At 45.4% G+C, this 288,358-nt stretch overlaps 2 protein-coding genes and 3 long non-coding RNA genes across 9 annotated transcripts; 3 read left to right on the forward strand and 2 right to left on the reverse strand.

Annotated features, from left to right (window-relative positions):
• Positions 1 to 6,674: 6,674 nt before the first annotated feature.
• Positions 6,675 to 164,878, reverse strand: FAM13A (family with sequence similarity 13 member A). 4 transcript variants are annotated; one of them, XM_082236349.1, is made up of 24 exons: positions 164,805 to 164,878; positions 161,350 to 161,539; positions 148,076 to 148,285; positions 142,922 to 143,102; positions 131,761 to 131,920; positions 126,179 to 126,259; positions 107,818 to 107,987; positions 64,320 to 64,361; positions 53,189 to 53,248; positions 52,043 to 52,222; positions 42,446 to 42,632; positions 39,952 to 40,028; positions 39,043 to 39,085; positions 27,261 to 27,411; positions 19,468 to 19,681; positions 18,582 to 18,720; positions 17,831 to 17,912; positions 17,488 to 17,708; positions 17,014 to 17,097; positions 14,861 to 14,956; positions 11,682 to 11,765; positions 9,159 to 9,355; positions 8,788 to 8,889; positions 6,675 to 7,248 (listed from the first exon to the last, which is right to left on the reverse strand). In XM_082236349.1, the coding sequence occupies exons 1-24, from the start codon at positions 164,829 to 164,831 to the stop codon at positions 7,122 to 7,124; spliced, it is 3,105 nt and encodes a 1,034-aa protein (XP_082092475.1). In that variant the 5' UTR covers positions 164,832 to 164,878; the 3' UTR covers positions 6,675 to 7,121. The 4 variants fall into 4 exon arrangements, with proteins under 4 accessions (XP_082092475.1, XP_082092474.1, XP_082092476.1 ...); XM_082236348.1 differs by lacking the exon at positions 164,805 to 164,878 and having other exon boundaries at positions 161,350 to 161,713; XM_082236350.1 differs by lacking the exons at positions 131,761 to 131,920; positions 142,922 to 143,102; positions 148,076 to 148,285; positions 161,350 to 161,539; positions 164,805 to 164,878 and having other exon boundaries at positions 126,165 to 126,226.
• LOC309540153 lies at positions 21,124 to 25,175 on the forward strand. Of its 2 annotated transcripts, none has more exons than XR_014223074.1 (2): positions 21,124 to 22,027; positions 23,066 to 25,175. It is a non-coding gene; the product is annotated as an uncharacterized lncRNA (long non-coding RNA). The 2 variants fall into 2 exon arrangements; XR_014223075.1 differs by having other exon boundaries at positions 23,240 to 25,175.
• LOC309540147 lies at positions 60,929 to 62,874 on the forward strand. Its single transcript, XR_014223068.1, has 2 exons — positions 60,929 to 62,353; positions 62,604 to 62,874. It is a non-coding gene; the product is annotated as an uncharacterized lncRNA (long non-coding RNA).
• LOC309540195 lies at positions 125,100 to 131,298 on the forward strand. Its single transcript, XR_014223120.1, has 3 exons — positions 125,100 to 125,575; positions 131,064 to 131,131; positions 131,220 to 131,298. It is a non-coding gene; the product is annotated as an uncharacterized lncRNA (long non-coding RNA).
• Positions 164,879 to 201,017: 36,139 nt separating the features above from the next.
• On the reverse strand, positions 201,018 to 239,941 carry GPRIN3 (GPRIN family member 3). The gene is made up of 2 exons (XM_082236413.1): positions 239,412 to 239,941; positions 201,018 to 205,080 (listed from the first exon to the last, which is right to left on the reverse strand). The coding sequence occupies exon 2, from the start codon at positions 204,970 to 204,972 to the stop codon at positions 202,648 to 202,650; it is 2,325 nt and encodes a 774-aa protein (XP_082092539.1). The 5' UTR covers positions 204,973 to 205,080; positions 239,412 to 239,941; the 3' UTR covers positions 201,018 to 202,647.
• Positions 239,942 to 288,358: the final 48,417 nt, after the last annotated feature.

The raw sequence follows: 288,358 nt of genomic DNA on the forward strand, positions 1-288,358 counted from the left end.
ACGGGAGCTCACTCCGTCGCGGGGATTTGAACTGCCGACCTTCTGATTGGCAAGTCCTAGGCTCTGTGGTTTAACCCACAGCGCCACCCGCGCCCACTTGTACTAATCCACTATTTTTTGTGTTTGCCTTTAGAAACGGGGTGAGGAGAGACAGAACTTCCAAAATGTTCAGGGAGGGGCCATAGCTTGTTGGAAGAGAATCTCCTTTTCATGTAGAAACTCTCAGAATCCTCAACATTCCAATTAAAAAGGCCCAAGGAGCAGTTTCTGGGATCTGTGGAGAGCTATTGCTGAGAGAAGGTAGAGAATTCTGAGCTGGACAAATTATTTGACCTATTATAAAGCAGCTTTTTTATGTTGTTCATACCCACCTATACCAAAAGAGACATCCATTGTTTCAGCAAAGGGGGTTCTCAAAGGGCCATACTTCTCCTCTGTTAATTTTAAGTTCTTGACAGAAAATTTAATCCGGATGCCAATGTGCTACTTTCCTGGGGGGGGGGGGGGCACAGGAATGTCACAGAGATCTGGCACCACTTGTTTGTTCTAGGATTAAGAAAACTTTGGGATTAATTAGAAGCTGCCAGAGGTTTTTAAATCAAAGGCAACCATCTGCATGATCAAATACTTCTCATCAGATACAGCTTAGCAGATTTAATTTTGCAGCTTGTCTTCAATGGCCTGGTTCTAGGTGGTTGTCTCTGGAGAAGGAAAAGGGTATTTTCCGAATATGTGGGGCTTTAATAAACCCAGCCGTTTTCAAGGATTTGTTCCCTTGCCTTCTTTTGTTACTCAGCATTAACTGGTCCATTTGGCACAATATGGACTTTGGTTACTGGTGGTTCTCTGGTGACTTGGCAGAGATTCCCCCCCCCCCCAAGCATCTGGCTTCAGTCCATTTAACTGGAGATGTACAGAACTGGAACCTTCTGTCTGCAAAGAAGGGACCACTTTTTCTCTCGTAGAGGTTGAGAACCGACAAAAGAACATGCCCCTATCAGCAGCGGTAACAAACTGCACGCTTGCACCATTTGTGCTAGTTAGAACAGCTGCAGGACGTCTTGAATAAGTGGCTGCCATCTCATGTTAACTCTCCTAAATCTGGATGACTGCAATCCAGATCCAGGCAGTCCTTTTAAGTCTCCTTTAAAACTTGCAAGCACAAACAAGGCCAAGAAAAATGAATAGGATGATTGGGTGGCTAGACTTAGCCAAGTGTCATGTTTCTGACTTGACAAAGTACCTTTACCAATAGCTTCTGATAAGTAACTAGTAGATGGTGTTACACAATATTGCTTCTCTTTTATTAACGCCATCTTCTGCAACATAACCCTCTCCAGGTGTTGTTGGTCTACAGCTCCCACCAGCCCGAGTCAGGAAAGGCAAGAATTGTAGTGTAACGCCTGGTGGGCTTTTTGTTGGCTACCCCTGGAATGGAAACGGGCTGGGGGCTTTGCTTCATTATAGAGGCCTAAGCCATAAAGCAACATGGTTGTAGTTAGGAGCGAAGATTAGTCACACAACTAGTTGCTTTCAGTGGGATTGCCACTGTTAAAGGTAAAGGTAAGGGGACCCCTGACCATTAGGTCCAGTTGTGACCGACTCTGGGGTTGCAGTGCTCATCTTGCTTTATAGGCCGAGGGAGCTGGCGTACAGCTTCCGGGTCATGTGGCCAGCATGACTAAGCCGCTTCTGGCGAACCAGAGCAGCGCATGGAAACACCGTTTACCTTCGCGCCGGAGCGGTACTTATTTATCTACTTGCACGTTGACGTGCTTTCGAACTGCTAGGTTGGTAGGAGCAGGGACTGAGCAACAGGAGCTCACCCCGTCACGGGGATTCAAACCGCTGACCTTCTGATCAGCAAGTCCTAGGCCCTGTGGTTTAACCCACAGCGCCACCCATGTCCCACTGTTACCTACTGTTAAACCTCAAGAGCATTGCCGCCCTGTTAGCAAGAGTGATGGAGGCTGTTGCAGTCAAAAATAGGTTTTATTTTTTCTGTTTCATACAAAATACAACCCTGTATGAAAAATGTACATATATATATATTATATGTCTACAGGTTTACATTTTTTAAAAAAACAAAAACAAAAAACCACCAGAGTGTTTTGATTGAATTTTGCTGAGTTTAAGTAATGATTGTAAACACAGAACAGAGCGCACAAGATTTCATCAGGTGCATCAAGCAGATCATGAACAGGATTAAGTTGGGTGGTTGTTCTTGAAACCTAGACTGAAGTCTGACAAAGGCATTTATTACAGCTGCATGATATGACTGGCTTTGTTTTCAGCTTTCCAGCTGTAATCAGAACATGAAACTCAAAAAAGGTTTGAAGTCATCTTGTGTGTTGTCCTCCTATTTCAATGACGCTCATGTAGAGAGGACGTCCCTGGGATTGTGCCTGACACCTATATCATAACTAGGTCCTTCACTACATAAATACACAAAATAAGAACATGGGATTGTCAGTGCATGCAAATGTCCACAGAGAGGGCTGAGAACAGGCGCAATTAACACTTGGAATATATGCTTTGAAGCAACCTTGACACCCAGCGGTGCTGCAGAGGTGGAACACAATTTTCTTGCCACTGTAAAAGGTTTGGCTATACCCGTCTCCACAGGAGATTCAAAGAAGTTTGCAAGTCTCCTCTGTTCAGTTTCTTTTGGCATCGGGGATATTTCAGAGAATCCATAGTACCTGCAGGACAGCTGTTAGCAAAGTTGCCTAGAGGAGAGCAGTACTAAGGATATAAAGCATTCGTCATTTTCAAGTACGGAGGGAATCAAATTTTCTCAAAAGTGTCATGTAGGAGAAAAAGCAGCAGCAGAATTTCTGTTTGTGGCATTTTCGTTCCCAACTCTCATGATTTCCTTTTAATGAGTGGGGCAGAATCAATTTGTTAAAACTCACGTGGGAAACAGCAAGGATGATTTTTTTCACTGCAATTTGTTACAAGGGTGTGGACAGATTTTAGGTTTGTCAGGTCTACTTTATCTTTTGCTAGAGCTCAAAAGATCTGCTAGCGAGAGCCAGGTGCAAAATACCATTCGAATGAAAGAAAAGAGTGCCTCTGAGCACATCCTAAGCACAGGAATTTGTAATCGGTATTATAACTGAACTGAGCTCACCGTCCTTTATTTCAGCAGTCCAATTAGCTGGGGCGAAAGCTGTTTTTGGTATTAAAACAACTGGGAGGCAGAAACCCTTACCCATCGATGGCAAATCACCCAGAAATTGACCACTCCATCATGGAACTACCTTCCGCTCAGCCCTAGTAGAGACTGGAGGTAGGCTTTCTAGACTACAACAATTTTATACCAGTTTAGCTGTCCCTCCAAGAAACTTGGGATGTAATTTGGAGAGGGCACCTGTGCATTCATATGGGGGAAACTCTGAAAGCTTAAGCCTCAGAAAGAAGGCAGGGAGATGATGCTCTGTGTGCAGGTTCTCCATTCAAACGTGGTCACTCGGGTTCATTCATTTTGAGGAGGCACAGGTGTGTGGAGGACTGGAGTACACACCTGCCTGCCTGTTTGAATCTGCTCTCTTCAAGTGAAATAATACACAGCCAACTACAGAAGGAATTAAAATGGTAAGAGTGGGAAAAGGTTGCTTAAAAGTGATGCTAATGGAGATTAAAACAGCATCTAAATAATCCCCTATTGTATGGCGAAGTCCTCACGAGAGCCAACCCTGAATTAAGATTCCCTCGGTACCCTTCTGCATTGATCGCAGTAACACAACCGGCAGTTTCACCCCCTCTTCCTTCCCTTCCACTGTATCCACAGACAAACTGAATGGCAAAAGCCGTTTGCATGCTGCAAATTTCCCCCAGCAAAACCCCACATACAGGATAAATTGCTAGGCTGGAAGTACCCGAAGGCTTGATGGACAGCTGCAAAGAAAGTGATCCAGGAATTCCTGTACTAGGAGTAGGAAAGCTCTGTCCGCTCACTGCTGAGATCCTGGTATTTCTTCTACCCCCACAGCCTCTAATGGCTAGTCCCAAGGAAAGATCAGGATCAGGCCTCCACCATTTCTACCTGCTCCTCTCACCACAGGCAGATTTGATTAAAAGTTCCTCCCTGGGAACCTCTTTGGAAAAGGTTTATTCTTCCATTGTCGGGGAGGATCCTGTTTCATTTAAGCATCTGGTTCTCTTCTAAAGGCAAGGAGATGGCGGGAGGGAGTGTGAGAGCTTCAGGAATCTGTGGCAAGTTCTTGCTCTCAAACCACTAGCTGAGCTGACCCCAGGGCGCCTCCTCAAGGCAAGGCCTGAATTTCCATCTTGTGCCAGCGAGTCGGGATGAGAAGAAACCACTAACCCACACAGTTTTTGCTCTCTCGAGTCCACGAGTGCTTTCATTTTGGTGACGGGGGAAAAGCAATTCGGGGCCACGAATAGATGCACATATATAACATACACAAACCTGGAAGCCTACCTAACAAAATGATTAGGAGAAGATGTGTTCATTGCTCCACATTTATTTCAATGTATAAAAAAGCTAAACAATTCGACTGTTCAAGTGTAAACCCATGAACAAATTACAAGTTTTCCTTCTTTTTTTATATATAAAAAAATTATAGGCATTTATATTTGTTAAGTGATTCATTTAACGTGTCATTCTCATTTTGCTTTTAAAATAAACATCTCGACCTCATTTATATTAGCATTTTGTAATATATAAACATGCGCCTTGCTTCACTCTCATTCATTTGTACTATGTCAGTCGGTCGTCCCCCCCCCCCCTAAAAGATCTTAACACAGACACATCACACTTATTTTTTTGTTTTTAAAAATCTAGCAAGCAGCAATTTCGGTAAGAAAAGTCATGTTTGAACAGCTGCTTAGGTCTCATGAAAGCAGTTCACTCTTGGCTTAATGCAATTTTTGGCTGCTTTGGAGCCTCTGCCCAGCTGCACAAACCATAGTAGTACAAACTGTTTGGGAGATAAAATAAAAAATTCCTTCCAGTAGCACCTTAAAGACCAACTAAGTTAGTTCTTGGTATGAGCTTTCGTGTGCATGCACACTTCTTCAGATACACACGAAAGCTCATACCAAGAACTAACTTAGTTGGTCTTTAAGGTGCTACTGGAAGGAATTTTTTATTTTGACTATGGCAGACCAACACAGCTACCTATCTGTAACTGGAACCATGTTTGGGAGATGTCCCTCAATTTCAAAAACAGTTTTCCACATGGCATAAATGGGTGACTCTTTAAAAATGAGTCTAAACCCCTCCACTCTCATAAGGTTCACAGAGTTAAGTTGCTCAGTTTTCTCTGGAACCACATTTATGCTTGCATCAGTTTTGATTATGATAATCTTAGTAATTGCTATTCACTTCAGAGGGGCATTTATTTAATAGGGCTTTAGTATGCTTGTCACCAGGTTTTTAATTCAACAGAGCAGAGGAAGCATTTCTATGAACTCTGATCAGACATTGTTCGTTATATCAAGTGCTCATTAAAGAAAAAAAAGGGCTCCAGGGCTGGTGCTTAGAAAGGTTTCTGCTGATTCCTGTTAGCTGCTTGCTTCTCTAGACGAATCTTAAAGCTGAGTTTTAGACATTGTTTTTCCTTACTAAAAGAACAGCATAAAACACACACACACACACACACACACAAGTCAGGTAGACAAAAGATTTGTTCTTTCTTTAAAGTACTGTTTTGGTTACGCTTTCTTACGATTGGTTTTCGATTTTCTTAAAAAATATAAAACTCTCCTCTGTCTCTCTAAAGTGCATCATTGTACCTATGATTTTTAACACAAGCTATTTGAAAGTACAGCAACAAGACAGTTGCGTTCAACAAGGTGCGGCTACAAACATCAACAAAAAATGTTGCCGCCTCATTATCATTGGATCCCATTAAGATTTCAGGAGGGCGGGGGGAACAAACAGTTTTAAGGGCTCCTTGGCGTAAGCCGACACTGTCCTTAAAAAGCAGCAGCAAGGAAAGGCTGCTCAGAGGTTTCCCACACTTTCTAACCCTGGGAAACCCTTCTGCATCCAATTTGTCTGCTGAGAAACCTCTGCACAACTGCAATGAACCAATGCAAAAACTTGGTGCATCTCACCATGACTCCACATGAACCAATAGTGCATTATAGAGTGACACCACCACTGCAGGAGAAAATGAATATGGGACACGATTCTTTCAGGGTAGCGTGCCTGTCTGCCTGCTACAGACCTTCATATTGAGGAATCTCTATTAAGGTCCCAAGGATTTTCAGGACACAGTTTCGAATCCACAGCCAAGATTCAAACACCTCCGCATGGGAGAGATTAGAGCTGCAATCTGTGCCTCAACTCTGAGGGCTCCCTCTAACTTGCTAAACCAGATTTTACCAAGTTTCCCATTTTTCTCAGCTCTTCTTCTTCTCTGTGTCTTTTCGAAGAGAAGCGCCAGTGTGAAATATTGTTTTTGGGACGGGGAGGGGAAGCAGGAGAAGAAGAAAATGTCTCTCTCCACTCACTAAAAAAAGGCCAAGGGTGGGACACAGTGCTTTCCCACCAATTCGAAACATTCAACTGAGGGCGACCTTAACAAGAAAAGAAAAGCCGCAGCCCCAACAATCTGAGGTTGCATTTGAGCGCGAGATCCAGAGGAGGAGGTGTCACCTCTTCTTTCGAAGCCACAGAATCAACCCAGGATGCAAGCTCCTCCGCATTAGAACAGACCTGGGTGCTTTATTGGTCTGACAATTACAGACAATCATTTGGCGATTCATGATAACTCAAACTAGTTCACCTCTCTCTCGTTGACACGCAGGAGAAGGCATAAAATCAGGCTCTCGTTAGTCTAAGCGTTTCACAAGTTGCAGGCTGATCAAAGCAGAAGGACCCTTCCTTGTGGGATGGGTGGCGAGTCTTTTGAGTGGATCACCCACCTCAGCCCCCTCCTGCTGGCTTGGGTGAACCAGCTTGGAGGCAGGAGAGGCCCCCCAAGTCTGAAGCAAAGATGCAGGGGCCTCCTCCTTGTCAGACACAGCCCCGGGATTGCTGCTAAGAAGGCCCTCGCAGTGCAAGGGCCTCACTGAGTTCTTCAAGCAATCCTTCCTTTGGCTCGGCCAACTTCTTAACTCTACCGGCAAGGTCAAGCGCGCCTTCGTTACATGATCTTGGAGCCAATGTCTCTCTTGCTGATGAGGACCTCCAGCAGCCTCAGCTTGGCCTTAACCTGCTTGTATTCGTTGTATTCTTCCGCCATAGGAGTGCGGTCCTCTTTCTGGACGTTCCTGCAAGAAAGCAGAAGGGAAGGCTTTTTCAGAAGACGTTTCTCCTTCAGACAATGGGCCCATCCAGGATCCTGCTCTCATGGGCACTGAACAGGTGTCCACGGGGAGCCTGTGAGCAGGATGTGAGCACAACAGCACCCTGCAATTCCCAGCACCTGGAATTCAGAGGCATAACACCTCTGGCAGCGGAGGCAGAAAATAGCCATTGCGGTTAAGGAGCCGCTGATAGCCTTGGCCTACATGAATTTGCCTGGTTCTCTTTTAAAGCCATCCCAAGTTGGCTTGGTTTAACTATGTGCTGGTTTAACTATGTGCTGAATGAGGTACCGAAATCCTGACACAAATTGAGGTGCCACAAAAAGAAAAAAAAGGTGTGCCTTGCCAATCCAGATTGGTGGGGTGGAAATGCTTCAGACAAGCATCCATCCGCTAAACTCAAAAGTTAACATGTACGGAAAATGCCAGGGTGAGGTGATGAACGAAAGGAAAGCTAATACCAGGATGAGTAAAAGGTAGAGGGAAAGCAACAGGCCAAAGTTGTAATCGGAGGGACTGATTTACTGGGGGGAGAGGGGTTATAGGCTTGTGGCCCCACCTCCCTTTGTTTTAATCATGCATTTTGGTTTTTTATATTGTATTTTTATGTTGTGAACAACCCTGAGATCTACAGATGAAGGGTGGCATACATATTAAACCAACCAACCAACCAACCAACCAACTTTCTACAGGAAGGAAAGAAAGTGGACGGGACATATTCCTTACATGAATGGTGCAGGTTCCCTGTAGGAAAACAGAGAAGCTTGGCTACTATCTTTAAAAAGAAAATTTCTAGACTTCACTGTGGGCTCTTGTGGACCACAATGCCTGTCGTGACATGAAAATGGAATGGCAGAGCTTGTTTTCATTCCAGGGCCGGAATAGAAACTTCACGTTGCCTCTGGAAATAATTCTCAGATTCACACACATTCTTTCAGAAACAAAACTTGCACACTTACATTAAATCTGCACATATGTTTAGATAGTCTTGTGACATGTGTGAAGGATAAGAGTCTTCAAAGGGTGAACATGAGAAGGTGGGGTTGGCGGTCCCACCAATGATGTTCTCGGTTTCCGCTTATGCTCAGCAGTCTAGAAAGGAATGCTGCTGTCTCAACCCATATCAGGAAGTAAATTCTGAATGAGGCAGCTTGTGCCTCTGGCTTCCAAGGCAGTTTTGTCAATAGAGATTCCCTGGGGGTACCACATGAATAAAATAAATACCACTATTATAAATTGGGGACAGAGAACCTGTGGCCCTGCAGATGATGCTGGATTCAAACTCTCATCAGTCAAGGCTGGCATGGCCAATGGCCAGGGAAGATGGGAAGTTAAACCAGCAACATCTAGAAGGTCATGGGTTGCCCACCTCTGTTGTAAAGATGCAAGCAAAGTGCCTTGCATTGTAAAGGATAAGTAAATGCTGAATATGTTGGTAAATAAAACAAAGGTTCTGATGTGGCAAAGTGAAGGATTGGGGATAAGAAAGAGAAATAAAGTTACCTTCCGTTTTGCCGGAAGAAATTATCCTCAAAATCTCTCAGTTTTTTCCTGATTCTCTTCTTCTCCTCCCTGACTTCCTGGAGCTGTTCTACAAGTTCTGGCCTATGTAATTTAAGAATAAAGAAAATCAAAACAAAAGCGGACACCCAAACGGAGACACAAAAATACTGCAGAAAGCTAAACAAAGCAAAACAACCTTAAAGTGATAACCGCCACGGGACAGATGTTGATTATCACAGTTCAGCTCCCACTGCTAAGAAAGTATAAGTAACAATTATATATTATAGATCCCTTTCCTAATGTTAGTTACCACCTTAGCCCAAACACACAGTACGCAGAACATGAAAATGACAGCCAGAAACCTGACATACATGGAGGCAGCATGAAGATTTGACAGCCCCATATCTTGGCTGCTTTTTGAAGAGATCCTATCATCCACCGGAGAAACAAAGCCGTCACCATCATCTTCTAGATGGTCCAAGAAACTTCTCACGTTGAAGTCTGGCTTTATGGTGACTGTGAAATCTGGTTTCGTGTTGCTGTCTTCTTCAGAACCGTCGTCGTCCTCCTGCAGAGACATTTCGGAGCCAATGATTACCATTGCCTGCACTACCTTTACATGCCGCATTCCCTGAAGCAACGCGGTCACATTCCAAACACACAAAGAAGCGGTCTGTAGCACCAGATTGCGAGAAGATCCCTGCCGGATCAAGCCCAAGGCCCCTTGCAAGCGTTAATACGCAGCTGATGGATAATGGCTGCTGCATGGAGACCACTTCCAAGACTTCTGTATATTCTAAGGCAGGCAAAGCTTAAGTAATGGAAGCCTCAGCTTGTTAAAGAAGTCTCCACAAGCTCCTAGAATGATGTCAGGGCAAGTTAAATGCAGGAGAAGAAGGGAACCAAAAGGACGTTAACTTTCCCCCCTTGGTTTAGAGCAGGGTTGGGGAACTGGTGACCTTCCCAAGTATTGCTGGACTCCCATCATCCCTGGCCACTAGTCCTGTTAGCTAGGGATGGTGGGAATTGTAGTTCCAAACATCTGGAGGGCCGGAGTGTGTGCCTATGTCTGACTTAGAGGTTCTCCTAGCACAATTCACAAACTTCCTTCAAGTTCTGCCCCTGGAGTGAGGTGTGAGTGGGGCCTCTCTCCCCACACATGGTCAAGGGATGGAGAATGGGAAGAACCTCAGGAGTTGCTGGGTTGCGTTGTGGTAGAGTTGGCCCGCCCTTCAAAATCCATTCATATCCCTGCGTTGCAGCAAGGAAACAGAACGCCTGGTTATTCTGCCTTGTTAAGTTGAACAGCTTAACTATTTTTTTTTTGGGGGGGTGGTTTGCTGTGGAAGTTCACATTTCTAACTTTGGACAGGTTATCGCTTCATCTTGAGTGACTTGAACGCTTGAAGCCAGCGGCGGAGGCTGCCACTGTGAGCCGGCTCCAAGGGCTGGTGGGAGAGCTCAGATTCTCCTCTAATTGCAGCGCTCCCAGAGCAAATGCTGCCAAGGGCTTTGCTCTCATCCAAGGAAAGTGCAAAGGGGGCTTTGCCAACTGGGATTTGGCAGAACCAAAAAAGCCGCCATCACTCCGAGCCATGGGTTTATGTTAGTGGAGCAGGCTTTATGTTGAAGGGGCAGAACCTCAGTAAGTTAAATCTTTTTATTGATTTACTTGGTTTAGGAGGGCGGGTAGCTGCCCATGCTTTGAGTCAATGGAACCTGGTATTAAACATTCATGTTCAATCTTCAAATATTTCATATCTGGGAACTGAAAAAGTAGGGGTAGGGGCTGTTGGTCCTGGAAGAGACGATGCAGACAAACGCCTTTAGTGCGTTCCTGAAGGATTCCTCCAGCCCACATTAAGCGCTTAGGATTTGTGCCAGTAAGATCAGGCTCTGCCTCTAAAGAGTATACAAATGCTGGTTATTTGGACCACAGCTCCCATCAGTGCAAGCTGGGGGGAGGCTGCTCTCCGTTACAAAGGTATGAAACCATTACTGAGAACATTTAGGAAAGCTTTTAATGTTTGATGCGTTACTGTATTTTAATATTTTGTTGGGAGCAGCCCAGAGTGGCAGATGGGCAGGGTATAAATAATAATTTATTATTATTATTACATCATGGGGGTGTCACATGAGGAGACACAATTCCAGTAAGTAGGAAGCATGGAAGAGAAGTCTTCAGTTTGCTCAAGCCCAATCTAGGGCAGATTTGGGCAAAATGTGGTGGCAGAATGGCCTGTATCAGTCCAGACTACAGGATGTGTGTGTGGCAGGGGAGGCAATCACATTTTCAAAAATATTTTCCTAAGCAAAAAGGAAGCCACCCTCTCTGGAGTAGAAAGCTTGCAGAAGTGGAGACATTCAGGAGAGAGATCCCTCAACCTGCAGTCTGAAGTGGTACGGTCTATTCTTGCCCCCTCAGAACTCTACCACCTTATTCTGCCGCGGCTGTAGATCTGGGCCAAGGCCCAGCATACGAGCCAAAGAAAGGTAAGAAGTAATAATTGCAGAAACAGCATCTTAGGAAGGAGAAGGCACCAAGGGTGCAAGGAATAAATTGTGCATTTTGCAAATCAAAAGGGAGGCAAAAGAGGAGGAAGGAGGAGGCACTGAAGGGTCAGTTGTAACAGAGGCAGGCAGAACGTGGACAAAGGAAGCTAGACAAAAGCAGCTACTGATTTTGTTTCCTGGAGACATGACAGAAGAACCAACAATTATGGAGAGAGAGAGAGAGAGAGAGAGAGAGAGAGAGAGAGAAAGAAAGAAAGAAAGGGAGGGAGGGAGGGAGGGAGGGAGGGAGGGAGGGAGGAGGGGTGTCTATCACTTTCATTGTGGGAGAAGGGAAGTGATGCAGGCTAAGCAAATGAGTTAGCAGTGGGAGGTTTTTTCACCTTTATCTCCTTGAAGAAGGAAGCAGTTTCACCCTCGATAATTGGCTGCAGCAAAGGGCTTCTCCGCTTGCTGGAGGGGGAACCCTGTGACAGGCGTTAACAAGCAGGTTACATAATGACCCCTTCCTCCATCATCTCTCCTAATTCCCATTCCTCATTCATTTCCAGATTAAAACCTTTAAAAGTCTCCCCAAGAATGCATTCAATTAAGAAGTGTCAGGGTCGAATCAAACAACAACCATTATTATTATTGTCATCATCCTTCCACGCAATATGGAAACACTGTCTAGTGGCTGCCTTACCCATTATGCACTTAGATGCAGAAAGATGGCTGCAGTGTACTCCCAAGGCTAAGCAAATGAGCCTCAACAAAAAGGCTCTGGTGCAAGAGGCAGTTCTGATGCACAATCAGGGGCTGCCTTATTCAAACATGCTCAAATGGAACTGTATGGTTGTGAGCGAGATGGAGATCCAGACTGCAGAGGAGTGGCTACTCAGATGCTTGTCATAGATCATATGAAATATGACATTGACTCCATGCATATGGAATCAAAACAACCCCTCAGAGAGCTTTCCCTTGCTTAAGTGCTTGCTGAAATTAATGGGACTGAAGACTGCATTTGTGCAATTCCTCTTGCTTTCAAGGGGACCTGCAGAAGAGAAATCTTTTGCCGGGTGGTGTCCTGGGCCCAGAAGAAGCACGTGCTTATCAGGGTAAATGTGACAACACCCAATAACCCAAATGGCATCCCATCCATTCATCTGAATAGAAAACTTTTATTCCCCTGCCAAGGCAAAGGTTTGGGCGGTGGGGCAGCAGCAAACTAGATAAACTCTCATTCATGAAAATAAAGAGGCAGAAAGTAAGAGGAACGTATCTCTTGTTTGCACTGGCTGAATGGCCAGAAGGCCTGGTAAGCAGCACTCACAGTGCACTCAAGAGATGCAGTAACCCCATGTGGAAACTGGCACATTTTCTCCCTTTTTCTTGCTCTGAAATCAGGTGTCTGGCTAGTCCTCATGGTCACAAAGGCAAATGTGTTCCTCAACAATTAGGTCCTGCAGTCAGGAGAACGTGGCAGCTCCCCCTCCTACAACTACTGCCCACCCCCCGCTTGACAAAACATGGAACAAATAATCTCAAACTGTGCCAACTTCCTCTTTCAAAAAAATAAAATTTTAAAAAAATCAAAGCTTGGGTCAGAGGCATGCTAACTTAAGGAAGTTTACAAAAAACAAGTTTCCTATTGCTGCCCCATTCCCATCCCACATGACCCGACTCTCTTAGAGAGGCTTTTTGGGAGGAACAGGCCAGTGGGAAGGAGGCAATGGGAAACTTCTCGTCTGTGAATTTCCTTAAGTTATCTTAGGATTCAAGTCAATGCTGCAACCCAGAAAAAATGCTATTCCCCAGAATGTCCCTGAGGCATCAATTCTCTTCCCCTAATCATAGAATTTTGGGTTCCATTTCTCTCTTTTTTTGATGTGGAATTTTGTATCAGCTGAAAAGTCAATTTGCAATCTACCTTTTGTACTATGGTATTTTTTTTTAAAGTGCCAAAGTGATTGACTCTCTGGAAGTCTGTACAGATTGTAATGCAAAATTAAAATATGTGTCTTTGAACTGGGGGGTGGGGGGAGAAAGAGAGATGCCCCAACCTCTATTCAAGTGGGATCTTTCTGTCTTCCTCTGCTAGCACAACTGTGTTTGTGGAGGAAACTGTAGCTGTCTGTTGTACTTTCTCCTCCACGGGTCAGAAGAAACAGGATGTCTAATTGCTCCCTCCCTTCAGCCAAAGGAGTCTCAAGGACGGCCAACTGGGCAGGGATGCTGGTTCCCTCAAAGGAAAACGTAAGCCAAGTCCCTGGCCCAGTCTCCCTTGTGAACTGCCAGAAGTCTTAAGTATACAGTGCTGATGGAAAATCGAGGTGGTGAATATGTGGGGTGAATTACCTGCTTTTTTATGGACAAGGAATTACATTGATATTGGGGGCTGAGATTTTTGACCCCAGGGGTCATGCTCATTCAGCATACCCAAATCTCAGGTGTCTGCATACTGAGAAGAGCTTGAACTGCTCCCTGTCTTACTACTCACTGGCATGGCGCAAGAAACCCACACCAGAGAGGGGTTTAGTGCAGATGGTAGCATTCACATGGACCACAGGTACAATGCTAGTAGCGTTAAGATCTTTTTGTGAAACGCTGCCTCCATCTTGAGGGCCTTCTCCCCAAGGCCTCTGAGACTGATTCAGCAGCAACAGCTCTCCCCATGCAGAAGTACTTTACTCCCAAGGCTGGCACAAGAGACTGTGCTGCCTGAATGGTCTCTCCCCCCCCCCCACTTTCTTCTTGTTGTTTTGCTGCTGTTTTAGTGCCAGCAGTGTTGGCATGGCTTTCCACCTCCTTCCTCCGTCTAGGACGGCCCAAGGTCCTTCATCAGAGTGAAGCGTTCTGGCTGTGGAACTGCTGCAACTCTTAACTGGTGCCCAAAATGGGGGATCGGCCGGGGGGTGGGGGTGGAGTTTAAACCTACAGCAATTTCAAAAATTGCCCCTTAATTCTCGGCACTGTTTTTAGCCTCTTCAAAGCTGCGCCATCCGGAATGAGGTAAGGGCAGAGGGAGCCAGTGTGGTGTAGTGGTTAAGAGCAGTGGACTCGTAATCTGGTGAACTGGGTTTGATTCCCCGCTCCTCCACATGCAGCTGCTGGGTGACCTTGGGCCAGTCACACTTCTCTGAAGTCTCTCAGCCCCACTCACCTCACAGAGTGTTTGTTGTGGGGAAGGAAGGGAAAGGAGATTGTTAGCCGTTTTGAGACTCCTTAAAGGAAAGTGAAAAGCGGGATATCAAATCCAAACTCTTTTTCTTCTTGCTGAATGGCCAGAAAAGGCACAGCAGGCCAGTGGAAGCAAGTGGCCAGGCATGGAGGGGGACTCCCAAATCTGCCTCTCTGGGTCCACCACCTGAAGCATTTAACTCAGTTTACTTAATGCTAGGGCTGGCCCTCTTTACTCTTCCTATGCACATGCTCACCTAGCTGTTTACCATACAGGGAAAAATGGCTGCAACTGAGACATTATGTCCAGTGCGGTACACAAAGATAGGATTCTCCCTCTCTCGCTGCCAGCAATGAGACAAGGTCAACTCAAGCTATCCATGCAGAAAAGGTTTATACTCACGATGATAGGGATGCTGTTGGCTCTCGAGAGGATCTGCTTGACTAAGCGGTATCTGTCATACAGGGGCTTCATCATCTGCCGCTCGTGTTTCGTTACCTGAAATGACGAAGGCACAGTTGGCTGCTTGAGAGGCGTGGTGACGGAGTTTGCAGGAAGCAACAGACTGTGACTATTGTGCCAACTATTTCACTGCCCTCTGCCAAACCTTCTGCGAGAAAACAGGACTATCGCTTCCTCAGCAGGTGCTGAAACTAAAACGGAGGCCAACCCCTCTCTCCCATCCACCAAGAAGCCTGGTGAAAACTTGGGTTCTCTGTCATCAGTTCTCCAACCTTCAACCCGCTTGGCAGATTGCCCTGCCCAGATCTATAGTTCCGTTTCTGCAGTTCTAAATTAGGCTTCATTTTTATTGCCAACTTGGCAATATGCCTCTGAATACCAGTTGCTGGAGACACTGCACTCCTGTTCTGTTTGGGAGCTTCCTGTAAGCATCTGGTTGTCTGATCAGCAGGGCTTTTTCTTATTCTAAAACCAATAATGCCTAGCTCCTTTCAATGGTCTAAGTCAGGCATCCCCAATCTGCGGTCCTCCAGATGTCTTGGCCTACAACTCCCATGATCCCTAGCTCACAGGACCAGTGGTCAGGGATGATGGGAATTGTAGTCCAAAACATCTGGAGGGCCGAAGGTTGGGGATGCCTGGTCTAAGTCGAAGGTCTGTTCTTGCCTCCATGTTATCTAAAAAGCCTTTGCCCATTTTCTGCTGTTTTTATCAGCAACTTTAGCAAAACAAGCAGCTTTGTCAACCACAAGATAAATGTTGCAAAGAGAGAAGCATAATAAGCTGTGAGATGTCATGAAAAGAGGGCTTCTGGAAGTAATTTAGTGTATTTCTTTGCATTTATATTACTGCATCAGATTTAACTTCTGCATGGATTTAGACCCCCCAGTGTCCGGCTTTTCAGAGGAGGCAGACAAGTTAAATTACTTATTGGAAACTGTTTTCTTCGCATTGCCCCTGTAACCCTCCTTTGAAATCTATAATGACAGTAATAACCCTGTTGTTAGGTGGGGCCATGAAACACTGCTTCCAAGAAGGAAAAATAAAAACTAGGCAATTGCAATGCTTAAACAATGGCCTGAGTAGCACACATTTCAAGAATAACAATAACAAAAAAACAGACAAGAAGAAAACGTTATCAGAACAGCAAATGGGGGGAAACAACACTCAGCTGTTGGCCATAAATAAGCTGTATGATGGCTCTCTCCATGCCTCCAAAATGTTTTCATTACTTATTGAATCATCAACATAGTTTTGTAAGGGTCAACACTGGAGGAAATGTATTTTGTGTTTTTAGATTGTATTTTTTTATGATGTGAACTGCCCTGAGATCTATGGATGAAGGGTGGTATAAAAGGTAAAGGTAAAGGGACCCCTGACCATTAGGTCCAGTCGTGACCGACTCTGGGGTTGCGGCGCTCATCTCGCTTTATTGGCCGAGGGAGCTGGCGTTTGTCCGCAGACAGCTTCCGGGTCATGTGGCCAGCATGACCAAGCTGCTTATGGCGAACCGGAAACGCCGTTTACCTTCCCACTGGAGCGGTACCTATTTATCTACTTGCACTTTGATGTGCTTTTGAACTGCTAGGTTGGCAGGAGCAGGGACCGAGCAACGGGAGCTCACCCCGTCACGGGGATTCGAACCGCTGACCTTCTGATCGGCAAGTCCTAGGCTCTGTGGTTTAACCCACAGCGCCACCCGCGATGATATACAAATTTAATAAACAACAAACAACAACAACACAAAGTTTTAAGAAATCAGAACTTTTTCCTAAGAGAAAATAACAACTCCAGAAAGAGGGTGGGGTGGGGACGGACTTCTTAGAAACAACATCACTACCAGTCACATTAAAAACTGTGAGGACATTTTGACTAATTATCTGTTTCCCTGAACAAAGGACCATAAGTAGTGACAAAATGTTGCTGTGAAGTATGCAGGGGAAAGCCTTCCCTCCATACTACAGAGCCAAATCATTGGTCGCTGCACTTTTGCACAGGTTCGAGAAACTGGCAAACTTTCCTACAATTTCCCATTTCGTGGATTGTAGTGAACCAATACGGAACACATTTTACACGGATGCTGATGTACTTACTGGTCTTCCATGGATGCTCTCATAATACAAGAGGGCTTTTTGGAGAGCCACCTTCTCTGCTGCTATCTGATCTCTGGTCATATCCTGTATAAAAAGCAAGCAAGCAAGGGAAGGTCGGAAGGGAAACAATCGCATTACTGCAGTTCCTACAAATTTATCCCTAATATTTCCCCATCCCGTTCCTAGTCCCTCAAAAAGGAGCTATACAGAGCACAAGATCCTGATTCACAATACCATTTATTTCATTTTATTTGCCGCACCTCATACAAACCATTGTTCAGGAAACTACAATAATAACCAAATGAATGATAAGCAATGCATAACAGCAAACGGAAGAGAAAACATCTAAAAAGCCAGCATGTTATTTTGGGGCTGCCAATCCTCACCTTAAGCAAGGCAGCCCCCTTCAGACAAAAGGCCAATCACGTGCTGGCTGGGGAGCACGCCCAGTACACACATCTAGGGTATGTGTACCTTAATGTCTTCGGGGCGGTTTGCCTCGGTCCTTTTCTCTTGGAGCTTCTTCTGGATGGTGTCCAGGGTTGCCTCCACTGCTGGCTTAGCCAATTTATCAGACACATCCTGCTTCTTCTCTTCCTCCTTTTCTAGCTGGGAGCCAAAACTTTTGGGGAGTGTATTGCTACGTTGACGCATCACAGGAGCCAGGTCTTCCTCTGACATCTTCAGCTTTGACTCTAGTTTTGGAAGAGGAAGAAATGAATAAAACGAGAGTGTTGTATTTTCAGAATAGGCACCAGATGGAACCACTGCAGGACAATTATGTTGAGTTTGAAGTTCACGGGCTAGGATATCTCACCTTTCAGCTGCTTCCGAAACTTTGCAAGGTCATTTGTCCACTTCAGCACCTCCAGGTTTGCTGCTTTGTCACTGTGTGATGGCTATAAGGGGGAGGACAAACAGATGGGGATGCTTTTTTAATGACTGGAGATTGACAGATATTGAAAGCAAGGGTGTATTCAAGAGCTTATTTGCTGTGATGAAAGCTGGATAACAGCTAAGGACCTTCTGGTTACCAGGAACCACTTTGCATGCGTCACAGAAGTTGGGGCTGGTGGTTGCACAAAAGACTTGGGTAGCTTCTCTGCATTTTCCTGGCACCTTACTTACTCTATGAGTGCTGCTTGGCATAGGTAATATTCTAAAGGAAATAACAGCGTATGCTTTGTTATTGGACTTGCTTCTAAAAAAGCAAATCTTCTCTCTGCAAATGTCAAAGGCTCTTCAAAATGTCCCAGGTAGGAGGGCAACAGACACCATCACAGAGAAATGCAACCTCGAAAAACCCAAACATGCAAATTTGTAGCATTCCTTAGCCAGCTGAAAAGAGTGAATGGAATGGCTTGACCCTGTGCATGTTTACTCAGAAGTTTGTGATTTCACCTGAGTTCAATGGGACTTGCTCCCAACTTAAGTGGGCACAGGACTGCAGCCTAGGAATGAAAGGTCTTAAAAGGCTGTCACATCATTCCCTTTGCTGTGCTACCCACAGAAAAAAATTGCCGCTTAGCAATACAATCCCTCAGGACAACTGACAGTGAACAGCTTACTCTGTATTTCCTCTCCTCTTCAAATTTGTCTTCGAACCTCCTGATCTTTTTCTTCAGTCCTTGAATCCTGCGGGTCAGCTGCGCTGGTGTCAGATCTTCTCGGTCATCTTCGTAAGACCCCAAAGAAGAACTTCTTCTCCTGTGATGAAGGCGAGGAAATGACTGAATTAATTGGTGTTAACAGGAAAGAAAGCTCTATACGATACAGAGAACTCCAGATTCCCCAAGAAGCCAGTAAGATCCTTATACAGGAGCAAAGGAAACTTGCCTAATAATATCAGGTCAGATTATTTGTCCATCTAGCCCAGAACTTGCATATTCTGACTGGCAGAATCTCTCCAGGCAAAAGTCAAGACCTTAAAAGATGCTCCCTGCCCCACTGCAGTCTCAAGTCAACAATAGCAAACTCAGGTGTTGAGTGCTGACAGAAATGAAATCAAAACAGGGTCTACAAGAGGCAGGTACTGACGTTCTCAGGAAAATCCTGAAGTTGGTAGTAATAGGAAAAATATTTTAAAGCAAAACCAAGAAGGCAACCAACACTAAAAGCAGCCCAATGAGGACCAAGCATGTTCAGAAGACACGAAACGCTGAGCATCAATTGGAAAAGGAAATGAGAAAACAAGAGTGAGATGCCTCACCTGAAGAGAACCACACCATGCTTTCAAAAGAACATAGCTTCCCCCAAAGGATTCTGGGAACAGTAGTCCACCCCTCACAGAGATAACATTCCCACCACTCTTAGCAAATTACGGTTCCCAGGATTCTCCGGGGAGAGGGAAAGCCACCTTCCTCATTCCACTGCACCTATGTTTTCTGCTAAAAGCAGAGGTACTTATTCTGGCCTGTTCTGGGGTCTTTTTGGAGTGACCACTAACCCACCTACCTCATGAATGAATGTGAGTTGGGAGGAGAAGGAGGTACTTCTGTGTCATCCAGGTACAGCTGACTTTGCCCGTAGGCATAGAAACGAGGGGATAGCATTGGGTCGCTGTCTTCATCCAGCAGCTGGCGAATGAGGCGGCCAGCCTGAGGAGAGAGGCGAGCTTCGTTGGAATCTAAGCCATCACGTTGCCAGGAGGAGAAGGCAGGGACGGGCTCTGGAAATCAATTGGAAGGGAGCAACGATGGATTATTGACTCTTTTTTTAGTTGAATAGGTGTGATTTTCTAGCATGGTCAATAAGGATTGTTTCCCAGTTCCCCTAGACAAATGCTCCTCAATCTCTGGGTTCCTCAGAGGTTGCTAAGATCACAACTCCCACCATCCCCAGTCAGCTCCACCAGTAGTCAGGGATGATGGGAGTTGTAGACCCATCAACCTCTGGAGACTGAAGAGGCTGCCCTAGAGCAATGCTAATTATCATGCCATTTCTGTTGGTCCTTGAACCTCGCTAGAACTGGCAACACACTGGTGTGAAGAAGAAATCAGAGCCAGGAAATTGCCATTAAGGAGAAAGGATGAAACATGAAACAATAACGCACATTTTAAAGGGAGGGTGGTGAAGAATATACAAACAAGGCTAGAATGTGCCTAACCTTATTTTGGTTGTGGCCAATCAAGGAAAGGGGCCTTCCCTCATTATTTAGAGTGTAAGGTTAGTACTAGCAGAGGTTTTCATTTTACAGCAACTTCCCCCAGCCTGGTGCCATCAAGATGTTTTAGACAGGCCCATGACCAAGGATGATGGACCTTGTAGTCCAAAATACATGGGGAGAACCAAGTTGGGGAAGGCTGTTCTACGGTCAGGTTTGTTTCAGTCAGTCTCTGGGAAGATGAACGGATTGCTGCTCCACTTACGACTGGGATGTATCAATATTTTCAACATGCACACAGCTAATTTACGTTGCACATGCAACAGCACATGCCCTGAGATCCAGAGAGGTATCTTCAGATACCTTAACTCTACATGTCATATTAGCTGGTGCCTCTTGAATTGGCTCATACTGCATAAAAACAAATTCCCCTAAGACGACCATGAAGCCATAATAACCTTCCATACACAATCCCACCAAAAACTACAACAGCCTGATGCATTTCATGATGTTCAGCAACAGGGCTGGGCAATTTGCTCTGGCATCTATTTTGAGATTTCCTGTACTGTTATCCAACTAGAAGAAGCTATTACTAAAGTGGTAACTACAGATTGAAAGGGGTGATGACTGTTGCATCTGCATGTTTTTATCATGTTTTAATTCAGCATTGAAGTGACCATCCCTTGCTTTCTCAACTGATACAGGGACCCAGGCCATAGCTCAGCGGTGCTACAGAGCTTTTGCACATTTGAGGCATCAGGTTCCATCTATGGAAACTACAGAAAAGAAACCCAGGAATCAAAACTTGGAAGGGACATAGGATCTTGGAGAGTCCAAGCATTCCATGCCTGGCAAACCTCAGTAAAGACACCTCTATATAACAGCTGTTGGAAGATTACAGTAATATAGCAAGGGTCCCCAAACATATTTCTGTTAAGAACAAATTTCAGGTCCAATGTCAGTCCTCCTGTATTCCCAAAGATGGAGACCGTCTACCTGACCAAGGTTGGCCACTCGTGCCTTCCCAGCATGCTCTGCTGAAGCCTTCCTCTTTTCCTTTGTGACATCATCAAACCTTATGCTACCTTGCATTTGCAGCCAAGCTTCTGTTATTTTGAATGATCAGGCAACAGGCATTTGCCACTATCCTTCTGTGAAACAATGAATAGGCTATAATTCAGATTCAACCAACCCCATTTTCACATCTCAGACTAGCACCACAAAGTACAAATCAGCTCTTATCTGGTAGCTGGCCTTCATTGGCCAGTTTTAAGTATATGTTTTGTGTGAGAGATTGAGAAAGGGAATAAATCAAGACAGGAAACCAGGATGATCAAGTGTATTGGAACACACTGAAAAATAATGCTTTGTCTTGTGACTAGTCTCACCAGATCCCACGAGGACTCTTAATATTCTGTATTTGGATAGTTTACTAAGCTGGTTTGCATGCTCCTACTTAGCTTCTCGGGATTAGGTGGTTTAAGATTTGTGGCTTTGAACTTGTAATTCTGAAAGGGAACTCTGGAGTCAAAACACAGCAACTGCCCCCCAAGCGGTACAACTTTTAGGAAAAAGTGGAACAGCTACAAAAAGTCTTATTGAGCTTTAAAAATAATGCTTTTCCTGATTCTAAAGTGCTTAGTTCTGATCTTGTACTAGTCAGTCACCAGGTCTTTGGCTTTAGCAACTTGGAACTCTTTTGTTGTGTCCAGCTAAATCACCCCACCCCACAGTCATTCACTGCCAACTTTCCTGCATCAATGTTCAGCTTATACATTCAGCATAAGCAAGGGGTCGATACTCCTGATCCACACTGCTGAAGCATGTTTGAACACTTCCCCCCAGAAAAGGCCTCCCTGTATGAGAAAACTGAAATATCAAGGAGAAGGATTAGGCCTAGTCTTCTTTCAGGTGAACCACTTTTCAACATGCAGTGAGATATGCTTCACCCCTCCTCCACACAAAAAATAAATAAATAGAAGAACATTCATGCTTCCAATCTTCACCTTCAGCCCCAAGCATAATGGGAAAGCTTTATCATTTGATGCTGATGAACAGATAAACTGGCAGGACTAGCCCTACAATTAAGCCCCTCTCCCATCTCTGCTCTTGTCTGTGCCCCCTCTGTGCCCCCTAAGTTGGCCTGCTGCCCTCGAGTACAGTGGAGGATGCTGCCCCACCATCAGTGTTGAGGTAAAATCCAACTGGCAGTCCAATTGAATTTTTGTACATGGAATGAGGGGGCGCCATTTTGTCCTTTGCCTTAGGCAGCGAAATGACTCCTGAAAATACCCACTGCCCAAAATCTCCTCATAAATTGCTCCAAGTCAAAAGATTATCTAACGGGGATACTGTTGCCATTTGGGAAATCCCATATTATCTATCCTTCACTCTGTCCTAGCACGCCAACTGCAAACGTTTCTTCCCAGTTTTCGAGTTGCTATTCTTTAAGCAAAGAAGGGAGGGAATGGGAGGGTCATATGGCAAAAGTTGACAACATAAGCAGAGAGGAATTTGGCCTGGATGAACCATTTTTGAAAAAATATGTTGTAGAAGGCTTGTGGAATTTCCAACAGATGTAGGCAGTGGGAAGTAGCTTATGGCTGGAAAGAACGCTAGGACAAATTTTGGCAAGGGAAAGTCTATTAATGGCTAGTTATAAATACAGCCTCCATGTTTACAGCAGTAGTCCTGTGGCCGATGCCGGGGGTAAAGATAACAGGGAAAGGTTGTCTTCATGAACAAGCTCTGCTTCCCAGAGACATCTGGTTGGCCACTGTTGTCAACAGCAAGGTCATTTCTACATACTTAGTACCTAGTTCTTACAAATATGCCAGCAAAGACTAAAGATAAGAAATAACTACTGAATTTGCTCCACTGAAAATTAACCACATGCTTCCAAGCAGTTATATGCTTCTTTCTGTTTCACCACCTGGGGTGCACTTACAGAAACCAAGCAACTGGAAGAAAACAACAGGGATTTCGCACCATAAAGCTGTAAAAACTGGTTGTTCCGAAAGTTAGATGGAAGCTTTATCACATGATCCTGCCATCAGTTCTACAGGCTTGCCTGCAACTGTGTAGGTGCCTATGAAAGTGCGAACTCTCTTAATACCACCGTAGTGACAAATGATAGCAGCACAGAAGGCGTTAAAAGCATCCGAGGCAATATAGCATGCCACCCTCTCTAAACTCAACAGTATGGTTAATTTCAAGACTGGAAACATTTACTTATTTCACACCCACAAAGGAAAACCAAACAACAACAACAAGACCATACCCTCCTTTAGGACTTAGCTATCTTAAATATTTAGTCTATTCTAAACAGCTAACATATTCAACATATTTAAGGATTAACTGTATACGTGTTGTAAAAACTACTATACAGATACCATCAGTGTCACAAAAATTCTAGTCTCAAAACAGTACAAATTGTACATGGTGTAAATTACAAGCAACTATATAGGGCAAAACCACAAAAAGGACAGAAAAATTAGTCACTGTCAGCACTTAATTCAATAACTACTAGCTCGTTTCCCAAAATATCTGAAGCGGTGCCAAACTGCTACAATCAGGCAAGGCCATCTCAAGCCTTTTGAAAATGTTTCCTTCTTTGTTTGAACTTCCATTCAGTGGTGTCGCCTCACAGACAAGTAGGATTGACTACAGAGCACTGTGACATTATCCCATGCCCTATGTGATCCTTGAGTGGTTGGGAACATCAAAAGTAGTTCTTCCCTAGTTACATTTGAAGAAGAAGACTATTACCTGCAAATGCTCAAGCTACAATATGAAGTTGTCCCAGTAAGCAAGGCCAAGAGGACTAATGGGTTTTGGGGTGAGCAAAAAGGGTTCCAACAGAAATGTAGCAATGAGCATGGGTTGTCTAGTGTGGGATTAAGGGTCATGAGAGCCATCGCCAAGTGTGGTGGGGTGCCTGGTGATGGGTAGCCAAGAGGAGCGTGGAGTAATAGTTGTGAGATTGTGGCCCTGAAGGAAACAGAAAAGCACCATGCTAAAAAGGAGAGGGAACTGGGAGCTGGTCAGTTGAAATTATTGTTTTTTGGGAGGGAGGGGGAAGGACTGTAGGAATAAATAGCTCTCCTCCCTGCCCCCCTCTGTAAATATATTTGTGTTTGTAGTAGTCAAATATATTGGACAATATTACTGTAAGGGGCAGATGAAGTGCAACTATGTATGGATTCAAAAGTACCACTTATTGGTTCTTACTGGGTGAAGACTTTCTCCAATAAAAACGCGAGTGGCAAACTGCGCCACAAGGGAAGCTCAGTGTAAGTGGCCTTACGTACTTTGGCTCGTTGGTGTGAGAATGTGGTTGAGTTTAATATTCCTACATTATTATTTTTTAAAGTCAGCATAGGTGGATGCCAGCCAATCACCCCCAACTGCAGAACCTAGTCAACACAATTTTTGGCTTGGCTAGCAAGGCCAGCCCAAAATGGTGGTGCTTTGCTTGGCATTTCCCCATAGCATTTATCTCAGCTGAATCTGTGAATCTCCTGCCATGAAATATAGTGTGCTCCCGAGTGCTGAGCTCAGTAGAAACAGTTCCAGTGAACTATCACAAGTTACACGTGCGGAACAATCCTATGGACATTACTCAAAGCATATGTCCCGGTGAGTTTAACGGAGTTCACTGAATTATTGTAAGCGATTAGTGTCAGAATGCAGAGAGAAGCCTCTAAGAAACAGGCTTATCCATTAAAATGTGTTAGAAGTTATCCTTTGCATTGCAAAGTTTGAGAATGTACTGAGGAGCCAACCACTGTCCTTTGTTTTTCCAGATTCTTACAAAGTGTTTTACTCCTTTATTAGTGTCCTCCTGAAATACATCCCTGCAAATAAAACCACCATCGCTATGTATAAAATCACACAGGTGCAGTGATAAAGAATCAGTGACACCTGCTACACTTATAACTGCATGTTAGCTTCTTGATATGGTTCCACACACACCCAATAAACTTTTTCAAGCAATCCTGGGTTATGCTGAAGGAGTCTTTTGCTTCAAGGCCAATTTCAGCTCAGTGAACCCTAACTGGGGGGGACGGGGACTTTTTCGAAGATCTTCCGAAATGTGATGAGTTGCAAACAGGGATAACATTTCCAGATATGAACTCTAAGGAAAATCTCCACAAGCGTACATTAAAATGGCATGTGGCGAGTGAGGGTGCTCGTATAACATGGACGCCACAACTCCCTCGGCCCACCTCAACAGCTGTCTTGCAGGAAAGGGCACACTCTGTGCCACAAATTATGGTACGGTAAAGGGGACAATGTGGGACTAAGTGAAATGCTCCTGGGTTTCTTTGTTTACCAAATGGGTGGCAGAAGCACCATTTCACAGCCCTTGTTTTGGGGCTACAAAACAGTAAGATGAGATTGCAGCTGACACCACCTCTTTTAGCCCTTACATAACCCTCATATTTTCCCATGTTATCACGCAGGAGGGTGGGTGACACAGAAGCACCCTTGTGGAAATAAGCGTTGCTTACAGCTTTCGCTTTTAAAATGTCCCTGTCATAGAGAGGAACTTCTGCGTGAGAATCTCAAGGTAAGACTCGACTGCCCTCTTGCCTCTCTCTCCCAGTCACAGCCCTATTGGTATTTAATATCTAGACTTCAAAGCAGGGAAGGAAATACTTTGGTTCAACCACCGACAGCTGAATCCACAGGGGGCTGACAGAGGAACTCTCACCCAGGTCACCTTTGAAAAGATGAAAAGCAACTGTCCCTTTCCAGGGCATGGCTCATTCAAATATTCAGGAAACGTAATGAAAGATGAGCAGCACTTTAGACCCAAGGGGGTCACATCTAAGAAATTATCGGCTTGCAAAACTAAAATCATGTCACCTGGTGTCTTCCGTCAGCAACACCCACAACTGCTGGTACTGCAAATCTGCATTTAGCTGCCTTAATCAACCCTACTTTAAAATTCTGAACTGATAACATAAGTGGCATGCATGTATAAATTGACATGAACTCTAAAAGGTGTCTATCTAAAAAAGACAATTTCCCATCATAGTTTGCTTCACTTTTGTAGAGGCAAGAGGGTATCTGCTCTTGCCCTCAAACTTACAAATATGAGAACTTGGTAATAAGCTACCATTAATTACATGTATAGTAAGAGGAAGGTTCAAAATTCACAAGAAACCCCAAACTCTGCATTTCAAAGAACAAGACCAAATACTAGCCTTTCAGCACCATTATGTACTGAAAATTTCCCTTGCAATTTCAGCTTTAGAAAACTCTGGGAATGAGGACACAAAAACAGCCATTTCACAGAAAAGAAAAATGCCACTCCTAGCTTCCCTTTCTTGGAAAGATAAAAATGTCCCATTCAAAACCGCAGTTTTCATGAATGTAAACAAACGAAAGTGATTTCCCCCCTCCCACCTTTGCTCCTCTCCCAGTGGATATTCCAGTGGAAGTGTGCCTGTGTGTGTCCAGACATATGGAAACCATTAAAAGGGCTGATGCAAAACATCTCTGTCCTGTCAAGCTGAGAAAGAGCAACCAGATCATTTGAAGCACAATCAATTTAAGATATTGAAAGCAAGGGAAAACCCTACCAAACACTGTAGTTTTTTTATATTGTAATTTTATGGTGTGAACAGCCCTGAGATCTATGGGTATAAGATGGTGTACAACTTCTTCTTCTTCTTCTTCTTCTTCTTCTTCTTCTTCTTCTTCTTCTTATTATTATTAGTTGTTATCATCATCATCATCAACAACAACATAATTTTACATGCAGGGAAAAACACACACACACACACAGAGGAATTTCAGGTAAGTTCCATAGGACTAGTGGAGTGGGAAAGTAAGCAGGTTTTGTTATCTGAACTTGGAAAAGCAGAAGGAAATCCCCTCCAGATAAGCAAAATAATGCTGATGCTCTGGGTTTTGAGTGGTGACACTGCTAGGAATACTAGAGCATTATTCTTTCAGCTGCTTCGTTATTAAGCAAGTAAAAAGGGCAATTAAAAAGACAAGGACATTCACTTTCTTCTTCTCCAAGCCATGTGTCCCCACATCCTTTCCTGTTGTTGCAGGTCAGTCACCAAAGGGGGAAGACAAGACATATAGCCACACCACCAAGAGAGTTCTCTCACTCGTGGAAGCCTACCTTCCCAGTTGTTGTTGTCACTGCACAAGGCTGTCAGGTCCAGTCGAGGCACTTCGGATACAAAGCTCTCCTCTTGGCCATCGGCATCTTGGTTCCTCTGTAATTTGGCTTCAGGGATGCTGGGGTGCTCCTGGATCTTCATGCTTGAATTCTGCAACAATCCCCCAGAACAAGAAACAAATTCACAGAGTTGTTTTTTGCAATGTTCAGTGCAAGAGAGGGGGAAGGAAAAAGCAAAACAGGCGCAGAGGCAAGTTCTTGCAAAAATAATAATAAAGAATGCTTCTTCTCTTTTATAGATAAACACAAAACAACAGTCTTGGGTGCTTTTCCAGCTTAGTATCCAAATGATCTCCGCTCAGCCCCGCCCCCCTTCAATTTTAATTGGTCACTAGTATCAGAAAAATAATAAAATCCTTTTCTTCAAAAACTTTATCCTTGGCTTAAAATGTCACAGCAAGCAGTCCCAAGGGGGCTTTTCTCTCCATAACTGCAAGCAGCAGCTGATATAGAGTCTCTGGTTGCTGAATGAGATACAGAAGGAGGCAGAACAGCCGATGTGTCTTCTTCCAAAGCACAAGGCTTTTGAGGCAGTCAAAAAACCCCACCACCCGTTGCTAGGGCTGCTGTAGCAACGAAATGTGTCTTTTGGAAACAGACACCACCATCTCCCTGCTCTCTCTCTGGAGGAAGCCGAGCCGCCTGACAAGGAGCGCCACCAGCGACGACAACGTCCGCGAAGGCTCTCCGGGCAAGCTCTGCTGGCGTAGATCAATTAGTGCCCGTTAAGCTGCGCTGGCTGCAGCTTGGCTTCCTGTGGTTGTTCTCTAGCTGGGTGTGGGGGGAGAGCAGGACTATTTATGGAGGAGCTCTGGGACACGGTTGCGCAAGCCCAAATTGTAAGGGGGTTTGGGCATTGAACAACTGGAGGCTGCGGGACAGAAGCCAGAGGACTGGGAACACTTCCTGCTCATCTTCTCTCTGGCCCCCACCCGCAATTCCTAAACTGCCAAGGAGGTGATCTATAATTTACATGGCAGGGCGGGGGGAAACAGCAGCTCTTTTGCTGTGCTAGCACTCACTCAAACGACATCGGAGATGTATTTTGCCTCTGGGAACACAGAACTCGTTGCTCTCGGTCCCCTCTGTTATTTGCTTTTGCGCGCTTAATTTGTCTGACTTCACCTTCTGAGTTCTTAGCCCTGCCTGCTCCCCTCCTATGTACAAAAATGGCCTTGGGTCCACTTTACTTGCAGGATCGCCTTATCCCCTAGCTGCCCACTCGACTACAGTGGTACCTCAGGTTACAGATGCTTTGGGTTATAGATGCTTCAGGTTACAGATTCTGCTAACCCAGAAATAGTACCTCGGGTTAAGAATATTGCACCAGGATGAGAACAGAAATTTTTGCTCCGGCGGCAGCGGTAGGCCCCATTAGCTAAAGTGGCACCTCAGGTTAAGAACAGTTTCAGGTTAAGAACGGACCTCCGGAACGACTTAAGTTCTTAACCCGAGGTACCACTGTACTTAAGATTTGCAGAACAGGGACTGTTGCAGGTGCCATGTAATATTCATTCCGTAGTTGCAAGAAACTTATCTCTCAGTGTGGCAGCACCTACAACTGTGGAACTCCCTGTTAATTGACCTAGGCAAGTGCCTTCACTTTTTTCTTTTTGGTACCTGCTTAAAACATGGGATGTAGATGTTGCTGCATTTTTTTATCTTTTTAATTGTTGGTTTTGATTGCCTTTTCTTAATTTTTTAAAAATAAAAACTGTTTTCATTGAAAATTTTAATATTTCCTGCAAACTACTTAGAGGTTTTATTACAATCGAGTGGTATATAAAGTTAAAACAAAAACGTCAAGGTTGAGAGGTTCGGTCCACAGGGCAGTTACCAATACAAAAAATGATCTTTACCATTAAAAAAAAAAATGGAAGAAGGGAGTGAGGTTGGGATGTCCATTTCGATTTGCATTTTAATAAAATATGGAAAATATGCAACTATCAAAGACGGACAATGCTATAAGAAACCTAATTTAAACAAACAAACTTCTGTCCTGTGAGAAATAACAACATATATGATTAAACTGAGTTACACATTCAAATAGGGTCTAGTGCACATCTTGAGCATATTGGCTTGGAAGTCAACCCCACTTATTTTGGCTGAACCTTCTTCCAAAAATGTGTGCTTAGGATCAGTCAGGAATCGTAGGCATGTTTGCTCATAAGTCTGTCTGACCTGCTCACTTTCCAGTTAAGCTCACAGGGTTGAAGTTTATGGGTGCAATCCTACTCCCAGAGGAATCAACAGGAATACCTTGATTTTTGTGTTATCGCAGCCCATTTCGGAGTTACTCTTTTTAAAAATGAAGGTTACATTCATTCTGAGGCAAATGCCTTCTCGGTAGTGGCGCCCTCCCTGTGGAATGCCCTCCCACCAGATGTCAGAGAGAACAACAACTACCAAACTTTTAGAAAACATCTGAAGTCAGCCCTGTTTAGGGAAGCTTTTAATGTTTGATGTATCATAGTATTTTAATATTCTTTTGGAAGCCGCCCAGAGTGGCTGGGGAAACCCAGCCAGATGGGCGGGGTATAAATAAATTATTATTATTATTATTATTATTATTATTATTATTATTATTATTATTATTATTATTATCTAGAGCCTGAGTTAAATGGATAGCGTCTTGATTAGGACTGCAATTAATCAGGACTGTCTCCAGGCATGCATGTAACAGGAGCAACAACAAATTGTAACAGCGCAATCCTATGCGTACTTACTTAGAATTCCACTGTGTTCAATGAGGCTTACTCCACAGTAAGTGCGTATAGGACTGCAGACTTAAGTAGGGGATCTGGGCCCACTGAGAGGGAGTCAAGGATGCTGCACTAAGAATCTAGATTTCAGACCCAGGAAGCTCCACACGTTAAGCAGATTGCCTGAGCAAGGAGGACGATGACGTACAAAATGTAAACAACCGCCCCACGGAAGCACTAGAGAATCTAAAGGGTAATAATCTGCTCATACGGCACATTTCTGCTTGCCATACCAGATACAAGACGAGAGACAGAGACAGAAAGAGAGAGAGAGAAAAAGCTCTGTTCAAAACAGGCACATTTCCTTGGCTGAATTCATTCTGAGTTTTAAAGCGACACTGATGCGGCAACAAAATCAACTGTTCCTCACAACTACAGATAGATTTGCTTTCCCCAAATGCAGTGCTTGGCATGTCTCTTGCTTTGGATTTCATGAAGGAATAAAGATGGGCAGCTGGAGGGTTATGACGGAACAAAAGTTGATGGCAACAGCTATAATGACCTGATGAAGTCTGGGTTGGAGAATGGTCTGTGGGGGTTGTGGGGGGTGGAGAGAGAATATGCTGCCCTTGAGTAGCCATGGGTTAGAGGGAATAAAAACAACCCCAGCGTATTATTTAACGCAAACTGGCTGGTGGATATCTCCCGTATGAAAAGGATGGAAAAAAACCATTTTAATTTGTTAGTTGGTTAAATAGGTAAGTAAATAAGCACATGCAGAAAAAAACTAAGCAGCTCTAAAATAATATGAAAGCTCAATGAAGGAAATATTTTGCTCGAAAGGAGAAACATACATCTTTTATGTCGAAAGCTCTGGCGTTTCAACTGTTTTGACCCCAATCAATTGCACAACTCTTCTATTTCCTTTTCTTCTGTTTTAACGTATATTGCAATTGTTTTAAGAAAGACAAAGATAGAAACATTGTGAAGTATGTTTTTTTAAAAAAAATAAGGAAAACACACATGCTTGACCGGCATGTTATTAAGCCAAACCAATTAACGTCATCATGCGAAAGGCTGGGCTGGATGAATCCCAAGCCGGAATTAAGATTGCCGGAAGAAATATCAACAACCTCAGATATGCAGATGACACAACCTTGATGGCAGAAAGTGAAGAGGAATTAAAGAACCTTTTAATGAGGGTGAAAGAGGAGAGCGCAAAATATGGTCTGAAGCTCAACATCAAAAAAACGAAGATCATGGCCACTGGGCCCATCACCTCCTGGCAAATAGAAGGGGAAGAAATGGAGGCAGTGAGAGATTTTACTTTCTTGGGCTCCATGATCAGTGCAGATGGTGACAGCAGCCACGAAATTAAAAGACGCCTGCTTCTTGGGAGGAAAGCGATGACAAACCTAGACAACATCTTAAAAAGCAGAGACATCACCTTGCCAACAAAGGTCCGTATAGTAAAAGCCATGGTTTTCCCAGTAGTGATGTATGGAAGTGAGAGCTGGACCATAAAGAAGGCTGATCGCCGAAGAATTGATGCTTTTGAATTATGGTGCTGGAGGAGACTCTTGAGAGTCCCATGGACTGCAAGAAGATCAAACCTCTCCATTCTGAAGGAAATCAGCCCTGAGCGCTCACTGGAAGGACAGATCGTGAAGCTGAGGCTCCAATACTTTGGCCACCTCATGAGAAGAGAAGACTCCCTGGAAAAGACCCTGATGTTGGGAAAGATGGAGGGCACAAGGAGAAGGGGACGACAGAGAATGAGATGGTTGGATGGTGTTCTTGAAGCTACCAGCATGAGTTTGATCAAACTGCGGGAGGCAGTGGAGGACAGAAGTGCCTGGCGTGCTCTGGTCCATGGGGTCACGAAGAGTCGGACACGACTAAACGACTAAACAACAACAACAATTAACGTCAAAATGACAATTCTAGGTATTTATCCACAATTTGCAAGAACACGTCCTGTTGCCTAACGAACGGAGTATTTTAAGGCTAAAATAATACTCCAGGAACAGGGTTTGTCACAGGGTGGGAATGAACATTCTTAATGCTCTTTCCCTATAAAACAAGCTGTACCACAGCACTGTAACTTAAGACTCCCAATGATCTTTCCAAGTAACTTAATAAAACCGTGTCAGGAGTCTGACTCCTCCTCTCCACATAGTGAGTGAGACGTATCAACTGAGAGTGTACATCCAGAACATTTTTCTGCCAGTAACCAGAAGTAAACAGAACCAGAACGTTCATAAGGAGGAAGAACAAGCCATAATGTTACAGGTTGAAGTGCATTTCTGCACCAACCTATTCCTCCTTTACAGCAGGTGTTAAAACACACACATCAGCTTGGGACATTAAAAAAAAAAATATAGTCCACATTGCCATGTTTTGCCTCTGACACTGCATAGCAGGCTGCACGGCTTTGGGATGAAAGTGGATTTCTGTGCTTTCTCCGCTAAGTGTTGGTTACACTCGGTGAGCTACTTGCTCATTCATGCGGCTCGTAATGCAATGAATAATCCATAAGCCCTTCTGCAAAATAATGGCAGCTCAGAGCCCAAGGGAGATGCAGGGAATTTGCAGACACATTCCGAATGCACATGGACGGCTCGCTGTTGCCACAAATGTTATTTTTACTTTTGCTTCTTCTGACGGCTGCTTCTATCCAAGCACTGTCATGTACCTATTTGCAGCATCGGCGGGGAGGATTGTCAGGAAAGTCAAATATCTCTGCTGACGGGGAAATAAGCTCAAGCTCTGGTAGAAATAAGAGATGAGATTGGCCACTCCCTGACAGTTAACTAGCTCACTCATTCTAGCTTGGGACTTCAAGGACTACAGCGGTACCTTGGTACTCAAACAACTTGGAACCCAAACACTGCAAACCCGGCAGTGTTCCAGTTTGTGAACTTTTTTCAGAAGCCGAACATGCTCTGTTTTGAGTGTTACACTTCCAATTTGAGTGCTACACTTGCGTTTTGAGTGTTACGCTGAGGTCTGTCTGTTTTTGCTATTTATTTGCATTTTTGTGGCTCTTTGTTTTTGTTTTTGTGACTGCGAAGAACCCAGTTCCGCTACCGATTGATGGATTGTGTGACTGCAGTACATTTTCTATTGCTTTCATTTTATGGATCAATGGTCTCAATAGATAGTAAAATTCATGTTAAATTGCTGTTTTAGGGGTTGTTTTAAAAAGTCTGGAACGCATCAATCCATTTTGCATTACTTTCTATGGGAAAGCACGCCTTAGTTTTGGAACGCTTTGGTTTTGGAACGGACTTCCGGAACGGATTAAGTTTGAGAACCAAGGTAGCACTCTACATGCAAATCAAACCTAGAATGCATCTGGTCCCAGGGCATGGTCTGGATGCCAATGAAGCCACTTAGCTGAAGGTCCATACCTAGCCAGTGGCTGGATGGGAGAGTGCCTTGGGAATCCCATGCATGACATCTTGGGATCCATCATGGAAGAAAGGCTGGCGATATGGATATGATTGGAATAAGCTACAGGGAAGAATAAGGCAGAAGCCTGGAAAAGGCGGAAATAAGTTGCAGCCAGCCTGCTCCTGACTAATCCTGCACTTAAATGAAACCATCTAAGAAGACAAGTGAAGGCTAGTAGGGGAAAGGAATGGAAGTCTCATTCTGCCTCTCGCCCTCCTACCTGTGTCCTACCTATATGATCAGGGAGCAGGCAGAGGAAGTATGGTGGGAAGGGGTTGAAAGAAGGGATTCAGCCTTTTGCAATACACGGATTGCAATAATACATGGATAATGAGATAATTCTACGCCTTTTCCTGCGATGAAAATACTTAACAAATTGTAAATTCTGTATAAGCAGATTTCCCCACATTTACTGTAGTGCTTCAAAGGGTCTGAAGCAAAGGAAACTAAACTCTGTGGTCCGAGGAAATAATGCAAATTAAGAAAAATGGTGCCCATACAGTCATACCTCGGGTTGAAGTAGCTTTGGGTTGAGCGTTTTCGGGTTGTGCTCAGTGGCGACCCGGAAGTAACGGAATGCATTACTTCCGGGTTTCACCGCTTGCGCATATGCTCAAAATGACATCACATACATGTATGGAAGCTGCGAATTGCAACCTGCGCATGCGCAGACACGGATTGCGTTCGCTTCAGGATGTGAACGGGGCTCCGGAACGGATCCCGTCCGCATCCAGAGGTACCACTGTATTAGGCATTCTGCTTCCAAGATTTACATCAAAAACAGTCAACAAGGACTCCCACCCCCCACCCCGATATTTCTGGAGTCCCATCAGGATGGCCAATGGTGAGAGATGTTTGGAGCTGGAGTCCAGTAACACCTGCAGAGCAGCACATTGATAGTCTCAATCATGGATAGCCAAATAAGCTCAGAATTTTCAGTAATGGCAGACAGAATGCAGGTGAGCGGAAACGGTCCTATCCCAGATGAAAACAAACATTATGGAGAGGCACTGTGGATCAGACCAAAGGTCCATCTAGCCAGCATCCTGTTTGTAACTACAGGCAGCCAGCTGCTTCCTGGAAGCTGTGCACAAAGGCAACAGCAAACCCCCACACTGGCTAACAGCTGCAATTCGGAGGTACACCGGCAAGTTCTAGTGTTATGGGAGAGAGGGAGAAATAATACGTCTCTTGCTTTTCTCTATACCAGGTATCCTACAAACCCTCCTTCAAGTGTGGGTCCTTCCATAGCAAAATAGCACCATCCACACACAGAAGGGGGGGTTAGCAGGTTAGGGGAAACCCCAAGGTTATACAACCACAAAGAATTTAGAGCAGCAGACTTGGGGTCACCTAAAAGGAAGTGATTGAGTCCAGCGAGAGCTGAGCATCCTCAGTGGCCATGGAATGTTGACTGGATTGTGGGGGTAGGAAACAGGAACCTAATGGGTGGGAAGAGGGGGAATGGAATGGAAGGGAAGGGAATGGAGTATCTTGGAAGAGACCATCCTGGAATGGAGTAGATTGTGGTGGGCTTGCAATCTGACAAGGAGCACTCTGCATTGGAACTCCCCCCTCAAATCCCACTTATAACTTTATAAGTCTTTATTATATCCTCCACAATCCTATTTATTTTCTAAAGTAAAATCCCCACATTCTTTGATCCTATGGAAGGTATTACTTCCTGATCCCCACCCCCCTTTGCTGTTTCCTGCACCCTTTCTTGGTCTACAGTATTCTTTTATTGCAATGGGAGGCAAGAACTGTATACAGTATTCCATATACAGGCACAGCACAGATTTATATAAAGGCATCACAATACTGGGAAACATCTATTTTCATTCCTTTTCCCATATAAAAAGCCTAGGGCCTGGGGCTCAGTGGCCAATAGGGCAGAGAGGACACAATCATCAGCACCTTTAGACACAAGTAAGGAGTGTAGAGGTTGCATCCTGTGACCACCAGCAGACCGGACTCCAAGGTCCAACTATGGAAATTTACAAGTCCTGGCTGCCCATTGCCCTCTGCCCTCATCTGAAGGTAGGGTGGGCAGAGAAAAGGAAAGGGAGCCTGTTCTGCTCTGAATAACGTTGTTTGTTATCAGAGGTATGTTCCTAAGCCCCCCTAAGCAACAGGCTTAGAAGGGCTGTGGAATGCAAAAACTACTCTGAAAGAATGCAAACATTTTCTTGACCCCGTAATACCTGGATAATGCGATCTCTGGGCAAATGCTATGCCTTTTCCTGTGATGAAAATACTTACAGAATTTTAGATTCTGTATAAGCCAATTTTTAAAAACAAGTTCAGCGCCCCATTTTTTAAGGGAACAAAAATGTTTTGTTTAGAGAGTTCTGTGTCGAAGTCCTTGAATTCAGGTGCGCTAACATAAAAGTTCTGATGGGAACTTTTATATTGCTGTTTTTAGGTTGTGAGGATAAGGTAGGAGGAGGGAACTTTCTACACTGTGCTGAGATCTCAGTCTGAGAAATAGTGACTTCTGAAAGGTCATCCAGTGAACTTTACGGACACGTGAGGTTTTATTCCCAGCCTTAGCCCAACAGATAAGCCACACTGGATTAGTAGCTAGTTTCTCAATAACCCTGAAAATAAACGCCAATATCTGTTGCTCTCTGCTGCTAGTCCAGTACTCCTGGGAAGCCCCTCCACTGGACCGTTTGAAAAGCAGAGTAGTTACAAAAGGAGTGCCATGGTTGGGCCCCTCATCTAGAACTGCACTGGATGGCTGCTGATGATCCTGAAAAACTTACAGGCAAATGTGCTTACTCATTTAGCAATGCACTTTCTCAGGGTCGTTAAAGCAAAGGCGACCCCTGGGCAGCCATTGACATTTATATCTGTGAAACTGTTTACTTGGGGTTAAGGATCGTCCAAGAACACGGAGCTGAGCTGCATTTGCTTTGCCCTCTTTGCCTGGTATGAGACACGATGGCACAACCCCCTCCTGATTGCACCATGGCAGCAGCTGGACTTGGAAAATTACACACAGGCACTCTGTGGCACAGGCCGTATTTAGGGGAAGGGATGGGGAGAAAGAGCAGCAAGGCATCAGGTACCAATTTTACTTCTTGTGTTGCACAACCTGGTGAAGGACAGACAGTCCCTGGCACTCTGTGAGCTTATCCTCATACTGGGTGGGTAGACAGAGAAGCTGAGCAACACTAGCTAGTCCTGTTCCTATCATAATGAAGCAGAAGGACCACTGCACTCTTGCCCTGCTTGTGGACTTCACAGAGGCATCTGGGTTGCCGCAGTGAGAACAGAGTGCTGGGCTAAGCAAGTCCCTTGTTCTGATCTAGTGAAGTTCTTACACTCTGACTTTCAGGGTTCTATGGGAACACCGAAGAATTGATGCTTTTGAATTCTGGTGCTGGAGGAGACTCTTGAGAGTCCCATGGACTGCAAGAAGATCAAACCTCTCCATTCTTAAGGAGATCGGCCTTGAGTGCTCACTGGAAGGACAGATCGTGAAGCTGAGGCTCCAATACTTTGGCCACCTCATGAGAAGAGAAGACTCCCTGGAAAAGACCCTGAGGTTGGGAAAGATGGAGGGGACAAGGAGAAGGGGATGACAGAGGACGAGATGGTTGGACAGTGTTCTTGAAGCTACCAGCATGAGTCTGACCAAACTGCGGGAGGCAGTGGAAGACAGGAGTGCCTGGCATGCTCTGGTCCGTGGCATCACGAAGAGTCGGACACGACTAAACGACTAAACAACAACAACAACAATGGGAAAACCACAATTCTGCTGAAGCACAGACTGGTATTCAATCCTACTCCTTCTTAGAGTAGGGCCACTGAAGCGAACAGACATTTCAGTGGGTCTATTCTGAGTAGGGCTTAGTTGAATACAAGCCAGGGGGCCAGATTCAACTAATGGTGTTCTGCTAGTGGATGCCAGTGCAGACACACTTTTGCTAAAAAACAACAACAACCGTCCTCAAAGAGTTAGAACGTGGTGCTAAGAACGCCAAGGTTGCAGCCCCAGCCAGCAAGACTAGTGGTCAAAGATGATGGGAGCTGTCGTCCACAATAGAGGCTGCCATATTGGCTGCTCTTCTTCTTAACCATGGTTTAGCATTGCATGTGACTGTGGCCACTAGGTCATGTTGCCAGTGATCGCAGATAATAATGTTAAACCTGAATAGAGGCATCGTGGGAAAACTGGACAAGGACAGAAGGGGATAATGTGAGCCTGCATCTTTCAACTCAGTTGGTTAGAGTGTGGTGCTGATAATGCCAAGGTTGCAGGTTTGATCCCCGAAGGGACAGCTGCATATTCCCGCATTGTAGAGGGCTGGACTAGATTATGACTCTTTGATTCCAAGCCATTCCAGAGGATTGGGAGAATAAATAGAATTCAGCATGGCAGTGAAACGGGTGACAATCTCCTTAGAATGGTTCTGAATTCCACCCAGAGAATCTAGCTTTCTGAAAATATCAGCATATTCTCCCCCCCCCTTTTTAAGTGAAGCATCTAATCCTTAGACTACAAAAGTGAGCCTGGCAAAATGACTAAACCCAGAGAAGATCTCGCAGGGACTAGAGGGCAGATCTGTAGAACTCTGCATGATTCTCTGCCCCTCTCCATGGACTTATAAAGTTATGTAGAACAATTCATGCCAATTTGCATAATTTATGCCAGGCACAGAATATGGGTTATGTCGGCACCGAACGCTTTTTCATTCTCTTTAAGCACTGGGGACATCCAGCTGTAATTCTCTTCCTCCTTACACTGAACCGAACGTGCAATTTTCCTTGAACAAGGACGAAACTTTACTAACCCTATTCAAAAACCACCCATGTCCCCTTGCTTTCTAGGCAGAAATATAAGCCTACAAGAAGGAGCGATCACAATAAGAAAGGCGAAACGGAACCGACAGGGAACAAAGAGTTCTCGTGAATGTGCGGCTGCCCTCTCTTAATCCCTAAACCCCAAAGGGAAGGAACAGATTTTCAATTCTGGGGAAGAAAGTATTAAGGAGGGGAGGGCAAAATCCTCCAGGATTGGGGGGGGGGGGGAAACATATAGGAAAAAAACATCCACTTCATAGAAGCGAAGCAAGGAACACAAATTGCTCTCACACCACTGTGAGCTGATGGGTCACATGGAGCGTCTGACAAGGTGCTTTATGAAACTCCACAACAAACTAGGATGCTAACTTTCCTAACCTAGTAGAGTGGCAAAGAAATGAAGCATTTTTAAAGCACCATCCGTGTTGCAAACCTCACCACTGCCAATAGCTGACTTAAGGACCGAACAACAAATTACGTTTATTTACTTAAGCATATATATTCTGCCCTTCTGGTGCAAGAGCACCACTCTCAGGGCAGCTTACAACATTTTAAGCTGCAATTTTACAAAAACAGCAATATGTAAAGTAGTGAGCCAAGGAGACAGGATAAGCAATTTCATACAGAAGTTTCATCAGCAAGTAATCCAAACTGGGATTCATGGTTAAAGCGCCTTCTTCACTAACCAAGAGCTGCGTTTTGGTTTTTTTGGCCAAAGGATCAAATACGTCACAACAAATAAATACACTAACCTGAGGATGCCTTAACAAGTCGCTGTCACTTTCATTGTCTTTGCTGCAAAAGAGAAGAAATAGTTTGGCTCAAAAGTGTATCATAACGAAAGCTAGCAACAAGCTCAGCATTTTAAACAATGGCCTGGTTCACATTTCACATTAAACTATAATTAAAAACAAACCATAGTTTAAATGTGGATGAGCAGCATGATCACTTTGCTTTTCTCCAATTCCCGTTGTGCTGTGGACAAAACTGGCCAGAGACTCATTTGATGTGTTGTCCAAGCCTGGGCTTGTGCCTTGCTGTACTCCTAAAAATCCCCACAGTTGGTAATGAAGGTTTGTTCCTGGCTTATTGCTCAAGGTTTGCTTGGGAAAAACAAACCACGAGCCTAGATTTGGATAACTAAAGAAGTTAAGACTCTAGTTTGTTTCCTGGCTACTCATGAGCAGCAATATCAGAGAAGGAGCAGAGCAAGTACTTCACAGCGGTATGCGCCAGCATGCTGTTCATTCACATTAAACCATAGTTTGTTTTTAACTATGGTTTTGTGCAATGTGTGAATGAGTCCAATGACCATTACCACTATTGCTACACTTTTAAAAGGATGACTGAAAATATTTTGAGGTTCGGTACTTTAAAAACTAACTCATCCTCTTTAAAACTTACAAAACCAAGTCATCTACTCTTTAGAGACCTGAATGGAAAATATGAATAATCAACCAGCAAGGTAATGATTAATAAAGGCAAGTTCAAATCCATAAAATGCTGCAGAATTCTGCAGGCAATTTTAAAATCTCTATGTTCAAGAAAAGATGAACTACAGGGCTCTCAAAGTGGTTGTGTGCAACTAGTTTCAAAGTATAAGGAGATTCTCTAGTGTTGGGATTCACTGAAATCTTGGGCCTGAGTAATTTCCAAGTTACCTGTCTTCAGAAAACACTTCCATGTCATCTGGTCCTGTTTTGTCCACTGGTCTCAAGGAACCAAAAGTTTCCATTGCCTGTAAAACATCAAATATTAAGAAAACTGCTATGGATCATCCATTTTTAAAGTGGTAGCTGAAAGCATCTTTCATGCAATAATGAGCTTAGCATACACAACTCTTTGATATAAGTAGCAAAACGTCAATTACTATGAAGGTTCTTCCATGGGAAGGTTTGGGAGATGCAATTAATGGGAAAGCAAAAGATGAAATCAGATATAAATAGCTACTTATGACTACAAAGCCACAGTCTTTACTCATGATACTTCACCTTTCCAAACAGTCCCTTCTGCACAAGTCTCACTACAACAAACAGGCCACATTCAAACCATCACATCTCAACCTGTTAAGGTAAGATACACAGAGGCCTTTTGCTTCCATATGCAGCCCCTTGGCTCCTCCCTTTGCTGTGAGACTCAATTAAGCCAGGAAATCTCCTAATTAAGCCACAGTTTCCTGTTTCATTTGAACTGGGTGCAAAGGCTTGTTTTTGTGTGTTGTCTTAATAAACCAAGCTGTGATCTTTCAAACTGGACTACTGTCTCCCCATGGGGGCCCCATTTCTGGGTCATTCTCACCCCACTTTTTTTTCTTCCTTGCAAGAACTAGCCACTCATTCCATACCTCTCATAAGCACCCTGACTTGGTTGTCTCTTTGATTGTATAAGTACTATTGCATCCCCCTCTTTTTCCTTCCCATGTCCCTTTCTGGGGACACCTCCAGACACCCTTTTCTGTTAATTTGTCCTCATGATGCTATCGGGGCAGTCACACATGTTCTTGCTTTCAACACTCTTTGCACCTGCAGATGTTTTGGGGTGATCACACACCGCTTGATTCCAATCCGTGCATACCCTGTAACTTGCTGCTGAAATCCCATTCTGGTTTATTTCTCCCCACAACCCACTCTTTCATTGTGCTATTCCCCCTCTGGACAGCAATAATGTGGTAGCATCAGGGAAGCATCTCATAACAAACTAAAACAGAATAAACCCAGCACCGATGCAATATTATTATGCAAAGAACATGTTGCAGAAGACACCTGCGATACAATACCAGTCTGGGAAGACCCTAGGCCTTTGCACCAGGTGAGTGAGCAAGTCTTTTCTTTGAAATAATCACAAGTCACATCTGAAATATTTGCAAGCTACATGATTTCAGGGCATGGTCCAAAGGCCCATGCCTTAACTTGCTGTAGCTAAGCATTTTTGGGTCTGGTTGGTGCCTGGATGATCTGGGAACCACATGAACACCATGGCAGAAGCTACAAATGAAAGAAAATGATTTTTTTTAAGCTCTCCAATTCCAGTTTGGCAGCCCTAAAACCATTCATTGCCTTGCCTTTGCTTGCTCATTTATCCAAAGGCATAAGAAAGGCAACTGGAATTATGTATACATTTGCTTAAAAAGGAAGAAGGATTTCAAGATCCAAGCAGAACACCTTGTGCAAATCATAGCTGCGTAAGTGAGGGTTTTGGCAATGTAGCCGAAGAGAACCAGAGAAAAAAGTTTGCCATAACTCCAAAACTACAACATATCAAGCATTCAAAAATTGGTGGGCTTCCACACATTACACTGCCTATTTGTATATCCATTGATGGAAAAGTTTGGTTTCTATAGGATACAGGGCACAGCTGACGCCTGAATCTGCAGACAGAGGAGCCAGTCTTGTGTTGGCAATGTTCACACCTTGTCACTATGGACAGCCACCTTCCACTGCAAAGGTCAAAGAAGGATTTTCTAGCAAGCTGTGGCAGAGAAGCAACAAGCCGCAAAGAGCTTAATAATCCTGCCTTGTGATCACCCTCCAGCCTCTTCTCCGACGCCTGCTATTTGCCAACATATGCCGAGGCAATCAATAGTATTCTTGAATCAAATGTCATAGATACCTATATTTATCATGTTTCCAGCTCAAAAGGATCTGAAGTTATGGTGTGTGGGGTAGTCAAAACAATGGACTCATTCACATGCCAAGATAAAAAAAAAAACCTCCTTGTGTGTGGTATGGCCTTATGAATAGAAACTCAAGAATCTGCCTTATGCTGGACCACTTGTCCATTTAGCTATGTATCTTCTACACTGACTGACAGCAGCTCTCTGGGATTTCAGACAGAAGCCCTGCTTGGGGAGGGGCCAGCGATAAACCTGGGACTTTTTGAATGCAAAGCAGCTGCTTTAGCACTGTGGTCTTCCCCTAACATTTCAGGGGCTGGTTGGCCACACCTGGGAAACCCAGCCAGATGGGCAGGGTATTATTTATTTGTTTATTTTCTTCAACCATACACCCAAGTTGCTTCCTCAGCTGTCTGCATTCCTCCTTTCCTCTTCCTCCACCCATTACCCAGAATAGCAAGGGCTCAATAACAATTCAAAGTTTGCAGCCATTTCATAAGAAAGAGGGAAACAGCAGAAGTGACATTAACAGCTCTGCTTACCAGAGGACTGTCCTGGTTGTCATTAAGCTCAGAAAGTTTGGTGCTGGATTTCTGTCGCTTTGGTTTACTCCTTTCTCCGATATATCCGGAGCCGGCCTCTTGCAGTTTTTCTACTTCTTGAGCAGTCAGCATACACTCTTCAATGCTGCCAAATCCAGAAGGAATATTCTCCTTATTGATCACCTCCCTGAAGAAAGACATTGCAGGGTTACCAATCTGCTTCAGATGTTCTTAGAATATGCAGGAATTACGGGAAAATTTAAAGAGCCAAGGAAGGGGAAGGAGGGAAGTCAATGAATATGTATGATTACAAATGGTGGATACCGTATTTTTCACTCTATAAGACGCACCAGACCACAAGACGCACCTAGTTTTTGGAGGAGTAAAACAAGAAAAAAAATATTCTGAATCTCAGAAGCCAGAACAGCAAGAAGGATCGCTGCGCAGAGAAAGCAGCAATCACTCTTGCTGTTCTGGCTTCTGGGATAGCTGCGCAGCCTGCATTCGCTCCATAAGACGCACACACATTTCCCCTTAGTTTTTAGGAGGAAAAAAGTGAGTCTTATAGAGCAAAAAATACGGTATTTAATGATGGAAATGTATACTTGAAATTTATCAATAAAAATATTTTTTTAAAGACCAATCTGCCTCAGAGTGTTCATGAAAGCACACCAAGGTGTTGCCCTGAATTTGCACAGCTCTGGAAAAATTTCTGCGCTCTAGGCTTGTTTATAAGTTTCCCAAGTCTTCACTAAATGACATTTGCCCATAGGTAGTGACAAGTCTATCTCTAGTGGCCCCAGAGGATGGGTTTGAAGGCACATGGCATAGTAACCCACCTGAAGCTAAGCAGATCTGACCCTGGTCAGTGCCTTGATGGGAAACTTACTTGAGCTCCAGAGAGTAAGATATACATGAAAATACGAACAGTAAAAATAAATAAAAATAAGTTAATAGTAAAATTTGTAAACTTCCCTGGGGTAGATCAATGAGAAGGGCAAACAAGTCTGCCCTATAATTGCCAATGAAAGAGAAATCCATTGCAACAAACACAGTACATGCTGGCCCGTATTAATTTCTTTAATGTTCTGGTACAGACCACCTTGATTAAGAGGAATGGATGGAAAATAAAACTTCAGAATTTGGAGAAGCTCCCATCTCCCCCACTTTTTAAAAATTGCTCTATTCAAATAACTGTACACTTGATACCCAGATTTGCATTATTTTACCACAATTTTCTGCAAAGCAAAAAACAAGGGATTTGTTTTATTGGAATTTCCTTCACAAGCTTGTTTCCAATTTGTACAGATTATTACTTTGAAACATAATCTATTACATAATCAGATGCAATACATATCCACACATTAAACATGCAATTCAGCTACAACATTCATTAAAAACTTAGCTGCAAATCCTCTTGGTTTTTAATTGCTGGGACCTCCGCCCTCCAATAAAAAAGAAGTAGGTAAACTGGACCAATTCTATGCCTGTCAGTTATTTCATAGGACAAAATGTTTCGTGCCTATTAGCAATTAAAAGTGCATTAGTTTTCCGTAAACGGGAAAGCAGACTTGGAACACAGACAGCACAGCAGGTGTTTCTGCCAAGCTGTATGCATGTTCAAGAAGTGAGTATAACCACGTTGCTTCAGTCTCACATTTGACCAGGAGACACAGCAGAAGAAAGGCCAAAGAAAACACCCTAACGTAGACTTCTTCTTTTAGGCAGGGATGAGCAAAGAATCGGATAACTGTAGAGTTGGAAGGGACCCTGAGGATCATCTAGTCCAACCCCCTTCAATGAAGGGATAAGCAGCTGTCCCATACAGGAATCAAACCTGCAACCTTGGCATTATCAGCACCACGCTCTTAACCAACTGAGCTGAAAGATGCAGGTTCACATTTTCCCCTTCTGTCCAGTTTTCCCACCAGGTTTAACATTATCTGCGATCACTGGCAATGTGACCGAGTGGCCAGAGTCACATGCAATGCTAAACCATGGTTAAGAAGAAGAGCAGCCAACATCACAGCCTCTAGTTATTGTGGATGACAGCTCCCATCATCTGTGACCACTAGACTTGCTGGCTGGGGCTGACAGGAGTCCATCCCCCTCTGGAGGACATCATGATGGTTTTCCTAGTGGTTTAACATTACATGTGAACTGGACCAATGTCTACATAGGGCCTGATGTAGCAGACGCAACTATCCCCACAGCTAAGGGATTAGGAGAACTCTGCAGGGCTCTTTTTTCTCCCTGCCAATCCTTTTGGGGGCTCACCAGGACGCAGCTTGATGTCTGCAGTGTTAGCACATCAGCCTAGACTGAATGATGGCTGGCTCTGAAGAAGCGAGCAAGGAGTTCAATCTATCTATCTATCCATCTCTTTGGGAGCCTGCATATTCACTTGGTCTTGGCTTATGGTGTCGTGTAAACTAGGTTGGTATGTTGTTGCTGAACAGAAAGGATAGAAGTTTATCTGGGAATCTATCATGCCCAATTTGTACAGAGGTTTTTCATCAATGTATTTCCTGATCATGATTCCAAGTACCCCAAAGCAGGGCTTCTTGCTTACTACCCAACATTCTAAACCTGAACATCTCAACGTGGTGCCACTTCTGACGTTCTGCTTAAGGTCTGTGGTCAATCTTGCGAAGAGTTCACAAAACCAAAAGAATAAGCTCTGCAGAAATTCTGGCTTTTTACAGTTCACCACAATGGATTTTTTAAAAAATATTTTTTTAAAAAAAGGTCATGCTATAAACGGATCAATTTTCAGATGCCGCTCAGCTAAGGTTTCCTTCATAAGTTTATAGTCGGTCGGTGTGCAAATGAAAGGACTTGAGAGGCTGGAAGACAAGCAAAAAGGCAGATCTGCAATTCAATAGGAAGGCTGCACAGAGGTTGGGGACGACGACACCCAACCGCAGTGCTATATGCCGCTAAACACGTACGCCTGTACACTAGCCCATCTCTGACCTACTTACTTGAGAAGCATCTCAGCATGGCTACTAGTACAGGGAGAAACATTAAGACACTCTTGGGATTGGGAAACACCCCTGTTTTGCAAGAGGGCTTACATTTTGGGTTCACCTTTATAAAAGGAAACGTTTTGGTGGTGGTGGTTTTCCATTAATTTTTTACTTGCGGAAATTGATGCTACATTTCTCCCAAAAACGTAAAGGGAGGGGGGTGGAAATGTTTCCATCAGCTATGCACTGTGACAGCAACAAGGCAGAACATCACTTTTAATGCTCTTTGAAGCTGCTCTCTATCGCGGCAGTTCCCTGACCCATCTAAACCAATACTGTGTACTAGTACACGCTACAGATTTCAGGCTGAACACATAGAGAGGCAGAAATTGCAATCGTACGACTTCCGGAGGCGGCGCGAAGCAAGTAATGGCGGTCCTCTTTGCGCTGCGAAGAGGGGCTCCGCAGGAAAGGGTCGTTCGCTGCGGCAAAGCGACGACCCACTAAGAAAAACCACGAGCAGAGTGAGCTCGTGGCCGTGGGATCCGGCGGGCACCAAGAGCGACCCCCGAAACGAAGAAGGGACCCCGTAAGGGGTTCCGGAAGCGCGGAGGGGAAGCGGTGCTGTGGATTCATCGCTCTTTCTGCGGGAGTGAAGCCGCGCGGCTGTTACTGATGAGCGCCGACCTTTCTTCCTTCTACATTGGATTACAAATCAACTACTCGTGAGTAAGACTTACTCAAAATTGGATTACAAATTTATGAATTCGGCTGAAAGCGGGAGACGAGAAAAAGGAAGTCCGTCTCCCGACGATGCTTAGTGATCAAAGGCAAAGATCTGACAAGCTGGAAGCAGCACAGAGAGGTTTTAAAGTGAAAGACATCATACGTCTAGAGAAGTCGGAAATTGAAGGAGGCAAGTTACTCTTATTTTCTTGTTATTTTCTGTACCTTATCTGGGGACTTTCTCCTCTGCTAGACCTTTAAAAACTTTAAAGACTTTAAAACCCCCAGTCCCCGGACTTGCAGCGGGACAAAAGGCTACTTTGCGGATACATTTACAACCTGAAATGGATATTTAGAGGCATTACTGTTGGATACAATTAAACAACTGTACTTTGCACCTTTTAAGAAACTTGTGGCAACATTGTGAGAGCTCTGCCTGAGGGAAAAGGTCTTTTCCAAGGATTATTGTTAATTTACTTAACTGAAGGAACTTTAATGGCGACTGAAACTTTGTTTCTTCTTTCCTGAACTGTAACATCACTCCCTCTAGTGGAGTTTGGGATTTACAACTTTCTGGGAACCAACTTTGCTTTGTCTCTCTGTGGTTTGGCTGTTTACTCCAAGGCCTGTCTTTCCCATGAAACTTTTGACAGTTTGACCTTGAATCCAAAGACAGGTGTGGAATGAGTGACAGAGTGAAAACAAGAGCTGCGTCGAAGGCAGGGAAAGGCAAATTGACACAAACAACCCTGTTTTCTCAGGGACGTAGATCTTCGGTCCCTGCTGTTTTACAGACTGCACCCTCGCCAATAACTCCAGCTGAAGAAGCTGAACAATTAACAGGCGAGGATATGGCATCTGGAGGATCTAACACTTTGCTAGAGGAAATGCTACAACAATTCGCAATTTTGAATAAAAAAGTGGATGATCAAACTGCAAAAATTGACTTAGCCACATCCTCAATTACCAAACTTTCAGAACAGGTGGCTAAGCACTCACAAGATATTGGTAATCTAAACGACGTAACATCTGAAAATCGAAAATTGGCGGAGGCTGCGATTGGGAAAGCAGAGGCTGCAGCCAAAGGAGTGGAGGAACTGAAAGGAGAGGTAAGGCCGCTCCACAAACATATTACGGACCAGCAGGCCTACCTGTCTTTGGCGGAATTGCGAAACAGGGAAAATAATTTGAGATTACGCTCTATCCCAGAGATTGAGAAAGAGGATTTGATTGGCTTCTTAACGGCAGAATTTTCCAAATTCTGGGGTATAAATCAAGACACAGACTTCAAAATAACGACTGCATTTAGATTGGGAAGAGTTGCCGGGAAGGACAGGCCTAGAGACTGCTTGATTATTTTAAGGACTAAACAGGAGAGAGACAAGCTACTTGACTTACATTTTAACAAAGCACTTGTGATCCAAGACAGAAGAGCACAAATTTACAAGGATATTCCTAAACAATTACTGGATCTAAGAGCTAACTATACGGACCTAGCTGGACTTTTGAGAGGTAACGGAATACCTTACAGGTGGGAGTTTCCACAAGGTCTTTCGTTTAAATACAAAGGAAAGAAGATAAAAATCAAAACGAAAGAGGATAGCCAGAAGTTTCTACACGATCACGGAGAAGACTTACAGAAAGGAGCGGCAGCTATTTGGCCACCACCAGAGTTAGGAAAAGAGTTACCACCCTCGGATTCGGACAAGAAAGAAGACACCCAACAAGAGTAACAACAGATTGACACAATATGTCTCTGCAGCTGTATAGTTGGAACATTAATGGCGCGAATTCCCCTGAAAAACGCAAAAGGATCTTCCATATTTTAAAGAAAGAGAATCTGGATATAATTTGTTTGCAAGAAACACATGTGACCAGGCTACACAGGAAGGTGTTAACAAATAAAAGATTAGGCCAAGAATTTATCTCATCAGACAGAGTAAAGAAGAGAGGCGTGGTGATTTACGCCAAAGAGAATCTTTCACCAAAATTTTTGTTTAAAGATGAACAAGGAAGAATCCTGGCTATTGAAATTTCGACCCAAGGAGAAAAAGTTTTGATATTGGGAATTTATGCACCAAATGAGGGGAAATCAGAATTTTATAAGAAGCTGCATGAGACATTATTGGACTATCTGGACTATTCCAACATCATTATGATGGGAGATATGAATGGGGTTGTCTCTACTTTGATGGATAAGTCACAGAATCAGAACTTGACTAAAGATGGAAGACTACCAAAAACTTTTTTTGAACTAACTGACAATATGGATTTAATCGATCTATGGAGGACGAGAAACCCCCTAGGTAAAGAAGGAACTTTCTTTTCTGAAGCCCACCTGTCATGGACAAGAATCGACCAAATTTGGACAACTAGAGGGCTGGCACCTAAGACTACAAAAATAGAAATCTGCCCAAAGACTTGCTCCGACCATAACGCTTTGAAAATGGAAATGAGATTTACTACTGCCGATTCCTTCAGATGGAAAATGAATGACAACCTGTTAAGAGATCAAGAGATTGTAAAGAAGGCCCAAAAAGCTTTAAAGGACTATTTTGAAATCAACTTAAATACCTCGGTGGAAAAAAGAACAATCTGGGACGCGAGTAAAGCTGTCATGAGAGGGTTTCTGATACAACAGAATACGATTAAGAAAAAACTCTGGAATGGTAAAAAAGACAAGATATTGGAGAAGATAAGAGACGGTGAGAAAAAATTAAGATTGAATCCAAAATCAAAAGAGACTCTAAGAGAAATTAAATTCCACCAGTCACAATATGCGCAACTGATTAACCAAGAAGTGGAATGGAGAATTAAACAAATGAAACAAAGATCATTTGAGTCGGCAAATAAATGTGGGAAACTGCTAGCTTGGCAGTTGAAAAAAAGACAAAAATTAAATTATGTTACCAATCTAGAAGTTGAAGGAAAGAACATCCAGAAACCCGGAGAAATTAGAAAGTGCTTCCAGAAATATTTTAAAAAACTATACACACAAGGATCCGAGGATGTAGCCGAGATAGAACAATTTTTGAAAGAAAATGGCCTCTCAGAACTATCTCAAGAGAAGAGATCAATCTTGAATTGCAAAATAACACAGCAGGAAATTGAGGATGCCATTCAGAACATGCAGTTGGGAAAATCTCCAGGACCGGATGGACTCACCTCCAAGTATTATAGGACGTTAAAAGACTATTTGATACAACCATTAGAGGAGGTTTGCAACCAGATTATGGGGGGAGGAAAGGCACCAGATACGTGGAAAGAAGCATTCATCACACTGATACCTAAAGTGGAAACTGAAAAGACTCAACTTAAGAACTACCGCCCCATCTCACTCCTAAACGTGGATTACAAAATATTTGCGGATGTTTTGGCTAACAGATTTAAAAAAGTATTAAATGAAGTAATCCATAAGGACCAAGCAGGCTTTCTCCCAGGTAGACATTTGTTTGATAACACTAGGAATATTATCGATATTCTGGAACTTTTACAAACAAATATTAACACCAAAGCAGTGTTAATTTTTATTGATGCGGAGAAGGCCTTTGACAATATTTCTTGGAAATTTATGAAGAAAAACTTGGAAGGGATGGGAGTGGGAAGGGGGTTTGAGAATGGAATAGAGGCAATCTATTCTGAACAAAAAGCTAAGTTGATAGTGAATAATGTGGTGACAGAAGAACTCCATATTGAAAAAGGAACACGCCAGGGGTGCCCCCTATCCCCTTTACTGTTTATTTCGGTCCTGGAGGTTTTGCTGAACATGATAAGGGAGGATCGGCAGGTACAAGGAATACGGGTCGGAGCGAAACAATATAAACTGAAAGCATTTGCAGATGATCTGGTTTTAACACTACAGGAGCCAGAACCCAGTACAAAAAGAGTTTTGGATCTGATCCAGAAATTTGGTCGGGTGGCGGGTTTTAAGCTGAACAAGCAAAAAACTAAGGTGTTAGGGAAAAATCTGACGGCTATGGAAACAGAAGGGTTTCAGAAAGAGACAGAACTAAACATTGTTAAAAAAGTGAAATACCTGGGGGTGAATTTGTCTTCTAAGAATTTGAATTTATTTAAAGATAATTATGAGAAATGTTGGCTAGAAGTTAAAAAAGATTTAGAAATTTGGTCAAGACTGAAATTATCCTTGTTAGGCCGAATTGCAGCTATAAAGATGAACGTTTTGCCAAAGATGTTGTTTTTGTTTCAGGCCCTGCAGATTGTGGACAGAGTGGAATGCTTTGGAAAGTGGCAGAAGGATATTTCTAGGTTTGTCTGGCAGGGCAAAAAGCCCCGAATAAAGTTCAAAATACTAACTGATGCAAAAGAGAGAGGGGGGTTTGCCCTGCCGGACTTAAGGTTATATTATGAAGCGGCGGCCTTCTGCTGGATGAAAGATTGGATCTTACTAGAAAACACTGATGTCCTAGATCTGGAAGGCTTTAACAATTCGTTAGGTTGGCATGCGTATTTGTGGTATGACAAGGGTAAATCATATGGAATGTTTAAAAACCATATTGTCAGAAAAGCAATATATATGGTCTGGAAAAAATATAAAGACTTATTGGAGAGTAAAACTCCGAGGTGGATTTCACCAATAGAGGCCAAAGCTCGGAAAACAACCAATATGGAGGCATATTGGCCGAAATATTGGGAAATAATAGAAAATATTGGAGGTAATTGGAGACTGCAGAGCTTTGAAAAATTAAAGGATAAGGTGCAAAATTGGCTGCATTATGCCCAAATTAATGAGGTTTTTAAGTTAGACAAAAAAACAGGTTTCCAGGTGGAAAAATCGAAACTTGAGACAGAATTGCTTGAACCAAAGACCAAGTTATTATCGAGAATGTATAACTTGCTGCTGAAATGGAACACTCAGGATGAGACAGTTAAATCAGCAATGATAAAATGGGCCCAGGACATTGGTTATAATATTATGTCTGAAGACTGGGAAAGGTTATGGACCACCGGTATGAAATTTACTGCATGTAATGCTTTGAAAGAAAACATTATGAAGATGGTATACAGGTGGTACATGACCCCGGTTAAGCTAGCTAAGATTTACCATTTGTCCGATAACAAATGTTGGAAATGTAAGGAAGCTGAGGGGACATTCTTTCACCTCTGGTGGACTTGCCCAAGACTGAAGGCCTTCTGGGAAATGATCTACAATGAGTTAAAAAAGGTGTTTAAGTACACCTTTCCCAAGAAACCAGAGGCCTTCCTTCTGGGCATTGTCGGCCAGAAGGTGTTTAAAAAGGATAGAACCTTTTTTATGTACGCTACAACAGCAGCAAGAATTCTTATCGCCAAGCACTGGAAGACCCAAGATTTGCCCACACTGGAGGACTGGCACTCGCAATTGATGAACTACATGGAACTAGCCGAGATGACTGTAAGGATCCGGGACTTGGGAGAAGAAGCAATGGAGGAGGACTGGAAAAAATTTAAAGACTATTTGCAAAAGTATTATAAGTTATATGAAACATAAGATGTCGTATGATTGGGAACTTAGCTCCAGTAACGAAACTTGAATATTTATGAAATTTGATAAGATTTATGAAAGAACCAAGATTTAAATGGGTAAAAACGATATTATGGTATATTTTTAGAGTATATGGTGATCAAGAGATTTAAATCTAAACTGCAATTGAAAATACAAAGAAATACACGAAATAAGGGTATAATTTGCTGATAAATTTATTGTTAAGAATGCATTGTGCGGGGGACGGGGGAAGTCCAATGGAAATTTGAAATAAGTCATTGAAGTGGTCGTGTTTCTTTTCTTTTTTATTTCCTTTTTTCTTATCTTTTCTTTTTGTTTTTTGATTGTTCTGTTATTTCTGTAAAAAATGTAATAAAAATTATTATAAAAAAAAAAAAAAAGAAATTGCAATCGTACATATCTCTGTTCCTTCGGGCTTCATCCTGTTCTTTATGATGCCTCCGTCGCTGCCGGGCAGACACGTTTGAGGACGTGGATGATGTTCCCGACTCGGATTCTTCAGAGCTTTGACCGCCGGATCCATGAACATCAAAAAGATGTTGCTCAACTGCTGACCGGATTGTCTTTTCTAAGTATCTGTAAAACCAAGAAACAAATATGCAAGAAAGCAGAAGAATGTTAAGAATGATGGAGCTCCAAAAACGAGGGTAAAATCTCACGTGTAGATTTATCAAGAAGAACCTCTTCTAGCAGAACTTAGAAGGAAAAATTCTGCTACTGCAATCCAGGGCATAACCTGAAGGCATATGAGGCAGCAAACTTTGTTGAAGTAGCAAACACTACAAACAGTATGTACAAGCAAGGGTGCATATTTGAGATTTCTGTAACAGCTAAGGATGTCAAGGTGATGGAAAACTACCTGACATTCAGAAAACATCTTAAGGCGGCCCTATTCAGGGAAGCTTTTAATGTATGATATTTTAATGTTTTTTTGGTTTCTGTGGAAGCCGCCCAGAGTGGCTGGGGAAACCCAGCCAGATGGGCGGGGTACAAATAATAAATTATTATTATTATTATTATTATATACATTGCTTTAAGTGATCCTAAGAATGCAGCCTTGCTCAAGTACACAATCCTGCTGGATTGATTTTACCCTAAACTGAGGGATAGGAATACATTACATTTGGTCTAGAATTCTTTACCAGAAGCCTTGCAACCCAGCAGGCAGGAGGTAGTCCACCAGAAATTTATTAGTGGTCCATCAGTAGACCACTCTGCCCAACCTTGCACAAAATTCTTCCAAAGCACAGGAAGACCCACAAAATGTTTTAATCAAAGTGTCTCAAATGACATTACTGTATAGAATCACAGAATCGTAGCGTTGGACGGGACCCTGAGGATCATCCAGTCCGGCCTCCTCAAAGGTAAGGATGTCAACTAAAGCATCTGTGACAGATGTCCATACCTACAGGACAACAGCCTGAGCTAGCAAACTTTATCAAGGATACTTTCCTTGAGCTTTTGCAGAGTCAACAAAACACACGCGCACACATGTAACAAGAACAATTCAGAACCAAAGAAGACATAAAAGCAGACACTTACTCTCCAGTAGGAGGGAGGCTGCTGTTGCTGGTGCTGCTGCTGACTTGCGACACGTGAGCACTGCATGAAAGGAATTCAAAAGTTATATGCAAGTCTCAAAGAACATTAAGAAAAGCTGCTTAGAGAACCCCAGAGCTTTGCTTGAATTCTGAATGATCTGTTTAATGAATTAAAAAGGCCTCCCAAAATATAAGCACACCTTGGATCAGTTTCATGCATACATGCATGTAACTTCGATTTCTGTTCAATTGATGTCAGATGAAAAAGTCAACTGACTTCAGCGAAAGGCATCATAATTTTCTTTTCAACAAATTGTGGACTAGTAACATTTGGCAAATTATTTGCAAAGATGCCTTATTATCATGTGAAGAAAGAGAAGTGTATGCTTAGTTGCCAGGTTCTTCCAGTTTTATAAGACTATCCTTACGAGAAGCAACACATTATGCAAGAAATAAGGCGAGAATCGTCTGTTATTGTCAGCTGTGCATTTGAACTTACACTGTTTTATTTAAAGTAAGTCCCCCCCAAAGAACATTTTTCTTTTTTAGAAAACAAAATGCATCATATGAATAATCTGAACAATAATATAAAACTGATGAAACAAAACAAAATCAGTTCTTTAAAATTCAGAGCATCTCAAGTCCACACAGTATATTTGGGAGAAGAAAGATCTTTTGACAAAAGGAGTCCTGTTTGCTACAAAACAATTTCATCTTTGACCTGGTTCTTTTGACTTCAAAAAGATGTGTCGTCTTAGATACTTATTTCCCACCCCCCAATTTTATCTGTCAATTCATCAATCCTAGGTATTACCAGAGACATCATATATCTGTGGTGACAACTCACAAGTGCAAGTTACCACTTGGAATTTCATTAATCAAATGATGCAACATGTAAATGCAAATCAACTCTCAGACTGCAAACTCCTAAGCAGCAATGATTCAGCCACTATTTCTGACCAATCTGCCATGGTAAGAGTAGGTTAGAAACAACACGCAAACAAATTTCAGAGCCTCTCACAAATTTAACACGCAGCTTATAACACAATATGCACCTCTCAAAAATGATCAGCACAAAAAGAAGCAGACTGACTTTTTGAAAAGAACATGCATTTAACTTAAAGCAGCTAAGCAGATTTGCGATGGCAGATGCATCTGCTGCGTGTATTTCTTGTGAATACAGCCATACCTTAGTTTCCAAACAGCTTAGTTCTCAAACGTTTTGGCTCCCGAATGCCGCAAACCCGGAAATGAATGTTCCGGTTTGCGAACGTTCTTTGGAACCCGAACGTCCGACGGGGCTTCTGATTGAGTGCAGGAAGCTCCCGCAGCCAACTGGAAGCCGCGCCTTGGTTTTTGAGCGTTTTTGGAAATCGAAACAGACTTTTGGAACGGATTCTGTTTGAGAGCCAAGGTACGACTGTATTGCACAGTGAATAATGGGGAGATCAATTGGCAAACTACGTAATTGGGATGAAACACGCGCCCACCACTTGTTTACAGACACGTCCTCCCTTGCCTTCCTGCTTTGCACAGAAGGCACCTGTGATTGTGTGATCAATGCACCTGTTGACCCATGGCTTCAAGCAGCTGAGAGACCCTCCATGTATGGAAGGAGTATACCAGGTGCTAGGGGTAAACAGCAGGAGAGAGCTGCTGCCCTTATGCTTGCCTTGCAAGTTTCACATAAATGCCTTTCTGCCCATGAAGGCTGAACTAGGTGAATGGCAACTCTTTCGTTCCTAACGCAGATTCAGTCTCCTTGCACTGCTTCTTATCATGTGCCAATGTGGCAGGAGCACTGGTGTGTTTTGTGGTAAGTTTTCCTATACACCCTATTTGCTTAGGGTGATTTGTATTGGGAGAAACTTCGGTCTGCGCTGGGAAATTTTCTGAAGCATTATTATTATTATTATTATTATTATTATTATTATTATTATTATTATATTACTATTATTATTATTACGACTACCACCATTAATTCACTGCCTCCTAAACAACAGCACATTTTTAATAATGTGTGTAAATGCCTTGAGACAAAGGCATTTGAATACATTATTAAAAACGCTTAAAAGCACAAAAGCAAAACAAAAACATTTAAGACAAGACTAAAACCATAACTGGTAGACATACATTGCAAAAAATTATGCACCTGTTCTACCTCGAAAGGAATGCTACTCCACCCCACAGTAAAATCCCTACTGTGAGTTACTGCAGACCTGGCTTCTGAGATCTTTGGGGCTTGCAGGAGAAATTCTCCTGCAGACTTCAGTGATCTACTGTGTAGATCTACTGGATAAGGCAGTCTCTCAGGTAACCTGGTCCTGAGCTGTACAGGGCTTTCTATATTAGCATCAACACCCTGAACGTGGCTCAGCAGTACAAGAGCAGCTGACACAAATCCCACAAGCAGGGTGCTATGTGCTGTCAGTAGTTTGTCTCCACAAGTTTGTCCCCACAACCTAGCTGCTGGGTTCTGCATGAGCTGCAGCCTCTGGCGAAGGGTCACCTTGCATGGAGCACACTGCAGTAATTCGACTGTGAGGTTATCACTGCATGGGCAACTGTGCCCTAGAGAGGGGTCTAATTTAGCAAGTTTATATTAACAGACATCACTAAACGGAGCTAAAAACTGTGAAACTGCGTAGCCTACCTAATACAGTGGTACCTCGGGTTGCATACGCTTCAGGTTACATACACTTCAGGTTACAGACTCCGCTAACCCAGAAATAGTGCTTCAGGTTTCAGGATGAGAACAGAAATCGTGCTCCGGCGGTGCGGCAGCAGTAGGAGGTCCCATTAGCTAAAGTGGTGCTTCAGGTTAAGAACAGTTTCAGGTTAAGTACGGACCTCTGGAACAAATTAAGTACTTAACCTGAGGCACCACTGTACTTATTTGCAATTGGCATCCGTTCATTGTTCCTAATGGACTTACAACGTTGGACATTTTCTGTGGAAAAATAAGGCACTCGGGAAATTTTCTGCCTCGTGTCACCGGCCTGAAAGCAGCCACATGCCCAATTTACCAGATACAACAATGCACATGATTTCCCTAGGCGTAAGTGATGCCACGTAGGACAATACTGAATGGGGTAACTGTGTCCCTGAAGGACCAGGTGCGCAGCCTGGGAGTCATTTTGGACTCACAGCTGTCCATGGAGGTGCAGGTCAATTCTGTGTCCAGGGCAGCTGTCTACTGGCTCCATCTGGTACGCAGGTTGAGACCCTACCTGCCCGCCGACTTGTCTCGCCAGAGTGGCGCATGCTCTAGTTATCTCCCGCTTGGACTACTGCAATGACCTCTCCGTGGGGCTACCTATCATCGTCAAAGTTTGGTCTTCCCAGGAAGCGAAAACACAGCCTGATGCGGGGCCTTGTCTTCGGAGCAGCTCTCTGAACTGGGAGGCAAGGTCAGGTCTGAGACGTGCAGGAGTCCTGTCTCTCCGCCTCCTCCATTCCGCTGACTCAGCTTTGCAGATAAGAGGGGCCATGTGACATGTTACTGAGGTTCAGAGCCTGACTACAGTATTCATAAACCAAGTTGTTATGAGCTTAAAACATTTCGTTGGGCTTGATCCTCTTATCGGCAAGAGAATTAGTTCGCCCAGCTGGCTGGCCTGCATGTGTGCAAACAAAAACGACATGGTGTCGCTGAGGGAGGCAGATACGCCGCGAAATGCAAGGCTCAGCACACCACCCTAATGGACACTTGCTAAACAAGTAAACGCTTCCAGCGTCCTGCTTCTCAAACAGTTTGTCTCCGGTGTGCTTCTTCAGACTTACCGCTAAGGATTCCTGCTAGTACTTTCTAGTACAGTCATACCTCGGGTTGAAGTCGCTTCAGGTTAAGCCTTTTCGGGTTGCGCTCTGCGGCGACCCGGAAGTAACGGAGTACATTACTTACGGGTTTCGCCGCTCATGCATGCGCAGATGCTCAAAATGACGTCACACACATGCGCGGAAGCAGCGAATCGTGACCTGTGGATTGCATTCACTTCAGGATGTGAACGGAGCTCCGGAATGGATCCCGTTCGCATCCAGAGGTACCACTGTAATGTGTGAACCCCTCGCTGCTACCCAGAACAAGTTGGGTTAGTCTAGAAAGAAGCAGTCTATTCATCAGCCAAAGCAGAGACGGGCGGCATTCTTCTAATGCAAAGCTTGCTGGGTGACCCTGAGCCGGTCCCATGATCTCAGCCCAAACTACCTCACAGGACTGTTGTGAGGATCAGAAGGGGATGAGAACTATCTAGGTCACCTTGATCTCCTTGAAGGAAAGGTGGGGTACAAATGTAACAGAGAAGAACTGCTGGGATAGCTCACTTGGTACAGTGTGAGAATCTGAATCTCAGGGTTGTGGGTTCCAGCCCTATGTTGGGCAAAAGAGTCTTGCATCGCAGGGGGTTGGACTAAATGACCCTTGTGGTCCCTTCCATCTCTCTTACGATTCTATGATTCTAAGAAGAAGAAGAAGACCAGGGCTTCAACTTAGGACAGACCTCCAGGTCTTGCCAAAGCAAGGCCTAAAAACGAGTTAAGGCGCTAGTCCTTAGGATTCTTTTATTTATTTGTGGTCCAGCCTTACAGGGTCAGGTGTACAAGGATACACTTCACCCAGAGCAAAACCCGGGTTTGCCACTAAATATTTATTTATTCAGGGGAAGTAATAGTGCCACTGTATTCTGCTCTGGTCAGACCTCACCTGGAGTACTGTGTCCAGTTCTGGGCACCACAGTTCAAGAAGGACACTGACAAACTGGAACGTGTCCAGAGGAGGGCAACCAAAATGGTCAAAGGCCTGGAAACGATGCCTTTATGAGGAACGGCTAAGGGAGCTGGGCATGTTTAGCCTGGAGAAGAGGAGGTTAAGGGGTGATATGATTTGTTTAGTCGTTTAGTCGTGTCCGACTCTTCGTGACCCCAAGGACCAGAGCACGCCAGGCACTTCTGTCCTCCACTGCCTCCCGCAGTTTGATCAAACTCATGCTAGTAGCTTCAAGAACACCATCCAACCATCTCATTCTCTGTCGTCCCCTTCTCCTTGTGCCTTCCATCTTTCCCAACATCAGGGTCTTTTCCAGGGAGTCCTCTCTTCTCATGAGGTGGCCAAAGTATTGGAGCCTCAGCTTCACGATCTGTCCTTCCAGTGAGCACTCAGGGCTGATTTCCTTCAGAATGGAGAGGTTTGATCTTCTTGCAGTCCATGGGACTCTCAAGAGTCTCCTCCAGCACCATAATTCAAAAGCATCAATTCTTCGGCGATCAGCCTTCTTTATGGTCCAGCTCTCACTTCCATACATCACTACTGGGAAAACCATGGCTTTTACTATACGGACCTTTGTTGGCAAGGTGAAGTCTCTGCTTTTTAAGATGTTGTCTAGGTTTGCCATCGCCTTTCTCCCAAGGAACAGGCGTCTTTTAATTTCGTGACTGCTGTCACCATCTGCACTGATCATGGAGCCCAAGAAAGTAAAACCTCTCACTGCCTCCATTTCTTCCCCATCTATTTGCCAGGAGGTGATGGGCCCAGTGGCCATGATCTTCGTTTTTTTTATGTTGAGCTTCAGACCATATTTTGCGCTCTCCTCTTTCACCCTCATTAAAAGGTTCTTTAATTCCTCTTCACTTTCTGCCATCAAGGGTGATATGATAGCCATGTTCAAATATATAAAAGGATGTCACATAGAGGAGGGAGAAAGGTTGTTTTCTGCTGCTCCAGAGAAGCGGACACGGAGCAATGGATCCAAACTACAAGAAAGAAGATTCCACCTAAACATTAGGAAGAACTTCCTGGCAGTAAGAGCTGTTCGACAGTGGAATTTGCTGCCAAGGAGTGTGGTGGAGTCTCCTACTTTGTAGGTCTTTAAGCAGAGGCTTGACAACCATATGTCAGGAGTGCTCTGATGGTGTTTCCTGCTTGGCAGGGGGTTGGACTCGATGGCCCTTGTGGTTTATTCCAACTCTATGATTCTATGATTTATTAGATTCATATGCCGCCCTTCATCAAAAGATCTCAAGATAAAAATACACGATAAAAGTACAAAAGAGATAGTCAAAACAGAAGCAATGAAACAATAATGCCCCCCTCCCACAAACACATTTAAAAGGCCATAGAGTATTAATCAGCGAAAGGCCTGACACCTAAAGATATATAATGAAGGTGCCAGTCTTGCTGGGGAGAGCATTCCACAAATGGGAAGCCACTGCAGAAAAGGCCCCATTCTCGTGTTGCCACTCTTCCGGCCCCGTGTGGAAGAGGCGCACAAAGAAGGGTCTCAGAGGATGAACACAGAGTCATCAGGGAGCCGCAACACAATGACAACATCTGTACGGTACTCAAGTTGGCCATATGTATCTGCAGAGATACCAACTGACCGGGAACCACAGCAAGCTTGGCCTGACCTTGTGTCTTATAGCAGCAGCAGCAGCAGCAGCTTCGATGCACGTAAATGAGAAGGTGAGGCCTTTTCTTTTTACAGCACAGAGGCAAGTGCCTGCAGATCAATCGGCTTTTAACAGGGGACCAGGCAAGGCTGAAGTCTAGCTTTCTTGCAGCATTTTCACACGTCTGTCATCGTGTGCCCTGGTGTGTTTGCAAGGCGGCTGCTTCTCTTATCGAGGAAGTTGTCCAGGCAGAAAGCAATTATTTACTCTTGCACTTTCCTCCCCCTTTCCTCTAATCAAATCATCGCTGGGGATTTGTGAGCAGCGACACCTGCAGCTGAAAGCCTAGCCGGGACGGCGTGCAAAGATTTTCGCTGAGGCTACCCACAGGGACCTCTCCTGTATTATTCACTTTGGCAAGTCTATGCTCTCTCCACCCAAGGCATGGACTCTCCTATATTAGATTTTTTTTTTTGGGGGGGGGGGCACAAAATCATGCCTGTTAAACTCAGACAGTGTGACATCATTCTCATTTATCTGCCGCATTTATAAACCACCTTTTCCCTCCAAGGAGCTTAAAGTGAACACACATGGTTTTCTTCCCCCTCACTTAACCCCAACAACCTTGTGTGGCACATGAGGCTGAGAGGCAGTGACTGGCCGAAGGTCACTCAGTGAACTTCACGGCTGAGCGGGGATTCGAACGCAAGACTCCAACCACAACGCCACTCTGCTAAAGTAAAAAAAGCAACGTCTAACCCTAACTCCCCCAAAACACTGACACGGCCTGAGCTTCTTGGTAATAAGCCCTGCTGAGATCTGGGTGCAAGTTCGAATTAAGTTTTTTAAAAAACAAAAACAAATTAAATTAGCTTACATTGAAAACAGAGCATTTCAGAATTAAGGTGCAGCCAAGGGTGGGTGGATAATTATTTTAATTAAATTCCACCTTTATGCCCAAAGGAGTGGCAGTTAACCCCTGGTTTTTAACCCTTCCCCATTTGTCAGCGCCTTACTGTTCTCCAAAATGGTTGCTTCTGCCCCATAGAAAATGCTTAGACTCACAGTGTTGTGAGGAGGCAGGTTAAGCATCCTGCCCCTTCAGTCCTTTACAATCCCTCACTTTTTTTAAAAAAGGGGCTTTAGTTTCAAAATATGGCACCACAGATTACTTAAATGCATTTGCTTGCAACACGCAGTTAACTGAGTTGGCGCTAGGGAGCTTTCCTAAAAAACGATGACAGTTGTTGGAGCCCAGAGTCACGAAAGCAAACCAAAAGACAGACTTCTCTTCTGAGGGACCATCAGCACCACCAACACCACACTGTTTCCCCCTCTAGAACAGGGATCGCCAACCTTTTTGGACTGCAAGGACATATCTGGAATTCTGAGAAGGACGTTTCTGTGGGCGCCAGTCACAAAATGGCTGCCGGGGTGATGTGGCATAATAAAAAATGGCTGCCGTGGGGTTACGTAGGAGATGCTGAGCTAGAGCAAACAGGAACTGCTGGGCCAGGAACAGCATAGAGTCCCTCATGCGTTCTGTATTTTTGATGGGATGTTGAATGAGACCTTTCTCAGACACCAAAGGCAATTAACTGGCAGATATATTAGCAGATATACTTTCACAGTAGTGGCAAATCCTGCTCTAGAAGAGACTTGGTGCCTCCTTCAGGAGACGAGCCTGATATTTTCAATACGAAAAGGAAAGGGGTCTGCGTCTTAGATGTCCCTTCTCTATACATTGCACCCACTAGCATAATAGGAATTAAGTCTTTCTCTGGCTCATGGACAGAAGCCATTCATGATGTCAAATTTTGTTTTGCACAAGAGTATTCTGCTGCCTCTGCCAAGCATCTCTAAAGTCCAATCAGAACATGGTTTTCTCGTGTACAACTGATCATTTCTACTTGGCTGACCTAAACACCCGGAGACCCAGGCTCTGCTTGCATTACCTGAAAGTTTCTTATCTACCCCTGTTGACATACACCACCTGTTCTTTTCAGTTTTCTGAAGTACGCCCTGCTTATCTAAGAATCTCCGTGCTAATATAAACCCAGGATTACCAAGCAAAAGACAAGACACAGAAAGTTTTTGTGTACAAAGGTTTAGAAAACCAAACAATGATCCTCTTGGCTTTTAACCTATTAAAACACGGCAGCTTCATGTTTTAAGCTACAACTGACACCTCCTAAAATGGATGACAATATTCCTGTTTATTTGAATGGAATTGTATCACATGTTTGATAATATAATATAGTTTTTGTTGCTCTTAATAAAACAATGGAGGGAAGGCAATCACGGTTCCAAGTGCTATTTGCTTTTAGTCATATAAACAATATTTTTGGCATGCAAGATTCTTGTGTCAATTTAGCACCACCACAAAATTGAGAAATAGCATATTGTTTTATATTGTTAAAAAAACCTTATAGTGCACTAAGCAGTGGTCATGGTGGTGATGAACTCCAGCTGTGATTGGCTCAGCTACTTGCCTGTCTGTCACAGTGGGGCTGGCCAAGCCACTGGTTACCATTGGCTTAGCTGCTCTCTTGCTTAGAGTCTCAACCTACCATAGGGATGGGAGGCCAGGTGCACAGCTGGCCTGGCTGAGAGTTGTTGTCCAAAACATCTGGAAGGCGCCAGATTGGCAGAGGCTGTGCTAAGGGAAACAGAGACAGGGGAATCTAGGAAAGGAGGGCTGGAACAGAAAGAGGGCTGGAACAATGCAGCAGACAAGGCAAGGAAGAGGAGTCACAGGGGAAAGAAGACAGACACACAACAGGTAGGGAGAAGATGTGCAGAGCAAATAACAGGCCAAATCTTTGACTGAAAGCCTCCGGTTATTTGTCTACTTTTACAGATAGGGCTGTAGAAACTGGCTCAAGGTTAAGCAGATGTTTGCACTTGGATTTACAAAGGGCTGCACCCACATGGAGGGGGATTTAAGAGTGCACCAAGTCCAAAAGGAATTTCAGACAATTAATATTCTAATGTTACAGATGTTTGTTTAATCATTCCGCTGTGCTCTTTAGGTTACGTCCCTTGACTGAAACGGGAGAGAGGAGATCGTTAAGGAACACAAGCCGCTGCGCTCATCAGAAACTCTGCAACATTTGCAGCGCCGATGATAAGACGAATAAAAAAAGGCATATACATAACGTTCCTGCCAGCTGGCAAGAGAAAAAGCACCGTGCAGTCCTTGGAATATGGACAGCTCTTGTTTGCACCCACCCAGCATGTTACATAACCGTCTCTCCTCTCGACCATTGTACTCTGTGTACTGTATAAAAGCTGCAGCCCACATCCTCCATGTGTTTACGTTAATTGCTCAGTTGTTCTATCGCATAAATATGTCTACATCAAGGCAAGCGCGGCGGGGCAGGAAGTCAGCAAAACGGCAGGGTGGGAAAAGAAAAGAGATGTCTTGCAAAGCAGCTTCTGGCATGGAATCGCAGGGCAATTCCCCCCCCCCCTTTGGTTTCTGCAGCAAGGCAGGGAAGATAAATGGCAGGAGTTGTTGAAGCAGCAAGAGCTCTCTTGCCACGAGAGCTCTCAGGCGACGAAGCACCCGCCGTTGGCCACCTTGCGGCCACCTTCCCTGCCAAATTAACTCCTCTTGGCAAACCACGCATTTCTGGTGTGTGACACTGAGCAGCCATTCTTTCTTCCTTCCTTCCTTTTTAAATAAACAAGCTGCCAAATGTAATCAGGGGTGCATTATGATGCTAAGTGAAGTAACAAAAAGAAACAAGCTGTGCAACAGGGAATTATGTCGCAAAGCTAGATTATTGCTTTGCTTTAATTAACGAGATACTGATTTAAATGGGGCACACCACCAATGCGCTTCCAAGACCTGCTCACCGAGTAGTCCCACTAGGAGATTATGCCCTAGATGCTTTTCCCGTATTCAAATATTCCAGGAATGATAAAAGCAAGCCTGGAAAACAACTTTCAAAACGCAAAGACCTCCGGAACGCCATTTGTTCCTATGTGTGATATGAAATATTTGCACAGGCATCTCCTTATATAATCACAGAAACGTGGGAAACCAAGTCAAACCAGGAGTGAATTATTGTCTATAATGACTGCAAGAGGCTTTCCAAAGTTTTGGACAGGGGGTCTCTCCTACTTAGACATGCCGGTGATCTTGTACAAAGCAGATGCCCTATCACTTTGCCACAGCCCTTCCCAAACTATCTCCACTATATTATTTAAAACAACAAGAAGAAAAATCCCTAAACATCTCCTAGCTAAAATAAGCAACAAATCCCTGGCATTCTGAGATTGAGAAACCGATGTGTAGAAATCAGGAAAAGTCATAGAGACTTTTGTTATTGGCTCTGGCTCCCCCTGCTGTTTGTCTCCCAACCTTCTGGCCTACCAGTCTGACTGGGCCCCAGTAACCGCTGTCGCAAGGTTTATGTGTCCGTCTGACCATGCTGCTTTCAATGGGTGGGGTCAGTATGTATGAAACCACTTCTCCCTCCATGTTTTCACTGAATACATGCAGCCTGCGGCACTTCTTTGGGGCAGCGATTTCCACAATTATGTGTTGTGTGAAAAAGAGCTTTGTTGCACCTGGCCTGGATGCAGAACAGCTGATTCCTTTCATTGGCTAAGGAAGGACATGTCCGTTAGAGCACACTGTAAAAATACTGCAGAAAACACTAATAACTGTCTCCCATCCGCAGCAGTTTCTTACAAAGCTGAAACATAGTGGAGACAAGCAAGTAGAAGTACGTAAATACCTTAGGTAGAACGGTGACATGGGCCTTTCATCCTCTTGAGAGCTGAAAAAGAAGACAACATATTTGTCATTAGCATGCAAGTTTCTGCCCTTCATTTGCAAGCTAATTCATACTGAACCACTGAGATCTGAGTAGCAGAGGCTGGAAAAGAAGCTGTGCTGATAGGCATGTTTTGCTGCAAGGCCAGAGACAGAGGCTTGCAGGGGAGGGGGTGAGTGTTAAATTACATTCTTCAAGGTTACAAAACCCCAAGTCGTTTTGCTAGTGCTCACCAAGGCAGAACTAGATAAAACTGCTGAGCTTTCAGGAGCCTGAGCAGCTGTGCAAGACTTCAAGGGCTATTTCTATAGCAACGTTGCAATGATCCGCTATAAGCATAACCAGGACTGGGAGGTGGCCAGGAGGACCAGGGGCTTTCTGTGGTTCCACAAATGAACAATTGGCTTCTAAAGAAGTTTACAATTTATCTTACTAAAAAAAATAGGGGGAGGGGGGATGGAGGGAGAGAAAAACCAATGTAAAATGCTGGTTTCAAAACCATGCCATCAAAATTAAATGCATACAAGTGGTAAAGTACAGTGGTACCTCGGGTTACATATGCTTCAGGTTACATATGCTTCAGGTTACAGACTCTGTTAACCCAGAAATAGTACCTCGGGTTAAGAACTTTGCTTCAGGATGAGAACAGAAATTGTGCTCCGGCGGCATGGCGGCAGCAGCAGGCCCCATTAGCTAAAGTGGTGCTTCAGGTTAAGAACAGTTTCAGGTTAAGAACGGACCTCCGGAACGAATTAAGTACTTAACCTGAGGTACCACTGTAAGCTTCTACATGGTGTGACCACACTTGGAATACTGTGTCTCCAAGACCACACCTAAAAAAAATGATATTGAAAAGCTGGAAAAGATGCGGGAGAAAGAAACCAAAATGGACATGGTGGTGGAGCAACTTCTATATGACAAGAGATACCGTTTCTCTGTTATGTAATGGAAGGGAGTTTCAGCGTGTAGGTGTTGCCACACTGTATGGTGAATCCTGCACCATACAGAATGGACCTTGTGGTGGTGAAATGGTTATCTGCTAAAAGTGCATCTACTGCAGAGCATAGCAACCAACTGGTTATGTAAGAGGCGGGGAAATCTTTTAGGTATCCCGGTCTCAAGTTGTGTAGGAGTCTTGACAATATCTTGGACTCTTTGACAACCCAGAGTTTGAAAGCCAAGAAATGGGTTCACCGATGCTAATTTATAGAAAGAAAAAGCCAGCTTTGATAATGAAATAACTGCGGTCTCCAATTATGAATGTCGTTTGTGAAAACAAACACCCACACATTATATGGTTATGGGGTGGGGAGTAGGGAGAAGAGATTTCTCTTCAACCTTCCCTCACACCTTTCCATCATTTCCCAAAAGTATTGTGCTAGATAATGGGGATGCAACGACGACTGCCTTTTGCCCTTTTGTGTTGAATCATTACACATCTGTTACTTAAAGTGAGGTTCAACAACTTTTCTTCTTGTGGACCTGTCAGAAACAAACACTGTGGAAGAGCCACAAGGCACACACACAGACACACACAAAATCCAGTACACCTTGCATCATCAATATCCCTCTACCAGTTTCTCTTAGTGAACCCAAGTCAATGATAGACTCCTTGCCTCAAGCCCTTAGCTGTTTTGCTTCTATATGGTGTTGTGTTCCCCACTGCTACAACCCAACTGACAATGACTCCCTCCTGCCCTAAACAAGAAACACTCTTCTTAAGTTTGGAGCAGTTAAACATGGACTTTCCCTCCCCGATAAATTAATCTAGCCAATCTACAAAGACCTTTGGAGGGTCAGAGCAAATGTTTGCAAAGGGACTTGCCAGGGAAGTCACATGTGCCTGTTCAGAAGTTGAAAGGCCATGTCACCCTCGCCAAATATTTGGGTCAAGCTGTTTTGGTTGATGAACTATATTTAATGGCATTTAATGAACTATATTTAATGGCATTCTGCTCTGACCTCAGATAGAAGAACCCTGCAGAAAAACAACTTCCAGAGCAATTTGAACTAAAGTAAAAAAATCAAAGTTGCATGCTAAGTCCATGCCTGCAGAAGAACAAGTTTTGGATGGGGTGGCAAAAGGGACTGCAGCACACCAGGCTGCAAAAATCTGGGGAAATCCCAGTTTGGGATATTCCTCCAGATTAAAAATATAAAAGTCTCTATGCAACAGGGGATGAGCATATCAAGAGAGAATCGTCCTAGTCACAGTCTGATTGCCAGCCATGCTGCTTTTCTGTTTGTGCTCAATTTTTAGTGTTTATATTTACTGTACTTTTCCATGTATAAACCAAGGTTTTCTTACTGCAAAATAATGTTCAAAATTGGGGGCATAGCTGTCAACCGTCCCTTATTTGGTGGGAAACTCCCTTATCCCAGCGCCGTGTCCTGCTGGTGTCTCGGACTGATGATGTCCCTTAAATTTCCATGGTTTCATGCTCACCCGGCTCAGGAGGGAAGCAGTGGCTCGGGGGTCTCCACCTCGAGAGAGTGAGAGCACGCATGAGCTGCCGCGTCTCCGTCTCTCCCTTTCCCCCCTCAGGAGCAAATTGTGAAAGACGGGTGGCGGCGGGCGGGCAGGCAGGCAGGCAGGCAGGCAGCCCCTCTCTTGCAAGGCTTCCGCCGTGCTGCCAGGGGAAGCCGGAGGTGGCAGCCAGAGGGAGGAGGAAGAGGAGGGGATGGGGAGGGATGCAGAAGGGCGGCGCTTCAGCGGCCGCGGCACCGCTGCAACTGCCTTATGCCGGGCTCGCGGGCGGTGTGGGCAAGAGTCTCTTCTCCCTCCCTCTTGGGTGGGGTAGGGCCTATGGAACTCATAAGCGAAGCAAAATCCCTTATTTTGGCTGCTGATCCCTTATTTTCGAGGCTGCTGGTCCCTTATTTTCAAATCTGTAAGTTGACAGCTATGATTGGGGGTCATCTTATACATGGATAGTGCATAGCGGGGACGGGTGATTGGTTGCAGCCATGATTCCCCCTCCCCCCAAAAAGCTCAATAACTCCCCCCATTTTCTTAAATTGGAGTTCCTCAAAATAGGGCTTGTCTTATACATGGGGGGGAAATACGGTATATGTTTATAAACCACTTACATACCACTTAGTTGCACCTGTCCCCAAGCAGTGTGCAAGCAACACAACAATGTAATTAAGTTTAAAAATCAGTTGAAATTTTAAAATGAAAAGACAGGAGAGAATTTCAGAATGTGATCATTCTCCTGCAGCCAGAAGTAACAGCAGCATCAGTCTACTGTCTCGGCACTTCAACATTCATTCTGCGGCATGTCTAAACCAAGCCTAGATGTAACCTGACAACTGAGGATCACGCTTCAGCATTTGATGAAGTGGGCTCAAGTCTACAAGAGGCAAACAATAAACCTGTTCACCTTTTAAGGTGAAGCAGGATTATGCGGTCCCTTCCAGGCAGTGGTGTAGCGTGGGGGGTGCAGGGGGGGGGCTGGCCACACCGGGCGCAACATCTGGGGGTTAGGGTTAGGGGGCGCAAATCCACCGGTTAGGGGGCGCAAATCCACAGGTTAGGGGGCACAAATTACTTGCCTTGCCCCGGGTGCTGACAACCCACGCTACGCCACTGCTTCCAGGCAATTGCTTATTAAGCATTTGCTCCAATTTGTTTGCAGGAAGACTGAAGGATGCTGCGTCAAGCAAGTGATTTTCCCATCACGTTCCTTATCCTGAAAAGTCACACTGGGGGTGGGATAGGTTTGTAGCTCAAGAGCAGCAAATCAGCTTTAATTGTGGAACCTGAATCTGCCAGCAGGTGCATGAATCCTGCCAGAAACCCTAGGTTGTTTTTGCTTCAGAAAGGAGGGGTGGGGAAAACCCAAAACAGGTGTGTGTTTTTTAGCTGTACAGGCATCTCAGGTTAACGGAGAGGTTTGTTGATTTTGGCTTAACCCGACTGCAAACTACATTGGATCCGTTTTCCCCCTTATCATTCAGGTTCAGCTTGGCAAGCCAATCTCTTTTGTAAATAGATAGCAAGGACTTGGCCTCTGCAGGAAGTCCTGGTGAGCATTTCCCCAAACAAGTCCAGGATATCACGAGGATTTGAGCAAAAGCAACAATTTTAAAGCAGTGGTGCTTTAATTTGACTGTGGCAGGTGAAGATGCATTATCAGACGTCAGCAATTATGCATTTTATATGAGACAGCATTCTTGCTTCAAAAAGGGGGCATTGGTGACCTGTGAAGTTCTTTCCAACTACAGTGGTACCTCTGGTTACGTACTTAATACGTTCTGAAGGTCCGTTCTTAACCTGAAACTGTTCTTAACTTGAAGCACCACTTTAGCTGGCATTGGCTGGCTTCATGGTTTTCCACATAGCATGTACACATCATGATTTGCAATATATTGCCAGGTCAAATATTGCAAAACCGATATCACGATGTGGACTTCAAACCAGTTTTCAACAATATATTGATATATCAGCCATCCCTATCCCTGATTGGAGCTGCCAGGGGACTTTCTCCTGAGTGTACTAAATTCCACAGGCATTTGAAACATTGTCTTATCTCACACATATAAGTTTGTTCTTTCAACCTTTTATCTATGTCTCTTTTGAGGAGCAGAGACTCCTTCCCATTCTTATTTACTCAGTAGAATCTCTAATATACTGATTCACTCATAACACATTTATTCTGCGCCATTTTCTCCGCCAACGTCGGGTAGGATTTCCTTAACTTCCCAATCCTTAAAACATTTCCCGAGCCTCCTTTACAGTGGTACCTTGGGTTAAGAACTTAATTCGTTCTGGAGGTCCATTCTTAACCTGAAACTGTTCTTAACCTGAAGCAGCACTTTAGCTAATGGGGCCTCCCGCTGCTGCCGCACTGCCGGAGCACGATTTCTGTTCTCATCCTGAAACAAAGTTCTTAACCCGAGGTACTATTTCTGGGTTAGCAGAGTCTGTAACCTGAAGCGTATGTAACCCGTGGTACCACTGTACATGTTTCTAAGGTAGGGATAAACAACTGGCCTATTGAAGAGTAGCACTGCCTTCCTTACACTTTCCTTCCTTCTCAACCCAAGGGCAAAAGAAGTCTGGGGCTGTGTGGTGCAGAACATTGGGGAACTGGTTGTTTAGCAATATCTGGAAGATCACAGGTTCCCCATCTCTTGGATGGACAGTACTAGGTTAGATAGACCATTGGATCCAACTTGGCATTAATGAGTTCCCTATGTTTCTAAAATGGTGTTTGCAATAACTGAACTTCTGGGAGTGGCGATGGGGTGGGGAGAAGGCCCACCACCTCACTTCCTTCTCAAAGCGACCCCCCAGGAAAACAACTTGCTGCCCTTGCAATCTCAACTTCCTTACCTGGCTGCTCCCCTTGCTTATTTTGCCAACCTATCAGATGCCAGGCACAATTCAAAGGTGAGGCCTTAACCTCACATGGCTTGGGTCACAGGCACCAAAAGGACAATCTGATCCTACTTTGGGAGCCCTTGCCACCATAGGTTAGGCAAGAGGCAACAAGGAACTGGGTATTTTTGGTGGTGGCTCCCAACTCAGGAATATTCTGCAGAGGGGTGCTTGCCTTGTGCCTGTTGAGTGAGTTTCAGGCACCAGCCACGTACGTTAAAATATATATTTGTCTGGGCGCTTAATAGTTAATTGATTCAAATTGTTGCTGTTTTTAATTGTTTTACCTATTCTTTTGTAGTGACTGTTTTGACGCTATTTTAAGCTTTGATGTTCCTGCATTGCAGGGAGTTAGATTAAATGACCCTCAGGGTCAAAAGGGTGGGATATAATGTTTCTAAAACATGGAAACAAGCAAGCCAATCAGCCTTACCTTGCATGCAGAAATACTACCAGTCACTTGGGAAGACGTTACAAGCTAGGGAACCCTATGTTTTTACCTGCTGCCATACAGCTCAGCCAGTAGAGCACAAGACTCTTAATCGGAGGGTCGTGGATTCGACTCCCATGTTGGGCAACAGATTTCTGCCTTGCAGGGGGTTGGACTAGATGACCCTCGTGGTTCCTTTCCATCTCTATGACTCTATGATTATTTGGCTTGTCTGGCACTAGATCAGCTGGTTGTGTTCCTGTGATAACAATCAGTCGCGTAAGTTATCCAACAACTGAAGGTTCAATGGAATGCCTGCTGATCTCCATTTAATATCTAAAAGATGCTGTAAAGCTTTCTGCTTAAGATAAACACTGCATCTGGGGAGACCTGCAAATTGCCTCCTTTTCACCCTAATGTTACGTTCTTAAGATGTTTACGTGGACAGAGCCGCCCAGCTTCTGCTGCTTTATTTCTTGAAGATTAAAAATGAGAGGACAGGATGGCAGACAACTGGAAAGAGGCACATCTGTTTACTATCTGCAGTCTGGCAAGACTCCCTGGATGGGTAAGACAGAAAATGGGTCAAGAAGAGGTGGAGAGAATGACTGATGCTGTACTCCAGCCAAGGCTGCACCCTTTCTTTGAAGCCAACAGTAGCATGTTAATACAGACCAAACACAAGTTAAGTTGCATAATAAGGAGTGTAAGAACGAGGTTACTAAGCAACCCCTACAGAATGCATGGAGGAACTGTTATGGAAAACTTGGTCGAGTGCAGAGAGGCTACGGAGCCATTCTTGGAGTCGGAAAACCGAAGGTTCTGCATCTGCAAAAGACACCCAAGCATTCTGTCTCGAGAACTATATATCCCAGCGCCAGGCACAAGGCGAATGTTTCCATGATACAGGGCAGCAGTGGGGAACCTGGGAGCCAGAGCGGTCCTAATCTGGCCTGGGAGGGGGCTGGTTCCCCACCTGCCCCACACCTGATGCCGTATGGGATACTGGGTGAGGGTAGGTGATGCTGCAGCTGCAAAGCAATAACTGGGAGCCTCGAACGGTGTCCTGGTTGCTCCTTGTATCTGGTGACGTTTAAATTGGGCATGAAATGGAAGTCCCACTCAGGGCCTCCCAAGCGGAGCTGACCCAAGCTAGGCTGGCCAGGAAACCTCACTTGGGATTGGCTGCTACTGATCCCTGCCAAAACAGGGTGCTGCAGCCACTGTCTGAAAACCCCGCTTTGGGAGGGATCTCCCTTGGAGTTCAAGCCAGCCTTGTTGTTGTTTGTTGTTTAGTTGTGTCTGACTCTTCGTGACCCCATGGACCATGCCAGGCACTCGCTGTCTTCCACTGCTTCCTGCACTTTGGTCAAACTCATGCTGGTAGCTTCGAGAACACTGTCCAACCATCTCATTCTCTGCCATCCCCTTCTCCTTGTGCCCTCCATCTTTCCCAACATCAGGGTCTTTTCCAGGGATTCTTTTCTTCTCATGAGGTGGACAAAGTATTGGAGCCTCAGCTTCAGGATCTGTCCTTCCAGTGAGCACTCAGGGCTGATTTCCTTCAGAATGGATAGGTTTGATCTTCTTGTAGTCCATGGGACTCTCAAGAGTCTCCTCCAGCACCATAATTCAAAAGCATCAATTCTTCGGCAATCAGCCTTCTTTATGGTCCAGCTCTCACTTCCATACATCACTACTGGCAAGTACTGGCATCACTACTAGCAAGGACAAAAAGCTGGGACACTTGATACCGTGCCCAAACTACCCCAACTCTCAAGTAATCTGAATCTTTTGCAACGTGTCCCTGTTTATGCCCTCTGGTCAACGTGACTCCATGTTAAAAGTAAACCACTCTCCCAATAAAAGGATTTGCGGCTGTTTGAATGTGTTGTTGTGTGCAGGTAAAGTGACTCTCCCTGAAGCCAATGGAATTTAAGCTACCTGCCGGATAGCAGAGCCGGAATCTCCTCTGGGATCTACACAGTTTGTACAAGTCAAGTAGCACTACCTGAACAAGAGTCTCTCAGAGCAGTTGAAAGGAAGGCTTTCCACATGCCCAGTTTTCCTTATCACTCCCTCCCTCTGAACAAGTCAACTGAAACAAGCAAATCAACTTCATTTAGCGTTTCTGTCTTACGGATGGTGTATTTGTGGGAGATTTTCCATTGCTCTTACATTTGCTGTGACCAAACACATGGTTCTATGCTTCAAGTTTGTATTGTTTCTTTTTATTTGATAAGGAAAAGTCTTATCGAACTCTTTTTTAAAACAAGAAAAAAGAAACTTCCCATTGTTTTCAGCAAAGTGACCTACTAAACTAGGCCTGGGACGAATGGTATTTTAAAAACTAGGGCATCAATCCTGCCATTTCTTTTTTGTGAGTAGTGACACTTTAATTAAAATAATATAATGTAATATAATTTAGTTATTTATGTCTGTTTCCAAAGTTTCACTTATTTTACCTGTATTTTATTGAATACTAAGTTATGTATACTCATGCTTTGAACCATTTTGTGGATTTTAACAATACAGTGGTGCCTCGGGTCAAGTACTTAATTTGTTCTGGTGGTCCGTACTTAACCTGAAACTGTTCTCAACCTGAAGCACCACTTTAGTTAATGGGACCTACCGCTGCTGCCGTGCCGCCGGAGCACGATTTCTGTTCTCATCCTGAAGCAAACTTCTTAACCTGAAGCACAATTTTGGGGTTAGCGGAGTCTGTAACCTGAAGCGAATGTAACCTGAAGCGTATGTAACCCAAGGTACCACTGTCATCTTATTATGTATACCACTTAGAGAGTTTTGTAATTAAGCAGTCTCTATTTAGTTCCCTAAATAGTGAATAAAGTGTACTATTCACAAATTATTTATTGAATTATGGCCTGTCTATCACCCTCATAAATAATAATAATAATAATAATAATAATAATAATAATAATAATAATAATTTATTATTTATACCCCACCCATCTGGCTGGGTTTCCCCAGCCACTTTGGGCGGCTTCCAAAAGAATATTAAAATACTATGATACATCAAACATTAAAAGCTTCCCTAAACAGGGCTGCCTTCAGATGTCTTCTAAAAGTCTGTTAGTTGTTGTTCTCTTTGACATCTGGGGGGAGGGCGTTCCACAGGGTGGGTGCCACTACCGAGAAGGCCCTCTGCCTGGTTCCCTGTAACTTGGCTTCTCGCAGTGAGGGAACCGCCAGAAGGCCCTCGGTGCTGGACCTCAGTGTCCGGGTAGAACGATGGAGGTGGAGACGCTCCTTCAGGTATACTGGACCGAGGCCGTTTAGGAATTTGCTGCCAAGGAGTGTGGTGGAATTTGCTGCCAGTGGAATTTGCTGCCAAGGAGTGTGGTGGAGTCTCCTACTTTGGAGGTCTTTAAGCAGAGGCTTAACAACCATATGTCAGGAGTGCTCTGATGGTGTTTCCTGCTTGGCAGGGGGTTGGACTCGATGGCCCTTGTGGTCTCTTCCAACTCTATGATTCTATGATTCTATGATTCTAGGGCTTTAAAGGTCAGCACCAACACTTTGAATTGTGCTCGGAAACGTACTGGGAGCCAATGTAGGTCTTTCAAGACCGGTGTTATATGGTCTCGGCGGCCGTTCCCAGTCACCAGTCTGGCTGCTGCATTCTGGATTAGTTGTAGTTTCCGGGTCACCTTCAAAGGTAGCCCCACGTAGAGCGCATTGCAGTAGTCCAAGCGGGAGATAACCAGAGCATGCACCACTCTGGCGAGGCAGTCCGCAGGCAGATAGGGTCTCAGCCTACGTACCAGATGAAGCTGGTACACAGCTGCCCTGGACACGGATTTAACCTGTGCCTCCATGGACAGCTGTGAGTCCAAAATGACTCCCAGGCTGCGCACCTGGTCCTTCAGGGGCACGGTTACCCCATTCAGGACCAGGGAATCCCCCACACCTGCCCGCCTTTTGCCCTTTGACAACTGTGTGGTACAGCTTAAATAATGAATCTTAACCCACAAGGCATTTTAAGAGGTACCCGGATGGGTGGTGAGGTCCAAAGTACCAACTGTTAAGAGTACCAGCTGTTAAGAGTGGACCCACAATACCCAATACAGATAAAATTCCACAAACAGGGAGTGCAATTAAAATGCTGGTAGGCTGATTACACATCAGCTAATGTCTTCAATGGCAGGAGCATAGGTCAGAGACTCAGCTCCATGATCAATATGTTGGAAGTAAAACGAGCCTGAAGGTTTTCAGTTTATCTCTCAACTTAATAATTTGCAGGTACCCATAAAGAGGCCACCTAGTCACGTACGCAGTCTAAGCACATCTGTGAGTTTGGCCTCTGCCACCAAGAAGTGTATTTCTGGATGGCGCTACTGGAGATTATAGCCCCAGGCCATCTCAGGCTTGGAGTGCAATACAAAGGACTTCAGTCTGCCTTCTCTAAACCATATTTTTATTACAATGTGAGTTTCTTACAATACATACAAAGAGCAACCACATAAGCAATTTGAGGGGAAAGGCTATTGCTCAGTGGGAGATGAAACGCTTTGCATGAGAACTGTTCCAGGATCAAACCCGTGGCAACTCCAATCAGGGATAGGGATGGCCGATATATCGATATATTGTTGAAAACTGGTTTGAAGTCCACATCATGATATCTGTTTTGTAATTTTTGACCTGGCAATATATTGCAAATCATGATGTGTACATGCTATGCAAAAAATCACAATGTGCGGAAAACCATGAAGCCAGCCAATCCCTCTACATAGCTCCATCCTTATTTCAGACATTGTGATACATCAGTATATTGTGATGTTTACCTGAGGATATATATCACAAAGTTGAAAACCAGATGTTGCCCAGACCTAGTCAGGGCTAGGAAAGGCTCCAGCCTGGTTCTAGGCCTTCATAAATACCACCCACTCACAATATTATGGTACATTTATTATGATGTATCTGAGAGCTTAGTGCTTATTGCCACAATAAATTTGTTAATGAGCAATAAAAAGTCAGATATGGCCCTACTGAAAAGTTATTTATTTACTACGTTCATATCTCACCTTTTCTCTCGTGGTGTACGTGGTCTCTCCCCTTCCCATTTTATCCTCACAACAACCCTAGGAGGGAGGGTAGGCTGGGGGACAGAGACTGGACCAAGGTCAATGAGTCATGGCTACTGAGTGGAGATTCGAGCCTTGGTCTCCCAGGCCATAGCCCGACGCACAAACCATTACACCACACACTCAACGCTTGCAGTCTGAAGCAGTAGCGGTCCTGAGCTACCCCACCCTCTGAATCCTGAACGTTGAACATGGCAGTCTGCAAAATAACCCTTAACACACAAGCAGCTGCAAAGGAATCCTGCTGGTGTTTGCATCTGCGCACTGGTTGGGGTTTTATTTTGCAGAGGGATGCAGTGTCCAGTCAAAGAAGTGCAGTCTAGCTCCTGCTTTAATCTGGGATTGTCCTACATGTGAGTAACAGGTGAACAGAATGGGGAAGGCAACTCCAGGCCGCTCCCTGCCTGGCCCTCAAAAGCTTTCCCAGGACTGGTTCTGCTTTGCACCCTGAATGTTTCTGCATGGCTGGAATGTGTGTTTGAGCTTCGATCATGCCTTTTCCTTGTTCAGATGCAGGATAGAGGGGTGTATCTGAGTGTGCATAGTAACTACCCTACTGTAGGAAGGCAGCAGTTCTGTTTACTGCTCTGTCTACCCTGTGTGGGTGTGAAAAGGATCCCACATCCCTGGTATAGGGTATCTGTCAGGGGACTGCCATCTGAATAGGGAAGGGAGGCAGAGGGGCAGCTGGGTTACAGGGAACCTCCAAAAATTTTGAGAAGCAGTTCCTCTTCCTGCGGTGGGGAAAGCCACACCTCCAGTTGGGAAGAGGGGAAGGGACCAGAGGATGCTGCTGGGAGCCCAGTGCCATACTTCATCAGTCTGAGGGTGGGGAAAGCCACACCTCCTGGGTAAAGGAGGGGAAAGGGTTAGAGGATGCTGCTGGGAGCCTCAGCACTGCTCCTGGCCAAGCCGGCCAGGAGCTTCCGTCGCCCACCTTGCGCAAAGGTGTTGTCAGGGAACTGACATCAGAGCGAGAGGCGAAGGGGAGGCTCCCAGATGATGCTGGTGAAGGACCCAGCAGCAGGGGGAGAAACAGCTCAGTAGAGGGGGAAGTCAATCAGCGCAACACCAGGGATAAAGGGAGGCAGACGGGGGAAGTAGAGAGAGGGCTCCAGGACTCTTCACTGGACATCAGTGAGGAGAGCCCAGGTCCTCCGCTACCCACGCCTTCCCTGCGCAGAAGACTCCCGCACAGTGAGAGGAGGAGGAGACTGGGTGTCAAACAACTTTTATGTTGGAAGAGGTTCAAGAAACGCCCACTGACGGATTCTGCCAGTGACTGAGGCAGCCACCATGAGAAGGGGCTGTGCAGTCAGAAAGGTTTAACAAGGCAAATTAACCGAGAAAGGCACCAGTTTACGCACGAGTAACTCATACCTATTACAGGTGTAAAACGCAAAGAAGGAAGGAAAAGGCTGGGGTGACTAAGCTCTTATGTTGGGGGAGGACCCGGAAACGACCACTCCCGGATTCTGTTAGCGACTGAGGCAGACATGGACTTGTGGTTCTGCACTGTAAATAGTTTTTGCACCTAAATAAAACCTGTAAAAGACAGGTCAGATTCCTGACTCACGAGCAACCACCATTGTCATCTGACAGTACCCTTTGCAGAACTGTATACCAACATGTTCACAGGTTAATGCATTACTATGCAATCTGCTAATAATCCACCAAACATTCCCCCCCCCGCTTTTCCTTTCTGCCTCAAACAGAGTCCCTTGCCACCAACCAAGCCACCATCTTTAGAAGAGACTTTCACAAAAGCAACCCAGCAGAAGCAGGACTTAAGCAGTGAGGGGCCAGTGCGAAGGGTTTCAGGTTCAGTTCTGGATATCACCACGCAGAGCTGGTGAACGCCACACACTTGGCACACAAAGGGTGCAAGGTTCAACCTTCAGCACTGGGGAAGTCTCCCTGTCTGCAGCCCTCAACTTGAGAGCTGTTGCCAGCCAGTTCAACACTGAGTTAGAAGACCAAGTGGTCTCACTCAGTATAAAGCAGGAAATCGCTTACACTTCAACTCCTTTCGCACTTGCCATTAAGAGTTGCCATGCCTTCCGAACCTCATTCTCGCTACCTCTCCATCGAAAACCGCTTTCTGTCCATCAGCTGCTATTGCAAGTTATCTTGCAAGTGCCTCTGAACAGGCACCAACTTCTCACTCATGGTTTTGCACAGTGCTGGCATTTTCCAGAAGAGCTTTGCGCCAAGGCAAGAGACCACCCCACCAATGTGTGAAAAGTTCATGATAATGCCTCTTCTGTTTCAGGTGGACTCAACACACAGCTGGCAGAGTGAGAAAAAAGTATTCGGTTTCAAGATCTGAGCAAACAATGGGAGGGAGGCGCTACATCTTGACCGTGAAGGGTCTACAGGAACAAAACTTGCATCCTGAAATGCTAAAACAATGGGCGCATTATATTCCATTCTGGATCTACTGCAGCTTCCACATTCAAGACCATCCTTCATCTAGCTCAGTACGAAACAAAGACCCTGGATGGCTGCTGCCCAACAGGGATATTTTGCAGCCCCTACCTGGAGATTAAACCTGGTACATTTTGCATTCTTTGAGCTATGGCCCTTCCTCCAGTTCTTTATTGACACATTAGTTAACAATAGGCCCCACTGTTTAACGATTATGATGATGGCAATAGAATTCAGCTTTAGGAGCTGACACAGTAGTCTGTTGGCATCATAAAAGCAACTGCTTATGTTTACAGCCCCCAGGATTTGGCCCAGGCCCATGCATGTGGTTCAGAGTGCATGACTAATGGAATGATTAGTCAAGGTTGGTGAGAGCTAGAATGGTACTTTCTTTCGGGGTGGGGGAAGAGTCAAGATCACACTCCGAAGAGCTTTTCATCTCATGGCCCATAGCAACTTCACTTGTTTCCTTGCCTGTACCCAAAGGAGAGATATGAGAGGGAAAGCATGTGTCTGTGGACTGTACCATCTCCAACTCTGGCTTTTTTTAATGCTCCTCCACACGAAGAAAAGCCCTGAACATGAGAGGAAAATACTAGGATCAAAACCTTTCAAGGGGAGGGGAATTTTGTTATGGAGAGAAGCATTAAGGGATGTGAATTTCCACCCATAGTCTGGAATGGTACAGTCCACTTGCGAGAAGGCTTGAGTCAAGGGAGCAAAGTCTGTGCCTAAAACAAGTTTAGTTCTGCCAGGATAGCTTAGTTGGTAGAAAAGGAGACTCTTAATCTCAGGGTTGTGGGTTTGAGGCACATGGTGGGCAAAATATTCCTGCACTGCAGGGGACTGGAATTGGTGACCCTGGGGGTCCCTTCCAACTTTACAATTCTAAGTTCTGAACAGCGTACGGACCCACCAAGCCCTTACTCCGTTTAAACAGAGTACTTACTGAAAATCAGCTGCAAAAATAAAATTATAAGGAAAAACAGAAATATTTGTTTTAAGGAGTCCTTTGTTAGAATTATTTTTATGATTCAATACAGCAAACTGAACTTCTCCAACACATAGCCCCTAAGCTAAATATTTAATTGACAAAATTATGAAGCACCATCAAGATCTCTCAGTACAGGAATGCTATTTTCCTAGAAAACACATTTCCAGTTGAGTGTTCCAATGGAGAGATATGAACTGCTACACTGCTCAGGATCCCCAAGATATTAAATGGAGGCAGATGTTTCTCATGAGCCAAAGTTGTTCAGTTACAAGAGTGGAGCAGCAATTCTTGCAATCAAAGACGGAGCTCTTTTGAGAGGGGCAGAATTGTCAAATTTCACTCAAGTCAGCATTAATGAAAGATGTTTGGGCAGCAGGTTTTGATGCTTTTTATTCTAAGTGTAAGGGCAAAAATTCCTGTAGGCTCAGAAAATATATGTAAGCAAGCAGTATTATTAATATCGCAATGGAGTTCCTTTTATTTTCTAGATGAAGTCAGCACGCTAGATTAAACCACACTATTTATGGCACAAACAGTTTTTATAGGCAGCCATAAGAGGACTCAGAAACTATTACGATCCTGTTAATGCTTGAAATGGTATTTATACCTTTCCCTCTTCACAGACCTGGCAGCTTGTCTATAAAAACCCAGCTTCAAAATAGTTTTATCGTATTCTATTTTGACATGAGCAAGCATGCCCTGTCACTCACTCGCCATATACACAGAGAGAGAGGGGGGGGGAGAGAAGCTGCTGGCCTGTGTTAAATCATCAAAAGCAACGGTTTGACTGTCCCCGAGGCAACTTTGAAATAAAACCATTGCCCTGAAAACGCTACACAGATATTTCAAAAAGCAAGGCAGCATTCCTAACCCATTGCTCTCCTTTCACTGCATCACAATAAGTACTGTTTAGAGCACTTCAATCCTGGACAAGCCAACTTAAGAGAGAGAGATCACTTACAAATTACATGTGTCTAAGACTGAAGTACAAAAGACATGTAAAGGCACCTCAGCAAGTCAGAAATAGAGAAGCAAATACATTAAAATACCCATTTACTAGCAGACGACAACACTCCTTCTCCAGCTTTTATCGAAAACACGTTTCTGCCCTAAAACAGAGGTCTTCAAAGCGGTTGATATTGACCCGTGGGGTCAGTGGGACTGTGCAAAAAAATAAAAATTAATCTTTTGTAACCATGAGTCATGGGGGGGAAAGGCATGAGCATGTACAGAGTGCACCTCTCATGCCAGTGAGGAACCTCTGCATTTAATAAGACGATGCCACAATATAACAGTATTCTTTTATTTTTAGTTTCATAAACCTAGCAATGGTGACTGATTAATAAATGTTGATTATACATTGATATTTCTTGACTTTGCTTCATTGACATTCCTAAGAATTTGGGCTGGGTTCGAAGGCAACTTCACAAGCTTATTATGGATTCAACAAACTCAGAATTCTGGGGAACCTTGCTCTATACAACATAATATCTCAACTTCCTTGACTCAGGAGCAGTGCTCACTGTTTTCAGTAGGATCTGATCCCAGGTAAGTTAAGACGATTGCAGCCAAAACTTACTTGGGTCCATTCTGTAAAAACCAGCCTGCTGCTTAAATCCTGAAAATCCAACTATGTCCATTTTCCCACGGTCTGGTCCAGGCGAAAGAAAAGTTTCATTCTATACTAAACCAACCTGGAACAACCAGAGAATCTAAACTTGTGACACGTGGTGGAGAAAATCTGAGCTGTTATTAACATTTAGGCTGCAAGTCAGTGAGGCTTAATGGCTCTTACTTCTAAGTAGACATGCCTACGGTATTGCATGATTAAAAATCATGGAATAAGCGCAATATATAACCATAACATAAGCAACCTTTCGGGAAAATAAAAAGCATATAAACCAGGGTATATTTGCAGTGAGTTATTATTTTACAACCTCCCTAGACATGCATATGGTGTCTATTTTGGGTGGCAGGGGAGGTTTGATATAAAGCATGCAGAATTCAAAGACACAGTATTTCTGCATTATTTGCAAATGTATCCCAGCAAGATCAGAGAAAAGAAACTGTTTAGCAAACAGCCTGAGCAGATTAACAGGCAGCTGGGCAGAAAATTGGCCAGATCAGATCCCTCCATTTGAAACATGATTACAAACAAACAAACGACGACGAAACAGGAGTTTTTTTTTACCTTTGCAGAGACATGATTTCACAAGCCATTCCTGAAAGTTTTCTCTGAAGGGGAAACTGGGAGCTGACCTCCTTCACTTCTTCCTCTCTGCACTGCACCGTAGTCTCGGGCTAGCCTAACACAAATCTTTTTTTTTTTAAACCAAAAATAAAAAAAAAATAAAAATCCCTGCCAGCAGCGCTGAAGGCTCCAACCCGTCGCTTCCTTCCTGCCTGACTCAGGATTCAGTGCTCTAAAAAGCTACCGGAGACAATCAGAGAGACACGCTCTCTCCCTCTGCAAGCTGCGATTATTTACCGTGCGCGAAGGGAGAGGCTTCAGGTTTCCAGCCCGCTCGAGGTCTTCCCCCTTTTTTGTGCGCCCGTGCAAAGAAAAATATAAAGCCACCCTCCGAGTCCACTTTGACCTTTTGTTCCCGAGGAAGCAGCTGAAGCATCCAGCCAATCAGAAATAGCAGCGGGTGACAACCAGTGCAGACTGCTCGCTCGCCTCCTCCTCTCCTCCTCGTAGGCGCGTCGCCATCCCGGGTAACTTGAAACTTTCCCCAACAATTCCGCCCCGCCTGTCAATCAACTGCGCCCAACGGAGCTTGAGAAGCCAGAGAGGGAGGCGATAAAAAAGGGACTTTCAGCACAGCATGGGAGGAAAAAAGAAGATATTTAGGGACTTCTGCAGCCCCGCAAGTCAAAAATAAAAAAAAGTATGGGGCTTGTTATTGACTGATGGGAAAGTGGGGTTGGGGGAGAGGAGTGGAAAACCCAAATCAGGACGCCGGAATAAAGCTGCAACGACCGGTTTCCTCCTGCAAAAGCATCCTACGTGCTCAAAGCCCCATCGCCACGGTCTGGGCGATGGGACTTCGCGCGCCGCATGCAGCGCTTTCGCTGTGCAAGCCTCTCCAGACATCACGTTAAGCACGTCGCTGTCACTTATTCATTTTCGGGAGGGGAAGGAGCAAGCAAACCAGAGCATCTTTCGAGTGCACTGGCACAAAAGCCCCTCGGGACCTTTTTAGGGAACAGCAAGCAAAAGTGTCTTGGAGAACGCCTTGTTAAAGACCAGCAAAGAATTTATCGTGGAAGGCAGAAATGAGGGCAAGTGATACTTGCCTTCTTGATGGTAAGGTAAAGGTAAAGGGACCCCTGACCATTAGGTCCAGTCGTGGCCGACTCTGGGGTTGCGGCGCTCATCTTGCTTTATTGGCCGAGGGAGCCGGCATACAGCTTCCGGGTCATGTGGCCAGCATGACTAAGCCGCTTCTGGCGAACCAGAGTAGCGCACGGAAACGCCATTTACCTTCCCACCGGAGCGGTACCTATTTATCTACTTGCACTTTGATGTGCTTTCGAACTGCTAGGTTGGCAGGAGCAGGGACCGAGCAACGGCAGCTCACCCCGTCGCGGGGATTCGAACCGCCGACCTTCCAATCGGCAAGTCCTAGGTTCTGTGGTTTAACCTACAGCGCCACCCGTATCCCCACCAAGAACCCGCGTTCTTGATGGTAGTCATGGGCAAAGCCAGGGGCCGGGGTGGTGGGGAGCTGGCCTCCAAATCAAGTAAATAAATAAAAGTAGAAATTGTCGAAAGATTTTAACAGATTTTTCTGAGCACTTGGGGTCCAAAGAAATCAATTTAAACAAAACCCAAAAAAACTGTTGTTGAGACATTTCATTCTGAATCTGCAAGAGAAAGCTGGACAGAGGATGTTGTCAGGTGGGTGTCCTGCCACCCCCCCAACAACATAAATCCTGGCTATGCCCATGATCTGCAAAATCCACAAACACATAAGCCCATCTAATGGTGCTGCTGTTTTAGGTTGGGATTCAATCATGGACACATTTGGGATGCTCAAGTAAAGTTTATTCCGCCACAAACCCAGTTTCCCCTCAAAATATTTTTTCTTTTTGCAGGAAGGGAAGTGATGGGTAATGCGCTGGAAGGTGTGGGTTGGCTGCTGCTTGATGCAACATGGTGTGATCTCTGCAGAAACAAATAAGAATTAACGTACGATAAACAGCCCACGTCATCTAACCTCCCTGCAAACTTTGCGCAAACAAATAAGGACAAATGCTCAATAAACACTGTCGTCATTTATGAATCACTTCCAAGGAAGCACCTTGAAGCAATTTCACAATGCAATGGAAACACATATAGAACAAGTGCATGTATCAACACAATTTTGAATGAACAGACTGTTGTTTTTGTGGCAACAGACTAACAGCTGCCTCTCTGAGAAGTATTTATTTAAGGCTTTTATACATAGCCCTTCACAATATATCCCCAGGGCGGGATAACTAAAACTTTCTCCCCTTGCAAATGAAAATGCACAGTTAGGCAGCAATCCTATACATATTAACATAAAATCCAGTCACAAAAGGTGTGCGCAGTAGCAGCTTCTTATCAAATTTTGTTTTGTTTTGTGTTTTTGGGGCACTGGTTATTTCATAATCATTTTTGTTCTAGTTTCCTTTCACGTGTTTGTAACAGGGTAAAAGTAGTTTATTGTTCTCATTATTGATATTATTGTTGTTTGACGGTGTTGGGTAAATTTTATTATATATTTTGCATTGACTGTGGTTTGTTTGTTTTTTAAATTCATTGCTAAAATAACCATGTTTTGTCCAACAAAGCCATCCTGTCCGTGTAAGGACTGCTGCTTGTACAGAAGAATTCTCCCCTTTCCTCTCCCCACGAGCCTCCAAAATCTGCTCCTGGAGGGTTGGGGGAATCCCCAGAGCAGATTTTAAGGAATACAGGGAGGAGCAGAGGGAGGGCAAGTTCTGCTGCACAAATGGAAGTCCTGGATACAACCCTTTATAAACAAAGTGTGGAAGAAGAAAAAGAAGATGGCATTCAAAAGAAAAAGCGGGCAATTAAAGGCGCAAGGTTTCAAGTATATATATAAATATTAAAAACGAAATTCAGATAGCACATTCTCCCTTTCCTTCTCTCTCACACAGTGGTCATGCACCCAGCTGGAGACGTGCACATCTGTAAGTGATTAATAAAACCTAGAAACTTCTGCTCCTTTTAAGTAGATACTGGAAATCACGTGATTTACTTGACCAGCCAAATATTTAATAACAGCTATTTTCTTTTGTGAACTGGCCTGAATTATTTGTTACTCCTTAATTCTGGACTGTCAGCGACATAACAAATAAGGCATGTGTGCCTGTATACATCACTGACGCAACCCAGGAGCATGGGACATGCAGAGTGAGGTTTCCCATTGACACTCCTTCATATATTTCCTAAACAATGATGCCAATTTACAGCTATTATTGACAAGGGTATAGCATCCCTTGGTCACACTGCGTACCTTATGCATGCTTTCTTTAATGACTTTAAAATATTCTGATACAGAGTATTTTTTAATATTTACAGGTTTGTTTGTTTTTTTCAAAAAAGTCTCAAGGTCTGATTTTCATTTTCAAAAATGAAACAAAATTTGTGTGTGTGTGTGTAGGTAAAGGTAAAAGGACCCCTGACCATTAGGTTCAGTCATGACCGGCTCTGGGGTTGCGGCGCTCATCTCGCTTTATTGGCTGAGGGAGCCAGCGTATAGCTTCCAGGTCATGTGGCCAGCATGACTAAGCAGCTTCTGGCGAACCAGAGCAGTGCACGGAAACGCCGTTTACCTTCCCGGGTTATATATATAACCTTGCGTGTATATGTTAATGGAATATGGAAAAGCTTTGTCTTTTGACATCTCTGTAAGAAATTTGTTTCAGAATTAGTTTGGGGCAAACTCTCTGTCAAACCCTGGAGGGATGCAACTCAACTGATATTTCTGCCATTTCCCCCTCAGATTCCTGACAGTTTCTAAATTTGCCCAGCCTATCTGGCTATTCTTCCCCTTATGTGCCTGTAACGTTATAAAGACCAACCTTCCCCACCCATCAGTCTTAGCTGGCATGGCCATTGTTGTGCTGACTGGGGATGATGAGAGTTATAGTCAAAAACCTCTGGAGGGTGTCAGCTTGCGGGAGACTGAAGCAGGCCTATATGAAGGAACCCCAACCAATAGATCCAATCAATTATTGGAGAAGGGGGGTGGATAGAAGGGATTGCTTAGGATCAACAATCAAGTGGCACGATCAGAGATTTGTTGGTTGATACACGAACCTGTGAATCACTGGCTGCAGAAGTACCTCTCCCATTAGACATTTTTTGGGTTAGGTTAAAATTCTTCTCTCTCTGTTCCGAATACATCCTGATGGAGAGTTCTGTGAAACTGCAAACCTTGTGCCATTTAAAAACTATTAGCTGTGGCTGATCCTCTGAAATATATCATCTTGCGACTTCTGTGCCAAGGAACTATGTTTGGCAGGGATAGTAAATGATCCCAGGCACTAGTTTAAGGAGTAATCTACAGTCAGGACCTTCTAAAGTATGTGTTTACGCCAGTGTGGTGTAGTGGTTCGCGTCCCCGCTCCTCCACATGCAGCTGCTGGGTGATCTTGGGCCAGTCACACTTCTCTGAAGTCTCTCAGCCCCACTCACCTCACAGAGTGTTTGTTGTGGGGGAGGGAGGGAAAGGAGAATGTTAGCCGCTTTGAGACTCCTTCGGGTAGTGAGAAAGCGGGATATCAAATCCAAACTCTTCTCTTCTTCTTCTTTAGAGCGGTGAGTTTGAACACAGGCCATGGGAATTAAGCGGAGTTTTTGAGGACCAAATGACCCCATCAAACATCAGATACAGAAGCTTACGGCTTCTTCCTCTTGAGTTTGCCTTGCAGGCAAGGGAAATGCTCCATTCAAAACATAAACAGTGACCTAGCATGCATGCTGCTGTGGCCTTGGGAGGAGAGAGTACAGAATAATAGTAGCACATAAACAGATGCTGACAAACTGTGAAGTGTCTCAGTTTTAATGTGCTGTTAAGCTGTTTCTTTAATGATTCTAAATATTAACAGTCCAGCTGAGAAGTAGATCTCAACATAACGATGCTTTGGCTGCAGTACTACACAATGTGGAGAAGCGGAAAGGTTCTTCTGGGGAGTTATGAACCTAAAAAGAGCCCCTTGGGATCAGGCGAAAGGCCCGTCTAGTCCGGCATCCGCTCCACACAGTGGCCAACCGGATGCTTATGGGATTCCTCTTCTACAAGGCCCTTGGCTGATTATATACGCTTTTAAATGCACTTGTGGGAGGAGGTGGCAGAAGGGGGGTTATTGTTTTGTTTGGGTCTTGTTTTCACTGTGCATTTTGTGTTTTTATCTTGTACAGTGGTACCTCAGGTTACATACGCTTCAGGTTACGTACGCTTCAGGTTACAGACTCCGCTAACCCAGAAATAGTGCTTCAGGTTAAGAACTTTGCTTCAGGATGAGAACAGAAATCGTGCTCTGGCGGCGCGGCAGCAGCAGGAGGCCCCATTAGCTAAAGTGGTGCTTCAGGTTAAGAACAGTTTCAGGTTAAGAACGCACCTCCGGAACGAATTAAGTACTTAACCCTAGGTACCACTGTATGTTTATGCTGTGAACCATTCTGAGATTTGCGGATGAAGAGCAGTATAAATAAAATAAAATAAAATATAAAATAAATTTTAGGGGAGCAGGGGTAACTTTGGTAGGGGGCACGTCATAATAATAATTAACAATAGTAATATTTATATCTGTGCTCACTGGAAGGACAGATCGTGAAGCTGAGGCTCCAGTACTTTGGCCACCTCATGAGAAGAGAAGACTCCTTGGAAAAGACCCTGATGTTGGGAAAGATGGAGGGCACAAGGAGAAGGGGATGACAGAGGACGAGATGGTTGTTCTTGAAGATACAAACATGTTTCTCGAAGATACCAGCATGAGTTTGACCAAACTGCGGGAGGCAGTGAAAGACAGGAGGGCCTGGCGTGCTCTGGTCCATGGGGTCATGAAGAGTCGGACACGACTAAACAACAACATCATTCATTCATTCATTCATTCATTCATTCATTCCTTGCCCATCTGGCTGGGTTTCCCCAGCCACTCTGGACAGCTTCCAATAAAATATTAAAAATACAATAAAACATCAAACATTAAAAACTTCCCTAAACAGGGCTGCCTTCAGATGTCTTCTGAAAGTCAGATAGTTGCTTATTTCCTTGACATTTGATGGGAGGGCATTCCACAGGGCGGGTGCCACTACCGAGAAGGCCCTCTGCCTGGTTCCCTGTAACCTCACTTCTTGCAGGGAGGGAATTGCCAGAAGGCCCTCAGAGCTGGACCTCAGTGTCCAGGCTGAACGATGGGGGTGGAGATGCTCCTTCAGGTATACTGTTCCTTATGGGGTAGTTTGTCCACCTTTGGTCCCCACCCTGAACTCAGCACTCACCTGTGGCTCCTAGAAGCTGTCAGCATGCAACAACAGCCACACCCCAGGAAGGGCTTTGACTGGCCAGCTAAACCAGGTGAGGGTAGCTGATGGGTCTCAAACCCTTGGTGAGTTAGGGACTTCTTCTGCATGAAAAGACAGGCTGCAACGGATTAAGTGGACAAGACCAATGGTGGATCCAGTGGTCAAGAAGGCGGGTTCTGCAAGTACTGTAGAGGGAAGTGAGGGGCAGATGGGGCTTGTCAAACTCACAAGGCAGCCCATTGAGGAGAAGGAAAACTCAACATACACCTCTGCTGCCTTGCAGGATATATTTCATGAGGATGGGAAGATGGAGTCAGCTTTGTGCTGTGCAGGCCAAAATCTTGCAGAAGCTTTCTAAGAACTGACGCAAAAAGAGCACAGGGGAGCCTGGAAAGGACATTTCTGATGTCCAGGCATGAGTACAGTTGCAAATGTAGCCGAAACAGCACAACCGATCCACAAGACAAGAGGTATTAGCAGGGGTGGGTGAACATCAAGGTTTGCAGAAATAAAAAAGAAAAATCAATGGATCCCAAATATAGCCCTTCCATGCTAATTAGTCTTCTCATGCATCTGTAACAATAATAGCTATTGCCCCAAATTAAATGCAGACAGGGCTGATCAGGATTGGACAGAAAGGGGTGTATGTCAGAAAGCTGCCTAGCTTCATTAGCCTAGCAGCCAATACTATTATTACATACAACATTAATTACAGAGGAAACCAGAGACATGACTTCACTTTTTAAAAATTATTATTTTTAACCTTGATAAGCTAGCAAAGTGCACACATTCTTACCAAGTGGGCATCCCCAGTGCCAAACTGCAAACCCTGGCACACCTACATCTTTCCAAAATTGGGAATCTGCTCTACATGGCAATATTTTAAGGCAGAGCATGAACATTTACTTTTCTTTTATTGCACAAGCCCCTGTGTATCTAGAGCAAGCCAGTCACCGGGTTTTGCAGAAAAGAGAGAGCACGAAATGGAATTTTCCATTTAATCAAAAACAGAGCACTGAAATTTCATCTGCAGACTCCTCCTGAGTCTTCCATCGCTTCCTAAAGCAAACAAGCCTGAGGGTGATAGGATATTAAACACCACGTATTTACTTTGAAATCAAATTGTCTTCGTATTTCCTCTGTTCTATTCATTTTAAGGTTATAATCTGGAAATGCTACAAGCGTTTCCCCTCTGTTCTTCTTAATGCCAGTTTTTACAAAAACGCACAAGCCAGGTTCAGGCATAATAGTTTCCTGCTGTGAGGATGTGTCAAATTGAGCCTCAGGTTTGCACATTCTCCTTTGTGCATGGAAAGAAAGAAATTCAAAGCTTCCTTTTGCAATTTGGAGCAAACTGCAGATTCCAATGATGTCTGAATATGGGAAACTGTGATTTGGACAGATCAGTTACGTAGGCAACAAGCCAGGACCTGAAACAACAACTTGATCCTGGTTTGATCCTCACTGCCGGATTGTAATATTTGGTATCCATTTCCCAACGCCTCCCTTTACTGTTCCATAACTGACTGGACACCTACAAACCAATAATAAAAGAACTAAGGATTTTAGAAAGTTAAACGCTAGGCTGATACCATCGCCGTCTTCCCAGTATGCCACCAAAACCGTCTAAATAAATTATGTAGCAGTTTCCTTTTCTTCAGAAACATGAGAGACAGAAAAGCAATTTCTAATTAGGATACAGGGAAAATCTGATTTAGCTGTGCCCATGTGGTTTGAAATAAAACTTGCTGATTGACAATACCTGCAACCCCCTCCTTTTGCCCCAGCCAAGGCTGTACCTGCCACACACCTTATGTCATACATGTAGACCAGGGGAAGTGTGGCTTGGCAAAACATCTTGGGGGCAGGGGCTCATTAGGCTTGCGGGATGGAGTTACCCATTGCTGCCTTAAGGCAAGTAAGTTAGTAACTAATTATACTTGGCCTGAAAAAGAGTGTGAGTGGAATGGTTAAGTCTAAATGACTTTAGCAAAACTGTATTTAAACTAAAAGATCCAAGCATGAAGAAGAGTTTGGATTTGATATCCCACTTTATCACTACCCAAAGGCGTCTCAGAGTGGCTAACATTCTCCTTTCCCTTTCTCCCCCACAACAAACACTCTGTGAAGTGAGTGGGGCTGAGAGTATTCAGAGCAGTGTGACTAGCCCATGATCACCCAGCAGCTGCATGTGGAGGAGCGGAGACGCGAACCCGGTTCCCCAGAGTACGAATCTACCACTCTTAACCACTACACCACACTGGCTCTCAATGGCAATGGACCATAATGGCTCTCAGTGGCATGGACTATAGAGGCTGGCTCTGATGGGACACTAACATCTCAGGGAATCTGGAGTATTGGCTTCACCCCAGGAAGCCCCTTCACGCCTTCTCTATGAACTAGAGCTGGGAGATATATCAACACATCATCTAAAACCGGTCTGAAGTCCATATCGTGATATTGGTTTCATAATTTTTGACCTGGCAATAATCACGATGTGTGTGTGTGTGTGTATGTGATGCAAGAATCACAATGTGGGGGAAACCATGAGACCAGCCAATGCCTCTACATAGCTCCATCGTTATGTCAGACATCTCAATATATCAGTGTATCGCCAATGTTTAGCTAGTGGTAATATCATGATGTTGAAAACCAGCTATCGCCCAGCCCTACTATGAATGCGACTTTGATGGTTTCCAAGCAATTTGCAGCTATTATAATTCGAAGCTTTTCCTTCCACCAAGAGCCTATGAGACAAGCTGAAAAGCTGTCGCTTCGTTTCACTGACTCATTCTCTGCACTCATGTGTAAAGACGAGATACCTACAATTATGTGAGCATCTCAGTTCTCCAGATTATGTAATTCTGCCATCAGTCATCTGAAGAAGGGCAATGCGTACGACCAGCCAGCTGCAGCTCAAGTTTTAAGGAGCACAGCCAATAAATAGCTGTTTGCATAGGCTCCCCTGGAACTTGTGTGTGTCGTGGGTGGAGCTGGACGAGAATACATTGCTGGTCAGCAACTGGCCTTTACGGGAGTTGACACACCCAGCATCAAAATGTGTTAATTTTGCCACACGCTGGCCTATCTGACTATTTCTTGGCTCCCTCGGAGAAGGCCTGGCAGCAAGTTTCTCAAAGGGCTTTCTGGGAACAGATCAAGTTATTAAAAACTGTCATTCAATCTGTCAGGGGAACAGCATATGGAACAGTTTGCTGGGCCCTTTCTGAGACTGTCTCAACACACAAGGCCACTTCAGATTCCATTTCCTCTTGTATTGTCACATCCAGCCTTAGGGTGATATATATAGATACAGCACACAAAAAAAGACAGAATGCAAACACAAATATATATATTCAATTTTTGTGTGTGCCAATACTCATCAGCATGGGTTTTTCTGGGGGTGGGGCACACTCCCCACCCTGGGGTCCTAAATGTATTTATTTTTAAGGACCCAGACATCTACTACTACAACTACAACTACTACTACTACTACTACTTGTTTAGTCGTGTCCGACTCTTCGTGACCCCATGGGCCGGAGCACGCCAGGCACTTCTGTCCTCCACTGCCTCCCGCAGTTTGGCCAACTCATGCTGGTAGCTTCGAGAACACCATCCAACCATCTCGTCTACTACTACTACTACTATTAATTTATCTACTTGCGCTGGTGTGCTTCTGAACTGCTATATTGGCAGAAGCTGGGACAGAGCAACAGGAGCTCACCCCGTCACATGGATTCGAACCGCCAACCTTCTGATCGGCATGCCCAAGAGGCTTAGTGGTTTAGACCACAGCTCCACCCACGTCCCTTCTCCCAACAGAATATAATAATAATAAAAACGATAAAACATCAAACATTAAAAACTTCCCTGAACAGGGCTGCCTTCAGGTGTCTTCTAAAAGTCATCGATAGTTGTTTATTTCCTTGACATCTTATGGGAGGGCATTCCACAGGGCGGGCGCCACCACCGAGAAGGCCCTCTGCCTGGTTCCCTGTAGCTCCACTTCTTGCTGTGAGGGAACCACCAGAAGGCCCTCGGAGCTGGACCTATGACTGGACAAGTCATAGACCTTCCCCTACCTGGTCTCAAATTATTTATGTGGACACACACGGTCACTGGTACAGAGTACTGTCACCTCTTTGTTTTTTGCTGCCCAGGGCAGCCAAGACATGAAGCTTTATCTCAGCCACACGCCTCCCCCCCATCTGCAAAATGGATGACCTGCTGCAAGGATGGCTGAAATAATCTACGGCCTAGTTCTGACGACATGTTAAGCCAAACCAAACCTTGGCTTGGCCCAGAACACTGTGGATCAGGGAGGAGCAAACTGCTGAGGGAGAGCCAAGGTTTAGCTTAGCATGCCAGGGGAATTGGGCCTATGCGAGGCGCTCTGTAAACCTGAAACGGGCTATAAATACTGTTTTCTTGGAACTGGGAGTTGCTTGACCCTGCCTGGCTTTTGGCCACAGAGAAGCTGCTGCTATGAGTAAGAAATGGCGCTATGGCATTTCTACACAGAGGTGGATGCTTTTCTAGCCTGTATTTAAAAGGGTACAGGGGAGCAAAACCATAGGTTTTGGCGGTGCTCCAATTGATTTAGTCAGACTCCAAATAAATCTAGCTTAGAAAGGGTTTTTGAAGCTTTAAACCAGTGTTTTCAAGATGGCGCTTTCAACAAGGGGTCGTCACAGCTGGGAAGGGAATAATTGACCCCTCCAATTTCCCAAGTTCACACTGCAACAAAGCTTGAAAAAATATTTCCATTTGCCACAACAGAGTGCTTCCTTCAAGTGTAATTTCAGCAGGGAGAATAGCATAGGGTGGATGGGGCCCCTTTGGGTGCTGTGGATGGCTTCTGCGGGTGCATATCCACCCATGGGTGCCACATGGGCGACCAATGGATTGGACTCCCTTCGGAGAGATTTTAAGATGTGCTTCAGTGAGGGCCAACGGTGAGCATGGCCTCCATCGCTCACCTTTCAATCTCCAAGTCTCTTAGAAACCAATAAAAGGAAAAGCTGCTTCGCCCCAGGCCGTGAGGCACACTGATGGAATTGTTCAAATTGTAGACACAAATACAATCTCTCTAACTCGGTCTCTGCTTTGATTAAAAAATATTTCTGCCATGTCATGGGAATTCTCAGGCGAACTCCTTCAGCAAAGAGCGCATAGCACTCAAAATCATTTGTAGCTGTGGCAGAACCAAGACTGAGATCATGTAGATAATGATGCCTATTCAGAGCTGATGACCTCGACTCTTTTGAGTCTCTTTCCCACCCACTCCATAATGGGAGATGTCCGAGAAATTGTATCTGGAACACAAGCAGTGATTCAGAAAATCAGAACTGTAGAGCTGGAAGGGACCACGAGGGTCATGTAGTCCAACCCCCTGCAATACAGGAATATTTTGCCCAGTGTGGGTCTCGAAGCCACAACCCTGACATTAAAGAAAGCAACATTTCTGCAAAGCCCTGCAACACCAATTCACTTATTTCCGATCGCTTCTATTCCACTTTCCCATCTAAAAGATAGCCAGAGGGGCTAGTTGTTGTTTTTTTTTTTAATAAAAAATATTTAGAAAACAAGAGGGCAATAACAACAACAAAATCTATCAGCCAACAGAAGATCAACCACAGTTCAAAAATTTGAATTTTCTATTTAAACCCCCATGGAATAATTAAAATAGAAATAGAGGAGATGGGGTCAGGTGGACCTTCTTAGGAAAGGCGTTCCACAGTTTTGGGGCCAGGACAGAGAAGGCCCTGCCTCTCACATCCACCCGCCATGTCTCTGTGGGGGAGCAAGCAACCGTGTCTCCAGTGTAGATTTCCAAGTTCAGGTAGGTTCACAGAGGACGGAATCAAAGAATTGTAGAGTTGGAAGGGAACCCAGAGAATCATCTAGTCCAGCCTCCTGAAATGCAGGAATATGCAGCTGTCCCATACGGGGATCAAACCTGCAACCTTGGCATTATCAGCACCAGGCTCATATGACATCCCGGATTACAGACCCCGATTGTAAAATTAAGCCCATAAACAAAGTGTTAGCCAATGAAGATGGTTTAATACAGGAGTATTTTGACCCAACTGAAACTTCTAAGCTGCCATTAATACCCACTTCCAGATAAAAACAAAAGCCATTTATTTGCTTGATCAGTAATAACACCACACATTGGGACAAATACTATGAACTTCCCAAACAGTTGTTGATGACACCAAAACTGGTTGTGACACAATACCCAACACGGAAGATTGGCAAATCCTAATGGTAAGTATCTGCAGCTAGCGAAAGCGACAGGAAGAGTAAGAGGCCAATCAAAACAAAAAGTCTATAAGGATTGGGGAATCTTTAAAGAATATTTAGAAAACTATGGAATGAAAGGAAACATCTTGGCAGAATTAGACTCATCCCTGTATTGCATAAATATAAGTTCGTAGGGAGGTAAAAAGAAATTATATAAGAAACATGTAACTGTGCGGTATAATGTAATGGATAGATAAAGTACAGTGAGATTAATTGGAAGTCAGTTTTAAATTTCTTCTCTATAAGTTTTATAATTGTGCTGAGTACCAGGAGTATATATGATGATAATTATATTACTCTTCTTGTATCTTATAGTGTGGTGGTTTGTTTGATTTTTCTGTTATTTGTTTGATTGTATGTTTGTTTACTTGTATGTACATTTGTTTTCTCATAAATGTATTTATAATATATATATATATATATATATATATATATATATATATATATATGCTTTCGTAGATTTTCACGGGTACAGGAATGCAGGTTTTGGTATCTTCGGGTGTCTTCCCGTGTAAGAGTAGGGGTGTCTGGGCGACGTTTCGACGAGGTCTCACTCGTCATCTTCAGGCTGGTGCTTTCGGCTTCTTGTTACTGGAACAGAGCAGAATCTGGTGTTTGAGTTCCTATAAATACTGTTGAGGGGTGTGGTGTATAGCCTCCAACGTTCTGGGCAGAGAGGAAGTTCCTAGATTAGTGTGCCTTTTCTTCTTTTGTTCCTTAATTACTTGAGGGATATCTTGAGTGATTTCATGAGTGATATTCTGAATACCCCTGGGTGGGTCATTAAGTGTAGATTAGTTGCTAAAGCTTTCGTGTCTTGACCTCTTGAGCTTGTGAAGAGTTTTTCTGAGAAGATGGCTGTGCTGCATTTAGTTGTGCTCTGGCTTGGCTTCGTGTATAGGGGCGAGCTGTGATTTTGTGCCTTGTGCCCGCCAGATCTGTGTAGGGATTGCAGGGGGGTGCAGCATCCGGAGGTGCCACTATAGTTTGGCTACTGGATGGAGTCTGTAATATGTCTGTGGAGAGGGTCTGGGTTTGGGTCTGGTGTGGTTGATTGGTGACGGCGTTCTGTGTGCCTCTGGTTCTGGTGTCGGTTTTTGTGGGGAGGGCTAATTTCCAGATGTCTGGCAGGCGGGACGTGTCGTCACGCTTGTTCATGTTGTGAGGGTGTTTCTCTATCTCGATGGCTTCCATGATTATTCTCTTGTGGTGATGTTCCATGTTAAAGAGCAATTTGGAATCTGCAAAATTAATTTCGTGTCCTGTTTCTTTCATGTGTTGGAAAAGAGAGGAAGTTTTTTCTTCTTTTTTGACGGCATTCTTGTGTTCTGCGATACGTGCATTTATTCGTCTGTTTGTTTGTCCAATGTACGTGGCTGGGCAGACTTTGCAGGGTATTTCATAGACCCCTTGGTTTTCCAGCTGGATTTTGTCTTTTGGGTTTCTGAGGATATTGGCTATTTTTTGGTTGGTGCAGAAGGCTGTTTTGATATTGTGTTTATGGAGGATTTTGCTAATTTTGCCTGTAGTGCCCTTGATATAAGGAAGGAGGGCCATGCCATTGTTTTCTTCTGTGTCTTGGTTTTTGGGGGGTGTTTCTTTTTGGATTAGCTTCGTAACCTTGTTTTTCTGGTATCCATTGGCGATTAACACATTTGAGAGATTCTGTAACTCAGTTGTCAAGTGGTCTTTGTCAGACAGGCGTTTGGTTCTGGAGATGAGAGTCTTGGCTACGGAGTTTATTTGTGCAGGGTGGTGGTGTGATTGTGCATGTAAGTAGCGGTTGGTGTGTGTTTTTTTCCGGTAGATAGTGTGTCCTAGGGAGCCATCAGGTTTTTTTTGTAGATTAGGACGTCAAGAAAGGGGAGTTGGTTGTTGTCTTCTATTTCCATAGTGAATTGTATTTTGGGGTGTAGGCTGTTGAGATGTGTGAGGAAGCTATCAACCACACCAGACCCAAACCCAGACCCTCTCCACAGACATATTACAGACTCCATCCAGTAGCCAAACTATAGTGGCACCTCCGAATGCTGCACCCCCCTGCAATCCCTACACAGATCTGGCTGGCACAAGGCACAAAATCACAGCTCGCCCCTATACACGAAGCCAAGCCAGAGCACAACTAAATGCAGCACAGCCATCTTCTCAGAAAAACTCTTCACAAGCTCAAGAGGTCAAGACACGAAAGCTTTAGCAACTAATCTACACTTAATGACCCACCCAGTGGTATTCAGAATATCACTCATGAAATCACTCAAGATATCCCTCAAGTAATTAAGGAACAAAAGAAGAAAAGGCACACTAATCTAGGAACTTCCTCTCTGCCCAGAACGTTGGAGGCTATACACCACACCCCTCAACAGTATTTATAGGAACTCAAACACCAGATTCTGCTCTGTTCCAGTAACAAGAAGCCGAAAGCACCAGCCTGAAGATGACGAGTGAGACCTCGTCGAAACGTCGCCCAGACACCCCTACTCTTACACGGGAAGACACCCGAAGACACCAAAACCTACATTCCTGTACCCGTGAAAATCTACGAAAGCATATATATATATATATATATATTTTAAAAAACAAACTGGTTGTGAATCCACAGGGAAGAGAGAGATGAAGACTAGAAAGCATGGTGTGTGTTGTAGCAGGATGAGGACCAAAACTGTTATCCAGAAATTATAAAGAAAGGGACAGGAAGCAAAACAATGGGTCTGATTGTGCCATTATATAATAATAATAATAATAATAATAATAATAATAATAATAATAATAATAATTTATTATTTGTACCCCGCCCATCTGGCTGGGTTTCCCCAGCCACTCTGGGCGGCTTCCACAGAAACCAAAAAAACATTAAAATATCATACATTAAAAGCTTCCCTGAATAGGGCCGCCTTAAGATGTTTTCTGAATGTCAGGTAGTTTTCCATCACCTTGACATCCGATGGGAGGGCATTCCACAGGGCGGGCGCCACCACCGAAAAGGCCCTCTGCCTGGTTCCCTGTAGCTTCGCTTCTCGCAATGAGGGAACCGCCAGAAGGCCCTCGGCGCTGGACCTCAGTGTCCGGGCAGAACGATGGGGGTGGAGACGCTCCTTCAGGTATACTGGGCCGAAGCCGTTTAGGGCTTTAAAGGTCAACACCAACACTTTGAATTGTGCTCGGAAACGTACTGGGAGCCAATGTAGGTCTTTCAAGACCGGTGTTATGTGGTCTCGGCGGCCGCCCCCAGTCACCAGTCTAGCTGCCGCATTCTGGATTAGTTGTAGTTTCCGAGTCACCTTCAAAGGTAGCCCCACGTAGAGCGCATTGCAGTAGTCCAAGCGGGAGATAACTAGAGCATGCACCACTCTGGCCAGACAGTCAGCGGGCAGGTAGGGTCTCAGCCTGCGTACCAGGTGGAGTTGGTAGACAGCTGCCCTGGATACAGAATTGACCTGTGCCTCCATGGACAGCTGTGAGTCCAAAATGACTCCCAGGCTACGCACCTGGTCCTTCAGGGGCACAGTTACCCCATTCAGGACCAGGGAGTCCTCCACACCAGCCCGCCCCCTGTCCCCCAAAAACAGTACTTCTGTCTTGTCAGGATTCAACTTCAATCCATTAGCCGCCATCCATCCTCCAACCGCCTCCAGGCACTCACACAGGACCTTCACCGCCTTCACTGGTTCTGATTTGAAAGAAAGGTAGAGCTGGGTACCATCTGCATATTGATGGACACCCAGTCCAAACCCCCTGATGATCTCTCCCAGCGGCTTCATATAGATGTTAAAAAGCATGGGGGAGAGGACGGAACCCTGAGGCACCCCACAAGTGAGGGCCCAAGGGTCTGAACACTCATCCCCCACCACCACTTTCTGAACACGGCCCAGGAGAAAGGAGCGAAACCACTGTATAACAGTGCCCCCAGCTCCCAACCCCTCTAGACGGTCCAGAAGGATGTTATGGTCGATTGTATCAAAGGCCGCTGAGAGATCCAGCAGAACTAGGAAACAACTCTCACCTTTGTCCCTAGCTCGCCGGAGATCATCAACCAGTGCGACCAAGGCAGTTTCAGTCCCATGATGAGGCCTGAACCCTGATTGGAAGGGATCCAAATGGTCCGCATCCTCCAGGCGTGCCTGGAGTTGTTCAGCAACCACACGCTCAATCACCTTGCCCAAGAATGGAAGATTTGAGACTGGGCGATAGTTGGCCATACTGGCCGGGTCTAAAGATGGTTTTTTAAGAAGCGGTTTAATGACCGCCTCTTTCAGCGGATCTGGGAATGTTCCCTCACAGAGGGAAGCATTCACCACCCCGCAGAGCCCATCGCCCAGCCCTTCCCGGCTAGCTTTTATAAGCCAGGATGGGCAAGGATCAAGGAGACAGGTGGTTGGTTTCACTCGTCCAAGCAGCCTGTCCACATCCTCGGGGGTAACGGATTGAAATTGATTCCATGCAACTTGACCAGACAGGGCTCTAGCACTCTCCCGCCCCAGCCCTGCTCCCACGGTGGTGTCTAGCTCCTTCCGAATATGAGTGATTTTATCTGCAAAAAACGTTGCAAAATCGTTGCAGGAGATCTTGGGGTCTTTACAAGGCCCGGATGGTAAAGGTGGTTCCGTTAAGTTGCGGACCACCTGAAAGAGTCTCCTGCTACTATTTTCTGCAGATGCAATAGAGGCGGTGAAGAAAGTCTTCTTCGCCGTCGCTATCGCCACTTGGTAGGCTCGACGTTGAGCTCTAACCTGTGTCCGGTCAGATTCGGAGTGAGTTTTCTGCCACCGACGCTCTAGCCGTCTCAGCGATTGTTTCATCGCCCTCAGCTCCGAAGAAAACCACGGGGCTGTCCGGGCTCCATGCAATCGGAGAGGGCGCTTCGGAGCCAGACAGTCGATAGCCCTGGTTAACTCCGCATTCCAGCGGGCCACCAGGGAGTCAGCTGAAAGGCCATCAACATGGGATAAAGCATCCCCTAACACTCTCTGGAAACCATTTGGATCCATTAAGTGGCGGGGGCGGACCATCCGAATTGGTCCCACCTCCCTGCAGAGGGGAAGGGTCGCGGAGAAGTCCAGTTGCACCAGGAAGTGATCTGACCAAAGTTATGGTGTGCCCACAGATAAAAGTTACAGCTTTCCAATGTAATAAAGGCTACTGAGCAGCAGAATAAGAAACGGACAAATAAAATGATTCGACCACTTTCCTTAAGAGACAAGTCTAGGGTGGGGGTTGAATCCTTGAATGACAAGGGAGTCAAAGGTGCTGTAAAGGAGGAAAAGGAGCTTGCAGAGAAGCGGAATCCTTTAATCTGTCTTCAGAACGGAAGATACGGGGCAGTTCCCAGTGCCTGAACTAACTTTTGCATGAAGGGAGTCGGAGAAACAGTTCTCTGCACAGAGCTGGAAATGGTCCCAAATGATCAAAAGTCTGGTGCAACTCCCCTAAGAGAAAAGGTTGCGGCATTTGAGAAAATTCAGAGAAAAGACAAGTAAGATTATGGAGAAAGCAGATGGAGAAAAGAAGAGTTATTCTCCCTCTCTTGTAACACTAGTGTACATCCAAGAAAGCTGAATGTTGGAAGATTCAGGGCAGGTAAAAGAAAGCATTTCTCCACAAAGTGCATAATTAAAACTATGGAACACCCTCCCACAGGAAGCTAGCAGCTCGGATAGCTTTCAAAGAGGACTGGACAAATCATGGAGGCCAAGACATTCTGTGGCTACTAGCCATGACGACTAGGTTCTACCTCCACAGTTGCCAAGAATTACAGGTGGGCCATTGTGCTCAGGTCCGGTTTACAGGTTTCTGTGGTTGGTTTCTGTGGGAACAGGGTCCCTTGGTCTGATCCAGCATGCAAGATCCTGTGTTCTTATGCAAGGCATTCTTAAGCAGGGGTCTGCCCAACAACCTTGGTAAGCCCGCATTCAAATAAACACATACGACGTCCGGTGTGAGTTAGTCGCTGATGCCCAGGAACAATCAGTAGCCTTCCAATGTTCTCCTGATTGTTAACTTGGATTCGGTGCCTTCTAAATTCGCAAATGCAAGACCTGCTGGGATTGTTTCCACTCGGGAGCTGCTCCCAAGCAAAATCAATCGAGGACGAAAGAAGAGCTTGCCGCCATCACCCATCAACCTGTGGCCCTCCATAAAGTTTGGGGGCTCCATCTCCTATCAGTCCCAGCCAGCGTAGTCAATAGTCAGAGGTGATGGGAGTTGTGGTTCAACTGGATCTGGAGGGCTTCAGTAGGTTCCCTTGAGAAGCTGCCAGTTAATAAGGAACCATCATGTGACCCGAACCAATCTAATTGAGGAGATAGCTTCTCTCGCCGTCTCTCCCTATGCTTTAGGCCCTTGTTGTGTTAGTTTTTCCAAGCTGACTCACTTCATTTTTTAAAAGCACATTTGTCTCCACCCTCCTATGCAATCAGTCCCATTCTGTATCCCATTGTGGGATGTTGGCACTGTGAAGGGTGTTGCATAACCAAACTTTGAGAAATACATTCTTCGAGGGAACAGGCAACAAAGACTCTTGTGATAATAGGCTCTGAGGTTGCTGTTTTTCTCCTCTGGATGTCTGACTGCTGCAGTACTGGAGAGACACAGCTGGTAGTGTTATTTCCCGCCACCCCCGAAGGTCTTCCCCCCTAGAGTGCAAAACCGAGTCCACAAAACATATGAAAAGGTTCAGGTGATCCGAAATTTGCTAACTACAAAATACGGGCATGACCTACAGGAGCAAGACTGTTCAGCAGAAACAGAAGATGCCTTTGCAGTGCATTTTACCTATGGCTGATAGCTGCCACTACTTCTGTTTATGCCCCTACTGATGTGCATAGCTGTCAACCGTCCTTTATTTGGCGGGAAAGTCCCTTATCCCAGTGCCATGTCCCACTGCTGTCCCTTATTGATGATGTCCCTTAAATTTCTCGGGTTTCAAAGGAAGCAGCTCCTCTCCCTCCCTCCCTTCCGGCTAGGGAGGAGGGAGGCTCCAACTGTATTGCTTGGCTGCGTTGCTCACCCAATAAGGAGTCTAAGAACGACCGGGGGGGTGGAGCTTGCATGCCTTGTGCTGATCAAATCGGACGCATTGCCTGGGGAGTCGCCTTTGCTCAGGGCTTCCCAGCGGAGAGGTGACGGTGCTTTTCCTTGCTGCATCCCCTTTGCTGGGTTGCTGCGCTGTGGGAACCACTGCTTGAGGCTTCGTTTGGCTGCTGGCTGGGCTTTCTGCCTTTGGCTCAGAGGGACTCAGAAGTTGAACATACCTGTGCTCTGAAAATCCCTTATTTTGGCTGCTGATCCCTTATTTTTGAGGCTGCTGGTCCCTTATTTTCAAATCTGTAAGTTGACAGCTATGCTGCTGTGCCCTATGATGTGTTAGAAATCCCCAAGGCGCCAGGTGTGTTTTGCGACTGGCACAGGCCCAATTGCGACCACACAGAAATCTCTGGGTGCCAGGGTAGTGGCTGACATCTTCATCTGGCCAGCCCCTCAGGCTTTCTTAAGCAGAGTTCATTTATTGCATTTATATCCCACCTGTTTCTCCAAGGAGTACATGGTTCACAACCCTCCTCAGTTAATCCCTACAGTGACCCCACGAGGTGGGTTAAGAAGTTGTGACTGGCCCAAGGTCACCCAGGTCCTAGGCAGACATCCTAACCACCCCACCCCACTGGCTTCCTTGCATACCTCTGCTACAGGGGCAGATTAAGTAGGTAATTAAAGAAGGAGAAAGCAAAATGTCATTTATAGAAGGGTCTGAAATATTTTCCTTGAAACTTTGTTTTATTCAGGATTGCTTTATTTGATGTTTTAGTGTGCTGCAAACTGCTTTGAGATTTTTAAAAATATAAAGCGGTATAGAAATGAAAATAATAATAATAGTAATAATAATACAAAGAAGAAGCCCCACTGCAAAAACAAAAAAGGGGGGCTAGACATTTCACTGTGGTAACTGCAGCCTAGGTTTACGGTGTCATTTGGTAATTAGTTTATATATCTGATTTTCAAACACTGCACCTATTGCCCTGTCCTGTGAGTGTTTGAGTGTTGCTGTATCCCTAGGAATTAAGATACACACCCCCCCACATCTCCACCTTGTTTATGACGTTGCTAGAGGACTGCGAACCCAATAAACCCTTTACCATTGGAACAGAAAGCTGTATAAGCGAGGCTGAGAAGTACAGCTTTGGCACAAAAGCAAAGCTTCACTCTGGAAACATCCAAGCATACCCGCAAGGTGACACAGTGTACTTCCCCTGGCAAATACCCATGGCAGCGTGTACTGCAATCGCAAAATCTCTGGCAGAATACACCGAAAGAACATAAGAGCCTGCTTACTTTCTCACCCTTTACCACTTAACTCTGTTCCAGCAGAACTGCAAACGCTACACAACAGCTCTGAGATTGGATTATTATTAATTGGACTTGTTCATCGCTTGTTACAAAGACGTCTCCAAGTGACTTGCAACGTATTTGAAAGCATAAACATAAATACACTTTAACATAAGCCAGTGCGGTCCAACTTTTCATACCAGAGTACTTTGATTCCTCACTTCTCCTTCCCAAAGCGGTAACTACACTTTGGAAAGAAGGACCCTGTCAGAGCCGTTATGCCTCCTTCACAAAGCCCAGTGCCTTGCTTACCTGTCTTTGGGAAGGCAGCATGAGGGCTGAGAGGGGTGTCAAATGTTGCTGTAAAGGTAAAGGGACCCCTGACCAGTCATGGACGACTCTGGGGTTGCACACTCATCTCGCTTTATTGGCTGAGGGAGCCAGTGTACAGCTTCCAGCTTCATCTGGCCAGCATGACTAAGCAGCTTCTGGCGAACCAGAGCAGCGCACGGAAACCCCGTTTACCTTCCCGCCGGAGTGGTACCTATTTATCTACTTGCACACTTGCACTGCATGCTTTCGAACTGCTAGGTTGGCAGGAGCAGGGACCGAGCAATGGGAGCTCACCCTGTTGCAGGGATTCGAACCGCCAACCTTCTGATCAGCAAGCCCTAGGCTCAGTGGTTTAACCCACAGGGCTGCCAAAAAGGCCTTGAGGGCCACATGAGGCTCTCGGGCCATGTGTTGGACCACCCTGGCGTAAGCTTTCATGAACCAACTGTCCACTTAATCAGATATCTGAATTGTTACAGGTATGCATATCCATGGTTTGGGTGTGTGTGTGGCGGATTGTAAGCAGTGAGGTCAGAGGGAAACTAAGTGCAGAAAAGTACAGACAGTGACAACTGAGTCTTTGTCTTATAAAGAATGCACAATATACTTGCTAATAGCAGCGAAACTCTGCATTGCACAGAACTGGAAAAACAAACAACAGCAGCCAAAAAGCTGGGCTTTTGATTTTATAATGAAAACCTGCAAAGCAGATGCATGTGAGGAAAGGATTTGGTGTGGTGGAGGACTGATGATCAGCAGGATGAGAGGAGGCCTCCATTATGATCCTGAGGAAAAAACATCTTCTGAAGCTAGTATTTGCTGGTGTACCACTTTCCATTTTCGTATTTTTTTCTTGATGTTGTGCAAAGGCTAAACCAGCAGTTGGGGAATCCTTCCTGCCCACTGCAGAGGGTTCCGTTTGTTTGCGGATAATATCAGCAATGCACCTGCAATAGGGGAGGCTAGAGCAGCCCAAAGTGGACAGGATGTATCTCCCCTCTCTCTCTATACTTCACTACCTGTCCAGCGATCAACAGATCAGTCCTGCTACAGCTCTGAATTGATCACTTAAGGGGAAAAGGTCCCATCTAGTCCAGCATCCCAGTCTCACAGCAGCCAAGCAGATGCCTGGGGGAAGCCTGAAAAAGGACCTGAGCACAGACTCCCTCTCCTTGCAGTTGCCAGCAACTAGTATCCAGAGGAATAATGCCCATGACCGTGGAGGCAGAACACAGACTGTCAGGGGGCTGCCATCGGAACAGGGGAGGGAGGCATGGGAATACAGAGAGCCGTCCAACGCTTCTGAGGAGCAGAGGGGGAATGGGAAAGCCAAGCGAGGGGAGGGCTCAAAGATGCTACTGAGAGCCCAAGCACCTCACCTAGCCCAGCCGGCCAGGAAACAGGCACGCCGTTTCTGTCGCCCAGTTTACGCAGAGGGGTGAAATGCAAAGAGGGAAGGCGGAGATTTGGGGTGTCCAAGTTCTTATGCTGGGGGGGACGGGACCGGAAGGGGACACTCCCGAAATCTGCAAGTGATTGAGACGGACATGAACTTTCTGGTCTTGCACTGTAAATAGTTTGCACAAATAAAAACCTGCTAAAGACAGGTCGGAGTCCTGTCTGGTTACTCGTGAGCAACCACCTCACCGCCTGACGCAGACATTATGGCCACTGGCATGGAGACACAGGGAGGTGCCATACACAGAATCAGGCCACTGGTCCATCTACCTCAGTATTGTCTACACCGGCTGGAAAAATAGAGCGTGCTGAATTTTTCAGCTTTCGAATTCCCAAAATGATGGGTGCTAAAAATGACTTTGAGAATTCAAAATATATTTTGGCTAAATTGATATGATTTAGTCTTCGTGGGTAAGCAAAATGGGCATAAAATTGCACAGAAATCATTAAAACAATTGCCAAGTACTTGCAGTTCTATCAAATATTAATTTTATTTTATTATTATTATTTAGCATTGCCTGACATTTTCAGAGAGAAAATTAAAATTCTTTGGTTTTCCGAAAGCAGTTTGTATGCTTCTTCATCAAATGTAGACTTGCCAGCTACAAAAACAAAAATTCCTCACACCCCCAAAACGTATTTTTTTAAGACTCCTCATGGAAGATATTTGCAAACATTAAGTTTCACTCCCTAAAATGACATGCCCTACCTGGCAGCGAGTTCTCCCAGCCAATCTGGAGATACTGGGGACTGATCCAGGGATCTTCTGCATGCAATACAGATGTTCTACCACGGGATCATGGCCCTTCCTTTCCTTGTCAATGGCTTCCCCTGCTCCTTTCTTCATGCCATCAACTTTGCCCCAGTTTCCCAGCAGCTTTCCCCACCCTCACCTTCCTTCTCGCCCTCCATAGAAAGAAGATTCCACCTAAACATTAGGAAGAACTTCCTGACAGTAAGAGCTGTTCGACAGTGGAATTTGCTGCCAAGGAGTGTGGTGGAGTCTCCTACTTTGGAGGTCTTTAAGCAGAGGCTTGACAACCATATGTCAGGAGTGCTCTGATGGTGTTTCCTGCTTGGCAGGGGGTTGGACTCGATGGCCCTTGTGGTCTCTTCCAACTCTATGATTCTATGATTCTATGATTCTATGCTCCCCCACGGAGCATATTAGGTCCTCAAGCTGCAGATTCCCCATGCTTGGGTGAAACAAAAAAACGGATTACTCCAAATAAGTAAATATATATGTTTGCCAATGGCACCTCAGAGTCCCATGACAGCCATGGGCAAGTAAAAAACTGGAAGGTGTCCACATTCCTCTCGTAATGCACACACAAGGTGCCTTCACCTCAGCTTCACATGGGACAAAGGGCCTAGTCTAGCCAAGAGACAACAAACAAAACAAGCAACAGGAATGAGGGCAGAAGAGTTGATGGTTAGCGGAGGGATGGATAGGAAAACAGACCAAGGGGAATGCTAAGGACCTCTGGGATAGCAAGGCTTTGCCTTTCTCAGCAAATTCATTAATAAATTCTTTCTTAGCAAGAGTAAAAAACAAAAACCCCAGCCAACCACAGTGGTGCCTCACAAGACGAAATTAATCCGTTCCGCGAGTCTCTTCGTCTAGCGGTTTTTTCGTCTTGCGAAGCAACCCTATTAGCGGCTTAGCAGATTAGCGCTATTAAAGGCTTAGCGGCTATTAAAGGCTTAGCGGATTAGCGGCTAAAAGGCTATTAGCGGCTTAGGAAAAGGGGGGAGCGGGAAAAAATCGGAACACTCGCAAGACGTTTTCGTCTTGCAAAGCAAGCCCATAGGGAAAATCGTCTTGCGAAGCAGCTCAAAAACGGAAAACCCTTTCGTCTAGCGGGTTTTCCGTCTTGCGAGGCATTCGTCTTGCGGGGCACCACTGTACACAGGAAAAACTCTTACTTGGAGGAAGACAGGTGCAGAGGCTGGTATTAAAGAGCATGGAGCGGGCAGGGGAAGGGAGCTGTCCACTGGGAGTTTGCAATTCATGGTGCTGAACCCTGTCAACAGTCTTGGGTTCTCTACAATGCTTTGCCCTGGTGCATCGCAGCACAGAACGAGGATGTAAGGCGGAAGCAATGTCACAACAGGTGGCTTGATCTGGATAGTACAAAGGGCTGACACTTTAGGCATTCAACACATCCATTTCCCTGTTTCCAGACTTTCCCCTCTAGCCTCACAGAAGTCAAATAAGCAAAGGGAGTAGCTTCTGGCCTAGTCAAGCTTGACTCAAAGGGCAATATCTTTTAAAAAATAAAAATAAGGAAAATAAGTCGGTTCAAAGCAAAACAAAATTGTTCAAAGCAAACACAGTTCAAAGCAAAACAAAACTGAGAAGTCAAGGAAACTGCTCCTGGAATTGCTATAGGCGATTGCTGCATGGCTTTGAGATCTTCTGAAAGGGATTCCCATAAACCTGAGGAGGGACCATTGTGATATATTTATTTCAAGGTGGCAGCCACTTTGAACCGGGTGGGGGAGCGGCGGCTTGAAAACTGACTCCTACTTATTCCTGTCCCGAGATTCCTGAATTGCATCTCTATGTTAGCCCATACACAAATGAAAATACAAACGAAGAAGTTGCCTGCTTGAGGCCATATTCACACCAGACATATACAAGAATGATTTAACAATAATTCTCTCTTCCCAGGGAACTCTGGGAACTGTAGCTCTGTGAGGGGAACAGGGGTCTCTTAACAACTCTCAACACCCTTAACAAACTTTAGTTCCCAGGATTCTTTGGGGGAAGCCAGGACTTTAAAACTGTATGATAAAGAGTGCTGATGGGGCCACAGCTCCAACAGCCTGCTGTTCTGCCCCAGCGCCCACCTCATTTTACCTCAGGGGCGGAAAAACTTTTCTAAAACAAAACAACAACTGTGGGCTGCATTCCCCTCTGGCCAACCTTCCGGGGGCAACATGCTTAGTGCCTGGTCAGAGGCAGAAGAGGACAATGCAATGGGTGCACATTTTACCTTTGCAGAGTAGGCTAGCTTTTCCACACAATTACTGGAGATCAAGGTCCCATGTGGTGACATTCAAGGAGGGCATAAAGTTGGGCTAGGGTGAAGGCGTGGCCAGGGAAGGTGCCTGTGGCCATTTGGCCTTCAGGCCTGAGGTTCCCCACTTCTGCTGTACCTACCTAATGGACAAACCAGCTCTATGGGTGAATTACTGTGATGGCATCAGGGACTGCTAGGATTTGAACCATCTAGCCCTTAGGGCTGGTGCTCCTCATGCGAGCCCCTCAAGGCTACCAAGCAGCGGGAGAAAAGGGCAATTCTATTCTCTTCTGTCTCCAACCCCAAGCAACCCATTGGTTCTCCTTGATTCAGCCTAGCTATAAATGCTTCCAGGTCAGGCCAGGGTCTCTTCCTGAATAGCATTCTGATTTAGACTTTGCCTATCTCTTTAGCTTCTTGCATCTACCAACTCTTTGCACACCCATCCCTTCAGAGAAGGGCAGGGCACTTTGCATTATGGGTTTCATAGGGCTATCAGGGTACTGCCCCTCTTGGTGGACATAGGATGCCACTTCCAACCAGAGGCACAGGGCATTGTTTGCGCTACTGAATCCAAGGCTGGCCAGCAGTGGCTAGAAAACAGTAACATTTTCAAGCTAGCATTAAAAAGTACCATAACAAATCCGAAAAACAAGTGAGCTCCAACCCAGTTTTGTTTCGTGAGAATGACTTCTAAGAAACAGAAGCATTCTTTTAAGCTAGTCTTGCTTCTTTGCAAACAGAAGCCCTGAAAGGGGCTGCCTTTTATTTCAAAAACACACACACTTAAATCTAATTAGTCGCAGAAATGGCTTTAGAGTGCATCTCACTCTCCTACCAAACCTATTAACTTTGATGACAGCCATCTTCAGGCATCTTTAAGGCATCTTTCTCCCAGGCTCCCGTTAGCATTCCAGAGTTTTAGGCATGCATGTAAGCACAGCATCCTTTTTTCAATAGGATAATACACAGCAGAGGCCTGATTTAATGCGGACGAAGCTAGCTGCTCAATGCTTAAAAATTTCCCCAGCGTTCACGGGCTCTGCTGCAATGCTGTAAATCTGCTTTGTGCAACCAGCAAGCACACCAATGGTCTGAAACAGTGAATTTGCAAGCTACACATTGTATATGAAGGAGAAAAAAGGAACACTAACCTGGTGAAGAATGGAGCACTGCTTATAAAGGAGATTTCGTCAGCTAAATCCATCTCCTCCGAGCGCAAACTGTCCGTTAAATGGACCCTAACGCAGGGAATTCCATCTGACAGTCTTGGCTGCGGCACCAAGCATGCTGGAGAAGATCCTTCTTGCTTGCACTTTGCAACCTAGAGAAACAAAGTAAAAGGGGGGGGGGACATGGGTAAGGGGCAGAAAAATCTTCCCAGCTCATTTGCAGCAGGCAGGCTGGGGTTGGTTTTTTAAAAAATAAAATAAAATGATACAGTGCCATGAATTCACAGCAAATAGTGAGTCAGCATTTCCACCCCCCCCCCGTATCCAATGGATGAAAAACCCAACCTCCTGCTGTAAGGCAATGGTTAAAAAAGAAGCAAGCACAAATCTGTAGTGATGGGAGTCCAACAGGAACCTCACAGCACATTGAAGCAAAGTGTAAAAAAATAAAATAAAGCTGGGAATGTACACAAGAACCATGATGTCACATCAGGCGCAGTTAAGGCTTTTTGTGTGTTCCCTTTCTATTACTGCCTCACAATACCCTTACCCAAATCATGAGGTGGTTAAAAAAAATACGATAATGATTGTGTAGCTCATAAGCTACACAGAGCTCAGACTGCCAAGGCAGAAATAATGCCATACAATTAGTGGTTTAAGCAATTATGTACATTATGTCGGCAGGGGCGCTGAATAGCTTAATAACGGCAACTCAGCTATATTTATGGCACTGTAACAAGTAAAACCATCAAAACCATTTGATGTATGTGACTTTCTTATTTAATTTGCACATTTAGGCCATTATCTTTATGTAACTCGTATGTTTACATCTCCTTCTTCTGCTTATGTAACACCTACCGTTACGCAAGATGAAGTGTTAGAACAGCTTCACCAGCAATAAAACAAATATGTAGGACATGTGAGGATCATAGAAGTTGACACAGGGAAATTACAGGACACACACCCATGGCAAACCCCCCCCCCCCAAGTATGAGCATCCCAAAACTTTTGCAGGCACAAGCGGTGTTCAAAGCAGGACTGCGTTTAACCACCCTGAGAACATCATGAACACAAGCCATCACAAATACCCAATAAAAAAAGAACGTCTGGAGGGGCCGTCACACTTTCCCACTGTCATGGGGGGAAAAGTAATTGGCTCTCTTGGCAGATGCTAACAGCAAAGTGAGAGATTTCTCTAAGCTGCTGTTGCTTCTTGATAGAGCAATGCCTGCTCAAGTTACCCCCTCTGCCTCCATAAAGGTTTATGTAAGTCGAGTTGCTGTCCCAGCTTGAACTGCTCCCTGGGTGACCCTTTAGAGATGAGATCTTTATCAAGACCTGTTTATCCACCAGAGAAGGCCACAGAGACACAAACACACAACCTTATTCCATCCATCCACCAAGGTTTCAGACCCTTGGTTCATCTAGCTCATGGGTAGGCAAACTAAGGCTCAGGGGATGGATCTGGCCCAATCGCCTTCTAAATCCGGCCCACGGACAGTCCAGGAATCAGCATGTTTTTACATGAGTAGAATATGTCCTTTTATTTAAAATGCATCTCTGGGTTATTTGTGGGGCCTGCCTGGTGTTTTTACATGAGTAGAACGGGTGCTTTTATTTAAAATGCATCTCTGGGTTATTTGTGGGGCATAGGAATTCGTTCATTTCTCCCCCTTCAAAATATAGTCCGGCCCCCCACATGGTCTGAAGGACAGTGAACCGGCCCCCTGCTGAAAAGGTTTGTTGACCCCTGATCTAGCTCAGGATCCACATGTCAAATCCTTATCGGGATCCGAATCACAGGCTGAATTTGACAGATGGGCGGGAGCACCCACTTGTCCATACTGCCATAAGGATGTTGCATGACTGAAAGGTGGGCGGGGTAAGCCCAGCTGTCAAAATCCCCTCCGCAGCTTCGCCAAGTGTCCTTGCAAGCAGGCTCTCATCCAGGGGCGTAGGAAGGGGTGGGGTGGCGTTTGCCCTCCTAGGTGTGTGACATCACACTGGGTTCATAGGGAAAGGGTTAACTAATTGTAAAATGACTAACCAATGGGAACCCAAGGGGCGGAGAGGGTTTTTTGGAGGAGTTTGGGTGGTTGAGAAGACAGTCTGGACTTAGGAGAGAGAGGGAAGATAAGTCTGTGGATTGGGCTAGTCTGGTGTGAGAGAGTGAGAGAATTTGTTAAGAGGAATCAGTCAAAGTTGAGATAATCCATCAGAAAGTATTAGGAAGGTATAGGCCAGTAAAGAAACTAAAGTTAAGATACTGACAGGAATATTATCTGAGAAACCATAAACTTGCTAATGTTTGTACTGTAAAATAAACTTGTTATTTTTGGTTCACTTTTAACAACTGACTGGACTCAGTGCTTTACCAGAGAGTAACTGGTTGGTGGCAGCGGGGAAGCGAGCATAGTGGTGGCACAGGGATCAATAGACCGTTAAACGTCTGGGGGTCCTGTGTGATCGCCGGGGGGTGGAGGCAGACTGTCCTGGGTGCCCTCACTGAGGGGGGTGACATTTGTCGCACTGCCTGCCTATGACTCCCAAGCCTACCCCGAGCCTCAGGGTAAGGGGGGAGCTGCGCAGCTTTGCTGATGGCATTCCCCCTTCCCCCTTCGTTTTGACAGCTTGGGGGAGGCTTGGGAGTCACGGGTGTGCGGCGTGCCGTATGTCCCCTGCTCCAGGCACCTGAGCAGCTATCTTGCGCCTGGGATGGCACCCTCAGGAGCATGCCTGCTCTGGGCAGCGCAGGCATATGTTTTGCCACTGCTCTCGGTTCCTCTGAAGAGACTGGGGAGGCTGTTTCAAACCATGCAAAGCAATTGAACCCGGAACTTTTCTTCATGCAAAGCAAATGCTCTACTGCTGAGCTGTGGTCCTTTTCTACATCTGCCAGCCTACCAAGATGGCAATCTCACGCTACATAAAACTCATTGCAATGGTGCCAAGTGAGTTAAAAGCTCTGCCTCTCCAATTTTTACCCCTTTGGCACAGCTGACGTTTTAAACGATCCAGGGTTTATCATCCAACGCTGCATTATGAAGTTCCCCCAAGCTTTTAGGCGTCGCTCCAGCCAAGGTGTTAATTTATAGACCGTTTTGGGAAGAACAGGGAAATTCAATGAATTGAACCTAAGTAATCCCTTACCCATTAAGCAGACCTCCAAGGAGATATTTTGGGCAGCAGCTAAGATATATGAGAGCTCAAACCCGCCACACCCATTACTGCCCCAGTCGCTGGGTGGCCTCCAGGAAATTCTCACTGTCTCGCCTGCTTTCACAAGAGCTCTGCAAACACAACTAGGAGCCAAAAGACATTGGAGGCTGTGCAAGTTCACTGAATATATATATATATAGAGAGAGAGAGAGAGAGAGAGAGAAAGTGGTCCATCCTAGATAATGGAACATTATTCCACTGTTGTCCATCAGTGAAAGGGCTGCACAGGAACTTGAAAGGAAGAAACAGCAGGCCAAAGAAATGGAGCAAGAAGCTTCTGAAAACAGGCAAGAGAAACTTCCGGAACCAGGCGGAAAAGTGGGCCACTTGGAGATACTGTCAAGATAAAGGAAGTTATCAGCCAACTACAAAGATCATCATCAGCATAAGTGGCAAAATGTGTTTGGGGCTTTACAGATTAAAGTCAGCATCTACTTCTAACACTCCTTCACCAAAATGGATGCCAACAGCCACAGAATTTGCCTAAGAGTTAGTAACAGAGGTGAAGTGATGGTTCTCTCTCTTGTTCTCAGCAGTATGTTTCTTGGGTATAAATATGGGTAAAAAGTCCAGTTGGAGTTTACTTTACTCACCAAACTAATGCCAGTGTCCTAACAAAAGAGAACTTTGCTGAAGTCCATGTATGTCCACCCAAATGGGCCAGAATGCTTCACTGAGAAGCTTGTCCTTCTCCATTTATGGTATTCTGAAACCTAACAGCCACAACACAGAATTACAGCCTAATGAAAGAATTTGGGTGCCTAGTTGACGTTGTTGGCATTGTTACGCAGTGCACGATAAATCATGCAGGAGTGAACAGGTCTTTCGAGGGCAGAAGACAGCTCACATAAACACCATTGACTTCTGCTTCCCTTCATTGAAGCGAAATGACTGGAAATTAGAAAGCTGGGGGCAGGGCATAGCACTCAACCATGGCAATCTTTTTCAATCTGCCACCCTTCTTCAGAATGAACCCAGTGCCACTAGATATGCAAATATTTCTCATTGGTGTATTTATTTTAAATATTTGCATTCCGCCCCATGCCCAATAGATTCCTGGGTAAAGCGCATAAAACACTAACGTATACAATAAAAGGAAATTATATGGGGCCACAGGTAAAAACATGCAACAGATCAATGCTTCACACAAATTAAAATGCATGGCAAAAGAGAAATATCCACACCTGTTCTTGGGGAGGGGGAATGTAACAAAGGTGGATGCGTACCTCTTTTGAGAAGGCCTTCCATGACTTCCTGAAATCTGGAAGCAGCCCAGAAGATCAGGGATGAGAAACCTCAGGCTGGGGTGGATGAGGGTGAGAGATGCAGTCTCTCAATCTGGCCCTCCAAACTCTCCACAGCCCACAGCCCTTCCCAACCCCTGCTTTGCACTGTCCTTGAGCGTTTATCCCCGACTAGACTGTGTCCTTCAACTCTGATAATGTATTCTTGCCTGGATGTAGGATAGAAACATGAGTCTGTGTAGAAACAAGCCTACTGTAGCCAGGTAAATTTAATACTTGGTGCTCTGCCCACTTTTGTTTCTGATCTCACTCGCCACTGGTGGCATGTGGCCCCAGGCAGATCACCTAGAAGGAAATGTGGCCCTCAGGCTGGAAAAGTTTTCCAACCCCTGAAGTAGATAGTCTAGTCCAGGGTCAGGGAGATGTTGTTGAACTACGACTCCCATCATCCTTGATTACTGGCCGTTGACTTAGATGGATGGGAGTCCAACATCATCTGGAAGTCCACAGGTTCCGCTTAACCTACGTAAATACTTGAAATCTTGCCTTGAAATCTATCACTTGTTGTTTAGTCGTTTAGTCCTGTCCAACTCTTCGTGACCCCATGGACCAGAGCACGCCAGGCACTCCTGTCTTTCACTGCCTCCCGCAGTTTGGCCAAACTCATGCTGGTAGCTTCACAAACACTGTCCAACCATCTCGTCCTCTGTAGTCCCCTTCTCCTTGTGCCCTCCATCTTTCCCAACATCAGTGCTCCTGGCTTAATTCTCATGATGGTGTACCTCCGACAGGGTTCTCATGGGTCTTCCATTTCCTACACATTCTCAACTGGCAGGAAGCCCCAGATTCATCTGAATTTCTGGCATCTCCAGTTTCAAAGGCCCAGGTGCCAGGTGATGGGAAATATTCTTTCTGCCTGAGATCCAGGGGAGCTGCTGCCAGTTAGAGCTGGTAATGCTAGTCTGGGTGACCTGGCATAAGGAAGCTTCCTACGTTCCCAAGTGTGGGTTTCAGATTTCTCAAAAGCGAGGCCTTCAGTTGTTGTTGTTGTTGTTGTTGTTGTTGTTGTTGTTGTTGTTGTTGTTGTCATCTGTCTGTCTCGAGAGACAATAGAGTGTGCCTCCAGGGGTGAAGTCTAACCACTGTGTTAGCTGCATTGAAGTGATCTCCCCAGGACAGTGTGTATGGAGGTCCTGGGCTGCCCATATGACAGGACTCCCTTCTTGGCCATGCTGATGTAGCCCAAAGGAAAGCAGAGCAATACATTTGGAACCAGCTTGGCTGCTGGAAGGTGCCATCCAAATGCCTTAGGGACTCTATTCCAGATTTACTCCTTAACCCTATAGACAGCATCTTAAAAAGCAGAGACATCACCTTGCCAACAAAGGTCCGTATAGTTAAAGCTATGGTTTTCCCAGTAGCAATGTATGGAAGTGAGAGCTGGACCATAAAGAAGGATGATCACCGAAGAATTGATGCTTTTGAATTATGATGCTGGAGGAGACTCTTGAGAGTCCCATGGACTGCAAGAAGACCAAACCACTCCATTCTTAAGGAAATCAGCCCTGAGTGCTCACTGGAAGGACAGATCCTGAAGCTGAGGCTCCAATACTTTGGCCACCTCATGAGAAGAGAAGACTCCCTGGAAAAGACCCTGATGTTGGGAAAGATGGAGGGCACAAGGAGAAGGGGACGACAGAGGACGAGATGGTTGGATAGTGTTCTTGAAGCTACCAGCATGAGTTTGACCAAACTGCTGGAGGCAGTGGAAGACAGGAGTGCCTGGCATGCTCTGGTCCATGGGGTCATGAAGAGTCGGACACGACTAAACGACTAAACAACAACAACTTTACTTCTCCTGAAGATATCTGGGAAGGCAATGGAGGTTTAGGATCAGAGTTTTCATTCTCCAAAAGGGCTCCCTTCCCAGGTTGATGAGCCCCATCTGCCCCTCATTTCCCTCTACAGCATGTGAAGTAATTGCCTTCTTGACCATTAGACCCACTACAGTGGTGCCCCGCAAGACGAATGCCTCGCAATACAAAAAACTCGCTAGACGAAAGTTTTTTCCGTTCGCGATTTGCCTCGCAAGACGAATTTCCCCTATGGGCTTGCTTCGCAAGACGAAAACGTCTCGCGACTTTTTTTCTTTGACTAAAAACAAAGACATGTTTTGTTTATAAAGTTAATTTATTTTCCCTTAAATTTTTGAACTGCTCTTTGCAGTATGTGTGACTTTAAAGAGCAGGTAATAAACTGTTGTTGTACCAAATTTGGCTTTGTTTGGACTTTTTTTGACCATAGGAACGCATTAATTGATTTTCAATGCATTCCTATGGGATTTCGTGCTTCGCAAGACGAAAAATTCGCTAGACGACAAAAATTGCGGAACGAATTAATTTCGTCTTGCGGGGCACCACTGTATTGGCCTCATCCGCTCAATCTACCAGTCTGTCTTTGCATACAGGGGAAAGCCAAGCTCAAAACTACTGGTGTAACTCATTGAACCACCTTTTGCCAAGTCTCCCTCCCTCACTGCCCTCGTCTTTCCAACCAGGAAAAATCAACGAATAACGTCATTGGAATGACTGCAATCTGAGCTTAAGCAAAGAACGGGAATTGTTACAAAATAAGGGGAATCATGAGGAAGATGAAATTCAAAGAATTAAAGAGATTAAATAATTGCTTTCTTTTCTGCAGAGCTGAGATGAAAGGAGAAAGCCATATATTTTGACAGTATGCTATTAAAGTATTTGGAAACAAAACAGTCACACAACTGTAGCCAGCATATTAAACGCCTCCTCTTTATACACTGTAATAAAAGCTTGAAAGTATACAGGACTCATCCGAGAACATAAAAGGCGGCATTACGCACACTATTTGACAGTAACCTTTATGTGATTTGCTCCATTATTGATAATGGCAGATTCATGTTTGCACAGGACTTTGGTAGTCAAATACTTTTGTGTGTGTTGCGCGGGAGTCCAGACTGACAGCCCATTCCACTTCTGTGAATCTGTCGCTCTCACCCTGTCCACTCCTACTCCCTGCTGGCTTCCAAAACGGCAACGATTAGTCAGGGTTTTGTTACTTGGCAAAAACCCTTGCCGTTTCTAAGCTGGTTTTACCTTACAGTATTTCTAAGAGCCCTCCTGGGAGAGCAAAAGGGGTTCCATGCTGTTAAAGTGCCGATTCTTACAATGTCCAAAGAGAAGAGTACAAAGCAAAAAATCTCAATGTGACGGAGCAGCGTTGAGAGCAGTGCTTTTCAAGATATTTTGGTGCAGCCACTGTGCACACGCAAGGCACACATGTGCACACACCAGGACTACGTACTGAAAACACGTGATGCACAAGCCTTGCTGAAGCCAAGCAGATCTGGGGTCTGGTTAGAGACAGGGCACACGGGTTCAGGTATGGGAATATAATTTGACATTCTAAGATTTACTTTTCACATTTTGCTTCAAAAAATTAAAATATTGGCAAGATTCCAGCCTTTAAGGTTGTGAATTTAAACCTGAAGCAGTGTGGGCAATTCATGTTGAAATCTTGGGTGCCAGAGAGCAGGCAGGTTAAGATTTCCTGTGATCCTTGCCCTTCGTACACAGCATAACATTGTACAAATGAGGCATAATTTATACTGGTATGATAACTAAACTGTTCTTGGAGTGGATTTGCGATTCCACTGCCCCTCTCAGTCCCATTCACTGTTGCACAATATCAGCAGCAACCCTGAACTTCCATGTATCTCTTGCTGTGCTGGGAAAAATTATGAAAGACTCATCAGAAAAGCTGGAGATTGGCAGAGTCCATTTCCTTTATTAACATTGACTCTAGCCTAAACAAAAAGAAGCACTGTGGAAAGTGATAACCAAAGGTTTTTTTTATTACAGGCAATGAAGCTTACAGAAGTGTGTGTGTGTGCGCGCGCGCACGTGCATGCGAGCGCACACCCCTACATCAATCTCAGCAGGTCATCGAACGTTCACACATGAACAATTCTGGGACAGGTGGGGTTTGTTCCTAAATGTTATTGCCAGGCAATCTATTTCAAATACAAACAAGCAATCTTTAATGGTTAGCAATGGTAACCCTGATTAAAAAAATATAGGTCTTTGGTTGCTTATCCATCACGGCCCTTCTCTAGGTTAATGGAAATGTTTTCTTCTTCTCTGGGTCATTTTAGCTAAATAGCTCGATGATGAGCAACTTCCAAGACAGCAAGAGCAAGCAAGTATAAAGGGGAAACTTGATGAGCGTGATTTACTCGTGCCCAAGGTCACAATCTCCCCCACAGGCATGTGTGCGCACTTTTGCACAAGTGCATCCAAATGAGGCTGCCCTTTTGAAAGTACCCTTAAAAGAAGGGAAATGCCTGTAATAGGAGAATTCTCATATCCAAGAAATGACTTAACTAGGACTGTGTGCCAGTTAAATAAATCTTGGTCAGTTCATTGGCCAACACTAAGTATAAGTGATCAAACATGCTGGTGCAGTTAGAAAATTGTGGCAGCTCAGCTGTTTCCAACTCTTGCTGTTGCCTTAACACCCAGAGCCAAGCCGTTTTTGGTTGACTGTAATCCACAGACCCAGGCTTGCAGTTTTACTCACTACAGATAACCATTAACTGACACTAAGGTTTGGTTTCCCCCTGATCCTAGCTTTGTGTAGGGAACTTGGTGAGCCAGTGTGGTGTAGTGGTTAAGAGTGGTAGTGTCATAATCTGGTGAACAGAGTTCGCGTCTCCGCTCCTCCACATGCAGCTGCTGGGTGACCTTGGGCTAGTCACACTTCTCTGAAGTCTCTCAGCCCCACTCACCTCACAGAGTGTTTGTTGTGGAAGGGAAAGGAGAATGTTGGCTGCTTTGAGACTCTGTAGGATAGTGATAAAGCGGGATATCAAATCCAAACTCCTCCTCCTCCTCTTCTTCTCTAGACTACTACTCATCACTGACTATTAGCCACACTCAATGGGAAGAATGGAAACTGCAATCTGCTAACAATGGAGGGCCAGAGGTTCCTCACCCTCCCAGAGCATTTATTGAGTAGTCATCATAGAATCATAGCGTTGGAAAGGACCCTGGGGGGTCATCAAGTCCAAGCCCCTGCAACGCATGAATCTCAACTGAAGCATCCATGACCGATGGCCATCCAACCTCTGCTTAAAAACCTCCAAGGAAATAGAGTCTACAACCTCCTGAGGGAGACTCTTCCACTGTTGAAAAGCTCTGACTGTCAAAAAGTTATTCCTGATGTTTAGTCAGAATCTCCTTGTTTGTAACTTGAAGTCACTGGTTTGAGTCCTACTCTCTGGAGCAGCAGAAAAAAAGCTTGTTTCCTCTTCCATCTAACAGCCCTTGAGATATTTGAAGATGGCTATATCTCTCCTCTCAGTGTCCTTTTTTCAAGGCTAAACGTTCCCAGCTCCTTCAACCGCTCCTCATAAGGCTTGGTTTCCAGACCCCGGATCATCTTGTTCCTTTTCCTCTGCTCATGTTCACATCCTTCTAAAACTGTGGCACCCAGAACTGGACACAGTAGTCCAGGTGTGGTCTGACCAAGGCAGAATAGAGTGCTTATTTGTTTGCACAAAGCTTACGCTGAGGCTAGATTATATCCTGTCTTTACTGAGCGTTTGCTTGGGATAGTTTACAGGTTGGTCATATGATAATGAGCATCCATCCTTGAAAGATGTTTATACATCTTTCCGTTTATTCATCCCACACTTTGCAATGCATTTCCCCTTCACTTCCCAAACCATAAAAAGTCCAATTTGGTCCACTTTAATTCTGCAAACCTAACGTTCTGGCAAGCACAAAGCAGTGACAATCTGGAGACCCCCTTAGAAGAGACATTTCTTGTTCGGTCTTACATAAGATACAATGCCTATTTTTGGTGCTTTCCATCTGAAGTTGTACTCCTTTCAAAGATCTGCTGCCTAATTAAATTGCAGGTAGCATATTGGGTTGATCAAAATGCGTTTCAACTCATCCATCAAAGGAACGATTGAACTCTAGTTTGATGTTTTTAACAGCTCTAAGAATGGTCAATGAGGACAAACTCCTTACAGTTCATGCAGTGCATCAAAACTTGGCACATAAGTCCACTAAACATTTATTTTTATACTGTGTTATGGCATTATGGCAAGTAGAATTGACGTATGCTCACGTTGCATCATAAACTAAAACACAACTCAGTGTGCATTTGTTGTTCTTAGACATGCAATGAGTCTGTTGTCACAATGAACTTTCACAGTAGAGTTCCGTAGGGGAAAGGCAATTGGCCTTCCTTTCACCCTCAAAGGGACCGAGGCTTTTTGAGGCTTCCAATCAAATGCTCTAAGTGCCTTGTGGGGTATTTTCAGTGTTCCACCAAAAGCTTCCGCATTGCCTCCAAAAAGAGTCAAACAGAGGAAGCTGGAAGGTTCAAGGTCAAGGCCAAGGCCAAGATCTGGGGGGAAAGGTCAACTACCTTTTGCCCTGCTAAAAATCCTCTTCATAGTTCTGCCCATGTGAGCAGCTAAGCAAACAAAAGAAAACCTTTTCTACCACTGACAGTCTCCCTTCACTTCCTTCAGCATGACCCAATCAAATGGGCGAATTGCCTTCTACAGATTGCCCAAAGAAAGAAGTAAACATTCTCACTGAAAGAGGAAACGGACTATTTAGATAAACTAAAGAATGGCTAGCTGGTGTGTGTTTGTGTGTATGTATTGGGTGTGGCGAGCTGTTTTTTGCCAATGCTGTGAAATCTCTAGGGCAGAAAGCTTGGCTATGCACCAGGGTTGCAAATGAACAAAGGGCTAACTGCCCTTATAAGACCACAATCTTATGTTGCATGCAAGAAAGCCAGAGTCACACCTCTTCGACTGCATACATGTCAAACATTTAAAGCACATTGCGTTCCCCAAAGATTTATAGATCTCACAGATCTACAAATTCCCAGCGCCCTTAATAAACCAGTTTCCCAGGATTCTTTGGGTGAAGTCATGTACATTAAATTTATGGTGCACCTCTTCCAGGTGAATGCAATGTTTTATTGTGCTCTCCACCCCATCCTGCAAACTCCCCGCTAAATCCCAGAGCTGCTACTGGGCACGAGGTGGGTAACATAAAGATGGGTCAATTTAGCCATTTTTCTCCAATGACACTTCCTTTCATTACACAAGGTTGCCAAAAGGTCCAAAAAGCACTTTGAGACAGGGGTCATCTGCCTTCTACGAAAAAACCAGAACTAAATAGTGAATTTTACTCAGCTCTTGGGAATATAAAATACACTTAATTTGCTGAAACAACTGAAGGGAAACATGTACAAAGGGCAGATTTATCTCTCCACATTTTTTTTAAAAAAAAATATAAAAGCAGCCACTGGTCCTGATGTTTCCAAGGAAACAGGATATATGAAAAAACCTTTTCCTGAAAGGTCTGGTGGAAGGGTGGAAAAGCCTGAGGCTTCTAATAACTTTTGCCAATCTTCTCCTATCCACAACAATTCGTGAGGTTTCAACAGAGGGCTCTGGTTCCTTTCCACTCTGGGACCTCCTTTGCGCATGGTAAGTCTCTGTGCATTCCCACATTTCGCCCGGTTCTTCTATACGGCACAATAAAAGCTGCTTGAGTTCCAGAGTTACACACAAGGATGGGGGAAGTGATGACTAACCAGCGGATTGTTTCTATATCTGACAGTCAGACCTGAGTTGACTCAGGTTTCATGTACTGGGAAATGTTAAGTCTCTTGCTCAACTCAGATGACTGGAATATACAAGTGGAGAAATGGGACTTTGTCACTCCTTCCAGCATTCTAAAAACGGTTTCCTGAGAATGGCATTAATCCGCAGAATTAAACTGGCACGTAGCTTGTGTAGAGAAATGGGTGTTGCTGAATGAACTTGGTCAAGGAGGTCAACCTTCCAGGATTTTTGGTCAGATTACGAAACAAAATGTAAACTTGGTTTATATGTAAAACCAGGGGCAGCCAAAGTGGTACCGTCCAGATATGGTTGGACTTCAACTCCCAACATCCTAGATCATTGGACCTGCAGGCCAGGGAAGATGGAAGATGGAGTCCAATAATATCCGGAGGGCACCACGTTGCTTATCCTAGCCAGGCATAATATAATAAAATAATAATAATAATAATAACAATAATAAATTCTTTCCTGGTTCAGAAAATCGGGCTCAGGGCGGTTAACAACAAATTTAAAACACTTAGTTGATGCAACAAATACAGCATAAAATACAGTACAAAACGTGAATAACCATAAATTCAGAATTCAAAAATCAATTTAGTGGAAAAAAAACCATCCAATAAACATTAGATGATCACCAGGGCTAGATGGCTAAATTAGTCCTATTTTGGCCAGCAAGGAGACCAAGGGAGAATTAGCTGTGGGATTCCAGAGCGGGTAATCTTCATAAAAAGTGGATGGGGCCATCCAATGAATGTTGGGAGGTTCAAGACATGCAATAGAATGTACTTTTTCACACTATGAGAATCGCCATCACATGATGGTGTGATGGGCAAATAATCACATGGCTTAAAAAGGGAATTACGGACCGATTTGTGGAGGACAAGGCTGTCAACACCTATTAGTCATGGGGCCTTCTTCCTACTTCCCCTGTCAGAGGCAATACAGTGGTACCTTGGTTCTCAAACACCTTGGTACTCAACGCCTTGGTTCTCAAACTCCGAAAACCTGGAAGTAAGTGTTCCGGTTTTTGAACGTTTTTCGGAAGCCAAACGTCCAATGCGGTTGTCGGCTATTGTTTCTGGGGCACCTGCACCAATCAGAAGCTGTGCCTTGGTTTTCAAACATTTCGGAACAAAATAAGTTTGACAACCAAGGTACCACTGTATTTAGCGCTTTTGTTTTTGAGGCTTTTGGGGTTAATTTGTTTTTGTGACTGTGGGGAACCCAGTTCAGCTACTGATTGATTGATTGAGGAAAAGCCCCCCATCGAAACAATGACTATCATCAGTGAAGGTAAGGAAAAAAAATGTAATTTTTATTTTTATCATCTACAATACTGTCTTATTTATTTTATAGTATGGTACATTGATTATTGCTCGGTCCCAGCTCCTGCCCACCTAGCAGTTCGAAAGCACCTCAAAGTGCGAGTAGATAAATAGGGACCGCTCTCCAGCGGGAAGGTAAACGGCGTTTCCGTGTGCTGCTCTGGTGCTGGCTCACCAGCTGCAGCTTCGTCACGCTGGCCACGTGACCCAGAAGCTGTCTTCGGACAAGCGCCGGCTCCCGGCCTCTTGAGCGAGATGAGCGCGCAACCCCAGAGTCGGTCACGACTGGACCTGTTGGTCAGGGGCACCTTTACCTTTACCTGAATGATAGAGGGTAAGGACTTGCTGAACTAAATATCTGAACTGGAATACAAAAAGGGAGGTGTGAGGAGGTCAAGAAACTAGTGAATGAGGTATAAGATATGAGAATACTATTTTTTTCCCCTGCTTTCTCCTTTGGTGTTTTTTCTTCTTCTTTTTTCTATTCTGTTAACTGTTTTTTATTGTGTACTTCTATGTGTTTTGTTTTGTATTTTCTTATTTTTGTAGCTTTTTTTGGTTTTTGTATTTTATGTTTAAATTTTTGAAGCTTTTGATTGTTGAATAAATATTATTTAAAAAATACATTGATTATTGCTTTCGTTTTATGGATCAATGGTCTCGTTAGATAATAAAATTCATGTTAAATTGCTGTTTTAGGGGTTGTTTTCAAAAGTCTGGAATGGATTAATCCATTTTGCATTACTTTTAATGGGAAAGCGCGCCTTGGTTTTGGAATGCTTTGGTTTCGGAACGGACTTCCGGAACGGATTAAGTTTGAGAATCAAGGTACCACTGTATAGCAGTTGCTGAGAATCACACGTGGGGAAGAGTGCTGCCGCGCTCGTGTCTTGCTTTCGGGCTCCCCATAGCCATCCAGTTGGTGTCTGCGAGAACAGGATGCTGGACTAGGTAGGCCTTTGGCCTGATCCAGAAGGGCTGTTTTTATATTATGTTCTTATGCAAGAAGGGACGCGGGCGGCGCTGTGGGTTAAACCACAGAGCCTAGGACTTGCTGATCAGAAGGTCGGTGGTTCGAATCCCCACGACGGGGTGAGATCCCGTTGCTTGGTCCCTGCTCCTGCCAACCTAGCAGTTCGAAAGCATGTCAAAGTGCAAGTAGATAAATAGGTACCACTCCGGCGGGAAGGTAAACGGCATTTCCGTGAGCTGCTCTGGTTCACCAGAAGCGGCTTAGTCATGCTGGCCACATGACCCAGAAGCTGCACGCCGGCTCCCTCGGCCAATAAAGCGAGATGAGCGCCGCAACCCCGGAGTTGGCCACAACTGGACCTAATGGGCACAAGTCCCTTTACCTTTTACTTATGCAAAATTACGCCAAGATGCATAAGGAAAGGCATTGAACACTGATGTGGAATGAAGAAAAGAACCAGACAACATACCCAATGAGAAGCAAGACGGCACAGCCATCGTGGTTCTCCTGCAGCTGCAAACTGGGCTGCTGGCCAATTTAACAAATGGTTAAAACATCACTGCTACAAGCACACGGTGAACCTGTCAATCCCCAGTCTGCAAAGGGTGCATCAACAATATTTCAAGGCTGGCTCACTTTCCCGGATCAGCTCTCGAGCCGTCAATACAAACATTAGAGGCAGACGCTCTCTTCAGTCTGGGACGGTAGAAGCCTAGCTTGCTTTAATATTCAAGTTCACCGGGTCCAATGATCTATATGCAACAGATCCCTATTTTAGCATGCCCGCCCTTATACATTCGCGTGTCGAGGTATCAAGTGCCCCTGGGAACAGGCACCAAAGATAGCATAAATACAACTTTATGAGTACATAACTTGCGAGTACTTGAGCTCTGGGTGCACTGCAGTGGGCGGGGTGTTAAGGCACCAGTGTCAAAACTGAACCAATATCCAAAACAAACATTGATATATGGCAGGGGAATGGCTAAATATCTCCTGTCAATTTGCCAAAGAGCTGGGCATACGTGCTGGAACAGGCCAAGTGTGGAGTACAGCTGGGGTCATATCTAAGGAACCTTCGTTGTTTATCTGGTTCTTCCAAAATAAGTGCCTGATTTATCTACTGACTGAAAAGCAATCCTTAATTAGAGCACGCCCCAGTTATGGAAGAAAGCAAAGCTCTCATGGAGAACATTTGCTGTGGAGGGCAAGGATACCACAAACAAGACTCTCAAAAAGCAACAATAACTCTCTGCTGAACAACAGTCCACATTTTAAACCAGTTGGTGAGGTTGGGAGGGAGACATATCTGGCAACCCAACATATCAAAAAATATTTACTTTCAAAAGCTCTGCAGAATTTGCAGAGAAGTTGAGGGGTTCAGGCTGCCTGTGAGCTTCTGTGCCCTAAGTGTCCAAAATTTGCAGAGCTGATCAAGCGTCACTTGTGCCAGATATTCTGCGCAAACTCCCCCTTCAAACAAAACACGCCTTAAGCCTGCATTTAAATTTAGGGCTCTGGCTTATGTCTCAGAGATGAACTCCACATGACGCTTTGCCTCACACACATTTCCCCCGAGTATTTTATGCTTTTACAATACACAGCCACAAAGGTCACAACAGAAGCCTGAAGTATGGGGGAGAGGGGGATTTTAACACCTTTCCTCTGGGGAGAGGGTGTTTGTTGCAGCTTGAATTTTCTGTTTTTCCTCTACACCCTATCTTTCCCCCCATAATATGGGGAACAACTGGAAGGCTTTTTTTTCTTTTTCTTTTTGCAGGAAAACCACTGCAGGGAAATGGTTAAGACGTCCTTCCACCCAGTTAATCTTCCACTTGGAAACATCAGAGGAAAATTGACATATGATTAAGCATCACATGGAGGTGGGAAAAACGTGTCTGAGCTAGACCACAGCCAACCAGCAGATGGGAGGCCACATGACTGAATGTGTCCAGCAAATAATATTCCACACTGCATTTCCCCATCATGGTCCATATTGCAACAAAAGTCAGATTTTTGGGGGGAAGCAGTTCTGATGCACAAGAGCTCCAAATCAGCTTTCATGACGCTGCCTGAATTTGTTGCGATCTCATCTGAAAATAGTGACAGTCTGGAAATGCCCAATCCCTTTAAAAGTTGCGCATGCAGAAGAAACGCCTGCAAATTTCAGGTTCATCATCTTCTCAGTTTTCATTTTTAAAAAACGAAAGATCCTCCTAGTCCTTTAACACTTTAAAGTGTTGTGGGCAATGCCTGCTAAGATTTGAAAAGCCAGAGGTGAATAAGCAGTCCTAGTGTTTGGGTGTCGGGCATCAAGAATCCTTCGCAGCTCCTGGCAGCCTCCCCAAATTAAATTATGCAAAACAGCAATTAGTGCAAAGTAAGATGAATTATAATGAGACACGGGTGGCGCTGTGGGTTAAACCACAGAGCCTAGGACTTGCCGAACAGAAGGTTGGCGGTTCGAATCCCCGCGACGAGGTGAGCTCCCGTTGCTCGGTCCCTGCTCCTGCCAACCTTAGTTCAAAAGCACCTCAAAGTGCAAGTAGATAAATGGGCGGGAAGGTAAATGGCGTTTCCGTGCGCTGCTCTGGTTCGCCAGAAGCGGCTTAGTCATGCTGGCCACATGACCCGGAAGCTGTACGCCGGCTCCCTCGGCCACTAAAGCGAGATGAGCGCCGCAACCCCACAGTCGGTCACAACTGGACCTAATGGTCAGGGGTCCCTTTACCTTTACCTATCAACCACTTGCGAATAAGTGAGATTGCCCAGGGTGTCAGGATGGCACCTGACGTTTCCACCATTTGGAGGTGCATGCCTGGGGATCCATGGATTTTGACTGTTTTCACACAACAGCAACACACCCTGTGGAATTCTATCCGCTGTATTTTATCTGCACAATCAGAATGAACCAAAACATGACTTCCGAGCCATCTGGCCCCAAAATGGCAACAAGGCATTCTGTTTTGGCGACTGTAACCCTGGTTTAAGGAGTCATTTGGCGCCCAGCTTATATGTCTGAGTTTCTAACACTGCTGACAACAGCCCATTCCAGAGATTCTCAATCCTATGAGGGAAGAGAATAGGGCTATGCTCATTGGCCGAACCCCCTCCATCGTGGTCCAATCAGCCCTGCCCCAACATCTTCCATAAGCTCTGATTGGAATTCTGCTGCAAGGAGGCTGTTCTACCCTCCACACAATTTAGCATCCTTCCCAGTGCAGATGTCTAGTGCCAACACATGGAAGGCTGGGCAGCTGGGAACGTGACAGACGGGGCAGGGCCATCAAAGGTACCCCACTCTCCTTCTTGACACAACAGATGGCTGTAGCTTAGTGGCAGGGCACCTGTTTTGCATACAGAAGGTCACAGGTTTGATCCCCAGCATCTCCAGGTAGGCCTGGGAAATACCGCTATCCGAAATTCTGGAGAGATGCTGCCAGTCAGAGAGGACAATTCTGGGCTAAATGGACCACTGGTCCAACTCAGTACAGTGGTACCTCAGGTTACAGACACTTCAGGTTACAGACACTTCAGGTTACCTCGGGTTAAGAACTTTGCTTTAGGATGAGAACAGAAATTGTGCGGTGGCAGCGCAGCGGCAGCAGCAGGAGGCCCCATTAGCTAAAGTGGTAGCTCAGGTTAAGAACAGTTTCAGGTTAAGAATGGACCTCCAGAACAAATTAAGTTCTTAACCCGAGGTACCACTGTATAAAACACAAAAACCTCAATAGGGCTAGTGCCGCTAGTCCCAGCGGCCCCAATCCCCTTGGAATTAGTTCAAAAGCACAGCTCCCAATCCTGAAAGATGGAAACAAGCGAAAAGAAGAAATGCAGTTCAAAGCAAATGCAGCAATAGGAAAGTATGATGGCGAACACACCAATTTTTCTGTACCTTGTGCCTTGGACTCAGCTTTGGCAATTCTCTGTCCACACTTGTCCGAATGAGTGATGGTGTCTGCTTGCAGCCAGCCTCCTAGAATGAGACATTACACACAGTTAACCAAAAAAAGGGTGTGAGAAAATTTAGAAAAGATGATGTACAGGTGGTACATCACACCAGCAAAATTAGGAAAAATGTACAAAACAGGAAATAAGGCCTCCTGGAAGTGTAAAATTAAAGAAGGCAATTTCTACCATATGTGGTGGACTTGCGAAGAAATGAAGAAATTTTGGGATCTGATTTATAACGAGTTAAAAAATATATTTAAATACACTTTCCCTAAAAGACCAGAGGCCTTCCTATTAGGAATAACTGGGGATGAAATTAAAAAAGAAGATAAAACACTATTCCAATATTTGACAGTAGCGGCTAGAATATTAATTGCACAAAATTGGAAAAGTCCAAATACCCCAACGGTCAGAGATTGGCAAACAAAATTATTTGAATATGTTGAATTAGCAAAAATGACGCAAAAAATTAGAAACCAAAAAAATACAAAGTTTAGTAGCGATTGGAATAAATTTATGGTATATATTGAAGGAAACTATAGAAACTTAAAAACTACAGCAGGTGTGATATAAATCTTATGATGCGCAAACCATTAACAACTCTTAGCTACAGAAAAAAGGAAGAATTTTTATCAAGAAGCCCGAAATCGGGAGGGAAGGAGGTCAATAGGTGTGTAGAGGAAAGATCTAAATATCTAAAGATATAAAGATTCAAGGAGTAAGACAAGGAACTGTAATGGAAATTGATGCTATTTTTGTGTTATGTATGGATATCTTCCCCCCCCCCTTTTTTTCTTTTCTTTTTTCTGTAACTGTTGTTTTGTATTTTCTTTTGGTTATTTAAGTGAAATTCAATAAAAAGAAATTTAAAAAAAGGAAAGAGAAAAAAGGGGGAAACAAAAAAAAGTGTGTGTGTGTCAGGGGGGTTGGAGTGTGAAATTAGGAACAGCATGCTATTTCTAAGCATGGCTTTGTTCATGCGATCTGAAAAACAACCTTGTTTTGTATCACATGTTTTGAATCTAAGTGCTTACATCTCCTTTATGTTATCATTTTTTAAAAAAATAAACAAATCTGGATTTGCTAAAAGTGCAAGTGTAACGAAAGGGGGGATGGGGCTAAAAAAAAAAAAATCAAAAGGCGTATTGCTCTATACTTTCTGCCTTGGTTCAGACCACACCTGGAGTACTGTGTCCAGTTCTGGGCACCACAATTTAAGAAGGATGTGGACCAGCTGGAATGTGTGCTGAGGAGGGCGACCAAGATGATCAAGGGTCTAGAAACCAAGCCTTATGAGGAATGGTTGAGGGAGTTGAGTATGTTTAGCCTGGAAAAGAGGGAGGTGGAGAGGAGATATGACAGCCATCTTCAAATATCTGTCAAATGGAGGCCTTTTTTCTCCTGCTCTGGAGGCTAGGGCCTGAACCATGGGTTCAAGTTACAAGAAAGGAGATTCTGACTAAACATCAGGAAGAACTTTCAGACAGCAAGAGCTGTTCGACACTGGAACAGACTCCCGTGAGAAGTGGTGGACTCCCCTTCCTTGGAGGTTTTTAAGCAGAGGTCGGATGGCCATCGGTCATGGATGCCTTAGTTGAGAATCCTGTATTGGATTAGATGGCCCTCAATGTCCCTTCCAACTCTCCAATTCTATGATTCCATGGAAGGGCAAAAGTACAAAGATACAGCGCAGGTCCAAAGTGATAATTACCTCATCCAAAGATTCCCTTTGCAAATAATAAAGATTTATAAAAATGAAAGTATTCTCGAGCTGTGAACTCCATAATTTTTCAGACTATGGTTTCTATATAGTCTTAAATGAGTGAGATATTTGCACATACTGTTGACACTGAGTGACCATGTACCTCAATAGTTGTATGAGAAATAAAACCATGCCATTACATTTTAAAAAAAACTGCCATTCGAGCTCTACTTTTAGTTTATGAGGTATCTTCCATAGACTGTCGCACCACATTGCTGGGAGTGAAGTTATGAAGCTAAGAGCTCAAGGGACTGAAAAACAAAAAACACATAAGCAGAGCCAAACCAAGGTTTGTTTTCTATACATGTAGAAGCTCAGGCTACAGTGGAACCTCAGTTGTCGAATGCTTCGCAAGTCGAACGTTTCGGTTTTTGAACACTGACAACAAGTGAATGCTTGTTTTCGAACGTGCCTCGGAAGTCGAAAGCCTTCTGAGGCGCATTTCTCCATTTTTCCAACGGATTTTGCCGACCGGCAATTGCACCTCGGTTGTCAAACATTTCGGAAGTCAAACGGTCTTCCGGAACAGATTACGTTTGACAACCAAGGTTCCACTGTATAGTTCTAACCTATGGTTTAGTCTTAGCCACTTCACAGCTTGCGCAGTGATGTTAGAACTGAGCAGGAGTATCAAAGTAAACTCTGTTGACTCATACAGACAGAGAAAGATATTATGCACTTGTTGTGGGAAGGGCTATTTAAAGATTCGTCATCCTTTGAAAGAGATGTCCAAGTGATGACTCTGGTTGACTCATGCACGATAGATGTGGCAGACGATTCCGCCCCTTCCCTGGCAGCTAAAAAGGATATCAAAGGTAAAGGACGAAGACGTTGTTAACTTTCACCTGCAAGGGATTGGACAGCTCTCCGCATCACTCCTTATTTAACAATGTTTTGTTGTCTTATCCTATTTCCACCCCACTGATCCCGCAGTAAAAATACCCATCTGCTCCATGAAGTATAAACAGATATAGGCCCTATGGGAAGAAAATGTTCTTTTGGAGAGGAAACAGTAATTAAGGAAAACAATTAAGATTTTGTTGGCAGTGCCTTCACATGCTTTACTTACAAGTATACTGCCTGCATTTATGGCTTTACTGCTGGCATGAACTCTGGTATAGCAGAGGATAATTACTTTACATTGACAGTGCAACAGCAGAGGTGCTTGACACAAAGAGTGGATCACAGGATCACAGAGTTAAGGAAGTTACCCTAGAGATCATGCAGTTCAATTCCCTGCTCAGTTGTCAGGGCTGGAGCCAGACGCAGGTCAGCACGCAAGAAGCAGAGTTTGTTGGTGTGGTTAACCCTTTGTTCAAGGAAACGGCAACACTTCCCAGCAGGCCTTGCCCCTATAGGTAAAAAAGGTAAAGGACCCCTGGACAGTTAAGTCCAGTCAAAGACAACTATGGGGTTGCGGCACTCATCTTGCTTTCAGGCCAAGGGAGCCGCCGTTTGTCCACAGACCGCTTTCCTGGTAATGTGACCAGCATGACTAAACCACTTCTGGCACAACAGGACACCGTGACGAGTACCAGAGCACACAGAAACACAGTTTACCTTCCCACCACAGCGGTACCTATTTATCTACTTGCACTGGTATGCTCTCGTGCTGCTAGGTTGGCAGAAGCTGAGACAGAGCAATGGGAGCTCACCCCGTTGCGGGGATTTGAACCGCCAACCTTCTGATTGGCAAGCCCAAGAGGCTCAGTGGTTTAGACCACAGCCCCACCCACGTCCCTATAGGGACACAACTATACAGGAGTTGCCAGGCCTGAGGGTTTCCCCTCCCTCTGCACTGCTCTAAGACTCTATCTCTGGATGTTGCTCAAGCAGTCTCAAAACTACGCCTGTGTACCTCTGGTTGTGCGTTCTTCAGAGAATAGGGCTAGGGGAGTTTGTTGCAGCAGGAGAGGGAGACTCCCGGAATTTTTCAGCAGTCTCTTGACTCCTCCTCTTCTGCATCAGCCTCTGAGTCTGAACTGCTCCTTGCCACTGGCTCTTCCCGCTCACTAAACCCTGTTGCCCCTTCAGTATCAAGCCCCTTTTCCCTCTGTCCTCTCCTCAGTGTCCCACCACCAATCGCCTGGCTCTGAGGCTTCTTCCTCTAGGGTTTGTTCCCCAGCTGGTGCTTCCCACCATTCCTCTTCATCCAGCCAGTCCCTGACAGCAGTGCAAAATTTGCAGTGTAGGCCTGCCTGGCAGATGTTCATCCAATCTCTGCTTATATGCTTCTAGAGGAGAGGCCAGCACCCCCTCTCCCCCGGCAGTCTGTTCAACTGCTGAGCAGCTCTTACACTTAGAGGAGCATTTCCAAATGCAGGGATGAGGCACCTGTGAGACTCCAGCCCCCCCTCTCCCCCAGCCAGCATGGCCAGCAGTCATAGATGACAGGGGAGAAGGCCACAGGTCCCCCATCGCTCTCAAAACTTTTCAGCTCAGTATGAATGTTACAGGGTTTCATTCAGAAATAAGCAGTCAGTAAGTATTAGCATTTTGCTGGATTAGCACCACACCCAAGCCAGTATTTAGCGAGCGTTAAAGGAGAAAAGGAATTTAACTTTGTATGAAAATCTTAACATGCCTAAAGTGAAAGGCTTCGAGAGTCTTGCAAGCCCAAGGAGGAGACGCAGAGTTCCAGGGGTTGTGAGCTGGGATGGCAAAAGTCACAGAAGCGGTAATCTTCTCCTATCGGGTTTTCCTGGTTAACGGGGCTGGGGCTTGCTGCCAAAGGACAGCATTGCGTTACAGGATGTAATGACAGCTGGCAGCAAAAGGTCTAAACAGTATGTCTCGAAGGATTGGAAAAGAAGAGGTATGATGAAAATTTAACAGGATCCATTATGCACACTCTGGCTTTGGCGTTCTCAACAGACAACTGAAGCATATTAAAATCAAAACTACAGTATTGAAACTGGGGGTGGGGAAATCTAAACCACATGTCACACTTTGAGCACAACATTCCTTTTCCTAATGGAAAAAAACCTACCATGGGACACTGCTATCTTTTACCTCCAGGCTGCTTTCCTGCTCAGAATTTCACCCCTGTTTGCTTTTCTTCCCACAGAGGGGAAAACTATACAGAGACTGGTATTATTTTCTCCTTGCAAGGAGAAAAGAAGGCGGAGCCAAGAGGTGGGTGACGTGAGTGGGTAAATGTCTCTAGCAGGTATGGGGCTGAGGCCCTCCTCTCCACTGCTAACCCTTCCACTGTTGACCATAGCCTCCCCCATGGCAACATTTGGATGAATCCAAACCACAGTGGAGGAAAGTTACCTGCAGCCTGGACCAAAGTCATGGAAGAAGAAGAAGAAGAAGAAGAAGAGGAGGAGGAGGAGAAGTTTGGATTTGATATCCCGCTTTATCACTACCCTAAGGAGTCTCAAAGCGGCTAACATTCTCCTTTCCCTTCCTCCCCCACAACAAACACTCTGTGAGGTGAGTGGGGCTGAGAGACTTCAGAGAAGTGTGACTAGCCCAAGGTCACCCAGCAGCTGCATGTGGAGGAGCGGGGACACGAACCCGGTTCACCAGATTACGAATCAACTGCTCTTAACCACTACACTACACTGGCTCTCCAACTGGAAGTTGGAGGTGGGGAGAGGATGAACAGCCTCCCATCAAAAGAGAAACTCCCACAGAGCTCATTGCAAACTTTACCATGTCACCTGCCAAGATACTACTTTGATACCATGTGCAATTACTTGAACCCCCCCACCCCAAAGGAGAGAGGGATGCAAAACAATCTTAATACAGGCACTCACTTTCACTAGTATAATTTTTGCTAGATCTTCACATGGGCGCTTTTCGTTCTCCTTTCTCGGGTGTTCCCATTCGAACAAGGCGGTGTAGTTCTCCAGCATCTGGGCCATGATTTTGTTGCAGATTTCCTGCTCCTTCATCCCTTCAAATCCAGAAGACACGCTGCAAAAACACGAAACAAGGTTGGGGACATTATAAATAAATGTGACGTGCCAAACGGCCTGTAATGAGCTAGCTGAATGCCAGCCAAATTGGGCACCAGGGAACAGAAGCTGCCAGGAAGAATATCGCCATGGGGCAGTCGTGGTGAACTTGTGGCTATCCAGGGGTTATTGAACGACAACCCCCACCAGCCCCAGCCAGCATGGCAAATGGCCAGGGACGATGCCAGCTGTAGTCTGGCAAAATCTGGACCGTCACAATATGGGTTGCTCTGATGTAACTTCTTGAACCTAGTATGAAAGGAGAGAGAGAGACAGGAGGTTCAGGGAGATTTTGAGACACAGCCCAAACACGATGGGTTAGATCAGTGTTTCTCAACCTGTGGGTCCTCAGATGTTGTTGGACTACAACTCCCATCATTCCTAGCCAGCATGACCAGTGGTCAGGGATGATGGGAGTTGTAGTCCAACATCTGGGGACCCATAGTTGAGAACCACTGAAGCTGCATCAAGCTGTTGCCTGATGTTGCCAGACTACAACGCCAACCATCCTTGCCCATTGGGCTGGGCCTGATGGAAGTTGTTCTTCAATAACATCTGGAGGGTACCAAACTGGGGAAGGAAGGGCTAGATCTTATTTTACACTTTATTTTGCAAATATTGCATACAAATTGGGTTGGATCCAGAAGCAGCCCCTGAGCAGGAGACTCCCATTGGCAGAAAAGCAGGGGAGGCAGAGAAAGAGAAGTATTTTATTTTTATGGCTGATTTCCCCTTTTCTCTGCAGTTCCCAGCTGGAGTCCTACAACATAAAACAGTAGAGTGGGAAGGGTCTAAAGCAGCCTTTCTCAACCTGTGGGACCCCAGTTGTTGTTGGACTACAACTCCCATCACCCCTAGCTAGCAAGGCCAGAGCTCAGGGATGATGGGAGTTGTAGACCAACAACATCTGGGGACCTAAAGGTTGAGAACCGCTGGTCTAAAGGGCCATCTAGTCCAACCACCTTCTATGCAGGAATATCAACTAAAGCATCCATGACAGACGGCCATTCGACCTCTGTTTAAAAACCTCAAAGGGAGGAGAGTCCAACACATTCCAAGGGAGTCTGCTCCACTGTCAAACAGCTCTTACTTTAAGAAAGTTCTTCCTGGTGCTTCGTCAGAATCTCTTTTCTTGTCACTTGAATTCAATGATTTGGGTCCTACCCTCCAGAGCAGGAGAAAACAAGCTTGCTCCATCCTCCATGTGGCAGCCCTTTAGATATTTGAAGATGGCTATCATCTCTCCTCTCTGTCTCCTCTTTTCCAGGTTATATACCTGCAGGCTCTTCCTCCCTGCCCTACACAATGGTCTTCTGGAACCTTCCTCGCCTCAACCTTAACTGGTCATCATTCTCCAAGAATTGCAACAGATCCAAATGGGACAGGATAGCCCAAAGGAGGCCTTGTTAGTGCTGTGCTACAATTCTCCAAGCTTGAGAAATGATGATTCAATCAGCAATGCATTTTTAAAATGGCTCGGCAAGGCATAAACGTCTCAGTCCTCATGAGAGCCAATTATTTCCCACCCTTCTAAAAGCCATTTCTCGAAGGGTATTGTGTTTGCCAGCCAAACAGCAGCAATATAGTGGCTAAGTACTTTTGGTAACGTAGAAAGAGTGCCAACAGAACAGTAAAACATGCTTGTAAAGAAACAAAAGTATAGAATAACTTAAAAGTCACTTAGGGATCAGTGTGGAGCTATAATTAGAGAGGAGTTGATCCCTGTCACTTTTAATGAAAAATGCACTATGGCTGAGCCTTCTATTTACTCTTCAGTGGCATCTTCACAAATATCAAATGAGACAGCTGAATTATGAAGTGAAGGACACTGCTCTGAACCTGAAACAGCAACTTTTCCTCTTCCTCTGTTGTGAATGAAGTGAAGGAATGAGATGAGAAATGAGCCTAAGGGCTGTTCCTGATCTCGGAAGTAAAATCCAGACATTGTGGCAAACTGTAGTTCAGGGAAACCGAACTACGGCTTGTCGTTATGTCCAATTGGACAAACCATGATTGAGAAATGGCTGGCTGAACACATGGTTTGGGGTGAGTTTTCAGAATGCTAGCCTTACGATTTGGTGAGGTTTGAATTGATGCCTGAATTTGCATTTGCAGACCTCACCATTTTTTTTGCAATTTTTTCCCAGCTGGACTTACCCATTTTATCTGCTGCCATTTATAATGCTTGTTAATTTGTTACAGATATAAGTTGTTCATCGTCTACACCTGTTGTACGTCACCCTGAAATCTGATCTGATGAGACGGTGGTACAGCAATGTTTACAATAAATGCCTCCACAAATGCCAGGCCATCACCAACACATTTGAATAAACCGGGCCACCTTAGTTCCATGCTACAGAAAAAAAATATCTCAACTCATTTTAGATCACAGCAGAAGCAGAGCTGAGCTTTCCCAGCTAAGATCAGCTGCCAGAATCCTTGCTATCTCTTAATCTCCATTTTAAAAATGATTAACCTTTTGTAGTTTTTGACTCCCTGCAGCTCCTGTTGCTTTTTTTAAAAAACACCATCTGGAACTCATTTGTATTTTCATAACAACCTTTTCTATTACATGACCTTGGACTTCTCTTTAGATTTTATAATGGCCTTGTTATTCTCCTTATCGTTTACCCAGTACTTTGGAAGCTCGATTCAGTCCATTATACCAAACCATGGCTAAGAAAAATGACACCTGATTTGACAAACCATTGATTGTGACTGACTGGCAAAGCTGAATCAGAAACCATGGAGTGAAGGACTGCAAAATGGATTACGCTAACTATGGTTTCTATGATATCTGAATGTACAAACCATAGAGAAAACTGCTGTTCACCTAGACTGATGAGCAAGACAGAAAAAGAAAACAGATCAGCAGCACTAAACCATAGTTTGCCTGTGTGTTTGGATGCCCCAGCCATGGTTTGGATTCTCAACTATGGTTGGTGCAATGTCTGAATTGGGTTGAAAAGATTCAGAGCACCATACTACACAAGTAAGCAAGCACCACAGAATTTAATTGGGGTTACTCCTAGGTAAATGTGTACAGGATTACAGCATTAAATTGAGTTTCCTTGAGTTCTATCTAAGGAAGTACTGTATTTTTCGCCCTATAGGACGCACTTTTCCCCCTCCAAAAATGAAGGGGAAATGTGTGTGCGTCCTATGGGGCGAATGCAGGCTTTCGCTGAAGCCTGGAGAGCGAGAGGGCTTGGTGCGTCCTATGGGCCGGAGCGTTCTATGGGGCGCAAAATACGGTACCAGGAGTGAGTCAGAGACTAATCAGCTAATTTAGGTGTATGGGGGATGGGAGAATGGTACTAGCCCAGCCTGACCCTTCTCTCCTGTCTGATGCCATGCTGAAAACTGATTTTACAAACTTCCTTCGTTAGCAAACATCACTTGAAAAAATGTCCAAACCCACTTGGGGGTGGGGGCATGGAATTGGTTCCATGGTCCTTTGATTCCCAGCCCATCTGTTCAATTACATTTTCCAACCAGATTCTGTCTAGCAATCCTCTTCCAATGACTTAGAGGTTTCTTGCTATCTGCATACTTTATCCCTTTCAGCTTATTAGTGAACAGAACTAACCTGAAACCTAATCTCCAACAGGCTTAATTGACAGTCTGAGGATTTCCTTGGTCACAACAGCAATTTCCCTAATTAGCTCTATTTCAGTGATAATTTGCACCTCATTGAGATAAGGAGCAGTTGCTTCTGGTTGGTGCTCAAGTAGAAAAATGCACCTGCCATACATGGCCCTTTGATTCAAAAACAGGGAGAAGGCAGGGGGTGTCACCAACTTTTAAATATTTGGCAGTCTTATTTATTTCCAAATTTTATATCCTGTTATACTTTGTCTGTCCAGCCAGCAATATCTCATCGGTAAAGACAAGCAAGATTAATAAAAACAAAAAAGTGGGGGGGGGGGGGAGCGGCAAAACAAATTAAACAAATCCAGGAAACTATTGAACAAGAGAATCAAAATCCAACCATAGAAACAACATCAGCTCAACTTTAAGCACTTCTCTAAAAAATAAAAGAAAGCAAGGTTTTTCCTCCTATCCTGAAGTATCTGTGTCTGGTGGGTTTACCTAAGCAATGACAGCTATTTCACAATGCTGGCACCACAACTGAAAAGGCCCTGCTTCTAGTAGACATGTGCCGGACCTCACAGGGTGGAAGAACTTGGAGCAGTGTCTCCAATGCTGAATGGAGTGTGTGGGGAGGCACTTTCCATTGTACTATTTTCACTCACTGAAGCACCTCCTTCTAACAAGTGGGAGATGGCTACTGCTTACAAGTTTCCTGCAGGCATCTGATGGGGCACCAAGAAAACAAAATGGTGGACCAGATACCCCTCCGGTCTGATCCAGCAGGGCTCCTCTTGTGTTTTGACATGACTTCTGATGAAAACAGGTACACTTGCTTTGGCTGCAACAGTTCTTTGTGGGTGAAAGAAAAGTGGAAGAGTTTGCTAGGTGGATAAGATTAAAAATATTTACTCCCACGTAGGTCCTACTGAAATTAATAATTTAATAAATGTCTTTACCACCTTCCAGAAATAAAATTATTTCCCAAGGCCTTTCACACAAAATACCATTAATAAAATACAATAGGTGACATTGGGGGAAAAACTTCTCAGTAAAGCAACTGTGTATTATTAAAACTAGTCATCCAGCATAAAAAAATTACAGCATAATATATTCTTCCAAGACCACATCACATTCTCAGATTCTCTGTCACAAGTAGAAACCAAGGCCCACAGGAATCTGTGGCCCTTCAAATGTTAACAGACTATAAATCCCATCGGCCACGCTGGTGGGGCCTGATGGGAGTTAGAGTCCAACAAATTCTGGGAAACCAGAGAGTTCTTTACACCTGCTGTACAATTTTAAATGCCTGTTTGAAAATATCCAGGAGTGGGATGAGGTGGGGTGTAAACAGGTTTCAGGTTTGCATTGAGAGTTGTTCTCCATCTTTTACATTATCAACCACTGGAGCCGGTAGCTTTTCCCCTACTACGTGTGAACTCTTGCACAATGGCCAGCTAACTAATGAAACTCTTTCACACTCTAGGCAAGGCGTACGGTTGGGTAAGCCACCACTTTGCCAAAGCGTGCAGGCAGAAAATACTGCTCTGCCTAGTTAGCAACAAATAGTCTCTAAGGTCCTCAGCTTCACCAGAGGGGACTCTGCTAAAAAAATAGGCAGCATAAATATTACTGATGATAAATGTTACCAATGATGCCCTTGTGAAGTTTATTCTTAGCTCAGCGGTTCACATAATTTCCCAAGAAATGAAAGGCTCTGAAAGAACAGCCTCTTATTCTTGGTTATATTTCAGACGTGGGAGGGCAGGTGGAGGAAGGAAGAAGCAAACCTCTTTGTGGCTTTCAAATGTCAGGGACAAATTGCTGTTTTGTGAACTCCTGATAACAGTCAAGCTATTCCACATCAGATGAAAGGCAGCTGGGCCAACAACATCTGCATTCTGCATTTAAAATGGACACAAAATGTCGATTGGCCGTTGTTCTATTTGTGTCGAGGTGACCTAGGTCGGGAGGAGCGTGACTGAAAAGGGACATCATTTCAGGAAATGGTCAGGGCAACAGATATTTGCAAACCTGAGAGCTGCGCTCAAGGACAGAAGAAGCGTCACACTGGCACAAAGAACACTGCATTTTTAACCTTATGTGAACACATCAAAATTAGGGGTTGGGAACCTGGAGTCCTCCATATTGCCAGACTCCCAACTCCTTCAGACCTAGCCATTAGGGGTGACAGTCAGGGATGATGGGAGTTCTAGCCTAACATCAGAAGGCTACAGGTTCCTCATTCGTGATGTCAATAAAAACAAGGTGTCTTCTATCATTGATCTACAAACCTGTGGTTGTGCTACAATGACTGCCCCTTGTTTCCCAGAAAAATGCTAAAGAGGCATTCAGCATGGCTGATGTAATTGGCTCTCTGCTGGTCCTTTGATTATACTAGCTACTTCAACCAATCCCCTTCTTCTGACTAGGTCATGGTCATAAGTAAGAGGTGACCCAAAAACAAGATCAACTCTCATTGGCTCCCAATGGCTTTTCAATCAATGCCACAATCCATCCATTTTAATTTTATCCTAACCCTCCTGCAAGGGACACGGGTGGTGCTGTGGGTTAAACCACAGAGCCTAGCACTTGCCAATCAGAAGGTTGGTGGTTCGGGGGGCCACTAGGGGCGCATTGGAAGATGGCCGACAATACCATCTCTCCAACCCACACGGGGTAATTAAGAGGCTGTTATGGGAGTAGGCAGCCTCCCTTGTTGCCCCAAGGAAATGGGGAACACTGCCCTTGCCTGCTGTGCCCATAAATCACCCCCTAATTCGAAAGAAGGGGGTGAGGGCCCTAGGCAGAATGCCACCATGTGGACCTCGGCTCTCCTGGACGCTGTCTCTGATCGCGCACTAGCTGCAGCAATTTGGAATAATTAATTACAAAAGAAGCAAATGCACATATTTCAAGTGAAGAAGGGGAGTGAAGTCTGCTAATTTAAGTGACCTCTGCGAAAGAAGACGACGGGATGGAGAAACAGGAATATTTTACGATGAAGATACACCAAAAGCTGAGTATGTTGACAACGAGACTGAATGGGGGGACAGACCTTTTTTACTTTCCTTCTATGTGATTTACAAGAACCCCTCCTCATTAGAATCGTCAGTTGAACTGTTTTGAGAAAGGAGGCAGATTGGTGAAGATTAATGACGCTAAGACTGTTTTGATGTATGGAAGTGATGTTATATGGAAAACGTCTGGATATGGCTACTGGATAAAAAAAATAATATCCACACAGGATTACAAACTGTTCTAACCAGCTTGTGGAGACTATCAGAGGTCACAAAGAGAAAGGGAAAATATATGAAAATAACAACAAGAGATGTGGAAAAACAATAAGAAAAGACTGGATAGTACTGTGAACATCATAAGGTTAGATTTGTGGACATTAAAACAGCAGCAAGAAGCAAGAAGTTGATTGGATCCCCTTCGGAACTTGAAATATGGGTACCCCCAACAAAAATTTAAAATTCGGCTGTGTAATTTGGAATTTATGTAATTTGGTTTGATTTGATGTGATTGGTCAGTTAATAAAAAAATATTCTTAAAAAAACAAACAAGGTTTTACATTATGTTCTTATGCAAGAAGGGATGTGGGTGGTGCTGTGGGTTAAACCACAGAGCCTAGGACTTGCTGATCAAAAGGTTGGCGGTTCGAATCCCCGCGACGGGGTGAGCTCCCGTTGCTCTGTCCCTGCTCCTGCCAACCTAGCAGTTCGAAAGCACGTCAAAGTGCAAGTAGATAAATAGGTACCACTCCGGCGGGAAGGTAAACGGCGTTTCCGTGCACTGCTCTGGTTCGCCAGAAGCGGCTTAGTCCTGCTGGCCACATGACCCGGAAGCTGTACGCCGGCTCCCTCAGCCAATAAAGCGAGATGAGCGCCACAACCCCAGAGTCGGCCACGGCTGGACCTAATGGTCAGGGGTCCCTTTACCTTTACCTCTCCTCAGGATGACACAAATGTTTCTTCTTCCATTTACCCTCCTAGCCCAGGTTTGTGGCTGGGGCGGGTTTCGAATCCAGCTCTTCCTAGTCAAAGTTCAACACTCTTCATCACACGGGCTCTTTCCCAGTGTAGAAAAGAGCCTGGTGCAAAGTTGAACGAGCAACCTATGCCTGAAAAGGTTTTATATCACATTACCAATCCCTGAATCACCCAGCCTGACACAAATCTGATTAGAGCAGATCAGCACTGCATTAAAAAAATAAAAATAAAGACTTCGAGGAATTTGATTACGTGGAAGTGAAAACACCAGAACGACAAGTGAATCAGGCCTAGTTAACATCTGCTTTTAGGAGCATGGAGTCTCTTGCCACTAAAGTCTTGTCACATCTCACCAGGGAAGCAATAAAAGCCATTTGCCCAAGCTTAGTTTGGGTTTTTAGCTGGACACTAGCTCTTACTGAAGAGTGTGAGGTTGTGAGAAATGTTATAAGCATTTCCCAAGACTAGACCAATCCAATTAATTAATTCACTTTTTAATGATGCAACTGCCTCTCCCCCAGTAGAAGCACCGAAGGCTATTAACAGGAGATGAAGAAAACATAATGTACCAAACTGGGCACTATTATAAGGTCACGGTAGCACTTTGTAGTTAAACATTCTCTAGAGCCGTATCTTAAAAAAAAAGGAAGTGTAACTAAAATCGTTATGCAGGATTAAGTGGTAGGAGAAGGTAATCAAAACAAGCCTGCAGTTCACCAGCCATTTATCTTGGGCTGGCAGACTTGAAATTAGACTTGCGAAAAAATAGGATTGGCAAGAGCAAGCAGTAGGCGGCAGGCTGTGAGGGCAAAGTGCATACAATCAGGTATACAAACACATATTTCCCCTGGTAACAGTTGTCCGGATGTGAGCTGTTGAAAACAGGTGGAAATATGACTAAGTCAGAAAACACAAGGGTGTCGGGACTGATCAGATCTTCCAATATCCTGTCTTTGGGAATTACTAAATCCTATGCGATTAACTGAAGTTGCAAAACGTCTGCTGCTGGCAGTAAAGGAACAACCTTTCCCTAAGGTTCGTCAGAAGGGTGAGGCATAAGCAGGTGCCTGTCTTTCATCTGGGATTATTCCACACCATGGAAAATGCCTGAAGTACTAGTGTTGCAATTGCTTTTTCTAAGAGCTACCAAAACACACACTCACTATTGTAAATCGAATAGCAAGCTGTTCCTTAAGAGAAATGGACAACAGGGGTGAGGATCCTGTCAACAGTGCAGACAAGGTGCATTCATGCTTGCATGGGGCTTAAGGTCACTTCCTCAGCGTTATTCTCTGAGCGGGGTAGAGATTCTTTGCAACTCTTGTCTGCAAAAGGCGTGAACATTGGTAGTACATGCCTATCTTTGTTTAACTCAGCCGTAAGTCCCACTGATATAATGCTTACTCGGGGGTAAGTATAATAGCCAAACCCTGTGAATGTTTATAGGAATGTTGCCTGGCAGCATATTTCTATGCACGCTTACTCAGATGCCAGCCTGAATAAGTTCAATTGGATTCACCCCAGATTAAATATATATGGGATTGAAACCACGATCTGCTATTTTGTGCTACTTTATGCAATGAAAGTTGGCTAGATTTTTTGGTTGTAAGTCGCTTTGAGTTGCCTTGAGCAAGATAAAGCGGCTAAACAACAACAACATACTGTAAATGTGAACTCAACCAAGTTTCTTCTCCATCCCACCCAAATGCAACTGCTAAAATACAGTGGTACCTTGGTTCTCAAACTTAATCCGTTCTGGAAGTACGTTCCTAAACCAAAGCGTTCCAAAATCAAGGCGTGCTTTCCCACAGAAAGCAATGCAAAATGAACTAATCTGTTCCAGACTTTTAAAAACAACCCCTAAAACGACAATTTGACATGAATTTTACTATCTAATGAGACCACTGACCCGTAAAATGAAAGCAATAAACAATGTGGCTCCACAGAGTCAAAACAAAAACAAGAGCCGCAAAAACAAAAACGCAAAATAAATAGCAAAAGCAGACAGATCTCTGCGTAACACTCAAAACGGAAGTGTGGCACTCAAAACAGAAGCGTAAAACTCAAAACTGAGCACGTTCGGCTTCTGAAAAAAAGTTCGCAAACCGGAACACTTACTTCCGGGTTTGCAGTGTTTGGGTTCCAAGTTGTTTGAGTACCAAGGCATCTGAGAACCAAGGTATTGCCAACACCCTCCTTGCCTCAGGTTTCTCTGCCTCCGTTCTCCTTTTTCATCACGTTAGGCTGGTGCCTACAAATATCAAAACAAGAGGCTGCCTACAGCACTCTTTGCTTATTGCACAAATAAAGTCCATCAGAGATCCTTTCATTGCTGCCCACTGGTCAGCGCTCTTGAGATTCCGCAGCATCATAAACAAGCCAGTCACAAGAGGCAGAAAAAAAGGCACAAACATCGGCTTACCAAGATCAACAGCAAAAACATCCTCAAAGGGTTGTGGGAGGGCATCCTTGTCTTACATAACAAGTTTTAACATCGCAAAAACAGCACGTATTTGAGCGACAGGCAAGGGAGGTGGGAAATCAGCAGAGAGAAAGATCACAATAGCTCCCTCGACAACCTGGTAGTCCAAAACATCTGGTGGGCATCACTGCCATGGTCTCTGTGTTGGCTGGGGCTGATGGAGGATGAGGTCCAGAACATCTGGAGAGGAGTAGGTTGGGGAAGGGTGTATTTACAGAATCCTTATTGTTGAGATGCTCATCTTAAAAGCAAATACTGTAATTTGAATATGGTTCAAAATACAGTGGTACCTCGCAAGACGAATGCCTCGGAAGACGAAAAACTCGCAAGACGAAAGAGTTTTTCCTTTTTTGAGTTGCTTCGCAAGACGAATTTCCCTATGGGCTTGCTTCGCAAGACGAAAACGTCTTGCAAGTTTGTTTCCTTTTTCTTAAAACCGCTTGAAGAGGTGCAGTTGCGACTTGACCGTGCTTCGCAAGACGAAAAATTTGCAAGACGAAAAAACTCGCAGAACGAATTAATTTCGTCTTGCGAGGCACCACTGTACAAAAACAACTTATAAATATCACCAGCATTTTGACATGCACACGCCACCACCTCAATAGGTCGCTATGTGCCAAACCACAGCAGGAGGACCAATGTAACGTATGAACCAATTAGTCAACCACCACAGTTTATTAGTCAATGAAAAAAACACCTGCCTGGGTCATCCTCGCCTACGTTGGCTGCTTATCACACTGTGATGATCTGCCATTGCAGTTACTTCCAGGTAGACTTAACTGCTCACCCAACACAGCAAATCTGAGTCAGGTACGTCAGGTACAAGGAAATGGAGGTGTTAGAAATGTCTCCAATGTCCAAACCAGGAGCTTCTTTCGGGCAAGGAACTTACTGGAAACAGTTTGGTCCGAATACTGTGGCGAGGTTGGAAACAGTCATCTTGTTCTCGGACTGATGATCAGCAACTCTCCTCAGGAATCGGCAGAGGAACTTAAGCAGGGAATAGTGGGGCTCAGGCAGCTGCCTCAGGAGTTCTCTCAAAGTGTTCACATTTGGGCTACAATTCTGGATGTCTGTCAGGAAGGGAATAAGAAGAAGACAGGTGAGGCTATGGACACTCAAATCAAATACAAAATAGCATTAGTAAGGTGGCATTAGACTCAGGGACTGAACAAGCACATTGAGGAAGTATGTTGAGCAAAAGGTATGTAAAAAGATATGTCACCACTTTAAAACAGCCATGGCTTTCCCCAAAGAATCCCGGAAAACGTAGTTTGTTAAGGATGCTTAGAGGAGACTCCTTTTCTCCTCCCAGAGCTACAATTCCCTGGCTAGTTTAACAACCAATCGCTCTTCACAGAGAACTCTGGGAATTGCAGCTCTGTGAGGGGAATAGTGGTCTGGGAGTTAATCCTCAAAATACCTGCTTCACCAGGACAGAGCCTGCTCCTCAGTTTCCACACGACTTGACTGGAATCAGCCACCACCTGTCACAACTGCTGGAAGATGGGAATTAAACAATCCCGAGTTAAAAAGATATCTCCTGTAAACAAATTCTATCCTTATCACATCTCGTACTAGCTGCGTAACTGGACTGCTGCTTTCCTATATTTAATCTTGGATGGAGACTAACAGAACCATGCCAACTACAGGAAGCCAATGTAATTTACACTGGGGTAAATTATCCTAGTGTAACCTATGGCGGATTTCTCTTGTCTTTAGACCCAAGCCTGCTGCACCTATGGAAGAAATAAGAGACCCTCTGTTTGAGGTGTACTGCTGGGGTTCTCCTCCACCTAAAAGGTAAAAGGTAGACGACACCTGGACAGTTAAGTCCAGTCAAAGGCGACTATGGGGTTGCAGCGCTCATCTCGCTTTCAGGCCGAGGGAGCCAACGTTTGTCCACAGACAGCTTTCTGGGTCATGGGGCCAGCAGGACTAAACTGCTTCTGGTGCAATGGAACACCGTGATGGAAGCAAGAGCGCATGGAAATGTCATTTACATTCCCACCACAGCGGTACCTATTTATCTACTTGGACTGGTGTGCTTTTGAACTGCTAGGCTGGCAGGAGCTGGGACAAAGCAACGGGAGCTTACTCTGTCGAGGGGATTCGAACCGCCAACCTTCTGATCAGCAAGCCCAAGAGGCTCAGTGGTTTAGACCACAGCGCCACCCGCTCTCACCTAGACTCAGGATGTATATATGTGTAAATAAACTGCATATTGCAAAGATGCCACGATCTCCGCTGAGCCTCATTGTCCAAAATGAAACACAAGACCCTGGTGCCTTGGAATCTCGCACCACTCGGAGACTGGGGTGGGGTGTAATATTGTGTTCCCAAATCAAACAAGCTGGAGAATCTGAGACAGGGAAATGTACCAAAGAGCGACTCGTCCTGACACAGGCCTGTGTCCTGCATGCTACGAGTGCCTATCAGATGACACTGCAGGACGTTATTTTACGATGCTGCTCGCCTGTGGCTGGAGACTTGTGGCTATCTGGCTCCTGCACACCCTGTTTCACTCACTGAACTGAACAGCTGTGACATGGATATAATATCCTATCTTTTAAAATAGAAGGGATGTACAAATCAAATCTAACAGGACAGGCCTTTTTATGGGCAGGCAGATACTAGTATTTATGCAAGTTCAACCCCCCAATCTGGGACAGATGCATTGTAGGAAGGGATGGACTAGACGATCCTCAGGGTCTCTTCCAGCTCTACAAATTCTATGATTCTGACGACAACGTGGAAATGTCAGCTTTCGGCAGGATGATACGGTCAACCAGCTTACAAAGCACTTACATGCACATCGCACCGAAATCTTAATCAGTGGTGGGGAACCTCTAAATCTCGTGGGGTGGGTCTAACTGAGCCCAGCAGAAGCCCCAGTTTGTCCCAGAAGCCAAAGGGAGCTGAACGCAACCCCTATTTGCATCAAGTGTCAATCAGGATTTCCAGAGTGCAGCTGATCCAGTCAGGGCTTGCATTTGATGTCAAATTTAAAGGGAGTCAAATGCATGCCCTGCTTGCAGAAGGAGTATCCCTCCAATGTTCCAGCTTGTCCCTTTAAAGCTGCTGTGTCCCTTGCCCCGTATCTGATGTCAGGAGCTATGTCAGGTGTAGGGCAGGTGAGTGTGACTGGGGAAAATCTATTTTAACAAAGGTCCTTTTCATCCCTTGAAACACCAGCACTACAGTGGTACCTTGGGTTACATACGCTTCAGGTTACATACGCTTCAGGTTAGAGACTCCGCTAACCCAGAAATAGTACCTCAGGTTAAGAACTTTGCTTCAGGATGAGAACAGAAATCGTGCGGCAGCAGCGGGAGGCCCCATTAGCTAAAGTGGTGTCTCAGGTTAAGAACAGTTTCAGGTTAAGAACGGACCTCCAGAACAAATTAAGTTCTTAACCCGAGGTACCACTGTATGTTAATCTTGTCCAAGATAAAATACTCTGTAGCCAAGGCAGCTGTAATCTTTAGTCAGTTGGCCCCAGAGAAGTCCAATTAAATAAATGTGGCTTTCCAATTTCTTTAAGTGTGTCACCCTGGACAATACCATCATCCTCCAAAAATTAACTCCAACTTCCCAACTGTTACTTGGAAGTTGGGAACATGCTAAGGACTTTGCCTCTTCATTTCTTGAGGTTTCCTCATCTACTTTCTGGAACAGAGCCTCTAACCACAATTTGCCATCAGATCTGGATTGGCAGGCTACAATTATCTCCTTGCCGCTTGTGCAAAGAGTTCATCCATGGCGACCAAGATTCAATGGGGAAGTCTCTAAATTAACCATAGTTTTCCAGAATATGTAAGCACTGGATGATAAAGGAACTCACATGACCTCCCTGTGCAACTTCCTTTTCAAATCTTAGGCACAAAACAAGAGCTCAGCGCCGCATCTTTTCATAATGTTTAAAGTTGCTCCAATACCTTCAAACCACCTGATTCTGCAATGTGAGGGAGTTCAGCCAAGCCCTCTAACCTTGTTCCTAAATTACAACTTGTTTTATCTGTAAACAGTGCAGAAACGCATTATTACTCCTTGGCTGAACATTATTTCCAACACAGGAGCACTGTGTGTGCTTTGCTGAGTGGTAAGTATCTGGGATCTTTATGGCTACAAACAAGAAATCATTCTTCTTCACAGCTAACCTTGATCTTATCACAACACAAGTTCAAGAGCGTGTTGCAAGCTGTGCTGGAAAAAGGACGACCCCGCCACCGAAAAACCAAAAACAGCTGGCTGGCAAGCCATTTTTAATGCAAATCTATGCTCAAACAAAGGACAGGTGTCAGCAGTTGAACCCACTCATACTGGAAACTCTCTAGCGTTTTACAAAAAGAGGAGTTTAACTATGTTCTGCCCATTAACCAAGAGGAATATAGCAAAGAGAGAGAATGCGGAGCGTTTGGCTCAAAAACCACGATCTAGTTCTCACCGAGATGGTAAACCTGTTGCTGGACGGTAGCATGTTAACCCAGGGCTTCCCAAATCTTTTGAGCCCCTTGATGAGCTTATAAAGTTGCCATCAACCCAAATTCTTGGGAACGCAACTGAAACAAAGTCAACGCTTCTTAATCAGAGATTACCATTATTCCAAAGCCTTTTAAAAAAAAGCCTTCTTCAAGGCAGCCTGCTTTTGTATCTTTGGGGAAGGAAAAGAGGAGCGATAGAACTATTGTTTTGACATTTCAAAGAAATCTTTAGAAAGTGAACGTCTGCACCGTTACACATTTTGTAAAGCAATGAAGCTGCATGGTCTGAGGATACTGTGGAATCATCTTATTAAACACAATAGTTTTCACAGTCGCAAGGGAGGTACACTCTGCACATACCCATGCTCTTTATATCCGAGGCCCACAGTCCTTTGAAAGCTTCACCCCCTCTGAACAGGACACCTGAGGGAAGGGATTCCACTGCCTTGCGATGGCGGTAGCTTTGGGGTGCTTCTCGCTAGCAGAGGGCTAACTCTGCCTCATCCAAACCCCTCCCCCAGCAGATTCACTGATTCATCTATGTCAGTATTGTGTACACCAGCCTTGCACCTGCCAGACGTTGTGGATTACAGCTCCACCAGCTCCAGCTGGCATGGCCAGTCTACACTAATTGGCAGTGACTCTCCAGATTTCAGATGGAAGTCTTTCCCAGTCTTACCTCGAGATGCCAAGGACCAGACCAGAGACCTTTCTGCATGCAAAGCACAATCTTCACCGCTGAGCAACACACCTTTTACAGTGGTACCTCGGGTTAAGAACTTAATTCGTTCTGGAGGTCCATTCTTAACCTGAGGTACTACTTTAGCTAATGGGGCCTCCTGCTGCCACTGCACTGCCACGGCACATTTCTGTTCTTATCCTGAAGCAAAGTTCTTAACCTGAAGCACTATTTCTAGGTTAGTGAAGTCTGTAACATGAAGCATCTGTAACCTGAAGCGTCTGTAACCCGAGGTACCACTGTACTCATTTAGTGAAATTTGCTTCAGAAGGTGAGGCAAGTACGGGAATTGACCCTCTGCTAATTCTGACTGGCCAAATGTTCAGAGAAGCAAAGCAACCCAACTCAGTCACATAAATTTTATCCACTGACTAGCACAAGTTGTTTTTGCAGGACAACATTTTTTTCTTCTTCTGCAACTCGGAGTACAGTTGTACCTTAGATCCTGAGCGCCTTGTGAGTCGAAATTTTTGGCTCCCAAAGACCAGAAACCTGGAAGTGAGTGTTCCAGTTTGCAAACATTCTTTGGAACCCTAATGTCCAGCAGGGCTTCCATGGCTTTTGATTGGCTGCAGGAGCTTCCTGCAGCCAATCGGAAGCCGCGCCTTGGTTTCCGAACATTTTGGATGTTGAATGAATTTCCGGAACGGATTACGTTCAACTTCCGAGGTACCACTATATGCATGTTGCCATTTCCCATGGCAACTGCCCGATTTAGGGGAAATGATTAAAATAACAACACCAGCACCAACAGCTAGAGATCTAGTGAACTCCACCAGGAACAATATACACAGGGATGTATGCTTGATGAAAAGACTGTCACCTTGATACAGGTGTATGAATCTGGGGTGTGCTGCAGAAGTGATCACCCGATCAGGCAGCTCCCTCAAAAACAATTTCAGCAAACTGGCAGCGGAGCTGACGTCGCCTTCCACAGGCAGCACCACTTCCTTTCCGCTCTCGTACTTCCCTCGAAGCCGCTCCATGGTTTTCAGGTTGCCATTCACCCTGAAAAGACCTTCCTGTTTCAGCCCTGTAATTACACATTAAAAAAGGAGGAAGATAAATAAATAACTGGCACACCCGCTGCCCTGCTTTAAAAATAACACGGCCAGAGCAACCAATGGCAAATGCCAATCGTAACAAAAAAAGCCTAAGTCGGCTTTTAACTGTCTAGCAGTGAAAACGAGGGCCAAAAGAATGTAGGCCTGGCCTAGACATACATGCACAACAAGGTGATAAAGATCCAAGGTGGGAGAATGGAACTGCCTCATTTCGAACTGTGAAGGGGGAAATATCACAATTCTGAATGCTCTCTTGTGTGGAAAAAACACACCCACCCTACAAATAGGAAATTAGTGCAGTGGAGAACAAGCTGGGTTTGCCTGGTGACTTCAATATATATATATATATGCAATATATATATATATGCAGGTTTTGGTGTCTTCGGGTGTCTTCCCGTGTAAGAGTCGGGGTGTCTGTGCGACGTTTCGACGAGGTCTCACTCGTCATCTTCAGGCTGGTGCTTTCGGCTTCTTGTTACTGGAACAGAGCAGAGTCTGGTGTTTGAGTTCCTATAAATACTGTTGATGGGTGTGGTGTATAGCCTCCAACGTTCTGGGCAGAGAGGAAGTTCCTAGATTAGTGTGCCTTTTCTTCTTTTGTTCCTTAATTACTTGAGGGATATCTTGGGTGATTTCATGAGTGATATTCTGAATACCACTGGGTGGGTCATTAAGTGTAGATTAGTTGCTAAAGCTTTCGTGTCTTGACCTCTTGAGCTTGTGAAGAGTTTTTCTGAGAAGATGGCTGTGCTGCATTTAGTTGTGCTCTGGCTTGGCTTCGTGTATAGGGGCGAGCTGTGGTTTTGTGCCTTGTGCCAGCCAGATCTGTGTAGGGATTGCAGGGGGGTGCAGCATCCGGAGGTGCCACTATAGTTTGGCTACTGGATGGAGTCTGTAATATGTCTGTGGAGAGGGTCTGGGTTTGGGTCTGGTGTGGTTGATTGGTGACGGCGTTCTGTGTGCCTCTGGTTCTGGTGTCGGTTTTTGTGGGGAGGGCTAATTTCCAGATGTCTGGCAGGCGGGACGTGTCGTCACGCTTGTTCATGTTGTGAGGGTGTTTCTCTATCTCGATGGCTTCCATGATTATTCTCTTGTGGTGATGTTCCATGTTAAAGAGCAATTTGGAATCTGCAAAATTAATTTCGTGTCCTGTTTCTTTCATGTGTTGGAAAAGAGAGGAAGTTTTTTCTTCTTTTTTGACGGCATTCTTGTGTTCTGCGATACGTGCATTTATTCGTCTGTTTGTTTGTCCAATGTACGTGGCTGGGCAGACTTTGCAGGGTAATCGAGGCCATCGAGATAGCACCCCCCTGCAATCCCTACACAGATCTGGCTGGCACAAGGCACAAAACCACAGCTCGCCCCTATACACGAAGCCAAGCCAGAGCACAACTAAATGCAGCACAGCCATCTTCTCAGAAAAACTCTTCACAAGCTCAAGAGGTCAAGACACGAAAGCTTTAGCAACTAATCTACACTTAATGACCCACCCAGTGGTATTCAGAATATCACTCATGAAATCACCCAAGATATCCCTCAAGTAATTAAGGAACAAAAGAAGAAAAGGCACACTAATCTAGGAACTTCCTCTCTGCCCAGAACGTTGGAGGCTATACACCACACCCATCAACAGTATTTATAGGAACTCAAACACCAGACTCTGCTCTGTTCCAGTAACAAGAAGCCGAAAGCACCAGCCTGAAGATGACGAGTGAGACCTCGTCGAAACGTCGCACAGACACCCCGACTCTTACACGGGAAGACACCCGAAGACACCAAAACCTGCATTCCTGTACCCGTGAAAATCTACGAAAGCATATATATATATTGTCAGGGGTTCAGGAGCAGAGACGCAGAGAAGGGAGGAAGCAGAGAGCGAGGGGGAGGAATCCGAAGGGAAAATGAGTGATGATGACGACCCGAGATCTCCAAGCCTAAGCAGTGAGTCAGAGGACTCCCAAAAGGGAGCCCCAGTGAGCAGAGCAAGGGGGGGATCCGGGGGGACACCCCAGGAGGAAGGGAACAGAGGAGATTCAGAGAGTAGCAGCTGGAAGTCGGGACCCACGCTCAAGACTGAGAGCAGCAGGGAGGAAGGTAGCCAGGCATCGGGTTCCGGAGGCTGTCAGCAGGAGGGAGGGCACGAGTCAGGGGTGGTCACGCCCTCCTCAGAGAGCGAGGCAACGGTTAAGAGGAAAGTAGAGAGTTGGGCGCGCGCGCCAAGTTCAAATGCAGCGGAAGCTGGAGCAGTAAGCAGCCCGGAGAGTGAGCCAGGTCCTAAAGCCCGCCGCAAGGAGGCAGAAGGATCAGGGGGGTCAGCGTCAGAGGAGAGTAGAAGGGAGGAGGCCCAGGGGGGCAGAAGGACCCAGAGACGTAGGGAGAGGCGAAGGAGGTGGAGCAAGGCTAGGGTATTAAGCTGGTGTGCAAGAGGCGGGGACTCAGACGGGTCTTCGCCGACCTAGGGCAGAAGGTGTAGAGCTGCACGCTGCAGTTCGGAAATGAAACCTGTAACTTAATAAAGACTCTTATAAAGTGAACGCTGGCGGACTTGGTCCTATGTGAGCTGGGACTGGGTGGCAGCTCTGACAGTAAGACCCGTCTCTACAAAAGCTTCGGACACCTGATATCTCGCAGCGGAGAGAGAGGCAGCTGGAGGAGGGGATCGGTGTTTGGGAGCAAGCTCACGACGGTTAGCAGAGATGACGGAAGCAGAGACAGTTGCAGCGCTGCAACAGGCAGTTACCCAATTGAACGCGGAGGTACTGGCATCCAAGAAGAGGGAGGAGGATGCGGCAGCCGCCTACAGAGATCTCCACGCCAGGTTTGAAGCATGGGTTAAACACGGGCAGCCAGGACCCAGACCGGAGGGGGTTGGGTTGGCACGGAGAGCAGGAGGGCTTGTGGCTCACTTCGATGGGAATTTACAACAGTACCCCAATTTTCGAGCAGACGTAATGTGCGCACTGCAACTGCTGGCAAAAGACTTTAGAGATGAGGAAGAGAAAGTGGGGTTCATACTATCCCATTTGCATGGGGATGCTAAAGCGTGGCTACGCAATTTGTGGAGGGATAAAGATCCGGCGCTTCAGAATGCAGATGCCTTTATCAAAGCGATGGATGCGTGTTTTTTGTCTACTATTGATGTGGATCTTGCCCGACGGGAGATTCATGGACTAAAACAAGGGAGGGCAAGCGTCCGGCAGTACCACGCCCGCTTTTTTGCGCTGGTCAGTGCCTTAGAGTGGGACCGGGATTCGCCCCCTGTCAGAGACCTGTTCTGGGAGGGTCTAAGCTCTGCGGTCAAGGATGAAATTGCAAGGGGGGAGAGGCCCCGAAGCACGCAGGAGGTGGTCCAAAGGGCGCTGACTGTGGGGGTGAGGCTGGAAGAACGTCCATGGTGCAGAGATGAAGGACGTGGAGGGCGCGAAGCAGCGAGAAGTTTCTCTTTCGTTCCAAGAGAAGCATCGCGTGCGCAATCCACACCTCCGCCTGGAGGGGGAGGGGAACCGATGGAGGTTGGAGGTGCAAGGGCTCAGTCAGCAGCCAGAGCCCAAGCACCGACAGCAGTGAAAGCGAAGCCTCCTAGAGGGAACAGGAAGTGTTACATCTGCGAGGATCCAGGCCATTTGGCGAAAGAGTGTCCCCGGAGGCTCCACAAGCACACTGCAGCCTCAGCAATGGTGACTGCAGCAACGCAGCAAGGAGAACCACAGCAGGGAAACGACGATGTCTGGCTGGAGACAGAGGCACTGGGGCCCAGCCAGACGCATCAGTGAAGCAGTCCCCAGTGATCTTGCAACCCACGGACCCCCTCCCACCCAAACCAGTAGTGCAGCTCACAGCATCTCTCCAGCTACCCGATGGCGTCACTATCGAAGTGCCGCTTTCTGTGGATTCTGGAAGCAACGCAGACTTTATAGCGCAGGATTTTGTGGAGCAGCACGCTATACAGCTACTGCCTGCCACTCTGCCCCTGCAAGTCGTCACAGTGGATGGCAGAGAGTTGCTAGGGGGGCAGGTGGTGAAGCAAACGCCACCGATGGTGATGCGCCTTGGCAACCACAGGGAAGTCATCAGTTTTAATGTCACCCAACTGTCGGACACGCCCATTGTGTTGGGCATGAGTTGGCTGGACAGGCACAGTCCGACACTGGCTTGGTACCAGAGACAGCTGATCTTCGGCTCCTCTTATTGCGCAGAACACTGCATCCTGCCCAGACAGGAGGGAGAGGAGGAGGAATCACAACTGCAGTTGGGAACGTTGCAAGCAGTCCCCCACAAATACGCAGACTTTCTGGAGGTCTTCTGCGAGAAAAAGGCTGACAAGCTACCACCGCACAGGCAATATGACTGCAAGATTGACCTCCTACCAGGGGCGACGCTGCCGAAAGGGAAGCTGTATTCCATGTCTGAGGACGAATTACAGGAACTCAAACAGTTCATAGATCACAATTTGCAGCGCGGTTTCATCCGGGAGTCCAGGGCAGTAGGGGGCAGTCCTGTTTTCTTCGTGAAGAAGAAGGACACGCCCCAAAAAAGACTGGTGGTGGATTTTCGCCTCTTGAACAAGATGACCAAGCCTTCTGATTTCCCCATGCCCAGGATTGACGACCTACTAGCGACGGTGCGCAAGGGACGCGTGTTCACCAAGTTGGACCTGCGAGGTGCGTACAATCTCATCCGCATGAGGGAGGGCGATGAGTGGAAGACGGCCATGTTCACGCCTCTGGGCACCTACGAATACAGAGTGATGCCGTTTGGATTGCAAAACGGTTCTCACTGTTTCCAAGCTTTCATGCATCATGTGTTGGCGGGACTCCTTTACAAGAAGTGCGTCTGCTTTCTGGATGACATCCTGATATTCTCCGACTCGCAGCAAGCCCATGACCAAGATGTTCGGGAGGTGCTGAAGAGGCTGCAGCAGCACAGACTGTACGCCAAACTGGAGAAGTGCCAGTTCGACACGACGGAGGTGGATTTCTTGGGTTACAAGTTGTCGGACAAGGGGCTAGCCATGGACAGCGCCAAGGTTCGTGCGGTGTTGGATTGGAAGAGCCCGCGCAATCGGAAGGAGGTCCAGCGGTTTGTCGGCTTCGCCAACTTCTATCGCAAGTTTATCAAGGGGTTCGCGATGCAGACGGCGGCCATTACGGACACGCTAAGCTCCAAGAAAAAGAAATTCATCTGGACGGAGCAGGCGGAGCAGTCCTTTCAGGCACTCAAGCGTCTCTTCGCGTCGGAAGAGCAACTGCTGCATATCGACCCCAGCAGACCGATGCGGGTAGAGACAGACGCGTCCGATAGAGCAGTGGGAGCTGTCCTGCTGCAAAGGGACCCACAGGGGGTCTGGAGGCCGGGAGCGTTCTACTCCAGAAAGCTCAGCAAGTCGGAGCAGAACTACACCATCTGGGACAGGGAGTTGCTGGCCATTCATGCAGCTTTCAAGGCGTGGAGGCACTTCCTGATCGGCGCCAAGCACACGGTGCAGGTCTGCACGGATCACAAGAATCTGGAGCACTGGCGCACGGCTCAGTTCCTGAACCAGAGGCAGATACGTTGGGCGGAGTTCTTTGCTGACTTCAATTTCCGAATAGAGTACGTCCCAGGCGACACCAACGTCATGGCGGATGCACTGTCCCGCAAACCGCAATACCTCGAAGAGGCGACGCCAGCGGCAGCCATGCACATCTTCGCGCCAACAGCGTGGGCGTGCGCTTCAGCCACAGTAGACCTGGATGCGGTGCGGCGGGCGTTGCAGGACGACTCCTTCGCGCAGGCGAAGATGGCAGAGGTGCACAAGGGCACGGCGAAGGGCGACGAGTTCCAGATACGAGACGGCTTGCTCTTACGTAAAGGGGCCATCTACGTGCCGGGAGACGAACTTCGCGCCAGGGTACTGCAGCAGCTGCACGACGCACCCACGGCCGGGCACTTTGGCACGGAAAAAACGGTGGAATTAGTCGCAAGGGACTTTTGGTGGCCCAGACTGAGAGGGGAAGTCGCGGACTACGTTGCGAGGTGCGACACCTGCCAGAGGGCCAAACCGGTGCACAAACCACCGGCGGGACTGCTGGAACCGCTGCAAACGCCGTTTGAACCGTGGGAGAGAGTGGCCCTGGACTTTGTTACGGATCTACCCAGCTCGAGAGGCAAGACAGCTGTACTGGTGGTGGTGGACTTGTTCACCAAGATGGCACATTTCATTCCGTGTGCGAAGGTGGCCACGGCGGAACAAACCGCCAAACTGTTCATAGATCACGTGTTCAAAGTGCATGGTCTGCCGCGGTCTATCCTGTCCGACCGCGGGCGCCAGTTCGTCTCGAATTTCTGGCAGAAGCTGATGAGTTTTCTAAATGTCAAGGTCGATCTGGCATCAGCAAGACACCCGCAGACCAACGGGCAAGCAGAGAGGGTCAATGTCATCATGCAGCAGTACCTGAGATGCTATGCCAATCAACAACCTGCGACCTGGGTGGATTACCTGCCGCTCGCTGAGTTCGCTTACAACAACACGAAGCACGTGTCCACAGGGGTGACGCCGTTCTTCGCCAACAATGGGAGGAATCCCAGAACCTTCCCGGGACGGGAGAGAGTGGGGGACGGAGAACCACAGACGGCGGACGCGTTCGCGTCAGAGTTGCAGGCGGTACACGATCAACTCAGACGGCAGCTGGAGCTAGCTAAGCACGCCTACAAGGTGCAAGCTGACAAGCACAGGCGGGTTGGCGAAGAGATCCAAGTGGGAGACTGGGTCTGGTTGGCAGCCCACGCAGTGCCGACCAGGTCACTAGCCAAGAAGAAGTTGGGGCACAAGCAAATTGGTCCGTACCAAGTCGAAGCACAGATCAACCCGGTAGCCTTCCGACTGGCGCTGCCGGAGGGTTCCAGAATGCATCCGGTGTTCCACAGGTCGGTGCTCACTCCCTACAAGGCACCTCACAGATTCCAGGAGCCAGGGACGGCACCGAGTCCGTTCCGGGAGCGGACGGAGACGCGAGGGGTGACGCAGCAAGACCCCATCAACGAGGTCACGGAGATTTTGGACTCCAGATGGGGGGAAGAGGGAGTCGAATACCTCCTAGCCAGAGAGGGCACCCGGGCCAGCGCCAATAGCTGGGTGCCAGACTACGCTTTGGAGGAACCCCTGCTCAAGGACGAGTTTCATGCCCTTTTCCCACACAGACCCATGCCAGCGAGCTTCTTCGACGACTGGCTGTTCACGCCCACACTTTCTTCCAGCACGTTCCATGGATTCGACTCGGACGGGGAACCCGCACTGAGCACCCGTTCCCCAGAAGGATCGCCGGCGGGTTCGGCGTCAGACACCTCGTATTGGTGGGACGATCGACCGGAGGAGCAATGGCGCCGGAAGTGGCTGGAGATGCCAGGTCGAGCGACCGACGCGGAGACTGACATGGACGTGTTCGGGGAGGACCTTGGGTTCGAGCACGGCGGTACAGAGATGGAAGAGGAACAGGTCAACGTCGGCGACCGCGAGGAGGAAGACTCGGAGGTCTTCAGTTGGCGGCCAACCACGGGGAGCGAACTGTATCCGGCATTCCCTCCCGTGATGATGGAGCACCCAGCACCCACACCTGAAAGCGGGGAGGGGGGAAGGGGGGGCTTCGAGGGGGGGATGGATGTCAGGGGTTCAGGAGCAGAGACGCAGAGAAGGGAGGAAGCAGAGAGCGAGGGGGAGGAATCCGAAGGGAAAATGAGTGATGATGACGACCCGAGATCTCCAAGCCTAAGCAGTGAGTCAGAGGACTCCCAAAAGGGAGCCCCAGTGAGCAGAGCAAGGGGGGGATCCGGGGGGACACCCCAGGAGGAAGGGAACAGAGGAGATTCAGAGAGTAGCAGCTGGAAGTCGGGACCCACGCTCAAGACTGAGAGCAGCAGGGAGGAAGGTAGCCAGGCATCGGGTTCCGGAGGCTGTCAGCAGGAGGGAGGGCACGAGTCAGGGGTGGTCACGCCCTCCTCAGAGAGCGAGGCAACGGTTAAGAGGAAAGTAGAGAGTTGGGCGCGCGCGCCAAGTTCAAATGCAGCGGAAGCTGGAGCAGTAAGCAGCCCGGAGAGTGAGCCAGGTCCTAAAGCCCGCCGCAAGGAGGCAGAAGGATCAGGGGGGTCAGCGTCAGAGGAGAGTAGAAGGGAGGAGGCCCAGGGGGGCAGAAGGACCCAGAGACGTAGGGAGAGGCGAAGGAGGTGGAGCAAGGCTAGGGTATTAAGCTGGTGTGCAAGAGGCGGGGACTCAGACGGGTCTTCGCCGACCTAGGGCAGAAGGTGTAGAGCTGCACGCTGCAGTTCGGAAATGAAACCTGTAACTTAATAAAGACTCTTATAAAGTGAACGCTGGCGGACTTGGTCCTATGTGAGCTGGGACTGGGTGGCAGCTCTGACATATATATATATATATAGTGCTTTCCCCCCTAAAAAAATGTTTAGGGGTACTCTCATTTTGACTCAGTTTTATAGTTCAAATTGGGAAAAATAAATACAGTAAATGGACAAAAGTACAAAGAGTCACAAAATGTTTAGGGGTATGCATACCCCTGCATGCGCCCGGAAAAAAGCTCTCTCTCACTCTCTCTCTAGGTGCCATGGAAAAACATTCCTCTTCAACCAGGCCTTTGGCTGTTTAATATTCTACAGCCTTTTAAATGTGTCTGTGGGAAGGGGGGCTTATTGTTTTGCTGTTTTGTTTTACTTATTTGCTTGTTTTCATCCTGTATTTTATTCTGTGAGCCATCCTGAAATCTTATGACGAAGGGCAGCATATAAATCTAATAAATAAACAAACAAAAAAACCCTTTGGTTGTTGTTTACCCCTGACACGAGCTACGAGTCCCAGCATCCTTAATAAACTACAGTTCCCAGAGTTATTTGAGGAAGAGCAATGTGGTTTAAATGTGCTCTCGGTGTATGGTGCTGGCATGACTGAACGGTGTTGCTTCCACATGGGGGAACATTCCCCACTTTCAGACCGCCACAACCCACACACTGAAATAATATTAAGTGCTACTGAGGAGGGCTAGTAAGAACTGGGGGCCACTTCCAACTGGCTGGTCACTGCAAGATGGGAGTGCACACGCCGCCATGTTTTTCTGCTTGCACCCCCGGCCTGCCTGACACCCGCCAGTTGACATTCAACTGGTGCAGTTTTCCCCAGCACAAACTTGCAGAGCTACAATTCCTGGAGTTCCATGTGAAGGATTGATTGTTAAACCAGCTCATGCGAGGAGAATATGGGTCCTCTAAGAGCTCTCAGCCCCCTTAACAAACGACGGCTCCCAGAATTATTTCGGGGAGGAAGCCATGACGGTTTGAAGTGAGATCCCCATGCTTTAAATCAGGCATAGGCAACCTTCAGCCTTCCAGATGTTTTGGCCTACAACTCCCATGTTCGCTAGCTAACAGGACCAGTGGTCAGGGATGATGGGAATTGTAATCCAAAACATTCGGAGAGCCAAAGGTTGCCTATGCCTGCTTTAAATATATGTTGTGAATGTTGTTGCCTAAGTGCATGGGTAGGCAAACTAAGGCCCGGGGGCCGGATCCGACCCAATCGCCTTCTAAATCCAGCTCACCAATGGTCTGGGAATCAGCATGTTTTTACATGAGTAGAATGTGTGCTTTTATTAAAATTTCATCTCTGGGTTATTTATGAGGCATAGGAATTTGTTCTCCCCCCCTTTCAAAATATAGTCCGGCCCCCCACAAGGTCTGAGGGATAGTGGATCTGCCCCCTGCTGAAAGAGTTTTCTGACCCCTGCCTAAGTGGGTTCGCCTGCGCAAGAACCCTGCTTCAGACCTTCCTTCCCAAGGCGGAAAGGTCTGAGGTGGCCCTCATTTAGCCCACAGGAGTTCACATGGAGTGCCTCAAAAGGTCCTTAGCAGAAACCGGCCTCCACTAAAGCCTAGCAATCCTACTCTGACATCTGCTGGAAAACAGGGCACACTGCAGAAAAGCAAGATCCCTTTAAATCAGAAAGTTGAGAAGTATTCACACACCATCAAACTTAAGACAACTTGCTTAGTTCTTTAACTTGCATGCACACAAATATAAGCATTACAGAGCATTTAAGATTAGATTTATTTTATAACTATGTGAAATTTAAACCTGAACCTACTTAGTATGTTCGTGCTCTTAGATCCCCACTTTCTTCCATTTTAATTTTCTTTCACTATTATTATTATTATTCCCCCTTTTCCTTCCAAGAAGCTTAAAGTGGTATTTCATCTTCATTTCATCTTTACAACAGCCCTGTGAGGTAGGCTAGGCTAAGAGATGGTGACTAGCCCAACGTCAGCCAGTGAGCTTCATTGCTGAGTGGGGATTCGAACCCTGCTCTCCCAGGTCCTGGTCCAACACTCTAACAACGTTACAGCACACTGGAACCCTTAGATCTAACCACGACACCACATGGCTTGAGGAAGTCTGCATTAGACCACGACAATCAGGGGGGCTTTGAAAATCACCGCAGAGATCAAGACCCTGGCTTGGTCTGAAGGCACGTGAAGTGGCCCCCCTTGCAGAGGATAACCAGGTCTGGGAGTTGACCGTGTCTGTCCAGACTATCCTGAGTACCAGGATGGAAGAAAGTCAGAATGGACCTGTTCCAAGTAAAATGAAATAAAATATACACATGCATCTACACCACAGACTTGAGCTTTCAGGTCAGCTATTACAGTCGTACCTTGGCTCCTGAATGAATGCTTTGGGAGTCAAACATTTCGGCTCCCGAACGATCAAAAACCGAAATTGAGTGTTCTAGTTTTCGAACATTCTTTTGGAAGCTAAACGTCCGACGGAGCTTCCGATTGGCTGCAGGACCTTCCTGCAGCCAATCAGAAGCCGGGCTTTGGAAGTGGAACATTTTGGAAGTCGAACGGACTTCCGGAACGGATTCGTGCCAATACATTCACGCAAAACATGCACAGAGGTTATACAATGTCCCGTCAATTGAGCATTCCTCTTGAAATGTTCTCAGAAAGTTTAACAACAATACCAGATAGTGGCTGTTATTCCACACTTCCTGGGGGCAATTTCCCACCACTTTTTTTATTTGACTTTTTGCAGCGACAAGATAATTGTTCAAGAAAGTGTGTGGTGATGGCGGCCAAATCTTATGCAAACAGAGAAACAGTGTCCCTGGGAGAGCCCTGAACTTAGTTTAGGAGTTTTCTTTTATGGGGAAACGCGGTCCTAGGAGGGTGTCTGGGGTCTCTAGTAGATAATTCCCAGAATCACCAAACTACAATTCCCAGCATTCTCCGGAAGTAGGAGAGGAGAGAGCCAATAGAAGTTACAGAGATAAAATACATTTACACATTGAGAGTACAGATAGCCCCTTAAAGCAACAGCGAGGAACCTGCAACTCTCCAGAATTTGTGGAAGTCCAAGTGCCACCTGGAAGCAGAAATCCCAACAGCAGAAGAGACAGGAAGACGAGCTCTTGTCCTGATTTATTGTATGTAAGCTGCTCTGGGGGCCCTTTTGGCTGGAGAGTTGGGTCCAAATGCCCAAAGTAAGTTAATAATAATAATAATAATAATAATAATAATAATAATAATAATTTATTATTTGTACCCCGCCCATCTGGCTGGGTTTCCCCAGCCACTCTGGGCGGCTTCCATAGAAACCAAAAATACACTAAAATATCACACATTAAAAACTTCCCTGAACAGGGCTGCCTTAAGATGTCTTCTGAATGTCAGGTAGTTGTTTATCATTTTGACATCTGATGGGAGGGCGTTCCACAGGGCGGGCGCCACTACTGAGAAGGCCCTCTGCCTGGTTCCCTGTAGCTTTGCTTCTCGCAATGAGGGAACCGCCAGAAGGCCCTCGGTGCTGGATCTCAGCGTCCGGGCAGAACGATGGGGGTGGAGACGCTCCTTCAGGTATACTGGGCCAAGGCCGTTTAGGGCTTTAAAGGTCAACACCAGCACTTAGAATTGTGCTCGGAAACGTAATCTTGTGAACTGCCCTCAGATCTTTTAATGAAGGATGGTATATAAATTAATAATAATTATAATAAGCCCCCACCAGTCCCAGTCAACATGGCCTATGGTCAGGGATCATGATGATGATGATGATGATGATGATGATAACAACAATAATTTTTATTTCTACCCTGCCCTCCCCGGCCAGAGCCGGGCTCAGAGCGGCTAACACTAATAAAATTTCAGTAAAAACATAATAAGAAAAAAGAAAAAGAAAAAAACCAATTTAAAATACAGGTTAAAATGCAGCCTCATTTTAAAAGTCAAAACCATAAGGGGAGGGCAACATAAGGGTCAGACTGAGTCCAAACCAAAGGCCAGGCGGAACAGCTCTATCTTGCATTCCCTGTGGAAAGATGTCAAGTCCCGCAGGGCCCTAGTCTCTTGTGACAGAGCGTTCCACCAAGTCGGGGCCAGTACTGAAAAGGCCCTGGCCCTAGTTGAGACCAACCTAACCACCTTGTGGCTTGGGACCTCCAAAATGTTGTCATCTGTGGACCTTAAGGTCCTCCGCGGGGCATACCAAGAGAGGCAGTCCCATAGGTATGTGGGTCCTAGGCCGCATAGAGATATGTAAGCTCTGCAACATCTGGTGGGCCACATATTCACTAATAAGGTAAAGGGACCCCTGACCATTAGGTCCAGTCGTGGCCGACTCTGGGGTTGTGGCGCTCATCTCGCTTTATTGGCCGAGGAAGCTGGGGTACAGCTTCCAGGTCATGTGGCCAGCATGACTAAGCCGCTTCTGGCGAACCAGAGCAGCACACGGAAATGCCGTTTACCTTCCCGCCGGAGCGGTACCAATTTAGCTACTTGCACTTTGATGTGCTTTCGAACTGCTAGGTTGGCAGGAGCAGGGACCGAGCAACAGGAGCTCACCCCATTGCGGGATTCGAACCGCCGACCTTCTGATGGCAAGGCTCAGTGGTTTAACCCACAGTGCCACCCGCGTCCCTCACATGTTCACTACCTGCACCTTAAAGATAAACCTTTCTTTCCCCCTTTTTCAACAAGGAAGGTTCTTCTAGCCGCTTACCATGCCAAGTCAGGTATTCGACAATCTCCCACACGACGGCCGGGACTCCGTTCTTGCACAGTCCCTGCTGCTGAAGTTCCTGCAGGGTTATGCCAAACACCTTCTGGCAGGCAGCTCCCCTCTGGCCACTCAGTGGGGCTGCCGCAATCTTCTTCATGTCTTCTTTCAGCCTGACAGCGGATTTGCTTTGCTTGAAAGAGCACAGAAAGAGGGAGCAGTCGGTCATCGTGACTATAGGGGGCTGCATGGTGGCTCTACGAAAGGAAAGCTAAGCATTCAAGCCAGGCCTTTCGGGTTTTAAATTCTCAACAAAAACAAACAAAACCCGGCGGAGAGGAATTCTTCCGAAAAGATCTGGGACGGAAACATGCACACACAGGGAGAGACTGAAAAGGAAAAAGAAAGTCAGAGGAGGAGGAGCATGGAATACGTAGCCGAGCAACAGAGTGGATAACTTGGAAGTCTCCAAGCTGCATTGCCAGAGCAACTGTGGGTGGAGCGGAAATGAGAGACACGCTCTATGAATGGAAGCCGTTCTTCTCTGAAACATCAGGGTAAACATAGAGGTAAATAGCCAAATGGCCTGGCACGGTAACCAGACACTGAGAAATGGATTTCTGCCACAGCGGAAGAGCAGCAGCGCTGTTTACAAGCTGGATTTTTCCCAACAGCCTCGCTGGTGCAGTCCAGAATTAGTCTATAAAATTTTATCTATTTGTAGGACTCGAACTAATGGCTGCAAGCTACAAGAAAGGAGATTGATTGAGAGCCAGTGTGGTGTAGTGGTTAAGACGCGTAATCTGGTGAACCGGGTTCGCTTCCCCGCTCCTCCACATGCAGCTGCTGGGTGACCTTGGGCCAGTCACACTTCTCTGAAGTCTCTCAGCCCCACTCATCTCACAGAGTGTTTGTTGTGGGGGAGGAAGGGAAAGGAGAATGTTAGCCGCTTTGAGACTCCTTCGGGTAGTGATAAAGTGGGATATCAAATCATATATATATATATATATATATATATATATATATATATGAAAGGAGATTGAGACTAAACATTCAGAAGAACTTTCGAAGGGTCAAAGCTGTTCGACGGTGGAACAGACTCCAACAAGAGCTGGCAGACTCTCCTTCCTTGGAGGTTTTTAAGCAGAGGCTGGATGGCCACCTGTCATGGATGCTTCAGTCGATATTCCTGCATCACAAGGGGGTTGGGCTAGATGACCCTTGGGGTCCCTTCCAAGGATTCTGAGAGTCAAAGCTAAAATGTGGATGTTTAACAGAAAAATAGCAGTGTGCATTATTTTTAACACTGCTGGCTGGCATGTATCAAAAACAGCTTCCTCCATCACTACCTGTTGTGATAGAACCTCCATTCACACATCTCCCAAGGATGTCCCAGTGGTAACTCAGGGAAGCGCTATATGGCATTCATTTTAAAACCAGGCTGCATAGCGCAAATGTTCCAGCGAACATTATGCCTGGTGAATGGCCTCTTGTAGCTCTTGGAGCCGTGCTATGAGGCCACCTGGTAATCGTATTCATCCTAGCATAAGGTTCTGCCACTTTTACTGCATTCCTTCTTAAAGGGCTTGCTGAGGAAAGGGGTTCTGCTTGCTGAGCTGCGTGGTCCTGCTCTAAGCCACTATATAAACATAACTTTACCAGCTTTCTACTCATGAAATGATTCGGAGGGGGGGGGGCTATTTAAGCCAGCCAAGATTCCCACTCCTAATAAAATTTGTTTTAAGAATGAAGGTGGCCATCCTATTACAGTGGTACCTCTGGTTGCGAACGGAATCTGTTCCAGAGCCCTGTTCGCAAAATGAGCAGAACGCAACCTGCATCCGCGCAGGTCACGATTCGCCGCTTCTGCGCATGCGTGTGACATCATTTTGAGCGTCTGCGCATGCGTGAGTGGCGAAACCCGGAAGCAACCCTTTCTGGTACTTCCGGGTCGCTGCGGGACGCAACCTGAAAAGATTTAACCTGAAGCAAACGTAACAAGAGGTATGACTGTACACATTTACCTTGGGAGTAAGCCCCACTGAACTCAAAAGCGGCTGCCTTCTGCACAGACTTACAGAGAACTACACTGCTAACCTGTCCTTTTGAACATGAAAAATGGGGAAGGTTCAAAAGGGGAAAATGCAAGACTCAAGAGATGGAAAGAGCAGACAGTACGTACTAATTCTTGTAATGTTATTTATTTATGTGCATTCAGAAAAAAGCAGAGAGGGGAGTGCATGATCTTTTGCCTACCCATCTGCTATATCCACTAAATCTCTAGTGCCTACAAAACAGGCAAAATATATGCATGGAACAGCAAATCCTTCCCTCTGAAGCATCCATCTTGGAATGTTAGTTAAAAAGAATAAAATACTGTACACATTATCAATCCTGCCTCACAGTGCTGCAGGAGCAAGTTGAATCTCACTTGTTTCTTCATTGTTTAAAAAAATCCTTTAAATCTGCACATTTATCTGAGCGGCTCCAATTTTTAAACACAGCTTCAAACTTACCCATATTGGCGGCAAACATGCACGTACTTGCTTAGGAGCAAAACCTTTTTTAGAGGGAAGACTGCAGGCAAGATCACTAACAGAGAAGGCATAACACAACAGAAAGCCCTACTCTAGAAATAAAATGGGTTTGTTTGTTTATTTTAGTTGCAAACCTGGCACTTATACAATGACTTTAATTGAAAAATAAACCAAGAACTGCAAAGTGCCTAGCTACAAGCTACTGAAACAATTTTGGGAAACAGTTATAAACAAAACAGGAGTTGTGGTGCAAAAATAGATTTTAAAAAATACTACTGGAATTGCAGTTCTATACATTGGGTGGGGGGACGGGACTGAGGCCCAATGAATTCAGTGACATTTACTTTTGAGTCTATGTTTAATTGTGCTGCTGATCAAACCCCCGGAATCTAAACAACAACAACAACCCCCCCCCCAAAGCCTCTTCATCAAAACAAAGGAGGCAAGCGAGGTGGAATTGCTGCACAATTATTTTCGAAGCACGTATATTATATATTAAGAGAGGCAGAGAAGGGCTGACTTTGAGGCTGAGAAATATGAGCAGAAACGGAATGAACTGAACATAAGCTTAACACTGGAAGAACAAAATGCTTTTTATACATGTCTAAAACAATGCTTGGTTTTTCATCTCTTCTCTATGCACCCATTAAAAATACCCTCAAAATTACACACACACAAAAACCCCTGGAAGTCTCCCACTTTGTAACACAACAGATCTAGACACACCGACTGACTAAATCACTTTATTGCACCATCCAAAATGTTAGACTGCGCTCAATATTTCCCCCCCCCCACGTCGTGGGTGGGCGTAGAGAGAGCGCGCGCGCGCAGGCACCCATTTGCGCGCAATTGCGCACCCATTTGCAAGAGAGAAGAGAGCCTCCCTCGCTTTCCCCGCGCAGCCCGCCGCCTCGTACTCACACAGATGGCTAATGCGCCTGCCCCCATTCTCTCCGGAGTGTCTGGAAGAAGTAATGAAGATAGGATGAAGGCATTAAGCTGACTGCTGGAGACTCAAGGTGTTATGTACTGAGAACAATAGGATCCAAATTGCAGCAGTCTGATTAGTCCTAGAACAATAGGATTCAGAATGCAGCAGTCTGATTGGTCCTAGAACAATGCAGCAGTATGATTTGTTGGCAGGAACCACCCAATCCTGCTCCAGATTGAAGTGAATCCACAACCTGATTGGCTTACAGTAGAATTCCGGAATTAGCCAATCATGTGCAACCCATTGTGTAAATAATGTATATAAAGCAGATACTGTGAGGGGACATTCATTCATTCCTCCTCACCACTATGAGCTGAATAAAGAGCATGAAATCACTTTGCGACTCTGAGTATATTTCACTGGCGACGAAGGTGGGATCCCGCTGAGCTGACTGCCACACACAGCACCGCAGCACCGCCACCTGCCGCACCGCTGCCTCGCACCGTGTATCCAGGCTTCAGCTCCGGGAAACAAGGAACTCAGAATGGCAGCCAACAGCAGCTTCTCGCCATTCAACCCAGCATCTGGAGACTGGGAAGCATACGCCTCCCGTTTCACCTTCCTCCTAGAAGCCAAAGGGGTCACCGACGAAGAAGACGCCAAGAAGAGGGCGATATTCTTCAGCGTCTGCGGAGAGGAGACGTTTGAAATCGCCCGGGCTCTCCTTGCGCCTGAAGATGTTGCTACTGTTCCATACAAAACAATAATGGAACAGCTGAAGGGGCACTTTTCGCCGCAGCCCTCAGTGGTGGCTCGTCGAAATGCCTTCTACGCAAAGCGACAAGCCCCTGGGGAAACCATAACTGGGTTTGTGACCTCTCTCCGCCAAGCCGCCCGGTTCTGCAACTTCTCAGAGCTGGAGAACATGCTTCGTGACCGCCTCGTCGGTGGCCTGAAGGATGAGAAGCTGCAACGACGCCTCTACGCTAAGAAGGACCTAACGTTCCAGGTCGCTCTGGAGGAGGCCCTGGCAACGGAAGCTGCCGAGAGGTCGACGCAAGAGGCACGGCCGAGCCTGCCATCCCAACCAAGGGTCCACCACGAAGACCTCACTGACGACTCAGGATCCGACAGGGAGGAGGTGCACCGAGTACAGCAGCGCACTCAAGCAGCGCACAGACCACAGCTGCCTCGACGAGAAGGAGGAAACTGCGCAAGCTGCGGGGAGAGTCACGAGAGGAGGACCTGCCGTTTCCGCAACGCAGAGTGCAGGCAGTGCAGAAAATCGGGACACATCGCCCGGGTGTGTCGGGCTCGGCCCACCCGACACCAGGCATCAGATGACCAACCCAAGAGCCCCAGGTCCCGGGGCCCAACGCACCAAGGCAACTCGACGGAGCTCACGGACTGCCAGGTATACCAGTTGCCCCACCCCAACGTAGAGAAAATTTATGTAGAGGTACAGATAGAGGGGGCCCCATGCCGCATGGAGCTTGACACGGGTTCAACTCTATCCATAATCTCGGCAAAGACCTTAAGGGAACTGTGTCCTACTGGGGGTCCCAAACTCAGGCCGGCCCCATTCACCCTACGGGACTTCCAGAAACGTAAGGTCCCCACAATGGGGGTGGGGACCTTCAGGGTGCAATACCGAGGGCGGACGCGGCAACTGGACTTGCTTGTGGTCAAGGGCCCCTACATTAGCTTACTGGGATTGGCATGGTTTGGACCACTGGGGCTAGCTGTCACCGGGGTGAACCACACTAGCTTACAAGTGGACGTGGACGCCATATGCAAGGAATTTCCAGGCGTTTTCGATGGGAAATTGGGACAGTATACGGGGCCCCCCATTGCGCTACAGCTTGACCCCGCAGTACGACCGGTCAGGCTCAAGGCCCGCCGGGTCCCGTTCGCCTTGAAACCCCGTATAGACGAGGAATTGGACCGACTCATGGAGCAAGGAGTGCTGGAGCCGGTGCCTAATGCCCCCTGGGAAACTCCAATCGTTACACCCGTCAAGCCTAATGGTTCGGTCCGCATCTGCGCAGACTACAAATGTACCATAAACAAGGCCCTCACGGCCCACGCATACCCAGTGCCAGTGGTCAGCCATGTCCTTGCCACCCTGGCTGGGTCGAAAATTTTTGGCAAGCTGGACTTGGCCCAAGCATATCAACAGCTGCCAGTAGATGAGGCCACAGCAGAGGCACAGACGATTGTGACGCACAGAGGAGCGTTCAGGGTAAAGCGGCTGCAATTCGGGGTCAGCGTGGCACCAGGCATATTCCAGAATCTAATGGACTCTCTCCTTAAAGGGATTCCTGGTGTCACCCCCTTCTTCGATGATGTGTTGATTGCTGGGCCCACACCAGAGGAGTTTGAGGACCGCCTCCGCACCGTTCTACACCGTTTCCAGACGGCGGGTCTCAAGGTGAAGCGGGAAAAATGTCTACTAGGAGTGCCTCAGGTGGACTTTCTGGGATTTATGGTGGACGCAGAAGGGGTCCACCCGACTGGGGACAAGGTACGGGCTATTTGTGATGCCCCAGCGCCCAAGAGCAAGACTGAACTTCAGGCCTTCTTAGGACTATTGAACTTTTACCATTCCTTCCTTCCCCACAAGGCGGCGGTAGCGGAGCCCCTACACAGACTCCTAGACAAGCGGGCCCCTTGGGTGTGGGGCCAGCGCCAGGAGGCCGCATTCCAGGCAGTCAAGGACTTGCTTGTCTCAAACTCTGTCTTGGCACACTTCGACGAGAGGCTGCCGGTGGTGCTAGCATGCGACGCCTCACCCTATGGCATTGGCGCTGTCCTGGGGCACCAACTCCCGGATGGAAGAGAGGTGCCGGTGGCGTACTTTTCCCAGACACTCAACGCAACCGAGCGGAACTACTCGCAAATTGACAAGGAGGGTCTGGCAATCGTGAAGGGAGTAAAAAAATTCCATGATTTCTTGTACGGGCGGCCCTTCACCGTGGTGACTGACCACAAGCCGTTGCTTGGCTTGTTTGCCCCCGAAAAGCAGACCCCCCAAGTGCTGTCTCCTCGCGTCCTCAGGTGGTCAATTTTCCTTGCCAGCTACCAGTATGCACTGATTCACCGACCTGGGAAGGCAATGGGCCATGCGGACGCCCTCAGCAGGCTACCACTACCGGAAACAGGCCCCGACCCAGCACCTGCACAAGAGGTTATGAGCCTGGAGCTGCTTCCCGACCGCCCCATTCAGGCACAAGAAGTTGCACACCATTCCAAGAAGGATAGGGTCATCTCCCGGGTCCTGGACTGGGTGTGGAGGGGATGGCCCAGCAGCAGCCCCGGGCCAGAATTCGCCGGCTACACAACCCGCAAACATGAACTGTCGGCCCACAAGGGGTGCCTGTTATGGGGAAGCAGAGTCGTTGTTCCCCAGCCCCTCCGCAAAAGGGTCCTCACAGCCCTACACGAGACACATCCAGGGGTAGTAAGAATGAAGGCCCTTGCCAGGAGTTATGTGTGGTGGCCAGGGATCGACGGAGAGATAGAGGCCTGGGTCAAACACTGCCAGGCCTGCCAAGAATCCCGCCCAGATCCCCCAAGGGCCCCAGTCCAGACCTGGGAGTCCGCCCGAGCACCATGGTCACGCCTGCATGTGGATTTCGCTGGCCCCTTTCAGGGGAAAACATTCTTCATAGTGGTGGACTCCTACACCAAATGGCTGGAAGTCGCACTGGTACCGTCCACTTCCACGTCCGCAGCCATCCGGGTACTACGCAGGCTGTTTGCAACCCACGGGCTCCCTGACACTCTCGTCTCAGACAACGGGACTGCATTTACGTCAGGAGAATTCCAAACCTTCACAGCACAGAACGCCATCCGCCACATCCGTTCGGCGCCATTCCACCCTGCCACCAATGGCCAAGCAGAACGCATGGTGCGGACCACCAAGGACACCCTTCGCCGCATGACGCAAGGGGACTGGGAGTACCGCCTTGCCACATTCCTTCTAGCACAGCACAGCACCCCCAGCTCAACGACTGGCCGGAGCCCCGCTGAACTACTAATGGGTCGGCGCCTTGCAATCAGATTGGACCGCCTTCACCCCGATAGAGCTCAGGATGAGGTAGTGGTGGGGGAAGGCAGGAACCCCCGGACCTTCGAAGCCCAGGACCTAGTGTATGCAAAGAATTTTGGGGCAGGCCCAGCATGGGTACCCGCCACGGTCACCAGGGTCACTGGCCCAGTGTCGTACGAGGTGCTAACGGATGGGGGGCAATGCTGGCGCCGCCACTGCAACCAGATACGGCGACGATTCCCGGGAGAAACCCAGGAGGAGGACAGGTCAGAGGAGTCCCAAGGGAACAGCGGGGCAGTGAGGCCCATAGAGCAGGAGGGGCCAGCAGGAGAGGCAGAATCAGTAAATACAGAGAGGACCCGTGAGGCCGAAAGGACACCAGAACCAGAACCACGACTGAGCGAGCCGTTTGCACCAGACCAAACAACCCCATCACAGCCAGCATCCTTGGAACACGAGCCAGAACCTGGAGCCCGGACCAGGGAACACCCCAGGCCGCAACGCACACGTAGGCCGCCGGCATACCTTGAGGACTATGAATGCGACCTCCCGGGCAGGACTGGAACTTAGAGGGGAGGGGTGTTATGTACTGAGAACAATAGGATCCAAATTGCAGCAGTCTGATTAGTCCTAGAACAATAGGATTCAGAATGCAGCAGTCTGATTGGTCCTAGAACAATGCAGCAGTATGATTTGTTGGCAGGAACCACCCAATCCTGCTCCAGATTGAAGTGAATCCACAACCTGATTGGCTTACAGTAGAATTCCGGAATTAGCCAATCATGTGCAACCCATTGTGTAAATAATGTATATAAAGCAGATACTGTGAGGGGACATTCATTCATTCCTCCTCACCACTATGAGCTGAATAAAGAGCATGAAATCACTTTGCGACTCTGAGTATATTTCACAAGGCAAAGCCTCCCTCCCGAGACACGGAAAGCTTTCTTCCAACTTTGCCTTCTGCTGCGGCTCCGCGGGAGAAAACAAAAAAACAAAAACGTCCAGCAGCCCTCAAGCGTTTCCCCCAAAACTTTTCGAGCTCTCCTTCCTGCTTTGCATGCACATGGCTGGAATCAAGACCCTGGAACTGAAATCTGAGCCAGCGACTCTTGCATTGGCGGACTGGGAAGGGTCATGTGACCCGGGACTTAAGAGTCGCCGACGTCTTGCCACTTCCAAGGATTTCGTGCAAGGAAGGAAGCTGGTCTGAAAGTGCCTCCCTGCAAAGCCATCCCACTCCCGACTGCTTTCTTTGCAGGGCTCTGAAATATCCTGATTTCGGGCCACAGGATGATGATTTTCTCTACCTCCACCACCTTTTGTTGTTGTTGTTTAGCCATTTAGTCGTTTCTGACTCTTCGTGACCCCATGGACCAGAGCACGCCAGGCACTCCTGTCTTCCACTGCCTCCCGCAGTTTGGTCAAACTCATGCTGGTAGCTTCGAGAACACTGTCCAGCCATCTCGCCCTCTGTCGTCCCCTTCTCCTTGTGCCCTCCATCTTTCCCAACATCAGGGTCTTTCCCAAGGAGTCTTCTCTTCTCATGAGGTGGTATTGGAGCCTCAGCTTCAGTCTCTGTCCTTCCAGTGAGCACTCAGGGCTGATTTCCTTAAGAATGAATCGGTTTGATCTTCTTGTAGTCCATGGGACTCTCAAGAGTCCACCTTTTGAACAGATCCAATTCCTGTGTGAAGATTTCATTTCTTCTGCCAACTCACCCAAGCCTATTCATTTCCTAAAGGGTGTAAGAAAAGCTCTGTTGGATCCACCGGGGCCACACTTACCAGCGGTGCTGCTCCACAGTGCTTCTGCCTGGATAGGTGTTCTTCAAAATACCGATTGCATGCATTGGACTAGGGCCAGGGGGACCAGGGTTCAAATCTCTACTCAGCCACAAAACTCATGGGACCACCTTGGGCCAGTCAATGTCTCTCAGCCTAATCCACTCCACTGGGTTGTTCTGGACAGGGGGCGGAATGAGGAACAGGAGAAGCATGTTTGCTGCCCTGAGTTCCTTGAAGGAAAGGTGCGATATAAATTTAAGAGTGAATAAAGTCCTAAACCCCCAGCAAACCTGGAGACAAGTCCCCACTGGGGTATACAGTTGGAGCTCCTGGAAAATCCAAGGCGAGGTCCCTCAACATGAGAAGTTAAGCAGACAGAGCAACTTAGCTCTGCTTCACTTTTATATCTTGAATCTTGATTGCAGCATCTGGGCTTGATGAGGCATGTGACCCTCACCCGTCCTGAGCCTGAGGAATCGCACACCTCCTCCCAGAGCTAGCAAGCCTCACCTGGCCAGCTGGGGAATTGGGCTGGGAGCCCTTGCCTGCCTCGGCCTCCTAGAGCAGGCACGTCCAACTTCCAAGAGGTTGTGATCTACTCCCACTGTAAAAACAAACAAACAAACAAACAAAAACTGGCAGTGATCTACCCATTGGATTGACCAGAGTTGTTTTTTCTTTTGGGGGGGGGGTTATCAGGGTACCGCAATCAACCAAGGACACTATACAATCGACCGGTAGATCACGATCGACCTGTCGGACATCCCTGTAGAGTAGGGGTCAGCAAACTTTTTCAGCAGGGGGCCAGTCTACTGTCCCTCAGACCTTGCTGGGGGCCAGATTATATGGGGGGGGGGAGAGAATGAACGAATTCCTATGCCCCACAAATAACCCAGAGATGAATTTTAACTAAAAAGACACATTCTACTCATGTAAAAACATGCCGATTCCTGGACCATCCGCTGGATTTAGAAGGCGATTGGGCCGGATCTGACCCCCGGGGCTTAGTTTGCTTACCCATGCTGTAGAGGATACCTCACACTGCTCCCTATGCCTTAGAGCCCACCGTGTTCGTGGAGAGAGGGGCGCCTCTGGCTCAGGTGAAGGGTTCTCCTTTGGTTCCTGTGCGCTGACTACCATCCCCTTGCCACCCTCTGTCTCCCCATGAGTATTTTCTATGCCCCCAACCTCTCCTTCTCCACTCCCAGCTTGCCCCCGGTGTGTACCAGTCACAGCTACACCCCCTCGCCAGGATCCTCTTCCTTCTCCTTTCCATTCTCCTGCCAGTTCATGACATAAATAAAATGTTTGTCCTTCGTGTGACTGGAATTGTTATGAATTATTCTTCGTCTTCTTCATTTATCTACTGCTTATATGCCCAAATGGCTACTGAACTATTTATAACTATAAAACCAATAATTAAAATGTGCTGTTATTCCATTGGGCATTAAAATATACAGTAAAGCAAGCAATTAAAAATATGATTCAGAACTGCTTTTTAACCAAATAAAGCTTATAACGGTCAAATAAAACTCAAACCCTAGTTGAGGGAAATGCTTAAACAGGTGTGCCTTCAGGAGCCGTCAGAATGCCCATGCTGATAGGTCCTGTTACACTGGTGAAATGTAGACACTGTGCAACAGTAAGCGTCATATCCCTTTGCTCCAACTACTTTTTTTGCCTCTGGCCCTTCCCAACACTGGTATGTGGCCCTCACCTCAAAGTTGCTGAGGTACGGATGCAGCCTATTGGCTGGAAAAGGTTCCCCACTCCATTGCAAAGGGGAGGGTGCTAATTGTATGAAACCATCCTCTGCCTAATCCTCTCTAATGTACTTTCCCCTTCAGTTTTCCACCCAGCCCCTTCATTTGCTCTTACACAAATGAAACCAGACTGTGTGTTTGCGTTGGGTCTGCCTAGCAGTTAAGAAGCAGCACAGAAGCTGACACTTCAGTCTAAGTAACAACAAAGAGTTTTTGAGGCACCTTAAAAGATCGGCAGATTTATTGTGGCATCGTATGCTTTTGTGGACTTCATCAGATGCATTTCGCCGTGTTGAAGGTACCAAAGGCACTTCCCTTTAGAAAACCACAGAAGGACAGTTTTCCCTCTTGAAGTTCAGCCATTGCCACAGAGCCTAGGGCTTTCTGATCAGAAGGTCGGAGGTTCGAATCCCTGTGACGGGGGGAGCTCCTGTTGCTCGGTCCCTGCTTCTGCCAACCTAGCAGTTCAAAAGCACATCAAAGTGCAAGTAGATAAATAGGTATTGCTCCGGTGAGAAGGTAAACAGCGTTTCCATGCGCTGCTCTGGTTCACTAGAAGCGGCTTAGTCATGCTGGCCACATGACCCAGAAGCTGTACGCCGGCTCCCTCGGCCAGTAAAGCGAGATAAGCACCGCAACCCCAGAGTCATTCGTGACCTAATGGTCAGGGGTCCCTTTACCTAACACCAACCCAGGAAACAAGTTAGGAGACGGCTAGAAGGTGAGTGGAGGAAAACTCCAGTTGAGAGCAGTCGAACACTGGTGAGGGCTCATTATCAAGCCTACCGATGGCAGTGAAGGCAGCAAAGAAGGCATACTTTGCTACCTCTGTTGCATCTTCACTGTGCATAGCTTTTTTTCAGTAGTTCAGGGCCTTTCACAGTCTGTCCCAAAGGAGGTGACTAACGGTAGCTCACAATAACTTGTTTGCAAAGCGTTTTGAGGATAAAACCGCTTGCTTCCATCATGATCTTGACTCCACTGTCATAGCAGATGATTCTCATGGGAAATCCAGAGCACAGTCTAGTACCATAGTGTTGGATGAATTTCAGTTGTTAAGGCTTGAGGCTGGAGCTATTTTTTTGAGGAAATCAAAGTTGGGAAATCATGGGTATAAATACCCCGAGAAGAGGACATTACAGGGGGCAGGCTTCTGCTGGGGGTGGTGGTGGGGAAGAACCTCAAATAATTAAGTACATTCAATGCTTTTTGATAATGTTTCTGGATCTAGCCCCCCCCTCGCTGCCCCCCTGCCCCATTGGCTACACCCATGGCTTGATGTGGGCAAGGTGCTTGGATCTGTCAGGTTACAGACTCCGCTAACCCAGAAATAGTACCTCGGGTTACGAACTTTGCTTCAGGATGAGAACAGAAATTGTGCTCCGGCAGCGCGGCGACAGCAGGAGGCCCCATCAGGTTAAGAACAGTTTCAGGTTAAGAATGGACCTCCTGAACGAATTAAGTTCTTAACCCAAGGTACCACTGTATATGAAGGAGCATAAATTAGACTGTATGTTATGTACTGTATTAGTGAAAATAGGGTTCTCATAAAATACTATAGACAAAACTGTCATTAAATATATAATCTATTCTCTTTTCCCCAGCATTTGACGGGGCTTTGTTCCTCCAGCAGCCTTTCATTAATAGGTAGCAATGCTGTCAGCCCTTCGCACCAATCTCTGCTCATAATATAGTTCCTCTTTAGTCATTTAATAATAATGAAAGTCAGGCTCAGCTGAGATGAACACTTGTGTCTGACTATTTGTACAGCTCATAATTATTCCCACCGGGAGTTTGCCATGGCTGAGCTATTTCACAGGATATTTGTTAAAAGCTTTTTATATTCTTTTAATTCATCCTGTCACCGTTTCTATACTTGCGCCTGCCACATGTCACAAGCCCATACCATTTCTTAGCTTGGTTACTGTCACCATGCCCAGCCATGTCATACAGGCCTGCTTGGGCTGCATCAATTCAGAGAATAGACCCCGAAAGCAAAACAAAAAAGTCCCTGCAGGTAGAAGGATGCCTCACAGCAGGGAGGTGGCTAGGTTCAAATCCACCTCCCTGAATTGCTAGCAGTCCATGTGCAGGGAGATGGCAGGTTTATCAAAAACCAGGATGGGACCACATTTTTCCTTATTTATTATATTAATACTGGATAGCTCAGTTGCTTAGAGTGTGGTGCTGATCGTGCCAAGGTTGCAGACCCAATCACAGTATGGGACAGCTGCATATTCCTGCATTGCAAGGGATTAGATGATGCTCAGGTTCCCATTCAACTAGCTCCACACTAGCTCTTCACGTATGTGCAGAACTTCACAAGTCTTGAATTTCCACTACCTTGCTGCTTCTTCACCAAATTTTGCAAACACACACCCCAAAACCATTTGCAGTAGCTTGGAAGCTCAGAACAACATTTCTCCCTCCACCCTCTTTTAAATTATTACTTTACAGGACCCAGGGCTGAGTCCCCGGAAGTGAAGACAAATCCGGATCTGAGCTCTGGCTCATAGTAAGCTATGTGATCGAAAGGTAAGCCTTAGAACATTCCGATCCCATTGAAGTAAATGGCAGCCTTCCGGAGCAGGTTGCTTTCAGTATGATGCTTCGACTTACTAGAGTAGCTAGCTCTTTACTGATCCTTTCTTCTGATTTCACAAATCCATCCAAGAAGCTGGGTGCTCAATGCACAAACTGAGGCAGGAAGGTGTATGCATGTGCGCTGAGTCCCTCTGTTCCCCCTACACATACTCTGCACTGTTCCAGCACTAGGTGATGAATTGTTGTGCTTTGGCTCTTATATTGTTTCTGGAAGTGCAAATTGCATAAGTCTCCCATAAAATGCAAACAAAGCTTTGTTTCTACACCATCCCTACTCTAGACCTGCTTATGTGTATCTTTTCTTTTTAGCGGCTCTATGCCACTTTGGTGGTGATGAGAGACTCTGGATTCAGGCTGTATGGGTATTGAATTTGGTTAGGTATCCTTGCAATAGGGACGGGGAGGCGGGTTACCCATAGACTGGCCCTATTCTGTGTGGATAACCATCACCCAGCTTCAGAAGTAAAGTCTCCCCAACCCACATCCTGAAGCTAGACTGGTAATTGGGAGAGGCTGCCGAGACCACATAACACCGGTCTTGAAAGACCTACATAGGCTCCCAGTACGTTTCCGAGCACAGTTCAAAGTGTTGGTGCTGACCTTTAAAGCCCTAAACGGCCTCAGCCCAGTATACCTGAAGGGGTGTCTTTGCCCCCATCGTTCAGCCCGGACGCTGAGATCCAGCTCCGAGGGTCTTCTGGTGGTTTCCTCACTGCAAGAAGTGAGGTTACAGGGAACCAGGCAGAGGGCCTTCTCAGTACTGGCACCCACCTTGTGGAATGCCCATCAGATGTCAAAGAAATAAATACCAGTAGTTATCTGACATTTAGAAGACATCTGAATGCAACCTGGTTTAGGGAAATTTTTTAATGGAAACCCAGCCAGATGGCCAGGGTATAAATTATTATTATTATTATTATTATTATTATTATTATTGCCATTCCCACCCCAAAGAGAGAAAAGGCATGTCCACTGATAGGGTAGGAAAAAGATCATTTTTAAAAAGGCTGTTTTGTCTCTTTTGCAGGCAAAATCTAGACTGCAGACAGGGCAGTATTTTTAACCCATAGTTCATCTGTCTCACAGTCAACAGAAGATGGCAGTATTTATTTCTAATGCAAGTGCTGATTTCTACCTCTTTGCCTGATCAGGTTGTTCCTAACTACAGCAGCATGCACGGCCAGAGCTGGGGACCAGGGCTGTATTCGGAAGACTGACATGATCAGGGGAGACCCTTCCTTCAGCTCTGCTTGCATGGTGTTTTCCTGCAAATAAGTGCTTCCATACAGATTGCCACAGTCTCCTTTTATCCAATGCCAGCTGACCCAAGAACATCTAGAAATGAGGAAACTGGGTTTAGAGCTGCTTTCCCCAAACCTGGCGCCCTGAAGGTACTTTGAATTTCAACTCCCATAGCTGTCAACTTACAGATTTGAAAATAAGGGACCAGCAGCCTCGAAAATAAGGGATCAGCAGCCAAAATAAGGGATTTCCCAAGCACAGGTATGTTCAACTTCTGAGCCCCTCCGAGCAAAAGGCAGAAAGCCCAGCCAGGAGCCAAACAAAGCCTCAAGCGGTGGTTCCCACAGCGCAGCAACCCGGCAAAGGGGATGCAGCAAGGAAAACTACCGTCACCTCTCCGCTGGGAAGCGCTGAGCAAAGGCGAGTCTTCAGGCAATGCGGCTGATTTGATCGGCACAAGGCATGCAAGCTCCACCCCCCCAGTCGTTCTTAGACTCCTTATTGGGTGAGCAACGCAGCCAAGCAACACAGTTGGAGCCTCCCTCCTCTCTGGCCTCCCTTCCTTTGAAACCCGGGAAATTTACGGGATATCATCAATCCGGGACAACGGCAGGACATGGTGCTGGGATAAGGGAGTTTCCCACCAAATAAGGGACGGTTGACAGCTATGCATCATCACCAGCTGTGCAGATGTGAGTTGTAGTCCAAAACACTTGGGAGAGCACCAGGTTGGGAAGCCTGCTTCAGTGTTGCTTGTGAGTGTAGCCATTTAGGGGAGGGGAAAAGAGAACAGAATGAGGCCCTGCTCAGGGCACGCAGAGACCAAGAAACATTTGACTTCTGCCAGCGGTCTTTTATTTAATTGCCATTTTGGAATCCTCATGATTAGTTTCCATCAAATCAAAGCTGAATTTCTTTTCTTCTTAGGGCTAAGCAGTTTATGGATTTTATCCTTTGGTCACTCTCACGGGTAAAGGTTAGCCATGTCAGTTGGAAGGCAGGATATAGGTCAAATGAGCATTTTGATGTATTTCTAGCTGTTATCCTGGGAGTCATTTGGCATAAGCCATAACACCAACGCAGGGAGGAGCCTAGTCTATTTCTCCCTCTTTTTTCTCTCCTGTCTTCACTGAACAGTGCAGGCAATATTGATCATTTGGATATTAAACTTGTTTGTGCGATTATTATTATTATTTTAATTGTATCCATCAACATGAACTCCAGTTAAAATTTGGGGTTTTTTTACTGCTTGATGGCAATAAAGCCTCTAAGCGGCTTGCAAAATAAAGAAATCAATGTTAAAATGGTCAGGCCGTTAAAAACAGGGTTTAAAAATATTCAAAAGATCATTAGAATCCACAGGAAGCTGAAAATAAATTAAAATGCATGCTTATTTTTACATGTCTAGATAAACCAAACAAGAATGTTTTAAGCAGGTGTCCAAAAGAGGGCAATATCATATCCATGGGAAGTCCAAATGGGCAGGGAGTTCCAAACATAGCTGCTGTCACACTAAAAGATTGATTTCTTCAATGTGCATCACCTGTAACAGTAACAGTTCTACAGATCAAAGCCGTTGAGTTGCCCTCAAGACTTTAGGGACATTGGGTGGCATTCAGTGCAAGTTCTACTCAAGAGTAAACCCACTGAAGTTTTTTTTAGTTGATTTGAAGTTAATTGATGCAACTTAATTAATTTCAATGGGACCACTCTGAGTAGGACTTGCTTGAATAATACAACATGCATTGTTCCATGCAGTAGAAAATTTATCTTGACTGTGAGTCCTGGAAGGACTGCTCTTTGCCTTTTTTTTTCAACTGGCCTGGGAGGGCAGGGCCCGGACTGACTCCAGCTACAAAAACAGTCTCTTGCTCTGGGATATTGTTTAGGCAGCTTTGTTCCAGGTGGGGGTTGTAGCTGTTATTGATATTATTATTATTGATATTATTATTATTATTATTATTATTATTATTATTGGATCTTTACTTTAGATCTTACTTTGATTTATGTGGAAATTGTTCAGTTTGGCTGTGTACTTTTTAATGTTTTATTCACTGTTAATTTTGCTGTGTTTGCAAAAAATAAAAATAAAAATCCATGCAAACTGAGCATGGTTTGAACTATGGAAAGGCAGCATGCAAATAAAAGGATGCATGCATGTATCTTGACCACTACTGACTGTTTGTTTCTCTAAACTCCTTGGGGTACATTACCCATGCAGAGATGGGCAACCTGTGATATGATGCGTGCATGTGGCTCTCAGCTGTATTTCATGAAGTTGGCAAGGAGGGGGGCAAATGGGGAGAAAGGGGTGGCAGAAGAAGAAAGCAAGAGGATAAGGGTGGCCCAACCACATTCTTATTCTGTTCCCAGCACCCATTGGTCTCCTACCGAGCCAGTGACAACTGGTGCCCATTGGCATTGGTAGGACAGAAGGTTGGGAGATGAACAGCAGGTGGCGCCAGAGCCAAGGACAGGCAGAGCCACCCACTTGACTGGTCAAACAGTAAGAAAGCAGGCAGGCAGGGATTGGCTGAAAGCAGACTGAGATGAGTGGAGCAGTTTCTTATTTGCCCTAATGGACCCTCCTCCACTGTCTAAGCCCAGCTTATCACTGGCCCTGTTCCATGCATGCCCTGACAAGGGGGCGGGGGAAGCTTCTCTGTCCTTCAACGCCTATTCAAACAAAAATTTATATTAGTGTTAGATTTTGAACATGAGGTCAGGTCCTGGCACTGAGTCACGGCTCTCAGGGCAATAAAACGGATCAGTGCTGATGTAGTTCAGTTACATTTTTGAAGTGGATTCAATTCCCTTGGCCAGGGGAGCCAGGTGGAGCGAGCCAGAATTCCCCCGGGAACAAAACCATACAAGGTGAAAGCTCCTCTGGCTGGCTATCATGCCGAGGAGACAGCGAGAGAAAACAAACAGAGGATGTTGTGACAAATTCGGCAACAAACCGTCCTGTGGAGCCGTTGAGAGGCTGGTTTTGTCTGCTTGCTCAGACTGCGGCGTAGGCATCAACTCCCCGAGGCCGTGGGTGCCCGAGCACCCACAAAATTCCCCATGAAAGGGGCCCAGGCACCCACAAATTTCAGTGCTAGGGCCAGGCATGCTGCATGGCCCCCACGGTCACTGGGTCAAGTTGGGACTCCTGGACTAAGAACACCACTGGGTTAGAAAACATTGAAGCTGGCAAGATGTTTTGCAAAGAAAAGGCTCCAGAATACTGGTAGTAAAGGGAATAGAAGCGCCTCTTTTTTGGGTCTGCTAGAAGCCCACATTGTGGGAACGATTCCATAATAGTTGATATGACAATATATCGCGAATCACTCTGTGTGTGTGTGCTATGTAAAAAATTGTGTTGTGGAAAAACCGTGAAGCCGGCCATTGCTTCTCTTGCTGCCGCCGCTGTTGCTCTGTAATATAAAATAACAGTTGTAACCAAACATTAAAGGTAAGTAAAAAATGCATCCGTTTTAGACCACCTAAGTAGTAGCAGTTACCAGGACATTACCCTGTTTGCCTCTACATACTCTTGTTCCATCCTTATTCCAGACGTTGTGATATCTTGGTACATTGTGAAGTTTAACTGGTGGTATATATCACAATGTTGAAAAGCAGACATTGCTCAGCACTAATGTATGCCTTGGAGCCCAGATCTGCTGCCCCCTGTGGGTCCTGCTGCCCAAGGCAGTCGTCTCCCCTTGCTTCAAGCTCAGGCCAGCCCTGTGCCACCCCAATCTCTGAGTGGCGAGAGACTCCAGGGGTTCCAATGCATACTGTGTGTTGGGTTTCCTTGGAAGGAGGGTCAACGGGGATGGCAGTGTCTTTAGGATATATGGTTTGATTTACAGATATGGCACTACTTGAGCATAGGATGGAGGGGCTCACAGCATAACCAGCCAACAGAGCTTGCTTCCCCATTCGGTTCCCAGGGGAGCTCCAAAGTCCAGTGCAGAGCTACAAAAACAACTTCACCCCTCTTTCCCTCTCAACCCCCCCCCCCTGTATATTACCCCTCTGGCTATTGTTCTTGGAAGACCCACCCCTTTGTCTATGGTACAGGGCAACTTCTTTGGTCATGCTAATTATGGTAGTTAATGAGCCAGCCAAAGTAATTACCTCAGGAAAGGAAGTGGCTTGGCTGGTTTTCTTCTTACCAGTGTGGTGTAGTGGTTAAGAACGGTAGTCTCGTAATCTGGTGAACCGGGTTCGCGCCTCCGCGCCTCCACGTGCAGCTGCTGGGTGACCTTGGACTAGTCAGACTTCTTTGAAGTCTCTCTCTCTCTTTTTTTAAAATGATATTTATTAAGAGTTTTTAAAATTACAAAAAAAAAAAACCAAGGAAAAAGAAAAAGAAAAAACAAAGGAAAAACAAGCCACAATCAAACAATACAAATTGATAAAAATCAGAATCAAAAAATAACACATCACGATCAAAAAAACAAAAATATGCCACAAACATTTAAAAACAAATCCAATATTCTCAAATCCTTAATTGTCATTACCTTCTTTCTTTGACCTCCTCACCCCTCCCTTTTTTTGTATCCTAGTTATTAATTGTCGCAGCAAATCCTTTCCATATTTCATAATATTCTATCATTTCATTACCTTAATCTATTTTAATCTTATCTTATCCTACTATAAAAAACCTTAAAATTTAAAACTTAGATGTTATTTATACCAATTTCTCATAACCATAATATTCTTACATAAATCTTTAAACATTTTTGCTAAAGCCAAATAATTTCGTTCCAACATTTTTCCAATGTTCACCAATTTTATAAAACAATCCAAATAAAAAAAATCCCCCCCTTCCAATCTTCATCCAGCGTCTCTTCCTCCTGGTCCCGGGTTTTGTCAGTCCTTTCTATCTCCTCAATCTAGCGCATTAACCTGGTAATCTTATGTCCGAGGCCCTTAAGTCTCTTCCATGTCCCTTCCGCGGCTCTTCTTCATATTTATACCAGTACTTTACTTTGTCTCCTGCTCCATTCACTCGTGGGAACTCCAACTTAACAATGTTTTTGACCCTTCTCAACAAATCAGCCCCTTTTCCATAGTCCCCACTAAACTCCATGTGGTATTTAAAAACATATTTCAAAGTCCCTCCAAAATTGAGAGCCCCCACAACCCCAAACATCTCACGGCCCATTGCCAGACTTGAAAAGTCCAAACATCTCTGCATAGGGGGGGGGGTCTATCCAACCCCCCATTTCCAAACCAAACCAAACTTTATCTTTCCAAATCTGGCTTTTTCCAAGTCAAATCCAAGAACTCATGTTCCTGCTGGGCCACAGCTCCCTCCATCTCTGGCACCCAAGGTTCAGCAACATCCTCTCTCATCTGTTCTGTCAAAGCACACTCCTGATTTAAATCCTGGGTGGGCTCTATATAATTTCCCACTGCCTGTCCAAAATTTCTGATCGCATCAGTCATCAAGTCCGTCTTCTCATGTAGCTGTTCCAGTAGGGCACTTGTTTTACAGAAAGCACGCAGCAGGGCTTCTGAATGCATTGTTCTGCAAGGTCTGAAGGTTATTCCCACGATCGTAATCTGTAGCAGCTGCAAGCTCCCCGATTCAGAATTTGAAACTGTTTCACAGGCTCCCTCTAGGGGAAGAACTTCTTTTTATTCTTTTCTTTTAAAGGCAGATCTGACAACAAAGTTTTCTTTTTCAGATATTTTGTCAATATTTGTTCCTTTAAAATGCGAAAAGGAACAGTGGAATCACTATGTTTTTCTTCTTTTAACTATCTGTCAAAAACATTTGTCTCTGGTCAATGAGCTTCCCAAAGAACGTCAGTCCTGACACCCCGCTCCAGGATCAAGACGGTGGAAAGTTACTATACTTTACACTCACTTCTGCAGGTTTAAACAGTCCGAAAAAAATCCCACCTCTTCTCCTGCTTCCGAAGGGGGTTCAACAATTTTAAATGATGGAAGTTAATCCTTTACAGGCGATTTTCTGAACTCTAGTTTGCTTTGATCTATCTACAAAGAAACGGAAGGCTGACTTCCTGTTTAGACCTTCCTGTTTCAGTGCCAAATTAAAATAAAATTTTAAGTCCAATTTTCCTTTCTAGTCACAAATCATTATTTAGAGTCCAATTGTCCAAGATTTAAGTACTCACGGGTGATTATTTTAAAAGCCAAATTGTCCCAGGAAAAAGGCAGCGCTCTCCGGCAACGGCTGTGCGGCTTCGCTCCACGGAAGAAGCAGTTGACTCTCAGCACCGCGCCACTTCCCCCTCTTCACTCCGGAGCCCGTTAGTGGGTTCCTTTGTGGGTTGGGGGGCGCTAAAGGTGCCCGCCGAGTCCCATGGTCACAGGCTTCATCCGCCTGTGATTTTTGAGAGGGTCCCCGCTTTGCCGTAGCGGGAAAGACCTGTTTCCCGTGGAGCTGGTCCCTCCAGATCAGAGGGAGTCCGCCATTACCGATGGCTCCACCCCGGAAGTCCTCTTCTTTCTTTGAAGTCTCTCAGCCCCACTCACCTCACAGAGTGTTTGTTGTGGGGGAGGAAGGGAAAGGAGAATGTTAGCCGCTTTGAGACTCCTTCGAGTAGTGATAAAGTGGGATATCAAACCCAAACTTCTCTTCTTGTAGATTCTAACACACACACTCACACAAACACAATCACAGGTTTGGAAGGGGCACACAGTGTATCATCTAGACCAGGATTTCCCAAACTTTGGTCTCCTGACTGTTTTTGGACTACACTTCCCATCATTCTTGACCACTGGTCTTGCTAGCTAGGGATGATGGGCACTGTAGTCCCAAAACAGCTGGGAGACCCAACTTTGGGAAACCCGAACTGATCCTGCAACTCACAACATGGAGTTTTTATGAATGAATACAGGTGGGCTTACTTCCGAGCAAACACACACAGTTCTCTACCACCAGATTTTCTTGGATTCCTTATACTGTTACGTTCCAAACTGCAAAAGTCCATTTCTTATTATAACGTGGGTTTGTTGCTCCAGAGTGACATAGAGTCCCTTAATCTACTGCAAACCCAAAAATATGCACCTGAATTCATCCTGCAATATAGTGACAATCTGGAAGCAATTTGTGGGGAGGTGAGAGGGGTCTAGCATCAATAGCCAAACTCCTATTTGGACCCAGGCCTGCTGCCACTCAAGCAACAGGGGGTAAACATGATGAAAACATGCTCAACTTTTGAAACACTTTGCTTGAGAGACTTGTCTGCTGAGGCAGGGACTTGCCTAACCTGAGAGTGCTGGACGAGGCAGAAACGATGTAATTCATTGTGAAAAACAATCTGACCTCCAAGGTCTCTTTGGCAAACATCTTCCCAACTGGCACGTCCATTGTTAAAACACCGTAAAGAGAAATATTGGCTTCGAGATGTAGCACAGTGTGGCCCCCTTCAGAAACAGCTGGAGTGCATCAGACCAATGGGCCATGGAGCCTAGCTTTCTGGCGCCTTCTGATATTCCACAAGGTAGTAGAGCCAACGAACATCCATCGCTTGCTGCTCAGGAGACAGCCAAGCTCTTGTTCCTTTCCTTTGCAGAGCAATCCTATGCAAGCTCCTCACTCAGAAGCAAGTCCTGCTTCTTCTGGGCTGGCAGTTTACTCTACAAAGGATTGCAGCCCTTTGTTTTTTTCTGGATAGATGCACGCTCTACTCCAGGCATAGCTAAGCTGTGATATTTCAATACACTGCTCAACTACAACTCCCATGATCCCTTGCCATTGGCCATGCTGTCTTCTCTCTCTCTCTGTGTGGACATACACAATTTGGAACACCGCCGCATACGTGAAATCAAGTCAAACCGAATTCAGATACAAACTGAGATAAATATCTCCATTCAGCAGAGAAATGTCTTTAGCAGGCAAGAGAGAGCACCCATGTGATATGTCCATGGGAAGACTTCCCCTGTGTTCCTTGTTCTGCGTCCTTACATGTACTTTCCAGTGTGGTGTAGTGGTTAAGAGCGGTAGTCACGTAATCTGGGAAACCGGGTTCGTGTCTCCGCTCCTCCACATGCAGCTGCTGGGTGACCTTGGGCCAGTCACACTTCTCTGAAGTCTCTCAGCTCCACTCACCTCACAGAGTGTTTGTTGTGGGGGAGGAAGGGAAAGGAGAATGTTAGCCGCTTTGAGACTCCTTCGGGTAGTGATAAAGCGGGATATCAAATCCAAACTCTTCTGGCAGAAATGACTGGCAGAATCCGAGATCAGGGAGAAGAGGCGGTGGAAGAAGACTGGAAGAAATTTAAAGACTACTTGCAGAAATACTGTAAAATTAATGAATGTTAAAGGGATGTTGGATTGAAAATAAGCGGTATTGGTAAAAAGATTAACAAGAATATGTGAATTTGGATTGATAATGGTTTAAAATATATAGTTATAATAGGTTAAGATATTGAGTAAAGATAAATGATAGAGGGTAAGGATTTGCTGAATTAACTATGTGAACTGGAATACAAAAAAGGGGTATGTGAGGAGGTTAGGAAACAAATAAATGAAATATAAGACATGAAAATATTGATTTCTTTTTAATTTTTTCTTACTTTTTATGTGCTTTGTCTTTGTATTTTTGTATCTCTTTTTCTTTTATTATTGTTATTCTTTTTTATTTCTTATTTTTAATCTTGTAACCTTTTTATTGTCTGTAAAATTTCAATAAATATCATTTAAAAAAACAAAAACAAATCCAAACTCTTCTTTTTCTTCTTCCCAGCGATGTGGTGTGAAGGGAGGGAGCAGGATGGAGGACAGAGACCATGCACATTCCGAGCAATCGCCCCTTGTGGTTATAATGCCCAGTATAACTAGTATGTGGGGACGGAAGGAGGTTGAGATCTTTCCAGCGAGGGAGGGCTGCTTTGATTCATGCTTTCTGCTCACAAGTAAATCCCAACAGTGCATGCAAGCAGCCGCATGGTGTGTGGGTCTTCTGTAAAGAGGGATTTAACAGAGGGGATGCCATGTTGAGTGTGTTAGCTCGGCCCAGCAGAGCAGTGGCATTGCTTGGCTTCCCATTGATTTCAAAGGGGCTTGTGCAGGAGACCTTCCTGCTTGGTTGTGTCTCGTGCATGTAGGGCTGCTGAGTGCCCACCATCCTCAAGATATCCCATCTGTTTTGCAGGGTGCTCAAGGTGGAGTGTGCGGTTCTCCTCCCCCCTCCTCTCTTGTGTGCTGTTGACACATGTGCTTCCCACTTACACGCAGGCCAAAAGCTGTGACAAAAGGGGCGGGGGCAGAACATGGCAGGAGCAGAACAGGGAAGTCCCTCCTAAACACGTCCTGCAATGGAATCCCAGCGCAAGTGGCTCCCACAGGGGAGCTGCAGAAAGAATGTGGTTGGTCAAGGGCATCGTGGACTCAAAAAGGTTGAAAACCACTGGCCCCGTGCCAGAAGCTCGGTCCTGCCCTTACTGGTCCTGGAAGGAGCCTTTAAAAAAGTCCCATAGGCTCAGAGACTTTGTGCCTGTTTGTTGGGGGAAATAGGAAGCCCAGAGCACTTGTTCTTTAGATGTCCCTTTCATGAAGAGGCACGTAGTAAGACCATTGATCCCCTACTGGTGAGGCTCTCTGACCTCCCGGAAAAGCAAATATTCGACCTTTTCCTGTTAGGCAAAGATCAGAAGACGACCCGGATGGTCGCCTGATTCTGTGTACAGTTCTGTAGGCGCAGACCATCTCCCAACTCAAACTAGTTCGTTAAGAAAATCCCCAAACTCGGTTCTTTGGGTGACTCTGGGTCAGCTCCCTGTGGTAGTTTATTGTTGTACATTGTTTTAAAATTTATTGTTGTACATTGTTTTAATTGTTTGCTTTCCTTCTGTGACTGTACCCCCAAGTGTGTTTTATAAGCTGGTCTCTTACCGCAATAAATTATCTATCTATCACTGTTCCCCCGGTGCCTCCTTCCAAAGCTCAGGAAGCTTCTGCCGAGCTTTGGGAGGCTCACATCCATCGCCCTCGCAAGCTGGCACCTCTGGCCCCAACTGTTCCCCCTATGAAAAATTTAACCGCATGCCACTGATGGGAAAGAGTCCCAAAGGGTAGGTGCCACCACACTATGGGTCCTATCCTGACATTGTGTGGAACTGGAACCAGTGCTGTTTTTGCAGAAAAAGATGTGCCGGAACTCAGCACGAACGCCTCCCTTGTTCTCTTATAATGGCAATGGTGCGCACTTGAGAGGTGCTGCAACCGAGTTCCAATGAGTTCCAGCCGAACAAAAAGCCCTGTGCTGAACAGACTCAGTGGAGAGCATTCCTTATATGAAGGCTTCCAATTCAATTGATGACACCTCCAGGCATGGTTTGGGAAATCCTGTCCTGCAAACTTCAGGAACTTCTGCCAATCAGTGTAGACCAATATTGACCTAAATGGACCAATGGCCTGACTCAGTAGAAGGCTGTTTCTTCTGTTCCTTATATACCTACGGTAAAGGTAAAGGGACCCCTGACCATTAGGTCCAGTCACGGACGACTCTGGGGTTGCGACACTAATTTCACTTTATTGGCTGAGGGAGCCGGTGTACAGCTTCCGGGTCATGTGGCCAGCATGACTAAGCTGCTTCTGGTGGACCAGAGCAGAACACAGAAATGCTGTTTACTTTCCCACTGCAGCCGGTACCTATTTATCTACTTGCGCTGCGTGCTTTCGATCTGCTAGGTTGGCAGGACAGGGACTGAGCAACGGGAGCTCACCCCGTCGCAGGGATTCGAACCACCGACCTTCCAATCAGCAAGCCCTAGGCTCTGTGGTTTAACCCACAGCACCACCCGCGTCCCCCTTATATACCTACCCAATCCTTTTTTTTGCGCCGTTGTCTCTTCTTTTCACATTTTCCAAAAGTAACCCGAGGAAGCAGCCCCTCGCATCACTGCATCCAATTGCCTCACCAGTCCAGCATAGCAGGCATGCCTCCCTAATGATCCTTCAGCACATTTCATGCTCAAAATATTACTTGGCACCAGAGACAGCAATCGCTCCTCAGATGAAGCGGCACAAATGTCTCCTTGCAGCTGATGTGATTTGTGGGATGGCCAGTGCTGTGTTGTCATTCGGGCCTCATCCACACTGTGCATTTAAAGCAGCATCATACCACTCTCAAGACTCATGCCCCCCTCGAATCCTGGAAACTGTAGTTTAAGGGTGCTGAGAGTAGTTAGGGGATTTCGCTTTCCCTCATGGAGCTGTAATCCTTGGAGTGGTTTGACAACCAATCCCTCTTCCCGGGAACTCTGGGAACTGTAGCTGTGTGAGGGAAGTAGGGATTGCCTAGCACACTCTCAGAACCCTTAACAAACTATAGCTCCCTTTAGCCCAGAGATGGAAAGAAGAGAAAGTCTGTACCAGAGAAGAATGGCAGACTAAAACGATGGATTATGCCGAAATGGCAAAAAGGACCGGAAAGATCAGAAATCAGGAAGACCAAAACTTCAATAAGGAGTTTGGGGAATTTATAGTTTACCTTGGAGACCATTGTAAACAGTCAAAAACATTAGCAGGACGGCGATGACACTTGAAATGTAAAAAGAACAATAGATACAATGGAGATTTTAAAATTGGACTACCATAAAAGAAGCAGTAAAGGTAAAGGTAAAGGTAAAGGTAAAGGGACCCCTGACCATTAGGTCCAGCCATGGCTGACTTTGGGGTTGCGGCGCTCATCTCGCTTTATTAGCCAAGGGAGCCGGCATACAGCTTCCGGGTCATGTGGCCAACATGACTAAGTCGCTTCTGGCGAACCAGAGCAGCACACAGAAACGCCGTTTACCTTCCCACCAGAGCACTACCTATTTATCTACTTGCACTTTGACGTGCTTTCAAACTGCTAGGTTGGCAGGAGCAGGGACCGAGCAACGGCAGCTCACCGTGTCGCAGGGATTCGAACCGCCGACCTTCTGATCAGCAAGTCCTAAACTCTGTTGTTTAATCCACAGCGCCACCCATGTCCCTAAAAGAAGCAGTAAAGGTTTAATAATAGAACCCATGGAGGGGTGAAGGGAAGCCCAAAGATTCATGGGAATCTTTTTCTTTTTTTGATTATGATGATTGCAAATTTTAACTTGTAAAACCAAATACAGTAAAAAAAAACCTAAAACAACAATAAAAAACTACAACTCCCTGGATTATTTGGGGGAAGCTGTGACTCTTTAAAGTGGTACAAATAAATATAGTGCAGCTATGGCCTCCCCCTGGGCCCGCTTCCATCCATTTGCTTCCCACCACCTCCTGAGCCCAATCTCCCAAACTGCCCAGAGGAAGAATGTGTGATGAGTGAAGGATGTTGCGGTATCTCGCCCTTGGTCACTGCATCAGTGCTCAGGGAGGCCAAGTGAGCAGGAAGCGATAGCCAGGAGGAAGGGCAGCAAAGCCGAGAGATGCCAGGTGTGAGCAGTGTGTGTCTCCTGCAGTGGCATACCCCACAATTCTTCTCTGATGCAAAAAGGGAGGTCCTATTCCACAACAACAACAGTTTTACTATTTACCGTATTTTTCACTCTATAACACGCACCTGACCATAACACGCACATCGTTTTTAGAGGAGGAAAACAAGGGAAAAAACATTCTGAATGAAACAGTGGATGTATCATTTTTGTGCTTCGTGCTGTGGCCACAGACATGTGATCTGGTGGTGAATTTGGGGTGACCCAATGCAAAAATCCTGAGAATCCCTGTGGATCCATGCTTTTTAACCATGTTTTTGCACCATTGCAGCCCCAGGCAACAGTGGGTGCGTGATTTTTGGGGGGCAGGCTGTAGCCATGGACATGCTATGTGCTCTGATGGTGAATTTGGGCTGACCCAATGCAAAGATCCTGAGGATCCATGCTTTTTAACCATGTTTTTGCACCATTGCAGCCCCAGGCAACAGTGGGTGCCTGATTTTTGGGGGGCAGGCTGTAGCCATGGACATGCTATGTGCTCTGATGGTGAATTTGGGGTGACCCAATGCAAAGATGCTGAGGATCCATGTGGATCTTAAGTTCCGACTCTAACAGGGCTTTCCCTGCTCTTTGTTCCGTTTGAGCAAACACAGCAACGAAACAGTGGTGGGTGGGCAGTAAGACCCTGAGGCAGAATGCAGGAAAGCAGCCGCTTCCTCTTTTCAGGTTTCCCTTCTCCGAGACGCGCGACCTGATTTTTGCCTCCACTCGCGCCAGTCTGCTCCAGGGACCACACATTGGCTCAATAACACGCACAGATCCGTCAAAGACTGGATGACATCGACTTACAGCAAAATTATATGCTGGGGGGAGGTGTTTGTTCGCCCCAGAACATTGGTATCACTTTAACTTATTGCGTTCCATCATACCTCTCCTCCCTTTCGACTGTTGCCCATAGACTGGCCTTCACCAAAGCGAGGTTCAACGTTTTCCCCTCCAATGTCCTGAGACATAGATTCTCAAAGGGCCAAGACCCCGCCACGTGCGAATGTGATAAGGTGACGCCGGAGTCGCTCCAGCACATTATGTTCACCTGCCCCTTGTTCAAGGTGCCACGGGCAAATTTGTTGGGATCAATCATACAGAAACTAGAGGGTACCCCACCAAAATTCCATCTTGCCCAAATCTTGCAGGATAAGGATTCCCACACGACCCTGAAAGTGGCTAGGTTCCTGGTCGCTGTCCTCTCCCAAAAGCGACGCCAAGGAGCGCTACAAGCTAATTAAGGCGTAGCTTGCCTTTCCATCTTATAGTATTTTATTGTTAGAGCGGTGTTTTAGCGACTGTTTTTTCTTTTCTTTTTTTCTTTTCCCCTACGGCACAAGCTGTCACTTATGTGTTGTTTTTACCTGTATGGGCCTATGGCCGTAATAAATATTATCTATCTATCTATCTAACACGCACAGACACTTCCCCTTCCTTTTTAGGAGAAAAAATCTGCATGTTATAGAGAGAAAAATACGGTATACCCTGCTCATCTGCCTGGGGTGCCCAACGTATATATAAAAACTTAAAAGATAAAAAACCCCACTTCCCTATACAGGGCTGCCTTCAGACGGCTCAGGGGTCAGATAACTCCATACCCTCCAACATTTCTCCGTTAAAGAAAGGGACATCTCAAGGAAAAGCGGGACATTCCAGGATCAAATCTGAAACTGGGACGGCTTCTGTAAATCTGGGACTGTCCCTGGAAAATAGGGACAATTGGGAGGTCTGCAATGATAGAAGCCTTGGCAGCCTGATAATGGAGCAGGGAGGAATTTCCTTTGGGAAAATGGTATGGGGAAAGGGTTAAATCCCCCCCCCAGTGCCGCTCCCCTGCATCAACTAGAGGGTTGGACTAGATGACCACTGGGGATCCATCTGAACTCTACAGTTCTACAAGCACATGAAATGTTATTAGACCACAACTACCACCATCTGTGAGCAGTGGGCATACTGGCGGAGACCGAGGAGAATGAAAGTCCAACAATATCTGGAGGGTCACGGTTTTCCCCATGCCTTGCTAGGCATTAATTCAGAAGCCAGTCTTTCCTCACTTGTGTGTTCCAAACAATCTTATAAATTTGGGCTTTCTCCCCCCTCACAAACAAGCAAGTTAATAAAGACATTGTTTATTGTGTTATTTTTTTTATTGTGAAAATCCAGAGATGTAAAACAGCAAAACATGGAATTTCCTAAAGGGAGTTGACCGAATCCATAATGTAACTTCAGTGTATTATACAGAACTGTTTTCCACATGCAAGTTTCTAAAGGTAATATACCAAAATAAATGCTATGATATAGCTTGGAAGGCTAAAACTAGCTCTGTTTTGTACAGTGCTTCACATTTCAGTCCCCAGACGTAGAAAAACAATACAGCCGCAAGAATGCAAGACAGCTTTAGGAGCCTATCAGCCTTCCGGTTTTCGGTAGACACATTTGTGGCCATTTTAGAGCGATCTTTTGCAACCGTCTGGAATGTTAAGGTCAAGTCCCTGTGTAAGCCCAACATTGAGTTTTGGATGCCACCTGTCCTTTAACCAACTCTTAGGTCTGTGTTGGCACTGGCAATGGCGTAGGAAGCGGTGTGTGGTGGGTGCGGTCTGCCCCAGGTGTCATCACTGAGGGGGGTGCCAACATGGCAAAAATATGTGTTTTTGAAAAAATAACTCCCGCACACACCACACTCCCCTTCTTACCGCCACTGCAGGAGCACTCTCCCCTCAAGTGATTTCCAGAAACAAGAAGCATTGATTGCTGCCTCCACTTTTGCAGGCAGAGCACAGCCTTTATAGCTAATAGCCTTTGACAACCCTCACCTCCATGAATCTGCCTAATCCCGAGGCATACGTAGGTGAGGCAGGGGACACTGGGCGTCACACCGTGAGGCCTGCAGTGTGCCTGAGCCACTCATTTCTCCTGAGAGGGAGGTGGCGGGCGGACTGCCTGCAAGCTCTGCGCTGCTTTTTTGAGCAGCTCGGGGCTTGCATCGGCCCACCACCTCAGCCGCCCTACAGGGGCTGTGGAGAGGCTCAACGCTGTTGAATGGTCTCTTTAAATTTGAAGGTTCCTTTTTGTTCCACCAGATGTGTATTTCTTTAAGGGCCAGAGCAAATAACGTGACCTAGTTTTACAGCTGTGAAGCAGTATAGCAGGTGCTGTTAAGTTATGTTAATTAAGCTGTTGAGTATAGTATATAAAGAGCAGCACCTAGCTCTCTCACTACCCTGGTGGTTGGGTCATGCTTATTGATACATATAGTGTAAAAGGAGTTTTTGTTTTTGTTATTAAAACCTAGTTGAAGTTATTTTTTAGTTCCTTGTAATGTGTGTGTGGTCTCCCCAGCACGCTTTCTGCAGTGCAACTAATTTGCAAATAGCCAACAAACGCAGCACGCCTTGCCTTGGCTTGCCCTGCTCCCATGGGCAGCTTGCCCCATCCCTATGGCCTGCTCGCTTCGCCCCTGACTGCAGGGTGTGCACCCTGCCCCGGGCACCTGAGCACCTAGCTATGCCACTGGGCACTGGGGAGCTTCTGATAGTGGAGGCACATTTTCACTTATGGATGTTCCTTCCAGATTGGTGGCCCTTCTTGCCGCCACATGAAGCATCACTGGCAGAATCAACCCCGCCTTAAGGGTGTGTTCACATTACTGCCTTAAGAGCACAGCGAAGTTGTGTACTCCCGCTGTGTGTTTCACAGCTCTCCCTCCTCCCCACAGCTGTTCACCTCAGCACAGCTTCAATTCATTGCTGAACACACCAGGTGGGCTAGAGACAAATTAGGAACTGCTAGAGGACTCCAACTGGTGTGAAGCTAGTTTGAGAAACAACGCATCAAACAATAGTACCGTATTTTTCGCCTATTAGGATGCACTTTTCCCCCTCCAAAAATGAAGGGGATATGTGTGTGCGTCCTATGGGGCGAATGCAGGCTTTCGCTGAAGCCTGGAGAGCAAGAGGGATCGGTGCGCACCGACCCCTCTTGCTCTCCAGGCTTCAGGAAGCTATCCGCAAGCCCTGGGAGCCCGGCGGGAACTCCCACCGGGCTCCCAAGGCTTGCGGATAGCAGCCTGTTCTGGGGGAAGAGGTCAGGGGAAGCTTGGGCTTCCCCCGTCCCAGCCCCGCGCCTGGGGGGGGAGAAATAATTTTTTCCCCTTTATCCCCCCCCAAAAAAAACCCTAGGTGCGCCCTATGGGCCGGTGCGCCCTATAAGGCGAACAATACGGTATTTTGTAATGATGTTCAGGATACATACACGTCTGGGCCAACATTGTGTGAACACAGATTTGACAAAGCGGCTCTCCAATCGCAGTGAAAGGGAATGTGAACACAGCCTAAGAAGAGAGAGGATACTGCTAAAACATCTCCCTGCAGCTCTAACATGCTTTGCAATATTATCAGTTCCTACAGATCATTACAAGCATTATATGCATTTCAGGGTCGCCCCCCCCCCCAACAAATTGTTTGGCACACTTTATACTCGCACTCCAGTATTTTGGTGATTCTAAGCCAGATCGCTTCTCTCTTCTGGGCCAAACATGGGGATGTATTAGCAGAATGCGATTGTTTGCTTGGGATCACTCTATAAAGGCCTTCATCCATGACAGTTAAAACAAACACACACAAACACACCAGGCACTTAATGCTGCTTGCATTCCGTCCTATTAGAGCCAAGTCTTAAAAATAAATACTTTATACCATGGGATGTGCTGGTGTTGTGGTCTTTTTTTATTATTTTGAGGGGGGAGGGAGAAGAAAGGGAGAACAGAGGGCACACTATTGCTTGACTGCAAATGCATTTTAGCAGGCCTCTGTGCCCATTGTATTGTATTCGCTAACAGTCCTAATTTCCCCTCACTTTCCACGATTGTTCCATTTATTTTAAAGCAGTGTACCAGAGCTGTATTCTACAACTTACTCTCTCTGCTCATGTGCACTCAAGTTCCTTGGAAGCCAATTATTCTCAGTTTTCAAAATATCTAGCTAGCTATATACATACATACATACATATATATTTGTATTGGAAACACTATAATTAGAGGCGTTTTTTTCAGCTGGAAGGTGAGGTGGGTTGAATTCTTCAGCTGATAAGCTGCTGCAGAGCGTGAAGACAGATCTCACAGTTTTGTCACGGAGCAGAAAACTTCCATTGTTTTTGAACACATTTAGGACTGACTTCCTCCGCTATTGAAAGGCCAGTAAGAACGTTTGCTGTAAATGAAGAAGGGAGGAAGCTTCATCCCGATTTTTCATCATGAGATTCAAGTTCGTTTAAATACAGATATTTGTTTATTCCCTCAGTTCTTCCGACACATTATGAATAGTCCAGTCACAGTTTTGTTTTGAAAAAAATAGTACAGTATCGGCTCAAGAAAATCTTGTCAGAAGAGTTTACCATAAAGAGGAAAAAAACATTGGAGAAAATGACAGAAGGTTCCTTGACGGACATCACTTTCACAATCCGCGAGGACAATTTAGGGGGGAAACAACGGATTTGAAGGCACGAGAATAAACATCAAGAAACTTTAGATCATCTGAATGTGAGACAGCCACAAACAGGGCAGCAGTACGCTAAGAGCAAAAACACACTTTGGTGCCCAGCTGAGAGACAAACGATGGCAAGAGATCCCAAACATCAATGACTCTTACTGAACAATACCAGTCATGGGGTACTACCGTTCAAATAATAAACCCAACGTTCACATTTTGGACGATGATAAGGGAGGCAGGAAAATTGATATTACAGACCTCTTTCACAGGCATATACAAAACAACAACAACATCCCCCATCCCTCAGATATGGCACTTCAAATATCAGCTGCAAGTGAATCAAAAGGTGGAATATGAGAGAATAACTCTTTGTTATTTAAGAGTTTGTTCTGGTGACTGACAGCTAGACAGATCAGTCCAGGGCCCTTACTTATTTGATGACAAACAGTGTACTCAAAATTGGCTGAGGCTGAAACCTGGAAGCAAAAACAGTAACAGGAAACACAAGGTTGAGGCCAGGTCTTAAGGCATTGCCTAGAGCAGGCATGGCCAAACTTGGCCCTCCAGCTGTTTGGGGTCTACAATTCCCATCATCCCTGTCTACTGGTCCTGTTAGCTAGGGGTGATGGGAGTTGTATTTTTTTAAAAATGATATTTATTAAAATTTCAGAGACAAAAAATTACATAGTTAAAAATAAGAGACAAGGAAAAATATATAAAAAAACAACATACAAAATACAAAATATAGAAAAAAAAGTTAGAAAAAACACTTAAAAACAGATTAATCCTTCCGTATCTTACATTTCATTTCCTTGCTTCCCTGACCTCCTCTCACCTCCCTTTTTTGTATTCCAGTTCAATTGGTTAATTCAGCAATTCCTTTCCCTCTTTGTTTTTGTCTTAGTCCTTTAACTGGCCATTTTTTCGTACACCTTTATGACATTGCTGCTAGATCCACTTAATTTCAGTCTAACATCATTCTAACATTCATGGGGTGATGGGAGTTGTAGTCCCAAAACAGCTGGAGGGCCAAGTTTGGCCATGCCTGGCCTAGAGCTAATGGATTTCGTGTACCAATGCACTCGTTTCATGTAAAATGTAAATTTACCAGCCAAAGTCTGAGAACCTGATCTGGTGCATGTTGCCTGTTATCTGCTACTATCGTCTTATCGGACTATACTTAAAAGAAATGCTGAAGGACCTCAATATCTCTTGTTATCTCTTCCTAAACCCTGCTTCTTTAGCAAATCAATAGTTAAGGTACTGAAGGCCACATCAATTAATTTTCATTTAATTAAGTGCACAGCGAACACAGGGAAAGGTTGGGGCACTGGCTGGGATTCACCTTGTTATGTTAATGCTTGTTTACATCTGTCTGTCTCTAGCACAATTTTCACCAGCACCAGTGCAATTTTAAAACACAGAGAATTTACACCGATATTATAGTGTCAATGGCCAAGTATGCAATTGTTTTTTAAGATTAGGGTGTCAGTTTGAACACTGAATAAACAGTGCTGTTGATAGCTAGGAGGCAATTTGTCTCTACAGATTTTGACAACAACAACAACAACAACAACAACAATAATAATTCACAGTTGGTACTGGAGAACATGAAAAGCATCTGTCACAGAATTGCAATGCATGGAATATAAAACTGAAATGGCAGCATGGCAATTATGATGAAGATTTAATGAACTTAAATTTCTAATCCATTTGATTCTGGTACTCCATCCAGAAATATGTTGTTCAGTTATGCTAAAGGAAGATTTACACATTGGAAACATCCCATATTTTGTAAAATACTTGCCATGAAAGTCCTATCAGCATGTTCTATTTACCATTTGCACAGTATCATAAATATGTGCCCCCAATCCGCCTCTCTCTCCATAAAGAAGTAATTCATATATTAATATGGCATTGCATCCTTCATCCCGTAAAGAATGCTTTGTAAATGATGAGAAGATTAGTGCTGGGTAGGATGGACTTTGCAGAAAGCAGAAATAAGCCCAGGCAGATATTCTAGGGTAAATTTTTCAAAAACAACTCAGTCATTTAAGCAGCAACTCCACTCTCACCTGCCTAGCAGTAGGCCTGTTTAGACCCCATGGGATTAGCTTCTGAGCAGAAACATATAGGATTGCGTTGTAAAAAAAACCCCCAGCTTTGTGGTATGTGGAAACCAAAAGGTTAACAAAATGGATTTTCCAATAATTTTTTTTAAAATATGAATTTTAAGATTTATTTCACAAGATTTACTTGGTTCTGTCAGAGCAGGGTTTCCTAAACTTGGATCTCCAGCTGTTTTTGGACTGCAGTTCCCATCATCCCTGACCACTGGTCCTGCTAGCTAGGGATGATGGGAGTTGTAGTCCCAAAACAGCTGCAGACGCAAGTTTGGGAAACCATGCTGTAGGGGGGCATTTTGATCAGGGGTGGCCAATGTGGGGCCCTTCAGCTGTTGTGGACTTGAATGCTCATCAGCCCCAGGCAGCATGGCCAACAGCTCAGGAGTCCAAAAATATCTGGAAGGCATCATGTCGGCTCCCCATTACAGATTGGCCCCCAAGGTCATTCAGGGTCCCTTCCAAATATGATTCTATAGGGAAGATCAGGACTGTGCTAAGCTCTATGCTGATTCCATTTGGGGGCTGGGTGGGAGGGTGCTCTGCCTCAAATCTCCCTTTCTCAAAACCAGGGTTTCCCAAACTTGGGTCTCCAGCTGCTGTTGAACTACAAAGGAGTTTCTACTCCCTCAAAATTAGATTGGCAGAATAAAATGTTAGAATATGCAGAGCTAGTAAGATTGACAGCACGATTCTGAGACCATACAGATCAAATATTTAATAGAGTGTGGCTTGTTTACAGAGAATACTTAAAAGAACATTGTAATAATCTAAGTTCTTTGGCAGGCCTCGATTGATTTCTGTGTGAAATAAGAGAAATTTACAAAATTAACACAACCGAATAACCTAGGAGAGATAAAGTTAAGTGTGCACTCATAATGTAAATTAGGAATCACAATGGGGGGATTGGAAGTCATGTTGGAATTCATGACATGTGAATTCATTCTTTTCTTTTCTTTTGTAATGAGTGTTAATCTTGGATTGCCTTTTGTTGATTGTTGAGTATTGTTTTGTTTTGTATTTGTATTGTATTGTTTTTTAAAAAAACAAATAAAGCATTAAGAAAAATCAATAAAAAATCAATCAATCAATAAACTACAAATCCCATCATCCCTAGCTAGCAGGACCAGCGGTCAGGGATGATGGGATCTATAGTCCAAAAACAGCTGGAGACCCACATTTGGTAAACCCTGCTCCACAATACCCTATTCCCTTAGTTGCTAATTTTGTTCGCAGCCCTTGCTACAGGCACCTAATTACAGATGGATATGAGCCCTAAGGAAGCACAATGGGTAAAGTCAAAAACTAGACTGCAAATCTTTCTAAAGAATATGGTGATAATATTTGTGCAAAACACAACGGTGAAAGCTGTTGCTGCTTTTTGTTTTAAATGCAACTGAATTACCGTATTTTTTGCACCATAACACTCACTTTTTTCCTCCTAAAAAGTAAGGGGAAATGTCTGTGCGTGTTATGGAGGGAATGCCTACGGGTGGCATGCCTACGGATTTTCCTCCTCTAAAAACTACGTGCGTGTTATGGTCAGGTGCGTGTTATAGAGCAAAAAATATGGTAATTCTTTTAAGAGTGTTCAATGTTTTTCATTTATTTGTTTAAGGACAACATTTCAAGGAAGGATTTGCTGAACTGGCGCTCCTTACAGTAAGTTATCTCCTAACATTATTATGTGTGTTGCATGCCCACCAGAACAGCCTGTTTTGCCGCCAGGGAAACAATGAAGCAAGGGTCAGTAAGATGTACATCTAAGTACATTCTAAAAAACACCAGTGCCGATAGCTTCAAGCCAATAAGTAAAACAGAGCTTTCGAACATTTTTTCCCCCTTACAAAAACAAAACAGAAGGAAAAATGGTTTTGCACAATACATGGCAATAAAGGAACTAACTGATTTCATGCTTTTTAAAAACAACAACTGTGGAATACATTTCAGACAAAGTTAAGCATTTGGAGGGGTATTTCAAAAAAGTTCGGTGCAGGCCTTGTTTGCATGTCACAGTAAACCATGGTTTGTGCTTTACTGTGAATGGGTACATTGCTTGTACTTGGCTCCTCCCTTTAGTGTGAATGAAAACAGACTATGAAGGCTTGTTGTGATTTGTGAATGTGAACCACACCCTGCATTTGCTTATCTCAAGAAGCCAAACTTCAGGTTTCCTGAAGTCCTGCTTAGGGAAGAACAAAGCGAGAGGTATTTACTTTTTTCAGGGTAAGCCATAAACTACAGACGGCTACCCTGTCACCCTCCAGATGTTGTGGACTCCAAATCCCAACGTCCCCATCCCGTGGTCAGGGATGATAGGAGCTGTAGTCCAACATCTGGAGGATTCCACTATAAACCATGGTTTGCTGCGACATGAACCAGACCACTTGCTTAATTTCCTGTTGAAATTAGTGAGATATACAAGTGCTTAATCTTGCCAGGATTGTGGTCTATTGTCTTCATTGTGATTTCTCTCTTGGCTGCATCACACAAAGGATTGGCTGGTGTAGTCTTAAATATAGCTATTAGGCAATGGGAACAACCTACCAGCGAAGTCATGAAATCCTAGGCAGGTTTGGATTTATGCCAGCTTAGTCTTTCTGAATTTTTCTGGGACTCAACTAATTCAAATCCAAGGATTTAGGTTTAATCAGTTTGTGGACTTGGTTCTTAGGAAACTTTTAAAAGTGAGCCTCTGTTTTACTGCATTCCACATGAATTTCCGTTATCCCAGTATGGCATTGTGGTTTTATTTTTTAGTTTCTCTGATGAGGAAAAATGCAAGTATTTTCTTTTTGAAGGCAGACAACACCACATACTCAAACTGTGCTAGTTATTGGGTCTGTTTTCTGACGATGAACAAAAGACAGAGGGGCAGGCATGGGAGATTGGAACTGGGTGGTCAGTACTGGAATATGTTGATGTCAAAACTGACATCTTAAGTAAACTCTAGTGTGAAGGCAAATCTTCGAATGGGACAGTGGAACTACATGTCATAAGGAACCAAGGGTTGCTGCCAAAACGAGCAATAAAACACCCCTTACAGCTAGATGTCATAATATCATGCATGTCTGGAATCTCAACAGCCAGTTACGGAAAGACGGAAAATGCACAAAACAGTGGCATCAGAAATAGGCCACATGTTTTACTGCACAACGTGAAGGGGGAAGGGGAATATTTAACATAGGGCTTCCACTTTTGGAAGCAGACTACTTTTATTTTGTGCAACTGGTGGTTCCACACTGAAATTTATCTGTAATAAACATGTATATGACTGCAAAATTTGAATTTCACTCCTGGAATCCATCCTACTCTGCTTGAGCAGATTCTGCTGGGATGCTTAAGCCTTTTACCCATCCAACCTCAAGCAAGGGAACAGATATACCACAGACCTTTCCACTTTCAGTTGGCTAGGCTTGTGGCTTTTGCTTTTTTGACACGGAAAGCCCGGCGAAGGTTGGGCAATTATCCGGATGCTGTGATTTCCCTTCCCCCAGATTTTCTTTCTTAATCTAGCCCCCAGATCTATAAAGCACCAGTTACACAACCGTAGTGACAAAATCAATTAACAATCTACTAAGCTCTTCTGGCTGAGTGGTCACCGCCAATTTGCGGAGCGGGGAATAATTTGGAATTGATTTTTTTTCTTTTTCTTTTTCTTTTTAATAGTTAAGTTCAGTAAGAGTGCAAAGGTTCTCAGAACTGGGAAACCTATATGGGATGAAATCTTGTTTAAGCCTTACTGAGTGAAACTGATGGAACGAATGGTACCTTAACAGCATGGGAAGCCTCTAAAGTGCATATCCTTCCTGTGGTACCCTGAGATCATTCAGGAGGGGCTAGCAATGAAGATTCCCCACACAATGTTATCATTCACGCTCTTCCCACCTGCTCTGAAATGAAGGGGCACTCACATTTGCCTCTGAGCTAGAAATGGTAACAATTATATACCACCTTTATCCTCAAGGTGGTGTATGTGGTTGTCCTCTTCATTTCATCCTCACAGCAGTCCTGTGAGATAGGTTAGGCTAAGAGACGGTGAGTGACCCAATGTCACCCAGTGAGCTTCATGGCAGAGTGGGGATTTGAACCCTGCTCTCCCAGATCCTGGTCTAACACCCTAACCATTACACCACACTGGTTCTCCATGTTAACAAGACAGAGTAAAGAACTAGCAGGTATTTCACCCTCCCAAACAAGTTTCTTGGGGATATTCTGTAGGGAAACACAATGTTTGAGAAACCTATGACAACATTGTCCTGTTGGTTGCTCATATTCAAGACCAAGAGGCATAGCTTCTGCCTAACATGGCAGCGAGCAGACGGTCCTGGCACCATGAATTGCACCATAAATCTCTAGCTGAAAGGAAAAGAATCTAGGGGCTGCGATAAGAATGCTGCAGAGATTCTGGGAGTTGGAAAGGAGTATTAAATATTCAGAACAATTGAAAACTGCCCACCTTTTCCTAGGCTGAGGGGGAAATAGCGAAGATCTGTGACATGGTTTACTAGTGAGACGGAATGGTTTCTAGGAAACTGTCGCCTGTTCTGAGACATCGAAGCAAGGGATGGAGTGTCAGGAAAAAGCAGCAATGCGAGAGCGAGCTGCAGGTGGCTTGAATGCAAAACAGGATGTGAGTGTTTGGGACTGTACCGTGGGAATGAACGGGTGCCTGGAGAGTGGCCAGTTTCCTCTGACTGAGGCTTAAGAATCCAACATGGAGAGATAAGACCTCTGAGAAACTTTGAGATTCAGTTCTGCACCAAGTCACAATGGAAGAAAACAACAGTTGGGAAGTGAAAGAAACAACATCATATATGGACAGAAGGAATCTCTATGGACCTAACAGTTTTCACACACAGGGCAGAATAAAGATAATAGTTTGAGTTCCTCACTTGAAGCTTTATAAATGTGTATCTTATAACAGCACGAATGGAGATCATTAATTATGTAGTATAATAACTGAAATGTAACTGACATAAATTAAGATCATGGAACGCAGTGATATAAGATCAGAAATGCACCCAAACCACCATACGGGGAGCCACTTTAACTAAAATGTATTAATTGGAAGTTGATTGGCATTTTGATAATTGTACCATTTGGGAATTAATTGTTATTGTTATAATTTGGCTACTTTGGGGGGTATAGTGGAAAACTAATTTTAAAAAATTATATATAAAAAAATAGTTTTAACAAGGCTGCACAATAATCTTTCGTGCCCTCTCTACATTGCTGCTGAAAATCCAAACCATTTCTCTACTTCTGTGTTACATGGAAGTATCACCTCTAAGATATAACATTGCAAAATACAAAATTGCAACCGGGGGGGGGGGAGGACAGAAAGAGGAGACCCATTAAGGAGCAAATAACAGTCAAAATCTCACACTTAACAGAAATTCTGGCACCCACTGAAATTTCTTGGGTATTTCTGAAGTCCTTTATACTCCAGTTTGAAGGACCTTTATTGCGTTTGGGATGCCAGAGGTTTCCAGAGCCTTCAAGAAGAACGCCACCAGCAGGCCTTTTGGCACACTGTAACCATATATGTACAGATTAACCTTGTCCAACTGGCATACCCTCCAGATGTTTTGGACCACAACTCCAATCAGCACAGCTGGGGCTGATGGAAGATGTAGTACAAAACATCTGGATGCCCCCAGGTTGGCAAAGGCTAGCATGTGATTGGTACAGGACCCCTAAGGGCTCTTTAGCATGTGAGGCAAAGGGAGAGGATCGTCTTTGGGGTGCCTCCTTTTGGCAGGCGTACTTGGAATACCACCCTAATTGCAAGGGGATATCCTCTTACCACCGCCTCAAAGAGAGTCTATCATTTTAAGAAAACCAGCTCCTTTGACTCTCTCAGCACCAACGCAACCTGATCCAGGTACTTGGGAATATTTGCTACATTAACACACAGTTGTTGAAGTTTTCGTTATCGACATTGTTAAGACCTAGTTGTACGTGAAAGGCGTTTGCAAAGGGTTTGATGCCTCCCTTCTCTTCGGTCTGCAAAAAGCTGCCACACCGTTGGTGCAGTAAATTGGCAATCTCACATTGTGCTTCGTTTTTAAGTGCTTATGTTGTCGTTTGGCAACAGACCGGAGTGGCTTCTAAGTAAACATAAAAGCTGCACGTGTCGTTTGCAGAGAACAAGACAGCTCAGATGTGATGACTTACTGGGCATACAATACACAGCCGTTACTCTGCCCCCCCTCCCACCCACCCCCAATCATTATCAGAATCTCAAGCATCAAAGCTGAGCTCCTGGGCTTATTTTCTACAGATTTCTGTGCACACACAGAAACAAATGGCTACAAACGGACGCTCGTTGCCTTCCCGACTCTTTCAATCCAACACAGAGGAAGCAGCAGGGCGAACGCAGCAATTGGGGCGCCTGATATTCTGCATCATGGACTGGAAAACACTGTGCTGCCTCCCTTTAAGTTTTCTATTTGAAGACGTATCCGAAGAAACAGATTTCCGGGTCTGGCTGTTTTGGGCCTTAATCAGTTTTTCGTGTTCTCTAATCTGCCTCTGCAAGTGATTCTGGATGGCGACCCCCAACGACTCGGGGTCAAGGGAGGCCCCGTAAACCTCCCAAGTCATGCCCTGCTCGTCCCACACGACATCCCGGACGCGCTTAGACTGCTTCAGGTGCCCTTTGCCCTCCGCAGCAGGTTTTCCTTCCTTCTTCTTCTCGCCCAGCTTTGGCAAGGGCAAAGCGGGAGAGGCTGAAAGATTGCCCTTCTCTCCCTTCTTAGTTCTGTTGCTTTTGGTTCCTAGGCCAGGGCCAGAATTTCTACTCAACCCAGACTCAGCTTCCAGATTCTGAATGCCAAATCCTCCTGCCTCTTTTTCTGGTAGCTTATCCTGCTCAATTTTTGCTGTGGCTGGGGCACACACAGTCGGGGGCGCAGTAGCCACTGCTGGAGTGTTAATCGTCCCCTGTTCCTTCGGACTGAGAGGGACGGATTTCCCTCCCCCCTTTGGTTTGACGTCCACGAGGAGGCTGGCCGGAACTGTCTCAAGACTCCTAACCATCTCAGTGCGTAGCTGCTCTCTGCAACCGATATTGGGAGTGCCACCAGCGGCGCGGAGAGCCTTGTCTTGTTCAGATATGCTGCAGGAGGCTGGAGGCGTCTGTTGGCTTTCTGCAACAGAGGAGGGTCCAAGGTGCTGAGGTTTGCTATTGATTCCTGGCAGAGCAGAAGGTGGAGGTAGCTTGGTTTCACTGCGCGCGGGGTGCGGGGAAGCGCTGCCATTGACAGTAATCTGGTCAATCGGTGCTGTCTTCAGCATAACTGAAGCGTCCGGCAACTGCTGGGAAGCATCGCTGCGATGGCTGGCTGCATTTGCTGTTTGTGCTTCTGTCACCTTGGGCGACGTTTCTTGCAAACCGCCAGGGCAGGGATACGTTGCGTCGCCTGACAAAGTCGAGTGGGCTGTATCATGAGTGCCTGCTGTGCCCTCTTGAAGTTTGACAGCCTGAACTGCCAACCCCTTGTCTACTGCAGCTGCTGCCTGGATATGGGCTTCAGTCACGGTGGCAGCAGACACAGCTGTCTGGACAAGCGCCGCAAAGTCGTCAATGATTTCCGATTGCTCCTTCCCGCCGGCTCCTGTGTAAATAATGTGCAACTGCTCTTGCTTCTGTGTTGCCTGGGGAGGCATGTTTTCCCGTAAGAATGCAGCAAAGATGCTTGGGCTGGTGGACGCTGATCTGCTTTCCATGCTGGCTACGGCCTGCACCCCAGCATCCTGATGGGTCTTGCTTGCCACCTCCCCACCTGCAACCTCCCCACCCTCAGGTTGCACCATCATGGTCCCTGTGTCCTTGAACTTGGAGGGCTCAGGCCCTACCTTCTCTGCAGCCTTGTCACCGCATGAAGGCTGTGGTGTGCTCCCAAGGCTGGGTTTGGGGACCATCTCTGGTGCAGTTCTTGAGCCAGACTCGGAGCCTGCCTCCTCTGAGCCCTTTGGCTCTGCATCCAAGCAACCATGGGCCTTCAGCGCAAGATCAGAGACAGGCTCCAGTTCCTTTGCTGAGTCTGGCACCTGCGTCACTTCGGGACCAATCCTTTCACCCACAATTTCCTTTGTGGTTGGAGCAGCTTGCTGGGCATCTGGAGGAGAAGACCTGCCATGAGCTCTGCTCTCTGTGACTCTGCCACCACCACCTCCAGGCAGAGAGCTTGCCTTATCTGCTGCACTGCAGAGTTGCCCACCAGCACCACTTGGCACAATTTCATTGGCCTCCTGGGTAGCAGGTGCCTTGACTGCAGCATGTTCTTTTGCTGGGTACTGGCCTTGAGTTCCAGCATCACTACTGCTTTCCCGCTCAGAGTTATTCCCCGGCTCCAGAACTGCTAGGCAGCCTTCTTTGGATGGGCTGGAGGACCCAGGAGAAAACATTCTTGGTTTCCCAGTGTCATACCCACAGTGCCGTTCGCCCGTTGCAGCATCAGCTTCCACCCCGCAGTTCCCTTCAAGCAGGCGATCTCCAGTGGGTTGCACCTTGGCAGTGAAAGGAAATCCATTACTGTTGCTCTCTATGCTCGCTTGCTTGTACTGGTGTTTAGAGGACTGCAACCTTTTCAGGTCGTTTTCCTCCTCGGAAGCGGTGACCAGTGGACGCTTGGCAGACCTCAGAGGATCTGGTACAGTCCCCATGGGAACGCAATGCGTTGCAAGGCTCCCGTCAGCTTCGCCCAGCTTCTGGCTGAGAAGGGCCTAGGCGGAGAGAGGTGCGGCCACAAGCGACTCTTCCTCGCAGCTGGTCTGTTAAAGAGAGACAGAAATATTTACAAATTCAGATATAAAGCAATGAAAATATCCAGTGTAGGCTCTGTACCCAAGCAGGTTCAAGATGGGGGCAGTGGAGGCTGGACCATTAAGCCAAGCAGGGCACTGTGCCACTCATTCACCCTGCCTGCCTTCCCACATGCATCCAGTCCAGGGGGTCCCACTGTCTGCTAGGTTCCTTTTCTTCAAGGGAGGAGGATGGAGGCAAAGATAGAAATAGTTGGCTCTGCTGGCTGCCACTGAACGAGGGGTATTCCTCCAGATAATAATAATAATAATAATAATAATAATAATAATAATAGTGTATTTATATCCCGCCCTCCCCAGCCGAAGCCGGGCTCAGAGCAGCTAACAGCAATGAAAGTAACACAGCATTCTAAAATCGATATTCTAAAATCAGTTCAAAATCAAATGGCAACCACTGGGCCAGAGTTTTACGAGGATTGCCGAAGGAGGGGGTCAGACTGTGCCTTGGATGTTTTGGAGTACAACTCCCATAAGTCTAGTCAGCACAGAGAATGCCAAGGTTGCAAAGTCTGGCTTGAATTTTTACACAGAGATTCACGTGAGCAAACTCAGGTGCCCTTTTCTATTTACTACCTGGAAGAGCCATTCCTGGGGGCCGGGCACAGGGCTTTAAGCAGTGGGTGCTTAACTCTCCCCCTACTTCAAATTAATTACCCCCCCCCCGGTTGCTTGTCCCTCCATGAAGTTCTTCATACATGTTTGCAAGGGTAAACACGTGTGGAAACCCTGCAAGGAGACAAATAAGCTTGGAGGGTGGGAAGACTGGAAGCACAAACGCAGAAATGGATGGAGAGAAAAGGATAAAGCACACCCTCCCCCTTGCTGCTTCTCCACACAAAACTGTCCCCTTGCGAAGTTGATTTTGGAGGGGGCGAGGGGAGGGGACAGGGAATGTGTCCATTGGGCTTTCGTTTCACACAATGACACATAACATGCAGCTGGGCTATCATCAAGTGCTTCCTCCTTTCCATGCTGAGAAAAGATTGAAAGCAACTCTAAGCAGGACATCCGCTTTATGTGGAAATTATCTCAGTCTGGGGGAAAATACAGGATAGGCTCCAAAGAGCTACCACCTGGCTTTGGCGTACTCAAAAGCCTGGCATGCCCAGTGGACTGCTCGTATTTTGATCAGGAGACCCCATGGCCAATCACCACCTGCTTTCGAAAGGCCCCTCAGTCTTGAAAGCAGTTTGCCACACAGCTTGGGAGTTCCAGAAAAAGAAGCCCAAATCTCCACTGGGCTGAACAAGCCTTTAGAGCCTATCCATAATGTACAATCTGGTTCTCAGGCAGTGACCTTGACCACATTTGCAGGAGAGCTTGCCCAACATTTTCCCTGTAGGGTTTTTACTAGGTAATAATGCCTCTGGGAAGAGATTCTTGGCATTGTGATATTAACACACCTCACATTCAGGTTTGGAGGGTTTAGCCTATTGTGTAATCTGCTGTCAGCAATCCACCAGCTCTGCTAAGATTGATTTTGATAAAACGCACAGAGAACAAGAGCCATATTATGCCAGTACAGAAAGGAGCCAGGAGGAGGTTGGACATCCAAGCCAATAAAGCATATCCCACTAACATGCAGGGCTATGTTTTAAGATCCTTTAAAACACACCTAGTTAGAATGCCTACATCAAATACAACTGCAAGAGCTTGAATTAAACCAATTTGCTTCTTGGTTATCGCTGAATATTGCTTCCTTTTGCTGAAGTTCCCAACAATTACAAGATCTTTCTAAGTACGTAAAATTGCTTCACATCTCTTCCCCCTGTAACTTTCCAACTGTGGGAGGGCTTCTAAGGCTGCCCTGGTTAAGGGTGGAGTTCATTGCACTCCAGAAAAACAAATGCCTGAACATTCACTCCCTCCTCCCAGAAGTAATGAATCGCCCCAGGCTTTCCCAAACTTAGGTCTCTAGCTGCTTTGGGGGTACAAGTCCCATCTTTCCTGACCACTGGTCCTGATGATGGGAGTTGTAGTCCAACAATAGCTGGACACCCAAGTTTGGGAAAGTCTGCTCCAGAACAAGGCTGAGGGATGCCACGTGAATGCTCTTTCATGCTAAATTGTTTGCCTTCATCAGTGTGTCCAAACTTTTTTCAAAGAGGGCCAGATTTGATAAAGTAAAGGGCTGTGAGGGCCAACCAATTGTTGACCTTTTTTCAGGATTGACGTTGTTGAGCTTTTTTATGATTTTACCATTTTACCCCAAAGTTGTTGAGCTTTTTATAAGGGTTTTGTTGCCACATGGGCCAGATTTAACCAACCGGTGGGCCACATTGGGCAAACTGTTGGACTCCAACTCCCATCAGCCTCAGCCAATGCCCAGGAATGATGGGAGTTGTGGGCCTAAAGCATCTGCAGAGCTGTAGGAAACCTGCTACAGTTAATTCCAGTGTCTCAGTGCTAGATGGTCTTGGTCAATGTTAATTTTTCTCTGTTGGCTAAGCATAATGATTTATTTCCTTTAAAAAACAAAACAAAACCATAGTGCTGAATGCAGCCATGTGTTCGGATCTTCAAAGAGGATACTGCGAAAAGCAGAACAGGGAAGGAGCAGCCTGATGGGCAAAATTACACCATGTCACAAAGGGGCATAAAGAAGGAGAGAGAAAAATACAATGAAGTACAAGCACCTACTCTCAGAAGAATTGCAAGCTGAAAATTTGCAGTGTTTATAGCCCAAGTCAATAACCAGAGGTTTGGGTTTTTTAGAAAGACGGTCAAAGACTGCTTTTCCAAATAGCTGAATTAAAGTGCAAGTGTTACAGCCAAGGCTTCATACAAATCCAAGCCCATTCTCATAACTCTTCATGTACTGACCTCTTCATTCAAAAGAACGGCTAGGCAAGGCCATCTGTCAGCAAACAAATGGACAGTTTCTCATACATGGGCTCCAAAAAGAGGAAACCCTTTGTTGAAGCAACTTCCCTTGCAGTCTCTGACAATTTCACTTTTCTTCTGGTGGCTAGGCATAAACACTTCAGGGTTGTGGAAAAGAAGTGCTGTGATGATTTAGTTCCCAAATCTCAGCTGGACTAAAACATATAAAAGCCTGGGGTTTAAAATCTGAACTGCAAGTGCCATAGAAGCAGTTATATAAAGCTATTTCACATTGAAGCAATGTATTAAAAACCTCCCCACGTTACCACCAACATCCACACGGACTTGTTTCATGGAGAAAGTAAGAAGAATTTTATACATGGTGAAATATACCCAGAGTCCTGTAGTGATTTCATGCTCTTTATTGCAGCTTGTAAAACAGTGATTTTTTGCCCCCCAAACCTCAGGCTTTTATATACATTATTTACACAATGAGTCCCATCTGATTGGCTGATTCTGCTCCCCTCCTGGAGCCTGATTGGTCTTTTCCTGCAGGCCAATCAGTTCTTGCATTCGATGATCCTACTAGCCTAATAGGCTGATTAACTTCCTCCTAGAGCTTGATTGGTCTTCTCCTGCAAGCCAATCAGTTGTTGCATTCTAGGATCCTACTTGCCTACTGTTCTAGGATCCAAGCTTAGTACATAACACATGGTAAGCTGCTTGTGAGTTCCAAAAGCAGACCAGGCCAGGTAGAAGAAGAAGAAGATTTTGGATTTGATATCCCGTCTTTCACTCCCCTTCAGGAGTCTCAAAGCGGCTAACGTTCTCCATTCCCTTCCTCCCCCACAACAAACACTGTGAGGTGAGTGGGGCTGAGAGACTTCAAAGAAGTGTGACTGGCCCAAGGTCACCCAGCAGCTGCATGTGGAGAAGCGGAGACACGAACCCGGTTCCCCAGATTACGAGACTACCACTCTTAACCACTACACCACACTGGCTCTATAGCCCTGACTCCTTCAATACTCACACACTTAATATATGCATACTAAGAGTAAATAATGATACAGGAATCGTATGGACTGTGAAAAGGCTGACTGGGGGGGGGACACCTTTAGCAACTAAATCACAGAATCATAGAATTGTGGAGTTGGAAGGGACCCCAAGAGTCATTTTGTCCAAGCCCCTGCAATGCAGAAATCTCAATGCAAGCATCCATGACAGATGGCCATCCAAACTCTGCTTCAAAACCTCCAAGGATGGAGTGTCTGCAACCTCTTCCACTGTCTAACAGCTCTTACTGTCAGAAAGTTCTTCCTGATGTTTAGTCGGAATCTCCTTTCTTGTAACTTGAGTCCTGCCCTCCAGAGCAGGAGAAAACAAGTTTGCTCCATCTTCCATGTGACAGCCCTTTAGATATTTGAAGATGGCTATCATATCTCCTCTCGGTCGCACCTTATCCAAGCTATCCTGTGAATGGAACCCATTCCAGATTCCATGTCCGTTTGAAGCTGTGTTGGACATTTGGGTTCCAAAGAACGTTCGCAAACCAGAGCACTCACTTCTGGGTTTGTGGCGTTCGGGAGCCAAAACATTTGACTCGAAAGGCGTTCGGGATCCATGGTACGACTGTACTGACTTAGATAGACCAAAGACAGCTTCTTGTGTTCCTGGACTTCAAAACCTTCTGAGGTAGCCTGTTCAACCGCTTGTGCCCTAAAGTTTAGTGAAAAATCATCTTCCTTGTAATTTGAGCAGTGTTGGTTCAGGCCATACCCTTTGGTGAAACAGAAAACAAGGCCCTATCTGTGCCACACATTCAGAGAACTACTCTACCACCTTCAACAAAAGAATCTAAGGAACTGTGGTTTGTTAAGGGTGCTAACTGCTCAGAGTTGTATGAGATCCCAGTTCCTCTGAGAGTTACAATTCACAAAGTGGTTTAAAAATAATCCCCTCTTCTCAGAGAACTCTGGAAATTGTAGCTCTGTGAGGGGAGTTGGGGGGGGGAGTCTCCTAATGACTCTCAGCAACCTTAACCAACTGGAGCTCCCAGAATGCTTTTGAGGATGCCACAGTTGTTTAAACTGATATGATATTGCTTAAAATGTATAGTGCAAGTGGGGCTAAAGAGATAGCTAAGAGAGGGAGTCTGGGGTTATAAATTTTAGTGGCAAGTCAGAGGAAGCAGAAATAAGTTATAAGGAATATCTATCTATCATCTATCTATCTATCTATCTATCATCTATCTATCTATCTATCTATCATCTATCTATCTATCTATCTATCATCATCATCATCATCATCATCATCTATCATCTATCTATCTATCTATCTATCATCTATCATCTCTCTCTCTCTCTTTCTATCATCTATCTATCAGAATGAGAGAGATCCTGTGACGAGGAACTCCTGGTAAGAACATGGAGTAAGGAACTATTCTGGGACCTTGAGTGTTTTATATGAAACAGGAATCCTTGTATCTTTCTAAGCTCCTCTTCCTCTTTTCTCCTTTTTTAAAAATGTCATTTGTCTACTGTTGATTATCATGGTTTCTGCTGAGCTATGGAACTCATTGCTGCCAGATCCGGTCAACGAAGCATCGTTGTCTTTCATTCTTTACTAAAGCTTGCTGTGAATTAAACAAAGGTGTTTCCTGTTTAAAAGCAAAAAGCTAAAGCCGTGTGCTGTGAGCATGGAGCATGAATAAGCTTTGCTGCCCTTCCACACTTGAGAGTCCGAGAGCTATTAGGCATTAGCGCTGGTGTGCCACCATTCCTCCTCTGGGGGACAGGGCTGCATTCGCAGTGCCGGCTGGTTGCAAAACGAGTATCATTTATTTATGATACGGCTGTCAGTTTGATTTCTTAAGAGAAAATATGGATGTATTGAGACCTCTGTGCACTGAGACATGCGCCATCTGGGCTGCAGGTTTGCTTTTCTGAATCAACGAGGTGGCAGGTGCTGGGTTTACTTACTGCAAACACTTATTGCAAACACCTCCCACCTCAACAGGAAATGCAGGAGATCCATGGAGGAATTTCTATTTCCATTTCTACTTATGAGTAAATTGGATCACAGCAGCAATGCACAGCAAGGTGCCCCCCCCCCACTTTTAAGTGAAGACAGAAAGGCACCTCTAGACCAGTGTTTTTTGTGTCATTGACACAACAGTAACACATTAGTAATGGATTTATACTGGACCGTCCACACATTGTTCCCCTGTTAGGTGATGCTTCTGCAATGTCATGGCATTAATGCCATCTGGAGGGGCGCTATTGCAGTACACCCAACTTCCCCAGAATATTTACAGTATGAAAGGTTACAGGATTTCACTAGGAACTTGTGGGACGTGCACAGATTTGAAACCAAGCAGTTTCTTCGTCCTGAAACTCTTGCAGGCACAAACAGCACTGAAAGTATAACTGCTCTGATAACATCGTGGACACAAATGATCATGAACAGGGGTCAGCAAACGTTTTCAGTAGGGGGCCTATTTTTCAGGCTACAGAAAGTGTTTAAAAGAATGCACCATTTCTAAGGCAGGTACTCTCCCTTGCCAAAACTCAAGCCTATTTATTGCCCAACGCTGCAAAGAGATTTATTTCTCTTCCCAAGGTGAAAGGCGAGGAGACGTGGCTTGTAAAGGACATACAGTAGTTAAATCAAACAATACCCCAACAAAGTGACGGCTACAAGAGTTATTTAGGAAAAAGTTGTTCTGTAGCTCTGGGTACCCTGGCAGGAACGTTATTTATTGGCCAAACCACGGACCAATGTTTGCATAATGGCCTTTTGTATGATTATCTGCACGGTCTTGTTTAATATCTGGACTTAGAGGTTGATCAAAGGCAAAGGCCTGTTAAAATAAGACTGCACTAATTAATAGCTGAAAAATAAAGGGGAACAATTATACCAAAAAATGTAAGAAGAGCCCTGGCGGATCGGGCCAAAGGCTCATTTTCACAGTGGCCCAGCACATGCCTATGGGAACCCTGCAAGCAGGACACGAAGGCAATAATTTTCCATTCATGATCCTCAGCTGTTGGTAGTCAGAGGCACATTGTCTCTGACAGCGGAGGCAGGCATAGCTGTTGCAGCTAGTAGCCATTAATAGCCTTTGTGACATGCTCCCTCAGTGAAGATAGGAGAAGGGCAACATGACCGTGTCTGAGGAGATTTAACCTTGCTCACAGAGAATTCTGGAATTCACCTTATGTGGTAGCGTATATAATCCTGATATTTGGGTTCCCATGACAACTTATTTCCCGAGAGAGGTATAAATCAAAGTTGAGACACAATGGAAGTGGAAACTGTATTTTATTACCACTTACTCAAAGAGGGATATAGCTTGGCAGCTTCACTCTCAAAGGCACAGCCCATGTTTTCTGCCCAAAACACAGTTCCAGGTTTAAACAAGAACTTAACCTGGAATTATCCACCACAGAAATGTTTCTGTTACAGCTATCTCCCCCAGGGACGGCTATCTGCTTTACTCTTCCCGTAAAAGCACCTTTAGACCCTTTCTGAGGAAATTAAACAGGTTTATCCTGCTTGACAAACCCCTAAGAATGCCTAGCTATTTCCGTAGCCAGACCCTGTATCTCCATTAAACTGTCAAAATTCTCTCCTTATTGGTCATTTCTCCTCCCTGCCATGACTGGGACTGATACCCGGCCTTCAGAACTGTGGTGGTTACTGAATTTGTGGTTGTATTTTAATCTGTATTTACTATTACTTTTTTTTTGGTAAACAACAACTGGTTCAAAATTTAGATTATCGGATTGTTTTCTAAGGTTGTAAACCACCTTGGGTTGGCATGGAAAGTGGCATATAAAAGCTCAAAAAAAAATGCATTAGTTTTAATATATTTTTAATGACTTGATATGGAGTATCTCCTACAAGGTCTCTCAAGCCCTGTGCTCCAGTAGCACTTTGGGGACCGACTGGATTTCTGCTACCTGCACTCACTGTGCCTAACTATGGGGGCCACGCTCAACCTCCACATTCTCAATGGGTCACAAAGGGAAAAAACCAGGACCTGCATGCCAGAGAGACCATATGAGTCAGAGCAGACAAGAAATATCCATACAAAAATGGTCCTCGACCCCCAACGGGATTACACTATAGCTGTCTGTCTGAAGATTTCTGACAAAAACAAACAATTTCCATTGGCATGCTGTGTGCATTTCATGCTAGAAAACACAGGAGAAAGAAATCCCATAATTTTTTAAAAAACCCGTAATTCAGCAACCTATCTAAATTATGTGAATGACTATGGTTTGCTCCACTCACCAACTTCCCTTCCATTACCCTAGAGCAGGGGTCAGTAAGAAAGAGCTAAATCAGGGGTCAGCAAACTTTTTCAGCCGTGGGCTAGTCCACCGTCCCTCGGACCATGTGGTGGGCCGGACTATTTTTTTTTTTTGGGGGGGTAATTAATGAATTCATATGCCCCACAAATAACCCAGAGATGCATTGTAAATAAAAGCACACATTCTACTCATGTAAAAACACCAGGCAGACCCCACAAATAACCCAGAGATACATTTTAAATAAAAGCACACATTCTACTCATGTAAAAACATGCTGATTCCCGGACCGTCCGTGGGCCGGACTGAGAAGGCGATTGGGCCGCATCCTGCCCATGGGTCTTAGGTTGCCTACCACTGCCCTAGAGCTTCCCCTTACTACCCCCCATGCAACTGTTAAGCTCGTTTTTCACCTTCCCAGCCTCATTTCGAAAGCCCCACCTTGCACCTGTTTTTCATGCTCACCTCATGCCGGTGCCTTCCTCCTTCCAACTGCCCTTGTGCAAAAACAAACCCCGTGGGCAGCCTCTTGCAGCTCCCTTCTCTCACACATTGAAACTACTATGCACCCTTCCTACCTTCTGCCCAGTTATGAAACCACCGTTCCCTTCTGCTCGTAATAAGCCACGATTAATTTTTAAACTTCAGCAAAGAACGTTGAAGGCCTTCTATACAGCAAACCCTGAGGCTCGCTGATAACGGAAGCTTGGATAACAACATTGGTCTTCCGTTAATTGTAGGCTAATAGATGCCGTTTTCTGTGTCAGGGCAAGTGCTTCCTTGAGGCAAGAGATCTAGATTGTATAAAACTTAAGTTAAGAACCAGTTAATTGGGTGGGAGAGGGTGGGGGAAGGACAGAGGAAACTGTCTGGAAAAACCTTTCGTCACAGTTCTATATAAAAGTAGGGCAAAAGGAGGGTGATGGAACCCAGAGAGAAGGGAACACGAACTCCTTTGGATAGGCACTGAAATAAGCGTAACTGCACTGCCATGATCAGAGATAGGCACAATATTCTGATATTTGTCTTGTTTGCTGCTGAAGAGAGGAGGGATTTCCTGGAGAGTGGCTTATCTTTGTTTCGAACTTCAGGTGCTATTATAACCAATCCTGGTCTGATCAGGCCTACTGAAGGCAGAGTCTCTCTCTCTCTCGAGAATCCCTCAAGCATTTCTTCCGTGTGCATAATGAATGGCCGAGCACAATTCAAAGTGTTGGTGCTGACCTTTAAAGCCCTAAACGGCCTCGGTCCTGTATACCTGAAGGAGCGTCTCCACTCCCATCGTTCAGCCCGGACACTGAGGTCATGCGCCGAGGGCATTCTGGCGGTTCCCTCATTGCAAGAAGTGAGGTTACAGGGAACCAGACAGAGGGCCTTCTCGGTAGTGGCGCCCACCCTATGGAACACCCTCCCTTCAGATGTGAAGGAAATAAGCAGCTATCTTCTCTTTAAAATATATTTGAAGGCAGCCCTGTTTAGGGAATTTTTTAATATTTAATTCTGTATTGTTTTTAACACTTGATTGGAAGCCGCCCAGAGTGGCTGGGGAAACTCAGCCAGATGGGCAGGGTATAAATAATAAATAATAAATTATTATTATTATTATTATTATTATTATTATTATTATTATTATTACACCTGCTGGTCTTGGCCCTCCTCGACCTCCAGGTGTTCAATGGAAGCATGTGAAAGAGGTGTGTGGAATCTGTACAAGCGCAGCAGTGTGAAAAGCATGTGCACCTGTGGATGTGAAATCTGGACATGTGCAGTGTGTGAAACCTACCTGCACAGATCCTGTCATGCAATCGCCAACCCTGCAGATTAGAGGATTCTGCTCAATCCATGGAGGGTGGGAGCGAATATATCAGGATAAGTTGTGTTCCTGTCTTTGTTTTCAAGGAGTGGGCTAACCTCACCTTCCAAATTCATATTTGTCTACAGTTTCCATTTTGATTCTTGTTTTTTCCCCTTGGCGATTCTAATAAAATCATAACTCGTTTGCTCTGATTAGTGTGAAGCAACACAAATGAACAAATGAGAAGCAACACAAATGAGAAGCAACACAAATGAATAAAGAAACACAGTAACGGACCAGTAAAAAGTCACTTACTGCTCTATTTTTGCTAAATAATGTTGCAATCAAAAGGCACTGGGTCAAAATTAAAAATCATTAGGAAAGAGATGCCATTCTCAAAGGTTAATGCTCCATGCAGACTATGGGTCCATTTATCTCAGTAGCATCTGCACTGACTTGCAGGGGCTCTATAGGGTTTTCAAACAGAGGTATTCCCCTAGTTCTGCCTGGGACTATGGCTAGGTCTGCATGCAAATCATGGGCTCTATGTGTTGATTTAGTAAGGAGTTTCCATTTAAGCCTTCTTTTAAGACAGCAGGGAGTAATGGAAGTCAGCCCACAAAAAGAGATAGGCCTAGGCATATGTGTTCAGTTTTGCTATGGTTGTTGCATCTTGCTTTCCAGGAAAGCATTGGTGAGCTACTTCTGCCTTGATTATCGGACCCAACACTCTCCCCTCAGCCACAGTCAGATGGTATTCTACGCATCTTCTAAGAGCTAAGAGTGGGTGGTTTGCTGCAAACTGGTAAGAGTCCCCAACTCTCTTTAGTTCAAGATTAGGAAGCAAAACTGAAAGGTCTATCTATCTGTTGGCTGTCTTTGTGTTAAGGCTGATCTCTTAGCTTGAGTATTCCTAACTTGTACAATATCCACATTAACTGGGTGCCTTTGACTAGGTCTTTGTGAAACTGTAGTGTTCTCTTGGAGACCATTTTTCAAAAAGTTAACTATAGGCACAGATTTGTAGATACAGTGTGATATGAGTCTATTATTCATGGGGTATAATAGGCAATTGACTCCACTCCCCCACCCCCCACAGACCTTGATGTACTTGGAAAAAGCAAAGTAGATCTCATAAGCCTGAAGTCTGCCCATCCATGGTCTAAGAAGCCAAGATCAAAGTCCTTAGCATAATCCGCAGGCTGAATCCTACCAATACCACCACTATCTTTTCCATGCCACAAGACTTTCTGACATATCATTGCTTGTTTTTATAACTTGGTCTGCTCTATCCAGTCCACATGCAAAGCCATCACTGAACCCATGTGAGAATTTCATGAATCATTAATCACAACTCCCTATTCATCATCCTTTGGGCAAGCATTCAACAACTGGGAAAACTACAGCCTTCCTTAAAATTAAAGATAATGAATGCTGTCTCCTCACAAGGTTAGCACTTTCCCAGCACTTTGATAAATACCATTTTAAACTGGGTCTGGGGAATCGGAACTGCAATATATCAAAGTCAGGCATAACCACAGGCATCTCAAATCTAGTTCACTCTTCGGTGTTTTCCAAGCCCTGCAACTGGAGATCCCGTAGAAAGAACCTTCTGTATTCAGTCAGCCTCGAATACTTTCCAGCGCTTTGCTGCAAATGGCATCTAGCAATTTGATGATGAGCCCTGAATTAAACTGGAACACCCTTTGCTACTTATTGATTTATTTAACAATAATTACACACTGCTTGATTGTATGTGAAATGTCTAAACGGATTACAAAAAAAGTAAAACCACCATTAAAGTTGTCAATAAAAGACGAAGTTCCAAAATTCGAAAACTCAAAACAGAACTAAAACTAACAATAATTAAAGCACACGTTGAAATCAACATGTCAGGACAGTCCTACCTGAACAAAAACGTTTAGCAGGGAAGTTCCAAAGTATAGAGGGTGATTTCTTATAATTACACAACAAATATTGTCTGGCAGCTGTTATAGTTGCCAGTGTTTATTTTCTTTTTAACTTCCTCCACTGAACAATTTTTAATCCCTGGAGGATGACAACTCGGCTTAATGGCTTTGTATTTTGCTTTGTATTTATAGTAATTTTGTTTTTATTTGTTATTCTTAGCCACTCTGAGATTTTAAAGGAAAGTTGAGATATAAATGCTTTAAATGAATGAAACAAATCACCACACAGGACGCAGGCCAACACACATCAACAGGGCCACAGCTGGACTCCCAACTGCTTCTGATAGCAACCAGCTGACCAGATTCAGGAGCCATGCTAAACTGGAAAGTTTTCCAATGTGCTTCAAATGCAAACTCAATTCACGGATATCAATTCACCAATCACTGATTGGTGCACTGGAGAAGGCTTAAAGAAGCCCCTGCAACTGAAAGGGGTGAGAAGGTGCTGTGTGTGTTTCTGTGTTGTTCTCGGTGTGTTACTAATCAAAACGATTAAAATGGGCTGGCCAAGATGGAGGAGAAGCATGTATTTATTCTCAACCTTCCAATACACTCCTTGACTTTGAGATATATTTAAGGCTGCAGAATCATCCACCAACGGAAGAAGGAAGAAATAAAAGAGACTACAGAGTCAGTGCTAGCTATGCATTCCAAGAGCAGCACAGCATGTAGAGAGGACCAATAACTGTTTGGGGTTAGGTGGTAATTTAATGTGTCTTCCCTGCACCCCTCCCAATGCAGCTAGACTTAAAACAGGAGTAGCAAACATGATGCTCTTGGGAAGTTGTCAGAATCCATCATAGATTCATAGAATTACAGAGTTGGAAGGGACCCCAAGAATCATCTAGTCCAGCGGTTCTCAACCTGTGGGTCCCCAGATGTTGTTGGACTACAACTCCCATCACCCCTGAGCTCTGGCCTTGCTAGCTAGGGGTGATGGGAGTTGTAGTCCAACAACATCTGGGGACCCACAGGTTGAGAAAGGCTGAATTCTAGTCCAAACCGCTGCAATGCAGGAATGAATCCCTCACCTTTGGCCATGCTGGCTGAGGCTGATGGAAGCTGGAGTCCATTTTGGAGGTGGGGTGGGGTGGGGAGAGAATCATGTTGGCTACCCCTGGTTCAAAACAACAACTGGCTGATGCAACTTTCCCAATATCCTAACCATGGAGATCCCTCTATAGCTCTTGGATTAATACCCACCCAAATGACCTTTTCTCTTTTTTCCAGGGCAACACTACATGCAGCAATGCTAGTCATGTTTCTATCCCTGTTGCAAAACCGTGGCTAGCATTAACACTGATGTCCACTTACACCATGGTTAACTGTGACAGGGGAGAAATTCATGCAAAAGGAGGACAAACGAAAGGGATGGAGGCTGCAACCTGGTGGTGCATCACCCAGTGGCTCATATAACAATTGTGTACTTTTTCATGAAAGCACCAAATATGCACCACTTCTTTTAATACATGGTGACCATTTTCAGATATTGAGGTATATGGTAATGCACATATATGCACATGCATAGCCAACTGAAATGTATTAATAGTCCACAAATGTTGCAAATTTGGGTGCTTTTATGAATAAGTGTGGGACGCGGCTGGCGCTGTGGGTAAAACCTCAGTGCCTAGGACTTGCTGATCGCATGGTCGGCGGTTCAAATCCACACGGCGGGGTGAGCTCCCGTCGTTCGGTCCCAGCTCCTGCCCACCTAGCAGTTTGAAAGCACCCTTAAGTGCAAGTAGATAAATAGGTACCGCTTTATAGTGGGAAGGTAAACAGCGTTTCCGTGTGCTGCGCTGGTGCTGGCTCGCCAGCTGCAGCTTCGTCACGCTGGCCACATGACCCGGAAGTGTCTTCAGACGGTGCCGGCTCACGGCCTCTTGAGCGAGATGAGCACGCAACCCTAGGGTCGGACACGACTGGCCCGTACGGGCAGGGGTACATTTACCTTTACCTATGAATAAGTGCATGACTACTGAACAGGGCAGCTATGCCAGCATATTAGGAAGAATCACTTCTCCTTGCAGAAGGCAAGCATCATTTACCATGTAATTATACAATATTTGCAAAAGCAAGTTTTTCAAAGGCGTAATGACCAAGATAGCAAGTGTAGAAAGGGAATCTTAAAAGACTGGATTCTGTCCTGCCTTTACCACCCACTTACACTGTGATCTTTAGCAACTGATTTAAATGAGGCTTCCTATTCTGAGAGCAGGCGAGGGTGCTAAATAATACATCCCAAGACTGAATTCCAAAAGCATACAACATGCTGCTTACTGCAGACAACAGGAATGTAAGCTGTCAAGTGATTTGAAGCCTGCTGCAACCCCCCCAGCCCCCCCCAAGTAAAGGCACGTTTCACCATCTTGTCTCCCGCACCCTGGCCAAAAATGGTATCTTGGCTTTCATCTGAAAACTGAGAATAAATGACAGCACAACACTTCACCTCCCAGAGTTGCTTTGAAGATAAAAATCAATAGCGTTTGCAAAACACTCAGCTGCTCATTTCTTTTATGTCAATGAATGGCACTGGGGAAGTTAATAAAATTACTGTTGAGTGAAGAGATTGGCTCCCTTTTGTATAGGAGGCTAAATACAAGATTTGGAATCCTAACATTGGACAACGTTGACCTTTACCCATGAATTACATAATGTGAGTGTGTGTGTATCTGTGTGTGAGTATCTGTGTGGTCTAGCGGAGAGAATATAGTTAGGGAGAAGATCAAGTTCAATTCCATGCTTAAGACATAAATCTACTTGCATACTGCGGAATGTGGGTGTCTACATACTATTTGCAACCTGATATTTCTCTCTTTGTTTTGAACATATTAAGGAAAGTCCCATTGCGAGTTGCCGCTTAGCCATAATTTTACAAACTAGAATTGTACCTTCTCGGCCAGCTGTCGGAGCTAGAAGTTTTAAAAGTTGGTCTGGTAGGGGGGCGAGGATGCCATGCTGTCATGGCACAAGAATGAGCAACAAGGCATCACATGGAAGCAGCGCCCGTAGTTGTGTCCACGGATGCAGTGTTCAAAAGCATGAGCTATAAAAGTGTGTGCCATGCTGCTGTCCCATGTGCTTGGAGAGAACTGCATTCTGTGTCTGCCTGCCTGATGCTGTACAGACAAAGCAGCCAGCACAGAATAGATGCCAAGCATCTCCCACCCGGTAGAATTCATCATTAGAAACATTCACAGGAATGCAGGAAGCTACCTTAGACCATCTAATTCAGTGGGTCTCTGAAGTCTGGGGCAGGAGCCTCTCCCAAACATACCTGGAGATGCTGCGGACTGATTTTGGGGCCATCTGCCTGGGAAGCAGATGCTCTAGTCCTGAGCAACAGCCATCTTACTTGCCATTTATTCCATACTTCTTTCAGACACGCAGCACCCGTTTAAGGAAGGGACCATCACTCAGTGGCATCCCTCATTAAAGAAAGAATGACCAGGGAGCAGGTGATGGGAAAGGCTTTCTGCTTATAGCTAGGCTCGAATAGGTGAAGAAACAATCTGGGTCGGTAGAAGGTGGCTTCCTATGTTCCTATATATTCCCTTGCTCAAGAGGATGCTACCAGCCTTGGCAGACAATCTGAAATGTAGAATTAAAGGTTCTGCAGTACACTCCATAAGTCTGTACGGGCAAAGAAGCATCCCCTCCACAATGACTTGATGTAAGGCACCAGAATTTAGGAAAATGAATGGTGGCAACCATTGGCCACATGCAAGGATATAGTACATATCTTGCAAAAACCTTTATGGCAGGCCTCCACAAGTTGTGATGTAGCAAACAGACTGTGGTCTAGACACAGCCAGACATATATTGTCACCTGCTAGGTGCTTGGGCTTCTGTTCCCACAACAGATTTTGCAGTCTCCAAAACTGAAGTCCCTAACAGGCCACCAAAAGAAGGCTGGGGTGGGCGTTCAGGGCTATTGTTGGGCAAAGTGAGGCAGCCATCTCAAGCAGCAAAATTTTGGGAGGATGGATACCCTCCCCATGACAGCCCACTGCCCTCTGGTGGAGTGGAAGACACTGTCCCATCAGCAGTGTCGAAGTAAGATTCAGTTGCCAGTCTTTTCAGTTTCTGTATATGGAACGGGAAAGGCACCATTTTGACTTTTGTCTCAGGCAGCAAAATTATCTTGAGCTAGTTCTGCTGGTTGGTTGTGTTCATTATGATGGGCAACAGGTTTTTGAGGCCTGTTCTCAAATTTCTCTGCTGTTGATTTCATACTTGAATGTTTCGAAATAGGAGGATTGGGTGTGTATTTAGCACTTTTCTGGCTCTCATACAAAAAGCACAAGGAAGCAGAACAATGGAGAAAAATTATGATCGCCCCATCCAAAGGTGATGGGCAGAAGAAGCGTTTTAAGGATGTCGTCCACCAAACATCCTACAGAAATGATTCGGAACAATAGGAGAAATGCCTGTTGGGTAACGTTTGTGAACAGAGAAACCTTTGACAAGTAACAAAATGCCTCTGCATGTATTTGAAATCGACTCCCCTGTAAGGAAGTCAGTATTTATCACCATACATATAGGGAGGGGGAAGAGAAAATATCTATATATAAAGGAGGAGAAAGGCAAGACTGCTTAATGAGACTTCCTTTGCCTAAGATAAGCTGGCAAGTTAATAAAGGTGAGCTTTTGGACTAGGGAATCAAATACTTCATCACACTACACAAACTCTCTTTTTCAGGGAGGGATAGTTTAAATCTGGTTTCCCCACCTGGTGCCCAGATGTTTCCCATTACAACTCCCATCTGTCTCCGCCAGCACAGCTTCCTGTGGCGGATGGGGGTTGTATTCAAAACATCTGGAAGACACCAGGTCAGGAACGGCTGGCTTAACAGCTTTTCTTTTCCCTTTCCCTTTCCCTTTCCTTCTCTTTCTCACTCACCCACTCACTCAAGTACATCTTTGTGCTTATCAACCAAGTTGTCTGCTCAGTTTAAAACTCATTTTTAATTGTCCTCATCCTCCACCTTCTCTGTCTGCCCTTGACAACCTACGTACTATAAAGCAATGTGTGTTTGACTGACAGGAGGTCACTGGCTGAAAAATGGAACACAGCACCTTAGAGTGCCTAGATTCACTGTTTAATTTATTATCCCTCTCCCCCCTCCCTGCCCTAGACTCTGGTCCACTTTTTAATCTGGGGTCAGTAAAGACCTAGCCTGGAAAAAGAGTCCTGTATCCACGCATAGGAAAATATTACAGAATGTTCTTCTGCCAAAAGGTATAGGATGACGCAGAGCCAGATTTAAGTTTCATCTAATGCTGTTTGGAATCAAAAGAAGGAGACAAGCATGTGTGGGTGGGTTTGTTTGTTTTTTGATAGCTACTCCGTAACAAACCTAAATAAATCTTTTCCAGGTTATGCAAGCATCACATTTTAAAATTTTTGGGGGGCCACGTGTCCTTTGCTGGCCTTTCCCCCCACATTTGATGGATTGTGCCAGGCGTCAGTTTCTGTGGAGCAGCCTCAATTTGAATCCATCCATTTCTGCCTTCAGACTTTTGGTAAAAATGCAGTGGGCACATCCAAGAAGACACGCCTTCAGGACATCAATGTCTTTTAATGCCATGGAGCCCCTGTTCATGTTAAAAGTGTATTCTCCCTTTTAAAACAGCCATATAGCGCTGAAGTCATACACCAGCAACTGGAAACCTTTGGGCAGTGGGCCTAAATAGGTGTCAAGTGACTGACAGGTGATTTTCAGTGTTCACTCATAGAGGAGTGTCCTGGCTCCGACTCTTGGACACAGAATTTCAAAGAAAGCCAAAAGATTTATTCAACTATTCAGCACACAATCTAAACATTAGCCCATAGTACAGGATGCCCAATTCGTAAGTCTTTGACAAATCTGTAAGATAAATGACTAGGAAGAAGGCAAGACGTTGAACCAATAAATAAATTAAATAATAATAATAATAATAATAATAATAATAATAATAATAATAATAATAATAATTTATTATTTATACCCCGCCCATCTGGCTGGGCTTCCCCGACATGCCTCTCCATCCCCACATATATATAAGTGGGGTGGAACTGGTTATTCAAATGATTCTCATCCCAAGCGAGAAGACTGTGTTTGCAAATGTGCACTCCTATGAGGGTGTGTGTGATGGGCTGTCCTTGGCAAATGGACCCAAGTCCAGCAGCGGAGCAAGCTGATCGGGTGTCTGGGGGTGTATGCGTGCCCTGCGCCCAGGGGTGGGGCCAGCCCCCCACAGAGGCGGGGCCAGCCAGGGCAGGATGCTCCGTGGGGCCTCCAAGGAGTCTGCCTGCCTCCTCCCACTCAGCCGCCCTACAGCTCAGGGGGAGGCGACAGGCACTCTCCCAGGAGACACATGGCTTGGGCGTGCTGCAGGTAAGTATACACCTGAACAGTAAAGGAGATTCTAGAGCAGGTCACCACCTCAGGTACAGCCTATACAATGGCCAAGCAGGGCATCAATGAGCCACCTGCTTCTGCAGTTTCCTTTGGACTGAAAAACACCTGGCCATAACTTTTCAGCTTTAGCGGCTCGCAATTTGTGCATGCCTGATGTCCTATGGGGAAAATACCATTATGAAAAACCACCTGTCTCTTCCCTGCCCCAGCTAGGAAGGGCTGGTGCTTTAAAAACATTCAATTTCCCTACCAGTGACCAAACTATATGCACACGTCGTTCTTCGTTGCCTCCATGGAAAACACAAATTCACTTTCTCCCATGAATATTCTGTTAAAAGTACAACGAGGGAAGACATCAGCAGCAAGGACTTCAGGGTCTATGGATTGGAAAATGTGTTTTCTGCCAGCACTGAGTCCATCTGGCTTCTAGAATATGATAGATGGAGAATTGCTGGTGCGTGATCTCAAAAGTTTCTACCTCACTGGCTGACCTTACCAGAAAGAAGTCAAATGCAGATGCTGGAGAAGAATCAACTTGAATCTGTATACCCTTTTCAGGATTTGTACCAGCTGGCAACAAGATGACACAAAAAATAACAAAATCTAAGAATTAGTTCCACACCATGAATCCATTACGGTGCAATCCACATAAAATTAAATGTGGTCAAGAAATACTTCACACTTCAATTCTCCATTCAGCTGCAAATAATTATCAATTCAATTATCCATTACAATGGCCCTGTCAGATTCTCATATAGACTCTTCTCACAACTGAAAATAAACCCTGAGTATCTTAAAGCATTTTCTTTATGAAAGAAGGAAAACCAATAGTCCTTTTTTTTTGGGGGGGGGGGAGGCACAGAAGGCCACATTCCCTTGTGGGAAATCTTCAAGGATGCCAAGGGTGAGCTTGGCCAGAGGCAAAAATGAGCAGAGTAATGGGTGCAAATTTGTACAGTAGGCTTTCGGCCGTGCAAAACTTACAGGTTTAGACATACAGTCATACCTTGGTTCTCAATCGTAATCCATTCCGGAAGTCCGTTCGACTTCCGAAATGTTCAAAAACCAAGGCACGGCTTCTGATTGGCTGCAGGAGCTTCCTGTAAACAAGCAGAAGCCACATCGGACTTTTGATTTCCGAAAAATGTTCGAAAACTGGAACACTTACTTCCGGGTTTTCGGCATTCAGGAGCCAAAACATACAAGTACCGAGGCATTTGAGAACCAAGGTACGACTGTACAAACACACACCTCTCTATTCTCCATGTAGGGAAGCAATGACCATTATCACAGTTGAAAGGCATATTCCAGCCAGGCAAAAGCACCTGAGGAGGGTATGGAGCAAAGTCTGTGAGGGGTGTGGTTTGGGTAAGGGGCATGGCCTAGGATGAGTCCTGGGCAGTGTTCGAAACTTGTGACCGAGGATTGTGCCTGATGTCTCCACCATCTGGGGATGGTTGGATCTGGACTGTTTTCACACGCAAATACCCCACCCTGTAGAATTCTATCTGCTATGTTTTATCTGCACCATCGGAATGAATTTCTGGAACCAAAATGCTTTTCCTGTGCAGCCGGAGCAGGAGCAGCGCACAACATTATAGCTAATTGTTGTCACTTGTCTTTACTCACCCCACCCTACTCACAAGTTGTGAGCAATAGCATTACATTAGGAATGGTCTATGTCACCATTAAGAAAAAGAGGTAGGAAGAGGCCAAAATACATGTGGACTGTCCCTGGATCAAGTGACTTTTCTTCTCTGAGCTCTCAAAGTTCTTAACCTATCTCAAGGTAGTCACCTGAACTAGCCAGATGTTTAACTGAGAATCAATCACAGTCAGTCCATCATTTGAAAAACAAGACTTTAAAGCCACCTGACTCCAAAATGGCAACTAGACATTCCATTGTGGCGACTGTAACCTTGGTTTAAGGAGCCATTTGAAGCCTAGCTTATGGATCTGAATTTCTAACACTGGTCCTGAGGGCCGGCTAGAGAGCCCTGGAGGGCTGCATTCTGTGCCAAAAATCCACGCCTCAGGGAGAGCTGTGTGTGAAACTTGAGGGCACAGCCAGCCTGAGGGAATCAAAGAGCAGAGAATCAGGCGGTAATGCTGGCCTCTCCACAGGTTTCCCAACCCAGTCTGCTTCAAGAAGGGAAAACAATCAAAAGCCTCCCAGGAGTTACATTGCTTCCTCTTATCATATGCCGGTTCAAAGGTTGAAAGCAGAGGGGTTCTCATACTAGATGGAGCTAACTGACTCCCTCATTATTATATACAGTCGCAATCTGGCAAATAAACCGCCATAAGATTCGAGTGAAACACATCTGCAACCCAACTATTCCTCTATCAAGGAAGGGGAACTTGTGGCTCTGAGGATGTTTTCGGACTACAAATCCCATCAGCCTCAGCCAATGGTCAGGGATGAAAGAGTTGCAGTCTAGTAACATCTGAGGCCCGGAGGTTCCCCTGCCTGGGATTACCAAGCCTAGCAGTAGTCTATTCCTTCCCATGTACCCCAACTTCATCACCCTCCTCTTCCTCTTGAGGAAAGGACCCTCATTCTTTGTAAACTTTCATGTTAATATAAACAACAACAACACATGCATAATTGGGTACCACTGCTTTCCAAAAAGCTTCAAATAGAATCCTAGAATTGTAGAGTTGAAAGGGACCCTAGTCTTGCAACGCAGGAATCTTTTGCCCAACGTGGGGCTCGAACCCACAACTCTGAGATTGAGAGTCTCGTGCTCGACTGACTGAGCTACCCAGTGAGAAGTGTAAGCTGAATGACTACTAGGTGAAATGGCCAAGGGCCTAACTCAGTACAGAACGGCTTCACATGGTCATAAAGTATCAGACTTCCAGTGCAATCCTAGGCATCTTTACTCCGAAGTAAGTCCCATTATGTTCAGTGGGGCTTCAACCCCTTTGTTTTCTTCTAGGTCCAGTGGTAAGGACTGCCTGAACCCTGTTCACTGAGATCATTCAGAGCAGCACTGTTAGTTGTCCCTTGCGCCATGGCGCCTGACTAGCGTCTACTAGATGTTAGGCATTTAGTGTCACTGGTCCCAGGCCGTGGAGCACTCTTCCAGCAGAGATTCGGAAGGCATCTTTGACTCTCAGGAATCTCTTGGAAGACTTGCTGACTTTTTAACGCAGCTGCTCCAAACACTTCAGACCAACCAGTTATTTTAATGATTGCTTTGGACTTTCTTAAACGATGTTTTATGTTTCACTTCTGTATACCACCCCTGATATTGCATTATATAAATGGTGGTATATAACTACTTTTACAAATATATAAAATGTTCCTCTATTAGTCTTTTAAAATCGAATATAAAGACACACACACACACACACGGTGTAACCACCTAGTACATCCCTAAAGGTGAGGCTCTGTAATGTGCCTTAGAAGATGTACATACCAGGACGATCAGCTGACAATGATGATATATAATTATGTGGGTTCTTTTCTTACTTGTGTCAAAAAGCAGCTGATACGCTAATGAATATTCTGAATGCCAATTAAAGACACTTCTTTTTTTAACCTTAGACAAAGATGGCAGGGGATGCTTTTCAGTTATTTTAATTTTTAATGTCACTTAACAGAAACCAATCTGTTGTGCATCTGATGCTGAGGAAATGGGAAAGATCAGCTGGGGGAAAAATGTCAATTGCTTAAAAACACACACACAACTAAACAAAGAGGAAAGAAGACTGCAATCTCATGCGCACAGAATAGTACAACACAGAGAATATGTACATGTCTTCCGGTAGGTGGGAAGTCTTTTAGATATGTTAGGAAAAGAAAGCTATTGAATCTGATAAATATAGCTTTTGTATCATAGCTTTTTGTATCAGGTCTGTAACATTTAGTTGTGCCCTGGCATTAGGAGTGTTTGTCACAAAAGAACCACCTGCCTCCTTGGAGGGTTGATGAACATGAGGAAATAACAGAACAAAGCTTACAACTGTAATGCCGTATGATTTCTCCATGTATGAGCAGATTCTGCACAGAGTTTGAGAACTGGTGCCCTATTCATCATTTTTAGCCATTGCATTTATCAGCAAGTCACAAAAAATGATGCACGTTATTTTGGAATCCATATACTTGGAAAGGGGAAAAGAAGATGACTGCCCTTCTGTTCAGTCCAAATCATCTATATAAATACAGTACTGTGCAGCACCCTAGCAACTGTTTCTATAGACAAAGAGCTTTCGGATTTGAAGACCATGGCAAGGTATTAGGGCATCTTACCAACTTAATGTATCTGAGATTGTAGGGATGATATTCCCTCTGCAGTGTCAGCTGCAACAGCTTTTGCCTTTAAAACCCTAAATGTTTTTAGGACTGAAGTGCCTAAATAATGGACTCCCTATCTCAGGAAGTAAGCAATGTGGTTTCCTGCTGATATTGTTGAATTACAGCTCCCAGCAACCCTGAATAGCAGCCAAACGTGGTGGACAGGGCCTTTTCTGCTATGGCACTCAGGAATGTGGAACTCTCTGCTCCATGAGATTACACTATCTCTTCCTACTTAGCAAGTGTTCCATTGCTGTCTCGAAAAAAAAAGTCACTTTCTGCAATGTAGATAGGTTTCAGCCCTACTATTTTTAGGTTTCATCAGTTTAAATGTTTTATTGCTGCTTCCTGTATTCTGTTGTAGCGATCCACTTTTGTTTTTGATGGTACTGACTATTGGTATAAATATTTTTATTTGCTGTGGACTCCTCCATTTTAATATAAATAAATTAACTTTAAATGAACTTTGAAAACTGCTCACCTCACACTCACACCCTGCAATAAACCAAGTTACTCACGTTGAGGCAAGAGTTTTGCAGATTTAATAAGTAACTAAATATCTGTGATTAGAATACCAGTTATCACCGGTCTTTGTTTCAGCAAAATAGCTGCAGAGTTCAAAGTCCACAAACCAGTTTACACACACACACACACACACACATGATTTCACCCAATGGATAATAGTTTCACCAGGAAATGATCTACATAAAGCATTTTCCACAAGGCAATTTTGTTAAAACAGACATAAATTCACTTGCCACAAAGTATTATTTATTTTGGTTAAATATGTTTCTCTTTCTTTGCAACATTCAGACATCAACATAGACAATAATTTGTTGCATCTGAGCTTGTGGTGGAGAAAAAATAAGCCACAATCCTTGGATCAGTGTTACATCCAAACCAGGAGTCACGGTTTGTTCCACTCTAAACAAACGGCAACCAATAAGCCAAGAAAACCTTGGCTTATCATTGTGGATTGTTTGGAACAAAACAAATCACAGTCCCTGCTTCAGAAGTAATGTTAATCTGAGGGCCACGGTTTGTTTCTCCCCCGTGTGAGCGGAAAGAAGAACAGCAAGCAAGTTGGCTGAAGCACATCAAACCATTAGCTATGGTTTACTGCAGGGCCAGCCTTATCATCAGGCAGAATGAGGCAGCTGCTTCAAGCAGCAGATGATGAGGGACTTGGAGCAGAAAGAGTTGTGTGAGTTGTACGGAGTGCCCCGTGTTCCCTAAGCTAGCACTCAAGTTTGGTGAAGGATGCTCTCCATCACCTGATGATGTCAACTAGAATCTTGCTGGCTTTGGAAGGGGCCATGCATTACCTTGTGAGAGGAGCAAGACGGCAGTAAATCACACCGAGCAAGTTCACGTTTATTAGCAAGAAGAGGATCTAACACAGGAGTGTCAATGAGCACAGCAGTTCTTCATAGGTTTCCCCCCATGAAGCAGTTGCTGAGACTGAAGGTCCTCACTTCCCCACAGCTGCCTAAGTCCCTTCTCTCCAGGGGTTTTCCCAAGCAATCTGAGACTGTCCCTGTGTGAAGCTAACTTCTCCGTCCTCTTCATGCCTCTCCTAGTTCTGGAGACCAGCAAGGGATGGAAGCTTGTCACTGCAGGAAAATATACCCATGCCTCTTCACCAGCCTGACTCATCTCTGCCTCTTGGCCTCAGTCATTCCACTCTCCTGCTTCAGTTTCTGATTCTGGACTTCTCTCTGCAACAGACTCCTCCCGCTCACTAAACCCTGTTTTCAGCTTCCGACACCTCCTCCCAGGCTTCTCCCTCTTCTCCCTCTGACACACATCACTGTCCCACCACCAATCCCCTGGCTCTGAGCCTTCTTCCCCACCTGATTCCTCTCACCATTCCTCTGCATCCAACCAGTCTGTGACGTCTTGTGTTTTGGCTCAGGCAGATAAATGTCTTGGTCCAGCCCTGACTAACCTGATGTCTGAAAGTGGCCAAGGCTATAGTAGAATCTGTGCTAGAGCTATCGGGTGGATAAAGGCATTTCTGCCAATCTACATTACAAATACAGGAGGGATCCAGCTATCTTGTAAATATGTGTGTATATTTATTGTCTAAAGCAGCCTACCTCAACTTCCCGCCAGCCTGATGCTTTGAACTCTAATTCCCCTCAGCCCCAGCCAACATGACCAATGGTCAGCGATAAAGGGAGCCGTGGTCCAACAACATATGGAGGGCATCAAGTGTTTTAGGGTTCTAGCTACATTGAAAGAGCTTCCAGTTTCATAGCAGCCTTATCTGGTTGGGTAGATAAACATCAATAATAATGTATTGCCTAATTTAACACTCAAACTGTGCAGGTAAGCTCTTGTTCTGAAAAGGAAGTATGAGCTTATCGAAGGCCAACTCGAGTATTGGCACCAGAGGCCAAAGCTTTCATCTGCTCTGGAACAGAGGAAGAAGCAGGTGGACACGATCACAAAACATTAGGAGAAACGTCCTCACAGTATGAGCTTTGAACAGCGGCTTGGAAGATGGTGAGCTCTCCTTCACTGGAGATGTTTAAGCAGAGACTGCACAGGCATTTTATTTAGTAAAAATTGTTAGCTGCCTTTCAAAATAACTGAGTTTTCCCAAGGCGGCTTGCACCCAGTAGCATAGCATGGGGAGGGCTATAGGGGCGGTTGCCCCAGGCGCAAAATTGTTAAGGGTGCAAATTTTCAGTACCCGATGCTGCCTCAATACAGCCGCACACTTCCATCACTAGGGTCCATTTAAACGGATTCCCCATGTGAACCAGGAAGTGACCTCCCCAGGCAATGGATGATGCGTACACCGTTAGGCAGCTGAATGCACATGCGTACTCCAGTTATTTAACCCCTCCTTCACACAGCCCTGGGCTCTGGCAACCCACGCTACACCACTGCTTGTGATGTCTGATAAAGCCAGCAAAAAAACCATAGTCAATGTCACAATAACATAACACACAAGAAGTCGCAACATTCTTTCAGCAAGTCACCACAGAACAGAAACTAAATCAGTCAGGGATGCCTTGGGCAAGGGGGTGGACTAGATGAATCACAGGATCCTTTCCAACACCACAACTCAGTTTTTATGAATTGTTATGTTCTTACAAGGAACTGAAATGTACCATTCTGAAGGTACCACAATAGCTTAAAAATACCTAATTGGGAATATATAGAGTAGACATAGCCTGCTCATGCGTTTAATAGGCTGCCTAACAAAAAGCTCAACAGGAGCAGTGTCTGTCACAGCAGCAGAAACAGCTGGATCTGTTTGAATTTGTTCCTGCAACACAGTCGTTAAAAATACAGTATTATTCTGTGGGGTCTCTCTTTCTCTGACTTCATGGATAGGAAAAGGTTTTCACAGGGAAGCTGTCATATGCCAGGTGAGAAGATTCATCCCCGTCTAGCCCAATGCTGTCTGCCCTGATTGGCAGTGGCTCTCCAGGGAGTCAGGCAGATAGTCTTACCCATCACCTGCCACCGTAGCCTTTTTAATTGCAGGTGCCAGGGATTGAAACCAAGTCCATCTGCACATGGAGCTCTGGTCTCCTGCTCAGCAGGCGACAGTGGAGAGAAGCAGAGGAGGACTCCATCCTTTCTATGGAAGCACTGGGTTCTTCTTCACAAAATACCTATAATACCCTGGCTCTTAGATGTGCCACACTTAAGGCTGGCTCACACATCCCTTGTTTTTTGGCAGCTGGTTGCACACACCAACTTTGCAAAAAGAAAAAAATATTCACTGTGTTTAAAATGCTATAAGAGTCCTCCATGGAAGAGAATTATCTCATCGACAGCCCATTCATGTCTGGAGATCATTAAAGTTACAGTCATCGAGTGATAAACCTGCACACAATCCTATGCGTGCCTAGTAAGAAAAGAGAAATGTCTGCATTTTTCAGGGAACAGACCTTATTTGCATGTTCTAGATCAATAAGCACTTATCTTTCAGAGTTTACGCTTCTCCACACATTGCAATGCAGTTTGTGGCTCAACCAAAAATGCATATTGAAATGCAGTTTTAGGGCAAAAGGCATGCAAAAATGTGGTTTGTGTGTGCAAATGCATTTAGACAAGATTGCAGATTGATGCGGTAAGGACTGATTGAATGAGCACAACCAAAATAGACACAGGCTGAAAAAAAGACTTGGGTCATCCATTGTAACTCAAAAGTATGTCCTGTTGAGTTCAATGGAGCTTACTCTCCTGTAAATACACACAGGATGAGTGATGCCATGTGTTTGTGGGAGGTTTCTTGCAGATATTTTTGAGAGAGACCAACTGGCTGGTTGGGACTTCCATTGTGAAAAAGAAAAGGGAAAGGTCCCAGCCTTTGCTTTGCCCTTTGTCTTGGGGACAGAACTTCCAAAATGACAACTGGTGGGGTGGGGAGCAATCATAATTATAGCATGTCCCCAGATTTCCCACTGGCTGCCTCCTTGATGGATTCAAAGAGAAGGTTCAGAACCAGAAGCAATTTAATCATGGTCTTATAAGTACGTGTGCAGGGAGAAAATGCCCTATAGGAGAGGCCTGTTCCTATCCAGCAGACAAAGGCATAACAAGATCAAATAGGAGGAAATTGCGGCAGCGATGTTCCAAGTGGGTATATTTTTAAACAGGGCTAATTAGACAACGGCTCAAAAACGTAGGGGAATGGGGTAGTGCCTCCCTTTGCTAGGAATCTTTTAAAACTCAGGAGCTGCAGACCTATGGCAGCTCAACCTTATGTGTTCTTGTGTTTTTGTATCATAAGCTGCCCTGTGGCCCTTGGATGAAGGCCGGTTTAGAAATTTAATAATAATGGTAATGATAATAACCTCACCTCTGCAGGTTGGGAGGTCTCTTGCCAGCTCAGTGTTTCAAAAAATAAAAATAAAAAAAATCAAGAGACACTGCAGAGAAAGCACAAACCGTTCCAGGAAGCTGCAGTGTTCCAAAATGTGTTGACGTTTGGCTGTTATTGAGAAAGCAGGGAGGAAAATAATAATAATAATAAAGAAACAATCTTAAAATGAAACTATTCAGACCCTTCTGGGGGAAGACAGATCTGTGTTTGTTTCATTAGTACTCCAAATATTTAAGAGTACGCCTGAAACATCTACTGTGTCAACTGGCCTTCAAGTCAAAGCTGGACGTCTGCCTAGGAAGCTCATGATTCGTCCAAGTTCTATTTGCCAATTAATTACAATTACTAAGCTATTATTATAATTTCTAGAGTATCATCGACGGGCACGATGCTTTACAAAGTACAAGAGGACAGGTCCCTGCCTCAAGGAACTTACAATCTATATAATTCACTGCATGGGGGTGGGGAAGAAGAGGAGGGAGGTGAATTCAGTGGTAAACAGGGAAAGAATCTGCATTATTTTGGGTACACATGATTAAGTTAGACTGCAATCAGATACCCACTTCTCTATGAGTAAAACCCATTGGGCTCAACGGGACTTTATTTCTGAGTAAACAACCCCTGGATGGTTAAGTCCAGTCAAAGGCGACTATGGGGTTGCAACGCTCATCTTGCTTTCAGGCTGAGGGAGCCGGTGTTTGTCCACAGACAGCTTTCTGGGTCATGTGGCCAGCAGGACTAACCCGCTTCTGATGCAATGGGACACCGTGACAGAAACCAGAGCGCACGGAAACGCCGTTTAGCTTCCCGCCAGAGCGGTACCTATTTATCTACTTGCACTGGTGTGCTTTCGAACTGCGAGATTGGCAGGAGCTGGGACAGAGCAACAGGAGCTCACTCCATCATGGGATTCGAACTGCCAACCTTCTGATCAGCAAGCCCAAGAGGCTCAGCGGTTTAGACCACAGTGCCACCCGCGTCCCCTAAAAAAACAACCAAATACTGCAATCATTGTACTATCAAACACAATGGCACATAAATAAAGCAAATGACAACAAATTAATCAAAACGATTCATGCAATTCAATAAAATCATAGTAATTCAAAAGATCAGAAAATACCACAAATCATTCATCAAAATGAGTAATACAATGCAACAGTGTCGTGGCAACTTTCCCTTTCATCTGCCTTGTGTTACCATTGATACTTGTCTACATTTCTGTCCAAACACAGCTAAGGCTCACCATTTCTTTCCCAATCCTCTTGTGTTTATTTGCTCTTTAGCTATCAGCCACCAGTCGCTACTCTGGTAGCAGATTCCTACCCGATTTCCAGCCAATTAATGCAACCACAAAACCAGCCTTCCTTCACAACGTAGACTCAGCAAATCTGGGCAAGACTCAGCACCCAGTAAAGTGGCTGCACTTCCTCTGGGCAGCCATCTGGCAAGTCAGTCTCACTTAGAGAGAGCCGCTGAGAGCAAGTTGCATTGCAAGCAGGCGAAGCGCGTGGCCAGGGGCTCCAGATGGACCCACTGCATGCCAAAATCTGCAAGGATCCGCTCAGCTCAGGTGCCAATTCAGTCCTGGAGAATTAGTCCTTGTCTGAGGACCTTCGGGGGGGCAGCATGTCTCTGCTCCAACATGCAACAATGTTCCAGGACAGCACTGGGGAATCTGTGGCCTTCCAAATGTTGCTGTATGACAGTTCCCATCTTCCCTGTTCCTATTCTAGAACAATAGGAACGTGTCTGTACCCTGCACAACCCCCTCAATTTGGCATGGACCCATCATCACCATATGGGACAATTGAGAACATCTGTATAAATCACTAACAATCCATCTCTATACCAAACTTGGGTCTTCAGCTGTTTTTGGACTACAACTCCCACAATCCCTGACCACTGCTAGCTAGGGATGATGGGAGTTGTATTCTAACAACAGCTGGAGGCCCAAATTTGGGAAAGCCTATGCAAACTGGATTGTATCAGTTCAGGTCTGGTGCGTTTATGTAAGGATGGGGAGGGAAATTGCTCCAGTTCAACTTTAAAGGCAAACATACCAAGTTTGCACCTTCTGAAACATCACACCAACCGAAACACAGCCATACATCAATATTCTTACTTCCTGGAATGTTTCAGTGCGGTTTTCCAGCTGACTAACGTGCATAGAAATGCACGTACTAGGGTAAAATGTGAATTAGAATGCACATATTTGAGAAAATTACGTGCAAAAAACGCATTGCATGAGGGGAAAAGTTTTTGGAGACATTCACTGGTGAATTTTCATGAGGCCTTTAATGTGCAAATTGACTGGAAATGCGGGGAATGACCTAGGATTGGGGGGGAAATGCAAAACACAGAGCGAAACCAAAGCTTCCAAATCCACCCATCCCTGGTATTATTTCACATGCTCAAATGCTCCCTGAAATGGATGAAGAAGGATCTGTACACATGCAAAAGAAGGGATCAAAAGAAGGGCTGGGCTTTTCATTGAACGCAAATCACTTTGTTGAAATTGGAGAAGTGACTCAAATTCCATTGACTAGAACCCTTCTCCCTAACACCCAGTTTCCCTGTGAAATTGAGGGTTAAGGTGAAATTGAGTTATCCGCCCGAAGTCACCTAGCGGGTTTTAGGCCCAGTAGGGGTTTGAACCCCGCTCTCTCCTTCCAACACCCTTCAGCATTCTTACAGAATTAGGTGACTACCAGGCCATTTCCTTTGCCTTCTACAAAATCTGGAAAAGTGAAGAGAACAGGGGAATGAGGGAGTTTGCTCTTTTCTTTCTAATTCTAGTTATTTTGCTTCTCTGCAGAGAGAGGGTCCGAGATAGTCTTGCCTGCCTTGCTTTCCTACACCGTGAGTATTGCTGTAATTTCAGCTTGCCTAAAGCTATAAAAGTAAGTTAAGGGGGAAGGGCCGCCATCTTCCCTTCAACTTTCCCAGGCCCACCAGCCTCTTTCTGGGACATACCTGGAAGGACATGCATTATAGCTTATAGTTTGCAGTCTGGGGATAGGTACTGCCTGTCCAATTGTGAACCACCCTGAAATCTATGGGTATAGGGCGGTATACAAATTTAATAAATAATAATAATTCTTGTCAAATGAATCACAGCTGAACAGCAAACTCAAAAAACACAATTTTTTAAATCTTTCAGAGGACTTGTTATCAGCCGGAAGAGAGAAGAAACCACAATATTATATGCTTGCCTAAAGAGTCCTGGTATGCACAAGGAACCAACGGGAACAGTTCTTTGGGGAAGGACCCGGACCAGCCCAAGACATTTTGCTGCCCAAGGCACAGGACAAGATGTCACCTTTACCTACTCCATGTACAGAAGCAAACCAGACTGGCAGCTGATGTTTGGTTCAACGCTGGAAATGCAGTTGTGTTCTCTATGGCACCCAAGGTCAGCAGGATACCTCTGGGGAGCACAGAGCACATACAGCAGTGTCCCTTACCTGCCCCTCTGCATCTGCCGCCTGAGACAGCTGCCTGTCTAATAGCAGGGCTTCCTTGGGACAGAAAAATGGCTCAATGGCAGAGCACCTGCTTCGCATAAAGAAGACCCCGGCAGGGGCAGACCTTGGTAATATGGTGCCGGGCTTTGGGAAGAAGCCACGATGCTCTGGCAGGGTTCTGGAGCCCTCCCATCTCCTTCCCAAAGCTGGGCAAGAGCAAACCAGGCTTTGGGAAGAACCCTGTCAGAGCCCTCACGCCTCCTTCCTGAAGCAAGCACTTACTAAGCTTTGGGAAGGTGGCAGGAAGGCACCCTCTCAGCTTGGCAGCCTGTAAAAGGGTCCCAGACTGTAGGAGAACCATTGCTTCTGAGAATTGACAACACTGAGCGAGGTAGACAATATGGCCTATACAGTGGTACCTCAGTTGAAGAACAGTCCTGTTTATGAACTATTCAGTTTACAAACTCCGCAAAACCAGAAGTAGTGTTCCGGTTTGCAAACTTTACCTCGGTCGACAAACAGAAGCCAAACGGTGGAAGGGCACCGGCAGTGGGAGGCCTCATGAGGGAAAGCGCGACTCGGTTTAAGAACAGATTTGGTTTAAGAACGGACTGCAAGAACGGATTAAGTTCGTAAACAGAGGTACCACTGTACAGTGGTACCTCTGGTTGCAAACAGCATCCGTTCCGGAGGCCCGTTCGCAACATAAAAAGAGCGCAACCTGCAGCAGCACGTCTGTGTACACACGGGTTGCAATTTGCCACTTCTGCACATATGCGTGATGTTATTTTGCGCTTCTGCGCATGCGCGAGCGGTGAAACCCGGAAGTAACCCTTTCCGGTACTTCCAGGTTGCCGCGGGACGTAACCTGAAAGAACGTAACATGAAGCGGACGTAACATGAGGTATGATTGTATTGTATATCTTCCTGTGCTCCCCTTTCTTTCAGCAAAAGCACCAGAAGAATATCTGTCTGTTCTCCTGGCAACCCTGTTGGGACAGTGAGCACAACAAGGCAGCCACCTCACACAGGCTAGTCATATACCCTTGCACCCTGCTTAGGCCTTCTTCCTATGACCCAGCCACATTCCTGTGGACTTTCAGGGGAAGCCAACATGGTGTCCATCCAGCTGTCTCTGGACTACAGCTCCCATCAGCCCCAGCCAGCCTGGCCAATGCTGAGGGGGCTGACGATCATGGCTAAGCATTGCAGAGCCATCTGGAAATCAATGAATGAAAAATGGAGGGGGCAGGGGAAGAGTACCAGGATACATGCAGGCTGGCAGGGGAAACAGAAAATGCGGGGGATGCATTTTTTTGGCACAAATATAAATACCCCACTCTCCATCCGCAATGCCCCCCAACAACAATCAGTGGCAGCAGGAGCCACCCAAACCATACGTGTGAATTAACGGAAGATGCCACAAGGCTTGTGTTCTGTTGTTGTCTTGTTTTCCCCATCACCTGTACTGAGGAAGTATTTCGGTGCTGTGACAGTGGTGTTGCTATGGCAATGACTCTTCTATCTACTGGATTGAGTAGGGAGGGAGCACCCTGCACAATCCGAACACACTGCAGCAGTGTGATAGAGGGCAGGATCTGGAGGGAAGTTCTGCTTCACACATTCCTCTGCAGCTCCCATTCATCTCAACAAACCGCATGCCAAAGAGAACCTTCTGGACTCTGTCCAGATATTGTTAACCATTTGTCGACAAAAAGCCTCTGAAGTGGACATATTGTGAACCCATTTTTTATTATTATTATAAAAAATTAATACATCTGTTTGTTGGTAGTTCTACTCCCTACCTTATCTTTTAAAAGCCCTCTGAAGGCAGTATTGAAAAACACCTCCGTCAAATGAAATATAATTAAGTCAATAAACCAAGAGTTAAAATGCCCTTCTTGGGACATGTGTATATTACCTAGTCTGTTGTTCAGCTTTTGTTACAGACAAGCCACCACTTGGAAACAGGAAGAAGAAACTCAATGTGTTTGTTCGAAGGTAAAGAAGCAAAACTTTGCATCTTCCCTTAATCCTCTCCTCCATTCATTCTGAGCAATGACAAATGAGAGTGTCCCTTTTCGTCCGGTCTCCAAAATGGCTATGGTGGTGCAATTGCTAAGGTCTGCTCTAGAAAGTGGTGGTTTTTACTGCCAATTTTACAAAGGGTGTATATGGAAGATGACTGCTGTTCTTGAGACTAAATGCATTCCCAAGGTAAAGCTGTGTTCACAGTAAAGCTGCGTACGAGTTAGAATCTCTCCCCTGTTTTGGGCTTACAGACTCTCGCACATACACTTCTAAACAGGCAAAGCAGAACGGTGGTGTATGTGCTCTGGAGAACACCTGGGCTGGTGCAGGCCTCAATTTACCTTGACTTCCGGCAAGATCAGAATCGTAGTTAAAAAGGATTGAGATCTTTACGTCGCCTGGAAGGATCGTTTGTGCAAAAGTAGCCTAGGAAGCAGCTGGCCTCTTGAAAGCACCAGGGCCTCTCGCCCTGACCTTGCGTCTGGGAAAAGTTCCCTCAAGTGCTTTATTTTCATAATAAATTATCCAGCCATCAAAGCAGCTCGTAAACAGTTAGTACACATGTCACGCATCTGGGCTTCAATCCAGTCCCCTTCGTTTGTTCCCTCTTCCCCAAGGCAATTCTCATTGGATGTCTCTTCCAATTCCTTTCTAGGGGAGAATAGCAATCCTAAAGGCATCAAAGCTTTTATGGGATGTAACTAATAATAGCATAATTTGAGTTGGCCATTGACCTGATTTAATTTTTGGTGCATGCAAACTGAAGATCACTTGAAGGAGAGGACTGACCTCCTTTTAAAATAAACATATTTGCCCATCACCCCCATACCAAAAACACACGTGCAACTTTTTTTTCTTGGTTTCTCCCTACAAGGGCCAGTAAAAACTGCATATCTGCAAAGAAGATATTAGGGTTGAATGTGCCTGAAATGAATGCAACCACGGCCAGGGCAACTGAACTTATCTGCAAAGTTCACCTATTAGTAGTATGTGGTTTCTTCCTATCAAAGCGGGACTTCTATAATAATACTATTTACATATTTAGAAGGGGAGAGAGACGACGAAAACAAGGCTGCGAGGAAGGGGTTTGGATGCCATTTCTTCCATTAGGCGCAGCGCGATCCTAAGTCGATGCCAATTCCGCCGTGCTTATGGCGGTGGCCATGCGCTTTTCGGCACGTTTCCTTGGAAGAATGAATTACTCCCCAGTTACGCGCGCGCCTAGGAGTAATCTAAGACGCGGCAGGATTTTTATCAGGATCCTCACCGGCCGCCGCCTGCAACCTGCATTGCCCCATCGCAAGCGCAACTCCCCGAGCCTCCGCTTACCTTCCGCAGCCAGGGGGAAGCAGCAGCGGCCGCCGCAGCAGCAGCAGCACCGGCAGCCAGGAGAGATGACCTTGCAGAGAAATTCCTCATCGGAGCAGCAACCCAGCAGCTTTCCCCGCTCGCAGCCTGGCGCGTAAAAACGCAGACGGAAAGAACCCTCCAGGTCGGGATCCAGGCGCCCAAGCTGCCAGGATGGATCTCAACGCGGGAGAAAGCCGGAAAGCCTCGTCTACGAAGGCTCGGATTTTGAGGGAAAACCCACCGTGGGGAGAAGGAGCCACAAGTCGAAAGGGGAGGCAAAGCCGGGAACGCCGCGGCTGCTTGGGTGGCTCCGGCTCCTCCCGGCGCGCATTTGGCGCTGTTGCAGAGGGCGGCGCAGGTGCCTCCTGGGGGGGCGTTTCTAGTCTTGGCCGGGCGGACGGGGAGGCGGCTGCTTCCGCTGCCGGCGGCTCCCGGAGCGGCTGTGCCCGCGACCGCCTTCGGAGCAGCAGCTCCTCCAAGGTGGCCCGCGAGGTGGGAAGGCAAGAGGGAGCCGCGCGCCCGCGACCGCGCGTCACAGGCGCGCGTTGCTGGCTGCGCCGGCAAGGAATCGGGGCATTCAGAGCAGCCCCGGGAGGCGGAGCAGGAAGGCCTCTCGTCCCGGTTGCCTCTCTGCCCGACGCGTTTCTCAAAGAGCTTCCTGGTGCAGGAGAGAGGAAGACACAGCAGCTGAAGTTTCCGCCCGTCTGGGGCCAGATTTTCGTTCCTCCCCGCCAAGTGCCATCCAGCATCGCCCTTCTCTTCGTTCCCATTTTGGGGACGCAGCTCAATTGTAAACTCTCTTGGACGCCAAAGATCGGCAGCGATGGAAACGTGGAGAGTGCTCCTGCCCATGTGCAGAGTGTTATCCACCCCACCACACTCACACCTTGCTACATACCCAGAGCCAGCGCCCCCAGTTCAGAGTACTGTACAGTGGTACCTCGGGTTACATACGCTTCAGGTTACAGACGCTTCAGGTTACAGACTCTGCTAACCCAGAAATATTACCTTGGGTTAATAATTTTGCTTCAGGATGAGAACAGAAATCGTGCAGCAGCGGCAGCAGGAGGCCCCATTAGCTAAAGCGGTGCTTCAGATTAAGAACAGTTTCAGGTTAAGAACAGACCTCCAGAATGAATTAAGTTCTTAACCCGAGGTACCAGTGTAGATGGCTCAGTGCAGACAGCTTCCAGCAGACAGGAAACCTGGTGTTCATGGCCTGCTCGTTTTTGGTGTTAAATATTGCAGAAGGCTGAAACCTCTCTGTTCTATCAATCAGGGGTGCCAGATTGAATAAAATTGGGGGGGGAACCCCGCCCTGCACAATCAAATCACCTGATGCAGTGCACCCACAGCATTTGAATGGCAATGCCCATCAACTTGGGGTGGGGGGCAGTTCCCTCAAATATTTTATTGAAGGGGTGTGTGTGAAGAGACCATGGCAAGCATTCTACTGATGAAATGCTGGGGTGTCTTGTGGTGGGTAAGTAGACCAGCTTTCTGCGAAGACAAATGTAAAACCATAAAAGATAGACGCTTAACACGAATTATATGACACTATCAATATACATGGTACTTCACTTGCACAGATAAAGGCTTGTAATAACTCACTATTGATAATAATAAGAAGCAAAAGGGTATGTGGAAGAAAGACCTAGAAACACTAGCAATGACTGTTTGGATTTGCTTGTGCAATTTCTGTTCCTGACCTTGGGCGAATATGTGAATTGTGGCAATTCCCACTCCTGTTTCCATTTCTGACAGAAATCTGCAACATCCCTACACCTCTTGCACCTCTGGTGTTGTGCCATTGCAAGAAGGTCGCCTTTCAGCCACCTGTGAGGTCAAGGGAATATTCCTCTCCGTAAAAACGACATAATGCCTCTTTGCAAGTACAGTGGTACCTCGGGTTAAAAACTTAATTCGTTCTGGAGGTCCGTTCTTAACCTGAAACTGATCTTAACCTGAGACACCACTTTAGCTAATGGGGCTTCCCACCGCCGCCGCACCGCCGTCGTGTGATTTCTGTTCTTATCCTGAAGCAAAGTTCTTAACCCGAGGTACTATTTTTGTAGCGGAGTCTGTAACCTGAAGCGTCTGTAACCTGAAGCATCTGTAACCCGAGGTACCACTGTAGAGAACTGTCAGACCATGGGCCAAGTGCAGGGTACAGCCTTCTATGGCCTCCACCTATTTGCTTCTGGAACTAAGCTTCATCTGTGGGAAAGCTTTTAAAAAGTGGTAGCCACCCATCACAACCTACAATCTCAAGTGGTACAGTCTGCTCTGCCACCTCATTCCATTGCACGTGCAGAACACACCCAAGCACTGCATCTATTCACCAAGCTTGAGATTCCTATGGTGAGAGAACACTAAGCAAGGCCTTCCAAGGAGAAGAAGGAGGAGAAGAAGAAGAAGAAGAAGAAGAAGAAGAAGAAGAAGACGACGACATTCAGGAGGGCAGGGAACACATTTTAGCAGGCTTTCCCTTCAGCCTTCACCCAGATGTTACAGGGATCAAAAGGGCAACAGCAGAACTTTGAATTGAGCCCACAAAGTCACCAGTAACTTAGTGTAGCTCCTTCACAATTGGTCTCATTTTCTCAGCTGGTACCAGTCACCAAATTCTGAACCAGTGGCAATTTCTGAGCAGGCCTGCGCATGTGGTGTCATCGGTGTGCGATGGCATCTTGCAGAGCGCAGGTCAACAAGACAAGTCTTTGCGCCAGGGAGGTTGCAATCTACAATTTGACACAGAGGAAACAGCAGAGGGAGGGGAGGGGAGACAGGGATAAGCAGGGAAGGAATATGCCATTGCTCAGGATTAATTTAAGGGCATTAGGCTTAATTATAGGTTGAGTTGCAGGAGGGCGTGGGAAATCGAGGGTTGAGCCAAAGTCTTCACGGACGAGGTGGATTTTGAGGAGGTATTTGATGGAAGAATGAGAGGTGGCGTTACACAGGGGTTCTGGGAGGCAGTACGGAACAAAGGGAAAGTCGCTTGAGGGTGTGGGAGACCTTTGGCTGGTGGAGGCTGGTAGTGAACAGCAAAGGTCTCTTCAAAGGCAGCTTCCGTGCACTGCCGTAATCTAATCTAGAGGTTTCCAAGGGGTGTGTTAGTTCAGCTGCAGCTAGTGAGTTTATGTTCGCAATCTTAACAAATCACATCCAATCTGAGTCGCTTCCCTAATTTGGTTCAGAGTGTGCTGAACTTGCAGGATTTATAATAAACTTTGGGTGGCTGGATAGAAAAATCTGCAGTGTGTGAAATACTTGTTGTATTCCAGTTTCTTGGACATGACCTTGAGTTGCATCTATGTATGCTTCAGAGTTTCTTCATCTCACCCCACCCCACTAACAAGCTCTTTGGCTGTCTCCAAATTATGAAAATGGAAAACCTATTACACAGCCTGCCATCAGAAGTCTATTTATATCTCAGCAGCATCTATAAACACCAGCTTCAGTTTATGTAGTAGAATCTATTCTAGGATTTGGCTAACAGAGATGAATTTGACAAAGAGATATCCAAGGCAATAATTACCCTAGGTTTATTCAGAAACTTGCTAACAACCAAAAATGGTTTTCTCTGCAAGGCCTTTGTGCACACAAAAAAAGATTTTTCTCTTATTCGTGCATACTTGCACTCTAAACCAAAACTCAAAAGTGCCACTAATGTGCAAACTAGATGAGGTATGAGGATCAGCTTAATAATAATAATAATAAAATTATTTATATCCTGCCCTCCCCAGCTGAAGCCGGGCTCAGGGCGGATAACAACAATCAAATAATCCAACATTCTAAAAATATTTCATTATAAAAATTAATTAAAATCAAATTGATGGCAACCGTTAAGCAAAATTCTGTGCAGATTGCCAGAGGAGGGATCCTTTCCCCAATCACCATTTCCCCTCTAAAAATCACTCAGCAGCTGCCTTTATAGCAGAGATACAGACATGCATATGTTTCCTCCTGTAGGCGGAAAACCAACAAGGAGTGGCAATTTTGAGCAAAAGCAAGTCAACAACAATGGGTGGAGGGGAAAGGGTTAAGCCTTCCAGAGAGCCTTCTAGTTTTGTAAACAAATATGTTAGAAGAAAGATGCAAATGACTTCATGCCACATCTAGTTTGGCCCTGGATTCAGCAGGGCTTAGGGTGTAGATATATATTCCATCTGTTAACACAGGTTTCCAGCCACTGGGTTTGATGAGGGCCATAAATGCAGGGTGATGGGCGTGAGATATATTTTCAGAGGAGAAGCAGCAGATGGGATGGAGTCTACAGCTCTCCCCATGGCTCTCCCTGTTCCCCTGCAACCCCTCCTGCCTAGCTATTTTGCCCACATCCCCTTGACTCCCAGTTCCAGAAATAAGTCAGGCTGAAGTGAAACAGCTGGAAGATGGGTTGGTTGGGGGGATGACAGGTGAAGAGAAGGGTTAAGCAGCCCCACATTACTTGGCCATTTCTATCCTGGAAATTGTCACACTCCTCTGCACACATGGGCATGGGAACCTCTCTGGCAATACAGTGGTACCTCAGGTTACAGACGCTTCAGGTTACAGACTCCGCTAACCCAGAAATAGTACCTCGGGTTAAGAACTTTGCTTCAGGATGAGAACAGAAATCGTGCACCGGCAGTGCGGCGGCAGTGGGAGGTCCCATTAGCTAAAGTGGTACCTCAGGTTAAGAACAGTTTCAGGTTAAGAACAGACCTCCGGAACGAATTAAGTTCTTAACCCAAGGTACCGCTAAATGTATAGCTTTGCCTAGAGCCATAGCTACTGGGAGGGGGGGGGGCTAACTGGGTTTTTTTTTGCCTCAGGTATAACCTCCAGAGGGGTGCCACTGAGGCTCCCAGCCTCTGTGTGTGTGTGTGTGTGTGTGTGTGTGTGTGTATACACAAATGCGTGAGTGGGTGGGTGCCAAACTGGGTTAAATAAAGTGTGCATGGAATTTCAGACAATCCTGAGCAAGTTTAGTGGGCCTTGTCTTAGAACTGCAACTGTGCAGCCTGACATGTTAATTTCACTGAATTCAATGGCAATTTGTCCCTAATAAGTGTGTTTAAAATTGCAGGCTGGTGGAGCCTGGTCTGGTAAAACCTAGTTTTTCTCCACCTGGAGCCAGACATAAAGTTTATTCATTGTGGCACATTTATGACTTGCTTTGCAGTTACAGGGGTCTGCAACCTTTAAGACAAAAAGAGCCACTTGGACCCGTTTCCGAAGAAAAAACAACAACTGGGAGCCGCAAAACCATTGCGACATTTAAAACAAATATATCTCTGGAGCCACGATCTGACAGTGGGCGGGAAGGTGACGTCGGGACGGTGCGTGACTTAATGCACGCACTGCCCCCATGCGACGTCACAGCCAGTACAGCGCACGCCACAGTGAGGAGTGTCGGGGCGCACAATGCGCCTCCCCCCCTCGCTAGTATCCGCCCCGGAGCCGCAGCAAAGATGTAAAAGAGCCACATGCGGCTCCGGAGCCGCAGGTTGCAGACCCCTGAGTTAAGAAAAGGCTCAGGTCTTGCTACAGTCTGAACTTGCATTCAGCTACCTTAGGCGTAGGGTTGTATGGCTCTGTTTCAGGACTTATTATCCACTGGTGCAAAGTGAGGAAGGGTTTGTAGCTCCACGGTCGAACATATTTGCATGCAGGAGGGTCCAGTGTCAGTCCCAGGCATCTGCAGGCAGGGCTGAAAAACATTCCCACCCTGAAACCATGCAAAGGTGCTGGTGCCAAACATATTGCTTTCCTTTGGACCACATCAGTGAGGTCAAGGGGGGATGTCTTTGTCGACATGCAGAGGGCCAGGAGGCCAGCTGGCTAGCCCCAGCTGGGCTGTCTCCTTCCAGCCATCCCGCTGCGAAGACCATCGGCCTCTGCTCTGACGTAAATCAGCGACCCGGGCTTCAAAGGCAGGGCACACTATCAGCACACAGAACTGTGCACACAGAATAGGCATGAGGCTTGTGAAAGCATACTACAACTACAGATTTATTAAGCATAAATCAGGACAAAGAAACATGTCGTCTCTCTCTCTTCGTCTTCTCGGAGAGAACTGGAAAAAGCAAAAGCTATACACATAATGGAACTTCCCAGCAAGCTGTTCTGGAATGTGAACAGACATGTGACACGCAACAGTTCCAAACGTCTGCTCCTTAAGGTGGAATAGAAATCTCAACTGTCTTCTCATCTGGGCAGCCCAGGACCTCGATACACGCTGCCCAGGCTTGCACCCCGCGGTGGTCACCTCAGTGTTGCTAGCACAGCTGTTTGACTTCACCCCCGGAGGCGCACTCCATTGTCTCTCAAGACAGACGGATGCCAACAACATTTATAGGGTGATTGTAAACAACTACCTGTTTACAATAGGGTAAACAGGTACTTACATTTATATCACACCTTTCTTCCCAGTGAGCTTTCCAAAACAATATGAGAAGGGGAACACAGCCATCCTTTAAAGTTTGCAATGCTCTGAGCTTTGCAATGCACTACTCCAGCGAAGTAATGCCTATAAAAAAATGCATATATTGAGGTCAAGTGTGACTACCGTAAGTGGAGAGGTTCTGTGATGGCAAGCTGAAAGACGGAGCTTCAGGGGGTATGGTGCTCCCTTTTAATGTTTGTAGTGCCATTTATGTAAAATCCACACACATACGATTAAAACAGAATGTTGTTATTGCTTGATGTTTACAAATTATATGCTAGTTGCCTCTGCACAAGTCCTTTGTTAGGAGTCCTCTGCCGTGGCCGCAGGAACGTCCTAAATAAAGAACTTTAAATACATATAAAAGAATAGCAATTTTTTTTGAAGAGTTACAGGAACATGGAGACCGACCTTGCGCTCTTAAGATAAATATAGCTAACTTGTGAAAGCATGTTGATAAGTCTTGCCGTATTTGGTATTTGCAGGGCATGAACAGATTAACTTTGCAATTCCAACAATCACACTAAGCTGCAAGAAGCCAGGGCAAGAGGTGGCTTTGCCAGAAATGAGATCTGGGACTTGGCCGCTGACGGGGTGGTGGAAGAAATAACTGGATTCTACCAACCGTATCAGGTCAATTGGGCTATTGCTTGATAGGCCTCAAGAGAGCAATTGGCGATCGACGACTGAGAAGCACAGCTGTACGGGAAGACACGCAAGGCAGAATACCACGGGACCATTTTGGCTTGCTGGGTCGGATCACAAATGAATTTGCTCTGGAAGGATTTCTATTCTGGCATGGTCTCCATTTCTCCAAGTGTTGAGAAGCTCCACTGTCACTGCTCCTCTGATTTGATTTCCTGTGGATGAGAGAGTATTGGAAATTGCAAGCCTGTCTTAACGTAAGCGGAAAATTCACCTCGGACGAAAACAGAAATGTTATCAGAAATGACTGGGGTCTCTGCAAAAGCACATTGATTTTGACATCTTCACATCCCCTTGGTCCAGGCATAGGCAAACTTGTCCCTCCAGATGTTTTGGGACTACAACTCCCATCATCCCTAGCTAAGAGGACCAGTGGTCAGGGGTGATGAGAGTTGTAGTCCCAAAACATCTGGAGGGACGAGTTTGCCTATGCCTGCCTTGGCCTCTCATTTTGAATATTTTCATTTCCCTTTCTCTCCTGAGCTTCTGCTTGTAGAAATTCAGTCATCTTCCCTGTTGCCCCTTCTTCCTGGTATTCTCTCCCAGAATGGGATTTCACTTCTCCCTTTCTTCAGCTCAAAATCTACCTTTCCCATGAACCCATTGCCAGCTGAGGCCTCCCAGTTTGATACTTGGCTGACTGCAGCTGAAGACTCAGGCTCCCCCCAACCTCCTGTCAAAGAAAATATTTTCACACATTGACCTGGTTGGCATGTAATGCTAAGCCACGGTTACAAAGAATGAAATGAAGCACCAAGAGCTTAATACAATTCAGGGTGCATATTTATTCCCCTCCCAATGTTTCCTTACCCAATAATTTCAACATTTTATGTGATCTTTCATATGGCCTAGAAGCCACTTCTGGAACATCTAGTTGAATTTAGTGCTTATTTCCAGGTTCATTGCTTCTTGGGGGGGGGGGGAATGGCACACCACTAACCTGGAAAGTTGAGGGATGAAATTTGGGGTGCGAACCCTGCACACAGTTCTTTCCCACTGCTTTCATACATGAACCATGGGGAAACAGAAGCACAACTGTCCCAGGAAAACCGGGACATCCCATTTCCCCCCACGAGCTTACGGCAATCATTTCAGGCTGAAATATCCACCCCCCCAAAAAAAGTGGGTTTTTGGAGTCTGTGATCTTGCATGGTGCCCCCAAAAGTGAGTTTTTGGGTACCATACCTGACAATGTGCTTTTTCTGGGTCCATGATGTTATGTGGCTGGCACGGGATTTTGGACCTGGAAGATGGTGTCCTGGATTTGGGCTGTGTCCTGTTGGAGGGTGTTATGTACTGAGTTGAATAGGATCCAAAATGCAGCAGTCTGATTGGTCCTAGAACAATAGGATTCAGAATGCAGCAGTCTGATTGGTCCGCAGGAGCCACCCAATCCAGCTCCAGGTGGAAGTGAATCCACAACCTGATTGGCCTACAGGAGAATCCTGGAATTAGCCAATCACGCGCAGCCCATTGTGTAAATAATGTTTATAAAGCAGATATTGTGGGGGAACCTCCATTCCTCCTCACCACTATGAGCGGAATAAAGAGCATGAAATCCACTCTCGACTCTGAGTATATTTCAGAGGGTATAAAGGGGTAGAAGGTTGCCAATATGTCCAGTGTTGCCTGTTTTGGCACGCCACACCCACTGGTGTGAATGTGATTTAGTGTGACATGGTGGTAGATTGATAAAAAAAGCCACCGTTCCATGATGCCTCAGGTGATGTGGTGTAAAAGGAACATTAAAAACTGGTGTGTGTGTGTGTGCATGAGCATTATAACCAGGAGAACCTAACACAATGATCCCAATGTCTGAATGAGCCATCAGCTGCTGTTTAAAGCACAGAGGAAAATATTTCAGCCTGGTATCTTAAGTCATAACAATGATGACCCAAGGAGAACTTGTCTCGGGAAGAGATTTCACAGCTAGGATGCCAGCATAAAACAAACATTATTTCCTGGTTGCCACCTGCCTCACCCGCAAAGGATGGCCATAGGCAGCTGTCGTTACACAAAACCCCACTGTAAAAAACGGATGCAGACATTCCCAAAGAACAGGCAATTAGAATGATAGGTTATCATTTTATTAATAGCCTGCAACACGCCACCCCTGAGCGAAGTGAAAAAACAGGCAAACAAATGAGCCACCTTCCCCCCGGCCTTTGGGTTCAGCGGATGACAGAGTCCACTCAGATTACACAGCTCCCTCGGAAGATGTGGTTAATTGTACAATTAGAGACCCAGCTGCATTGGGGATAAAATAAGCAAGAAAAGCAATGCAGAGCCTGTGCGCATTTCCTACTGATCACGCACTCTCTCCATGCGACCTGAATACAGCAAATATTCCACATGCTGTTCCAGTGCCTCTTGCTTTCCACCTTGCCTAATTGAGTGTTTCAGGTATCTCACAAATGGATCTGGATTCTGGCTAAACAACGGCACCTTTGTGTCACCGGGCTTGAATCGGAGAGGAAACGAAAAGCATTTGTTCCAGGGAGTTGGAAACCCTCCCTCGTTTTGGATTGAAAAACATTAAGGTACATAATGGACACTATGCTAATGCAAAGTATGCAAATATTTTGGGTGTCATCTCAGTCTTCTGCAATGAAGCAGCACTGCAGAGGTTCTGAAGGCCTAAAGAGAAGAAAATACTTACTCTTATTTCAATATTTATTTGAAATGTTTCTGGCCTGTCACCAACCCAAGGGTGGGTTACAAAACATAAAAATGTAAACATGAAATATTACAAACAGACCAAAGTAGACAAAAGTACCACAAGTGAACCAATGATTTTAAATATACTATGAGGCAGAAGATGGGTGTTCAGGAGAGCCTTTTTATGCCCAATGGCCTTGTGGAGTAGGCCAGTTGTGCCTTTTACCTGGTAAAAAAAAAGATAAAGGGACCCCTGACCATTAGGTCCAGTCGTGACAGACTCTGGGGTTGCGGCGCTCATTTCGCTTTATTGGCCGAGGGAGCCAGCGTACAGCCTCTGGGTCATGTGGCCAGCATGACTAAGCCACTTCTGGCAAACCAGAGCAGTGCACAGAAATGGCGTTTACCTTCCCACCAGAGAGGTACCTATTTATCTACTTGCACTTTGATGTGCTTTCGAATTGCTGGTTGGCAGGAGCAGGGACCGAGCGATGGGAGCTCACCCCGTCACGGGGATTCGAACCGCCGATCTTCTGATCAGCAAGTCCTAGGCTCTGTGGTTTAACCCATAGTGCCACCTGCATACCTGGTAGTCACTACCAACACTTCCCTCTGAACTTACAGTCTTCTCCAGCTGGGAAGAAATCTGAATCTGGGGATCCTGAACCAACGGAGCCTGTATTTTCCAGTCGATCCCTCTCAGCTCACTTTAAGGTTAAAGTCAGCACCCAACTCTCTCTCTCTGTCTCTCCCACAGATCAGAAGAGTATGATTCTCTATAACAGCCTATATTCACAGAGTGTCCCAGCAGTTTAAGCGAGTGGGAGATTGCAAAGATCCCTGAGGTTGGTAAGCACCAAATTCTGAATCCTTATTAAGGACAGAAGGAAGGGAAGAATGAAGCAAATGGACAAAAGCAGAATACTGAAAGAAAATGAGCTCTGTGGCTCAAACCCGGCAGATCCTAAGCTGGTCTTGAGGAGTAGGGCTGCCTGGACATTACTGGGATTTCAAAGGCAGAATTGTCGTCCTGGGAGGATTTCTGAAATGTGATGCTTTGTTCTGGATATTAGGCAAGTCAAGTTTTTTTTGGTGTTTTTGTTAAAAAAAAAGAGGCTCCACAACTTTTGGGTCTTCCTTTAAGAAGCTCAACAACTTTCAGGGTGTCCTGGTTTTTACTTGTTGAAATATGGAAACCCTACTCAAGAGTAACACAATCAGGATGGTCACTTGCAAGTTTCCTGATGGTCAGCAATCGATTCTGGAGTTAGGGTGGGGATGGAGCCCAGTGTGCGTACGACAGCTCAGTTTTTAAGGACTCCTTCTCTCTCCCATTGGTTTGTGTGACAGTTGTCATTCACTGATCAATCAGACCCCATGCCATGTTTCATAGGTAAGGGCAGGTCTTGATACCGGAGATCAGAGGAAACCAGTGATCTTGGTGTTCATAAGCACTTGGATTCCCCCCGCTTTCCTCTTTGTGGGTCAAAGAACTTGGTGGGACTTTTCGTGCCTGGCTCATTCAACCAAAATGGAGGGGCACCTGGGCAAGGATTCTCTCCACCCCACATAATATACGGGGGGGGGGGGGACTGCCTTCAATATTGCAGGTGGCTCTGTTCTTCCAAGACTGGGTCAAATTAGTCTTCTGCAAATGACTGGGAAAATAGCTGCATTATAAGTTGGCACCAAAGAGTCCTCCAAACATCTCCCTGCTGCTGAGGAGTCACCTGAAGCCACCATCCCTCCCTGGCCCTGGCCCATGTCCTCATTGAGTGTTTTTGCCCAGCTTGAATGTGTTCTTGAACTTGTGTTCTTGCTGCTTCCTTCCCTGGGCGGAGATTTGTATGTAAACCTCTGACTTTGGCACAGCTGGAATGTAGCTAGCAGAAGAAAGGTAAGAGTCACATCCATCACTCCGCCCACTTTTGCTTCTGGCTCCACCCACCATACGGCCCCTGGAAGGTGGCTTAGAGAAGAATGTGGCCCTCAGGTGAAAAAGGTTCCTTGCCCTTGCTTTAAAGGTACAGGCATATTTGCCCTCTTTGTCTATCCAGTCACACTAATAGGTTTTATTCATCATGAGGGTGAACGTTGCCTCATATTTCTTATCCTGGAGTACCTTTTTTAAAAAATTTAAAAGCTTGATGGCTTTGCAAACTAAGAGCTTCTCACAGGCAATTCAAAGAACCAGGCTAACAGTTTCAGAGCAATTATCAGTGCACTTCCATCCTTAAAAATGTAAATCTCATTAAATTTGCACAAAAACCAGGTTGTTTCCAGTCAGAGGTGCTCTGGCGACTCTGTGCATATGGGTGAATGTTTAAAAGTTACATTTCTGCCTGCTTCACTAGGCCACATGACAGCTTAAGCCGTTTGCATCCAAAATAACCATACTTCCTCAAAACTATCAAGGAACTATTTACTTTCTTTCCTTCTTTGTTCCCCAGGACTCACTTTGAATCTTTCACTGTAAGCAAGGCAGATAAGAGAAGAAGGGACATCTTCACACAGTGCAGAATTAATGTACAGGACACTCTGTGAAAGCAAGATGTCCTCACCATCCATCGTCAGCTTAGATTAGCTAGGAGGCTAAGGGACAGGTCTGTCAGAAACAGAGGACGGGTCTATCAGTGGCTATTGATGGCTGTATCAGAGGCAGCATCCCTTGAATACCCATGGCTGGGGTGGAAGCAGCAGTGCGAAAGAGTTATTTCATGCATGCCCAGCTTGTTGGCTTCTTGGGAACATCCAACTGGACTCTGTGAATCTCGAGTTTCCTTTGGTGGGGCCTCTCCTTTATCAGTTGACCCTGGCAAGCTGGCAAGCTGATCTTGCAGGTTTGGCAGCAGTCCAGGTAGTGCCACCCCTTTAATTTCCCATAATGCTCCATAACAATGGTAGGCACAGCTGTACACACATAGCCAAGTACAAAGCAAAAGTACAATATTGGATTCTGATATATGAGGTGATTGTGAGGGAAGGAGGGGGCGGGCTGGGTTCAGCCCTGCCAATTGGTGGATTCCAGCTTCTTGGATTCCAGCTTCTTGTTTATGTGTGTGTGACCACATAAGTCGGATCAGATCCAAGAAAGAGGAATATTTTGTTTAACGGAATATTACCGTCTACTCCAAACAAAGGCTCACCTTCACTACATATCTTCAGGTGCCAGGCAAAAACATTCCTCTTCTCCCAGGGCCTTTGGCTAATTAAGCAATCTATGGCCTTTAAAACCGTTTACGACGTGTATACTGGGGGTTATTGTTTTTCTTTGTTACTATGGTATGTATTTTTCTGCTTTTATATCGTAAACCGCCCTGTGATCCAACAGTGAGGGGCAGTATAGAAAATTAATAAATAAATACAACAAGCAAGCAAGCAAGCAAGCAAGCAAACAAACAAACAAACAAACAATAAATAAATAAATAAATGCAACCTATCAAGAAGTAGGTGGAGAAATGTAGAAACTCCCCAGCTTTATGAGAGGTATATGAGAGCTGCCAGCATGAGTTTGACCAAACTGCGGGAGGCAGTGGAAGACAGGAGTGCCTGGCGTGCGCTGGTCCATTGGGTCATGAAGAGTCGGACATGACTAAATGACTAAACAACAATATGAGAGGAAGATTTCTCTGTGATGTGAATGGTAACTATGAAGTAGCCCTAAGGTACCAAAAGGATTTCCCACAAACAGTAACCTTTCATTCTGGGTGTGCTCTCTGACAGGGTTCTGGGACAGAATATTTGCTTGGAATGTGAAACTACTTATTTAACTGTGACTTGTGGAATGGATACATTTTGGTTGAATGGATACATTTTCAGATCGTAAGTGACATGTTTGGAAATGAATGGATGTCAGTTCATTGTTTTCTCAAATCACAGGATGTCACATTGATGTTCTGAAGCCTATCAACCCTATAACATTGATCCGACCTTGTCTTTTGGTTTGTTTTTTTAAAAAACTGATTCTCTTAATGAGTAGGCTTCAGACAAAGAGCAGCAAAAAACTGCCAGGATAAATGACAGCTACTGGGTTAAGAGCAGCATTTTGGCTCCCTTGAGGAGCCAGAGACTGTTTTTATGTGGCACTCCTGGGTAGCTTTTTAGACTAGACCAGACCTGGAGCCTCTTAAAAATCAGTGCTTTGATAAGCACCAGGTAGCTGCCATTTTTATTTCCCACAGTGCCCACAATGTAGCATCTTTCTGGTGCATTGTGGGAAATTAAAATGGCAGCCATCCAGCACCAATAAGAGCACAGCTACTGCTCATCTAAGGGATACATGGAAATAGAAGTGGTCTCACCAAAGGACACTTATCTTCAGCTAGCCTAGTTCACCCCTGAGAGTTCATGCAGATAATTTGTCCTGGCAAATGCATGCAAATTGAGGACTACACAACACAAGAGGAATGGGGAGCAGGACTCTTCTCACTGAAACCCCTTTAATTAGAATGAAAAGCGGCAAACTGCTTTTCTGCACATTGCAAAGGAGAACCTTAGGGGCCCGTGCAGAAGGGAAATTGCTTACATTTACATCCCATTCCCAAACACATTAATGCTGTTGCCAGGATACTTGCTCAATGTCTCCTGATCATTATTCTCTCCTTGTGGCCAAAAAATAAACAAAAATTAATGCAGTGCTTTGGTTATGGAAAAATTATTTTACTGCCAGATGGCTGGCCAATAGTATAAAAACTTTTCTAAATCTAGAGTTATTATAGGTAGGTGTTTATTGTAGAGTCAGTGCTGCTTACGGATGATACTTCTTGTTCAAACATGCATCAAAGTCCATATTCCCCACCCCACGCCTAGTTTAATCTGGCTTTAACTTTTTGGGGGAATATCTGGAAAGGTCACTTCTAGACAACCTGTTCATTGAGCACCCACTCTGGATTGTTTGCACAAAGTTTGCAGAGAGGTTAGACGACGTCAGCTATACATCAATAATTTGTTCTGATTCGTGTGCAGTGAGGTTATACAATATTGCACCAAACAATAAAAATAAAAATAAAAATAAAAATAAAAAATAAAAAAATAAAAATAAAAAAAATGGAAGGGGGAGTAGGTTTATTGTACAAGAGCACCATATCAACTGCAATTGTGCAATCTGAATTTGCAGGTCTGTTACTGAATCACAACAAAAAACAGTGACAGTCTGGAAGCCCCCTTAGTTGCCAATGACCTGCTGCCATTTTCTCCATGACATGTTTGTAAGTTAACCCCCCATCTGGAAGCTTCTCTAGATTCATAATTGAAGCAAAGACAGGTTGTTGTTTCATGTTTTGTTTTTTGAAACTTGCATCAAAGGTTTTACAAGCAGAGCATTCGACTTTGGCAGTTTGACTGAGCATAAGGCTGCCTTAGGGACGCGGGTGGCGCTGTGGGTTAAACCACAGAGCCTAGGACTTGCTGATCAGAAGGTCGGCGGTTCGAATCCCCACGACGGGGTGAGCTCCCGTTGCTCAGTCCCTGCTCCTGCCAACCTAGCAGTTCGAAAGCACGTCAAAGTGCAAGTAGATAAATAGGTACCGCTCTGGTGGGAAGGTAAACGGCGTTTCCATGCACTGCTCTGGTTCGCCAGAAGTGGCTTAGTCATGCTGGCCACATGACCCGGAAGCTGTCTGCGGACAAACGCCGGCTCCCTCGGCCCATAGAGCGAGATGAGCGCCGCAACCCCAGAGTCTGTCACGACTGGACCTAATAGTCAGGGGTACCTTTACCTTTTTACCTTTAAGGCTGCCTTATACTGAACCAAACCATTGGTCCATCTAGATCAATATTTTAACACTGACCAGAGAGGCACTCCAGGATCTTCAGAGTCTCTCCCAGCCCTACCTAGAGATTCCAGGGATAGAATCTGGAACTTTCTGCATCGAAAACAGATGGCGTGCCAGTGAGCTACAGCTCTCATTCAGTTTAAGAGTCTGAATAGATCTTCACCACAAGCCTAATTTTGGTCGGCACGTTTGCCTTCACTCTCATGGACTCAGGATCTCATTTGTAGTCTGCAACGACTATGCATTCATCCACTGATTATAGCTTAACGGCATTCAGACAATGCGTCTGATTGCTCTTAGCGGAACTGAAACCGGTACTGCCCTCAGAAAGTGCTAATATTGTGTGTTTTGCTTTTCGTTGCTGGTGTCGCCGCAGGAGGAAGGGTGCAGGACTGGGATTCAGCCCCAGGCAAAGACATGTCTAGCTAAGGCATTGCCTGAAGATACAGCATGAATGAAGAACTCATGCTACATTCTCTTTGTGGAGTTTGTAGCAGCAGCAGCAGCAGCAGCAGCACCTGTTCCTGGAGGGGCCTGCGCTGAGAAGCATCGACACGAGGCCCAAAACATGTGAATGGATTCATGAGGGATACGTCTTGCCTCCTCAATTGCATCACGGCTCTATCACTGCAGGGAAATTTGATTTATGAAGCTCAGCTCCCACGTCTGTCCTGGCCCCGGTTTTGTTGCTTAATTTAGAAACACTGAGCATGGGCTTCCTGATTGGCTGCCTTCCCCCTTCAAGGCAGTCCGGCAATTGGCTGGTCTCTCTCACTCTTTCTCTCTCTAGTGTAGGTCACACGCTGAAGAGCGTGAACATGTGAGCTTTGCTGCATACAAATGGAGTGGGAGAAAGCAAGGAGGCGTCTGAGGCAACTGTCTGGCTTCACGGAAAGCTGGGAGAAGCTTCCGGTGCACGTCTCTCCAGCCCCCCCCCCCCCGTATTTTTCAATTCATTAACAAAAAAGAAAGAAATCGATCCCAATACCCCCTTCACTTGCAACTACAGGTAGTTTGGGATTGGCAAATCGTTAAGAGATGGTGGAGGAATTATAAAAATGCAATCAAAGGGATTCAGTGCGGAAGAGGGTTCATATTGGAGGCTGCAGCCAACCCCCCCAAAAACACACACACACACACAAGTGTTGCCTTTTGCAGGACTAGCAACTAAGGAGTGGAACTACGCATGCAGCAGAATGAGGTGTTACAGCCCGAAAGTGCCTAGAATAGATTGCATATGGGGGAGATCATATTGGGGGGAAATCTGTATCGTCATGGGTCACTAGCACGCTGCCCGTGGGCTTCTGTTTGCTTGTCAGTACAGTGGTACCTCGGGTTACATATGCTTCAGGTTACATTCGCTTCAGATTACACACTCCGCTAACCCAGAAATAGTGCTTCAGGTTAAGAACTTTGCTTCAGGATAAGAACAGAAATCGGGCTCCAGCAGCGTGGGAGCATCAGGAGGCCCCATTAGCTAAAGTGGTGCTTCAGGTTAGGAACAGTTTCAGGTTAAGAACGGACCTCCGGAACGAATTAAGTACTTAACCTGAGGTACCACTGTACCTCCTATAGGGCCCACGAAAGATATCGGAAAAATATCCTTTCCCAACCTCACAATGCATGGCAGAGCTTTCTTTCTTTCTTTCTTTCTTTCTTTCTTTCTTTCTTTCTTTCTTAATTTTTGCATATGTTTTCCATATCACATTACATCATCCTCATTTTGGCTATTTTAGCCTGAGACTTCCATCAATCCTGTCTAGTGATTTTCAAATTCGCTATCTGATCTTGCATTTTATTATTCTAATTAATGCTTTTAAACTTCATTTCGTAATTATTTCTTGCCTAAATCATTTAGCAATAATTTATATGGTCCCCCTTACAAAACGTCTTGTAAAACATGACAGTGTTTTCTGTTCCTGGCCAGTTCTTCTTTGCATTGCTTTGGCCTCAGCTACATTGAACATGGGCCCTTAAACATGCCGACATTTCACAGAATACAGTGGTACCTCGGGTTACAGATGCTTTAGGTTACAGACGCTTCAGGTTACATACGCTTCAGGTTACAGACTCCGCTAACCCATGAATAGTACCTCAGGTTAAGAACTTTGATTCAGGATGAGAACAGAAATTGTGTGGCAGCGGCGCGGCAGCAGTGGGAGGTCCCATTAGCTAAAGCGGTACCTCAGGTTAAGAACAGTTTCAGGTTAAGAACGCACCTCCGGAATGAATTAAGTTCTTAACCCGAGGTACCACTATACCAGGATTGGACACCCACCCCATACCTGTCAACCTTCCCTTTTTGGGGGGGAAATTCCCTTATTCCAACGCCGTTTTCCGCTGCTTCCCGCTGCTATCCCAGATTCTTAGATATCCCGTAGACAGTCCTCAGGACAGATGAGGCTGCTGATCCCTTATTTTCGAGTTTGCTGATCCCTTATTTTCAAATCTGAAAGTTGACAGCTATGACCCACCCACCCTAAGCAGAGGAGAGACGCAAAGGGTTTGTTGTCTGTCCTAGCTTGTCCTGCAGTAATTTAAAAGCCAGCTGGGGGCAAAGGCTCTTTTGGATAGATAGATGATAGATAGATAGATAGATAGATAGATAGATAGATAGATAGATAGACAGACAGATACACTAGAATGGAGAACCTCAGGTTTGGGGTGGCACCAGGCAAATGCAGTCTCTCAAGCAACAAAATGCATTCCACCCGCCCTATAGAGTCAGTGTGGTGTAGTGGTTAAGAGCAGGGGACTCTTAATCTGGGGAACTGGGTTCGCGTCTCCGCTCCTCCACATGCAGCTGCTGGGTGACCTTGGGCCAGTCACACTTTTCTGAAGTCTCTCAGCCCCACTCACCTCACAGAGTGTTTGTTGTGGGGGAGGAAAGGAAAGGAGAATGTTAGCCGCTTTGAGACTCCTTCGGGTAGTGATAAAGCGGGATATCAAATCCAAACTCTTCTTCTATACAAATCTAGCAGCTCACTCTCAACAACTGAAAAAGTGAAAGAAAAGAAAAGAAGGCATCTTCAAAACACACACACACACACACACACACACACACACACACACACAGGAGCAAGTATTGTCCAGGGGAGAGGGACTGCCTCTGGTAAATTGGGAGTTGGAACGTATACTGTTCTAATAGCTTCAGCAGGATGAGGCAAAATAAAAAAAATATTGTTTTCTTGTTCATGACAGTCCCCCTGTTCCCAAGCGGTAGGGAGTTTCACAGGGTCAGTTCCCCTGCGAGGCGAGTGCTGGCGATTGATGGCATTTTAGTGGAATCTGTTTATCTACAAATATAGTTATGGAGGCCTGCGGGAACAGGCAAAATCCCTGAGACAGACAGTGTCAGACTGCAAAGCAGCCTTATTTCCCCTCAAAGTAAACAGCTTCCACTCTCCCTGCCTCAGTCAGCTACAAAGAAGTCAGGTTAGTCTGGTGCCTTCCCTTGTTCCAAGGCAAACCTCACATAGGCAAAATTTCGGTTTCCTTTCAGTTTCTCATTTTTCGATCAGTTCTCCGGTGCATTTTTGAGCTGACAACTGCACCACAAAATCCCGCTTTTCACTATGCAGTGGTACCTCAGGTTAAGTACTTAATTTGTTCCAGAGGTCCGTTCTTAACCTGAAACTGTTCTTAACCTGAAGCACCACTTTAGCTATGGGGCCTCCTGCTGCTGCCACGCCGCCGGAGCCCGATTTCTGTTCTTATCCTGAAGCAAAGTTCTTAACCTGAAGCACTATTTCTGGGTTAGCGGAGTGTGTAACCTGAAGCGAATGTAACCTGAAGCGTATGTAACCCGAGGTACCACTGTAGATCCCACAGCAGATGAAATATACTCGGGAGTCGAGAGTGGACTTCGTGTTCTTTATTCAGCTCAGAGTGGTGGGGAGGAGGAATGGAAGTTCCCCCAGAATGTCTGCTTTATATACATTATTTACACAATGGGCCCCACGTGATTGGCTAATTCCAGGATTCACCTGTAGGCCAATCAGGTTGCAGATTCACTTCCACCTGGAGTTGGATTGGGTGGCTTCTGTGGACCAATCAGACTGCTGCATTCTGGACCCTATTGTTCTAGGACCAATCAGACTGCTGCCTTTTGGATCCTATTCAACTCAGTACATAGCAGCAGGTTTACACAACAATCAAAACAGTTCACCCATCAAATAATACAGTCTTTAAAACAAACAAAACCGTAGGTAAGAACATAAGAACAGCCTTCTGGGTCAGGCCAATGGATCAACTAGTTCAAGCATCTTGGTCTCATATTGGCCAACCAGAACCTTGTTTCCATACATAGACACAAAACAACTTGAAATACCTGCTGAAACTGTTGAATCTGAGTTCTGTACAGACTTTCTCTTGCTGTCTGTAAGACGAAGTGGGGGAGGTGGACTCCTAGCTCTCAGTTAGGAGTTTTACAGACAAGTTTTCTTCTTTTTTAATGTTTGCAATACAGCACTGTAATTGCTTGCTTATTTTTGTTGGATCTGGTGGCCAGAATCTCCTGCAGTGAGCTTGTCTTTCTCCCAGGGGTGTGTTTGGAAGAAACAACATCCTTATTGTTGGCAGTTGCAGACCCTTTCACGGCTGGGCATTGATCCAGTACTTCATGCAGCGCAACCTTGTGTATGTTTGCTAGGACACAGATCCTAGTAGTTTTCCCAGGCAACTCTGCGAATAGGATGCTTCACTTTGGACTCCTGTTTTCTTTTGATATGGACTGTATCATGGGCAGTATTTGATGCTAACATCCAGAGAGGCTGAACAGATCCATGCCCTTACTAGATTGAGACCTGCTCTTAGCTCCTGCAAGGTTGCCACTTCTACTTTTTTTTAAAAAAAATATTAAGCAATTTCAGCACAACAAATTATCAAACCATATAACCATTATTTCCACCCCTTCTATCCCTCCCTCCCCCCCACCAAAGACTTCCCTCAGCTCCTCTCTCAGATTTCTCAGCACATATTATTCTCTGCATGCTCTAAAATTATACATATCCTTACGTTATCTATCTATCATGTTGTCAACCAATAAATTTGTGTATGTTTATTCAAAACCTGCCAAGGAGTCCAATTCATTTTGTTGTCTTTTTAGATAATTTGTAAAACGTTCCCATTCTTCCGTAAAGTCCTTCTCTCGCAGTTTGTAAATCAATTTAGCCAGCTCTGCATAGCTCATCAATTTTTCTTGCCACTGTTCTTTTGTTGGGATTTCTGCATTCTTCCATCCTTGTGCTATCAAGACTCTTGCCGCTGTTGTAGCAAGGTTGCCACTTCAAGTGGCCTCAGACTTTTCCTGGAAACTCTGTCTCCTGCCAAAGACATTTCTTTTTTTTAAAAAAACAACAACCACAAAACTTGTCATTTGCAACAAAAGTATTGGTGAAACTATAACAGGAAATTTGTTTTAGTTCCTCCTACTCGTGCAAGGCTATTTTAGCACTGGAGAAACGCACATCACTCTCTCTTCCCACCTCTGAGAACTGTAACAGGAGAACCAGAAGTGGGTGGGTGGGTGGGTGACGCATACAGTGGTGCCTCGCAAGACGAAAAGAATCCGTTCTGTGATTCTCTTCGTCTAGCGGTTTTTTCGTCTTGCGAAGCAAGCCCATTGACGGATTAGCGGATTAGCGCTATTAGCGGCTTTTAGTGGCTTATCAGCTTATTGGATCAGCTGATAAGCGGCTTAGCGGCTTAGAAAAAGGGGGGGAGGGAAAAAAACCCGCAGGAACTCGCAAGACATTTTCGTCTTGCGAAGCAAGCCCATAGGAGATTCGTTTTGCGAAGCACCTCCAAAACGGAAAACTCTTTCGTCTAGCGAGTTTTCCGTCTTGCGAGGCATTCGTCTTGCGGGGCACCACTGTACTTACATTGTACTACAGCAAACCCAATGGCTGTGGAGTTGATACAATGACAGATTATTACTTTTGTGCCTCTTTTAAACTATCAATAGCTTCGAACAGTTTCATCCACCTGTAGCGTTCTTCGGCCGTGCACAGGAAGGGGCTTTCTCCTTAAAGCAGGCCTGCAGGACTAAATAGCCTACCTGCTAATAATAATAATAATAATAATAATAATAATAATAATAATTTCTATTTATACCCCGCCCTTCCTGGTTCAGAAAACTTGTCTCAGGGTGGCTAACAACAAATTTAAAGCACTTAATTGTGATACAACAACAACAAAAGCATAAAATACAGTATAAAAGTGTGAATAACAATAAATTCAAAGTTCAAAAATCAATTTTGGGGGAAATCCATCCAATAAATGTTAGATGGTCACCAGGGCTAGCTGGCTAAATTAGTCCTATTTGGGCCAGCGAGGAGGCCAGGGGAGAATCAGCTGTCTTCAAAGTGCTTGACAGCCACTCACTCGCCCCCATTTCTGCAATGTATTGCAGACAGCAAAACCAGGAGGTTTGTGAGCCACACATGGCTGCTGGTGACTGGCATTCAGCTTAGCGGGTCACGGAAGATACACAGACCAAATGGAAAACCACTAGCTTCTGAATGAGATAAATAGGAATTAAAGGTGCATTCCAACGCATGTTTGCACAGCAGCAAAACCCACTTCTCATAGCATATGTAGGATTGCAATATAACTGTAGCAGCTAGGAGTTCCTTGGGAGCTATTCAAAGCTGATGTGGGCAACCTTTAGGCCTCCAGATGTTGCTGAACCACGACTCCCATCAGCTCCAGCAAGCATGGCCAACAGCTGGGGATGATGGGAGTTGTAGTTTAGCAGCATCTGGAGGACCAAAGATCCCCTCCAGACCTGATTTAAAGGGTGGCAGGTTCGTGAGTGATCTTTTCTCCTAGAGCTAAGGAAATGCCCACATCTACTGACTCTTGAGAGTCCCATGGAGTGCAAGAAAATCAAACCTATCCATTCTTCAGGAAATCAGCCCTGAGTGCTCACTGGAAGGACAGAGACTGAAGCTGAGGCTCCAATACTTTGGCCACCTCATGAGAAGAGAAGACTCCCTGATGCTGGGAAAGATTGAGGGCACAAGGAGAAGGGGACGACAGAGGACGAGATGGTTGGACAGTGTTCTCAAAGCTACCAGCATGAGTTTGACCAAACTGCGAGAGGCAGTGAAAAACAGGAGTGCCTGGCGTGCTCTGGTCCATGGGGTCACGAAGAGTCAGACACAACTAAACGACTAAACAACAACAACTGTCACACATACTTGGAAGGATTCTAGCATTTTAAAATAAACATTTCTGCGTTTTCTCAAATGCATCCCTTGTTTTCTTCCAGCATAAGATGATTACGTCAGCTCCACTGGGGAGGGAACAGGTCGTTTTTGCTTATGCTGGGAAACATAATGTGCATAATGCTACAAGGACCTTGGCATCTGAAAGTACAGCTCAGGTCTTGTATTCAATTAGCTATATTTTCTCACATGTTCTCTATGCAGTGTCAAAATCCAGGCTGCAATCCCACTGGGACAGGGACCTGTCAATTTTGATTATGTTTGAAAACACATAGCTGGCACTGCACTATTATCGTTATGAAGCATTTATTGTTTCAACACAATTGCACAAGAGATAACTTTAAAAGTAAATTGCAGATATATTTAAAAATCCACAGTTACACCATCACAAATGCCATTCAGCATGACATATAGAAGGAAACTTGCAAACAAACCACCACACTATAAGATCTGCAAGTTTCCTTCTATATGTCAGACTGAATGGCATTTGTGATGGTGTAACTGTGGATTTTTAAATATATCTGCAATTTACTTTTAAAGTTATCTCTTGTGCAATTGTGTTGAAACAATAAATGCTTCATAATGATAATACTGCTGTAACATTTGATTGTATGTTTGTTTACTTGTATGTACATCTGTTTTTCATAAATGTATTTATTTCAAATTAATAAAAATATATCAAATCAAAAAAGAAAAGGAAAAAAGAGAGAAAAAAAGAAGGAAACTTGCAAGCCAAGCAGCAGGAAAAAAAAAAAGTTTGTTCTTAGATGTCTCCAATGGCAGATACTTAAGATTAGGTGTCATTTACATATACAGTCAAAATATGAATGTGTTAATTGCCTCAAACAATTAAACACTATAGTACTTAACTTTCTGAGAGTCAAAAACTAATTGTGTCGTCACTCAGTCCATTGCAGAGGGCAGAATGAGATGAAATATGCTCCGAAGGACAAGCTTTTCTTCAGATCATGTGTCTGTTTCATTCAGTCTATTTCTGTCAGCTTCCCACAGGTACATTACTGTGCAGGGCTGAATAATTGTAGGCTTGTGAATACTGCCAACCATATGATCTGAGATTTAGATGGGTGTGTGAAATGACGCTGCAATTTGCTGAGTCACTGCATCTGAACCCAGCCCTGCCGATCTGGAATGTGGAACAGCTGGAACAAATTTTTGCTGCCCTGGCTTCAGTAACCTCAGAGCCTTCAACAGCACAAATATGAATATTACACACACACACACAATCCTAAACAGGTGTACTCAGAAGTAAGTTCTGTTGAATTTAGCGGGTCTTCATCCCAGGTAAATAGGTTAAGGATAGAAGGTTTACAAAAATAAAATGCCACCCTACAAACATTTTTTCTCATGATAATCCTTACAGTGGCCTTGTAAGGTATGTCAGGGGTATCACAATTTTGTTTTTTTTTGGGGGGGGAGTGTGGGGAGGGCATGTTTGCTTTTAATTGCAATGTGTGGTCTTCCCATATTGGTTTCCTCTGGATCCATCGTTTTAATTGCACCTTAGTTTCCATGCTGTTGTTGTTTTGAATATTGATGGTGAGTTGCCCTGGAAAAGTTGTCAGATGGAAGGGTAGGATATTAAGCATTTTAAACAAATAAAGTCTCTAAGGTCACAGTCCTATGTGTGCTTTGCTAGGAGATAACCACATCACACACAGTGGGATTTACTTTTGAATTAAAATCACTGCTGAATCCAAGAGTTGTTCAAAGGGCAAGACCAGGGGTCAGCAAACTTTTTCAGCAGGGGGCTGGTCCACTGTCCCTCAGACTTTGTGGGGGGGGGGGGCGGACTATATTTTGAAAAAGAAAAGAAAAAAAGAACAAATTCCTATGCCCCACAAATAACCCAGAGATGCATTTTAAATAAAAGGACACATTCTACTCATGTAAAAACACGCTGATTCCCTGACAGTCAACGGGCTGGATATAGAAGGCGATTGGGCAGGATCTGGCCCCCGGGCCTTAGTTTGCCTACCCATGGGCAAGACAGTGTCCTCCCTGCCTTCCATTCATCAAATACTGACCAGACTGAGAAATGAATCTTACCCCTGACACTGGTGATGACTAGGGGTGGAAGGATCTACCCATTTTAGTTCTCCGAGTTTCCAGTTTTTCAAATCTTAAATTCAGTTCTCCACACCTTGCAGCAATTTTTAAAAAACCATTGCCAAAAATTCACCATTTGTCCTAATAAACACATTTTTAGATGTAGTTCTGAGTTTGCATGCAATTTCCCCATATGTAATGCACTTTTAAATGTTACTTTCACCAACATATTCAGTTTCAGACACACCTAATTTCTGCCTTTTTTAAAGCACTGGTTGGAGAACTGCACTGCAAAATTCGCCTTGGTGCGAATTTTGAAGGAAGGTTGTGTTTCATCTGCATATTGTTTCACCAAGTGCACATCTGATTGTTTTGTCTTAAAATGCATACTGAATATAATTTCTCCTCCATCCCTGCTGCTGACATAACAGTGGTCCCCTCTGTACCTGAGGTTTATAGACTAGCTTAGGAGGCAATGGACAACCTTTGTAGCACACACACAGCTTTGTCTTCAGACACTTCACCCTCGGTCCCTAGTACTACAGACGCTACCGCCTGAGGCCTGTGACTCACACCGCCTCATGGCAGGTCTGGCTCTGATGTTCAGAACTGAAGTCTTTGTTTAATTCCCAGCTGGTTATAAATTCTACCTAAAAAATGCTTTTCTTTTAAGTAACCAGAGGGGTCCAACTATTTGGGTGGGGAAGACAGAGGAAAAGTAGAGGGAAGTTTTTCTTTCTCTCTCATAACACTAGAACTCATGTACATCCATGAAACTAAATGTCGGAAGATTTAGGACAGGCAAAAGAAAGTATTTCTTCGCACAGTGTATAGTTAAACTCTAGAATCTGCTTCCACAGGAGGCTGTGGAACCAAGGAACCAAGGTGGATGGCTTTAATAGAGGATTAGACATGGGAGCTATGTTCTTTCTCCAAGGTCTGAGGCAGTAATGCCATCTGATGGAAAACACAGGAAGGTCTTCTGCTCAGGTCCCGCCCACTGGTTTCCCACAGACATCTGGTTGGCCACTGTGAGAACAGGATGTTGGACTGGAAGGGCCATTGGGTTGACTCAGCAGGCGCTTCTTATGTTCTTAAAATGCTGAAGAATTTTCATAAGGTTGTTGTTGTTGTTGTTTTAAAGAAAATTGCTGCAGAAATCTGGAGTTCTGAATTTAAGACTGCAAAAATGAGAACTGGGCCGAACCGAAAAATGACAGAGCCATCGATCCCTACCCTTTCATAAGATTCAGCTGGGATGTTATGTTCTGTCTTACGTTCTGCCTTAAGAGCAGTTCTGCCTTACTATACCAATATTTAGGTGGTCTTACACACACACACACACACACACACACACAGCAGGTTGAAGTCAGAAGGGACAGCTAGAATGGCTTCGAAGTCACTTAACGGCTTAGGAGACATTTTGCCATCTTTGTTGTTGTTTAGTCATTTAGTCATGTCCGGCTCTTCGTGACCCCATGGACCAGAGCATGTCAGGCACTCCTGTCTTCCACTGCCTCCCGCAGTTTGGTCAAACTCATGCTGGTAGCTTCGAGAACACTATCCAACCATCCCGTCATCTGTCGTCCCCTTCTCCTTGTGCCCTCCATCTTTCCCAACATCAGGGTCTTTTCCAGGGAGTCTTCTCTTCTCATGAGGTGGCCAAAGTATTGGAGCCTCAGCTTCACGATCTGTCCTTCCAGTGAGCACTCAGGGCTGATTTCCTTAAGAATGGATAGGTCTGATCTTCTTGCAGTCCATGGGACTCTCAAGAGTCTCCTCCAGCACCATAATTCAAAAGCATCAATTCTTTGGCGATCGGCCTTCTTTATGGTCCAGCTTTCACTTCCATACATCACTACTGGGAAAACCATAGCTTTTACTATACGGACCTTTGTTGGCAAGGTGATGTCTCTACTTTTTAAGATGCTGTCTAGATTTGTCACTGCTTTTCTCCCAAGAAGCAGGCGTCTTTTAATTTCATCTATGTAGTAAATAAATAATAAGAGTTCCAAGTGGACAGACTGAAATTACTGAGAGCTGACAAGCGCCCCCACTTTTCACACCACCCTGAAACATCCTGGAAAGGGCGAAGGTTTGGAGCTGAAAAGGGAACAGCATCACTCCACTTCCTCTCACTGAGATTTATTTAGCATCTTCCATGACAGCTAATATTTAAACTGCAGCACCGTAAATTATTCTGCTTTTCATTCGAAAGATTAGGTTATTTCCATCGGACCATTTCCTTTATACCTTTATTTTGAAACTGATATCTAGGCCCACCCTTCCAACAAGGCCACTGTTATTGTCTACAAAGTCACAACACCACATGTTTCGTATGAAACCATGATCATTATCAGTAGTGCATATTCTTTTAGAATCTGGGAGTTTTCAACCACAGCTGTTGAGAAAAAATGAACAACTTTTTACTTTTGCCTGGTAACTGGCATACCACTCAATGCTGAGTTGGTTAAACGTACTAGAACTGCAGCTCGGACAAGCTGAATAGGATATTGCTTTGCAAGTGAAAATTATGCCTTTTTCTTTCTTTGGTTCTTAGTGCCTGGCTTTTAAGTAGCAGCTGCGTGTTGGGAAAAATGTAGCTTTGTACAGTTCATACTGGAGTCTTTTCATTGGGTAGTTTGCTAGACTGTGTCCAGGTGTGTGCAGGCCATATATACAGTGGTACCTTGGCTTAAGAACAGCCCTGCTTACAAACGATTTGGTTTACGAACTCTGCAAAACCGGAAGTAGTGTCCCAGTTTGTGAACTTTACTTCGGTCTAAGAACGGAGTCCGAACGGTGGAAGGACACCATTAGCGGGAGGCCTCATTAGGGAAAGCGTGCCTCGGTTTAAGAACAATTTCGGTCTAAGAACAGACTTCCAGGATGGATTAAGTTCGTAAACCGAGGTATACCACTGTATATACATTGCCTTGACTAGGTACTTCAGAGCACAGATTGGGGTACCTATGTCCCTTCAGCATTGCTTGAAGTACAACTTTCATCAGCCTCCTCCATCATGGGCATCATGGTCCAGGGACACCTGAAGGGCCACAGATTCTCCATTCTAGGTCTACAGCATGCATGCACAAACGTGCCTTTAGCAAGCTTCACGCTAATAGTATCCAAAAGATATAGCATGCACACATTTTTAATGAATGCATCAGAGGGGGCAGGATATGAGGACTGTGTATCCTAGACATGTCCCTAGGCGGTCATTCATTTGGCATTAGTGTGAAGCAGTTCCACATGTAGATTTTCATACAGTGGTACCTCGGGTTACATACGCTTCAGGTTACACACTCCGCTAACCCAGAAATAGTGCTTCAGCTTAAGAACTTTGCTTCAGGATAAGAACAGAAATCGGGCTCCGGCAGCACAGGAGCAGCAGGAGGCCCCATTAGCTAAAGTGGTGCTTCAGGTAAAGAACAGTTTCAGGTTAAGTACGGACCTCCGGAACGAATTAAGTACTTAACCTGAGGTACTACTGTAGTTTAATTTAGCCTGTCAGAGTTCTGGCAGCAATGGAGAGGGAGTTCTTGTGTGCTTACAATTTAGAGGAAGAGCCACAGCTCAGTGGTAGAGCATCTGCTTTGCATCTAGAAGGTCCCAGGTTCAGTCTTCAGCATCTCCAAATAAGGCTGGGAGAAATCCTGGAGAGCTGCTGCCATTCAGTGTAGACCATTGGGTTCCTAGAGGTAGCTGGACTACATCTCCCAACGTGGTTGGACTGCAACTCTTATTAGATCATTGGCTAAGCTGATTATGGGAATTGTGGTCCATGGGAAGGAGATGATTGGAACTGCAGTCCAACGATGTCTGGGGATCCAAGGTTGAGGAACACAACAGTAGTTGGACCTATGGTCTGTCTTGATTTAAGGAAGCTTCCTCCTGTTCTCACTGTAAGCATATAGTTGGTCTTCACACAGACACTGAATGTGTGGTCCTCCATGGATGCAGTCAATGCATCTGCTGTCAGGGCCAAAGTTGGTGGGGCATAAGGCAGGCACTGAGCAGAGCCCTTTATCACCCCGGTCCTACTTGTGAGGAGGTGAACAGGGCTGTTTGCTTCTGCAAGTAGCCCTTTTGGGTTCTTCATGGCATCTCTAGTTATAATCCAGAGACAGAGAGCAGAATCTCTTTCCTCCTCTGCAAATATCCTTGGGGATTCATTTTGGAAAAACTAGGATTCTACAAACAGAGTAAAAGGCACAAAAACAGATTCCTTTTAAATCAGACTTTATCTGCCATCTGAGAAGATTCTGCTTTTACATGCAGTTTGGGGTTGAAACGTTTCCACTTAGGCAGTTGAAAGCGTCTTGCTGGATTGACAGGCCTGTACTGATAAGTTGCTATTTGTTATTTATGGTGATTATATGAGGTGTTCTTTATTTCGCTGTATTACGTCTGCAGTGATGTAGGTCTTCTATTTAAAGATAATATTTATTTATCATGCCAGGAGTATCCGGTGTCTAGGAAGGTTTCTATCAGGAAAGTAAACACGAGGCGCAGGCGAACAAAGTGTAAGTGAAATGCTGTGTTTACGTTCAGTATTGAATTTTTAATTTCATTTCCCAATTTTGTAAGAAGGGAAAAGCCAAAACAAGAGTCATGGTGAAGGGATGGAAATGCAGAACATTATGTGCTATCTATGGCAGCTGTTGATAGTCTTTGCGTACTCCTTTATTCATTCATTCCTGATAGTCTAGTGTTAGGTCATAGAGAACACAGGAAGTTGCCTTATACCAAGTCAGACCATTGGTCCATCAGGGTTTCAGGCAGAGTTCTCTCCCAGCTCTACCTAGAACCTTCTGCATGAAAAACAGATGCTCTACTGTTGAGCTATGGCCCTTCCCGATTTTGCTAGGCATGTAGTAAAATCAAATTTACTGCACAGCGTTGTATGAAACTAGTGATTTTAAAAGTACCTGGTCATTTGGTAGAGCCTCAGAAATATTTCTTGAAAAAGATTTAAAGGGAAGAATTACTAGCGAGGAGCAGCAAGAAATAAAAATAGCTTTTTGTCAGAGAAATTCTTTTATTCCTAACACCCTGACTGAATAAAATGCTAGCACTGTACCCTAATTCTGGTTGGTGCAGCTAGAAACAAAAGATACCACATCTTTTTGGCTTACCTTATCACCCCTTAGGGCACCACATCAAGCTGAGAGGAAGAGGCTCTCTGAGGGACCCCAGGGTATGCCCCAGAAATCGTAAGTTGACTTATTTCCCCCCGCAAGCTCCCTTTGGTTGAACAAAAGCCACAGACATTTCCCTAAGATTTAAATGTGCACCGGAGCAAAGAAGAGTTAGGCAAATCAGGGCCGACTGCTGTTGATCATCTGATGGTGAACATGCCATCAAGGCTAGCTTTTAATTACATTTTTCCTGGAGAAGCTCCTTGTTTTGTTCAGGAGTCAGGTCTTCAGAATGGCTGGCAACGCTCCAATGGGAAATTAAGCTGTCTTGAAATCAACGGGTCTGCACTTACTTAATTCTGAGTGGATGCCCTTTAAAAGTTGTGTTTTTAAAAAGCAGCCAAGGCAAGTCGGAAGCAGCCTCTCTCCATTCAGTACAACTGTATCCTATTCCAGGGTTGACTAACTTGTGGCTCTCTAAATACGGCTGAACTACAATTCCCATCACCCCGGACCATTGGCTGTTCTGGTTAGGGGTGTGGGGAGTTGTAGTTCGGCAACATCTAGAGGTCCACCTGTTAAGTTGTGGGTGAACATATCAGACGACACAGCGATTCTTCAAACAGCTCTTGTTTATTCACAGGCCAGGACAGAACTGAACTGAAGGGTTCAGTCAGCCTGCATATATAGAGCTCCAGTACAACGTAACTGTAACAACTTTCTAAAACTATCCAATCACTTTTGATCCCTTATTTGCATAACTATCTACAGTATCCCCCTGCTGGCCCAGGGTGAGAACTTCAGTACATAACACCACCAGTTTGCCATCTCTACCCTGCTCTGATCCAGGGCAACAACTGAAAAATCAGTTCTGCATCTGCTCTAACTTCCTTTCAGCTGTTTTCTTTTTTTTTTGAGGCGGTTGTGAGGATACTTGTCCCTGATAAACCATTGATCCCATTTTGTCCCACTATCCTTTTGAGGGAGATTTGGATGAAAACATGCTTTCAAGTGAGCATGCTTAGGATTTCTGCCACTATTTTTAATTCTGGTTTATGATTCAGAGCCGAACAATATGCTATGTTGAACGTGCGTCGGCATTTAAAGTAGGTTCAGTTTTAAGCAGTTGCTGCCATGGCAGGGGCACTGTATTCCCTCTCTTACTTTGGCCCCAGATAAACATGCCACCCAACCCTCACAGCTGCAATTTCCTTCAGAAACTAAGCCCCCCCATTGGTGCCAATGAAAGCTTCCCTGCCAAGTCAAATTGCAGCCATGTGGGTGTCAGGAACTGGCCAGATGGGGAGGAGGAAGAAGAGTTTGGATTTGATATCCCGCTTTATCACTACCCGAAGGAGTCTCAAAGCGGCTAACAATCTCCTTTCCCTTCCTCTCCAACAACAAACACTCTGTGAGGTGAGTGGGGCTGAGAGACTTCAGAGAAGTGTGACTGGCCCAAGGTCACCCAGCAGCTGCATGTGGAGGAGCGGAGACGCGAGCCCGGTTCACCAGATTACGAGACTACCGCTCTTAACCACTACAGCCAGGGAACCCCACAGGGAAGCATTAGTGTGGGAAGGCTCCAAGCCGGGAGAATGGTTGAGGGATGCAGGAGACAGGTCAGAGGAAGGAGGGAGTGCAGGTGGGTTGGAGGCTGAGCAAGCAACAGGTTTAAGTGAGATTGAGGTAGCTGAAGAGGAGGCTGAGATCCCCAGCCACCTGCCATTTCCACTGTTTCCTTCTCCTTTCCTCCTCTCTCCCCAAGAATAAGGAGGGAGTTACATGTAGCAGAACAAAAGGCACAGAGAGCCCCTCCCCAAAGGAGTTTGCAAATGTTGGGAAGGCAGTTGGCTGGGGAGGAGCCTTCAGAGGAAGTAGGAGGCTCAGGTCCTCAGTTCTGGCAACTGCCTCACCAAGCTTGTCCTGTCCGTGGAGTTCTCTGTTGGGTTTTCCCCTCTCTGAATAAAGAATCAACCCTGCTGCTCACTTCTGAGCTTCTGTGCTGAACTGCAGCTGAGCCAGCCCTGAGAGTGGGAAAGGGCTGGACCCACAATAGGGGAAGAAAGAGCTAAATCAGGGGTCAGCAAACCTTTTCAGCAGGGGGCCGGTCCACTGTCTCTCAGACCTTGTGGGGGGCTGGACTATATTTTTTTTTGGGGGGGGAATGAATAAATTCCTATGCCCCACAAATAACCCAGAGATGCATTTTAAATAAAAGGACACATTCGACTCATGTAAAAACACACTGATTCCTGGACTGTCCGCGGGCCGGATTCAGAAGGCAATTGGGCCGGATCTGGCCCCCCGGGCCTTAGTTTGCCTACCCATGAGCTAAACCCCTGTATTATGGTCCTGACCTGCATTGCACTCTCCCATGTAGTGACAATAGTTTAAAAATGCACTTATATTTAATACGTTGTAGCTTATTTAATGTGACATGCAGGGTTTTTTCCCCCCTCAGTTATAATTTGTATGTGAAGAAATGCCTTTCCTTTAAGTAACCATAAAGGTCGACTAATGCCAGTGAGCTGGAGGTGTGAACTATTGGGTTTGCCAATCCCCTGCCCACCCATTCCTGGTACCAGCCAAGCCTGTTAGAGCACTCCTTGCAATGTCAGGGGAAATGCATGTTCTACCAACAATAAAGTCAGCAAAAAGTCTACCTGGCATTTCTGTCATCATTTAAGTCGAGGGCTTCCTTTTAGATAGTTTCTTAGAGCTGAACAAGACAATGTCAGAGAACAACAACAGCAACCAAACTGTCATGGCATCTTCCCTGAGCAGGAATTTTTTCCCATCCTTGGTGCAAAAAATAGCCTGGGAAAGGAGGTGACATGCATGGCAAAACATCAATTAGCTTGTAAAGAGGCTCAGATGGGTTGTAAAGTGCTGATTAGCTTGCCAAGGAGGGGAGCAAAGTGGGGCTTATTTGCAAAATGTGTTATTGCAAAGAGTGTGCCAACTGCATTTGGGAAACATCACTGCAAATGAAATTGAGTAGAATAATGAAAAAAGGAAGGAGATGGTATTTTGAAGAGGGAGAGTGACATAGCTTCTTTTAACGGATCTGCCGTTCAAAGTGTGAGAGAGGTGGCAGGACTAATCAAGGCACGATGTGACTGGAATATGCTGGTAATAGGAAATGGCTGTACTCTTTCAGGCACTTGTGGGTCTAGCTTCAGGACTGATGACCAACTTTCCACCACACACGGACAAGAGCCTTCCTAACTTCAAAACATCACAACTGTTAATATGAATGCCTTTTTGTTTCTGTCCTTCACACAGTGCCCCCCATTCTGCCTATCACCAATAAAATGGTGTTTACCTAGCGGCTCCTTCTTACTAAATTCTCAGTCTTGTTACCTGAAGTTGAAGAGAATGCATAACACAGACTCTCCCAGTGCCCCTGTTTTCCAGGGACAGTCCGGCATTTACAGAAGCCATCCCAATTTCTGATTTGATTCCAGAATTTCCCGCTTTTCCTTAGGATCAGGGCTTTTTCCCCAGCCAGAACTCACCGGAAGTCAGTTCCGGCATCTCTCAGGTGGGTGCCATTGCCATTATGAGAGAACGAGGAATGCATTCATGGTGAGTTCCAGCACCTCTTTTTCTAGAAAAATAGCACTAGGCACCCCTTTTTCCATCAGAGAAATGTTGGAGGATATGTAACAGGATGTCCCTAGAATTTATGGGGACTAAATTCAGGAGAATTCTTTCAGCATTCGCAAACCAACCAACATTGGAATGCAGTGCCACTTAGTGGTTTTGCGATAGCATGCTCCCAGTTTGGTCTGAAGACAAAGACTGTATTTAATTTAATTAGAGTTGACTATGGTGTGTTAGAGCTGATATGTATTACTGTGATGTGTTTATACATAGCTACATACACCCATGGACTGCAAACCTATCCATTCTGTAGGAAATCAGCCCTGAGTGCTCACTGGAAGGACAGATCCTGAAGGTGAGGCTCCAATACTTTGGCCACCTCATGAGAAGAGAAGACTCCCTGATGCTGGGAAAGATGGAGGGCACAAGGAGAAGGGGATGACAGAGGACAAGATGGTTGGACAGTGTTCTCGAAGCTACCAGCATGAGTCTGACCAAACTGCGGGAGGCAGTGGAAGACAAGAGTGCTTGGCGTGCTCTGGTCCAGGGGGTCACGAAGAGTCGGACATGACTGAACAACTAAACAACAACAACATACACACAAATATCTACACACACACACACACACACACACACACACACACACTCAACCTCCACCATCACCACTTTGTCCCATTATTGGCTCATGCTAAATAAATTATTTCAGCACTTCAGAAACCTGTGAAACCTACCTTGTCTCTCCAGCTTTGGATGGTGTATATGGTAACTATGACCAACTGCACACTTCAACAACAGGAGGGGACAAACACATGCAAACCCCTCAGGTATTGGAGGCACATGTGAGGGAGCCATAGGGTCATGGATGTGCACATGGAGGGATCACACCAGCAGGTGTGCTGGCTACACACACGGTGGCTGTGTGAAACAGCCCTCTGCACATTCTGATGTATGTAGTCAGAGTACTTTCACAGATACTGATGTGCACAGATGGGGCTCCTCCCACGGGTAGGGAGGCATGAATCCTGATTGGCCCAGGTTCCCTCTCCCCATGCGTATGACATATGCCTGTAGGCTTGCTTCTCACAGCCACTGAATGCATGGCCACTGTCTGTGAGGAGGCAGGCATAGCTGCAATGCCCTCACTGCAAGCTTTCAACATTTGAGTGGGTTCATATGCACCACTCTAATGGGCCAGTAGCTTCCACAGTACGGCACTGCATTTCTGCAATGAACCAAGAGCAGAATTTAAAAGGTGGTTTGATGCAACACTTGATATAGTCCTATATTATCCACCCGTGCCCCTTCCTTCTGAAATGCTGACTGAGACATAAGTCTTGTTAGACAAAAATCTCCTGCAATTATTAGCTTCCTCCTTGCTTCACATCTGCTGTGCCTTTCATTGCTTCCTGTTTCGGGTGGCTGTAGCATTCCTGATTACTAGCTATGTAGTTGTACACTAAGTTCTTAGTTCCTGTTCTATGCAGTAGAGGGGGGATATGCTTTAATTACAGTTTTCTTGTCCTTTTAAATTCTTTTGCTAATTTAATTTTTGCTCTTTTGCTATGAAGAAAAAAGAATAATGAAAGGAAAGCAGTTGAAGAAGTCCCTTTCCCCCAAGGAACAGGAAATGATTAATTAAGCTGTCATTAAGGGACTGTTCATCAATAATAATGCTGCTACTTTGAATAGGAAGAAAGAGGCACAATCTTTGGTAATTAAACACATTGTGGACATGTTTTGTCAGTCAACAGTGAATTGTCTGGTCCTGCAACTGCATTTCGAATTTTCAAAAAATTGCAACTAACCGAGTCTAAAAACAGAGTGGGAAAGGAAGTCAATTTCAGACTACAAAGCAGCAGGTTTATGTTTTCAAGGAAGGCCTGTAGCTTGGAGGTAGAGCAATGGCTTTGCAAGCAGAAGGTGCCAGGTTTAATCCCCAGTATCTCTACATGGGAATGTCCCTTGCCAGAATCCCTGGAAAGCCACTGCCAGTCCATGTAGATAATATGAGCCAGATGGGCTGCCTCAGGCCTCAGGTACATTAGTCAAAAAACAATGCTTTGAATGTGTTATAAGCATACCAGATGGCACCAGAGAGCAAGCAAATTTCCTCTGCGATTTTTACATAGGCTGTTTTCCCTTTTGTTATAACAATTTAATTTCTGGCTTATTTATAGCGGGGGTTTTCCTGTGTGTAGATCCACACTTAGTATAAGGCATCTTCCTATGGTCCACGGTCAGCTTTTGAACTTCACAGAACTCTTCCTTGGGCTTGATATAAAAAAAAAAAAGAGGGCAGGGGGGAAGCTACTGATAGAGAACACAGTGGAAGACCAGTCTGCAGAATGCTGCAGTGGTAATTCAGGAAACTCTTTGCGGGCGAATTAGGTTAAAATGGGCAAAAAAGATCACAGGATGGTGTGATGCATACTAAGACAAAAAAGCAAAGTCAGCAGCTAATGCAACTCTGTCTCTGTCATTGATTGGAACTCATGGGCTCCTTTGCAATGCAAAACAAACACAAAGCTTTTACAGTCAAAGGACAAAGAAGAAAGCCACAGAATAATTATTTACCGTACTTCTTGTCTACAGGGATCTGTGGCATGAACGATCAATTGCCCGCTCCTTGCTTGCTGTCTACGATGAGCACAGAATGTGATGTTTAGGTAGATCAGTTAAATCAGGGTTAGGGAATCTGTGTCTCTTCAGATATTTCTGGATTATTTATTTACTTATTTGATTTATGAACTGCTTCCCACAAGGCACCCCAAATCATTTTTTTTCCAGCAGAAAATAATTTTATTCTGCAATTTGCAGTACACTAGAGGACAAAGATAGCAAAACAAACAATTACAGATTTCTCGTGTGTCACTGTTACGATATATGGTTGGGAAGAAGTGATAAGCACTGAAAATCAGATAAACAACAAGTAAAACAACAATCTGATGCAGACCCCTCCGAAACCCAGCGTGCGTCACTGGAGGTTGTGAACTCTCAAGAGAAGTATTTATGAAAGCTAGGAGCGGAAACTGTACCGTTCCAGATTGGTTAGATGCAGTTGGCTCCTTGCTTTCTACTAGGGTTTCCAGGTCAGGAGCACCCCAGACCCTGAGAATTCAGGGCTCAAACCTGAAACCTAGGCGTGACCCTTGGAGAAGTCACACGGGCAAGCCCTGGAGATGGAGGTTAATTGGGATAGGGGAGTGGTCTCGATTGCCTAAAATGCTATTATTTGCAGCCAGCTCCTGCTGGGCCGAGCTTGCAAACTATATGCAAAGTCTTCTTTGTTTGGTTTGGTTTTATTATTTTATTTATTTTATTAATTTTTAATCGCACTCTCGCCCACCTGGGGATTTGAGCCCCCCCCGCCGGAGTGGGTCAGGCAAATCTGGAGACTTCAAGTCACACTTGGAGGTCTACTCTAAACATACCACACATTAATCTTTCCATGAGAGCAGGATGCGAAACACGCTCATACAGTGGTGGATTGTGTTTTAATGGCCCCAGACGCACGGGCAAAAAGGAGCTCACCACACGCCAGCCCAGGCTTCGCCACTGGAGTAACACCAGACCTAAGTTGCTTTGTGAGGCTGGAATGATCCCAGCCTCAACGCCACTTTGCAAAGGCTTGGTTCTGATCAGATCCCTGCCTTGCAAAGCGGTGTTGTGTTGGCTTGGGGAGGGCAGCACACCCTCCCAGGAAAATGTGCCTGAGGCAATCCCCCCTGCACTCCCCCCCACAATGCCCCTGTGCTTATACCAATTTTCATTAAAAAATAAAAAATAAACCAGAGGATGTTTTTCAGTCTCCGGCTACCAATGATCTGACTGCAACCAATAGGAAATCAATAAGATCTTTATGGAGAAATTTTGAGGCAGTGAAAACAGAGAGAAGAGCTGAAGGGCTTTTATCAGGTTTGTTAATTTAGAAATATGCTCAAATATTTGAATTCCTAAATCTGGATATAATGGATCTTGTCAGGTGTTCCTGCCTTTCATAGAACTACCGTTACAGAATAACGTTCTAAGTCTGTAACATATTTTATATTTGCGGTGTTTCTGCTATCTCAATGGTTTTGAATGGCAATAGTAGTCAATTATTGTGGTTGTCTGCTTTGAATCTGCTAAGTAAAAGGAAGACAGGCATTTAAAAATGTGTGCATTATTACGCCCTTGTTTCCAGCTTGTTTCCCACACTGATAGGGATGCGGGTGGCACTGTGGGTTAAACCACAGAGCCTAGGACTTGCCGATCAGAAGGTTGGTGGTTCGAATCCCTGTGACAGGCGTTGCTCAGTCCCTGCTCCTGCCAACCTAGCAGTTCGAAAGCACGTAAAAGTGCAAGTAGATAAATAGGTACCGCTCCGGCGGGAAGGTAAACGGTGTTTCCGTGCGCTGCTCTGGTTCACCAGAAGCGGCTTAGTCATGCTGGCCACATGACCTGGAAGCTGTACGCCGGCTCCCTCGGCCAGTAAAGCGAGATGAGCGCCGCAATCCCAGAGTTGGCCACGACTGGACCTAATGGTCAGCAGTCCCTTTACCCTTTACCTTCCAGCACTGATAAGAGATCCTGGGGTGAAGTTGACATCAGCCTTGGCTCCACTGAGCCTTGGAAGTGATGAAGGAATACCCCCCAAAGGTGTTGTTGCAGGGCACAAAGGGGTCCACCTTGCACTTACCTTCTGGAACATGTGCTCTTCAAACACGTGGCAAGCAGAGGTGTTCAGAGCATGATGACCCTCAGATGCTACCAGAATCATTTTGTTTGTTTGTCTGCCAGACAGTTGGGCCATATCATAGGATCAGGGAAGGAATGCTAAACGAGCTCATTCTCATGCTTTCCCCCCAGCATTATTTAGGTTCACAGTCAATGGCTTCTGGGAAAAGATGTCAATGGGAAATGGGAAACCGACCGGCCAGTGCCTTGCCAGCTGCAGCTAACTTGCAAAAAATAATAATGCCAAATGCAAGTGAGCTAATGACTCATTCTTTAACTCATGACTCATCTCTTAACTGTAAGATAGAGAAAACTCGAAAACCACAAGAAAAGATTTGGGACCATATCTTGTGATAAAAGAGGATCTGCTAAATGCTCGTACACCCATCTTGGTACTGATCTCTCATTCATTGCCAACGGCCATCACTGCCTTGACTTCCGTGGGACTTAGGCTATTTTAATCTTGGTCTAGCATCTGCATTGTGAATTCCCCCCAATCTGAACCGCAAACAGAGAATGAAGAAGAGGGAACTTCCTATAACAGGGTGTGAATCTGCATTCTCCTATTTATGTTTATTCATTTATGCCATTTCTACCCCCCCTTTCCTCCAAGCAGCTTAAAGGGCAATAGGTGGTTCTCACCACCCCCACTTTACGTTCACAATAGCTCTGCCAGGTAGGTTAGGCTGAGAGACTGATCCACTGAGCTTCAGGGCCGGGTGGTCAGTTTTGAACTTGGGTCTCCCACTGCTACACCACTTACTGATTCCATCTGCACTGTACATTTAAAGCAGCACCACGCCACTTTAAACAGTGGTTTAACAATCAATGCATCTTCACAGTGCACTCTGGGAATTGTGGCTCTGTGAGTGGAACAAGAGTCTCCGAACCAATATCAGCACCCTGATCAAACTACATCTCCCAGAATACTTAGCGGGAAGCTGGGACTGTTTAAAGTGGTGTCATAGTGCTTTAGATGTACGGAGCGCATGTCATCATAAGCAGCCTGTGATGGCTTCTCAGTTGCTCATACGTAAATTGGGGAAGGGTCTAGTTTAACACTGTATTTCTATCACTGTTTGTGACTTAATGTGCTTTATAAACCATATTCCAATTTAAAAAAAAGAAACACCTCACTGCTTTCAGGGTTAAAAGGGCTGGTGTCTAATGGCTTAAGTTGGCCTTGCTGTTCTTTTCAATACTTGTCCACTCTTGCAAGCTGTGCAAAGTGGTGAGTTTCACCCTAAGTCTCCTTGATTTACTTCATTTCCCCCCCTCCCTCTCTCCCTCCCCCTCCCCTCTCTCTGTGCAAGCAAGGGAGGGAAGGCAAAACATATTACATGGGTAAATGTGGACCAAATAGTTCTTAAATGGTTCTATGCCCAGAGACTGCAACTGGGACAATTTTCAAAATGGCACTCTGCAAAATGCAGTGTTTATTTTATTTTCGCACCTTGGAAGGAAATGTGCTCTTTGGGGAAATTGCCACTTGCACATTTTGTTTGCTATAATGGTAAGCAAAAGTTTCAATTTTTATATAAACGCCTGGGCAGCCATCTTGGCTAATTCAAAGCCCTTAAGTGCAGTAAGGCTTAGCAATTGTCAGGCTAAGAGCTGGAAAATGGGGAGGGCAGGCTGCCTTGGATGGAGTTGCACTTCCTTTGCAAACTCATGTTTGTGGGGAATAATTCTAGACCTGGCTTTGATTATCAGGGGATGATTGACACATACTTCAATGGCGTCAAGATAGGATTCTGTGATGTGCTCTATGTGGGGCTATCTTTGAAAAGTGCTGAGAAACTTCAGCTGGTTCAGACCACAGATTTATTATTTATCCTCCAGAATATTGTATACCGCTGTATCATAAAAATATACCACCATGGTTTACAACAATATAAAAACATAAAACCGGACAGTAAAATCATAAAAAAATTAAAACATGTTCAAAGCGGCAACAACAACCCTTCTCTAAATTTTGCAATTCAGTCTTCCAGCCAGGTTATGCATACAAAACCGCATATTCCCTGAGCTGTTACAGGTAAATGTAGTTAAAATCCCACACCTGCAACAACGGCGCCACCAGACACATTTGAATGCATTACAGAGAAAAGCTGATTTGTTTATGGTACTTTCCAGAGTCTACTGTAGGTGGCACTGCACCGTTGAAGATCTGCATGAGCTACAGCCGGTTTGGTAAGGCTAGCGTGCTCCTTTATGTGGCAAGTAGGATAAAAGCATAGTTTAAGGCTGCCTCTTCTGGTTATATAGTGCAGGAGTTTCTATTATAATTCTGAAAAGATTGGTCTTTTGTTGTTTTTTGGGCTGCAGCTGAAGTGTAGCAGTCAAAGAGAATAATTCTTTTGATGGGACTGTCCACAACTCAGGATAATAGAATTTTAGAGTTGGAAGGGATGCTGGAGTGCTGGTGGTCATATATTCTAGTCCTCTTGTCCAGTGCAGGAATCTTGCAACTGAGAACACAAGAAAAGCCCTAATGGAGAAAGCCAGAGGCCCATATTTCAAAAAGTGTGTGAGAGCTGCCCTTTCACAATGCTTTATCTCCCCAGCTCCCCAGCTCTGTGAAGTAGGCTAGTTTGAAAGGCCAAGACTCTCCAGAGAGCCCCATGGACGAGTGAAGGATGTTAGACGGGATTGGAGATAAGCTGTGCTCTGATTCTATGGAAGGGCAGAGTTGCGTGCCCTCAGAATATGAACAAGGGTCAAGTCTGCTAGTAGGGCCGGTCCTACCATTAGACAGTGAAGTGACTACTTCAGGCAGCAGATTTAGAGTGCCTTGAAAAGGCAGGAAATTGCAACTTATTTGTTTTATTGTTGTATTTTTACTTCCAGGGAGAGGCGCTTGTGGATTTTGTGTTTATCAAGCGCCAAAACAAACGGACTGTTATTATTTATTGAATTTGTTAATTGCTTTATCTTGCCCAGGGCAACCCAAAGTGACTTACCACCAACAAAATAGACAACAAACCCCAGATAGATACATTAAGACCTAGAGGAAAGAGAAATGCATTAGAAACATCCCACCCACTTCTAAAAGGCCACAGATAGCTAAAGGCCTGGTTATAGAGGAAAGTTTTCGCCTGGCACCTAAAGATATATAACAATGGCGCCAGGCGAGCGTCCTTCAGGAGAGCATTCCACAAATGGGGAGCCACCACAGAAAAGGCCCATTCTCTGTTGCCATCTTCCGGATCTGTCTTGGAGGAGGCACATGAAGAAAGGCCTCAGATGATGAGTGCACAGTCCGAGGCAGTTTGTTTGGGGAGAGACGGTCCTTGAGGTATTGTGGTCATGAGCCATTTAAGGTTTTATAGGTCAAAACCAGCATTTTGAATTGTGCCCAGAAATTCACTGGCGGCCAGTGTAGTCAGGCCAGGAGCAGTGTGATATGCTCAAACTGGGTTCCACTAGTGTGCAACCTGGCTTCTAAATTCTGTAACGGCTGGAGTTTCTGAACCATTTTCAGAGGGAGCCCCACATATTACCTGGAGGTTATCTGAGCATCAATGACAGAAGTTAGGCTATTCTAAGGACTAGCCTTGGCTATTATTGGGGATGGAGGAAGATTTTCTAGTCAGTTTGCCTTTAAAGGCTAACTTACCTAATTTACACTTATCAAAACAATATGTGAATTGAAACACAGTAATCCCTAAAAAATGGGCACCTCTCTGAATTTTGCAGTGCAGTTTTCCAGTCGTGTAATTTGTACAAAAATGCATATATTAGCCTAAAGTTATCACAAATGCGTATATTAGTGAAAATAACATACCAAAAAATGCATTATATTGGGAGTAATTCCTTTGGAAAAACATACCCACAGTCTGAAGGGAATCCTATTGATTTTATCTTTCTTTAATTATGATTTTACGTATGCTTGTTTTTAATTGGATTCTGCATTTTAGTCACGTCCTGCATACTAATTGGAATCGTACACTGCTTGGAACTTTTTCTGAGCAAGCAGTCATTTTATACATTTTCGAATTAAATATATTAGTTGAACCACCATGTAACCTGAAAATATTTATCTAGACCATCTTCCAGTTCAAGTTCTAGATAGGTTAAGAAATAATGAACCAGGATTTTGGGGAAAAACCACAAATAAACGTTTGAGCCAGCTCTGATTTTTTTTTTGGGGGGGGGGGGAGTTTGCTCTATTTTGGGGATACAGGATGCCTCCATTGTAATGTGGGGAGCAGGCCTCTTTTGGTCTCACAGAAGAAAATTACTGGCTCACACAATTTCTCTTTACTTCTTCTTTTGACAACAAGGCGTGTGCCTATCATCTTAATGAAATATATTTCCCTCTGGTCAAAATTGCAGTGGCAACTCTAGATGACAACTCCTTGCCAAAGTAGGAAGGTTCCGTCGAGCCATTTCCTGACAAGCTCTATTTATTAAGCTTTTAAAAGCATTAATAATCTTTGACCAGGATGAGCAGTTAACTACATAAATAGTGTAATCCCCTAAAATTATCTCTGCACGATGTTGCCAGAGCTCTGCTTCCTTAGCCTCCTAATAATTTGCCCTTGCAGCAGGCATGCAGAAAGGGGGGAGGAAAGGAAAGGAAAGGAGAAAGTGAGATTAAGGGCATAGCCTGAAATCAGGAAAGGCGTTTAAACTGACCGTTTATCTATTTGTAGATTTCCTTTCAAGCAGTTTTAAAAAATGGTATTGTGGCAGACTTATGGGCAGCGATAATGGAAGGAATTAAGACTCCATCTTTCAAAACCTGTCCCCAGGTTAAGTGCAGATGGCTCCAATCAAACACAACATGAAATATTTTTGTGCACCGCTGGAGAAATAATGGGAAAGGGCAACTAAAATTCCTTTTGCCACCTCTTAGGGCAGCGGTTCTCAACATGTGGGTCACCAGATGTTGTTGGACTACAACTCCCATCATCCCTGAGCTCTGGCCTTGCTAACTAGGGGTGATGGGAGTTGTAGTTCAACAACATCTGGGGACCCACGGGTAGAGAAAGGCTGTCTTAGGGCATGTCCACACTTGGCAGGGTCCTAGCGGTTTCCGCCTGGGAAGTGTGGATAAGCCCTTTTGTCTGATACATATTGTCTCTGCAAACCTTGGGACAGTTGTTGATACATGTCAAGGCTTCAGGAAAGCTATTCCTCCCCCGGTTGCAGCAAGAGCAGAGAAAATAAGGCCGAGTCCTTTTTAATGAGTTTATTTGTTCATAATAGCGAGAGACAAAAGAACACAACAAGCTCTGACAATGGGGTTGCTCCAACTGAGCTCCTCCTCCCTCCTTCCTAGCAACAGCATCTTCCCTTACGGTGGCTGCTCATGGCCAATTGTCTCTGAGTCCGTTGTTCCTGTGCTCTTAATGAACGTCGAGCTCTGGGAGAAGGGGGATCAGAAATACTCTTCAGTGACGTGTCAGCTGGCTCCTCTGCCGCTGGCTCCACACACCTTCTTCTAACACTTCCCAACTCTTCTGTTTGTCTATCTCTGAGCTGTGACATTCCTCAAACCCCTCAACCCCCTGCTGTAAATCAATGCTGCGTTCCACTTCTCCTACAGCGTTAGGAGAAGGGTGTGGATCTCCACCATTCCTCCTCCAGCTTGCCCTCTTGGGACCAATCCCTGACAATATAACTATTTCTCCTGTGTACGAATGGTGCCATCTTGGCAACCCTTGTTCTAACGTACACAATCCATCTCTACACCGGATTACTACTCTGGCTCAGTAGAGCAGAGGTGTCAGGAGTGTGTGCAGGGGCCAGGCCCTGTGACCAGTAGGGCTTCGCAGGACTGGGGCCTTCCTAATTTTGTTTTGGAGAAGCAAGGCATGGCCGCACAGGTGAGGCTGACTCACTGCACCTGGTGGCAAGAGCCAGGAAAGGATATAAGGCCAGCATTTCCCTTCGGCTCTTTGCCACAGCAACATGCTTCCTGCCTTGCTGGGTTTGGCTTCTTGCTTCCTGATCCTCGGACCTTGGCTTCTTGACTCCTTGCTTCTCGACCCTCGGACCTTGGCTTCTTGACTCCTTGCTTCTCGACCCTCGGACCTTGGCTTCTTGACTCCTTGCTTCTCGACCCTCGGACCTTGGCTTCTTGACTCCTTGCTTCTCGACCCTCGGACCTTGGCTTCTTGACTCCTTGTTTCTTGACCCTCGGACCTTGGCTTCTTGACTCCTTGCTTCTCGACCCTCGGACCCTTGACTTCATGACTCCCTGCTTCCTGACCCTCGGACCCCTGGCTTCTGGACTCTTGTTCCTGCTCCCACCCCACCATCTTGCCCCCGGTCCTGACGTCCTCAGCTGGTTCTTCAACCGCCCATGAATCGGACCGTGCCAAGAGGTGGCGAACCTGATTTAGCCAGACCCCTACCTCCCCTGTCCATCACTGGAAAAATTTGACAGGTGGGTGGAGCCACTAACCTCTCAAACACCTGATGTCACCATGACATCAGGTGACAATTGTTTTCAGAGCATGATCAGCTGATGGGTGGTGACTTCAAGTCTGCTTTCTACAGGGAATTGGCTGTACAGTTGACTTCCTCACTCGGCTGTGGTTCACATGGCTAATCAAGACCTTCCTTTTTCAACAAGTCATATCAGTGGAGATGTTTCTCCCTGTCTATATCTGTGTTGGATTCAAAGCTTTTTTTCATTTTACTTATGGAAGTATTTCCATTTGTGAAAGTGTTTATATATTTTTAATTGTCACAGTTACTTTTCTATACAAAATTGTGTAATTGCTTTTAATGCTGATGTTCCATGCTGTGAAATCACTTCACAGCATTTTGTGGGAACTGATTCATAAATGGAGATAAATAAATGCAATCTCTTTCCCTTCCCTTATTTTTTTATTGAGATCAACTAGGTGGCAGGACGTTAAAAATCAGAATTGTCTAATGTTTCTTTGGGTAAGCTCCTGTGTCAGTAAGTTCTGTGCTTCGTGTTTCTTGATGCTTGGCTAAGTTTTGATGACTGCTGTTTTCAAAAAGCATTAATTCACTGGAGCTTCTCCAGTGATTTCTCAAAGATGCCTTCAGGCGATGCTACAGTTGCAACCTTTGATGTCACTCCTTTTGACCCTTGATGCTTGTCGTTTTGGATGTCAAGCTTTGCCTCTTGTTCTGGAAATCCCATTCCACTCCATGGTGGATACAAGGTTGCCCAGGGCTGCTGCCCTTGCCATCCTGTGTTAACCTGTTACTTCTGAAAATTCAATTTATCTTCTTGCTAACTTTGGAAGCACAGCAGATGCAGTAAGTAAGTCTTTCCAAAGCTTGGGGGAACTCTGCTGGTTTGCTGGGAGATTCATATTGTTATGTGTTTGGGTTCCAGAGTTTGCAGATGCACATTTTGAATTAATCAAGGTTGCATTAAACTGTGCCAAACATGCTCCATCAAGCAAAAGAGACAAGGGTGAATGAACTAGCCACTCTCGCTTGAGAAAAAAGTAGTACAGTGGTACCTTGGTTCTCAAACACCTTGGTACTCAATGCCTTGGTTCTCAAACGCCAAAAACCCAGAAGTAAGTGTTCCAGTTTTCAAACATTTTTTGGAAGCCAAACATCTGATTCGGCTGTCGGCTATTGTTTGCAGGGCACTTGCACCAATCAGAAGCTGCGCCTTGGTTTTTGAACATTTCGGAAGTCAAGTGGACTTCTGGAATGAATTAAGTTTGGCACTTTAGTTTTTGCTATTTATTTTGTATTTTTGAGGCTTTTTCGGTTAATTGTTTTTGTGACTGTGTGGAACTCAGTTCAGCTACTGATTGATTGATTGATTGTGTGACTGCGGAAATGTATAAAAGCCCTCCCTCCAATCCAAACAATGATTATCATCAGTGCAGGTAAGAATTTTTTTAAAAAACTTTTATCTTTATCATCTACAATACTGTCTTATTTATTGTATAGTACAGTACATTGATTATTGCTTTCATTTTATGGATCAATGGTCTCGTTAGAGAGTAAAATCCATGTTAAATTGCTGTTTTAGGGGTTGTTTTTAAAAGTCTGGAACGGATTAATCCATTTTGCATTACTTTCTATGGGAAAGTGCACCTTGGTTTTGGAACAGATTTCCGGAACGGATTAAGGTACCACTGTATTTAGTACTAGAGAAGTTTATATTTTGGGTGGATAAAAATCTGTGGGCGGGCCCGCTAAGCTGATATGTGCATGTCTGTGATGTATGCAGGCAGCTGGAAGGAGGATTCAGGAAACAGAACAACGCTGGATGCCTCTTGCCAAAGGCTGCTCTAGAGACAAAGAGAAAATCTGTTCATATTGGCTCCCTTTCCAATCCTGAGCAAGGTTCCATTATTCTTTCTACGGTAATGGAAATGTGTTGTTTTTAATGCAGCTCAATGGAAAGCTACCACCCTGCGACCTCCACCTCCCACAGCAAGAAAGAACAGATAAATCGTGAAAAATCCATTTCAGCCCAAAGTCTTAGCTTCATTTTACAATTATCCCAGCTAATAAGGGATGTGATGGGATGCCTCCAGGGCCTTCACATTCACTGAAAGCAACGGCATAATTCTTGTAAAGCCACAACAAAATTCTCACTGAGCTCTTGTTATTCCTATTTTGAAGGAAGAAGCTGAAAGATTAGGACGACAACTTTACATAAAAGAGGGGTGGTGACCTTTTTTTTTAGCCTGAGGTCCAGATCCCCTCATGGAAAACCTTCCTGGAGCCACATACATGTAGGAGATGCAGCCATAGGCAAAGCGTGGGTCAGGTCAAAGGCAAAAAGTGGGGCAGAGTGCCCAGAATTATAAGAGGGAAAGAATGTGCTTTGAAAGTATTGTATGTATCTATGTTTCTATCCAAGAGCTGTGGCCTTTTTGAATGCTGTAACTCGATAGTGAGACCTGGGAGTTTGATGGGTGTGGGTGTGGGTGTGGTTGGAAGGTGGTTTGTTTGGTTGTTGCTGTTGTTTTGCTTTTGTTGTTTTTAAGGGTTGGCATCCAATTTCGTTGCACTTGTGCAATGTTGCACTAGTGTAATGACAATAAAGAATCTATCTATCTATCTATCTATCATCTATCTATCTATCTATCTATCTATCTATCTATCATCTATCTATCATCTATCTATCATCTATCTATCATCTATCTATCATCTATCTATCATCTATCTATCATCTATCTATCATCTATCTATCATCTATCTATCATCTATCTATCATCTATCTATCTATCTATCATCTATCTATCTATCTATCTATCTATGCAGCCTTTTGGGCACATAATGGCCCGTTCAGAACGTCTGGAAGAAGAGGAGAATCTTTAGCAGCTGCTGAAAAACAGCCAAGTTTGGAGCCAGCCAAAGCTCAGAAAGGAGTGTGTTTCTTAGCTCTCTGGTGATCTGCCGATCTCCGATATCTCATGTAACAATAGCACTGCCAGAGGAACGTTTCCAGCTGACCTCAGAGCCTGGGCAGGATTATGTGTAGAGAGATGATCTTTCAGGTGCCCAGGTCATAAGCTGTTTGCATGTCAGTACTAACACCCAGAGCTTTTTCCCCAGATAGAACTCACCAGAACTCAGTTGCGGCACCTCTCAGGTGGGTGCCATTGCCGTTATAAGAGAACAAGGGTGAGTTCTAGCTCCTCTTTTTCTAGAAAAATAGCACTGCTAACACCCTGAGTTGGGCCTACTGACAAAAGACCCAAAGCCAGTGCAGACCTTTGAGAATTGGGGGGAAATACCACTTAGCAACCTGGCTGCTACCTTCTGCCCTAGCTGCAGTCTCCAGGCTGCTGTGAAGGGCAGCCCCATGTAGAGTCCATTACTGAAGCAGAAATGTAAAGGAACTAAGGGTAATAATATCAAAAAGTGTGGTTGGGGAAAAAGGGGTGTGTGTCTTTGTGGAAATTGTCATTATGCAGTTTAGTCACGAGGTGGCACTGGACATGTTTGTAGTTAGGAGTTTCCTTTTACAGTGGATGCTTGGGTTGCAAACGTGATCCATGCGGGATGCACATTCGCAACCCGCAGCGTTCGCAACCTGCAGCGGCGCATCTGCGCACGCACGGGTTGCAATTCGGCGCTTCTGTGCATGCGCAATTTAGCATCACAAATGGTAGACAGCCCCTTCTTCTGTCCTGTGGTCACTGGGATCATACAAGTTTGTGGAATTGCGTCCATAGTTCATACAGCTTGCTACTGATGGCTATTCCTCATGAACGAAATCCCGACAAACAATAGGGAAATTTCACATGGATGATGGATGAATCACAAATAATATAGCCACCACTTTGATAGATGGAGTAAATCAATATGTCCTCTATTGATATAGACTGACATTGTCATCAAGAACACACCACTTCTTGGCAGCACTGCCTGATGAGGAATTTTCCACAGACTGTAATTAATCACCGTTTTGGCATTAGTATCCCATATCCCCCCGTGATGCATTTAACTGAAAACAATCAAAATTTGATCCTCAAAACGAACTCCTAATGCCCGCCTCTGTAAAAAAAACCCCAATCCCACAAATCATTTGGAACAAGGTTATAACTTCCAGCAGCTTTGGCACATCTCTGCTCATTACATCTCTGCTCTATTTAGCCCCATCTCATCCCAGGGTTACTTTACAGAG

This window comes from Podarcis vaucheri (assembly GCF_965113315.1).
Source record: "Podarcis vaucheri genome assembly, chromosome: 9".
NCBI lineage: Eukaryota > Metazoa > Chordata > Lepidosauria > Squamata > Lacertidae > Podarcis > Podarcis vaucheri.

Bases quoted from the DNA above. Each gene is read 5' to 3' on its own strand.
- FAM13A (XM_082236348.1), bottom strand. From the start codon at position 161,596: ATGCAGCCCCCTATAGTCACGATGACCGACTGCTCCCTCTTTCTGTGC. The intron at 39,086-39,951 runs GTAACTTGGAAA...TCTCTTTTGCAG, and splicing joins GAAGTGTTTTCTGAAGACAG to CAAAGACAATGAAAGTGACA. The intron at 27,412-39,042 runs GTTAGTGTATTT...GGATTGTTGCAG, and splicing joins ACTTGTTAAGGCATCCTCAG to AATTCAAGCATGAAGATCCA.
- GPRIN3 (XM_082236413.1), bottom strand. From the start codon at position 204,972: ATGGGGACTGTACCAGATCCTCTGAGGTCTGCCAAGCGTCCACTGGTC.